General features: G+C 39.1%; 3 protein-coding genes across 8 annotated transcripts; 2 read left to right on the top strand and 1 right to left on the bottom strand.

The window, feature by feature from the left end:
• Positions 1 to 15,495: 15,495 nt before the first annotated feature.
• CPED1 (cadherin like and PC-esterase domain containing 1) lies at positions 15,496 to 162,464 on the top strand. Of its 6 annotated transcripts, XM_082760411.1 has the most exons (25): positions 15,508 to 15,617; positions 15,715 to 15,836; positions 16,098 to 16,584; positions 26,903 to 27,089; positions 50,317 to 50,423; positions 52,341 to 52,416; positions 64,728 to 64,884; positions 66,408 to 66,576; positions 78,856 to 78,998; positions 80,177 to 80,249; positions 82,628 to 82,795; positions 83,820 to 83,924; positions 85,240 to 85,409; positions 87,396 to 87,455; positions 89,786 to 89,853; positions 90,191 to 90,235; positions 92,105 to 92,291; positions 94,115 to 94,283; positions 138,253 to 138,370; positions 144,852 to 144,988; positions 152,580 to 152,800; positions 153,062 to 153,163; positions 153,373 to 153,460; positions 155,329 to 155,475; positions 159,378 to 162,464. In XM_082760411.1, the coding sequence occupies exons 3-25, from the start codon at positions 16,333 to 16,335 to the stop codon at positions 159,603 to 159,605; spliced, it is 3,177 nt and encodes a 1,058-aa protein (XP_082616537.1). In that variant the 5' UTR covers positions 15,508 to 15,617; positions 15,715 to 15,836; positions 16,098 to 16,332; the 3' UTR covers positions 159,606 to 162,464. The 6 variants fall into 6 exon arrangements, with proteins under 6 accessions (XP_082616536.1, XP_082616537.1, XP_082616535.1 ...); XM_082760410.1 differs by lacking the exon at positions 15,715 to 15,836 and having other exon boundaries at positions 15,496 to 15,617; XM_082760409.1 differs by having other exon boundaries at positions 15,524 to 15,836.
• Positions 162,465 to 180,119: 17,655 nt separating this feature from the next.
• WNT16 (Wnt family member 16) lies at positions 180,120 to 192,486 on the top strand. Its single transcript, XM_082751584.1, has 4 exons — positions 180,120 to 180,272; positions 180,366 to 180,586; positions 182,352 to 182,638; positions 190,978 to 192,486. Exons 1-4 carry the CDS (start codon positions 180,184 to 180,186, stop codon positions 191,440 to 191,442), a joined length of 1,062 nt encoding a protein of 353 aa, XP_082607710.1. The 5' UTR covers positions 180,120 to 180,183; the 3' UTR covers positions 191,443 to 192,486.
• A 5,736-nt stretch (positions 192,487 to 198,222) lies between these two features.
• On the bottom strand, positions 198,223 to 230,003 carry FAM3C (FAM3 metabolism regulating signaling molecule C). The gene is made up of 10 exons (XM_082755854.1): positions 229,883 to 230,003; positions 215,720 to 215,779; positions 213,058 to 213,162; positions 211,908 to 211,937; positions 211,598 to 211,721; positions 206,396 to 206,454; positions 204,999 to 205,049; positions 204,463 to 204,547; positions 202,274 to 202,400; positions 198,223 to 201,220 (listed from the first exon to the last, which is right to left on the bottom strand). The coding sequence occupies exons 2-10, from the start codon at positions 215,730 to 215,732 to the stop codon at positions 201,131 to 201,133; spliced, it is 684 nt and encodes a 227-aa protein (XP_082611980.1). The 5' UTR covers positions 215,733 to 215,779; positions 229,883 to 230,003; the 3' UTR covers positions 198,223 to 201,130.
• Between the last annotated feature and the right edge of the window lie 58,355 nt (positions 230,004 to 288,358).

Raw genomic sequence — 288,358 nt, forward strand, 5'->3', positions numbered from 1 at the left:
TTTGCAAAGTGTTGTTCAACTGCATACAGTGAAAATTAGAAATTCTGAGGATTTTTTTTTTTTTCTTTTTCTGTTCCTCCTCGCCATGGAAGTAATGTGAACTTGCTTTTCTTGGAGAGTTTTGTTTTGGTTGGTTGGTTGGTTGTGGTTTTTTTTCTTTCCTTTTTTTTTTTTTTTTTTCCCCTCCTCATTTCCCACCTCATCCTGCTAGAATGTCTGGTCCATGCACTTTTTTTGTTCAATAGATATGACAAGTGACAAAAGTGGGATCCAGGCGGTCTTAGCCTTGACAGCAGAGGGTTCAGTTTTGCAAGCACAGTAAAAATCTCTGAGAAGCAGAACTGCAAGAGGGATAAGAGAGTGACTTTTTATGCACTTTATGTTAATAATTGAATTTAGTCCACTGTGTATGAATACTGTCTCTGCAATTTTGTTGCTCTTTCTAGGATTGCTTAAAAGTTTTTAAGTGTAATGTAACTAAAGCAAGAAAAATGCCACCCTTCAATATATCTGTAATGAATTACAAGAACATTCCTTTAGCATTTCCAGATGCATATCTTGTTTTTACACACATATGATGTTCTGTAAAGACAAGCAGCTCTTTCCTCTAGATATATCTCATATTTAGGAGCAGTTTGAGTATGCTAAAATTGCCAAAAAGTTGCATGATTCGTTGTAGACTTGTGCTTGCATGCATCACAACTTACATTTTAGAATAACCAATAGTCTCCTATATTATTTCATATTAGATTTAAATTATTTTTAATAAACATGACATTATCCATTTGCTAACTTATTTCCTTTTTGCTATTTTCTTTTTCTACTAAAAAAAATCCCTAAAGTATTGAAAAAAAAAATAGCATATCACAACTCAATTAGAGAAACACTCGCCTCATGTCTGTACAAGAAATCTACCAAATTCAGTAGAAAATGAAGAATAATGTTAAGATCCACTGCCGGTTTTAATATTTTTAAAGCCCATACATATTTTTAATATGTACATTGTGTTGTGACTGCTCTGTGCCTTTTTAAAATAAAAGATAAAAAAATATCCAGCAACATCACATACATTAAATCAGATGCATATGTCTACTTTTATGAAACTGGTTACTTCCAATTAAGAAAAGTTTTACTGAAGTTTAAGAGTACAATGATAGGATTTCTTAAACTAAATAATGTAGATTCAATTGTTCCGCTACAATTTTGTGTATTTTTTCCTAAAAATAATAATAAAAAAGGAAGGAATCCTAAGTACATTTTGTTGTGGAATACAGATTTGTTTCTTAGGTGGACAGTTAATGTCATTTTCCTAATCAGGATAACACTTTTTTATGGAAAAATAAATAATAGTTATACTGTATTTTTACACATGAGAATGGGTAGAATAGAAATAGGCAGCAATATGAAGATAATTCTATAGTGTTTCCACTTGCAAAATTGTGGCCCTGTTTTCAAAGCAAGTTTTATTTTTTCTTCTCAGGAAAAGACATGTGGGATAGATATTTGGAAAAAGTTTGCAAGCCTGAGTATAGTTAAATGCTGGAAGTGGTCAGTCAGGGAGGTGCTATGGAATTAGGGAATCCTTTCTTTTCAGAAATACAGGAATATTTTTCCGTCTTGATTAATGAAATGTTTATACAGCTCATATTATTATTATTATTATTATTATTATTATTATTATTATTATTATTATTATTATTATTATTATATTCTGGTCGGTGTAAAATTACATTTTCATTTCAGGGGGGAGGTAAAAAGTGCTTGTCATATTTAAAAATTGTTTCTATAAATGTTCAGTGATGTGGTTTGCTTGAAAAGGTGACAAGTTGGAGTGTTTCTCTGCTCCAAATTCATTTGGGTATGGTATTCTTGATTTAAATATTTTTTAAGATGTGTTTAAGTTTTCTGTCCTGTTATCTGGGGCTTAACTGAATAAGTTTTTTAAAGAAAGCACATTCTATAGATGGATGTCTATATTCAATAGCTGAAGGAACTCACAATAAAAAGGCATGTGTTCCTTAGTTAGTCATGTATAGAAAAGAAAAATGGTTCTGCAGACAGCAACGTTGGCCAAGCACTTATTTTAATTTACAAAGGTCTACCATACATTTCCCATGAGTCTTCCTGATAGTCTAATACACTCAGAATGGCTAAGGAACTAGGAAACAAACAAAGTTAAATAGGAATCATTTTAAAATTACCTCCCCCCCCCCCCCCCCCCAATCGAATTTATATATTTATCATTTTAATCCAGAGTATAAATTTTCTTAGATGCTGACTTAAAGCATGTTTTTGCACATAGAGGAGCTGATTTCATAAGTACTGGTTACTCTCTCTAACACCGTTGGTTGTTCTTGTAAGACATAACTACAATGTAAATGTGCACTGGGAACACAACTCAGTGAAGAAGAAACCCCAGAACAGGCAAACAAAAGACGATTCTCAAAAGCAAAAGTGAGAAAAAAAATCCAACTTGAAGATGTTTTGGTTAGTATCTCAATTAATGCTCAAGATTTACCAACTCTCAAGTACTTTTCATCTGGAAAGTGCTTTCCAAACACTCACCTACTGCTATTTACTTAAAGACCTCTGTTAAGGGGTGAAAAGAATGCCTCTTGGGAATGCCTCTGGGAATGTCTCTTTATGGAGGCTGACAAGTATGTTGATAGCAAAGATTCTAAATTTTCCTTTCCCCTATTGTTTAAATCTTAATATCTACACTTATGAAGGAAGAAATAATCTAAATATATTGTTTATAATTGTATGAACACATTATAAAACTGTGACATGTTTTCATATGATGGTATGATTCTAAACTAACCCCAAATATTCTCTGTAAACATCTTTCTAAAGTCTGTTTAAAACAAGTATATTAGCTATCAGCCTTCTGTACATTTTATTACTTTTCTGTTTTTGCACTACCTGGTTTTACCTTATTTTCCAAAACAAAGTCTCTTCAATATACTTTAGTTTTAAAAGTGCATTGAAACATAGCAGTATAGTGATTGATTTAAACACAGAAATAAGAGCTTACTCAGCTACTTCATTCTGTATTTCACAGGGATTCCGAGCTGGTTATACTTTGGTTATATTGTAATTTTTGCAAAATTGAATCCTAAGAACAATGGCTTTAGCAGAATATGAATAATGTAGAATAATGTATTCATTGGAGCCATAACCTATTTATGACATTGGGGTACCTCTATAATTCAAACAAAACAGCCCACAAAAAAGACAACCCCCTAAAACCCAGTAATCAAACAATGAATAAAAATGCTTCTATTCGCTTTTCAGTCCCACTGGACTATGATGAATAGGTATAAAGTGTACATAACGGCAGCAAAACATTTAAAATCTATCAGACCTGAAAAACATCTTACTTTTTCAACAGGCCCTCACTTGGAATACTAGTTTGATCTCAATGGTTAGGATCACACACTGATAATATGATGCTCGGATGCTCGGCTTCCTCCCAGCCTTATCACAGCAGCTCAGCATGACGTCCCTCCCTCCCTCCCTCAGTTTCAGCTTTCAAGCCACTTCCTCTCAGCCTACTGAACATAGCCGTCAGGCACGTTTTGAGCAAGTTTTTCAGTTCAATAGATCAGAGTTGAGAGACAGTGTAGTGACTGTGTGGGGCAGGACACAAAGAGCTCATCAGTCCTCATGCCAGCTGCAATGGAGACTTTCTGTGTGGCCTTCTTCACTATTTATTTATGTGATTGCTTTCTCTAGCAATAAAACCAGTTAAACTTAATTTTTGACTTTAAAATTTTGTCTTTTTTTTTTTTTTTTTTTTTTTTTTTTAACTCTTTACTTTTAGAAATATCACCTAGATTAGTTTGTCAAGAGTCAGTGCATAAACGATGTAATGTACTCAAAGGTACTGGCTTTCTACAGTAACTTCTATGCCATAGTGGTTCCTATTATCTTGTCCTGCTATAATCATGCTACAGTAGTTACTGAATAGTTAGATCAATAATTTCAGAAGTATATCATTGTCTTTTTCTGCTTGTCCGTAAGAATGACAAAACACCATGTCCTGTATCTCCACATATTCTACTTTCTTGTATAATAATTTCTCACATACATGTGAAATATCTCAATGAGCACCCCAGCTGAAATATCTCAACATCCTTACTGGCCCATTTACTGACCCATTCTGATGGCACCACCATAATGCAACAAAATGGAATGAACTGCTATGTATTGTAGAGAAATAATGGCTACTCTTTATGGGGCTGGAAAGATGTATGGATGCCTTGGGAGGCACAGGTGAGCATGTAGTCATCACATATCTTCTGCATGATGTGGTTGTCTTAAAACTCTTCTTGCTAACAGAAGTGCTCTGTTAAACTAGTACCTATCAGTACAAAGTCTTTCAACAGAAATAAATGAATAAATAAATAAATAAATAAATAAATAAATAAATAAATAAGATGTTCTCTTGTGTCTGAAACACCCACACGTGTGAGCCCACCCACTGAAGTCAGTGGAGGCCATAATGTGGTTTAAGTTGTACATCTGTGTAGTCATTTACTGTACTGGGGCAAACCAAGATTTAGTGATCAAAATGTCTGAAATATTTGGCACCTTGAAAGTTGTAGGTATCTGAGTGTATTATTTTATATGCATACAGTAGAGGAGACACTACATATACATACATATTGTTTTGGCAAGAGACTTCCATTCATTTCCCTGCTGCCAAAAAATATCAGAGGACTGATCAACATTGAAGACACTGGGACAGCCATTCCAAAGGCTGTGTTTGGGACAGGCAGCACAGAAGGGGTGGTGGTGTGGCTCTCTATATTAAAGAATCTTTCGATGTTGTGGAACTCGAGGCTGGGAATTACAAGGTTGAGTCCCTATCGGTGGGAAGGCCAACAAGGTTAGCATCCTGGTCGGGGTCTGTTATAGACCGCTGAACCAGGATGAGGAGACGGTTGAGGAGTTCTACAGGCAGCTGACAGAAGTTGCGAAATCATCGGCGCTTGTTCTCATGGGGGACTTCAACTTTCCTGACATATCCTGGAAACACAACACAGCCCAGAGAAAGCAATCTAGGAGATTTCTGGAGAGCATGGAAGATAGTTTCCTGATGTAGCTGGTTAGTGAGCCTACCAGGGGTGGCGCCCCGCTAGACCTTCTCTTCACAAACAGAGAAGGACTGGTGGAGGATGTGATTGTCGGGAGCTGTCTTGGGCAGAGTGACCACAAAACGGTGGAGTTCACTATTCTTGGCGAGGCCAGGAAGGGGACCAGTAAAACCGCTGTATTGGACTTTCGGAGGGCTGACTTTGAGCTGCTCAGGACACTAGTTGGTGGAGTCCCTTGGGAGGCGGTTCTGAAGGGCAGAGGAGTCCAGGAAGGCTGGGCGCTCTTCAAGAGGGAAATCTTAATGGCGCAGGAGTGGTCTGTCCCCACATGCCCAAAGACAAGCTGGTGTGCAAGAAGACCAGCCTGGCTCAACAGAGAGTTGCAGCTTGAGCTTAGGAGAAAAAAGAGGGTTTATAATCTTTGGAGAAAAGGGTGGGCCACTGAGGAGGACTATAAGGATGTTGCGAGGCTGTGCAGGGTCAAAATTAGAAAGGCCAAAGCTCATCTGGAGCTCAATCTGGCTACTGCTGTCAAAGACAACAAAAAATCTTTTTACAAATACATCAACGCAAAACGGAGGACTAAGGAGAATCTCCATCCTTTACTGGATGCGGGGGGAAACCTAGTTACAAGAGTTGAGGAAAAGGCAGAGGTGCTTAATGCCTTCTTTGCCTCAGTCTTTAGCGGCAATACCGGTTGTTCTCTGGATACCCAGTACCCTGAGCTGGTGGAAGGGGATGGGGAGCAGAATGTGACCCTCACTATCCACGAGGAAATGGTTGGTGACCTGCTACGGCACTTGGATGTGTGCAAGTCGATGGGGCCAGATGGGATCCACCCAAGGGTACTGAGAGAACTGGTGGAGGAGCTGGCCAAGCTGCTTTCCATCATTTATCACCAGTCCTGGCGATCGGGGGAGGTCCCAGTTGACTGGTGGCTAGCAAACGTGACGCCCATCTACAAGAAGGGCCGGAGGGCAGACCCGGGGAACCATAGGCCTGTCAGTTTGACCTCAGTGCCAGGGAAGCTCATGGAGCAGATCCTCCTGAGAGTCATCATGCAGCACTTGCAGGGCAAGCAGGCGATCAGGCCCAGTCAGCATGGGTTTATGAAAGGGAGGTCCTGCTTGACAAACCTGATCTCATTCTATGACAAAGTGACGTGCTTGGTGGATGAGGGAAAGGCTGTGGATGTGGTCTACCTTGACTTCAGCAAGGCTTTTGACACTGTCTCCCACAGCATTCTCCTCAAGAAACTGGCTGCTCTTGGCTTGGACTGGCACACGCTTCGTTGGGTTAGAAACTGGCTGGATAGCCAGGCCCAAAGAGTCGTGGTGAGTGGAGTCAAATCCAGTTGGAGGCCGGTCACTAGTGGCGTTCCCCAGGGCTCAGTGCTGGGGCCGGTCCTCTTTAATATCTTCATCGATGATCTGGACGAGGGCATTGAGTGCACCCTCAGTAAGTTTGCAGATGACACCAAGTTAGGTGTGTGTGTCAATCTGCTTGAGGGTAGGAAGGCTCTGCAGGAGGATCTGGATAGGCTGGACCAATGGGCTGAGGTCAACTGCATGAAGTTTAACAAGGCCAAGTGCCGGGTTCTGCACCTGGGGCGCAATAACCCCAAGCAGAGCTACAGACTGAGAGAGGAATGGTTGGAAAGCTGTCTGGCAGAGAAGGACCTGGGAGTATTGGTTGATAGTCGGCTGAATATGAGCCAGCAGTGTGCTCAGGTGGCCAAGAAGGCCAACAGCATCCTGACTTGTATAAGAAGCAGTGTGACCAGCAGGGCTAGGGAAGTGATCGTCCCCCTGTACTCAGCTCTGGTGAGGCCACACTTCGAGTACTGTGTTCAGTTTTGGGCCCCTCGCTACAAGAAGGACATCGACGTGCTCAAGCGAGTCCAGAGAAGGGCGACGAAGCTGGTGAGGGACCTGGAGAACAAGTCCTACGAGGAGCGGCTGAGGGAGCTGGGCTTGTTCAGCCTGGAGAAGAGGAGGCTCAGGGGCAACCTTATCGCTCTCTATAGGTACCTCAAGGGAGGTTGTAGCGAGGTGGGGGTTGGTCTGTTCTCCCACGTGCCTGGTGACAGGATGAGGTGGAAAGGGCTAAAGTTGCACCAGGGGAGTTTTAGGTTGGATTTTAGGAAGAACTTCTTTACTGAAAGGGCTGTTAGGCACTGGAACGGGCTGCCCAGGGAAGTGGTGGAGTCACCATCTCTGGAGGTCTTTAAAAGACGTTTAGATGTAGAGCTTAGGGATATGGTTTAGTGGAGGACTTGTTAGTGTTAGGTCAGAGGTTGGACTCAATGATCTTGAGGTCTCTTCCAACCTAGAAATTCTGTGATTCTGTGATTCTGTGAGTGGTATCTGCAAAGCAATCATTCTGCTAAAGAAAGAATGTTCCTGATTATTGGAGCAATGAAAAGGAACAGAAGAAAATAAAGTTTAAGGAATTTAGGGAATTAATAGAAAAATGTGTTTATGGACCAAGGAGCATAATTGTATTTTTCTCTCTCATCATGTACAAGTTGGTTTATTCAAAACAGATCTTGCTCCTAAACTTGAGGGCACCTGTATAAAAAAAAAAAAAGCATGGTGCTTGGGGATGACTCATGAATTTTCCAGATACCTCAGCTTTTCTCATTTTCTGGACTGCTTTGAGTCCGCTCGTGCTGTAGAACAGAAGAAGAAAAGATTTTAAATACTCTACTGGTCTTGATACCCACTTGGTGAGGCCAAGCTAAAATGAAAAAGGAACATAGCAATGAAATAATGTATTTTACACAAAAATAGAGGAAAGACATTTTGATGGGATCTGGGGGTATAACATTTGAATTCTATATTGGAACAGAAACTAGAGCAATTCATTATTGAAAGAGAGAAAGAGAGAAAGAGAGAAAGAAAGAGAGAAAGAGAGAAAGAGAGAAAGAAAGAGAGAAAGAGAGAAAGAGAGAAAGAGAGAAAGAGAGAAAGAGAGAAAGAGAGAAAGAAAGAAAGAAAGAAAGAAAGAAAGAAAGAAAGAAAGAAAGAAAGAAAGAAAGAAAGAAAGAAAGAAAGAAAGAAAGAAAGAAAGAAAAAGGAAATAGAAAATGCAGAATGCTAAAGCTTAGAAATAAGTGTTTTCAATGCTTCTCTTCCCTCTGTTAAAATGCTCTTACAGACTGGTTCTGTCCTTCACATTCACTGTTTTCCTTCCACAGCTCAGAGACTGGTTTGCATGTTCCAGACATTTCCCCTGTTAGGCAGCTATTTAGGATTGTTCTGCTGTCCCCTTGGACGCCTGCCTGCATGATCACTCATTCCTCTTTGTAGTAGCCCTCTTTGTAGAGCAGGTAAGCTCACCACTTGCTGCCAGTCTCCACCCTGTCTCCTTCAGTGTTGTGGCTGCTTTTCTGAGCATGTGCTGGGTGTAGAGTAGGGTGTTCCAGTCTGTAGAGCAGTCGCTGACCAGTTCAGTCCATTGCAAACATCATTTGAGCAGGCAAGGAGAGGCTAGGATGGAGTCAATGACATCAGTATTCTCTACTTCTTTACACTGGTCATTTCATTACATTTTGCCTGAACATAAACAGCTAGGAAGAATGGAGATACTGCTCTGCAGCACACAAAGCCCATTCAGGGCTCTTCCACAAGTGAAAGATAGTGAGCAGCTCTGCTTGCAGCAAATGTAGTGACAAAGTAGAAAAGTATTTGTGTAAATACTTTTTCATATAACAAGACCAGAGAAAATAACTATGGGGAAAAAAAAAAAAAAAAAAAAAAAAAAAAAGTAAGAAGGATCTGGACCACCTGAAAAAAGAGATTATTCACCATGTTAGAAGAAGAGAATGATTTTGAGAGAAGACAGCTGTCATTAGAAAAAGTTTGTAGGAAGAAACAGGAGGACAGAAATTCAAATGTTCTCACCTCTACAGCTGAGAGGCAGGCCCAGAGGGAGGAAAAGACATTCTCTTTGAATTGCAGGAGTTGGCTGACTAATACATCCAATACTGTCTCCTCTGTGTCTTTCCAGCTCACTATTGCCAGGGTGCTGGCATACAGCTCTCTGTATAAACTTTGACCACACCACCTGCACTCTCTGGACTTCAGGTCTCTGGATGCCTGGTTGTTGTTCAGGTCGCTACAGATCAGCTCCAACAATGGCTAATTCCCTCAGGTACTGGTTACCTCCCTCCACGGTGGTCTACTTGTCTTGGTAATTTGCAAGACTTACCTTGGACGGGTACCCTTCTTTCACACTCAACAGGAGCTGAGGACTTTTGCCCCTTTTCCGATCCTTTGCCTGATGACTTTGTCCCTGGCAAGGGATTCCAGCTGCTGGGCATCCTTGCCCTCTAATTCCTATTAGCCCCTGTATCCCAGCACCAGAGCAAGCAGCTGATAACATGCTCCCCTTGATGACAGCTGAAATCTGTTCGCATATCATGCAGTTCATTCAGGGTCAGGGATCAGGTCTTCTCTTTCTCATTCATGATTTCTGTCTCTTTCTCCTCATCTTGTGACTGCTGTGCAGGTGGAGGAATGGGCTTCCTCCTCTGATTCTTCCTCCTGTTTCCCCTTAGGAGAAGCTTCTTCCTCCCTTGCTAAATAAATTCCCTTAAACTTCCAATGTTTCTTCTTGACTGTAATCGAGGGCTGGGTTTCTGGTTTAGCCACAGTGTCTGTTGGTTTGTCTTCAGATCCAGAAGGTGCTCTTCCCCTTGCATGTGCTGAATAGCATTGAATAGTGCTGCGAAGGTCCAGGCCAGGCCCCAGCACAGTGTGATGAACTGTGTTCCCTGCCAACTTCTTGTGCACCCCTGCCTACCTTCTGGGTAGGGAGGGAGAAGCAGAAAAGACCTTGACTCTGTGTAAGCACTACTCAGCCATAACTAAAACATTGATGTGTTACCAGCACTGTTTTCATTACAGACCTAAACCACAGCACCATACCAGCTACTAGGAAGAAAGTGAACTTCATCCCAGTCAAAACCAGCACAACTTGAAGTTTCAAAACAAGAGACATCCACAAGATGACAGAGAAGAGATGTCTACTGTCACAGAATCATGTGAACCGTGCATGTGAACAGAATCACAGAACCGTAATGACATGAAACATTTACTTAAATAAAATAAATAAATAAATAAATAAAAAACAAACACAAATGCCTTCAGAAGTCATAAATACTTCACTTTGTTCCTGTGAACACAATCACAGAACCGTGATGAAATAAAAACATTTACTTAGAGTAAAAAATAACAGAAATGCCTTCAGAAACCATAAATACGTCACTTTGGTCCTGTTCTTCATACCCAGAAATGAATGTCCATGTTCTTACAGCCTACCTGGGCATTTTTTGATTATCACTGATTATTATTCATCTCTCAGCAGTAGCCAATGAGTTTGAACAATCAAACTGGCTACAAAATCTGTAAATCTGTGTGTAACCTGAATAACTGCATCAAGGGGATTATGTAGACATAATTACGTAGTCAGTGAATAACTGTAGGAAGGAAGAAGCAAAGAATTAGCTGATACATTTCTTTCTCCTGACATGTAAATTTGCCTTTGAAGCAGAAATTGGTATCTTCATAAAACTTTGCTCTTCAACTGCTTTCCCTTACCTTCACATCAATCTACCTTCTATATTATTAAAATAAATAAATAGATAGATACATGTGTTTCAGTGTAAAGTGATGAAAAACGTGGCTGAGACACAAAGAGATATCTCTGGACAAATAACTCAGTAGACCCAGATCTTACCAAAATTGTGGAGAAACTGCTGTGGGTACAGTAGTCTGGTGAGCTGAGTATCGAGCCTCCCACTGCATATTTCCCTCAACTACTTACACCTTCTCTCTCTTGTACTCTCCTGCTTAGTTCATACCAGCACCAGGGCCCATTGGACCTCTCCAAGAGTTGATTCAACTCACTCACTGTTGGAAAACAAACCCAGCTGCACACTTTTTTCTCATGTAAAAATCTAAGGTTCCAATGATTACCACCATAAGGGAGAAAGAGCAGAAAGGAACAAGCAGAAGCAGAGACTAAAGGCAGGGGAAAGGGCAACAAGCAAGACCTTCACCTTTCCAGGTCAGGGAATTCCTAGACTGGCTGACCTGCCCATGGAACCACAGACAACAAGTAAGACAGCATCTTACTTGGGGCAAAACATCCAGCAATCGCAGCTCCTCACACAATAATAAAAAAATATAATTATAATAATAATTTGCAGACTAAAGACCTAAAATGGACTATATAGGATATACACATATACGAGCTGTAAATCCTATGATCAGAAAAGCAAAAACACTGCTTGTGTGGTCTAGGATGTTTACTTCCTCTTACATAAAGACAAAAGAAAAAATAAATTGAACAATAATGAAAAGCAAAACCAAAAGGGGAGTATCCCCTAAAACTCCTCTCTTGTTAACATCAACTTTTTTTGCCTCCCAAGGGTTTGCAGAAGCTTCTCTGCTAGCCTGCCTTCTCTGTGAGCTAAGATCAGAGAGCTGAGCCAAAGTGGGATGAAGACGTGAGTCCTTTTTCTCTGGAGTGTTTTGTGGAACAAAATTACAACATCATTAAGGCTTACAGTGTTCTATGAATGGGAAAAGGGGAACGAGTCTAGTTTTTTTTCCATGCTGAGATTAATTTAAACTACAGTTGTATCAAATCTTCCAACGCACAGAGCAGCAATGAAATGTATTTCTCCCATTTTTTTTTTCACTTTGCTACTCTGTGCCAGTCTTCCCCATTCACTACTCATAACGGGACCACACACAGGACTGATGACACATGCAGATCTAATTGCAATCTGGATTGAATTCAGGGTGAAGTCAAAAATCATGAAGGATGTGGCTTAGTGGGCTTTCTCCAATACAGTTTACTAGATTTATTTATTTTAATATCTAAAGTGCTATTAATGCCTATTGTTCATAGCAATTTTACCCAATATTTGAAGTTAGTCTGAATTTATGATCTTTGGCAGAGTTTTTAGTATGTTGGAAAACAAAAAGGAGATTAAAAAGTTAAGCATAAACACTGAAAATTACATCTAGGTCTGCATAGTGAAGATGACAGGTGTGATTGCAAGAAGTTGATGATGAGTTCACTCAGAAATTATCGGTTTGAGTTTATTTTTCCTGTGAGCTCATTTATCACCAAAATGGTTGCTAGGATGCTATACCTTGAAATTTGAATCTTGCTCTAGAAAACAGCAATTGTTAATGGGTTTTTAAACACATTTTCTCCTTGGCAGCCTCTATATAGTGAAATTATTGATGCAAAATAAATTTTATTATATCAAATCCTGATCTTACAAGCAGTTATATCTAGACTTAACTTTATTCAGAGCTGCAGAATGATTCATGTTAGATCTCTAAGTGAAGTTAAGCATGCATAAAAAGGATATAGTCAGTGGGCCTGTAATTCCTGCTAATTTTCTGTGCCTCATATTTTCTTCTTGGTTAGCTCCTGGCAGTTGTCTGTCCAGGTCACTACTTAGACCACTGAAATCATTCATCAATGGTCACGAGCTTTCACCACTGAACAAACAGATTTGTGTAAAATGGAAGCTGTGTGAATGTGAGCTGGATTGCTCAAAATGCCAGTGAAATGATGAATTGTGCACGTTATGTGCCTGCATGGCATATTGGTTAAGTTCTTTCAAATCCTAGTCTCTTGCAATTTTTATCAAGTCTTGTGATATTCCCCTTGCCTTTTCTGTGTCAGTGTATCCTTAAACACTCACAGTCTATTCCAGATGATGCAGGTGGAGCTGGGATTCTGGCTGAAAGCACTGGGGTCACTTTTGACAGTTATGCCCATTTGGTTTTAACAGAAGTGATTCCTGCAAGACCTTGCCTCACAGAGAGCTGGACTGCAGAAAAATTCTTAGGGAGCAGCCACACAAGCAGTCCTGAGTGAGTGGAAGGAGCAGGGAGAGGTAAGCAGGACAGAGAGTCCTTAATCCATGCAGTGGGACAAGCCACAGGAGGGAACAGGTCTGGAAATCCTAAGTCAAAAATGAATCCTTAATTTGTTTTGTATGTCAGAAGGAGGAGATTTGCAGCTTTCTGCTAAGAATTCTGAAAAAAATATGTATACCTGCAAGTATAAATAAATAATTAGCCAGATATTTCTGATCTTACAGACAATTGTGTTCTGCAGATGTTTTAACAGTATGCACTGAAGGCCCGACTCTATACATTTATATCCCTTTGCTGTGTGATTAGTTAATATCAGTCCCCATTCGCAACAGTCCTTGATTAATTCCTGAAGTGTCAGGATGTGATCAGATAAGTCAGTAGACATGCAGGCCGAGGGATGTGATGGAGTCCTGATTAGAAAGATGACAAATGATGTTCATTGCACTCTAGCTGTGATTGAGAGAAGTACTTACAGCTCAAGAAAATTGCATTACATGATATCGTCATGAAAAGAAACCACAAAACATAGGGGAAAAGCCAACTCAGTCCTTGGAACATCTGGGAAAAGCAGATGAACAGAAAGCAGATCCTCAGGAGTATACTGTAGGCACAGAGATCTGCTTGCCCTCTACTGATCTCCCTTCGTCTCTGAGTTTGCAGTGTCAGCCTTGGTGCAGTAAATGACTAAAAGCTGCTGGCCTGTCCTGAAAACTTGAAGCCCATGAATGGAATGATCCTGGGCTTGCAGGATGGATGATGTGCCTCTGAGATGGGGAAAATGTGAGTTTAAAGCCTCCACTTATGAAATGAATTGGGGAAAATGAGGTCAGGCTGCAGGGAGTAAGTGTTTACTTGCTGGGCTGAAGGTTACTGAGGGAGCAGGGGGGAGAGGAGAGAGAGGATTACTCTGTTCTAGTGTGGGACTCTTGGAAGGGGCTATGGTCTCCACATCAGTAAAACTACCTTTAATCCAAATCTTTATTAACCTCTCTTAGCAAAGTCTTCTAGCAATAGCATGGGAAGCTCTGACAAATTTCTTCACTAAGAATTTGCGAGAAGTTGACAACCATGCAAATGCCACCCACACAGCTGATGGTTGTGGTCCCAGAAATCAGGGCATGCCAAAAACCACAGGGCAATCTCTTCAAACAATAAGGCAACTCTTCTGTGCTTCCCCTCTGCTGCTGCTGGGGTTACCGTAGCTCCCAGGCTGGCTGTAGAGTCTCTGCAATGCTCCTTTGAAAGTACCAGCTCCCTGGGTACCCTCTCCATTATATGGCATTGACCTACCCTGAAATCAGCTGCAGGGAACACACCAGCCAGGTTTGTTGGCTTGTCAGAGGTTTTGCAACAAACACAGGCTGGAGGAGCAGGGACTGAGGATACGAGCTGGTGTGCAGGGAAGGAGGGAGCACAAGCAACATGTCTCTGCAGAGCAGAGATCTCAGCTTCTGCGTGGATGGGAAGCATCTATCACTGGAGGGCACCACAAGTTTTGTACTTCTTTTCTGCCCAGGATAACCTAGGGATCTAATTTAGACAACCAGCCCCAGACAATGCTAAAATGCAATGCCTCTGACAGCTGAGGTTCTGCATGAGGTGTTGAATCACTTGTATGGCATTCTTACATGTGCAAATCAATGGCTTTCGCTCGGGGGAAAAAAAAAAAAAAAAAAGGATACAAAAGCTGAATAAATACCAACATTTCTGGCTTGGTAATACTGCTGCTGCTGTTGCATTTTGTATATTGGCCCAGGGTTATCATAATTTAACGACACTCATTTCTTATATATGAGGCAGCGTAGGAAGAACTCTTTCTTTTCAAAAATAGCTAAGGATGAAGGGTAACATAGATGACTTGTACACAGATATTTTTAGCTAAAGAAACTGGATTATATGAGAAGTTTAGGTCTATAAAGACAACAGAGTCCCTCAACTGTTCCCATCTGTCTCGTCCCTGTCCTGTGTCAGCAGGGGGAAGTAGTAACTAAGACCTTCTGTGGCTTAGATGCTAAGTGCTTTCATCGGAGTATTTTTGTCTGCCCTCTTTTCTTTCCCTCTTTAACATTAGTAAGAACTTTTATTTATACACTGTGATGAGACATTATATCTATTATGGAAAAGTACTTACAACTGCTTTGTCAGTGACACGTCCGAGTAAATCTGCTTCATTTTACAACATTTTTGTTAATCTAGAGTAAAATATTGCAGGTGCTGCTCAGATTTCTACTTGCCTTCAAGATATTTTTATGGTTTCAATTAGCCCGATTGCTGTAACAGCAGTTTTCTAAAAATTGCAGTGATGGTGGCTTCGAGGCATGCAGCGTGAGCAAGGACACCTCCTGTTCCCCATCCGGATCTCAGGCTGCGTCTCCGAGCCCCGTGCCTGCCCGGAGCGCAGCTAGCTTAGCCCCACCCTCTGAGCAGTCCAGCCTTTATTTATATGAAATCTGTGGTCCAACTGGCTTCAGATGGCGTGTGTATGTGCGTGTGCCTGCCTTCTGAGTGTGTGAGACGAGCCGGGATCATGAGCCAGGGTTGTTCCAAGTGGTTTTAATCAGCAGCCCATTAGAGGGGAACGGGAAACTTCTAACAGGATAAGAGCTGAGTAAGTAAATGCAACTTTGAGCTTGCAGTCTGGACACAACAAATGCAAAGGAAAATTTTTGTAGTCTGTCAGTTTTCAGATAAATGATCACTTTTAGGCAGAGATTGGTGCATGCTGACAGGAAAGAGGCAATTTAAAAGGACTGGACTGAAGGAAACTAAAAACAAAGTAGGAACTGAGAATGCAAGAGAGAAAAAACAGCAAACGATTGTTCACGAGGTTGGTACACTCTCTTACTCTCTTCAGATGTGGACAGAATGCGTTCAGCTTTAACCTCTTGATTTCTTGGATGCTGCTGTCTGTCTGAATAGCTCCTTTTGCAGAGCTGGGGCTGAGGATTTCTGCTCCTCACCTGTCTGCTACCAGGTCTCTCCTCCTGGGAGCGCGGTGTGGAAGGGCTTGTTACAGCTCCCTGCAAAGGACCCCATGGCATGCTGCTGTTCTTTCCTCCTCACTTTTATTTTTTATTTTTTTCCACAGGTTATTCCCATAAACCCCATGGGAGGATACCTTACAAGCCCATGCTCCTCTGGATCCTGTGACTTCTTGCCAGGCACCAAGAAAGGACTCAGCAGCAGAAATGGAGAAAGTCCTCACTAGTTTTGGATAAAGACTGCCTTTCACTCTTTTTTTTTTTTTTTTTTTTTTTTTTTAACTTGTGAGAACGTGGCTACTTCAAATGCATCTGCAATGTGGCAAAGGGTGAAGTGAGGCCATGGTTTGTGGGCAAGTCCCCAGGTGCCGCAGGCTTTGTCGCCCTCGCCCCTTCCTCCTGGCCGTAGTGGTGGCTGTCTGTCTGTTCTGCCAGACCCTGACTCCTCTCATGACCAGCAGCTTCCTTTCGGCAGTTGTTAATGGGATTTCTCCACACAAACTGAGTAAAACACAGCCAGGAAGATACAAGGAGGTCTCAGCAAGCAGCACTCGCTGCTTCTTCCCTGTCAGTGACACACAGGCAGTGAGAAAGGTAAGTCAGCTGGAGCAGAGTGCTGAGCAATAATTAGCGTGGTGAGGGATGGTGAGTCTGGCAGGATCATCTGAGTCCAGCTAAAAATATACTAAGCTCGAAAGTCTGAGGTCTGTGTACAAACAAATGAGTGATCTAATGACAGTGGCATATGTGCAAGCACATCTCCATTACCAGCTCCTCAGTGTGGTGTTGCTAACAGAGGAATCCTAAAATCTTTGACTGAAACATGGCATTACTCTGTGACTCCAGAGAGATTTCAGTTTGCTGCACAGGCTGTATGTTATTTTGGCTTTAGGAATAGGGTCAGAGGCTTTCCAGCACAGACACGTAAATCAAGAGGCAGTTGGGGTTTCAAGAACAGTGACTGAGGCTGTTATTAGCAGCAAGACTGCAGTTGCCCTGTATTAAAGTTATCTGCTGGTCAGTTTTGAACTGTGCTGAAATTATGCTGAAAAGCTGAATTTAAGCGCATTAAAAAAATAAAATAAAATAGTGTTTCTCACATTTTCAAATCACAGTATTTACTTTGGAATCTCTATCCCACAAATTTTACTCTGTCCTTAGGTTACCTGACCTCGTGTTTATTTTGCACAGGGTTCCTAGGATGGGTGTTAAAACCTAACAAATGCAGACACTGTTATTTTACTTGGAAAACGTTCCAGACTGAGGTAGTTATTTTCACTCTGGAATCTGTGATCAGCATTAGCACAAATGCTTCAGGTTTCCTTCAGTCCTATAGAGTGCTGCTAATAGTTCAGCAGAGCCCTCACTGTGAAATTATCATTTCACTGGCATTTTATGTATTACTGTATCACAGCTGTAAACATAAATCTGTGACATCACAGACTATGGACAGCTTCCACATAAAGCAGTTCAAGTTTCTAAAAATAAACAGTGATTTAGAAGGCTTCTTCTTTGATTGGGTAGGGTTCAGAGTCTGAAAGGTCAGCAATATTGATTTTAGGAGAGCAGTTGTAAACTGCATCTTCTGCAATCAAAAACAGATATGTGAAATAACTGGCATGCAAGGTTTAACCTTAAGTCTTAAAAAAAAAATATATATATATATATATTTTATGAAGGTCAGAGAGATCTTTCTTGTGAGTTGCAGAAATCTATGTTATATTGCATTTGCCATGACTTTTTATTTTAATGACCCCTTAGTACACTAGGTACTCAGATTTGGGTTTGTTCAACAACGCGACATGAAGAATTACAATTTAAAGGGAAGTGAACACATCTGACAGTGTAGGTTGCACTGGCATACAACTTTTGACATAGTCCATTCCTTTTTACTTATTGTTATTGTCATGGCAATGAAAAATTAATATGTTAAATTCAGTTACCTAAATCTCAAAGAGTTGGTAGAACAATGACAAACCTTTGCTTGTATGTTATTTGGTTGAAAATATCTGTAATTTCTACTTCCCCAATTTGTCTGAAGAAGATGCAGATTGAACTTGGTGTGCTAGCTGTTTGAAATAAAAAGAAAGATTACGTTCACACAACATGCTGTACTTACTGCTCTCCAGCACGCATGGCTGAATGTGACTATCACACACATGCTGAACCTGTAGTACAGATTTAAATGCACGTTAACCTTCATAGCTATGTTTTCCAGGCCTGTGCTACTCTAACACATTCCTCTTCACATTCTGAAGACCACCCGTAGCTGGCTCCCTATTTGTCTTGAAAGTTTCCTCTAGAGCGTTATGAACAAAATGTCTTGCACATGTTGGGATGTTACTCTTAGCTGCTCACTGTTTCCAGAGAGTGCTCTGTTGGTTGTGTGGGCTGAATAACAATCTCAGGGAACAGAAAAGACAAACATCTCCAAAAATCTCTGTACTTTGTTTTGAGAGTGCGCTTTTGAACTGTGTGTTTTCGCCCACTGCTTTTGCAAATAGCTGAACTGTTATCTTGGTTGATTTTACTGGGTACCCAGTAACATTTAAGACAGATGTCATGGTTGAAACTTCTCACTGTTTTATTTTACAGTCATGTGGTCACCCACAGTAACTTGCCTGAAAACAAGTTTTCATTAAGGCCCTGGTTTAAATCTTCATCTATGAATCTAGAAAAATCCTTTAAAATATAGTCCAAAAATTATTCACACATGTTCTTATTCTATGAATACTCCAGAAAGTGAATTTATTTAAAAGAATATATTGTACAGGTAAACAGTGGCTTAAAGGAAGCACTGCAACATGTTTTACGAAGTGGAAGTTCACAGAAAAGTTTTAAGGAAAAGAAGACCCTGCTGTAGATACAATTCCTTAAATAATATCCAGTGTTTTAGGGTTTTGAGATGAAGCATCTCACGTCACACCACAGGACCTCTTCAGACTGTGTAGGGCAGGTTCAGTTCTTGTTTCCTTCAGAGAAACAATCAGTATTGTGTTGAGGCTGCTGTGAGAATTTGGTTATGATTATTATTGCACATGCAAAATCTCCTTCCAGAGTTTGATAATATCTTCATTCAGGGTATGCATAGCACAATTGCCTAGGAGAAAAAAAAAAAAAAAAAAAAAAAAAAAAAAAAAAAAAAAGCGCCTTTCATGAGCAGGGAGGAAGAAAAGGTGAAGATTTTAAGAAGGGAAAGTTCCATGCAAGTGTGGAAAAAGCATGGTGTTGGAAATTGCCAAGTTGGTCTGCAAATGTGTCTTTAACGACATCCAGGATACCCTGGGATGGAGTCATTACTCTCAGGAACATAGTGCAAGCTGCCTTTTATAAGTTGCAAAAATGCAGATTTCATTCCTAGCCTGTAAAGCCTGACAGAGCTCATGGTACTTCTCTCCCAGGTATCACACATTACAGGATTTTTAAAAGCTTCTTGAGAGCTGATCCTCTGGCCTTATTTTCTCATGAGCAGAGGTCAACATTTGCTAGTATAAAATTAAATTCTAATATCAGTAGCATGAAAAGTAGAATGTTTATTTCTGAATCTCTAGCAGTAAAGGTGTGAGAGAGAGCCATCACATGCAGCGCAGGCTGTCTTCAGGTTCTGCCAGCCACACTTACTTCTTGCACAAGGAAATATTTGCCAATGTATATAATAAGGAGGAGAGGTGGTGCTGGAGTATCTAAGCTGAAACTGGTATCAATATCATCAACAACAAAAGCCTAAACAAGCCCAGTGGGTAGGCTTGTATGGCACAGTACTGTGCCAGAAATACCTTTGGTACCAGACAGATGTAAAACCATTACACTCAAGTGATTTAGCTTTGCTTCATAGGCACTTCTGAGAAGAGCTAATTAGCTGGTCACAGCTGCATTTCCACTCTCTGAATTAATTCATCCGGAGCCAACTTAGGTGTCTCTGCACAGCAATGTGCTTTGCCTGGTTAGACATAGTACCTCCACTATTGCAAGGAGGCAGCGTGACAGTATTGCACATCCTAGGCACTGTTTTGGCATACTAGCTGTGGCCAATGTATAAGAAAGGAGATTTAAAATCTCAAATTTTAAGATGGGTCTCGAAGGAGATTATTTCATGGATATGCTTAAGAGCCTTTCCTCACGTCCCTTGGCTATTTAGGGCCACCTGAGAAAAAGTAAATAAACTAGACAAGCAGCTGGTCATATGAGAATTTAATGAGTGGGTAAGGCTGGCATCTTAGGAAATGAAAGATAAGAGGAACAGTGAAAAAAGGCTGTCTTCATTTTCAAGGCCCTCAACTTATCCCTTATATAATAAATACATCCCCAGGAGGAGCTATAATGAGGTGAACAAAGATCAAGAATAAGGAACTGATTTTACAGCTGAGCATTCTGAACTTATAGGGTAGGATATAATTTACTGGGAGTGGACAATATGAGGGATGCAGGGTAATAACAGCCTGGATGTGGCCGTATCTCCAAGTTATTATGTAGAAAGAAAAAAAAAAAAAAAGGAAAAAAGGAAAAGAGAAACATAATGGTTACCATAGTTTAGTAATAAACCCAAGATCTAGAGGAAGATCTTGTTGAATGTCTTGCACATGTTATAGGCCCAGGTATCTATGTGGTAGAGTCAAAGACTGAAGAACTGAGAAATTGTTACCAGAATTTGGACAGACAGAGTGGGATTATCCTCTTTTTCCTTGAGTGGTACTTTCTGTCTGGTCAGAGCCATTTAAACACAGAAATTTAAAAACAGATTTGATGAACTTCACCATCTAAAGACATACGTGTTTTTTTTTTTTTTTTTTTTTTTTTTTTTTCCTATTGATTTTTGATGCTATATGCTTCAGATAGAATGGGCAGGAAAGGAAGGAGGGGAACAGGGGAACATCATGGAACAAGGCATGGGGAAATGAGGCCCTGGCTGGGGCAGATGTAGGAGGCAGAATAGGGGCCTATGGCTGTGAAATACTAGATCACATGGGATTGTGCATGGAGGAGCTGGGTTTGTATTGGAGAAGAGAAAGGGAGATGAGTAGGGAAATGGAAATAAAGGAAGACAAGAAAAAGAATAAATGAAGCTGGGTGATAAAATGAGAAGGATGATTTCTGCTATTATGCAGAAATGGATCGGGTGAGAGCTCTGGATAGAAAAGACTGCATTATGCATAATGTTTGTTGATACATTTTAAATGTAAATTTAATCTTAAAAAAGATATTTATTTTCTTTTTCACAAGAGAAAAAAGGAAGTGGAAAACTTGGCTACTATGAAACCTCAGTTAATAGAAAGCAATTGACAGATGGTCTGGTCTCATCAACTACCTTCCTTGGAATTATACCACATTCACATTGCATCCTACGAAAGCAGAAGATTCCATCTTCCCCCCCCTCTCCCCCCCTTCAATGTAAAATGCAAGAGGCACTGAGGAAACAGCTATTTTTACTGCACAGATAGCTCAAGATATTTTGGTGATAAAGGGCTCAGCTATTGTGGTAGTAGTCAGGAAAGAGGGGCAGGGTGGAGACTCTTTACAGGAAGGGAGCTTTGAGAAGGATGCATTGGCAGCAAGTGGAGGGAGGGACATGGAGGACTTATGCTTCATTGGAATCCCTTCCTTAAAAAATCATCTATCTTGATAAGATGGTAGGATTTGGCTCATCATTTGTTCCCAATACAAGATAGTTGGGACCAGGAACTACATGCAATCATAAAGCAAAGGCATTTTTGAAAATTTAGTTCAGTACTTCTAGCCCAGAGTGCTGGCGATGGCTGTGCAAATAACTCCAGTTTTGCTCATGGATTTATGAAGTCATCAGAAAACAGCCATCAAAGTAGTGCTGATAATTTAGTCGCTTGTTCTGTATTTGCTCAGCAAACAATTGGAAGCAGAATTACATTCCAACTGTTTCATTCTACAACCCAGTCCTTTCTGATTAGGAAATCTAACAGAACTTAAAGCCAACACGTTTAAATGTCCTCCAGAAAGTGAAACAGGAAATTAACTTCTCTGTGACTTCTTGATAAAGGAGCTATGTGCACTTCAAATACAACAGTAATATGAACGACTTACTATTTCTGTGAACTTTTGGGCAAACATGGAAAAGAATTTAAAAGTCACATTTGGAATTAATAAAGGTCTGCACGGTCCTGTAAATGAACCACTTAGGGCATTAGAACCACATGCTAAGTTCTTATTATCATTAATGTTACATAATATTAGCATGGGAATGCCTAGGAGTCCCAGTCATAGATTTTTTTTTGTAATTTTGTTGTGCTAGACAGTATTTAGCAGTGAAGGTGCCATTGCTGGCTAAACAGGATTTCAGGCAGTTCTCTGCCTGTGAATATCACCAATAATGCTGGTGTTGTTTATGTAAGACTGCTTCTGTTTCCCAGTATTTCTTTTACACTCCCCTTTCATATGCCAAGGGCTTTCAGTTTTCATAGTGGTTTGTGTATCTATTTTGCAGAAGCCCAGTATCCTTAGAAAGCAGTGTGTAAAAGTTGCAGTCAAATTATTTGAAGCTGTTGGACAAACTTCTGACAGCCTTGGCAAGCTTGGTGTAAAAGAGAGGCTGCCTGTAATTGACACAGGGACTAACACCACCAGAACTGGGTAGCTGAGAAGATGATTCACAGTTTTTTTAGTTCTTTCCTGAAAAAAAAAGGTCAGGCAAACGAGAGTTGGGACATTATTTTAGGAAGAAAAATATTTTATTTTTTTTCTGCAGTTGAAGTGATGGTCAATGAAATTCTCTGGCAACTGTTCAAACTGTATATTTGCTTCCTTGCCAGGGAGAGACAATGCATCAATATTTATGGAATTATACAATCTTCTTGGAATCTGAAAAAATGCCAAGGAACTGTTTTTCTCCTCTTAGCTTGAAATATCTTTTCTACTTTCTAATTGGCCAAAACAACAACAGTAATTATATATTGTAGGATTTAATTACTGACCAAATTCTGGATTTTTGGAACAAACCAGAAATTCTGTAAAAAAGAGGACAGCTTCAGAGACTAATAAAATCTACTGTATCCTTATACATTCACAACCTAGAATTGGAAAAACTGGTTAAAGGAACTTGTCAAAACATTTTCTCTTTAACAAAGAACTTCACAGCCATGTGGAACTTGCAGGTAGACGACAGAATTAACAAGTACAACTCAGATAGTGGATGTCTATTTTCAGTCAGACAAAGACAGTTACGTAATTTTGAGCTTTCATGTTATGTAAACTGAGCTGTTGATCTACTTTTTTAAGGCCTCAGAGCCTCAGAGGAATATATACTTGATTAGATTTTAAAAAGTACACAATACACTTGATGGAGCTCAGTTTGCTTTCTTTCTTTTTTTTTTTTTTTTTTTTTTTTTGGGGGGGGGTGTCATGCTATAAACAGGAATCAAAAGTATGATTATTTTTTTTGGTGCATTTTTATTCACTTTTGAGTCCATCATGATTTTTTAGACCAGGTTGCTAAGTCTGTGGATCATCTGTGTAACAGCCAATCGCACTAAAATGGGATCAGTGACGCAGTTAATGGCAATGACTTGCAAGCTTTAAGAGCAGGTATATCATGTCAAAGCTGACAGAGACCTCATCCTATATGATATGGGAATTCTCAGCTTTGTTACAAAGCCTCATTAATTTCAGTGGAGACAGCCGCACTATTCCCTAGGTAAGACGTGGACCACAGATGTTCTTCAACAATCCTTTTCACATAGGTATATTGAATCTATAATAAACTGAGCTGCCACCAAATAGCCTGAAATTTGAAATTGAAGAAGAAGAAAAATGGTCTGGGTATGAAAACATTTGTCCATTTAACACTTAAATATTCAAAATGTTATTGATCCTTTTGATCTTGTGTGTGTGTGTGTGTGTAAGCCTGCTGTACATTAAAGTTATAGGAATGTCAAAAAAAATCAGGACCATAAAATGTCAAAATATGTGAACAGCTCATTTTCCTCTGTTGCACCCTACTTCTTTTATACCAGCTCTGCCCAGACTGCATTTTTATGATTGAGAAACATCTTATAAAAACCAGCAGACTCTTTAAGTGTAGAAACATGACTGTTATTGCTATAATATTGGAATTCTGAAATACATCTAGTAGTAACTAGATCAGCATGGCTAGTTGTGTAAGGCATTTTATGTAGAGCTTTGGAAGAAATTATGGAATCGCTTGCTATTGGCATCAAGTAGGCCAGAACGTTTTTAATTCTGTGTAGCTAACAGGGAACTGAAACACAGATAAAGAAAACCCAACCTACCCTGCAGTGGCTTGGCAAGAAAACAGAGAAGACACTGCACCTGAACTGTAACCTGAACTTCAAATAGCTCTGAAAGGAAAGGGAAATAAATTTGGCAACACTATATATATATGGATCTCAAGTATGGACCATAAATGGTGCTACTTCAAATTATTTAGTAGCACCAGATTAGACTTCAGGTCAAGCTGTTAAATTTAGGACCCCAAGTTGTCTCAGTGTCCCAAAGATTCCATTATCGTTTTTTGGAAAGTGAGCAGATAAAAGTGATTAATTGCTTGGTCAGTGCCTGGACAGCAGGAGCTGAGGTTCAGGAGAGCCTGTCCACAGCCAGGCCTACCCTTTCCTCCTAGATGGGCATTTCTCCTAGACCAGTGTGGTGGTTTTACTCAGGTGGGCAGCTGAGCTCCACCACAACCACCCTCTCACCCATCCTCAAAGGGAAACGGAGAGAAAATAGTATACAAAAGAGCTCAAGGGTTGAGATAAGGACAGGGAGATTTCTCAACAATTATTGTGATGGGCAAAACAGACTCAGTGTAGAAGATTAGTGAAATTAATTGCCTATTACTAAGAAGCAAAGAAGCGAGAAACAAAAGAAACTAAAACCACCTTTCCCTCATCCACCCTCTTCTACCTCTTCTCCCCAAGTGTTGCAGGGACACTTGGGGGGAAGAAAGATAAAGTATGTTTAGTTATTGGAGAGCAGAGGAACACTAAAGAAGGATGTGAAGCTGCTAATCACAAGAAAAAAACAACACAGGTTTCTGGGGAGAAGAGAAGCTTCTTGTGAGAGAGCATCAGGTCCTGCCAAGGCCTGGTCCAGGAGGCGTGTGCTGTGAGGAAGCAGCCATGCTGGGGCAGAGCTTGCGGGACCATCAGTTGCAGGTGAAAATAAAATGATTACGGGGCACTCAAGATAGAAGCTATTACCATTTGTTTTAAGCAGGATGCTTAAGGAGTGACATTGCAAAAGGCTTTGCTTTTGCAAAGACAGGTATATTTTGCCAGCAGCTTTTATCAGCTGCACACACATGCACATACACACACAAAGTGTTAAAACTGGATGTGAAAGAGGGGTGCACACACAGTGCAGCAAAGTCCAAGGTGGGACTCGTGCCAGAGAGCAAACACCCTCAGCTGCACAGGGAAGGATGTCAGCAGGACAAGCAGTGATTGCAAGCCAAAAGCCAGACACAAATGTGTCCTGGGCTGCAGTCCCTCAGTGCTTCTCACGTGTCCTTGGTTCACCCTGCAATACTGGCCATTGCTACACACGTGGGATGGAAAATTGGATTTGCTTGCAAAATAGAGCTGGAGGTGTCTCTTTTCACTGATTTTCTTCCATGATATGAGTGAAATGGAAAGTGGGAAACATCTGGCTGAACAGCCTGTAATGTTATGCAGCAGCATTGCTCTGGACAAGGCAGTGGCAGGGAGAGAGGCAGTGCTGGAGGGGGGGGCAGGGCAAGGGCTGGATTTAGGAACAGAGAGGGAGGGAGGAGAGCAGGGAAATGGAGAGGAACGGCTGCCAGCAGCTGCTGGAGTTACTCGAGGGGCAGGAAGGAGACAAGATAAGAGGAGAGGGGTGAAAGTGGGAGAGAAGTAAATGAAACAGGCTGAGGTGGGGAGAGGGCACTCAGAGCCTAGCACTAGCTTACTGCAGGACTGATGTGTTTTAAAAGTACTGCAAGGACAGGGAGGACATCTGACCAGGTTACATAATGTAATTCCTGTGACTTCACCATGTACTATTTGTGCTTCTTCCGACCAGCATGTGATCAGCATTTGTTTGAATATCCCAATGACTAAAGTAGTTTTGGATTGCACATTTAGCAACTGTATGTAGAAGACTCTGACAGTGTTGTATCTAGATAATTTTCAGGGTCCCCTCATCAATTACACAGATCCTTTCAACAAGGGATGTTTGTTCTGGAACACAAACAGAAATAGCATTAGGATTTCAGGAGTCTAAAATAGTTTGTACCCCTCACTGTCATGGAGAAGCTTTCACTTTAGCCAAGTGTAACTTAAAACTGCATCCTGTAGTTGGTGAACAGATGACTGAGACAGTGACTTTAACACTAGATCCCAGGCCTATAAAGAAAATGGACACACCTTGAAAGGCATTTGTTTATGTCAAAACATCTGTCTCTTTTTTTTTTTTTTCAGTCTGATCTTCTGTGCAAAAATTGTGGTGCCTTGTTTGTGTAACAATTCCTATGTCCAGTGACAAGCTTACTAAAATTAGAAGGCATGGAATGACTTTGTTTTTGAAGCAGACACTGCTGACTGCTGCTAGTTTGAAATTCTTGAACTTGCCAAGAACTAACTTATCATCCTGAATTAAATCCTTTAAATGCTGGCATGTTTCACTCCTAAAGGCAAATACTTTTCACCAAAAGAAAATCTTGTTTGTTAATGGTGGTTTTATCGCAAAAGAATAGCTATACAATTCCAGATATTAGTGACCCATTTTCCACATGGAGCATCCTGTTTTTATGCCTTATTTAAGGAAAAGATCCCTTATTGTACAAGAAATACTTTCCCAAATGTCACTGTAAGTTGATAATATCTTTCTGAGAAAAATAACGATTATGTATTATGCTCCTGAAAAGTGTCCTATCTTAAGACCACTCTCTTTGCATTGTTTGCTGTAGATCGAAGACTCCATTCTCCAGTACTTTGGAAGCCGTACGAGAAGAGCAATTCTGTATGCACCTCCTGCCCATAGTAAAACTGAGCGTCAGCTTTGTGAACACATCCTGAAAAAGCATGGATATGCAGTCACAGTCCTTGAGAACAGGAGACTGATGGAAGATCTGAGACATGAGGGCCCTTACCACAGTAAGAATAAGTTGACTTAATTAACGTGTTAATTACTAATTGTTAATCCAGTGTTCTTCCACAGAAATAAAGTTTACACATTCTCAATGTGAGGAAGGATACAAACCATGGTCAAACCCTGCCCAGTTATGCCACTAGTTTTTCACGATTAAATGATTCTTGCATTAGAAACTTCCTTCTATAAAGATTCATAAGTAATTGAACATAGCCTTGAGAACCAAGTCAGATCACTTCAGTTCATGATGAGTTCACACACTGACTTCATCAATATAATAGCCAAGTGATTTTTGGTAGAGCATTTCATGATATAACAAATATTTGCTTCTTTCTCATTTTCTCCCTTAAAGAAAAGCTGAATGCATGAAGGCACTCTTTTTCATTATGTAATAGCTTATTAAACAGCACAATACAAAAGTACCTTTTGCACTCGCAGTGGATTCTGACGGAAGTTACTGCTTGTTATTAGTTCCTGTTAAAATTTGATCTATAGTCAAAAGGCTTGAATTCAGGAAGCTTGATCTCTTGCACAAGGGACTGTAGCTTTGTGGTGTATACCTGTAGAGTGCCTAACAGAGGAGCTTTGGGCACCAGTTATATTTTTTGACCATGTTAAAGTGGTCTTGGACACCTTAGAGGTGTGAACTGAAACTGTGACCTCACTTTAATATTCTGTTGGAAGTCAATCTTGGAACTGGGAGGCTTTGAAAAATGTATGCTGGTCACCAGTCTGTCAGCAGAAGAGTGCGTTTGGTTATTTCTCATGCTAAAGGGAGTGTCGTTTGTATCATTCAGACTTGCAGTAACTTCCTGGGACTACCAGAGAGATCAGTTTTGCTTTGTGCTTTATCCAGTCCAAATAGTTTAATAGATGAAAAAAGTACTTATTCAGCATGTTTTAGGCTACTCAAAATTCCACCACAAATTTCAACTGTCTTCAAGAAACTTTCTTGAAAATGAGATACATGCAGTTTTCTTGGCAGGCTGTACCAAGTACTAATAAATTTTCTGCACCTTGCTGTCTTCTATTTTAATCTCTTTTCAAAGGCACCTTTTAGTTACTCCATGCCTTGTGTACTTTCCATCTCAGAGTGACAGGACACAGCAGGTCTGCAGGCTTCGCTAATGTCAAATGGGCCACAGAGACAAGGCAGCATCTCTGGGGACAATGTGTATTTCACCATCTGTGTGAAATACTTCTGTTTCAAATGGCCAAGGAAGTGGGTATGCCAGGCTCATCTGGGCCTCGGAAAAAAATCACTGTACTAAATTTTGCTACAGTGATCAACTCAGGTTCAAGTTCTGCAACGCAGTTTTTTACCCTGCAAACAGTGCCTCTGCAGAATTGAACTTAATTGTGGGTATTTATATTTTACAGTCTACCTAGTGTCAGTACTTCCTGTAGTATTTTTCCAGTAATTACAAAAAAAAAAAAAAAAAGATTTTTAGGTATTTTCCAGAACATCCTACAGCTTTCAGCAGAAGTTAGATGTATTGGAAAAAAGTCAGATGCTTTCCAGCTTAAGACAAAGAGTAATGGAATTTACTAATTCCATTTCATGGCAACATAGGTCTGCCTTTAATTTTTCCCTGTTATGTAAGTGCCTTGCTTTAAAGTTATGTTTGAAAAACACAAGTAAGTAAAAGAACATGTCTACATACTGAACCGATGATCTTTTCTCAGAATTAAACAAGTTATGCTTGAGTTATTTTTCTTTGCCAGTAAATGAAGGGTTTTACTGTTTTGGATGGGATAGTACTTGGTAAACCATGTTTTGGAGAAGGGTATTTTGAGCTATGCTTTATCATAACATTTTCCTAATAGGAGTGCTATAATTTATTTAAAACATGCTCCTTGGAACCTCTCTTAAAAAGATACAGATAATGGACTGAGAAACACAGATCACGAGCGTTATAAAAAATCTATAAAAGCTCATTCCTTCTTACTTGGTATTATTTTGCAGCTCTACCTGGTGCTTTTATTTCTGTGCAGTTTCAGTGCAGTCCATCTTACTCACGTATTTTGAAAGTTCAGTCTGATTTTGAAAGGGTTTTTTTGCTTAGAATGGCTGTGAGCCAAGAGTCTAGCTGAAGTCATATATGGAAAAAAAGTTCCCTGCAAAACATTCCTAACTTTTTTGTGCTGGCCTACTGTTCATTCTGGGACCAGTTCTGCTCCTGTTTGAAACCAAAGTGTGACAGCTCTGCACACTGATCTTCCAGAGAGAACCTCCACACTGTTTTGAGTTTATTACTGCTGGATGGAAACATCAGGGGAATAGTTTTCTTCAGTGGATTTTTGTTTGTTTGTTTGTTTCTTTCAGACCAACCAAAACATTTTGAGATTTGAGATTTGGTAATTTGGTAACTGGCGGGTTGTTGGCTAAAAAGTAAAAGCATACCTTTATTTTTTTTTTTTTTTTTCCAGGCAAAGAGACTGTGGTTTATGGGTTTCCTATGAAAAATCTGTATAGACATTTTCTGCAGTCAAGTACAACTTACTCAGACCCCTAATTTTCACTGAAAAATACTTTTGTCAGTAAATTCTTAAGCAGCTTTGCATGAGTAAAAAGTAGCTGTGCTTTCCCTGTTCCTTTCCAGTTAAACCCACACGGAGGGAAAAGCCCATGGACTGATGATATCTGTGCCTGCTCTGAGCTGCTTTCAGTCGTCCTTTTGTGGCAACCATAAATGAGCTGGTTTTGCTGTAAGGTTTAACACATCTCAGTCTGCTGCTGGGATGGAGATAGGAAGATGCTACTGTTTTGGTAGTAGATGATGGGACAGTCAAATTTTGGAGGAAGCGGGGACTGGTACCTTGGGCGTGCAACTGCTGCTGTGGTAGATCTGTTTAGGCATGGTGAGTATCCCCAGTATCTGCAATAACTTCATAGCAGAGCAGGCAATTCAAATGCTGTTGGATAATAGCTGATTATAAAGATACCAGGTTTTATAGGCAGATGTGTTTCATGTTGTGCTTCTTCCTTCCTCTTCCTTTCCTAAAATACGAGAATCTGCTCATACAGGCAAAGCCTCTGGAACAGGTTCTGCTTTTTCCACAGCCTCAGAGGGGGTTTGAAACTGGTGTCATGCAGCCTCACAGAAAAGGATAGTTCAGAATCAGAAGAAAGAGTGAGAAATCCCCACACCTCTGGGCTTTCTCCTTAGGAGGTTTGCCTGCCTTCCCTCAGCCCAGAACAGAATGGTTTTGTTCTATTAGAGGTGAGCGGGATGGGCTACCTGGGTTCAGAGCACAATTGGGTTCTCCCAGAGTACTTAATGCTAGAGAAGAACCTTCCAAATATTTTCTGGAGTCTTCTTTTCCGTCCTCCCATCCTAAGAAGGTCTCATCTCTGGGGCAACGGAAAAAAAAAAAAAAAGTCTGTGGGTCCCTCTGGCTCTGTGATGCTCTGCCAACATTTTCACAGTATTTTTCCCAAGGAAAAATTTATTTCAGAAATTTGTGGCACCAAAATGCCTTTCTGCCTTCCAAAAATAATGTTCCATAATTGCTGACTGCTATCTGAATCTTTCCTGAATGCCATACTTTCCTCACGTGACATCTAAGAAATAAAAGAAAGAAATGAACTACTTATATTTTTCTTTCTGGAGCTGTCAGAATTTCTGTCCTCTGCTCCATATGCCTGACTTTTTCATCAGTGGTGACCCTCCCTTGATAGGCATCTACTTCATTTCTCAATTCTTCACCTTTACTAATAGTTATGCAAAGCTTGGAAAACTTCAGGCTCTGAAAAAACATGTGCAGCTGTATGCTGCAAAGATGGCCAGCCAGTTTTAAATTCATTCGGCAATAACATACAATATTCTGTTGTTACAGCGAGCCTTTGGAACTGAAAAGATTCTGCACAGCTTTGATGATAGCTGGCCATGGGAAAAAACACACCTATTCAGGCTGCTGGAAAACTGAGTGCAGTGTAACACTATCTGCTCCCTGCTACAGTAGAGTTTTAACTTTAATAATTTGGTGAAAGTTTGTGCAATTGCAGTGGATAACTTAAAAATAAATAAATAAATAAAACAAAATATCATAAACCTTTTCCATAGTATTGATTTTACATTATTTCCTATTTTTAGAATACTACAGCAAACTCTTTGAGCTTTACTAAGGCTTCTATTTGCAAGTTGAGTGACATCCAGCAAAGATGAAATTTTAGCCAAACAGTTACAAAGATTGTTATAGTACACATATTGATTTGTTTTTGTTTTTGTTTTCTGATTTATTGTTCCGTAAGGTAACCCATCTTAGCTTTGGTCAATATTTGCCTCCTGGGTCAATAATTCTTGATATTTATTTCAGCTGAAATCAATACCAGCTTCATGTCACATTCATTCATACGAGATTGTTTGGTGTAGATCATATACTATCCATATCCTAAAACTTACATATATTGCAAAGTGTATTGGGTCTGAAGTTATTTCCTCTTTCCTGACTCTATCAGTATGATTGCATTGAACTCTGTTCTGTTTTTTGCCATTTTAAGAGCATGCTGTGTTTACTTGGCTGTGTAAATTAAGCCATGCTTCCAGCCACTGACTATGAGGATGATCTGTCTTTTTGCAGATGTTGTGGGAGCAGTGCTTGGGTGGAGCCGCTCAGGAAGGGATGAGTGAAGCAACAGACCAGTGTGTGCCAATGCAAGTGAATCTTGGCCCTTCCCTTTATGTCCTAGGGTCAAGAGATCTGTCTGGCATTTAAGGTGGCATCCCTTAGCATTACTTAGATATTACAGCAAGTAGAGCATAAAGCGTAATTGCTAAAACAGCCTCAGTATGTTCAGACATAACTCATTCTGCTATAAAATGCTGATTTGAGGATTGATGAATTGTTCCAGCGGGTATGGTTTCTTCTGCCTCCATCCCTGGCCCTCTGCAAAGCACCCTCATGCTTCCTTGCACCCACTGCTTGCTCCTTGTAAAAGCTGCTGTGGAAAAGCATCAGGAAGCATGAGCCTGCAGGAGCAGGCACTGATGTACAGGAGATGTGGAGTGCTGCTAGCTGTGGGTTTCTGACTCTCTCTGGATGGTGCATGGCTGGAGAAGCAGTTGGGGACAGATGAAAGAAAATTCTGCCTTGATTCTATGAAAAAGCCTTTTTCCAAATCTGTCATCATTTTTTTTTTCATTTTGTTTTGTTGAGTGCCCTTTGGAAAATTTGCTCTTTAAAGAAAATCTGCATTTTCCACAGGAATAAAATGTGTTTGTCCACTTCTATTCACACTAGGCCTAAGAGATAGAGAAACATTACCACACCAGAATTAGAGAAGCAGAAACAAGGTTAAAAGCCATATAAGTCAATGTCAGAACTAGGAAGAAAATATATGCTTCTTGATGTATATTTTTATGTTTTTGCTTTAGCATACATGTATTGTATCACCTCTAGTACTGCTCACTGCTCATACATTTGACCAGAGGCCAAATCATCAGAAGAAACAGCTGAATTGTTGACACCTGGCCAGCAGCAAGGTAGGAACCTGTAGAAGTGCTACTTCATAAGTGCACCCAGCAATACTTTCCTCAGGGCTGCTAATTAGTCTAGAGAATAAACTACAGCCATGGGCTTCAGAGGCCCTTAAGACCATGTCTGGTGACTGTCAGGCATTCACTTTTCATTTTCCAGGACTTACTATATTAGCAAATGTAGTGAGAATTAGAGGAGGGGTTAGAGATAGGAGGACACAGAAATGTTCTTTAAGTGAGTGTGAAGACTGAGACAACTGGTGGAACATATTTGTTAACAAAAAAGTTAAAAAGGCTGCTTCTAAGGAAAAAAAAAAAAAAAAAAAAAAAAAGAAGAATCTGTACTTTGTGTCCATAGTAAATAGGTCATAAAGTAATAAAACAACAAAAAAGTTTAGATACTAGGAAAGCTTTTTTTTGGGGGGGGTAAAGCTAGTGAAGTAATCACGTGCATTCCGTGGAGCTGTGGAGCATCAATTCTTAAAGGTCTTTAAAAAATAACTAAGGAGATTTTATTGGGTCAAGTGTGTTCCCTTGTGGGGTAACAAGATGGACACATAGACTTCTTGAAGTTTATTGACTAGCCATAATAAAATGGTAAACCAGGTGGAGAGATTCCAAGTACAAATCACCTGTGACTCAGGGCTTTAACTGAGGAACAAAAAACATGCAGTTTGCAGCATTTTCTTCTGCATCTTGTTAAAATTCAAAATTTCTTGAAAGAAAGAAAGAAGAAAAGGAAGGAAAAAGAGGAAGGAAGGAAGGAAGGAAGGAAGGAAGGAAGGAAGGAAGGAAGGAAGGAAGGAAGGAAGGAAGGAAGGAAGGAAGGAAGGAAGGAAGGAAGGAGGGAAGGAAGGAAGGAAGGAAGGAGGGAAGGAAGGGAGGACAAAAGGAAGGACAAAAGGAAGGAAGGAAAGAGGGAAGAAAAAAATGAAAGAAAGGAAGAAAGGGAAGTCTATGAGAAAATATTCCTGAAAGGAGTGGAGAAAAGGGAAGGGACCAAAATTAGTGGTGCATATAGTTAGGCCAGCTAAAGGTGGAGAACATAGAAAGCAAATGACATATTCTGAAATAGAAATCATTTTCATGGGTTGGTATGTAAAAAACAGTCCTTAGAGAACCAAATTTCCTCAAGTGAGTGGTTATCTGTGGAGTTTGAAATATATTAACAGGAATAGGTAACATTAGTTCTAACTTTGATTTCATTTTTAATTTTAATTGTTCAGAGTTAGTAACAAATAAGATTTGCTGTTTTCTACAGCCTCAGACAAGTTTCCATGAAATCCAACTAACTTTAGCAAACAATTATAAAGAGTAAAGGCCTCAAGGAAAATTGCTGGTGTATTCTGTAAACATCTGGTTGCCATTTTCAATTACAAGGACCAACCCACTGAAGGAAGCAGTTTAGTTTTTTTGGAACAGAAATGAGACACTGGGGTTTTTGTTCTTTTTCATAGTGGAGAGTAAAGGAAATGTCAGGAATAGAGAGGTCACTAGATGCTCAGCTTTATAAATACAAAAGTCTCTGAGAAAATTAAAGTAAATTGAAATCAGGTTCTGAAAGTGTAAACAATCCTGTGGAGGTAAGGTTAAATAAGCAGGACTCGAGATCCTAGCATGCCAGCAAAAGCACAAGATCATTCCATCATAAATAAGCCATTTAAAATATTGTGCAAAATAATAATGGTGAGGCTAGCCACAGAAGTATGTTGTGAGTTAGAATACAAATACATGCATATATACATATGCATATCTAGCAGATATAATTGCTTTTCCAAAAATCATTTTGGTTAACTCTCGGTACAAGTATACAGTATACAAATCAGTTGGGTTCTTAATGCAAAATATATGTCATGTGAGTCCTGCACAAGGTTTTGACAAGTAAAACATACATTTCAGAGGCATTCTTTCTGTATGTTGTTAGGCAAGGAATTCCTTAAACAAGCAAAATACTTAGAAATGCGGTGATCCTCAGAGCATACTGAATTACAAGCATACTTAACGTTTGTTAAATTTGTTCTGCTTCCTTAAAATGATACTTCATATAGTTTTAGGGGAAAAAAAATGTATACCAGAAACATGCACTGTCTTGATCACTTTTTAATTTTGCTTTTTGAAATTAAGCCTGGCTATTTGCTACGCAGTTGAAAGTGGCTGCCTAATCTCATGCCACAGGCATCACTGGTTGCAACACAAGACAGATTAGTTTCTGGCATACCCAGATAAATGCTGTTCTCTAGCTTGATGCTGTGGTTTCTTGTTAGACAATTTAAAGGCACTGTATATTTTTCAGAACAATATGTATTCTCCTTCCTAATTATTAGCAGAACGTACTCATGTTTTCTAGCAGAAAAGCATACAAGCTGTTTCTTTGTATCATTAAAATAAACCCTCTGTAGAATTGTACTAAAAACCCTGTTTCAAAAGCACTCTTTTCCTTGAGGAAGAAATTCTTTATTTGTTCATAAAAAAAATAATAATACATGGACATCGAACTTTCTAAAGTTAGAAACAGAAGATAGCATTTAGTCATAAAGTTACTGAACATATCTTTCTCTGAATGTTCTTTTTAGCCATGTAAACAGAACATACAGTCCAATGGAGAGTGGCATCTATTGAGCTGACATAGAATTTACAATAATTAAAATACTACACACCAATTACACAGTGAGCTAAAATTAAAACTTTGCTGGAATAAATTATGTCATGTTAATAGAATCTGAAAAACACCAGTGTCCAGGCAGATTAGCATGGCCAAGGGAAAGCAATGATGTGCAAGTCCACTGAAAATAAAGAAATGTGAGATTAAGAGTTAGGTATGCAAGCTTTTAAATGAACGTGTCTATTCTCAAATGTCATGTGATGGTCTCCTAATATAACTGCTGGGAGAAGCCTTGCCAGAAGCCTGCAGCAGTCCCGTCAGAGCAGTCTCTCCAAGGCACTGTTGCGTTAGTGCTGCCCAGTGTTTGGGCTGCTGCAAGCTGTGCACCCTTTTTGAGGCACTCCCTGGCTCTGAGCCTGGGTCAGCTGTGAGAAATGCGGTGCCTTTTATTATTGTGCTCCCATTTTAGGTAGAGGCATTCATATACCTCTGAAACCAAACCAACGTGTTTTGTGTTTGTTTGCTTGTTTGTTTTTTGCTGTAGCTGCCATGACTTTTGTTGGGTCAACAAAAAATATAAGCAAAAAGCTTATATGCTGTGTGTGCCTTCACTGTAATTTGCAACCAGCCCACTCCATTCCTAGGTTCAGATTCCAACTTTCTCCAGCTGCATCCACTTTCAGCTGACAGTTCTTTTGAATGCTGCATCCCCAAAATGTTCCAGACATCAGAAGTGCAGTAGCCACCCAAAGGTTAAAACATGTTTCTGAACATTTCATGCACCATAATATTGCTACAGTGGCTTATTTTTCATAAAATGGGAACCTTTCTTTCATGAGGGGAATGATAATTCTACCATTTTGATGGTCATTATACTCCCTCAAAGTTGCTTTTCAATAGAATATTGAATATTCTTTTACTCAGCCCCTGAGGTTGTCCATTTGGATGTAGTCCTAGTATGCACAGATGGTGAAGTGAAAGGAAGCTTTTCTGACCTACTCAGAAACCAGAATTAACTACCAACAGTTTGCAGTTGGTCATAAGAGCTTTCGTATTTCTGGAAAAAAAAGAAAAAAAAAAAAAGGAAAAAAAAAAGAAAGAAAAAAAAAAGAAAAAAAAAAAAGAGAAAAAAAAAAAGAATAAAAAACACCTCATACAGAAAACTGACACCTAATTGATTAGGAAGAAAAAAATATTGTGATTAATTTCTAGCATTTTTGCCTTAGAAAACAATGTCCATTTTTGACATTAAAGGGACAAAATATGGAAAGGACTGTGATTAAAAAGCAGCAAAGGAATAGGATTTGAAATGAAGATGAGCAACCTTAACTGGCAGCAAGATTAAAAAATAGGTGTTTTCTCAGTAGTGCCTCACTAAGTAAAATTTATTCAGATTATGACAGAGGGAAGAATATGGTTAGTGCTGAATGGTATGCATTTTGGAAAGTTTTAAACAAATGATTCAAGGCATAAAGTGTTTCTATAACAAGCTCATTGTTGTAATGACTTTGTTTCTGACATTTGCAGTAATGCTGTCCAAAATAAATATTTAGCTACAAAGAGGAGTTTCATTTTTAATTTGTAATGACTACTAAAAATGTACATAGAATATACCAGTCTTTCTTCTACATTGTGTAAAACAAGATAAATCTGGCATAACCACAGTTATTTTACATCTGACAATAGGACTACAGCTCTATTGATCAGGTTTTGGAACAAAGAAATCTTAGAGGAAAATGGTAAAAGAAGGCAAAGCAACTTTTTTCTTTATTTTGAAGAAAACCACTGTTTCTACTTTTTAATTTTAATTTTTTTGGTAACAAGAGAAATTAGAAAATCTATCAGCATATCAAAGTATTTTGTTAAACAGGTAGATAAACAAAATAAGAGCAAGACCCAGCTATTTTAGACTAGATCAAGAAGTAATTATCTGCCTAAACGGGACTTTAGCATTTAAATATATATATATTTTTTCCATCTGGCTTCTCTTATAAAAAGAAAACTCCGGTTTTTACAATGTCAGTAACACTAATTATCACTGGGAGCTTTCTAGAAGTCAGTCTTCAACAAAAAATAATTGAGGTAATTTTCTTTAAAGAGTGGACTGAAGACAAGGACTTTAAATACAGAGTCTGCCACATGTTAAGCCCATTTGCTCTTGGAATTAAGTGTTATGGCTTTAGGAAAAAAAAAAAATAGAAAGGAATAGAAAGAAGAAAGTACTTGTATAGAAAGTAATTGTAGACCAGTTAGGTTGCCCAGTTTGTGACAGGATGAGGTGTGAGGTAGGAGAAAGCAGATTTTTCGCTTCTCTGTCCAGCTCCATGGCACATCTCACTTACATGCTATATGTTATAGTACATGATTTCTGCTCATCTAACACTGTGGCATTTCCTGATGACCTTCAGAAGTAAGAGGTCTGACCCTACATTTCTTTAAAATGTTTGGAAAGAAAAATTTAACTCCCTTGTTAGAGTTTACGTTCCATGGATGCTCTGCAAGGTAGACATGATGATGTGCATATCACCTACTTTCACTATTGCATGGCATGCCAGGTGAGAAGAGCTGACAGGCAGCACAGGGTGCTGTAGAGAAATCAGTATCGATGTTGGAAAGTGCCCTCACATTAGCTGTAACTTAATTATTGCATCGCTGTGTCTTCTCTGGCTTTGGCTAGCTCATAAATAAAATGAGTCAAACCCCTAGTTCTGAGGACAAGTGATGCCATGTGGCTCACATCCATGTATCTAAACTCTTTTTTCTCTGACTGAGGGTGGCCTGCTTTCTGCTGGGTTTCAGGAACTGTCACAGGCTTGAGCTTTTCTCCTAAACTATGCCTGGGGCATTGCACGGCCACCCAGGGAGAGGAAAACAAACACCGCAGATGACTGCAGGCCACTAGTTGAGCCTGTGTCCTCTCACTGCTTACTTTAGCCATTCTCTGCTCCCTAGTTCCTCTTTTGCAATATTTTGGTTGTTTCCTGCCTCTTGGGTATTAAGGAATCCGACACATTAATGAGTATTGTCTGTCGTAGGATGCCCAAATGATGTAAATGCAGTGATCAAGGGCAGACACTCAAACTTTAAAGTGTGTCTTGGTTTCTTGCAGAGGTGATCAAACACCATCCTTTTAACATTGCAATTGTAATCTTAACTTGTTTTAATTAGAACAAGATAGGGCATTAAAACAAACAAACCCATCTACTCCTTAGCTGCTTGCCCTGAGGCACCTCTATGTCCATGGAAGGGAAGAGGCAATTTTTTCAGCTCTAGCGCTTTTTTTTCCCATTAAAGTCAATGACGAATTCTCATTACTGTGATCATTCAGAGAACTACTCAGTTCAGGTTCCTCAGGTATTCAGTCCTGTGGCAAAGATTGGTAGAAAAGTGAAAGTGAAGGGATAGATGGAAGGTATACTCAGACTGGCGGTTTTCTTTCCTTGGGCAGAACTCCTTCACCCCAGGCACAACTTGCCCACTGAATTGTTTTTTTCCCACCGCTGGCTCTTTCCATTTGTTGCCTGCACCTCTCTACACACCCAGACTCTTTCTTGAGTAGCCGAATCAGCAGCTTTGGTCATATTCTGGTGTGTAAGATATCTCAATACCTGTCAGTTTTGTTGTAGCTCCTACTCACACACTCATCCAAGTTAGAGATTCCAAGTCTGGCAACAAACAGAGGTGAGGCTGCTACTGCTCCATAGCCCAGCTCCATCCAGCAGTGGTGCTGCACACACGTTCCCATGGGGCACATGCACACGGACATGCCTACACACCCTAGCCATGCACACACACGTGGCTGGCTGCAGAGGGCAGCACACAGGGACATGCTCAGCACTCATGCAGACACAAGCAGTGCCTGCAGCCTCACCTACCCACTAGTGCTCACTTCCCACCCACTCTCACTCAGCTGCTGCCACCCTGGACACACGGGGTTCTGAGCCCTGGTCCCTTCCAGCTGCAGCACCCAGACCTCAGGCACACACTTGCACACCAGATCCCTGCAGCCAGGAAGAGATGGAAATGCAGTTTTCTGAGAAGACAGAGCAGGCTGTTGATAGGTACTCAAAAGCCATGACAAGCACTCTTTTCAGCTTTCATTTGACTCACTTGCTCATGATGCATCCTTCCACTTGATAACTGTATGCTGCTTTTTCACATGACTTTGCCTTAGGGTGTGCAGAACAGTGATACTAAATTCTTTCCTGGACTCAGTCCCAAGAATTATTTGTCAGAGTAACTTGGATCAAGCAGCAGTGAGGGTTATCCAAAGGGAATTGTGTCAGGCAGAGGATTTTTCCCTGGCACAGATCAGAATGTAGCTCTTCCTTCTTCTCCTTTGAGGCTTGGAGAGCAGAGTGCCCACATCCTCACTGCATGGAGCTGTGTGGTTCTCTGCCCTTCCCTGCACAGGGCAGAGTTCCTCTCTTCCTCAAGGACCAAATCTTTTCCTTCTCTGTTAGAATCATAGAATATCCAAGTTGGACCCCAAAGGACTGCCCAAATAATAATAATAATAATAAAAATATGTCAGATTGTGTATCTAAAAGTGTTGCTTCTAGAGTGTTGTTGCTGAGAGTGTTTGCTTCTTGAACTCCAGCAGCTCAGTGCTGTGACCACTGCCCTGGGGAGCCTGTCTCTGTGCTCAACCACCTCTGGGTGCAGAACCTTTTCTTTGTACCTCCATGAAGCATGGGGCCGAGGCCTTCCTCCCAGTGTGGGATGGGTCCTCCTTCTTCCCCACCAGCACAGAGCAGAGCAGCACTCCTCTCATGCCATTTATTCAAGGATACAAGTTATCTGCATGCTTATTTTCAAAGAATTGCACTTTAAAAGAGAGGTGGGTTATCCCAGAAGTGGGATGCACAGACTCTTCCTTTCACATTCTTGATGTGAAAATCTGGTGATGCTTTGATTTCTTGTCCTTGGGTAGAGTGTGTCCCACTGCCACCTCTTGTGCTCAGCCCCAAGCCCTGCTACCAGAACAGGGACATCATGGCAATTTTGCTATTGCCTGTAACAGATGCAGCATATGGACAATGACTTCTTAACTACAGAGCTGCCCTCCCCATGAGTTTCTTCATCCCAATCCAATCCCTACATATCTCAACTGCATGACCTCCACCCTCCCCACATCACATCCTCTCCTTCCAGTTTTTTCCTGGCTCTTCATCCCAGTCCATCTTCAGTGGACTGGTTAATATCCATCTGGCCTTCCTGTCAGAGAGTTTCCTTCTACATTTTCACAGCAGGTAAGGAAGCACCTACATCGGTGGATTAGCTGAGCTGTGGCAGATCTATCATAGCTATGTGCTTTAGCTACATACAGAGCACTTCTGACCCAGAGAAGGTTAGGTTCACAGCTTTGGCTGTGGTGACACACCTGATATGTAAAAATACAAATATAGAGTAAGAATTGCAGCATTTGGAGACAGCTAGGAATGTAAACCTTTATAGCCTGCATACAAATAGAGCATATTGTACTGGATAACTAGATGCTTTTGGTTTCACTGAGGCTTGCTGTGCAGAAAGTATCCATATGTGGATACCATTCCAGAGTCCTCTGAATATTCATCCAAAGCACTGTGTGTAAGCACAGAAGTGGAATAACAGGCTTGAGTGTTTGAAATGCCCTGATGTGTTTGCCATTAGGTCAGGACTACATATTTTCCTTCTGTTTGCTATTGAACTCTACTGTAGCTCACAAAGAATTCTCATAGCATATTTTCATAGCTTGAGTCCACAGATTATTCCATGATAAAAAATACAGGTTGTAAGAGTTACAATCTGAAATAAAACTCAGCAGAGAATTATTCTTAGCCTGACACCACTCTTCCTGACAAACAATGAAACTTCTAATGGACCTGTTTTACATAGTGTAATACTCCTTACCCCAAAACTGACTAAATTAACTATTGAATGTACATTACTTACTTTTATTTCCAGTAATCTGTTCACTCTTTGGTTACACAGGGAAAAAAAAATAAAAATAAAAATGGATATAGTTTAATAATGTTGTAATTTTTTTTTTTTTTTTTTTTTTTTTTTTTTTTTTTTGTGCACTGCCTTCTGATGTCCTACAAACGAGAACTTACCTGAAAATTGAAAAACACTACTTCAAATCATTTTACTGCAGGTCTGCATGTGCCTTCATGGTCATCACTTATAGTAGGGTTAATTTGTTGATTGAAGAAAGGATTGTAAATATATTACATGAAGGAAGGTGATATAAATGGAGAAAAGATTGTCCTGTGTCTACTTCATTCTTGTTCTTATGCCTGCGATAGATTTCTTTTGCTTCTTTTAGAATCATCTGCCTTGTACTAACATTTCCTCCAGTGAGGTCACTGGTTACCTCCTAACTCCAGATGATAACTGGTTGACTTTGTGGGTAGCTGCAAGCCAGTTTTAGTGTCTCATACTAGACAGAAAAAAAGAAAATGTCTTCCCCAAATCTGAGAAGAGTTCTTTGGGAAGAAACTGGTAACTCTTGGATTGTTATGCTCATTTAATTTTTGTACTTCTAAAATTTCTGCTTCGAATTGACAAGAAAAGCAGATCTTCTGCTTGGACCTTACTGATATACAGAAGGAAAGGAAAGGAAAGGAAAGGAAAGGAAAGGAAAGGAAAGGAAAGGAAAGGAAAGGAAAGGAAAGGAAAGGAAAGGAAAGGAAAGGAAAGGAAAGGAAAGGAAAGGAAAGGAAAGGAAAGGAAAGGAAAGGAAAGGAAAGGAAAGGAAAGGAAAGGAAAGGACTTACTTTTTACTTTTTATTATTTATTTATTTATTTTTAGGTGAGAGTAGAAGCACTATGCCTCCCCATTTGAATTAGTTCTAACATCTGTCTTCAATAATTGCAAAAGAGATATAGAATAGTCAAGCATCACCATGTCTTTATGGATGAGGCCCTTTGTTAGGACTTCAAATGGCTATTTAATACCCTAAACCCTGAACTCAGTTGTGACTTGGTATTAATGCTTGAGCATGGGGCATGTGTTCAACAATCTCAGCCTCATGCATAGAGTGTGTTTTGTTGTTGTTGTTTGTTTATTTTTTTACACTTCTAATATTTCACTGTAACTAATACATAAAAAGATTTCAGCCTAATTTGACTAGTTGAACAGGTGGTTTCTGGGCTGGTCTGTGCACTATGGAAGAGTACAGTCAGTTTCAACAAGTAGCATGGAACATGCTGTGTGAAACAGTGAGAGCTTTACACATGGAAAGATGAACAGTTGCCTTGCAAACCAGTTCAGAAAATACCAGAAACATGACCATCTTTTCCTATGCTATCTTCATTTATCAGATGATCATTTCTTCATTGTGGTGGTTGTGAGTTCAAACTGGTGATAGCTCATGACTATCAAGAGCCACATTAAAACAAAAATTTAAATACCTCAGATAACTCATTCTTTAATTCCTGCAAACCTAGAGATGAGACATTCCTTTAGGAAAAGCCCAACACACAAAACAGGGATACTAAAATCTTTTTAAATACCAGATTATTAACAAAGAGAAAACATACAGTTCAACAAGCAGCATTCTGATCTCTACACAAGTGAGATGGCCGAGCTGCCATACCCAGAAATAGGCTTCAAAGGATATTTTCCCCTGGAGCGCTTTCAGTTAAGCTCAGATCTTCAGAGGTGTGGAATTCCCACATCCCAAAAACCCATCACACAGCCTGCCTAATGCTGCTGCCCTGTGAGATGCTGGGGGACATAAAATCCAGCCTAGTATAGAGAGCCAGACAACAAGGCTTTAATTTTGTCTTTTAGACATCTGGTAGATCTTCTACTCTATACTCTTTACTACCAAACTGTTGGCTCCCTATAAACTGATTATATTGCAGGGCTGCAGCTTGCTTTGTAAGATGTTTCAACCTGTCATTGCAAATCTGGATTTGTGCACAAACAGCTACTTCCATAAGAAAGTGCTTCCTCACCAAACTCAGTTCACTCTGTGCTCCCTGACCGTGCAGGAGCAGAGTTTTTTTTTTTTTTTTTTTTATTTGTTTGTTTGTTTGTTTTCCCTCTACAGACTATGAAGAGCCATGATACTTGACACTAAAACTTGCATTCCTTGTATTTTTTTTCTCAAAGATCAGGATTTCAACATGCCAAAAATATATTTGAATTGTTTAATATTTTATAACCTGAAAGAATACCTCTTTCTGAAAAACTTCTCTTCATGTCCATACAGCATAGAGTTGCCTGAAAATATGTTTCAAATAGAGCAGAAGGGAAGTTCTTTTAAAAATATGTCATGTATAAACCCCAGGATTTCCCTTGGCAGAAGTTCTATAGCTGGAATAAGTAACTTATTCCAGTACTTCATTCTTGCAGTTAAAAACTTTTCTTTATATAATCTTTACTGTGAATTAGAGAGGACAATTGATTTCAGGTAAGTAAACATTCATTCTATGGGAAAGGCATCTCCTATCTCCACCTTGTTTTAGAGAAAACGTTAAAAAAATATATCAAAATTCTTTTGATCTTCATCATGGTTCAAGCGTGTGATGGATTGACCCCAGACAGCAACTGAGCACCCAACAGCCACTCCTTCCCTCCCACTGCAGCAGAATGGGGGAGTCAATCAGAAGAGCGAAAGCAAGATAAAAGACAGTTTAGTAAGTGAAGGGGGGGAAAAGGTGGTGTGGGAGGAATAAAAGTTATGCAAAAGGCAATCACTCATCGCTTCCCACTAGGAGAACGAGGCCCAGCCATTTCTCAGAGACTGGAGGTTATGTGCTATGGGGCATCCCTTTGGTCAGCTGGGGTCAGCTGTCCCAGCTGTGTCCCCTCCCAGCCTCCTGCCCACTCCCAGCCTACTCACTGAGGGTCAAGGCGAGAAACAGAGTGGGCACTGGCACTGTGCCAGCTCTGCTCAGAAGTAGATAAAACATTGGCATATTTTCACGGTGTTTAAGGCACAAATCTAAAACACTGCACCATATTGGCTGCTAGGAAGGTAAACTCCATCCCATCCAGACCCAGTACAAGGTTTTCCAAAACATATGTAGTTCTTGTAACCCTTCACCAAAACCATGCTTTCCAAAACTGGGGAACAGTGTTACTGTTCCCACATCCCAGTGGTGGGATGTGACCAATGCTGACTGGAGCAGAATGGTCACCTCCCATTTCCTGTCACCTCCTGTTTCTTGTATGTAGCATTCATAACCAGGTTTGGTTGCAGCTCATGATGTCTGCAAGGTTACGATTGTAATGAAAAGGTCTCTGTTATTTAGAATTCTGTGTGGCATGGAATAAATTCAAACTACAATTCTTAGGGGGGAAGTTCAGCTCTTTCAGTGTCCATAAATCTTTACCAATGACTCAAAGGTTATTTGTCTTTTTTACAACGGTATTATATTGTTGATACATATGCAGTTTATGAATCTGGCCCTTTTCTGCAGTAGTGCTCTCTGGCCATTTGTATCTGTCCATCTGATTTCTCCATCTGAATTATGTCAGTTTGAACTTGTTTTGAATTTCCTCAGGTTGAATTCAGCTAATTTATCAAAATCATTTTGAATTCTGATCATGCCTTCCAAAGTGCTTATTCTTCCTCTAAACCTGGTGTCACTTGCTGTTTATAAATACACTTGCTATTCCATCATTCAATTTGTTAATGAAAAACTTGAACACAACTAAGTGTACAGTGGGAACTTCTGAAGTTCTTCTGCAAAAATACCCACTGTGACACTGTAGATTTTTTTTTCTTTTTTTTCTTTTTTTCTTTTTTTCTTTTCCAAATAACTATGCACTCACCTTATGTTATGTGGAAATGTTGTCAAAAGACTTACTGAAATCAAATTGTTTCATTGCTACTATTTCCTCTTTATTCACTAAATCAGTTACTCCATCAGAAGAAATTAAACTGGTTTTATGTGATGTGTTCTTGGCGAACTAATGTTTCTTGGCTGTTTTTTATCTTATTATCCTGTAGTGCTTATAAATTGGTTATTTTTAATAGTGATGGTAGCAAGAGAGAGCAAAATTGCAAATTGACTAGAAACTAAAATAAAAATAAAGCAGACTGGCCTTTTCATTTCCCAGCTTAAATGAAGTACAGAAAGACAAGCATAAGTGATGAAAAATGTATTTGATTTTCAAAGTTCATTCACTTCAAAATTCAGGATGGGGACCTTAACACTAAAAAATGAAATTTCAATCTATGGTATTGAGATGAAACTTATTCAGTTGATTAAATCAAAGAATATTTTTCTGTGCATGCACACGGAAGATTAAAACTCCGTGGAATTTTAAGCATGCATTTGCCAGGTTTCCTGCAAAATTATTATTCCAATGCCATAGCCTGTGGGGATAATGTTTTAATTTCAAAGTTAGGAAAAAGATTACTTAATTTTAGAAATCTGCATTCACCTCCAGAAATTCTTGAAGCTGATCTGTAAAATGTGTATGCTTTAAGTTTAAAACCCCACTAAATCCTCATTTTATTTCTGTTCACTGTGATTTATGACATCAGAAGACAAAAACCCTCTGCAGAATATATATTTTTTTTTTTAGAAAAGCTAACTGTTTTTATTGGTCTCTGCATTCCCACTGCTGGTAAAAAACGTTTGTTTTTCTCCTTAGATTGCTATCTTTTAAGTTATTTTTCTGAATTAACCATTTTAATTATTCCAAATAATATGTCAGAGTAAAAGCCAATTTAAACAACGGTATCTTGATTAAAAATTTAATTTATACATTGTGTTGATTTTCAATTCAAACTTACTGCTCTTTGAATTGTACAGCATGTACTTTGTCTAATTAAGATGGGTAAGTAACTAAAGGTGGTCACAGTGGACTGGTGTCTTACAGACTGCTGTACTATTTGTTCTTGGATTAGCAACTCAGGTATATGGTTCTCAGGTATACATGAGATGTGCATCTCAGGTACACAAACACTTTTTAAGCTGGAACCGCAAGACAGAGCTACAAAGACTGCTACATTTGCCTACTCATTCTTTTAAGTTTCCATTTTAGCCAGTAAGTTGCTCTAAGAGTGCTGTCACTTCTACTGAAAATTCAGGATGTTATGGTCTTGCTGGGTTTGTTGATGAGTTTAGTTGGACAATTTCTAGGCACAGCCTCCACCTAAAGTTACACAAATGTAAATATGTAAACAGATGCTGCAGCTTTTACATCAGTTCTGTGCAGGTGTTTAGATCTGGCTTTGTAGGAGAGCCAGATCTTTTTGTGTGTCAGTTGAATTCCTCAGAGGATGTGATTTCTTTGTGATATTAACCCTGCTTGGGAGAGGATTCTCATTTAGAGAGGTATATTGGCAAGATTAAATTCTTTTTAGAGAATTTTATTTAATCTTTTTATTTGTATAATTTAGAGGACAGGAGGGGGAAAGAGCTGGAAAAAGATGGATGAATAGAATCACAGAATCATAGAATATCCTGAGCTGGAAGGAATCCCCAAGGATCACAGAGTTCAACTCCTGGCTCCACACAGGAACACCCAAAAATCAGACCATCTGTCTGAGAGCATTGTCCAAGTGATTCTTGAGCTCTGGTGCTGTGACCACTGTCCTGGGGAGCGTGTCCCAGTGCCCGACCACCCTCTGGGTGCAGAACCTTTCCCTAACCCCCAGCCTGACCCTCCCCTGTCCCAGCTCCATGCCGTTCCTTCGGGTCCTGTCGCTGTCCCCAGAGAGCAGAGCTCAGCGCCTGCCCCTCCGCTCCCCTCGTGAGGGAGCTGCAGGCCGCCACGAGGCCTCCCCTCAGCCTGCTCTGCTCTGGGCTGAATAATCCAAGGGACCTCAGCCACTCCTCATATGTCTTCCCCTCTAGGCCCTTCACCATCTTTGTAGTCCTCCTTTGGATGATCTCTAATAGCTTTATGTCCTTCTTATATTGTGGTGCCCAATCATCACATCATGCTGCCAGCAAAAGTCAAATCCACATTAGGATCATTTTACCTTTATAGTAAGATGTAATTCTGTGAATGAACACTCCTTTTGTAGGCAAGGCCTTTGTTAAGAGGCTGAACACAAAAATTTTGGTTCAAAAAGATGCTCAGAGAAAGGATGAACAGACTATTTTAACTTCTTGTCTTAAGAATTTACCATCCTTCTGCTTGTCCACTGCAAATGCAAAGTAATACAAGGCAGTAAAGATCATCACCATGAGGTGGGACATCATCTTCCTTAACAGATCTACTGCTACTGCATGCTGAGCTCCACTGGCTTACTGAATAAGGCAAAAGAGATTTCAGTAACTGTAGACAAAACCTCTTATGTGGAAAAATCTTCATGCAAATTGTTAGCAGTTAAACTGTTCAGAAATGAAGCAGCCATTTTAATGCTCTACTTCAAATGTCCTTTCAAAGCCCACTTGTGATATGAAGTCTGTTGAAAATTATCAAAACACTGTGTACATTGAAGATGGAATAATTTAAAATGAATTAATGTTTCTTCTTCTCTAAAACATATTGAAACATGAGGTTTTCCATGTAGATGTCTTGCATTATTACTGTCACTTCTGCACTTTCTTTCTCTTTTATTGTAGACTGTTCTAGCTCACACAATGTATCTTGCTTGCATTTAGCTGCAATTTCTATGAAAAGGATCTTCTGTGATAAATTACAGTACATGACACATTGGGATCCTTTGCCTGGCCCATTTGGTGTTACTGAAATATTAAGAATGGTAGCAATTATTTGCTTAGATATAGGGTTGTAACTGTCAAATTTATAGAAGGAAGACAGTCATTGTATCCTGATCACAGGTGTTCATTTTCTAATAAAAGTTAAGTTGTGTGAGGAATGACACAGGCAAAGTCTGAGCTCCTTTCATGGAAGGGTCAGTTCTAGAACTAAATCAGGCTAATAACACATGCTTTTTATTTTTGTTTTCCAATAACTTTTTTTTTTTTTCCTTTCCCCAGGTGCAATTCATTAGGAATGTATTGATACAATTAAATAGAAGTCTGAGTATTCTTTCAGCCTGAATCTGGGCGACAGCACTAGGTGCACACTGTTTTTCTAATAGGAAGTCTCTTGCTTTCTAAAAATAGAAATGTTTCAGTTCTGATTGTTCTGTACTGAAGTAACTGGCTAGATGTCTAATTGCTTTAAATAGAAAACACAAATAGTGGCAGGCATTCAACCCATCCTGAAAAATTCTTCCTAGCAGCTATCTGCTCTATGTCCCGGGCACTGATTCAGAAATGAGCTAGGTCAGAGGGCCCTTTTTCCTTTTGTTTTCTTTGGTGCATTCATATCGATCATTCTGCTCTGTCCTAAGGGCAAATGATACACAGTGCAGCGAATCCTTTGGAGTCAGAGATCAAATTCATTCCTGGCCAGGATGCATAGCAATAAACACAGGAAGGAAGTGAACTATTTCTGAGAAATAGAGTTCCCTCCAGCACCCTTTCAATTTGCACACTGCTAGACATTGTGCTTTGTATGTAATTATAATGATTTATTCAAAGGTGTTTACTAGTCAAAGGCATAATGTCTTGCTTATCTGGTAATTACATACCTTGTTAAGACCATCGAGTAGGTTGTTTACACTGTCAGTCTTTTGCACTGAATGAAGTATTAGCTTGTATGTTTTTTCAATGCTTTATTTGCCATCTAGGCCGTTTTTATCAACCTGCAGTTTTTTGAATGTTTCTTTCACAAAGGATTATGTAGTGAATCTGCCGTGCGTAAATTTCACATACCTTAATTATTTTTGTACCATAATACTAGTTCTTGTAATGTGAAATTGAAGATTTCTTTACGGCAATGGATGCAATGTACCTAAAATTCATCTCTTCAGTGTTGTAGCATGGCCTATAAACATTAAAATGTGATGGCTAATTCCATAAACCTAGGCCCATTCTACGCCACCAGTTCATTACTGTACTTAATGCAAATTGAGTGTTAACTCTCCTTAAGTAAAATCTTCATCCAGTTTTGTGCTTGTCACTGTGACTAGGATAGGAAAAAAACACATTTTAGAGAGGGAAATCAGCCAAAATAAATATATCTGTGAGCTGTTAGTGGGACCAAATTAAGAGGTAATCTTATACAATTAGGAAGGTATCACAGATGGATATCTTAGAAATTAAATAAAATGCATGTAATCTTCCCAGCCTTAGGAAAAAGAACCAATTTACTAATTACTGAAATAGCTGCCCTGTAGAGATCTTTGACCAAATGTTGTACCCTGCCGTAGACGCTTTACAGGATGTTTTGGTCATCCTGTCACTGAAGTGGTTTACAATTTACTTAATGTATTTCTGGTGTCAAGAGATTTGGTGATTCTGTTAATATTTTCAGAAATGCCACCATCTCTAACTAGTTCAGATTATGAAGGCTATATACAAAACAAACAAACAAACAAACAAAAACATTTCAGCTGACCAAGCTTGTTTCAAGCTACATTGGCTTTTCTACACCACATCACACACTGCAGTACGGCCAGACTCCAAGACCTGTTTGTATCTAGCCTATAACGGTGTTTCAACTGGTAAAATTGATGAGTTTTGCCTTTCCTTCGGGCAGTTGTCTCTGATTCCAGTGTTGCTTGTTTCCTGAAAATAGAACCCTGTGGTCTCACAGGTCAGCTTCATAGCAAAAAAAGAAGAATCTAACTATTTGCTCAGTGCAACTTGATTTCCCCATGTGCACCAGTTCTACATGTTGGTAATCTATTATCTAATATTTAGGAAGCTTTTACACCAGAATTCAGACTAGGAATTCCAGCAGTTTGCAATAGCACGACCAGTATTAATTCCTGTAAAATTTGCTTCCCAATAGTGAAAGAACACAGAAGATCATATTGCATATTTTGCAGTACTGAGGAGTTCAGAAAAAAAAAAAAAATTAAAGCACATGTTATTCAACTTTTTAATTTCTGAAGTTAAACAGGTGATTTCTATCATCTTAGATCAGACACCAGGGGACTGGACATTGGTAACCATCAGTAATTGTCTCAGATATAACAGGAGGTGCCAACTGTGAAATCCCTAAATATATATCCAAAGCCTGGTAGTGAAAATGTCATTTTTCCCTCTGCCACCTGTAACTGTTTGTGTACTCAGCACTCCAACAATTTGCTGTTCCTCAGGATTCTGCTCAGAGTATCTTTTGTTCAAATTGCATGATATTTTCTTTCTCAGTATACTTCTTTTCATTCCTGATAGGTGGCATAAGCCCTTGGGATCTTCTGATCTGCTTATCTTCCAGAAAAAATGATGGTACTAGCTGCATTCAAAGAGATGACTTGCATCATCTAGAGTTATTCCAAAAGGTATGAAATTACTGTGTTATCCTTTGTGGGAATGAGGGTACAGGGCTAGCCCAAATTTTCAGCACACACTGACAAAAAGATATGTAACTGATACTCATTTTACACTGCATGAGCTTGGTTGAACAGCTATAAAACATTTTCTTCAAGTTCTTACCTGCTAAAAAATGCTTGTCACATACCAACAATACATTCTTTATATATCATCCAGAGATCAAAAGAAGTTTCTCATTTGGACATAGTATATCATTTTGGATGTCAGCATTTCAATGTAAATTGAATCAAAATTATTACAGCTGTTTGTTAAGTTTTGCTTTTCTCTCCTTTAGCTTGAACTTCATTCTTGACCACCCTAAACACAATGTAAGGTGTCAAAAGTATCTGCAGAAGTTAAAGGAAATTTGACTAAGTACTCTATTTGAAAAAGAAAATTTAGAAATGAGGAGAAACAATTAGCAAATGCATACAATATTTTAGAATAATAACATGGGCAGAAGGTGGACAAATTTAGGCTTCACAGTTGGTATCACTCTTGAGTTTTATCTAACATAATTGCTACTTGTAAACATAATTCAGACACCTCTTAAAACAGTGACAGTACACCTACAATTGATAATGTTTAAGCTGGACTGGTGTCACCCTCCAAAGCCTTCACAAGAGTTCTTTGCTCTGGCACAGCAATCAGTTTACTCACAGTTGAAAGGATCAATGGTGCCAATAATTCTATGTATTTTCAGGATTGTTTTTTTTTTTTTTTTTCACTTGACCATATTGTGGGTCTGATTTAGGTTACTCAGATATGCAACTATCTAAACAAATACCTGATCTGTTAGTGAAAATATATAAGTGTTTTAAACTGAGATCTTTGAAAAAAAAAAAGGTGAAACTAAACTATAGACACTTTTTGTCTTAGGATTCAAGTAAAATGGCATAGATAATAACAGCAAGACTCTGACCTGAGAGACTGGGAGAAATGGAGCTAGTTTAAAAATGCATTTAGTTCAGGTATTGAGTTCATAAGTATCCAAAAAGCCACTGTCATGTCCACTGAAGTCCAAGCTAGGAGGATGTACATTGGGGTTCCCTGGGACAGCGTGTGCTATCTTGATATATCCAAATGAAAATATTATAACAACTCCAGTTTGCTAGAAACACAGATGCTTTGATTTCAGGTCTCAGATCATAAAAACTCTCAGGCTTCTGCAAACTGCATTTTGCTCATTCTATGCACACTGCTGTATCTGAGCCTCATATAATAATCCTTACAGCACTCTGCGATGTCCAGAACTTTCACACATGGATAACTGAGACATGAGGTGATCAAAGGAATTGTCCAGGTTCCATCAGGAAATCTGCAGCACAGCAGGGACCTAAACCAGATGGCCCATATCTCTGGATAACTTTAAATATTGGCCTAACATTTTTTGCAGCCAGCATGTCCATACCACAGTGCAACACAGTTCTTTGTTGTAGAGCCTGGATATGGCTTAGTTATGTTAGCTTACCACTGTTCTCAAGCACAGAAATTCAAGAGTCTATTTCCGTGCAGTGAGAGGCAGAGATTGATAACCAGCAGAGGACAGAGAAGTCACAGAAACTAAAAAGGAGGGCAGAGAAGGGATAAAAACTCAGCAGCCAGGAGGAGAAACATAAATTTGAACTTTAGTTGTGTGATGGCCATTGAGGAATAGTCCATACCTTACATTTATTATTCCATGTTGCAGGATGGCAAAGTTGTAAAATTGCCAGAATTTCAGGATTTTTGTGCCTGAAGAGTCCCTGATAAATTAAACATGAAACCATTGAAGAAACCAGGAAGAAAAAAAAAAAAAAAAAAAAAAAAAAAAAAAAAAAAAAAAGAGTAGCTATTGTCTGAATGAAAAAAGCTTTTAAGTTTTTTTTTTTTTTTTTTATGTACAGGTAAACCTACTTCCAGAAATTCAGCGTTTCCTTTGCAGAAAAGAAGGATTGTGCCAGATAACAAAAGTCTTTTCAGGTAACTTAATTTCCTCATATATATATAAGGGGTGAAGGTCTTTTAGTACTCATAACAGTAAGTCTCTGAAATACGACTGTCGGGCTTACAATTCCTTTGTGGTTTTAGTCATAAATGCATAGAAAAAAAAAAAAAAAGTAAAAAAGTAAGAAGAAAAAAAAGTAAAAATGAGACAGGAATGATAATCCATTTCAGACACCACTTAAATACAAATTACAGTTTTGCGGTATCTTTTCAGTTAAAAACATTGCATTGTTTAGCCACTGCATACTGCAGAATATAATTTGGCTATAAGTGTCTTATTTTTGGACTATTTTGTGTTAACATAGTGTATTAGTGTTTACACTTCAAAGCCCTGGGTTCAATGTAATATGTTTGTTCAGCTTTATAAAAATGCTGTGGTACAGAGAAGGAGTCGTTGTTAGAGTTTGGTTCCAATCCAGATACAGTTTACTGATAAAAACCCTTTGTGTATTAAGATCATAGTATCATAGAATGGTTTGGGTTGGAAGGGACCATAAAGATCATCTAATTCCACCCCCCCTGCCATGGGCAGAGGCACTATCAAACAGAATCATCAGCCAGAGAAGTTTAAAGGTTATGGGCAAGTTGCCAGAGAATTCTAATTTACTATGGGTGAAATTCAGCTTCAAATAGGAACTGGACAAAACTACAGAGGGACACATTCTGGTCTCAGTTGCATCACTAAACATCCAGCATTGATGTTATTTTGGATTTATGATCTATCTTTAGTATACAAACTTTTTTTTTTTTTTTTTTTTTTTTTGTAATCCAGCAACAACCTACCCCACATTTATTCCATGAGTATTTAGCTTTGTTTGGCAGATGCATATATATATATAAGATTGCTCAGTTTGATTGCCTTGCCTTGCCGCCTTCTCCTTTTGTAAATATATATGTTGGATTTACGACATAAAGGAAGGATTCATCATATCTCACTTAACCATTTAGAAGTTAGGGATCTTCCGCACCAGTATTCTACTCTTCCTCTAAAGTCAATGGAGAGAGAGGGGCACCTTCAAAGACTTTCATTTTGTCCTAAACTATATATTTGAAGTAGGTTGGTTGAATTACACCCCGGAGGTATGTATCACCAATTACCTCTAACCACTAATGGTAAATGGAGCCTAGACAAATAGCCTAGATTAAATGTCTGACTTCTGGATGCTCAGCTAAAGTTAAGGTAGCTGGTTCCTAATCTGTACCATATTTGTTCCTTTTTTTTTTTTTTTTTTTTTTTTTTTTTTTACTGTTTCATTTAAAGATTGATAAATATTTAAAACTTACATGAAGAGTTCTCCTTAAAGAACTGTATGTTGAGTGTCACTTGGACATTTCCTAATTTCCTGGTGCAGTCAATTGTCAAAACCAATCATAAGGAACATGCAGTATAATGAACATCTAGCCAGGTCCTATGAGAGTTCTTTATAGTGAGGTCATATTATACCAGGTTAGTGATACCTTTGGTTTTGGCTGAATTTTAAGTGTCTTCAGTGATGCCTACTGCCTTGGGTCCCTTGCACTGGAATGTGAAGGAGAATTATATATGTGAATGAGAATTATTACAAGACGTATTATGATATAGTACCATTTCTGGACAAACTTGAGCAGATTTCTAAAAATTTCAAAGGACTTAAGGAATCGGTAGTTCCTACTCAAGCTGTATCAGACTTCCTTTAAAAAAAGCAATGGTTACTACTCGGAGGAAGGCAATTGCAGTAGTTTTATTATTTTTGCTACCACAAAACCACAAACAGAAGAAGCAGTCACCGCACACTGAGCTTTCCCCTTAAAATATGCACATTTTCACACAAAATATGCTGTCCATAGACTGTGGTACAAGCCACTATGTGTATGTGGTGTGTTAAACCATTTGGTGTTCTCTCCCCTCTAGGGAAGGGCAATTTGTAAGCATCTTATGCCATATTTATATTATTAGTGATTTCCTGGCAAAGAGAAACCTAACTGACTCTGAAGTCTTATTGAAATTAAAGAATTAAAGTAGTTTTGTGAGCTCAGTGGCAGGGGTCTGACTGTCTTTCCCACCTAGTAACAGCGGGTTATTCTAGCCATCTGCTGAACTCCTGTCAGACAGAAAAAGGCTTACTTCTCACCTCTCAGTCATCAGTAAAAATGATTTTGAATCAAAATCAGCTGAAGTGTTTTAAAGTAGAAAGAAATCAATGTCTTAAATCTAGGTGTCTCCACATCAGCATGTGCTCCAGTGGCTAGGGCAACTGTTTCACTGCAGGAGTCTCATGCCACTTGAGACACCATGGGGAATCCAGGCCACCCAGTAGGATGGGCAGGTTTGGCGAAGAACCCTTCTGAACTCTTTCTGGACCAGCAGCTGGAGGCTCAGGCAGATATCAATAGATGTCAATGGATGTCTATGTGTTGGCAACTGAATCCAACACTTGGTATCTAAACTCCCCAAATTAACAGAAGTACAGTTTAAAGTCAGCACTGTCCGAGAGAGTATTTAGTTACAGCATTAATTTAGGTTAGTTGAATAGCTCTGTGCTGACTGGATAAATCTACACTGACATCCACGGACAGGAATGGGAACAGACTGGCACAGAGGGAGTCATCTTTGTATAGACCAGACCTCAAAGTGCAAGTGTCTGAATTCAGAGATGAATCCTCTTCAGTGTTACTGTATGTGTGATGTCTATTTTACCATGAGTGAAATTCACCTACAGAAGCTGAAATTAGAATCAGAAAGCTAAATTATTTGATTTCAGTGTAATGGTTAAGGGGACAAAAGGCATAATTAAAGCAAGTCTGTGTAGAGCCAGACACTATCCTTTCCCTTCCATTCACGTGATATAGTCAGCTCTTTCCACTTCTTTCATTTGATTGCATTCTCTGAAAGACTTTTCTTCCCAACAACAGCAAAGTCGCCAAATAGGATTTGTTTCATCCTCAATTTTGAAATGACTTGAGGAAAGAACAGCTTTCATCAGTATTTCCTCCCCATGAGAGTTTGTTTCCTTTTAAATCAGTGACTAATTTTCACTCTTGTGTGTTTGAGTCAACAAGGCTTCTCTGCAATTCCCGTTGAAGAGGATCAGTTAGTTTGTTATTACTGTGTTTGTCATTTAGTCAGCCCCCCAAGGAGCTGAACAATTTCCTGTAAAAGTGAAAACGCAAAGTTGCTGCTCTAAGAATTATGTGATCTAATTAAAGACACACTAAGTCATAGAAAAGAATATCAGGCACAAGGCTGAGACTAAGGGATTACTGGATTTACTGTGGGTATGACTGTTGATATTGATAAGCAGTGGGTACTAGGGTAAAGGTTATTTTTTTTAAAGATGTTATTCTATCTGTTGATATTCCTAGACCATTGTGTTGTTTTGCTGTACAACTATTAAACTGCTAGGTTTTATATTTAAGAGAATGCGACCCTTCACATATCTCTTACATCAACTTAGCTGCTGTAAAGAAAATGAATTGTAGAAAATAATCAGGTCAGTGCTTGTTTCCTTTATCTCTTTAATGGAAAATTTTTTCATCAGTCTGAAAATTCAGATTGGTTCTAAGAATATGTGAAGACAGTACTATGGACACAGGGAAGTCAAACTGGAATAAGATTAGTTTAGAAGAGAAAAAAAAAAAGACAAATAATTATGTGATGTGTATGAATAAATAGGATTGAGTAAGAGAAGGAAAAAGGTGAAAGAGGTTGCTGGAAGATGGACACATGGCAGTGATTTTTTTTGATAAGGCATAAGAACGGTAAAGAATCCTAAAATTCAGCATGAGAGCAACTGAAGAATTGCATGAATTGTATGAATTGCAGGACTGCGTGACTAAAATCTTCCCGTGAACAGCCCAAACCTTGAAGCTCTCTGAGGCTGGAGAATGACTGGCAAAGGGATTTCAGGTGATCCAGCTCAACAGCACGTGGGGTCAGGATGGGGCTTGGCTGACTCCTGGCACTGCTCTGACCTGATAGATGGGAAGGACTGAGGTCCATAATGTGAACAGAAACCCAATGGCCCAACCTCAGCTTAGGGCACAGAAAAAACATCCTGATGTATGCACAACAAATTCTGTTTTTGATAGTTTTTTCCTAGGAAAGCAGTGTCAACACATAGAGTATTGAAATGGTCTCCATGGTTTTCTCATTCCCTAAGTGATCCAGACTAGACTGTCTTTCCACATAAGCATTGTCTTGCTTCACCTCTTCCAAGGCCCAGCCCGTGTCACGTACAGCTGTTTTCTCTACCCATCCAGATCACTGATTCTTTTTAAAGTAATACTTTTGGCGTATGCCTCCCTTCTGGGTTTCTTTTTATTAGTGTCACCAGTGCAGAGATTTTATGAGTGTCCAAGAGCCTTGCATCCTCCCTTGATCACCTGCAGGGCTAGCCAGCAGTGTTAATCACACAGGAGGTTTTGGGATAGACATGACCCTAATAAAATTGTGTGGGAGGGAAAACCAAGATAGTCCAGCTGTGTGACTGGGCTCTCACTACGTGATATTTTTACTTTCTGTTGTTCACTACGTGATATTTTTACTTTCTGCTGTTCACTGAGGAGCTAATTTCCTTCAGCTTTCCTCCCCTCTTGCATGGTCAATCTGCCCTGCCTACCCCCACTGTCCCTGGCTTACTCTGGGTCAGCAGGTAAGGTGATGAGGTGAGGGGAGGGGAGGGAGCAAGGGGCAGTACAGCCACAGAGCCCATCATGCCTTTAATGCTGGCATCCTCATTAGCCAACAGTCAACACAGAGTGGCAGGGTTGTTACTTGCTTTTATTTTCCACTCTCTTTGACCTGGATGGTGTTGCTGTTTGACATAAGTAACTGAGTCCGAGGGCGAGAGCAGCATTCCTTCTCCTCTGCCACTGTCCCAGGGCTCTCATCGGTAGCTGGCAGCGAGTGCTGGCCAGCTGCAGCGAGCCTTCAGAGCTCTGCTTAGAGCCACTGCAGCCGACTGTCACCCCTTTGGATGTTTGTCTTTGGATCCAGGAAACCCTGTGGGGTGACAATGTAAGAGCGAAATTATAGATTAAAGTTATTTTATGTGTTAATAATTCAGCACCTCTGTGACAGGAACGTGCTTCTTTATAGGGGGGATCTATTTCTTCTGCCATCTGGCCCCTAAAAATGCCTACACTTAAGTTGTGAACAGTTTTGTGCCTACTACCATTTTGCTACTGAAGTTGCTTAAAGCCTCATTGATGGCTTACAAAATCAGCATCTGTCTCTTATGGGTTAGTTTGATTATAAATTACTTGCAGCAGGATTTCTGTGTTTTACTACAAGGTCAGATCTCAGCTAGGACTTCAGTAATAACAGCAGATGTGAAGAGACTGAAAAGAACTGCAGCTAAATGAATGTAATTACTTAGCTTTCACTCATATACCATTCTATCTTCTACTGTATTGCTATCACAGAATCATAACTGTGGCTCTAATCACACAACAGGCAAGCAACATTTTTGCTGAGATACTTTTCCAGAGTTTTTATAGCTTATCTGTAAACTTAAGTTCTGGTATGAAGGGTGCACAGAGAAGAAGCCCCTTTGGAAGATACTGTAAAATCCTTATCTTTTAACTGAGTGGATACTTTAGGAATGAAGAAGCAAACATTGTATTTAATACTCTTGTCAATGCATTTGCCAAAACAGAGAAGTGACAAACATGGTAAATGATTAATCTAAACTGAAGCTGTGTTTGCTGATGCTTTTATTGGGGAAAAATAAACAACACAGACATTTAAAAATGATGTGCTATCATTTGGTTGTCTTTATAACTCTGAAACTTCACAGTTGTTTTTTATCATGGATTTCGGTGCATTCCAACCCACAGTTTAAATTCCTTTCCATCTAGATCTGGTTTCCTAAAAATTTTTTTTTTTTTTTTTTTTTCCCCTATACTAAACATATTTAGATAGCCATTGTTTAAATTTCCAGAAGTTACTAATAATTTGAAGTTTCTTCATTCTAAATATTTGCTGTGGGTTACTTTGAAATTAGCTGTGCTACAGGGGGAGGGATGTCTGCATCTTCTAATACGAAAACATTATAAGGACAGGATCAATAGTTCTGATCAACAGATCAATAGTCAGTGAGTGGGATATCAAACCTGCAGAAATATGCACATCACAAATGAAGCTTATAACACATGTTAAATTCATCGAAAGAGTGTTTAAGCAAGAAATCATCTTCCCATGAAAACAAAATAAATTTTTGCCAGGACTTCAGTGGGTTCAGCCTCCTTCAAATACTCAGCACCAGCTTTGAGTTTCGGAGGCACTTTGTTCTAAGTGCACAGCTTATAAAACTCTGAGCATTAAAGGTTCTCTTTCTTTAGCAACCTCAAGGAACAATGTGTAAGCCATAGGAAAGTATTAATCTTTGTTTCAGAGTCTTTTCATCAGATAGGTCAAATGGATAACAGAAGGCAATTAAATGGAATAGATCTGCTTTCTGTGACAAGCCTGCAATGACCTCAAGTCATGTAAGGACAGTAGTTCAGCTAAAATCATCCATTTTCTGAAATCAGTACTGAAAAATGAAGAAATGCCCTTTTAATGGTCGCCACTTTCATGGTTATATAGATTAGGGCAGGTTGCTATACATGACTGAGCAAAAGGAACTGGATAATAGGCTTTGATCAAAATTCACTGATCTTGGATGTGCTCAGGAGTCTGCCTAAGACTCTATGAAAGCTGTTTAAGCATCTCCTGATGTGAAGCAATCTTTGCAGCTGTTTAACACACCTTTCAAACCTACGAAGCCTGGAAAGTTGCCCAGCCGTAAATATCAGAGGAGGACCAGTTTGAAGCAGTGCAATTTGTGCAGTCTGTATCAGAAATGAGCTCTTTGTTCTCCAGAAGCCCACACCAGTCAGACAGATGGATGATCCCAGCACAGGAAGCAATACACAGTTCTTCTAACTCACTGAGAAGCCAGGTCAGAGAGCAAGCTTGAAACGCAGGCAGAAATGACCTGTTATCAGTCCTTTCTGAATATTGTGTTCCATTAGAAACTGCTGAGAAGTGATATGAGATGACTATCATTTTCTCCTTTTTTTTTTTTTTTTTTTTTTTCCTGTGTGAGAGAATTTGAGATCCTGCTAGAGACAATCTGCCACTATGAAAATCTAGGAAGATGTTCAGAAGTTTTTAGATGAAAAGTCTGCCATATACCTCCATTAGTAATGCCCTGTCACGTTCTGAAGTGATGTTTGTCCTGCTTAAAAGAAAGCAACTGGATGAAGACTGCGAGTATAAATGTGCTGAGCCTACAATGTCCTATATGAAAGGAATGAACAATATGATGGACTCAGAACAAAGCACAGCATCTTAGTTGTGTTTCATTCAATCTATAGCCTTGTCCTTCCTTACTCAACAAGGAGCTTTCAAGGTCACTCAATCGTATTGAAATTTTATTTTATTTTATTTTATTTTATTTTATTTTATTTTATTTTATTTTATTTTATTTTATTTTATTTTATTTTATTCTAATAAAACTGGCTGTTGATAGGCATTTTAGAAACAAAATGACCTTTTCCTCACAGAGAAAATGGTCATAGCTGCTTTTTGCTCCTTGTTTTAAGAGTGTACAATATAGCCTCTTTGATCTCAAGCAAAGTTAAAAAAAAATAAAAAATATCATAACTCCCCTTACAACATCAAAGGATAATAAAAAGGAGAGCATAAAGAAGAGGGCACGTTTGTATTTGTCCTCTGTTTCCTTTTGTTTCAATTAAGTGTTACTCATTTAAAGCAGTGGGTACTCACTTAGTTCAGCCTGTGGGATCTTCTCCTGTTGATTTCCTTATGCCTGCAGACCACCACATGTTTAAGCTGACCTAAACCCTCCATTTACTGTCACTCCACGTGGCTGCAGCCATGTAAACAATGACCTGGCTACATGCCAGGAAGTCTCACTTAGCCCAAAAGTACCTCTAGCAGTTGGTAAACGTTTTGCTCAGCCCCATGTTGTAACTCATTCAGCCATTCTTTATTGCATGTGGGCTGAATCTCATGTTACACTTCAGAAATCTGAGCCAAAGACAAGAAAATAACTTGGGAGCCGGAGTTAGGGGGAGAGGGAGCAAGAAATCATAGCTGTGTAAAACATCTGAAAGGCCTCATTAGATACCAGTGGAGCTGCTGCTGCTGTCATCTGATCTGCTTGACACTGGTACTTCGAGAGATCGCAGCTGACAGAACGAAATCTGCCGCCAGTTCATGTGACAAAAGGGCACTTAATTTTTTTTGATCTAGAGGTGTTGACTTGCTTTGGTGGATCTTATACCTCTCGTTCCCATATGCTGCCCAGCTGTTCCTGCGACGCAGATCTGTGTTTTACCCACTGCTGTAGTTAGAGGGCTAATGCGTGAATTCAGCTGAGAATGTGCAGTGGCTGCCTTACCCATCCAAATGGCACTGCAGAGACCACCACAGGCAGACGGAGAAGGGATTTCTAAGGTCGAGACTTGGAAATCAGTGCTGTTTGTTGGTGTTTTCAATAGAACCACTCCAGAGACATCAGCATAAGAAGACTTCTTCAAACCAGAATTTCAATGAGGATTTAAAAAAAAAAAAAAAAGTAGGTGTTAGGCCTTAGGTCCTTTGCTTTATGCTGGATCAATGGATTGCACAGCCTTTTAAATACTGCATAGCCACTTTAAAAGGAAAAAAGGAAAAATGTTCTTTTCTAGAATACATTTTTCCTCCTTTTGATTTTAAAGGTCTGTGCTACAAAAATTATGCATACTAAGATTAGGAGTTTTGAAAAAGGGAATGTAGTCTGTACAGGAGAACTACAGTATTGGGACTCATTTTATTGCTAACTTGGTTTCTCAAGCTGACTGATACATCAACTGCTGAGCCTCTCTCACTTCTACTATCAAATGTGATTGTTATTTAAAATGTAGCTGTTATTTACATACTTTGAAGGGACTGGTTAATTAACAACAGCTTGCAGAGTGATTTCAAGATGGAAAAACATGTCAATTACAACAAACAGTAAAGACACTGTGAGCTAATTTTCATTGATGATGATGTTGATTAACAAATTTACAGCTCTGACACACACCGTTACTGCTATTGAGTGCAACAGTAGGTGAAGAGTTGCCATGAGAACTGATGCAGCTGAGTGTTCAATGCTACTGATGTCTCTTTATTATTATGATAATTGTATTCATTGATTACGAGGAGTAGATTTACTGAAGTAAGGGACTGTCACTCTCTCATTAGCTCTGCCTGGTGGTGTGCAAACTGTGTGTCACCTCAAAGGAGCAAGTGCCTTGTGACAGTCTCATTTCCCTTTCTCCTTCTTCCAGCCACTTTGTAATGAGCTCCCTCCCATGTGTGTGCTAACAGAAACTAAACAGGGGTGTGTAAGGCACCATACAAGCAGGATGGTCTATATGGGGAATAATTTAAGAACATTGTCCCTTTTTTAGGTCTCAAATCTAATAACCAGTGACCTGAATTTGTTTAACCTTCTCTTTTATTTGAGAGAAAGATGGTAGGTTTTTTTGTTTGTTTGTTTGTTTATTTATTTATTTATTTATTATGTCAGGGCATTTTACAATGACTTATGGCATCACTAAGGAGCTTCTCTCCAGTGGTTTGAGAATTTTAGGACACTTCTCTTTTTCAATCTGTCTCTACCAATTTTTGCTATATCCTGCTACAGTAAATGGTTCACTGGTTAGTGAAGAATGTCAAAGTATTCTTTTGTATTTCCCCTAAACAGCTAAATTTCTGGTTTATAAGGGGTATATTTAAAAGGGGTAAAGTACAAATGTCATCTCATTATTTTCAAACTCAGCTTTGTGAGTTAATACCATATCGGTTACTTGTTGCCCTAGCAACACAATTAAAACCATATTTTAAAAAGGAAAAGATGCTCTCTACTTTCTGTTAAACAACCCTTTTCTGCTGCCTTCTTCTCATTTTCAGTGAAATATTGGCTTTCTTTTAAATAAGAAAATTGCACTTCAAAAATTGTGCTTTCTCAACACCATGGTCATTTCAACTAAAGCAATTACTGAAAAATGTGCATCTTTGACAAAATTTGGTTTTCAGATGATTTAAGAGCTGTTGTTGTCCTTTCCACAGTTGTGTTAATTGTTTTACATACCTATGGCTTAACGTGTTTATGTTATATACAAGCTTGGTCTGGAACCACAGTTCTGCCTCCTTTCAGCTGCACGCTGTAGCTGTCACGGTAGGACAATCTGCCTCTTTTTCCTCCCAAGGCAGCATTGACCAGGGGGTAGCTTGGATTGCTGTACACTTCACTGGGTTTTGTATAAGCTTGATACTGTTTTTGGTCGACAAAAGCAGTTTTGTTCTTGCTGATTGAAGACTTAGGCCATGAGGCTTCAGCTCCAGAGTCTGACTGTGCTGGGCTGTTCTTGATGGATGTGCTTTGGTATCATGGATAGAGGGGAGCAGGGCTTGGCTCCTGGAGGAGCTGTGTCTTTCCCTTTTACCAGTGTAAGGATACATCAGAAAAAGATCTGTGAAGTCAGCCATGTGTTGTGGAGGGCCTGTATGAGTTTTTGTAATTTTGGTTTTGGCTGAACACCAAAACTGTATGATCAAACTTTATACTCTGAGAAGTATACTTTGTTGTACTTAGTTTAGTTAGTTTAGTTTTCTTGCATAGTCAATAAAAAAGCAGATCCTATCAGAGACTGAGGACTGGTCTCTTTCCCTCTCTCCATTGCTTAAGGACAAAGCCCAAGAATAGTGCTTTGCTAGTATAGACACTTCAGTAAGGTAACTAAAATGATGGATAGGAGTAGGTTCAGTGAGACCATTGAAAATTGCCATGGTGGAATGCCATTTTCTCTGTATGTTACCCATAGGTGGAAATTGCCATAGTGAAATGCCAGTGGTTATTACAAAGTGGATATGGAAAAAATACCACTTGATCTAGCAGGTCTGCTCCCTGTGCATATACAGAAGCAAGTCTGCTAAATAAATGAGAGTTTACTGGCTTATTCCTGTTATCACTGCACAGGCAAGTAGACAGACAGTAGTCTGTCTTGTCTCTGTACTATCAGCAAACAGGTAGGCGCTTACAAAGTCCAAATCAGTTATAATGCATAATACAACACAAAGATACCAGTGAGAGTATAATCTGAACATGCGGTGCTGTATTAATAACTGCCTGGTTTTGATTAGTAAAGCCTTTGCTCCTGCTAAATGGTGCGTGTAAGGCAAAGGACAAGATTAATTTTAGATCCCAGTTGAGCTTGAAAGGCTGAACTGAGTTGATCTGATGAACAGCTGATAAACATAGACAATCACAATGTCGTTTTAACAGGAACAGTATGAAAAAGAATAGTTCTTTTCCTTGAATGGCTGCTCACAGCTCATCGCCAGAAATACAGCTTCAATTTTGTTTTTCATTTTGTGTACTGAAGTGGAGAGCACATGCATTAAAAGAAAAGCTATACAAATCACTTCATAACATTAGCACAATGCAGTATGTCATTAAAAAATATAAGTGATGAGGTTTGGGAATAATGTGAACAGCTTGACTTTTCCTTGACTATTACTTAAGAATTTGAAATGTCTAAAAGTGAGGTGTGTTAGTGTTAATGAAAACCACTCTGCATGAAATAATGACATAAGAGCTCTATGCCTTTTTATAAGCACAGGAGGAACAGTAAATACATACCACCCATTGATTGCTATCACATCACAATATTTTGATTACTATTAATATTCACATGCCTCAGCAATCTTGAGGGCTCTGCTGCATCAGTCCTGCTCCCACTGCATTCAGTTACAGAGCTAAACCTCACATATATTTCAGTAACTACAAAACATAGCCTTAAACTGTCAATCTAGACACAGGGATATGTTGTTATTTACTGAACTGTGTGATTACAGTGGCAAAGTCCCTTGGTCCTTTGTCAAACACATTTCTTACCCACATTAATTTTAATTAGGGCTGTCTGAGAAACACAAGTTTTGGTATTCTATATTTAGAAATAAAGGATTTCTATTTAGAGGAAGGAGGAATTTTTTTTTTTTTTTTTTTTTTTTTTTTTTTTTTTAATGCAGCACTCGTACTCACATATAAAGTGGGCCAGAGCTTGCAGCTGGAAGGGGGTGCTCAGTGGGTATAAATCTCTCTGCTAGCAGTTCTGAATAGGATGTAGTCTAAGCATTTTCTATTTTATATTTTTGCAGCTCCTCTCTACCTCTTGTGTTTTACACATTTTTTCTTTAACATCAGGAGATAAGTGCTGTTTTCACTGATCTGCTGACTCTCTTTCTCCTTTCCTTGGTACTTTTTCAGACCTGAAGCTCCCAGTTGCCACCCCAGAGTGCTCCAGTCGGCGTGGGCTGTCAAGGGCCAGCATTACAAGCAACATCACCCATGGCAGCAAAACCAATGTCAGGACACACACTGCCCATCTACAGCACTTGTGGAGCCAGGCTAATAGTGCACAGCTGTAAGCTAATCACACCTTACTGAAGAAACTGTGTGTTTCATAATGCATTTAGTTGGGCGTCGGGGATACAGAATGTAGTGAGAATGGAAACCACAGCAGATGAAGCACTTAGATGTATTGTATCTTTTTCTATATACTTGCATGATGTTTTTTGTTTGTTTGTTTGTTTTTGTTTTTTAATCTGTAATAGCAAAGCTTGTCCATGCTTTGTGTGTGAACAACTAAGCCCTTATGTTGAGGGCATTTAGACTCCTAGACAGATAAATACAGATCCAGAGACACCCTTGAATGTTTAGGTCTCACAGTGTCTGAGATGTTTCCTGTCCTCATTCCTGCCTTTACCCCTACCAGAGACACACATATATAGTCCTTTGCAAAGAGACTTCCATTAAGAAAAGAACTAAGAAATACTTGAGAACTAGCTGCCCAAATGCTGTTTCCTATATTTCAGTATCACACAGATTATGTGGTCAGGGGCCCTACCATTCTGCAAGGGGAAGAAAAAAGTCTATTTAGCACAGATACTGTTAGATTCTCTTTAAGAAGGCAAAACTGAGGCCTGGTGAGGCCATGTCTTGCCAAAGATTACACAGAAATGGGAGAAAAGTGTGAGGTCCCTCTTTTACCACTAATCACAGTCTTAGATGCATATAATTTGTATACTCTTCCTCTCATTGCATTTGTTGTGAAGTAGAGTGATATTCAGAGATTTTAACAGACAGATTAATAACCACTTTTGTGAATATTCCCAAGTGTCGTTCAAGTTTCTCCATGTAATGAGCTTTTAGAGAACTGATTTTTGCCCAGTTTTGTTTGTTTCTTCCCAGTTTCTATGCTGATTCTTTTTGTGCAGACTATGGGAGTTGTGGCCCACTATCTAGAGAGCCACGTCACTTCCTGAACTAAATTAACTTGCACTTTTATGATTAGCTGATTTATTATGGGCTATTCCTAGGTGTTACAGTTGCTTATAACATTTGGAATCATAGTTCATGTCTTTCCTTAGTACAAGCATGCATCACCACATGTTTGTAGTCTTGTATTACACAGAAGAAAGTACTTATGACAGTGTAGTCTTTCCATATTTTTTTCTGACTTCACTAGAAATCAGTGTTAGATTTGGGTAGTTTTACTATGCACTTCTGTTATTTAAGCTGCTTGGATTTCTTTAATGTTTTTACCTTCACTCTGAATGTCCTGGGTTAGTACTGATGGCTTTTGCAACAAACAATTACAACATGTCCACAATGCCCATATGTACACTCAACCATAACTCCCTCCTAACACAGTTAATTAGTATGTATGGAAATTAAGATTAAAAACTGTGAAAGAAAAAAAAAAAAAAAAAAGGACTTGATAAAAATCTTGACTCCATCCTGCTTGGTTTCATCTACTATGTTACCTAACTTTAGGTTAAAAGGAAATTATTTTCTCCCCTACTTTTTTTATTCTATAGTTCATTTTACTTCTAAAAGAGATGCAGAAGCTCTTCATTAATTCTCCGTGTTGTTATTACTTCCCAGGAATCAGGTCTCAGCCTCACCAGACCACAAGGACATCTTTAAAGCTCAAGACATTTCTGTCATCATAAAAGCATATGTACTAGTCACATCCTTAACACCTTTGCGGGCATTCATTCATTCAGCTGCCACAGTCTGGCATCCACCCAAGAAGAAGCACTTTTCTGTAAAGGTAAAATGTTTTATTTCTGAGTTTTTGCACACTTTTAGTAAAAGTAGAGACAGAAAAACAGGTAATATGCATATTCTCTTTCACCCTTTCTTTATTTGCAGTCCTGAGCTGATGGTGAATGTTCTCCTCAGGTACAGCTTTCATTTCTCAGAAAAAGTGGGGTTTGGTTCATGACAAAGGGGAGAGCTGGCCTGTGCAGTGGGAATTCTGAAGGCACCTGGGGTTTGCTTGCTTCAAAGCCGATTTTTATTGGTGGCATTGGACAGCAGTTGCAAGCTTGGAATTTTCTCTAAAGCACAGCTGCAGGGGTGCTCTGATTCAGTAACATCTTATGCCTGTATATTGATAGTGCTGTAAAAATAGGAAAGTAAATATTTAAAATGGTTTGTTTAGATTTCTTTTTTTAGGTGCAGTAAAACAGAATGGATGAGGGGCAGGGCACTTCCAAATAAGGGGAAGGAAGAATAGTGTGCAGAGGGTATCTCCCCATGGTCTCTAGGTTTTATGAAGAAGGATGCTTCACACATGCCTTGCTTTGATTAACTCTGGAAATGTCCAAGTGCCTGGAGACTCCAGGTCTCCAGGTCTAGTTTGCTTAGCAGTCCTATGGATTTCCAAAGGTATCTTTCCATTCCTTTGTTCTTTCAGCAAAGAGCTGTCCTTGCAACATGGCAGCACTTTGTGAAGGAGCTGCAGTTCTATGGCTGCTCTTTTCTTTTTCAAGGATCAAGTTCTCAAAGTAGCAGTGATTTTGTGAAGTGACATAGCTCAACTCCTGCAGCAGCCATCAGAGGATGGGTGCACTTTGCCCATGTAACTCTCTTGGGGTAGGAGCAAGTCTCATATTTGAATCAGCGTGAATGTTGTGGTATCACTGCCAGGACTCTTGATGATGCTTACCATTTGGTTTGTTTTACAGTTTTAGTTCTCTGAAAGTTAAATGCCTAGTTTAAGCTCGTTATCTAATTCTAGCTATTGGAGAAACAGTATCTTTAAAGTATAAAACATCCCACTCAATGTAGACACTATTTTTGGATTTATTTTATTTTATTATTATTATTTTTTTTTTCCTGCTAGAACTATCTGCTTCCTTCCTGTTCTGCTGTGACTGCCTTAAGGAACGTGCCAAATTCTAGATGGCCAAAATGAGGTGAAATAAACCTACTTACCTTAATTTCACTCTTCAGAAGCTGTGGAAGCACATGGAGATAAATTATTTTGCAATTTGTCTGTGTGGGTTTAGGAAGACTACCAAAGGTCACCCACTTTCAAACCCTGGAATTCAGTATAATTTTCTGTATAAAATGCATCATCACTATCATATCTGAAGTAGGCAGTACTTTAAAGGCTAATACTCATTAGTGATTGTGATAGGGCTCTGTAAAATGGCTCCAGCTGAGGGAAGTCTGCTGAAAGGGGTGCTAGCCATCATTTACAGAGCACTTTGGCAGCTGAAGAAACAATAAAAATGATAGATAGAAGCAACAGCATGTTAGCAGTAGTTCCAATCTGGTTACTGCTGCTGTGGTGTTACATCTTCCACAGCTTTAGGCAGACTTGTCAAAATGGCAAGAAATACACAAAAAGTAGGCATCACACAAAGCACATTTGTAATGATGAAGAAATTTAAATGTAAATCAACAGAATGATGGAAAACAGGGTGTATAAGACTGTCTCTCAGCTTAAGCAGTGTGCCCTATAACGAACCTGGAAGGAGTCAGGAAGTCTCCAGGACAAGTGAAACACTGAGAATTTACTTAATGGTCAGATAACACTACTGGGAAAATCATAAAAAATCTTCTGTGCTTGGTGCAGAGGCGTCAGACAGTAGTCATCAGAAAAGACAACAGTGGTCAGGAAAGAATATCTGGGAGAAGGTTTGAATTCAGTTATGGATATCCTGTGAGATGAGGTTGTATCAAGTTTCTAGTAAACTTTATGGAGCCATCACTTGATGCCAGTGCGATGGACAATGCTAGCACAGTGATCTCCTCTCCAAACTATCCAGTGGAGCTATGCATATTCGTTCCAGCTGGGGAATGTGGTCCTGAATGCATATGAATGACTATTCGTTTTCTGCCAGCTCTAGTGTGTAGGAAGGGAAATTGTTACACTGTGAAGCTCCAGCCTGTCAATACTTAGTAAAGACAGAAAGGGTGTCTAAGATGTGTTCTTCTAGTGATTGACAGAATACCCACTTGTGTCACTGGGACCTGATCACGCCTATGGAAGAGACTATTGTCTAGAAAAATTTCCTAGTGTATAATTTTTTATTTTTTATATTTTTCCCCAAGAATGGCGGACTAAATTAATTTTTTAATTTTAAAAGAGTTTTAATTTTCTGTATTGCCATCGTAGATGTGCTGCCTTTAGTAATGTTGTACAATAATTTGGAGATCTGATCTGGATATCTGTCAGCAAATATTCTTTTACCAGTGTAATTAAACCATTATGAGTAAGAAATAGATCCACAACTGTGGTTGACTTAGTTACAACTTTATTAATGCAAATTCAGGATATTTGATCTTCTATGCAAAATAACCCTTTACCTTTGCTGGAAGTAACCAGAATGTGGTACGTTAATGTGAAGAAGGCATTTTTCAAGACTGGATACCAAATGATACCAAATGATTTAGAGAAACTGTGTAAAGAAAATAATAAATTTAATGAGTTAAATAATACATTCTCCACTGCTTCTTTGTTAGAAAACTATTGTAAGTGACTCTTACTGTTCAAATTTACTTATCCCAATTGGAGTGACAAGACTTAACAATGAATTCTTGAATAAGCATTAGCCAAATGACAGTTCAGGAGAAGCTTAAGTGCATTGTACACACCAGCTGCCTTTTTTTTTTTTTTTTTTTTTTTTTTTTTTTTTTTTGGGGGAAGGGGGAGGAAAGAGATTAGGAAGATTTTAGTAACTTGGTTCAGAAAGCAAAAGAAGCTAAATATTTAATTGGCGTTAGGATTTTGTGTGTCATTAAGGAGTGACAAAAGTGCAACTCTAGATTTGGGCCCTGGTTGGAAAGACACAGGGAATGGCTTTCTGCCACGTTAATGTTTTGCTATGAGGCTTGCATAATAGCTTTATTTCCTTGAGGAAAATTGGAAACCCTTTATTTAGACCATCTGTGCTTTGAAAAATTATTAATAAAATAGAAGATTTTAATTTTGCATATGGTACCAATTAAAGGAGGGGTCATTGTCAACGTGTACAATAATCGCCTTCATAGTATTGGCCTATGCTTGTGTATTGTGCAAAAAGGTGACCTATGAATAAACTTTGGTTTTATAGAAGCTGGTGTGTAAGACACTCTTATATGATTACTTATCTCCAGGTTTAACACTCTATAAATTATCTCCTTTGCTCAGCCACTAGCCTTTCCCAACCCAGTCCCAGTTCATAACTACGGATACATTTTTGTAGGCTCTAGAGGTGCCCCATACTGTGTCACCTGTAAAGGTGTTGCGGGCTGCTTTGAACTGCCCCCTCTCTGGCTCACTGTCCATTTGCTCAACTAAAATATAAGTCAGGTGCCTTCTGGATTTGAATTCATTGACTGGTGTATGTGCATAGACCTAGATACCCTTAGTTGAAACTGTGATTTTAAGTGATTTTCAAGTTTTGCAGTGAAGAAAATGTAATACATTAAAGCTGTTTGCTGTTGCTTAAGCTTTCTGTGGTATAAGTCACTATAACTTTCACTGAAATTCTCTTTCTAATGTATTAGCATTTGAAAAATTGAGTAAAGAAAAATATTTTTCATACTTAATATATATGCAAATAAAACTGGACCCTCAACTATCCAGGAAATATGTCTTTTAATATGACATGGAGGTCTGGTTTAGAGCAGAATGTTGAAAATTAGATTGCAGTATTGCCCTCAAGTGGCCAATTTTAATACTACTTCAAGTAAAATTCAAAGATGAATATGAAACAGAATGCAAACGTTCATGCAGATAAAGAGCAAAGCACTTAAAAACCGTAGAAAGACTCAGGATTTTTTTGCTTTGTTTTCTTTTTGGGTTACCAGTTGCTGCCCTGACACCTAGCAAGAGCAAATGCAAAAGCAAATTACCATCAACTCTTAAAAAGATTGCAAGGTTATTTGGGAAGAAAAATTAAATGTGTGCATTAGGTGCTGTAAGAACTTAGCATGTGCATTTCACTATTCTTACAAATAGCCTGCACAGAGAATCAAATTCGCTAATGATCCTGCTCCTGGGAGATTGAGCATAACATAAATGCTGTCTCTGCTGTCTCTCATAACATCTAGAACCCTATAATTTCTCTTTTCACTAATATAACAAAAAAGTCTGTTTGGACTGAGGAATATCAAAGATATGCTTATCTGACATACTGTATCTGTTATAGAAAGGTACTCATTAATACATAGGCAGACTGTACCTGCTTCTGGTAACCTGCAAGGTAAGACACACTGAAGTGGAGTATACATGTATATCTTTATATAATAAACTCCAGTGGACTTCAATGCTACGGAGCTCTCTAATGGATTTTTGAATCCGTTTGTGCTTTTGGTCTTCCCAATAACCTGCAGCAATGAGTCTCTAGAGATTAATTATGTAGATTTTTTTTTCCTTTGAAACTTTAACCTGATTATTAATTTCATGTCCCTGATTCTTGTCTTTAGAGAAAGAATGAGTAATCCTTCCTTCTTTACCCTCTCCACGTCTGTGCCAATTTGTCAGGTAGTGTACAAATAGAGTTAAAATTCTACCTGGAGCTCTTTTCTGCTCTTCTCAACAAGAACATCCGAGTTTCTTCGGTAACAGCTCTAGACTGATTATTCTTTATAACAAGTAGGTATGTCATAAATAAATCTTAACACACTATTCTAGGCCCTTAGCTCTCTGTTTTTCTTCTGGTTCATAGATCTTGCACTGGCTCTTCAATCCAAGCAGCTTTGTAAACATGTCTCCACGTGGTTCCCAACTTTCCCTGCCCTATCTCCTGTTACCCTGATTCCCTTTCTGCCTTCCAGCTTCCCTTAATCAAGCTGATTCACATTTGTTTCTCACAGCAAGCTGGAAAATGTTGTTAGTAAATCACCTTTACTTTTCTACTAAGAAGTTGATGTTGCATTGGGAATCAATCATTAGTTCGGACCCATTCAAAGGACCCAATTTAGTGGTTGCTGAAGCTAGTGAACATCAATAATCAGTGACATCAATAAGCCTTGGACTTAGTGTTAACAGCAAGGATCTTTAGAGAAAAGTTTTCTCAGAGGGTCTTTTCTCTATTCACCAGCAAAGATTTAAAATAAGACATCCAGGAGCAAACACTGAAATAGGTGGACAGTGTCCACTGAACTTGATAAAGAAAGAATATCTTCTGAGTAAGTATGCTTAAACAGTGCTGAGGGACAAGAGGATTTATTGTTGTTGTTTTCCACACCTTTTAGATACTATTTCTTTATTATATCTTATGCAAAGAAAAAAAAAAAAAAATATATATATACATTAATTTGAAATTTACTGTATAAAACAGCTGAATAACATCTTGGCTTCCCCCTTCATAATGATAAGATACGTAAGAATAAACCACAGGTGGACTAAACAGACCTACCTAAAGCTAACACTATCAGCTTATGATAAATTACTGCACCATTGAGATGTATTCTAGAGCCACTGTTTTTGATTAGGAGAAGTTTTTCTCCTATTATATATATATATATATATTTTTTTTTTTCTATATACTGTGATCTGTGAAGAGGTTTGTCTGTGCTAGCAGACAATACAGGAAATAGTTTCATTTCAAAATCTATTTTTTTTTCAGGCCTTGTATGTGGAATCAGTCTACATTTTTGTAGACACTTTAGATATCTAGATACATCCATTGATATAGTCAAAGAGATTCTTGTTTGTGTGTAAGAGTATTACTGTATCTATGAATGACTATTTACATGCAAAAGTATTTGGACTTGGTGAAGAAATATCACCAAATATAGATTCAGTAAGAAGAATGAATGTACAAAAGTGTACTGAAAGTACACAGCTTACACTGAAAAAGTTAGAAGAGTGATTGAGTTTATTCAAGTGAATACATTCTTGGCTATTTTCAAAGAGAGGTGATTACATTCTTTTGAGACCCTGCAGATCCAATTGATCAGAAAGACTGCAAAAGCTCTGATGCATAGCAAAACAGTCTGGAGAGGATAAGCTTCGTTATTTTAAAAAGTGTCTTTTATTTGTTTTTATTTTATTTTATTTTGTTTTGTTTTTAAACCAAAGGTCACATTTTATATCAGCAGCAGTAAATATTGCTCTCAAATATTATACTGACAGCTTTATCTGTGCTCTAGTTTTTAAGGCTACAACTAGGGGCCAATATGATTGTTTCAAAATGTATTCATACAAATTCTGTAGAGGATGATACATCAAATCCCAAAGTATAAACCTCAAAATTGCACTGATTTACTCAGTAGCTTCAATGGCCTCTTCTAGCTCCTCACCTCTTGTGTAGGTTCAAAGATAAGCTACAGCTCCCCAAATGTAATGCTGTTGCGGGAAAAAGCTGACTAGTTCACATTGTTTTAACAAAATCAGGATAGAAGTGGTTAACTGGTGATATGTAGTTAAATTGCAGCCACTATTAGTAACACGCAAAATCATTATGAATACCAGAACAGAGAAACCATGACACCAGATACTTCAATAATGTTAATAAATACTGCATATCTCTAAACATCCTCCTACCCACCCCCTACCCCAAAGTTCTAATCACACCCACCCATTCACCCTCTCTTATGCTCTCCCCGTCTCGCAAGCAGCATGGATTACAAAGACGGCCCCATTCTCCTGGGATGTGGGTTCTCTACTTTTATGCACCTTTGATTGGACAAGTGGGAGCTCCAGCTCTGCATGTACCCCCTTCCTGTGTGCCCTTGCAGGAGCCATGCCAATGCTGACAACCCAGTAAATTCCTACAGCCCAGGCAGAAGCTGTGGTGCTGGTGGGCTGACCTCTGGTAGTGCCTGACCAGGTTTTGCCTGCTGCCGTCTTTGCTCTAAAGCTTCTTCCAGCCCCCGCTGCAAATTTTCATGCTTCTTTAATATTATTTTTCAAGCTGACTCCTTCCTTCTATCAAAAGTCACTTTGTAATTTCCTGGTTGCTGTTTAATCTTGCTGATGGTTGCCTTTAACATCATCAATTTAGGGCAAACACCCTCCCAGACAGCTTTGTATATTCAAGTCACACAGATATTTTTATCCAGAAGATTTTGTCAAGGGTGGGCTGTGTGAGCTCTCCCGGGTTATATCTCCTACCCATCTTCAGTGTCTCATTTAGATTCCCTGTACACTCACTAGAGGAACAGAGCAGTTTCAGATTGTAATTAATGTCACCATTTCGAGATGTCTACCTTAGGATGGCATAAATCACACTTTTGAAGTGTCTGTCTTGTGCAATGAAGTGTGAAAGGAACCGAGACATTTACCTTGTACGTAGACACAAGCCACATAATTTTGTAGGGTGGCATTCCTCAATAGATTTTGATACCTAAGTGAATTGTCTGCATGTGAGTTGTGCCTCTGAATTCCTATTGCAATTAACAGAAAGCTAATCAATGCAGTCAGCGAAGGTAGGTGTTTTAAGTTAGGTAAGGAAAATCTTTCTTGTTTATCTTGTCATGTGGCAAGACTGCGTTAGGACTGAGCTGGAAGGCAATCCCAGAAGGATCACCACAGTTTGTTTTCACTACAGTAAAATTCATTTATGGCTTCTGTGGAGTGTTGGAGTCTGACACCCAGTGCACGCAGTGAGTGTGCTGTGTCTGCTCCTCAGCATACTTTGAACAGGCCTTCTAAAAACAAGGGATGGAGGTAGAAGACACGGCTGTCTGAATCAATTTCTACCCTTTCTCAAGCAAATCCTCAGCTAACCATCCATCTAGCTGCCCCAGGCTGCCCCAGAACCTCTCCTAAGAAATTAATTTGTGGAAAAGATGCCAGATGAAAATCCTCTCAAAGGAATTACTACAGTCACCATACCATGCAGGTCTACGAATGGCACGTTCTTCCACTCTCCTTTAGTGTCCATGAAGCTTGTTAATTAAATTGTATTTTTTTTTCAGTTTGTCAGGCCTTTTACTGACGGTACAGCGTATTTCTGAGGATTCAAAAGAGCCCATGTCACTGAGATCATAAGGCTTATTTTAATGACTGCAGATTTAGGAAAAAAAAAAAAAAAAGGGAATTCAAAGTGGGTAGAGAAAAAGTATTTTAAAATCAATATTCTAGGTATTTTTTTTATTTATTTATTTTTCCCCCAGTGGCTTATCCTAAAGGAAGAGTGGTTATCACTGAGCTAAAGGTCCATGAGTTAAAGTCAATCTTAAGAATATTTATGTTTCTAGATCATTCTACCTTTAAAGAAAATGTGCAGTTGATTTATGTAATCTGACTGCATTTACACATTTTCTGAAAGGCATTACATAAATGTGTGGAACACATCCCTGACTGTGTGCATCCAGCGTGTGGATGAACATTTTCAAGCTCCTGGGAAGTCTTGCAATTCTGTATACAATGGTGTCATTGTACAATATATATGTCCATGTATGCATTAAGTTTTACAGCCTACTAAAATTTAATCCCTATACCTCTGCTCAGAAATTTGCCAGCCAGAGGTCGGTTTTCTCCCAGACTAAATTCCTGTGATTGCCACCAGATTTTTCCATTCTGTCCTCTTTTTGCTATTCAGTGCTGCTTTTAATCAGCCTCAGTTAATAACGAGATTGAACCTTGCTGGGCAGGAAGTGTTTGCTCTGAAGGTGGGAGAACATGTATCATCTGTAGTGATCTTCTGAAGTAACCTTCATCTCAGTGGCTTTAACACGTTGCAGCTGAACATGGATATTTATAGATTTTGTTTGGCACACTTAGAAGAACGTGAGGTTGCTGCAGGTATTCCTACTTTATCATCCCTATCATCCCCAGTCCACATGCTCTGCATTTTCCCTGTTGGGTGCTGAGAATCCTGTGGAATCTGACAGAGTCAAACCTAACCTGAACTGGTTTGAATAGGATTTTTTAATGAATTGGAATAGAATCAGGAGTATTTTTCTGTTGTCCTTGTTGGTCCTGAACCAAGCTGACTAAACATTTATTTTTAGTCATTGCTTTAGAATAAACATTGTCCTAAAACCTGATATCCCCCATCAAGGACCTGTAGAGCACTCTTATTTTTTTTCTAATCTGCCTAAGGAGGGCTGTAACTAAAATGCAGTTCCTTGGAGAAGTCAGTTTTATTTCAATGCCTGTTGTGTTGGAATTGGTTTGCTATTTTAGCCAACAGCATGCTGTGAGTGCAAACAGGGCAAATCAGTCTGTCTTTCAGCAATTCTGACTAGAAATACATGCATTGTGTATCCCTGGTGTTGAGGTACTTAGGAACTGATTTATGGAGAGGAGGAAATGAGCTAATGGGGCTTCTTCTGTCCCTTTTGCCCTTCCTTCCAATAAACTCCATCTCTCCCTGTAAAGTTCTTCAACTCCTTATGTGCAGCAAAGCAACACAGCTTCTCACTTAGCTCCTCAACACCCACTGCAGATATAGGAAGTTAGAGAAAAGGTGAAAACTGTTGTAGCAGGAATGTGAATTATGTACAGGATCTGTCAGAGATGATGGAGGTAGTTGTCTAAGTCAGCTGAAGAACCACCTTGTAGTCTCATTCTGGGCAGATTAGCCTTCTTTTTTATTTTTATTTTTTATTTCACATGAACTGATTAATAAACTGCTGTTGGCTTGAACTAGAGCTGAGACAAAACAATTTATTTCAGAGATGATTCTAAATCTGAACTGATATGAAAAATGTGCATTCTTAATCTTTGTACCATTCTGTGGGAGAAACAAAGCTTGGGTGATCTTAGACTTTGGGAAGCTAGCAATGAAGTGTAGTGTGGTCTGAAGATTTTTTTCCATAATCTCTTTCTACATTGCAGTTCCAGGCTCTTTTGCCCTAAGGGTTTATCGAATTGCAATACACATGGATAACTTTCTACAGTATAAAAATACAGTGTGATGTTATTCAAGATTGCAGCATGATGCAAATATCCAAATGGCAGAGCTGATGTTATATGTGCAACCTTTACTTTGTAATTTCCTGGCAGTCAGGAGTTTAATTTTGTAATATAAGTCATTCTGTTTGTTTGTTTGTTTGTTTGTTTATTTATTTATTTATTTCCTACTGGCATTTCACTCAGCTTTATCAGAAACAGAATAGAGTCCCAGGCATTGCAGACCTTCCACCCAGATTTGTGCATAGGACAAATTTGTTTTAGTCAGTAAAGCTTGGGAAGGGCACTACTTGTTAGGATCAAGTTAATGGCACTGAAGACAGCAAAGCAAAGGAGGATCAGAGTAAGCTGCCTACTTATTTGCCATGGCTGGCTGTAGGCAATGATACAGTGTTTTTTTTTTTTGTTTTGTTTTGTTTTGTTTTGTTTTTGTATTTGTTTTTGAAAAGGAAAGTGGGAAGCACTTTTTACATTTAACTGTGCTATGCTGCCTGAAAAAAAATGAAAAGGCAATCATTCATGCCAACACAGACCAATGTGCTTGACAGTATTCATGCTCACAAGGCAGACTACAATGCTGTCTAGAAAATTCCATTGACTAAAGTGCATAGAAGTCTGTTGAATGGAGATGTGGTGTCGGCACAGTGAATTCATCATAATGCATCACCAATAACTAGTGGTGTACAACAGGGGACCTTGCTAGGTCCAGTCTGTTCAACATCTTTGTTAATGGGGCAGAGTGCATCCTCAACGTGTTTGCAGGTGACAGAAAAGTGAGAAGAGTGGCTGATCCACCAGGGGGTCAAGCTGCCTTCCAGAGGGTTCTCCACTTGCTGGGGAAATGGGCTAGCAGTAATCTCATGCAGTTCAACAAGGAGAAGTGCAAAGTCCTGCACCTGGGGACAAACAACCCCCAGCACCAGTACATGCTGGGGACCACCCAGCTGGAAATTAGGTTGGTAGAAAAGGACCTGGCGGTACTGGTGCACACCAAGGTGATCATGAACCAGCATGTACACTTGCCATAAAAAGGCTGGTGCTATCCTGGGCTATATTAGTAGGAATGTTGCCAGCAAGTTGAGGGAGGTGATCCTTCCCCTCTACCCAGCACTTGTGAGGCCACATCTGAAGCACTGTGTCCAGTTCAGGGCTCCCCAGTACAAGAGAGACATGAACTTACTGGGAAGAGTGGGATCAGGGCCATGAATGAAGGGCCACAAATTTAATGAAGGGGCTGGAGCATCTCTCATATGAGGATAGGCTGAGAGAGCTGGGACTGTTCAGCCTGAAGAACAGGAGGCTTGGGGGGATCTCATCAATGTGTGAAGGGATACCTTCACACATCAATACCTGAAGGGAAGGTACAAAGAAGACAGAGCCAGGCTTTTCTCAGTGGTGCCCAGTGCCAGGACAAGAGGCTATGGGCACAAACAAACACTAGAGGTTCTGTCTTCTGAACATCAGGAAGCACTGCAGGTGACTGAGCACTGGCACAGTTTGATGCAACAAAACCTGCCTGGTGCTCTATGTTGCTCCAGTTCTCTTTCCCTAAATCTCTGCTTGCAATATTGAGGAGGGTGAATTTGCTTGAGTGATGAAAGCAGCTGAGAGCACATTGTTGTGCAGGCTCACATTGTTGTGTTGTTTATGTCTCTAGGAGGATTCATGGCAAAAACCATCTGCGTATCTGCATATGTAAAAGTTCAGTCAAAACATAGGCTGTGGTGACTGATTTGTTTGTTTGTTTGTTTGTTTCCCAATATCTTTATTCTTTATTGTGTTTAGAACTTGTTAACCTGGGGTAAGGGTTCAAAGTGAAAGTCAGGTGGGGTAGCCCTTGGTACAGTACATTAACAAGATAAAAGGTTTTTACTATGACCTACTGCTGAAGCAGTGTTATGATTTCTGTTGCCCCAAACCAGTTGATGGTAAAAGGTTTTATCAAAGAAAGCTTAGACTGTGAGCAATATTTTTTTAAACCATAGCTACAGAGTCTGTTTCTGATATACTTACTTGTAAACAAAAACACATTCTCTGCCAGTGTGCTTTCTGGTGCTTCTCATGCCCCCCCCCTCCTCCCCCCCTTATTTTTTTTTTTTTTACTGTGCTAATTAATAACAACTGAAATTGACATTCTAAAGCAATTTTGATTTCTACCAGCCTTTTAATTTATGATCTTAAGCTCTGGTTTAGTTAATGTTCATTAGGTAAATGTTCACAAAATATATGTAATGTTTTTCACAGCTGCAAAAGTTTTTTGAGATGTTCTTCAAAAGCAGTTCTCCCCAGCAAGCCTTTAACAACATGAAGGAAGCTATAAGCAAACTTCTACTTGTAACTGAGGTCTTCAGTGAATTATCTGCCTCAGGACCAAGTTCTTTCAATCAGTAAGTAACTTGCAGAATTCATTGCTATTCTATTATTAAGATAACTCCTTAGATAGTAAAAACTGTAGAAGATGCATGACTCCTAAAATAACAAAATCCCCTCTATTTCATTAATCCTAATAGAATGAAGTATGGACATACTGTATCTAGGGAGTAAAACTCTTCAATATCTATAGGGTTTCTAGTTTGTGAAGAGGTTGTGATAAATACCGAGGACCTGATACTGTGTCCTCATGAAGTGTTTCAGGCAGCACAAATGAACAGAAATCACTCAAAATTGGGCCAGTTATCATAAAGCTGTATTTCCCATTAGTGAGCACTCTGTCTTGTGTCAAATATTTAAAGTTAGAGTAACCCAGACTGTTCTGAACTGGCTGGGGCAGGGAATACAAACAACACTGCAAATACTTTATGAAATGTACATTATGAAGTGTACTCAGGCAGCAACATTCATTTTTATGTGAATATTGCATCACTGTAATCACTTCTATTAGAGTCTTACAGTTCTTACACATAAATCAACATTATTTAATGATAAATACTAAGTAAGTTACTATTTATAATGCTTGTATGTTTTATAAATATATTTGAGAACATGGGTGTTTTAGTAGTAAAAATATAAATCTCATTATTTGTCAGGAATAAAGTTTACATTCTGAGTGAAGACAGTTGAAAGGAGGTGAGGAATATAACAGGGATAGGACTATTTGTGAAGTGGTCCAAACTCTTAAAATTTGTTTACCAACAGAATAGGTATACCTTATGTATATAGCACAAGATTTGCTTAGAGTTCCTCGTCCATCTCTTCAAACATCCCCCCAGGTGCATCCGGGTTTAGTAAGCCCAGTAAGTCTCACCTGATGGACATCTATTGCCCTCAGAATGTCTCCAAAGCTTTTGTGGGACTTCATTCTCATCAAAAAGCATTTCCTCCTCTGGTCCAGTTCACTTCCCTCACTGATTTAAAAGTGAGCTGTACAGGTACTCTTGAATATATCACTGCTTTCATCAGCTCAAAATGTGACTCATCAATGGCTAAGGCTGCTGACTCTTAGAAATGTTTAGTCTATATTGTGTGCTTTCTCTGGACAAAGGTGTGTGCATTCTGTCATTGTAGCATATATTTCACAACAGTATCTAACTTTGTTGAATCTGATCCCTGTTATATTGTATTTCAGATGCAGCCAGTGTTTTCAAATGCTAACCTTTGACATTGGGTTCAGCACCTCCTTACACCCAGTAGTTCTTGAGGTGAGTAAATGACACTGAAATGTTTCTTTTTGAGTGTTTTTGTCTCCAAGAATGCCCAGAAGGTTGCAAGCTTACTGAACACAAGAAGAAGGGTATTGCTTCACCCCCCCAAAATTACACCAAACAGAACAAAACAAGGAAATCTCTATGATAGTTGCCCTCAAACCTCTGAGAAATGGACAAATACATTAATATTGATTTTGCCTAGAAGTGGCAAGTAGCTGTGGGAGAAACCAGTTGGGAAGGGACAGAGTTCCTGTGCTGAAGTTCACCACATCATATAAGCACGCAAACCTTTCAGTTTTAACTTTACTCCACTATTACCCAAGTGAATATCAGCTAAATAGAATATATAGGAAGCGTTGCATGCAATTAGAGTTAGGTATTAAATGTGCTAGAAAAAAGCATGAAGAGAGGAAGTTAAAAGCCACAAATGGCTTTTAATACAAATTAAAATTCTGTGGGGAGCTGGGAGTCAGACTCAGTGACCCTCGTGGGTCCCTTTCAACCTGGAATATTCAATGATTCTATAAACTGCAGTGTATTTCTTCAGTTCATGTCCTGCATGTCCTTGACTTGCACTATGCTGCCTTCTCCTCCTGTGTTGACTTCTTCCGAGACAGTCCTCAAAGCCCTCAAAACCTGAGAAAGGTGACCATTAGCATAAACTCACCATGCCAGTTTTGTACCATTCCTGTCTCAGAACAGCCCAGACAGAAACGAAAACTATATTTATTTCCAGCAGCTTTTCATTACTCTTGTACATACATGCATATATCTGGGCATGTAAAATCTGTCTCTACACACAATGTACAAAAGGGAAAAAAGATAGTAGTAAATATATCCTGGGAAATTACAGGAGACATTTTTTTCATCCTCAGTTACGATGTGTTCAAGTTTCTAGTAACAGCAATGCAGTTAATGTCTCCATCCTTCACAAAGCCAAGACCTTTTAAACACAAAGGAAAAATGGACATATGAAACAAAGCATCCTGGCTTGTATCAGAAATAGCATGGCCAGCAGGACTAGGACAGTGGTCATCCCCCTGTACTCAGATCTGGTGATGCTGCACCTCGAGTACTGTGTTAAGTGTTGGGCCCCTCACTACAATAAGGACATCAAGGTGCTGGAGCATGTCCAAAAAGAAGTGCAACGAAGCTGGTGTAGGGTCTAGAGAACAAGTCTTACAAGGAACAGCTGAGGAAGCTGGGGTTGTTTAGCCAGGAGAAAAAGAAGCTCAGGGAAAACCTTATCATGCTCTACATTTACCTTAAAGGAGGCTACAGCAAGGTGGGCTTTTGTTTTCCTTCCCAAGCACCACATGATAAGGCAAGAGGAAATAAATGGCCCCAAGTTGCACCAGGAGAGGTTTAGGTTGGATATTAGGAAAAATTTCTCCACTGAAAGGGTTATGAAGTATTGGAACAGGCTGCCCAGGGAAGTAGCTGAGTCCCTGTCCATGGAGGTATTTGAAAAACATGTAGATATAGAGCTTAATGACATGGTTTAATGGTGGACTTGTCAGTGTTTGGTTGGACCAGATGATCTGATGATCTTGGAGGTCTTTTCCAACCTAAATGATTATGTGATTCTATGACAGTTGGCACAATTAAAAACAACAAAAACTTGAAGACAAAATCTTTAATTAGTCTAACAAGACATCTTTAACTAGTAGAGGAAATGTGACATGTCATAACAATTTTAAGACTGGACAACAGGCTGCATATAAATTCTACCAAGAGTTGCTAAAAATTATAAACATAAAATATAATGATTTCCTGCTTGTATAGCAGTCTCAACCATCAGTCATAATCTATGCGTGTACAGTAAGCCTGTACTGTTTACTAGTTTCCTATGAAAAAATTACTTTTAAAAAATGATAAATTTTTAGTATCAATTAAGATTTTATTTTAGATTATATCTGCTAGAAATGAAGGTATGAAGTATGCATAAGACTCATGCAATTAGGTTATATTTGTGTTTAGAATAAAATAATAATTTATTTGTATATTTTATGAGCTTATTCATTGCGTTTATGTAGAGTAAAAATATATCTTTATCAGTAGCATCTCTTAAGTACCAGAGTTTTGCAAGAATCGTGCTAATTTATAAGCTGACATTTTAAAAAATCAAATTTCAAAATGGAAAAAAGGCTCACATGAGGATGCAATGTTGTACTCTATCCGCTAGAGGTCAGCAAATATCGTGGCGTGTAGTTCTCACAGAAAATGTGGTACTGCATTTTCTATATTAAAATCCTGTTTTACTAGAGTTATCACGACTTTATTGTATAAACAGTTCCAGTTTGACAGTATATGGTTTTGAGAAGACAGGACTTGATTTACGAAATGTAAATTCTTACATTGTTCTCTAACAGGTGCATGAGAACTTTGACTTTCAAGATGACGAGGAATCAAATATTCAGGACCAAACCTTCAAAGAAGTTATTTTTGAAGATACCTTTAAATTTCTCTTATCTAATAAATCGCCAACTTCCAGTTTCAAAGAAACTTTAGAAAATGTGTATGGATTAACTGTGAGCAAGGTAGTTCATTTCACCTTTTTCTTAATAATAGTTATTTGAAAATAATTCATTCTAAATTGTATGCCTTTATGAAATTGTTGGTGCCAACATTTTGCAAGAAGGATTTATTCAATCAAAACTGTCTGTCTGTTGCTGAATTTCAGGAGAGTCATGAGAAAAACTGCATTTATATTGAAAAGGGAATGTAGTACAAATTTCCACTCTCAAATTATTTAATTTCCAAAAGTACAGGTCTTTAAAATATATTTAAAACTTTAACAAAATAATTCCCCCTATTACAATTTTTAAAATGGTCTTTTAATATACAGTTTTGTGAGTTTACATAAACCTACAGTTGATTAATTCAGACAAGTAGATTAATGAGCATTGGAATTAAATTTGGTTTCCTACTACCTTGTGCCTCATTTTGAATGCAAGATCCAACTGTAATTTTTTGCATTTTTAGGGTCTGTGTAAAGTCTGCATCACTTCTGAAAGCTGTTTATGACAAGCTGGGAACATCTTTAGCAGTATTTCTCTCGATTTTTGCACTTGTAAGGGGGCATTCTGAAGAGCCTCTTGCTTTCAAAATTTACAGAGATTAAGTCATCCATGAGACTTCTACCTCTCAGTCAGATATGATTAAAACAGGGTCATCTGTTCTAAATTTATGTTAGGATAAATTAGGTAGTCACAAACATAAGTGATGACATATGATATGATCAGCTAACTCTGTTTTCTATAGGAGACCAAACCACATTTCAGTCTACTTTGTTGTCTGTAGTTCACTGTCTACACATTTTTTTCCCATGGCAATTTATATGAGTTCTTTTCTATAAAATAAATGATGCACAGTTGACTTTATCATAGACTGATAAATGGGAAGAGTTATAAAGGAGCTGTTTTTAAGTGACTTCAGATGAGGTTTGGGTAAATCGAGAGCTGTTGTAACTTGTCCTTTTGATCACCAAAGGGACCGGGGTCTGATGAAAACGTATTGCTTTCCATATGATTTCAACAGTGTATGCTGTCCTTTCCTCTGCAGGATGGAATCTACCACAAAGAAGATGAGCAATGTTTGTCTTTAGAAGAGATAAATTCCATAATTACTTTCATAAAAGAGCTGAAGAATATTGGACAATTTGAGCTGGTAAAATCAGTTTTGTTATACTGGATTCATATTTTATGTAAATCTGCTAACATTTCTCCGTGATTACCATTCTCTGTTGTCTCAGGAGCATGCATCAGACTGTATGGAAAGGGAAGCTGGGGGATGGAGGTATACTTATTTTATTTGGGATTTTTGGATTTTAAAATAAAAGAGATAAAGAAATAAATCAGAATTTGAGTTAAAGATTAATTGAAAAGGACAGCTAAATCAGAAAAATAAAACTGAAAATAGAAGAAAGGAAAAGGAGAAAAAATATGTAAATTGCTTATGAGCTGTTAAAAAAACAGAATGACAGTAAAGCAAAGCACTTGCCAATGGAAGAACTGGAGACTGCTCAACATTAAGATCATGACCAAAGAAAAGATAGAGATGAAAAAGTGTTAAAAAAGCAGACAGAATATGTTATATGCCTTCTTCATATGTCATCGAGTCAATCATGGAATCATAGAATCATAGAACAGTTAGGGTTGGGAGAGACCTTAAAGATCATCTAGTTCCAACCCCCCTGCCATGGGCATTGACACTTCCCACTAGATCAGGTTGCTCAAAGCCCTATCTAACCTGGTCTTGAACACTTCCAGAGAAGGGACATCCACAACTTCTCTGGGCAACTTCTGCCAGTGCTTCAGAGAAAAGAATTTATTCCTGAAGTCTTTTTTTTCCTAAATTTTTAATTTATTCCTAAATGTTTTTAAGTTTAAAACCATTTCCTCTTGTCCTACCACTACACTCGCTGACAGAGTCCCTCCCCAGCTTTCCTGTAGGTCCCCTCTTGGGGAGTACTTGAAGTAGTGAATTCATTTTTTGGAGAAGAATAGAGATGGAGGAACAACAGTGTCCATGAATAGGCATGACAATTAAGGAGTCTTGAATTGAGGAGGAAGACTGGGGAAGTGGAAGATCAGCAACTAGATCCATTGTTCAGAAAGTCTTCTGAAAGACTTCAGATTTTTTTTTTCCAGACCTCTGAATGGGTTTCAAGGCTAAAAATTGATGGGGTTTTTTGAAAAGGGAATTAGTTGTATAGATCTGGAAGTCAGATCTGTTGACTTCCAGATTAACTCTGTAAGTCAAACCAGAGACCTTGAGAGGCTAGGGAGGTAGACTTCCATGTCAGTACTAGCAAGCCTGATTTGCAGGGATGGGCAAGACTGTAATTTTTTACATTTGCGTGAAAGAGCATTTATATTAATATATCTGTATGTTATAATATACACTGTCTTCTAATCTTTTCTCACTTCTATGCAATTTAAAAATGTAACATGTAGTCCCTAATCAATATCTCTCTTCTCAGCTTTTCCCTTCTGCTGCACCCAAGATTCAAACTTTACTGCGTGACCTGTATCACATGGTAGACCCAATGAGACGGCTTGGTTCAGTCCTGACTGTACATTGGTTGCTTTCCAGTTTACTTGAAAAATTCAAGTTCATGACTAAAGAGGCACATACAAATCTTTCAGAATGGTAAGATAGCTATTATACAATACGTTGAAGGTAGTTTCTCAACTGATATAAACTGGAGTAGCTCCAGTGAGTACCATGAAACATAATCCTTCAGCAGCTGTAGGTGGATTTACAGCATTAGAGAGGAAGATCTATCATTCCACCATAGAGCACTGTCAGCCATTCTGCCATTAGTGTTGCAGCTAGGTGTCGACATAGAACATATTTTTTTCCCTTTTGCTTCTCTTTCTAATACAGAGGTCCCTGTGTTAAAAAAGTAATTGGAGCTACAGTAATTTTTATTTTATTTTATTTTATTTTATTTTATTTTAGAAATGTGAGGTGAATTAGGTAGGCTGTTCCTGAAAATAATCAGAGTCAAAATTAATAGAGTTTACTACTCTCATTTAATTTATTCACCAATTAGAAACAAAACTGTAAAGAAAAGACAGAACTTCAGGTGGATTTTCCAGAAGGGTTCAATGATTTTCAGTGGCTCTAAATTTTCCATGTCCAACAAGATGACAGGTCAAGAGTTGTATACTCTGAGAACCTCATTTTAACTCTATTTGAAAAGCTTGAAAAATACTGTATTGACAAGACCAGATCTATTGAGCTTCTGGCAAGAGATTGTAACTTTAAGAAGGATGAAAGGAAGGAAAAGTAAAAAGTTGTGGTATACAATGTATTTAATATAAAATATGGGGGGAAAAAAGTGTTCTCTGTGCTTATTATTTCCTGACTAATTACATTTCACATTTCATAGATGAGTATGCCATAGTTCTTTACTGAATAGAGGCATATATTATATTGTTTATGCAAACAGATATATTAAAAAATGTCTGTGCTCCATTCCACTGCTTTCCAAGTTAAATGGGCAACTGACATTACTGTGTGCATTTTGCTTGGAGAATGCTGTAGTCGCTATATAAGGCATCTGTAAGACTTTTTAAATTTTAATTTTGTTTCTCAATGAAATGAGTATGGCTTTCAGCATGCCAATAGTCATCTGTATCCTTGCTTAGATGTAAAGTGAAGATTACACTTTACCACTGTGCTAGTTAACTGTTTATTAGTGTTTTGAAAATACACAGTTCCATGAATGTACTAAACATTATTATTGTTACTGCTGGCCACTCCATGAAAAGTAACTCAAAGATGCAGCTGCTTGCATTCATGTATAAGCCTTTGCCCTTTTGCCAAAATATTTAGGTTTGCATATCAAAGCATACCAACCTTTAGCAGCTTTCTGTTCTAATCTAAGCTGTGCCACTCATTCACTTTGAGCAAGCCCTTTGGCCTCTTTTTCCTTGAAGCTAAACCTTACTGTATGTATATAAATATATAGAAGTAGCATGACCTTTCTCCAGGGCATAGGCCAATCTGCTTCTTTGCACTGTTCTGCAATGGCTAAGCTAATAATACTGTTCTGCTAATTCACTGTATAAAAAATACGTGAATGCTAATCATAATCTCCCACTCCTATAGCTACACACATGTGATGGTGATGCATGTGTCAGATATGCATGTAATTATACATAATTGCAAGGAAGAAAGATGTGAGTAAAGCTTACTCCCCAAATTACTCAGGTATGCATTCTTTTTGAGTTTTGATTAATCCTTGAGATTCCCATCTTCGATGAGTTTGTATATCAGAACAATTTTTTGATTTTCTTCACTTAAAGGCAGTTTGTTTGATTGGTGTATTTAACTGTTCTTTTTTCTCTGACTATGCAAAATTAGTACTTCCATTTACAAAAGCCAATGATTAGCATAGCTGACTGTCCAAACAGACAGCATGGACAATTATGGGAAAAATAATGGCTTTTGACTTAGATCTTGTACAGTTAAGCAATTCACTGATCATGAATCTGTAGAATGGAGACAGGATTTAAACAGATTTCTTTCTTCCTTTCTTTCTTTCTGCCTTTCTTAACCCATTTCATCTATGCTGATAGTATTGAAACCTTCAGTGACATTAGTGAACTCTCTGAATTCCTCCCACAGGAGAAGCAAGAAGAGTTCTAGAAACTCATCTATAACTATTATGAACTGGTTACAGCTTAGGTGAGAATTACAGTCACATATGTATTGTTATAATATATGACAAAGTTTCTTGAAAGTGATGAAGGGGTACCACCTAATATGTTATGTACATTGAAACCAATTTCCTACTATGTTCAGAATACTGATTTTGTGATCCATTAAAAATTGTACCACCCACAATTAATGCATCTATTAGAGGCCCCCAAAGTGTCCAGTTCTATGTTTGTTTGTTTGTTTCACCTTTTCAGTTTTAATCATATGGAAGATATTATCTCTACACATCCTTTATGGCTTATGTCTGATTGATCAGACCATCCTAGCTCCATTACTGTTATTGCTGTCTGTCCTTTAGCTATCTCATTTGTTGAACCAGAGAGTCCTAAAGGACTCTCAGATTTACTGTTAGTAGTTTGTGAGGTACACAAGCATATTTCTCCCCCCCACCCTGGTTACCTAATGTACAGTCATTAGTTTCATTAGATCTAATTGCAAAGTGCAGAGACAATGCACTCATCTGTGCTTGATACAAGATAATAGGTCATACAAGAGAGTGAGAAAAAAATAAAAAGGGGCAGTTTATGCAGATGAAGGTCCTTTCTTGGGTAACAGCTTGTGGAGGAAAGGATTCTGCAGAGTGCAGGACTTTCTGTCTGAGGAAGATCTTCATAACTGCACTGTTCCTCAGTCCTGCTGACTGGGAGAAGCTTGGAGAATGGAAAACAATTAAAAAGCTAAGTCTTCAGCAGAAAATACAGTAATCTGAGTATCTTTCTGTAATACTGTTTCTAAATATTACATTTTGATATCTTGTTGTAATAGAATTATTATATGAATATAGAATATATTATTATATTATTATATAATATTATTATTACTATAGAATTATTATATGTCTCTTAGTATTGCCTGATGATAATCACAATCTTTTTACAGAATTGACACATAGAGGTCACACAGTTCCTTTAGGAGCTGGGGCCTTGCAGCAGTGATGGTTGTCATGCTCCTTTGGTGTGCTCTGGCTAAACCAAAGCCTAGCGTTTTCCTAGAGTTAAGACATCTTGTTTTCACTTTACAACAAGATTTGGAAAAAAATATAATACACTAAGTAGCAGTGGAAAGGAAAAAAAATCTTATTTGAGAGGTGTTAGCCATTAACTCCTTGGCAAACAAAAAGAGGTATATAAATGACTTATAACTCAGAAAACAAACTCTCTAATAGTTTGTTAAGTGCTTCCTTTGAAGAAGGTCATGAATGCGCATGAAAAAGGGTGGTGTCTAGACAGTGCAAGATGTCAAAACTACGTGTTCATGCACATACAGACACAAACATCTGCCAGGAGACTTTTTTTTTTTTTTCCCTTATCTCAGTGTGGTAATGCAGAAACCTCTGTTTTAGCATTTGACATTTTACCTTTTACCATGATGGATTTTACTATTGCTTTCAACAGCTCTTACTGAAACATCAGTATCTGCTTGCATAGAACCTCACCACCTCCCTTGCCTGTCACAGACAGTGACCTCACGTCTTTCAAAATTAAAACTGAATGGACAGTATCTGGGAAGAAACTGCTTTACGAGTACTTTTACAGGAAACACTGGAAGAAAAGCATCTGAAACCTTTAAGAAATGATACTGGATCTCTGTAAAGACCTTATCAGCCAGGGTCCAGTATATGGATTGGAAAGGCCTGCTGCCTTTCTTGTTCTATGCTCCCAAAATTTTATATGAAAGGGAAAATAAATGCAGAGTTAGCAAACTAGGAGCCACTAACATGCTAATGAATAGTTGCAAATGGCTTGTGTTTGTTTGCTTTTTTTGCAGTACGAATTATATATATAATCTGGATGTTGGTCATGTGTTTGGCTGAATAAGCAAACAAAGCAAAACACATAGATATTCTTTTATATAAAGTCATGCTAACCTCAATACAGATATTCACCACGGCACAAGCCTTCATTCTTATTTAATTATTTTTGAACAAAGTCTAACTTTAACCTCAAGAATATACAAGAAGCTGCATAAAACAGTTAAGAAAGATGGCACAGGTTATTTTATTCTTGGCGATATTCACTTTTCCCAGCAATTCAACTTTTTTTTTTTTTTTAATTTATTTCTGTTTTTATTTTTTTTCATGTTATTTACTATAATTTATTGTAGAATGTATGTTTTCTATCACATTCATTCAGGTAATATTGCTAATGCTGGGAACAGGAATCCAGACAATAAATCTTTCCATGGAGAATATTAACATACCATGTGCCATGGGTTGCCATATAGAAATTTCTGAAAAATTTTCCATGGATTTTCTTCCTTCCATTCATGTAGAAATATGTCTGCTATTGAATTGACAGGAATTCTTCTCAAGAAAATGCAAGACCTAAGCAAAACGTTCCTTTTAACCTGAGGAAGAATCATGAAGGTAAGGAATCAGAGTAAGATCTTTTATATACTGCATGTCTTTCCTATTTGTGCCACTTCTGACAATATATATAATTTAGATTACATTAGTTTGCATTCAAGCTGGGAGATCTTGGCTTACTACACACAAAAGAGCAATTTCTTCCTTATGTTCTTAAGTGTTCGGCTGAGATGATAAACAATGTTCATGAGCCTAAAGCAAAATCTGACACTGAAATGAATAAAAGTATACTGTATTTTCTATAATTAACAAAATAAGAGCTCTTTTTCCTATAGAATTGTGATCCAGGCATAAATTTAGAGGATAAAATTGTTAATTGTTTCTGTTTATCTTTCAGCATTGTTTTATTCCAGTAAGAATAAAGAAAGACAATGCAGTTATGGTAAGTCAAGGGCTTTCTAGACCACTAGGAAGGAAAAAGAGAGATTACTTGAATACATTTATTGCTTTTTTTTTTGCTTTTTTTTTTTTTCTGTATAACCTTTCAGTGAATGGAGTATAATGGAGTATCTGTGGGCTGTTACATAATAAAGGAACATTTTAAAATAGTGTTTATAATCACTCAATGATTAGGCTGTAATGTTAAATAAGCCTCAAGCACAAAGTTAACATTTCTGTGCATGCTTATTAATGTGCATATTCCAGCACTCATTGATTCTTTGATGTGCTTCAGTAAGCTTTTGCCCCTTATTTCCAAGAACTTTAGCATACATCTGTTTTTGTGAAATAGCCTTTAAACTTGCATGAAATTGAATCAACCTTATATCAGGCCACTCTTCAGTCCAGAGATTTTAAAGACCTGCTTAAGAGAAGAAGAATTTTCCTAGGTACATGTTTGTAGTGCTGCTGTCTTTAGTGGGAGCAGTGCTTTCTGCTGCCTTCCTCATTGACATGTTGTCTCAGCAGTCATTTTATAAATATGAAATTGCTCTGCAGAGGAAAGGCTTTTCTACCCAATCAGCCTCATTTCCTCTCCATTATTGATTTTACCATGCTTCCAGGAACTCCTGTATCAGTCAGAGGCCAGAAATGTTGTTGGGCTGGCTGAGTCACATCACCATTCTGATTGCTTGCCATTTTATTTTGAAGATATCTCATCTAATTTTATTTTGAAAATTCCTCCTCAGTTCTAAGCTATTAGTGAGACAATCCTCTAGGTAATGCATACAGTATCTGGGGAGCTGTTTATGCTGACATATATTCAGTACTTATTTAATAATTTACATCAACTTGTGAACCTCTATTCCCCTGCAAATCTATTCCAAATGCTGTTCTTTCACTGAAATAACTGATTCTACATTTTAATCTACACAAGACAGAACAGAACTTGCCCTGTTTAGTTTCCCAAGACTGATACTAAGGTAGAAAAGGCTCATGCAGAAATGCATCCTTTATGTTATGGCATTTTAAAAAATGTTTTAAGCCACCAGATTTGTTCAGATATTATAGAGAGAGTCTCCTGGCTGGAGTAGTTTCTGAAATACTCAGTTTTAAACACATGCTAGAGAATATATGTGGAAAAAAATTTTGAATGTGTAATTGTTCTGTAAATCTTATTTCAATAGGTTGGATTAAAATATTTGTCATAAGTGAGTTGCCAGCAAATAATTATTCTCAGAAGTCATTTGGCAGACACTACAAAATAAAGGATACGTTTGAGCAAATAGGATCTGATTGTGGAGATTTCATACACAAGGAAGTAGTCGGAATTTTTTGATTTAGGAATTTTAATAAATCATGCTTCTAGCTGTACTATAAATGACCCCATGGGTCTAGATATCTCCATGTGACTTTTCTTATGAACAGTAATAATACATCTATCATGTTTTGATTTTTATTGGCAATTACACATGTACATAAACCCTGTATACGGGCTGGTACTTAAGTAGGTTATGAATTTTGGCCTAACTTTCTTTGAGTTCCAGTTAACCAACTGGAGACGGGATCTCCCAGAACTAATCCTTGCATTCTAAAAGGCTTACTCAGACTTCAATTTTCTGGCTTTAACTAGTCATTGGGCATTGAATGATTGAAAGCCCTTCAGGGTCAGAAAATTTCTCTCAAGTGCCAATACAACATCCATTAAGACCTTGTAGCAGAATTATCAATCTCAGAGTGATCAGGTAGTAAAAATCTTATCACTGTGAATTTTATTAATCTGCCAGAAGTTGCATGTTACTTATAAATGTTCATACATTTCACAGGTTGTTTTTGTTTGTTTGTCTGTTTGTTTGATGCCTTCTTGGAACAGATAAAGATACCCTATCTCATATCAGGCAGATCTTCACCAGTCCACAGCTGGATTTGAACCCTCAGTTTAACCCAAAGATCAAGGAATACTACGCAGAAGTCCCATTTGACATGGTAACAGTGAAAATTGGAGCAGAACCTTCTAACTGTCAATGCCAAGTACACCTCGATGAGAAGAAAGGACCAAGGTATGCACAACAAAATATGCACATGAAAGGTAAAAGTGTTGTGAACATTGGAAATATATCAGAATATTACAGAATTGTTTTGTGCTTCCAAAAGCACTGATTACTTTGATGTTAGTCACAGGAAAGTCAAAGGGATTTCAACACTCTGATGTTTTTATCTATTTGTCAATGTCTTGAAGGCAATGCCAATATGTTGTCAAACCATAATTAGCCCTAGCTTTATGCAGTTCACAGTTACAAATGTCTCCCCAGCTTCTCTAGTCACAGTCCAGCTGTGGTGGGAACACAACATCCTTACACTGCACACAGTAGAACAGCAATGAATATGAGTTTTCATATTGAAGTCTCGATTTTGCACTGTGGTCTACACTACTGCTCTGCTGGGCTTGCTCATTCTGCCAGCAGTCTGCTTACATGGATCTACAGTCTGCTTAGGTGAGGTGGGACCAGAAGAGAAAATAAGTGTATTCATTCAACTTGATCCATGTTCAGCAGAATCACTTAGTAAGGTGTCATCATCAGGATGAGTCTCAGCTTATCCAGCCTTTTAGAGCAGTATAAAGCTGCAGGATAGGGCTGAGAGCAGTCATCAGTAAACATCTGGTTTGAGCAACGACCCATGATCAGCCATGGTCTTTAATTGCTACTGTGGTCCTTGGCACAGTTTTGGCTTTCCCAGCCATCCATCTCAAAAACAGCAGCGTGTGCTGGAGACTGTTCCCAGTAGGCATTTTGGGCCAAACCACCCTGCTTTTGGATGTTGGGAAGGCAAGAAGTGTTTTTTTATCTGGGCCAGATAGCTTAGAACTAAAGGACTCGCCTATGTACTTAGCCATTAGTAAAAGATTTCCATGTTGATCAGGGGACATTTAAAAGAGAGAGCAGGGACAGGGATTCACTTGAGAGAAAACACCCAAGCAATTACTAAGCTAGTTTTGCTTCATGGCATAAAGTGCCTGTGCAATTTTGACTGACTGTGAAGCAGACACTTTAACTTAGAATGTCTGCTAATAATCAGTCAACCAGTGCTGGTCTGTACAATTGATGATGACCTTATACCTAATATGCTTCCCGTATTTTCAATAAAAAATCAGTCCTTATTTATGATTGAAAAAGAAGCTCCCATAAAGTTCTGCTATGCAATTTTTAGCATTTTAATGTTAATACCTGTTACAGCTGTATAAGCAATATAATAAAAATCTGAAAGAAAGAAAAAAAAAAAGAAAAAAAAAGAAAAAAAAAGAGAGTTCTTCCTTGTAAAAGGAAAACAGAATAACTTTATGTCCTTTCCACTGATCATTAAAAGCTCTGCATGTGCAGGTTCTGTGTCTTTCAGCATTTCTCGTTTCACTGCAAAGGGAAGAAGAGCACAGTCAAGCTTTGTTCTTTTATGTCACACTGAGCAGCTTGTCTGGGACTCCATCATGCTTGGCTAGTGAACAATTTCTATGTCTAGCTGACACTTCTAGTCTTGCTTGTCTCCCTGCTGACTTTACCACTGACTTGAACCTGCCAGGAATTATTGTCCTTAGTGCCTTCATTCACAGATTTCATGTCAAAATTGTTGCCACAGCTACTGCAGCTGTTTTCACTAAGTGTCACTGTCAGTATTTTATCTTGAAGAATTTAAAATTCTTTTTGCAAAACTTAATTTACACTTTTTTATTTTTATTTTTAGTGTAAAACCATATGTATTTTGTCAGAGAAAGAAACTTTTAGAAATAGAAGCCTCAAGGAACAAGTAAAGTTTAGCTGCCATATGCAACACAGTGTAAATCTTTGTTTCTTTAGTGTTAATTCCACTTCCCTGTTTTGCCTTGCAGTGTTGCTAACTACCCACTTGGCCTTGGATTGAACAAAGTCACAGTTCTTGTAACAGATGATTCGCAACCCAACCCTCAGGTTGTGAACAGCTATAAAATCACAATTTATCGGGAGGACCGCCCTAGTCTGCCTTTGTTTGATGACTACATGATATGTGGTTTTGTGCAGGTATTGTCTCTCTTTTCTTTTACTACACAAATTAATATTGAGTTTATCTGCTTTCTGTGTAAACTAGGGTACATGGGCCTAAGCTAGTGTAGTGTCAGTTCTGGTGAGATTAGAATCTGAGTTCTAAATGCTATAATTGTATGAAACACAATTTTTTACACAAATATTTACACAACTTTTGGGTTATAAAAAGTAATTCCAGCTTAACTACTTGTTACAGTTAGCCTGCATTTGAGAGCTCCAGGTTAATTAATCCTTACTTTGGTCAGCCAAAATCTTACCCATCTGAGAGCTCTTGTTAGCTTGTAGGAGAACAGTCTGTCAGTACCACACAGTGGGCAGACTGCTGTTTCTATAACTATCTGTGACACTGGAGCCATGGAAATTCTTTTACCAACAAAGATATCTATGATGTTGGCACATTTGTGTCACTGTTCAGGACAAATACTGCTATAAGATCTATGAATGAAAAGTTTTTATTCTAGAAGACTGATAGACACAATGGAAAAAAGAGAAACAAACAAACAAACAAAAAAACGCTGATTATTCAAAAGGAAGGGATGATTGCTGCTTAGATCCCATTTATGCAAATACAAATTTGAGTATACAAATAAATTACTTCTAACAAATAACAACACTTAGAAAGCAATGGGTCTCTTGAAGGGAAAAAATGGTGAGAGTCTATCCCATAGGGCTTAGGAGGGGATTTTGGATGTGGTCTACCTTGACTTCAGCAAGGCTTTTGACACCGTCTCCCACAGCATTCTCCTCAAGAAACTGGCTGCTCTTGGCTTGGACTGGCGCACGCTTCGTTGGGTTAGAAACTGGCTGGATAGCCGGGCCCAAAGAGTCGTCGTGAATGGAGCCAAGTCCAGTTGGAGGCCAGTCACTAGTGGCGTCCCCCAGGGCTCGGTGCTGGGGCCGGTCCTCTTTAATATCTTCATCGATGATCTGGACGAGGGCATCGAGTGCACCCTCAGTAAGTTTGCAGATGACACCAAGCTATGCGCGTGTGTCGATCTGCTTGAGGGTAGGAAAGCTCTGCAGGAGGATCTGGATAGGCTGCACCGATGGGCTGAGGTCAACTGCATGAAGTTCAACAAGGCCAAGTGCCGGGTCCTGCACCTGGGGCGCAATAACCCCAAGCAGAGCTACAGGCTGGGAGAGGAATGGTTGGAGAGCTGCCAGGCAGAGAAGGACCTGGGAGTGATGGTGGATAGTCGGCTGAATATGAGCCAGCAGTGTGCTCAGGCGGCCAAGAAGGCCAACGGCATCCTGGCTTGTATCAGGAACAGTGTGACCAGCAGGGCTAGGGAGGTGATTGTCCCCCTGTACTCAGCTCTGGTGAGGCCGCACCTCGAGTACTGTGTTCAGTTTTGGGCCCCTCGCTACAAGAAGGACATGGAGGTGCTTGAGCGGGTCCAGAGAAGGGCAACGAAGCTGGTGAGGGGCCTGGAGAACAAGTCCTACGAGGAGCGGCTGAGGGAGCTGGGCTTGTTCAGCTTGGATAAGAGGAGGCTCAGGGGCGACCTTATCGCTCTCTATGGGTACCTCAAGGGAGGCTGTAGCGAGGTGGGGGTTGGCCTGTTCTCCCACGTGCCTGGTGACAGGACGAGGGGGAATGGGCTTAAGTTGAGCCAGGGGAGTTTTAGGTTAGATGTTAGGAAGAACTTCTTTACCGAAAGGGTTGTGAGGCACTGGAACAGGCTGCCCAGGGAAGTGGTGGAGTCACCATCCCTGGAAGTCTTCAAAAGACGTTTAGATGTAGAGCTTAGGGAAATGGTTTAGTGGGGACTGTTAGCGTTAGGTCAGAGGTTGGACTCGATGATCTTGAGGTCTCTTTCAACCTAGAAAATTCTGTGATTCTGTGATTCTGTGATTTGGGGGACCTTGGGGAGCTTAAACTGAATTAGACACAAAACTGGAAGTAAGAAAATGAAAGGAAGTGAAGTTTTCAGTTACTGAAACTATGGTAAAAAAATGAATTTTCATAAAATGGAAAACCCTGGGCATAGGCTGGAGCAAAGCTGTTTGGATTCCAAAACTTGAGGACTAAAAGTTCATACTTGACACAGCGGATAAAGACAAGCCATTTAGTTCAAAGGAAGTAATATGATGAAATAATAAGCAAGGGCAGTGTTTTTAGCTGTGGGATTTTAGACTGAATAAAAGATTTTTTGGCTTAATTCTAAATATTAGAAGATCCAGGAAAACTATGTTTCATCACAGTTAATTCAGCAACAAGGAAGCAGGATTTTCAAAACTGCAGAGTTGAAGCTGTCATCCATTTTCATATCAGGTGTATAATCCGGTCTTTATTTATCTTTATTTATTTTATGTATCAATATATCCCTTTTGTAAAATCTATTCCCCTTCTCCAGTTCCTTTCTATTACTATTATTACTTACTTGGTCTATTACTGTAACCAGTAACCATTATTTTTTTTAAACTTTATTTTTATTGTGAAGCACTGGAGCTTACAATATGAGCCAAAGAGATTATAAAAGTTGATAGCAAATTGTGTGTTAACAATAATTTTCTCAATCTGCAAATCAGAACTGTCAGGTAGAATATACACAGCAATCACAGCCTACTGACTACTGATCTGAATACCTGATTATGGTGAGTCTAGCACTCTACCCATTTGTAGACTCTTATTTTACACTCAGTTTACTAGCTCAAAAGGTCAAGGACCATTTTCTTCACACAGCACTAGATCTAGTAATCTAGTTGCTACAGTATTAAAACAATAATCAAAACATATAATATCTAAGATTTCTGTTAACATGCACACAATTAGCCTTACACCTTGGGTGTGAATTAGAATGAAAAAAAAAAAAAAAAAGAATTTGAGTTATAATTATAATAGTTCCATTGGAAGGGACCTACAAAGATCATCAAGTCCAACTGCATGACCACTTCAGGGCTAACCAAAAATTAAACCATTTAATAAGGGCACTATCCAAATGGATCTTGAACAGTCACTAGGAAGCCTGTTCCTAGTGGAAGAGCTGTGTTTGACAACCCTCGCAGTAAAGAATTTATTCTTACTATCCAGTCTGAACATTCCCTGGCTCATTTCTGTACCATTCCCATGTATCCTGTCATTGGTTATAAGGGAGAAGAGGTCAGCACCTCCCTCTCGAATTCCCCTCCTGAAGAAGTTACAGAATTATCATACAGAATGTATGTATATTATACAGAAGTTACAGAAGTTATCCCTCAGCCTCTTTTTCTTCAGACTAGACAACCCGAGCATCCTCAGCCTCCCCTCATAGGACATGCCTTCCTGCTCTTTTACCAGATTTGTTACCCTCCTCTAGATACATTCAAGTATCTTATTATCCTTTTTATATTGTGAAGTCCAGAACTGCACGCAATATTCATGGTGAGGCTGCACCAACGCTGAACATAGAGGGAGAATCACCTGATTTGACTGGCTGGCTATGCTGTGTTTAATGCATCTGAAGATGTGTTTTGCCCCCTTTGCTGTTAGGGCACACTGCTGGCTCGTGTTGAGCCCGCTGTCAACCAGCACCCCCAGATCCCTTTCTGAGGACTGCTGTCCATACACTTGTCTCCCAGTCTGTATCTGTGTACAGCATTGCTTTATCCCAGGTGCAGAACCCAGCATTCACCCTTGTTGAATTTCATGCCATTGCTGATTGTCCAATGCTCCAATGTCTCCAATGTCCAAATGCTCCAATGGTCCCTCTGCAAGGCCTCTAGTCCCTTGACAGAGTTTACAGCAGCTCCCAGTTTAGGATCATCAGTGAACTTGCTGAGGACGCATTCATCTCCTGCAACCAGATCATTGATCAAAATGTTGAACAGGACTGGCCCTTGAACGGGGTCCTGGGGAATGCCACTAATGGCTGGCTACCAGCTAGATGCAGCCCCATCCCCTTTAAGTTCTGCCATTCAGCCAGTTCAACATCTATTGTAACATGTACTCGTTCATCTCACAGTTGGACAATTTGTCCAGAAGGATACTGTGAGAGATGGTATCAAAGTCTTCTCTAAAATCCAGAAAGATTACATCCACTGCCTTCCCTTCATCCACCCAAGCTGGAGATCTTATCGTAGAAGATCAAATTACTAAGACAGGACTTTCCCTTTGTGAACCTAGGTTGACTATGCCTGATAACAGCTTTGTTCTTTAAATGCCTTTCAACAGCACCTAGAATATATTCTCTATAACTTTTCTAGGTACTGAGACTAACAGATCCATAGTTTCCTAGTTCTCTTGTGTCTTCCTTGCAAATTGGTGTAACATTGGCTAGCTTCCAGGAGAGTAGCAGTAAATTGAGCTGGTGTTACATTAGTAGGAAAACACAGTACCTGGGTAGATGTGAGGAAAGCCCCTCTTGTCACCCAGTTTGGAGCACGTATCTGGATGGAGAAATAGGAATTCAAGCTCTTACACATCCTCCCACACTGGAGTTTACACTGTTGTTAAAGTTTTATGATAGTATTTATGAGACTGAGTATGAATCTTTGAAGTACTGTCAAGGTAAAGAGATCTAGAATGATAAAAATGAAAAGTGTTTTAGAAGTTTCTTCTGATTGAGGTTGGTTTTCTGCTTATCTATGAGTAACTGCTCTCTAATTAAATATAATTGTTCAGAACTAGGGAGGACTTCAGGAGTTTAGAGTAAAAATGAGATGAAAAGCATTCTTGTGGTATCTAATGAGGTCTCTGAAGATACAGTGTAAGATTCTAAAAAAAAAAAAATAAATAAATAAAAACTTTTTTTTTTCAGATATGTTAAAGGCAAACTTATCGGAGAATGCATTTCAAAAACAAATGAAGGCTAGAGCTGTAGATAGAAATGACATTCTAAAAAATTCAAAAGCCTACTTTTTTCCTTTTTCCTATTTGCTAGGACAGAATTTACTGGCTTTTACTTGAAGTGATTGTTTTTATCAATAGAAAGCTCATGTCTTAAATAGCATCGTTACATTCTGCTTTTCATACCAGAGAACATTATGTGCTCTTGCAGGGTGGGTTAATACACCCTTATCAGTGGCATGAGTGCTTGTTCTCTTAGTAACAAGACACCTGTTTTAGGAGCAAAAGGATAAATACAGCGTGAACTGATGGAGTCTCCTTTGGACACTTGACTAGGCACAACTGGGATCGCACATCGGGAGAGAAAGGTCACTGATAGTGATGTGGTCTTTCTCACAGAAGGCTTCAGTTAAAATTCTAATCCAGAGACTCTTTTTCCTGACTTTCTTTTTATGTTTAATCCCATTAGGATATTCAGGTTTCACTGCAAGCTGATACTATAAGGAAGGCTACAATAAAAAGACAGAGCGCGGGATGTTTCCAGTCTTCTAACGATTCTCATGCAGTTGAATAATCCTGGATTAATTTCAAAGCTATTGAGTTAAGAAGTGTGCTGTTCGAAGCCTTGCAGCCTCTAAAAGGACAAAAATACTGTCCTTTCTCCTTTTTGATAGTAGCTATAATATCCTCATTAAAACCAAATTAGTGGGGGATAAACTGTGGCATCACCATAGCACCTTTGGTGGTTTTGGTTCCCTTTCGTTTTGTGTTCTGTATTCTGACAGTATTGCTTGGGCTGCAGCTAGAAAGGTTATTGGTTGGTGCTTTACCTTAATTTTGTGGAATTGTTGATAGTATTCAACGTAAGTGTCCATTTCATTATGTCCTGTGAAGCTGTGACACCAAGATAGGCAGAATACAAAGTGAGCAGGAAAAGCAGGGAGCTCTTAAGGCAGGGTTTTCAATATTACCCTAAAGTGAAAGATCCCAGAGCTACTGACACGCTGTCATAAAGGACAGACAATTTTTTTTCTTTCTTGCAGTGCCTCTTTAAAATTAAAATGGATTCAACTATGCCTCACTTGAAATGTGTGAATGCTACCTCTTTCATTGTTACTCTTTGCATAGCTGGAGTTATGGATAATAACATATAATATGCTTGGGGAACCTTGTTTGACACTGTAACCCCTTGTACTTGCAGTGTCTTGCTGCCACTTGTTATTTGTGTGTCTGTGTGTGTTTCAGTAATACAGTCTCTAATTTGGTTTTGCATTTCCATTATGAGCAATGGATAGTTAACATTATATTTTCTAGCCATAGTGTGTATCATCCCCTTTGTCTGTGCATTTGCATAAAACTTGAAAAAGTACCTTCCAGAGTCAGTCCAGTAGAGTGTGTTTTACAGATGCTCAGCCTCTTCTACACCTTTCTCAGGTCTGAGAGAAAGAAGATACAGGAGAACAGCCTTAAAATCTTTCCTGATTTTTTATAGGAAAACACCTTATTCTGAAGTACTATTAACTTTTATATGCTCATAGAAGCTTTCATTATATTCCCTTCCTAGAGTACAGAGAGCGTAAGAAGTCCAACAGAGCTGATACAAGATGCGTACATAGGATTGTTGACTGTGTACCAAATTGCTGTAATAGAGGTGGCAACAAGATGCCAGCAACAAGATAATGATTTCTTTTATGTAAGGTGTGGGAATGTTTTCAGATTGAGCTACAAGTTTTTTTAGCTCAAGTTAGAGATCTCCTGAGAGAAAAAAAAAAAAAAAAAAAAAAAAAAAAAAGTTTTTACTTAATTTTTGACTGCCCTATTACAGTTAAAATGCTTTTCATACCAGATAGTATATGTAAAAATTGTGTCAACTATTGTGTCAACATGAACTCTTTTCTTAGTGCTTTTATACAAAGATTTCAAAGAACCAAAGAACCTTGTAGTTATTAAATAATGTCCATAAAAGAAAAAAGAAAAAAAGAAAAAAAAAAAGCTTGGGAGAGAAACAAAGAACTTTGTTTAGGACAGGCTTGAAACACATTAGTCTCTTATTTATTTCCTCTTGGCTGCATTACATTCAGTGTGACCATCATTACAAACCACACGTATCTTCTGTCCTTAGTTCATGCCATATGCAGACTTTTAGGTTTTGCAGCAGCCAACCTTCTTGAAGTTCTGGGTTCATCTTGCTTGAAGACACACAGAAAGTGCATCTCTGGAACTGAGAATACAACATATCATATCAACAGATTGTATCTTATTTGCAAAAGTAGTTTACTTCCCCTTCAAAGAATAAAACAATGTCCATTATATGTGCTGTCATGCCTTTCATTCTTTAGTTTTCTCAGATCTAGAAGCTAGTGAGGATTTTTTTTCTGATATTCTTAATTTATTTTTCTCAACAGAAATACCCCAAACTTAAAAAAAATAAAAATAGAGTCCACAGTTTTACTTTTGCTTATTTTTCTAAAGCTTCCTAATTGTGTTAGAAAATATAAAGAAAATCATATGCTTTCTTCAAAAGAATACCTTCTGATTAAATAGTAACATCCTATTAAAAGAAAATTATTAGCATAACTGTTAATCTAGAGATTTTAGCTGTCATGGAGTCTAGAATGGTAACTGTGATTTCATGGAGGGATTGGCTGGGACAAGCAAAAATCCCACGCATTCTTAGAACTGAAATACTCAAGTCTCTACTTTAAATTTTCATCATAAATACTGGTGAGAGCACGGTATGACAGTCATCTTTTCCAGGAGCAATGCCAACTTAAGCATCTCTCTCCTTGCCTGCAGCTATGCATGAACCAGATGGGAGACCTTCTTTTTTTCTTTTCATTTTTTAATGGGCTATTTTCTAGGATAAGGTTCCCAGTCTTTCTGTACTAGCATAATGGAAGAGATAGGTGAAGGAATGAGCAATTGGGTTGAGAAGAGTGGCAGTGAGTGCTGCTAAAGTCAGCTTTTGCTTTATTTGTGTGATGTGAAAGAAATTCACACCGACATTGGGTTGAAAGCTCCTGTGAGTGAGAAGTTATAGCTGTACAGAGAAAACCAGAGAGATGACTTTAAATAAACAAGAGTTTCATGTCCAGACATTGCAGATGTGATTTGCTGGTAAAAACACACTATACACTAGAAGTACATTTGCATTGCTATTAATCTATTAAATAAAGCATAAATACTTCGTGTGTGTATACCTGAAGCCATTCACTAGGAAACATAAAGCAGTGCTCCTATAACCCAGAGGAGCAAATATGTAGCAAACAATGCATTGTTAAACCGGAGTCAAAAGCCACAAAATTATTAAAGAACTAATACAAAGAGAATGGCATAAAAGGAAAGGTTATATCTTCAGCTGCTGTATAACAGTTTGGTTCAATTAACTTCAGGGGAGCGATTTCAAGTTATTTTGATGGCGTATCTGTCCTGACAGAAACATATAGCTAAATTTTGTTCCATTAGGTATTCTGGGCAATATTAGTGAGTGAATTCACTTGCATAACAGCTGCTGAAATAGTAAGTTATTTTCCTAAATATTCATAGTTAGACAACAGCTCACCAAAGCTTAATAACTATTTGAAGCATTTTAAAGTATGTAAAGATAAAGGATGTATAATCTCCCCTTGCTATAAGCAGAAGGTGAAGCCTTAGAAGCATCTAAATCTAACACAACTTGTAGTTCCTAAAATTGTTTTTATGAGCATATGAAGGGTGGTGGTGTAAATAATAAATACAATGAGCTTATTTTCAAGTTGAGAGTTAATTTCTGTGTGTACCAGAACAAAATAGTTTTTTTAATCAGCATATTCTGGCTCTGTCAACATCTATACCATTAGAAAGAGAAAGCTTGCCACATTTTCTTAATTATGAAAAAGACTTTTGTGATGATTTAAAACATTGCTTTGTAGATGAGTCAGAGGAACAGCTAACCATTATGATGGATCTCCTCTACATTTATGCTGTTCTGTGCTGAACTTGTTTTGGATCTCAGGATCAGGCGTGTTGGTGTCAGGCTGGTATCTTGGTCAGTGGGCAATATCTACTGCTTTAAAGGAAGGTCTGGAAAGCTCAACAGAGCATAGATCTGTCTCTTTGGGGAAATTAATGTAATACTGTTGGTTTGTTTTCTGGAAATCAAATGCTCACTTCCTTCACCTACATAGTTACTTCATACATAGTCTGCACCACTATCTACTAGTCATGGGTTCTTGCAATCACTTTTCACTGTCAGATGTTTGCTGGGCTCTGAACAAATGTGAGAAGAACCAGCAAAAGAATTGGTAGCTGTCTATTTAGGTGTCTTTTTCTCTAAAGATGGAATGAAAATTTACTTTACAGCTTTGTCCTGTCTGTGCCTGACTAGGACCATCATCATAGTCTCCAGCATTTTGGGGATGCCACATTACAGAGACCTTACTTGGAGACTAAGTAGAGTTTGGGCCCAGTTGCCCAGAGAAAAGCATATAATCTTCCAGTTTAACGCATTTTGCTTACATTCCTATTTCTATATTAGTTGCCCTTATTCTTCTCTATGTAGCTAAGTTTCCTGTTTAACATGTGACAAAAGATTAATACCAGATACCCTCCAGGAAACTTGTCCAGCAGTATCAGTCAGAGAATGGAGAGAGCGGATGTTTCCATGCAGCAGCTACATTTGTCATGATCACGATGGATTGAACACAGGAAATGATGTGTTACACAGATCACTGAGGGACAACTTGCCAGCAGTGCTTTCAGACAAGCCACATGAATGTTGATTCAGTGATTCAACAATTTGGAGCCAGTAATGACCAAGATGACACCATTAATCTTATTTCATTTATGATCATTAACTAGAAATATTAAGTTGCTACAGTAATTAGCTCCTTAAGAGATACTATTGTTTGGGCGGCTTTCAGCCTTCATTTTTCCTATGTTCCCTTTTGTTGTGCAGCAGTCTGGTAGTTAAGAGCTTCTTAAATCAGCAGTGATCTCACTCCCCATCAATATTGATTTTAACGACGCCAGCCAGTGTTGTTTGCAGCACCTTCTACCTCAGAAACAGAAGATTTAACATCTTCTCACCTTCTTTTCCGTCTTCTGCATGTTTGCAGTTTAACACAATACTGTGTTAAGAACATCCCGCCATTGTAGGCACTAATTTAGGTGAATGCTGACTTGAGGGCTATTTTGCTATTATGCTGCCATAGAGGAATGTCACTAATATATTATTATGGGAGAAACAAAACTGTCACCTGACAGAGCAATTCCATTCTCTTGTGCGTTCAGGCTGTTCTCCCCCTTCATACAATTATCTATGTCATCCAGCGGGCATGCATGATACATTAAAGATACAGAAGATTAAAATCTTCCCAGGAACCGTCTGAATAGACACTCATAACTGCATGAGTAAAATTTTAGGGAGTTGAATTATGACCAGTATGATTGCAACTGGTGAGCAAGATCCCACCGGTGCTGGTGGGGTGTGTGATTGGATGTTGCAGCCAGAGGGATGCCTTGCAATATCTGCTCCCTAGGGTGTTGCAGAATGGGGGGATGCCAAGGCAGGCACAGTGTTATAGAAACAGATACTGTAGATACAGAAATATATGAGCCCATAAAGGAATGCTAGTGCAGACTGGAGTAGACCCAGGGTTTTTTGATTCCCTGCCTTTAACCACAGGATTTAAATTTCTTTTTAAATAATAGCAATGAACCGTTGTGGGTGAATGTGAAAGGAGACAGGCAACAGTAAATGCTGGGTAGGGAATTCAGCTCCTGGGAGAGTACTGTTTCTGGAAATGCTGATCAGAAAAGCTGTTTTTATATAATTCTTGTTAGCTATAGCATTTTTGTTTGTTTTAAGTTATCAGGCAAGCATCCCACATATTTGGAATTGGTTTTATTTTATAATCCTGTTTTGCTCTTAATTTGGATGATTTTGGTATAACATGGGCCCAGTAACACCATTGGAATCAATTACGTTTTTCTAGAGAACTGGTAGCAGTAATTTTTTCACAATGCTCCATGTAATACAGACTTCTCTGTGTTTATTTCTCTTTCCTGTCCCGCCCCTCAATGGTGATTACTCCATGCATTTCAGCATTGTGGCCCAGCTAGGGCAGGAGATGTGGTGGCCTGATAGCCAGAGCCCTGGTGGATGGAAAAGAAGGAGCCGCATGTTTGAATTGCCCCAGCTTAAGGCATCCTAAAGTCTGAGTGCTTAGGGGGAATCCTAACCCAGCCTGACTAACAACAGAAAGGTCTTTTCCTTCTGCCCCAGGCCTACAGTAGAGCACTGCTGAAGTTAGACCCTGAGCAGACAGAGGAAGCTCCAAGCATGCAGGCCTGAGCCTTGAGACGCACCCTGTGTAATGTGCTGATTATTGGCTGGCTCTGAGCGCCTTCCTCCTCAGTGTCTGGGAGCACTGAGTCACATTTTGTGAAGGCACCTCAGATCTCTGGAGAGAAGCAGAGGATTCACCTGGAGACTCTCAGGGACACTTCACTAGCTGTTGTTTTCCCTTGATTACAGGGTACCTTTCTGAGGCCATCTCAATCACCCTGGTAGGCCAGGCTCTTATTTTTCAGGCTTTGCATTGCCTACATTAACCATGTTAAATTAGAGAGTCAGAATCTAGGCTGTAATTTTTCCATTTCTAACTATGCAATATTAGGATATAAGAAATTACTCCCTGGTAAAGTGTGAAGTCTTTGTATGAGCTGCATACATAGGAGAACCACAAAGTACAAGATAAGTAGTTCTCTTTTCCTAGCTCTAGAAAGCACAATGCCAGGTTTGAAAGTACAGTAATAGAAGTAAGGTGGGGAGGAAGAAAAGGTTATCCAAAGTTTCTGAAACTTTGCTGAAGTATTTACCTTATATTTTGGTTAAATGGCTGTGTCAGTGTTTGTATTCTGTCAGGGTACTTGATTCATGGAGAGAAAGTTCATTAATTAGAGATAACTAACGCTGTACAAGAGCGCACAGTGTTTTACAAGCATGATCAGAATGCCAGTTCATAAGTCACAGACAAATCAGTACAGGAATATGGGAAAGGTATTTACAAAATATCCACAATAACATTACTATATGCTGCACACACATCCATTTTTAAAAAAAAATATATATATATATATCAGTGGTCATTGCAGTTTGTACAGGAACAAAAGCTATTGTTATCAGGTTGAACTTCAGTAGTTTTGTGTGACACACAAAGGCTCTGAGGTGCTTCAGCTACATTTTTGTTTGTTAATGGTGGCATTCTTGAAATTGCTGGTGTGGCAGCACAGTGCTGTGGAGTTACTTGAGCTGGCTGTGAGCAAGGTGGGGCAGGAACAGGGAACAGAGTGGTGGTGCTGCTCAGTACCCAGGCCAGGCTGGCTCCATGCTAATTTGGTGTCATGGCTTCTGCTACCAGAGCTTATTCTATCTGCAAGACTCTCTCTCATGCCATGTAGGCATATTTTGAGGGGTGCATGGTAACACTGATTAGGACCAGGTTTAGGGCACATAGAAGTTGCATGTTTCTTAGTCACAGTCGTGCAAATACATCTCTGCTGTTCTAGTCCCGAGATGTTCCTGACACTGTCATTTGTATTTAGTAACAGCTTCTGTAGCCATTTTGTGATATGCATAATAGTAAAGGAAAAGAAAAAATATCCTTAATTCAAGCCATTTGAACTTAGAAGAGACTGCTCTTTACTTCAATGTACTTTGGATCTGACATGACTAAATGTCTTTCATTGGAGTCTATTTGGATCTAGAGTCAAAAAAAAAACAGTCTGCAGAGAAGACAGTATGCCTGCCATTACATCTCCAAAAATAATAGTTGTGCTTTGATCATCTGTTTCTGATCCTAGTTGAAATTATCTGTGACATTGTGCCATTAGAAAGCTGTAATGTGTACTGTCAGGTATAGGTTATTACAAAGATGATATGAGGAAAAGTATGACTAATGAGTCATAGCAATGACTCTGTGAGTCTTCCTAATAATTCATATGGTCTTTTAATAATAATCTTAAGAGTTCTGATTTGGTAAAAGAAAAGAAAGGAGGGTAGTTGGGCAAGTCAGCCATACAGTACAATGGAACAATGGAGACGGAAGTGATTTATTGCTGGGCTGTGTAAAGGCTATCGGCTCTTCAGGCTGTATGCTCACAATGCATATTTGAAATTCAGATCTTATTTCCGTGTATTATGTTGGTAAAGAGGATGTGACATGACTGAAATCCTGTCATAGGTTTCAAGATCTGGCATAAAGATTTGACCAGTTCTGTTTTCACAGAAAGAGTCAAAGATGCTGTGGCACCAAGTGTAGGTAACTTCCTCAGGTTGCCACACAAATGTAGGGAAATGGGATAATCCCTTGCTTCAGTGAGCACTTGAAACAAAATTGAGACCTGAAGATTTTTTCAAAATACAGAGCGGACTTTTTGTTCTGGGACTGTCCCAGACAAAGTGGGAAATTCAGTCACCCTTGTTTAGAGGCATGAGAAATGGTGCTTCACAGACAGTAAAATCATAGAAATATTTAGTCTAATTCATGTGTCTGTCTAACACCAGTCTGAAGCAGTTGTACCTAGGTCACAGGGGCCATAGATCGATCGATTGATCGATCAATCTATCTATCTATGGAAAACTTGCAGAAAGTCAGAATCCAGCTTCCTTTCTAAAAGTTAAAGAGATAAATAAAAAAATTTCTTGATTATTTTGCTGTGTTCCTCAGTAGTTTCTTGTTGTAGAATGCTCTCAGCTGAGATCCAAAATATATAGTTGTGCAGCTTCTTAGCTGGTTGATCAGATTCTTCTCTGTATAGAATTATAAAAATATAAAACAGTTTTTACTGTTTGAACGGGTTGCTGGTATTGGCCTATGTTGCACATACAGAACACAGTAAAAGCTTATGGTGTGGCTAATCATAGTTTAATTGGTCTGGCTTTGCATTTATTTAACATCTTGTTAAAAAGCAGAAAAATGAATCACTGAGAAGTATTTACTATGACAGACCAGCCTAACAGCAGGACAAGCTTCTGCCAGTCAGGAAGCCAATCCTCGACTGTTCTTGTTCCTTTTAGAATCAAGGTAGGTATAAAACACAACCACAAATATAAGACAAACAAGGGACTCAGTTCTGATATATTAATTTTGCTTTGTGAGTATCTTCACTGAAAAAATCAGCTTTACAGCATATATCCATTGTTATTTCTGTAGCTGTAATGCTGTCTATATCCTACAGAGAACAGTTCTCCTCTTTACCCATCCCTCTACAGTTTGCGTTTCAAAGCTGAAATCCAGTGCATTCACTATTGACAGTTCAATTACTGTATTCTTTTCAGTTCACCTCATACACTGCTCTCAAATTCATCAGAAAATGTAAAATAGCCTGTTGAATTTTCCCCTTGGTGATACTACAATAGATGTGAAAGAAAAGCCTCCAGCATGAGCCTTCCTAAGTGTTAACAGATCATGAAAATTGCCAACAACTGTTGTGCTGAGTATCATAATCTGCAAAAGGAGGGCCAGCAATTCCACAGTGGTGAGAAGAGAGCACTTGGTGTTTGAGCTGTGGTCACATTTGCCTTTCAAGTCATTTCAGCCTCCATAACACACTTTGTGGGAGAAGAAAGCCAATGCAGCTGCCTTTGCTAATCAGTCAGTATGTCCCAGCCCCTCAGGGAGGCAGGCAAAGGCAGATACGTACTGAGACACACAATCCTTGCTGATTAACAGTGAAAGCTGGTAAAGTTACTCTCTAAGCCTGTCTGGCCCATCAGTTCCAGAAATGTAATTTAGATGATTATCTACATGCCCATTAAACCTTGTGACCCATTGCTAGTCTGTTTGAAGTTTGCCTGCTTAAACTTGCTAATAGGAAGAATAGAAGGATTAACTCAGAGGTCATGAAATAAGAGAGCAGTAAAGATGACAAAAAAGCAGAGGAAAACTTCCTTCTGTGTATATTTGGTAAGGAAAAAGAACTACACCACCACAGTCATCTCAGCAGATACTGTTACTTTATGGAGCAAGCAAGCCATCTGGAATTCAGGCCATTTAATACTTTTTTATACTTTCAAGCTATTTTGGTCAGACGTACAAATAAAACGTGCTACCTGTATGAGAAATGTTTTTGAGTTCGGTGTTTCCAGAACATAATGCCACATGTTGTAAAAAAAACATGGAACAACTGATGTGTGATACATGTTACTGATTTTGCTGAGGGTTATAGTGCGTAGATATAAATCAAGAAGCACATAACTTAAATCAATAACATTAGAGTAGTCACAGTCTTCAGAATCAAAGCCACCCTTGTTCTCTTCAGGTAGGGACTCCAACTATGACAGTTGCTTATGAATTTAAAGGTAGTCTTTTTGTTTGTTTGTTTGTTTTTAAACTATATGTATCCAGCCTTAGTGTCAACCACAATTGGAATCTTCCATCTGGAACTGTTAACCTTCTTGTGTTGATTACACCAGCAGTTGTTCTCACCTTGAAAAATATATTTTCCCCAAAGTTTTAGGAAAGTCACAAACTTCTATTGCTGATCCTTATTCTTCCATTGAATGGCATGTGCTCAGCTGCTAACAACCAGATTGCACTGGAGGACAGAAGTTATTCATAAATCTCATTCCATCAGTGTTGTCTGAAAAATAAAGTAGATGCCAATATCTTCTGGGAAGCCTTGTAGAAAAAAGATCAAAGGCTTCTGTAGTTTATTTAAGAAAGACCAGTTGTGAGTGGCTTAGTGTCTGAGCATGGCATGAAAAGTGAAACAGCCATGACAGTGAGCCACCATACACAGAAGTCCTCTGAGCTTCAGTAAAGAATTTGAGTAGTATGTAGTGCAGGTGGGCCAATGTCTCACCCTGTCATTCTGTAAGTCCTTTACTTGTAAATGAATGTTGTGCCCTATGTCTAACACTCTGAAGGAAAAGATTTCTTCTCAATCCAGTGATAGAATGGAGACTTCTTCATTCACATAGTGAAATTCCTAGTGAAGTTTGTCTTTTATAAGTCATTTTATTTAAAGGATCTGTGAATCTGTGTAATTCACTAACCTGTTGTCAGTGTTCTGGCTAGCATTTTTACTTTATAACTATCTCAAGTCATACACCCTTTAGTTGTATTTAGCATTCCTGTTCCATGTGTAAGAAACAGGTTTATTTGTGATTAGAAATATCTGTTTTGGTTATGCCTGTAACTCCTATGTCCTTCAGTACGCCTTGATTTATAATATGTGTGTAGACACCTGCAACATCTCTTACCTCTAATAGGCTGGATTACAAATAGGGTTTGGGTCACTCAGACCTCTTAGTGTGAGTTCCTCAAAAGAAATTAAGTGCTTCAGCAGGGAAGTTCAGACTTTGTCAAACTAAAAACATCCCATCCCTTAAGAAATGGACACCTTTAAACTCCTGACAAAACAACTAATAACATTCCTTTTGTGTTTTAAGATAAGATTAAGATCTCACAAGAGACTTGGAGATATTTGGTGTCCACTGATTACATTTTGTAAGAAGCAAAATACTTTTCATAATGTTTCACTGGAGAAACTACAGTAATTACTAATGCAAATTAGCAGAAAATTATCTGGTGATCTTACTACCCACTTTACCCCTCCCTTTTTTCAGAAAAAGGGTGAATAGAAAATAATAAGTATCAGGAATGTATACAGCTAAAGATTTAACTGTTGCTTCTTTAACAATGAAAGCAAGTTAGAAAAAGCTAAGAGAACTTTGTAGGAAGTGTCATGTGAAAAGGGTCCAGAGAGAAAAGGAGTGGAAATCAGTTGCCTAGATATGCACATCTTGTTACATCAGAAATTCAGTATCACATCTCAACTCAAGCTGCAATCCCAAAGAGAATGAGACTGTGCTTACTTGCCAGTTGCGTGTAAGTGCTTAGTATTCTGAAGATACTTTTTACACCTTAATGAACCCAAATGGCCATAAATACCTGTGTTTCAGTATCTGTACCAAACCCTGAGTGTTTTTGACATGTCACCTGATATGTTAAAGAAATTCCCATGACATGTTGCTGCTACATGAATTCCTTCCATTAAATATGTTGTCAGAACTCAAGAACCTTACTGACAACTACAGTTCATATCTGTCTCCCTTGTGCTATTCATTTCCTGGCCCAAAAGCTCAGTGTTGTTCATAGGTATGGAGTTCTAGATGAAGATATATATAAGAAAAAAAAAAAAAGGAAAAGAAAGAAAATGAGACTGAAGAAAAAAAATGTTCAAGGTATAATTTTATAATTTGTTTTAATTAAAATAAAAGCATCCTTAAATATCATTATTTACTTTGCTGTAACAGCATTATCAAAAGATGAAATGCTTGACAGAAAAGTTGCAAGGTATTCATTTAGTGGTTACTGCTGCTTTATTTTTGAGACAGACATTTGACACTTTGGAATTTTATTGTGAGAGAGGGTGGATGTGATGGAAATTAGTTCTGATGTTACCAAAAATCTCTGGGAGATGCCAAGTAAATTCTAGACAAAAGGGAATGCTAATAGAATGCAGGAACTGAGTAACAATATGATGACAACAAAAAGACCCAGAAAATATTTGGGGAGAGCTCTAATCCCCATGGCTTCATGAGGTTTCAGATGGAAAACATGAAGATTGAGTGTGTTTTTCTGCAAGGAAGTATGCACGCTTAACTTCACATTCTGTGGACATTTCCAGCAAAGTCAGTGGGATAACTTATTCTGAATAATACCATATGTCTCCATCTTTGCAGGCCCAAAGTCTTAAGTAGAATTTATTAAGTCTGGGATGTGTATAATTGCATCCATGTTCACAATTGTCCAGTGCTAAAACAGGACAATCACTACTTGTTTAGTCCTAAAACAGAAACATATTCATAGTGCCTATCAATGGCACTGGCTTTTCTCTTCTAATTTTTTATTCTTTTTCATGATGACAAGCTTTGATATTTATGAAAAATGAACTTGTTCTTTAGACAGGAATAAACAAATGTTCATTTCAATTTTATGTGAATTATTACATTAGTATTTCAGCAAGGCGTATTGATTGATGACACTGAGCCATTGATAAATATCAAGGAGTTACTTAAACATTTACGGGGCCTTAATCCTCTCTTTTGAACTAGTTTTACACTGGTATTTTCTGATGTCTTTACAAGTTGCTGGGACACAATAATCTGCTAAAATAATCAAAACTAACAGAAGATATTCTCCATGTCTTCCTTCCTTCCTTCCTTCCTTCCTTCCTTCCTTCCTTCCTTCCTTCCTTCCTTCCTTCCTTCCTTCCTTCCTTCCCTCTTTCCCTCCTTCCCTCCTTCCCTCCTTCTTTCTCTCTCTCCCTCTTTCTCTCTTTGTCTGTCTTTCTGCCTTTCTGTCATTCTGTCTTTCTGTCTTTCTTTCTGTCATTCTGTCTTTGTTTTGCTGTCTGTCTTTCTGTCTTTGTTTTGCTGTCTGTCTTTCTGTCTTTGTCTGTCTGTTTTTCTGTCTGTCCATAGAGAACATCAAAACAAACATCAAAAGTAACAAGATACTTGACCTAACTATACTTATCTTGCATATACCTTTAACATTTCTCCCTGAAAACATTTTACCAGCAGTATTAAATCAAATGCTTTCAAGTATTCTGTATCTGTTTTACTCAAGACAAAAAAGCATGTTCAATTAAAGCTTTACCTGATTATTTGAAAATTGAATCCTTTTTTACTTTTAATAGTAAAATACCTTAAAGTACAGTACAAAGCACAATGCACCTTATGTATTTTGGCAAATATGATTTCTTGTTCTTCCTTTCCTAAGTTCAGTGGTCAGCAGACAGCTTCCAGTTGTCAGCACAAATCTGCAAGCTACTCAAGTTCATTAAGTCAAACACTCCTGTTACTGTTCTTTTTTGTTTGCAGTTAAAGACTTCAGGTTTTACTCTATCAAACCTTTGTATTCTTTGCACTGCGTGAGTTAACAACCCTAACCTAGGAGTCAACAGAGAACATGAAATCCTCTGGCTGATGGTTCATTGAGAACCAGGGTAAACTGAGGTCTTTATGAGGATCTGGAAATACCACAATAGAGTTAGAAAAAACAAACAAACAAACACAACAAACAAAAAAACTATGCAGCAAGGTTTATATATTTGTGGCTATATATTGGATCCTAGGAATCCATAAAAAAAAATAAAAAAAATAAGTGCAGATGCATGATGGAAGACCTGCCTTTTAATCTTCTTATTGAAATCTCAGAAGATGGCTTTTGAAATCTCTGGAGGGCGTGGAAGGATTTGGAGGTTGATTTTTTGTTTGTTTGTTTTGTTTTCTTTTGTTTTAAGTCAAAACTCAGATTCTGTGGCTGGAGCTCTAAATGAACACTATAGAAAGAGCCACTTATGAGTTCTGGATCCAGATTCTGATTTAAAACCTGAATTCCCATGCTCCAAAGTTTGCAAGGTGTCTTTGATAGGGACACTATTGGCTTGGTACTTCCCTGCTCTAAGAACAAATTTCATTACAATCCAGCTGTTAAGTAAGAACTTGTAAATAACCTTTTTTTTTTTTTTTTGACATCCATCCTCAGCAAAAATCTACTAAATAGTCTCCATATGATAGAATGGATACATCTAATGAATGCCAAGGTACAGATAGAGATACTGGGTTTTATGGTAATCTGTGAGTTTCCTTGTTTTCCACTCTTAGCTAATTTCATAGTATTCCATAACCAAAAATTACTCGTATCTTGCTCTGGCTTGTGGCACTAGTGACATTATCTCCTCTCCCCTTGCAATCCATCTGTACTGTAGAAATACAGCTTTCTGTCTTCTCAAATTGTGCTATTTTGGTAAACAGTTAAATTAAACTTAGAGCAGCTCTTGGACTGTGTTAATATATGTAAGTGTGTATGTGTGGTCCTTGCCTATGCATGTACAAGTAGGTCTCTGCAGTATGGATACAAAACAAATGGCAGGAACATATGACTGAAGAATTTATTCATTTCAATAACCTTAAGATCAAAATACTTTACAAGGGTTATGATGACCGAAGGAAAGCACTACAGTTGTCTCTACAAACAGCAAATTCACTGAACAGAACAGCCATGTGAGAAAAACATCTACAGCAGTAGATCTCAGCCCCTGGCAGGTGCACTTGCAGTGGTATTTCAGTATTTTGTTTCTGGTATTCAAAGCTTCTTGTCTGTACAACAATGATAACCTCTGCCACTGCTGCTCCCTATTGATTTGTGCATTCCTTGTTCCACTGTAACATTTTGATTGTTACAGAGGGTTGAAGAAACTAAAGCTCATGTTTAGAGCAAAACCAACAAGATAAAATTAACAACAGTACAAGATTAGAGTACTTTGCTTCTCTTGACTCAAATTGTTTGGGACTTAAATTTTCTTATCTTTCTACCTCCCTCTTCCCTTTGTCTTTCTCACTTTTCTCATTTCCTTTAAGAATTCTTCTGTATGTTGTTATGAGGATGTAGACTGGTTGGGGGAATGTGATTGCAATTAATATTAAGAGATTTCACTCTCATGAGCCTTCCATTTCTCCATCTGTAAGAGGAAAGTGGGTGTCTGGAAAACTTCCAACCTTGCAAATAAACTGCTATGTCCCAAGCAGAACTGGAAAAAAAATGTACGAAGGATTGTAAGGTCATCTAGGTCAGGTAGTAAAACACAAAACAAAGTGAACATTTCTGCTGATGCCCTTTTTCCCCGTTTGCAAGCAAGGGTAGTGAACTCTTAACAATTGCATCAAACCACTGAGCACTTTAGGGGCTGTTGGTGAACCGCATAGCAAGGTCTTGGAGAACTGCGATACCAGGACATGGACTGTGAATCTTTGACTGGACAGATACATTAGTTGTCCAGTTCATTGGACAGTGCAGAACGTATTTGGATGTAGGGAGCAGTTCTGCTTCTTTACACCTGAGCCTTCAGAGATCTCCAGTTTGTTTGGCAGGTTGCTAGCACTAGGCATTCAGTCCCAGGCCTGCTCTCTCCTGATGAAGGTAGAAAAAATGCACTGTAAGCTTTTAGAAACAGACGAGTCCCAGTATTGCCCACTCTCACAATACACAGACTGATCCCAGTAGTGTTATAAGGCAGTGCTACCCTCCAAAAAACCTTAAGAGCAAAATGTACAGGACATCCATAGTGAAGACAGCAGCTAAAAAGCAAACAAAGCATTGTAGACCATAGTGGGAGAAATTTGCATTATATGTCACTCTTAGCAATTCTTAACTTTCAGTAGGCAAGATATAATGCCCTGCATGTTTGGTATTTTATTTTATTTATTTTATTTTATTTTATTTTATTTTATTTTATTTTATTTTATTTTATTTTATTTTATTTTATTTTATTTTATTTTATTTTATTTTATTTGAGTTGGGAAAGCATTTGTGCTGAGGGATGGAAGGGTATTTGACTCACAGAACCCTAACTCACTTCAGTCCACTTGAAAAATATACTTATGTATGGACTGACTTCAATTTGGCACTTGGTTTTGGCCACATATTTCAAGGAAAAATTGTGCACGTGCCTGGGATGCATTTTCAAAACCAATAATAAACATCCATAAGTCTTTTGGAAATATGTGTGATGACCAGCATGTATTCCATAGGACACAAAGGCAAATTCAAACTGTAAGAGAAGAGGCCTTGAAATTTCCAGCAGAGACACTGAGGCTAAACTGCATGAAATATTTGCATGTCAAAGAAGGGAAAGCGATAGGAAAATGGCGACATGGGAGGGGAATGACACGGTTTGTTGTCTTCATGTGTTTCTTTTCAAATAGATGCATGTTTTATGTTGACATTATGAAACAGTTTATTTAGTAATAAAATTACTATTTTTTTCTTAGGTTGTTTAATATTATTTTTTATATTTTATTGTTGCAAGTGAGGGCTAAAGTTACATTCAGCTGTTGCTATGCCAGTCTGCAGTAACCCCACTGAAGTAACTGAAGCTATTGTAACCGAGTACAGACTGTAGACTTGTGCATTTTGCAAAGCATCTGGAAACTCTGGTGGATTGGAGCCAAAACCATAACTCACTGTTATTGCTGTGATTATGTGATGATTTTACAACATATAATATCCCATTTTCTTAACAGCAGTCTTTTAGATGCAAACCTCTGGGAACTGATATAGTTTTGTCCCTAACTTTTGTTTCTTGCTAGCTTGGGTAAAGGTGATATATTTAAGACCAGGTAAAATGTATGTGTTAGAATTGAGTATGACAAACTTTTTACACATTACATAAGCAGTTCAGTCATTCAAGCCAGATTCCAAAACAGAATCAAGGGCATCATAACACACCTGAGCTTAAATAATAAAAAATCATGAAGGACAGAATCATTCATTCGATGTTTGAAAGACTGAGGTACTCTCCTTACCAGTGTAGTTTGCCTGGGAACTTCAGGGTCACTACTTGAAAATAACACACCAGTAAAATAGAACAAAGCAAGTTTTATAATCTTTTTATTTTATTTATATATATATATATTTATTTATTTATTTTTATACACCTCTGTCTATCTCTAGAAGTATAAATTAACTTAACTGGTATTTCCTGTTTTGAATATCGATCCTGAGACAGGATCATTTATTTTTATCTCATAGGTATCTTTGGTCCTTGGATTTTCAGAAATTGTCCACCAAATTTCATATTTGAATCATTGTATATAAATAAATAATCTATTAAAACAAACATGGGCTAAATCAAAACAGGAGTTTGATGGGATGTAAATTAATTGATGAATGTGATAGTTAAGTTCAGAAATACTGATCATTGTTTACTCATGCTTTCAGTTGCTCTATAGCTACCTTGGCTATCAGATGTCTAAAGAGATTTTTTGTAAAGCTGATGCGGCAGATTTGAAGTTGATCACTGTTGTGTGGTTGCTGTTTTTTTGTTGTTGTTGTTTTTTCATAAAAAGAATCTTCAGCACCAAACTTTCTTTTGCTTTCTCTAGTCTTACTGGAAACTAAGAATAACACATCCCAGCTTCTTTGTCTTTTGTATGACCCTGTGGTTTCCCATTCCTTATTCTAAATTACCTTCTCTGGTTGTTTTCTAATCTCTCTTGCAGATTCTTTCTCTCTGTGTCAAAATACAATTTTCCTGATGAAGCTGTTTTATCTGATAAGAGAGAATTATACTCTTCTTGTGCTGTAGATTGACTAATGCTTCACTAGGGGGCTGAAGTTTAGGTGGCCTTAGTGCATGATGAATACTGGAGGTTCAGTTGTGTTCTTCTCATAAATGGTTGCTGCCCTTCATTAGTAGCATGATACAACCTTAAATCATTCTTGTAACGTTTAGTGACGTCCTTAGTGGTTCCTTCTGAATCACATTCTGGTCATCATCCTGGATCAAAATATTTAAGTGTATAGTAAGTTATCAGAGAACCTTTTTGATTTACTTATGGAATTAAGTCCTCCACTGTTCCAAATTAGTATAGATGTCCTAAAGCACCAACATCTGTAATGATCTCTTATATAGCTGGATGATAGCTTGTATAGCTGGATGATATGTTGATATACAAAAAGATGGTTCCCTGTTACTTTAAATATGAGAATCTAGCTTCCATATCAAGAAAAAATCTGTTCATTTAGGCTTCATTTAAGACAGAATATGTGCAGTATCAAGTAGATGCTAGAATTTGTAATTATCTTTTCGACAGTCAGTCCAAGCTATCAGTGAAGGACATCGATTGCAGATGGAGGTTCCAAGGAGGAACTTCAGACAAAACTGGATTACTGAGAAGGTCTTCTAGGGTGCTCATTCCCTCCACAGGGACACCTTTGATTAGTAGTAAGTTAGCCAAATGATGGGATGCACCAGCTCTTTGCTATATCACTTTGTTGATATCTGTTGCTGCCAGTGAGCTGTTTGGCACTGTCTTCTCAGGAGGGGTACAGTCACTGCTTGTATAAAGCCTCCTAGACTATTTCAAAATATTTAACCAAGTTTGCTGGACTGCAGTATCTGGCATTTGAATTACCTATGACAGTGTATCTCTACCAGCTTTGAGACTGTATCTCTATCAGCTTTGAGACTGTTCCAATCCAGATTGTTCTATGAATCTATGGGTCTAAAGCCCATGAAACTTGGTGGAGTGCAAAAGCTGTTGATAATATCTCAGATACATGGATACATGGTTTTATAAGCTGCCATTTATTTTCTGAGTATTTCCATCATAATTAGATTAAAGAACTCATCATGCTTCTCTACCATTACTCTGACATTTTGAAGTAGAGAGTTCATTGAGGTCAAACAGAATACCATACACTCCTTCATTTCACATCTAATCAAAACTCCATTCAGAGAAATTTGAGTCATACATGTGAAAGTAAATGGGATTAATAATTAGTAATTCATTTGGTTATTTAAAATATATATTTAATTGAAATTGATTTTCCTGTTATGAGATATTCTAGATAAATATTCTTTCTGATTGAAAATTCTGGATTCATTTTTAGAAACCTTTCTTTTCCTTGAAGGAAAACTCACTCCTGCTAGCATTTCTTCCTTGTTGCACTACTTATAATTAACTTTATAGTTGCATATCTGTAGAGAATTGCTTTTGCCCTGTGAATTATTTCTTTTATAGTAACAGTTAGTTAGATGTCCATCTATAAAACAAAGGAATGTCCTATCAAGCAGAAATAATAAATGAAAAACAGATATTTGGCAAAGGACGTTATTGCTCTTTCCTTTTGCCCATCACTATTTCTTAACTTTTGTGAGTAATAGATTATGTAGCTTCTCCCAGACTTTTTAGATATGTTGTGGATGCCCTTCATTGGAAGACTTTAAGCATGATTAGTGAAACTGCTGGTAAACTTGATCTTGTCTCAGCATAGGAGGTGAACTGGATGACCTCATGGATTTCTTTGCTTGTGGGTTCTTTCCTACTTTGCATGTTTGTGGTTCTCACAGTTCCCACTCATTTTGTAAAAAGCTGTACCATGATGCATTTAGTTTGGTCTAAACTGGAAATTGAACTGTTTTCAGCTGCTAATGATTTGCTATATCTAAGTTTCCTAAGTCTTGATAACTTCTCTTTCCATTCAGTTCTAAAGCAGTGAAACAAGGGAGGTATAATTTTGAAACATCTTATTGCTAGACATCTTGCTCACAAATGCTTTGCTTTGTAAAGATAAATGTCAAGAAGGTTTTAAACCAGGATGATCTTTGCTCAATTTAGGAAGCAATTATTTGTAGCTAATATAGTTTGGGATATATGCCATCATTAGAGCAATGAGGTTTTCACCTTTTTTAATCCAGTAAACATTCTATTATAGAGGTGGGTAACCATAGACATTAGGGAAATGAAGGGAGAATCTGGAAAGGGGTATCAGTGAACTGAAGAGAAATTCATGATATACATGTAGATATTAAGGCAGAGTGAAACTGTGCTCAAGCATAAAGGCTTAATTTATAATTGCAGAAGAATAAGGGGTTGTTGGAAGTGAACAGAACTGTGCTGATATGGTTTACTTAAAAGTATAAAAATAAAGAAAGCAATTACTTCAGTCCGTTCCACCAGGAAAGCAATTATGTCTATCTAGTTTAATTTAATGAATTCTGATGTAATAGAAAACAAATTTTCAGGCAGCATATTGTATGTGCTAGCAAAGGGGTCTCAAAATACGCACTGCTGCCCTAATTCATCTCCAGAAATTTAGTTTAATCAATAAGCAGTAATTACCTAGAAATCCTTTTCTATATCAGGTTCATAACATCATTTTGTTTGAAATGGCCTTTTCTACCTTAAGATGCTTAGATACTTGCTGCTTATGTGTATACATGTGTGAGAAGCTATATACTGTCCCAAGTGGTTAAATTGTAGTATAAGTTCTTTTTTACAGAATAGGAAGTATTTAACACTTTTTTGTTGTTGTTGTTGTTTTGTTTTGTTTTGCATTTATGATCAGCTGTGCACAATAAAAGAAAAATATTTACCTTTTTCCCGTTCATATATTTGCTCTGAGTTATATTGATGGTAATTCCACCTGAAAGGAAGATACATTTGTTGAACTGCTTTAGCCAGACAGCTGCTATTATATCTCAGAGACCTATAAAATGGCTAGTATCCAAGGACAAAAAATGAGGTAAAACATCTGTTCTAAAACAAATATGGAAATCTACTTTAGGGGACATTTATGTCTATTAACATCAGCTGTGTCACATATGTTTACCTTATATTAAGTTCTAGTGTACTGAACAAAGCCAGAATATGTAAAACTTCTGTTCTTCTGAAACAACAGAACAGAAGTAGGACAAGAATGAAACAGTAAAAAAAGCAGCTGCAAAAAGAGGGCTTGTGACCACATGCAAATACTGAAATAATGAGTTTTTCCAGCTTTACTAGTGCTACATTCCTGATCTAGGAAACATGTAGTCACACATAAGTACCAGAAGAGATGAACGTATCTTGTCAAGGTGTTTGTTAATTTATTAGAAGAAGAATCTATCTGTTTATGCTTGAAATAAAAATAGGACTATGATTGCATACATACTTGTGCATCATTAAGTAATAATAGTAAGTTGGGCTGCTTTTTTTTCTTCTTATAATACTGTTTGTATTAGACTTCATGTGCACAAATTCTGCTATGCCTTACTGATGATTTAATCCAATGAAGGACAGAAAGCCTCCTTATTTTTAATAAGTAAAGAAAAAAATCTTCTCAATAATTTAGGTTATGTTTCGCCAGGCCAGAAAAAAAAAAAAAAAAAAAAAAAGTTTATTTTAATAATTAAAAATATAGAAATGACTGCATTTCATATTTCTAGCTTCTTAACAAATTGAAATATCAATTCTTTAAATAGGATTACTTAAATTATTTAGATTTCCATAGGTGTTTTCCTTGGGTTTCACAGAATCTCAGAATTGTTGAGGTTGGAAGGGACCTCTGGAGGCCATCTCACCCAGCTCCCCTGCTCAACCACAAATACCTAGAGCAGGTTGCCCAGGGCTATGTCCAGATGGCTTTCGAAGATCTCCAAAGAAGAAGACTCCATGACCTCTCTGGGCAATACAGATAATACAGCTAAGAATGCCATTAACCCTCTAAGTAGCAAGGACACATTGCTAATTCATGTTCAACTTGGTGTCTAACTGAACTCCTGGTAGGTCTTGTTCAGCCACCATGTTAATATTTACATGGCAGGCTCAGAAGCATTGGCATTTCAGACTGGATAAGTCTTCAGAAATAGATATAGAAATGTAAAAATGTAAATTCTGACTTTCTGTGCAGGAAAATCCTGCTGGAGAAAGCAATGGAAAGCCAAAATAGCAGTAGGTTTTATTATGCAAATCTGGTGTTTGGTACTGATAGGCAAAATTGTGATGTCCTTAGCCAGAAGACATGTTCAGAGACCTCTTCAAAGGCACAAACCTAGAGAAACAGAGCCTATACAGCACCCACCCCTTCTTTAATAACTCTTACATCAGGAAAAAATTATTTACTCACCATTCTATAGGTTTGACAGACTTTGAATACCTGACAAGCCAACTTAATATGAGGCATTATAGACCAGGCTCTGTGTGAAAGGTTCATTAATAAAGACAGAAGCCTCTCCTAGGAAGAGCCCCATTTCAGAAAAAGAAAATAGAGCATGGAAATTGTTCTGTTTTAGTCTGATAATTCTTTTTTGTGGCTGCTTTCCACAAAAAGCGATTTTGAAAAGTAAATCATGGACAAAAGATATACCGCACTCAATAGGAATTTGATTATTTCTTTACTGTCTTACAATAAATTGAATGAATAATCATCATATTTAGATGGGAGCCCAGAAAAATATATAAAGCCACCAGAAAAGAAATCAGAAAGAGTATCATCTCTTAAGAATGCACTTTGTTGTTCCATATGAAAGAAAAATATAGAAAATGGTATAATTTCCAGTTTAGTCTTAAAGCTCTGTTTTTCATCATTGTGACTTACTGCCTACCATTAACTGTTTCCAAAGCCCATTTGAAGTTCATATGTTCTTTGACTGCTTCTGCTATATGCTTTGAAAGAAATTGCTGTATGTTGTTCCTCATTAAGTTTTGTATTCTGTAGTTTGCTGTAGAAAAAAACAACCAACTGTATCTTCTGCTGCCTACCATTTTGACAGTAGAAAAAAAATAGGGGGACAGTAGTATCGATTCCCTCTATGCTTCATAGAAAGCTTTAAAGAAATTTGTTTGATGATGAACAGACACGGTACCTGAAGAGCTACATGGTGCATTTCTAATGGGTGCTCTGGTAATCACTGGCTTATATCAATCCTCTGTATCAAATATTTTGCACAGTTCCCATTCTCTGCAAAATGAAAATATGGCAATGGGATGGAAGGGAAGGTCTTCTGTGGCCCAAATAGTTTTCTTAGTTTGGACACTGTGGGTAGGATCTATTTTACCTGTCTCTCTTTTCAGCAACGTAGAGTTCTATAGCTGAGCTTGTCCTCTTCGATGTCTTTATAATTAATTGGGAAGAATCAGCAGTTTTCAGGCACAGTTCAACTGATCTGTTTTGAATATCTATTTTAGATGTCTGAAAGGCTTGGTTATAATGATGTACTGCCTGTGATTCAGCTGTTAATATTTAATCAGATGAATCCTATCCTCTGTAACTTTCGACCTGAGCAATCCTGATAAAATCTGTGAGACAACTCATGCATGCAAAGTTACACAAGTCACATGTTGACAGGTGGTAGAGAATGTGTTGCAAACTCTGTCAGCAGGACGTTGGTTGCATTCAGTAGAGTATGTGTGCTGGAAGATACTTGTAGTTCATAGCTACTCTCAGAACTGTAGTGCCACTTTTTGATCACTGGGCTTCTGAAGATGGATATGTTATTGAGAAGTTAAAGATTTATAAGATGCTGAATGTTCTGTATACATATATTTTAGCAAAATGAAAGCATATGTTCTTAAATGATTCAATCTATGTTGGATCTGATTCTTTACAATCTGAAAATTCCTAAAACTCATACCAATACAGGGTCAAGTCATTATGGAGGTAATGTGATTTTTGTGTAGAGGTTTGTTTTGGAAAGGGAAGTGAAAGAAGAGAAAGAAAAGAGGGCTGGTGATGAAGAAAATTAAACACTGAAACCACTTTTCCCATAATTGTTTTATCATAAATCTTTTTTTTTTTTCTTTTTTTCTTTTTTATATATATATATATGTATGCCTTGAGGCTTTGTCATTCATCCAGGGTTTTATCATCTGCTAGGAATGCAAATTGTAATTTAAATAAACAATAGAGAAATAAACCCACTAGTGATACAACTGAAGGTTCTATATTTAGTGCCCATGAAAAAAAATAATGTAGTGTTCACCCCTCACCTTATGAAGTCTTGAAGCTTCACTCCAGTCACATTCTTTTGTCAATTTCCTGTTTTTAGATGTGAAACACATTAGAACTTGCTTGAAAACAGTTGAAATATAAGAACTGATCTGTAAATAATATGATTTACTTTTATTATTTTGTAATAGAATTATAAAAACAGCACATCAAATTAACTTACAACATAGAGGTTCAAAAATACACTTCTTTTACCTTTAGAGCTCTCAGGTTTCAGCTTGCTAGTCTGAGCTCTTACAAAAGTGTTTCTTAACCTATAAATACCAAACCAGACTGGAAGTAAAGGCCATCTGGAAAAGTCTTCTTCTTGGAAAGAAGAATGAGATGGATGGTGTCTTTGTATATAAATCTTAAGCGTAGGTGTCTTTCAAGACTGGAAAGAGCACATCATACTTTTTTTTTTGGATGTGGTTTTAACCCTCTCACTTGCTAAGTACTGGATTTTAAGTAGTTTGGAAACAATTTGAAGTGGAAAGGACCTGGATTATTTCCATTCTTCTTAATAGGAGCATTGAATTTTCATGTTTAAAGATTCCCTGAACAAAATGGAGAGCTGTGCTCATCCCTGGCCAAAGCTGACCATGTTTCTCAGATGCCTAAACTAGAACAGTAGTCCCCCGAAGTCTCCCATGAAGTGACTGGAGAAAGGCAGTCCTCCAGGAAGCAAGCTGGAGAGCCTAATCCATGCCTTCCATACACTACAGAAAAAAGCTCTCTTAAAAGTGGATAACAACACATTTCTTTCACTTTTCTAGTATCAGGGATAAAGCTCACTTTTAAAAACAGAGGTATACTTTAAGTGATGATGAGAAAAAAGACATTAACTTAGCTTATACAATACCTTTCCATATTTTTTCAAACTATCTTGTGGCTTCATAAAAGACTGGTGTTTTTCCTGGCTATGTTCTGTGAAAGGGGACTCTTACAAGGAAGATACTACAGACAGAAGTGTCTCTCATACCAGCAAGTGCAGCAATGGAAGTAGTTGTTCCTATGAATCTGTTCTTGACTCAGCAAAGTTCCAGTATGGGTATTCAGACTCTAACCTGTGAACCTAAAACGGGAAGATGTGAATAGGAATATTTAAATCCCTTCTTAACAGCATGTATATGCTTAGTGAGAATAAGATGTTACCCTATCCACTTTCTCCATCTACTGCTGCAGAACTGGGAATTTTTGTCATATCTCAGCCCTCTGCCCTGCTAAGGGCATCAGATGTATTGAACCATAACAACGTTATTATTTAGTTACTCCTTATAAGAAAGAAATGACTGGAGCAAGCCCTTTGTGGAGTAAAAAGTCAGGCAAGGGGCTTACCCCTCTGTTACCTGCATAGATGTCACAGGTAACTCTCCTTGCTTAGGCTGTTGATTAACACTCTGGGTCATGTTTTAAGATGGAGAGAGAGTCTGGAGAAGAGTCTCAGGGGAGACCTTATTGCTCTCTACAACTACCTGAAAGGAAGGTGTGGGGAGCTGGGGGTCAGCTTCTATTTGCACGTAACTAGTGATAAGACTAGAGAGAATGGCCTCAAGTTGCACCAGGGTGGTTCAGGTTGGAAATGAGGAGACATTTCTTCTTAGAAAGAGCAGTCAGGCATTGGGATGGGTTGCCAAGGAAGGTGGTGATGTCACTGTTCCTGGGGGAGTTCAAGGAAAGGTTGGACATGGCGCTTAGGGACATGGTTTAGTGGGTGATATTGGTGGTAGGGGGATGGTTGGACCAGATGATCTTGGAGGTCTCTTCCAACCTTTATGCTTCCATGATTCTATGATTTTAGTTTGATACTCATTGTTTATGGTTCTTTTGTGGTAGTGACTGATTGCTAAGCCCCTTACTGTAACTGCAGATGTTTGCAATAGATATTTCTTGATTTGTGTTTCTGTATTGGTTCTTGCTTTTGACGGTCTTTGCTAAAGCAAATTTGGTGTCACACTATACAACTCAGAAAATTGCTATGAAGTATTTGTAAAGTCTGTTCTGCAAATGGAGTTGCTGTGTACATTCCCCAAATGAAGAAGACAGAAGCTGATATAAATGAATACCTATTCTGAGTCTTGTCTTTATATACCAGAACTGTGACTAACAACCAGAATTAACTATAAACAAAGTGCTGAATTACAGCTCCTCGTTTAACTGAAGCTGCAGTTTATCCAAATAGGAGTTAAAATGCAAGCAGCATCAAGCAGAGGAATTATCAAACTTGCGGTCTTTCAAATAAAACTTCACTACAACAAGTGTAGTGCAGTTGGTTAAATTAGGAATTCTGTTTACATCTCAAAGTAAAAAGTTTTCTTTTTATTTGTTTGTTTTTAAATCTATGAAACACTTGCCTGAAGTGGAACAGAATCTACATGCCAGATGAACTCCTATTTTAGAGTTAGTGTCTATTTATCTCACTGGAGATTTTTACTGAAGCCACTAACTGCACTCTCACAAAGCAATATATAAAAGATTTGAACTTGCATCTGTGGTGGTTTTACCGTGCTGGGCAACTAAACCCCACAACCGCTCTCTCACTCCCCCTCCTTTAGATAAGGAGGGGGAGAAGTAAAGCAAAGAACAACTCACGGGTTGAGATAAGGATAATTTAATTAAAGGGAAATAATTATAATAATTAAATAAAGACTACCATGAACTAAACAACTTAACTAAGGGGAAAATAAAAGGGAAAGGGGAAAAAGGGAGGAAAACAAACAAACAAAATAAATGAAAGCTATATGGAAGTGCAGAGGAAAGAAATTACTCTCTACTTCCCACAAATGAGCGATGATTGACCACGTCCTTGAAGCAAGGCCTCAACGCACGCAGCCGGTGTTCGAGAGGAGGACCGACGTCTTCTCAACGAGAGCCCACCCCTCCCCTCTTCTTCCTGTTTCCACCTTTTATTGCTGAGTGTGACACCACATGGTATGGAATATCCCTTTGATTGGTTTAGGTCAGCTGCCCTAGTGATGTTTCTCTCCTCACTTTTTGCCCACCCCCTAGGAGGGTTAGAGAAAGGCCCAATGCTGTGCCACTGCTGCTCAGCAGTAGACACAACACTGGTGTGATAACACTGCTGTTCCAGCTACAAGTACAGAGTATGGCACTGAATGGGCTGCTGCCGGGAAAGTTAACATTCCAGCCAGACCCAGTACAGCATCTCCTACATCTCAGTGCCACTCATTAGGCTCTTGGAAATGACAGTGATCTCCTCGTGTTTTCCACTGGGCTCAGACTTACATATAAACTCCAGGTTATTTGCTAACCTAGATTTGCTAAACTAGATTTTATCTGCTACAAGTTTTTGTTTGTTTGTTTGTTTGTTTGTTTGTTTTTAGTTCACTCGATATGAAGATAGTAATGCAGTACTTCAGAGAAGCAGCCAGTATTGAGTTGCTTCCTCCCGTTTAATGTTTTCAACTCAATAGAAGACAGGTTTAATATTCCAAAATAAAGGCATTTCAAAGTATTTCCAAATATTTTTTAGCAATTGCAAGCAATTATTTAAGCAAATTTTATTCAGCTGTTATAACATTATGGAACATCTAGACAGCCACGTAACCTAAGAAAATCATTTACTGTTCTTTTAACACATATCCTTCTCTATTCCTTTCCCCCTTCTGACCTTCCCTTGAACTTTCTCACTCTTCCTCATGTTGGTAATATGAAAAGAAAATAACTGAAAAGCAATCAGAAATTATAAAATATAAATTATTTTCTAGAAGTATCCTCCCATGATTTAGCTATACAGACCTGCTATTTTTATTAGAGAAAGGGTATTAGCAGCTGAAAAGTAAAGATTAGTATTGTAGAACTGGTACATCAAGACTACTCCATGTCTGTGTATTTCTATTAAAAGAAAAAGACTTTAAAGTTTATACAATCCCTACTATAGCTGTTGTCAAATGTTAAAAAGACTGTAAAAAGGATGTGGAAGGAAGGAATTAAGAAAAGTAAAGGCATCATGACAACATCCTTGCATTAACAGTTAATTTAACTTTTGTTAAATCATTATCATTTATAGAATATAGATTATAGTATACTGTATATTATGGTATCTAACGTATTATATATCATTTTGTCTGTAGTGCCTCCTCTTAAGTCCAATTTGAACTGCAAATATTTTAGTTTTCTGCTACAGCCATGTCCGCAGAAGGCCATGGTCTCCGTATGCCAGTAATATCTGGCAATTGTTTGCCGCATGGAAAAGAACTCATGCTGGAGGAAATCTATGCTGCACATTTGGTTCTTTTTTTTTTTTTTTTTTTTTTTTTTTTCTGAGTTACTACTGGGCAAGCACTCTGAGCTAAATTGCCATTGCAATATGTCCAGTATCTTAGTGAGGAGGAGTAGGAACATAAAAAATAACTGCTTAACAACTTGCAGTGTGGGCAGGCCAATACCTACCTGGCTATGAACAGCAAGATTGTTCACCTGTCTAGGCAAAAAAAATTTCAACAATAAGATAATATTCAACTCATGGTTCCTGGCTGCTCAGAGGAGATTGCATGTAATCTAATAATTCTATCAGTCAGAAAAACAACCTAAGCTACAGTGTGGGAGGATTTACTATGCCTACATTGCTGAAGAAAAACTTGTCCTACATATTGAGAAACCTGAATGTAAGGAAATTCATTTTATTAGTGGACACAAGAAAGTTAAACACAAAACTTCTCATAGCTGACTCAAAATACATATGAAAGGTGGAGGAGTCCTTAGCTCTATACAGAGCTATTTCTTTGAAGTGCCGAATCTTGGCTTAGACTGGGTCATGGCATGGCCCTGGAACATTGCCTGAATGCAAATGTAGCCTCTGTCTTTGCAAGAAGAACAGTAATTAACATGTTTACGATATTTTGGGCAGTAGCAAATTGAGTCACTTTGATTCAGTTACATTTACAGTGCTGCACTGGCTTCATTATCTGCCGCCTCATTGTTCCCCAGGCCTAAAGTGAATCACTGTAATCTCCCAGACGTCTGTCTATTAAGGAGGGTGAACTGCTGCATGAGACTATTTGTGTACATCAGGGGAACTTAGGTAATTAATAAACTGGAATTAACTGCCTTAGTATTACAGTTAAGGGAGCCTTAAATTTTAACTGTTAAGTTGTTGTGCTTTTTATTATTTTTATTTTTGTTGTTGTTTTATATACTTCCACCACCGTCTCTGTGGTGATGTAATCTCAGTACTGACCAAAACATCACTTATCATGCTTTGTGCAGTAGAATAAACGTTGTCGCTAAACACATTGTTCAGTTTTCAGAAGTAATTAGTTGTTTTTTGTGAGGGTGTCCTTGTTCAACTAGTGGCTGCTTGATTACTTTGGCTGAATTAAAAGGACATGCAGAAGTAAATTACTGTGAGCAGGCTGTTGCAGGGAGCAGGGCAAAATCTAACTTCAATCTGCTCATTTGGCACTAACTGCATGCAATCTGTTTCTGTCCATGTGTGAAAGCTACCTGCATGCAGTCTGCTGTTCAGTAAGCCATCAAGCTGTAAGGAGACTGCATTTTCAGTCTGCCGTGCACCAGAAGGCAAACCTCTAAGCAGAACCTTTTGAAAAAGATCATGATTAATAAAAATCCATGAAATTCACTTCTGTGATTATAGCAGCAAGTGTATTGCAAATTCATTAGGATCAGTTTTGACCCCATTATAGTTTAGAAAATAAATTACTACTTGTCCAGATTTGTAGGTGTTCTAGGAAAACAGACTTGCCTGTCTTACTCCTGTCTCCCAGCTGTGTATGTTAAATGAGTATCTGGGGATATGTAAAATTTAGTGTGGGACATAGCTATTAGACAGCATGGAAAATATTGTAACTCAAAGGTTCTTTTCAATGCAATATGGATGGATTTTCAAAGGCAAATCAGCCCTTCATTACTTCATTCTTTCCATGGTAAGACACAGTGTGGTAAAACGGAAATATAAATGATAACCAGATACTGTCTGTAAATATAATTTAGGTTTTGATAAACACTTTATTATGTGTATCGTCCAAGAAATTTTAATCTTGAATGATGTTGACTGTCAGATTTCCTTTTAAGTACTGTATTTTTACTGATGTTTTTAACTCACAGGGAAGAAAAGAAAAAAGAAAAAGCTTCTTAAATCTTCACATTCTCTCACTGTCTTTTATACATTCAGAGTAAAAGTCACAGACTTCCTTTCGATGCTACAGTAGGCTTATACAACACCTTCTGAAAATAAATAGCTTGAATTTGAGTTATGGATAGTGTGGAATGGAGACCTGTCCATGCATTGCTCATGTATTGTACACATCTGCACAGCTTTCCTCTACTGTCATTTACACTATATTCTTAGTTTTAGCCTTCGTGTTTCTTTCTTTATGCAATAGGGCTCTAAACTATGCATCAGTAATAGATTTTTCAATAAAATATTTACTTGTCACAGTTAGAACAATTCATGCAAATGCTCTTACTGAAAATATATCCTGTAATGATCTTTGATCCTGTCTCCAGACTCACTTAAGCAAACTGTCTAATCTGTTAGTAAGAGAAGGGTCTGATATTTTGCCAGAAAAGGTTCAGAGATGAACTCTTTGTTAGAGGTAGGACCTCTGTCAAAGGTCACTTTAAAAATGGATGCAAATACAGAATGGTCATGCTGCTGCTTGCAGACCTGCCAACTGCTGTGACCTTTCACCTAATACCTTTGACCTTTGACCTAATACCTTCATAAGGTATTAGGGATTGCCCTGCCCAGGACAGGAGTATTGCAGACAGTGCAAAAATCTACTTCATGTGTTCCTTTTCTCCTTGGCACCTTTCAGGTGAGGAGCAGTAGCCACTGCAATGGGCTTCCATCAGGTGGACATCCCCAGGCACTCCCAGGTGTCCCTCTGCCGATCTATACTTAGGTGATATTTTTCACCACTGAGTGGGTGTTAAGCAGGAAAACCAACCCCACACAAATTTGTTCCACTTGCTGCTCATAGATCCTTTTACAAGGGGGATTGCTTTTTGAAGAGGAGGGTGTTCTGCTCTTGGGACTTGAATGACTGGGGTGTTCAACATAGCTGCTGTCAGGAGTTGGCCCTGTGTGTTCCCTGTGATAACAGAAAAGACAGTCAACATCAAAGCACATGCCTGCGCAAAGTTGGCTGTGTGCTTGGTCTGTTCAAACGTGTGCGTCAGTGCCGGCTGTAAATACGCGAAGGGAAATACCTCCTGTTGTCTACCAGATAGAAGCATGCTTTCCATTAGAGTGAAGCCTCCACACATATGTGGACTCTGTCTTTACATGAAAGGCAGGAACTCACTTGGGTTTTGGCACTGTCTGGGAAAGAAGTTTCAAAAGTCTTCCACTTGGTGTTTCTGAGCCTGTATTAGTGGCTTCCTCAATGTTCCCCAGCAGGCATGGCTCTGATGTTTATTTCAAAACCCAGTATGCCATGAAGAACGATTTCTGTACAACATGTGCACTAATTTCTTAAGCACTAACCTTTTAAATTCTTCCTGCAACAAAACTCCTAATAAAAATAATGTAAGTAACTTATTTGGCTTTTATATATATATTTATTTATTTATTTATTTATTTATTTATTCTGTTTATTTACTGTTTTCATTCCTTTGTTTTTGTCTGCTTTCCAAAGGTGAAATCATGCTGTAAGACAAAGGACATCCATCCCTCGCTAGTCTTTTTTTTTTTTTTTTTTTTTTTTTAATGAGAGGGAAAAAAAAGCTAACTCAGTGCTCCTGTTGGACCTGCAGAACTTTTTCATCTTGTTTGACAGTCACCAGGATGCTATTTGTCATGGCTACTTTGCTGAAAAAAGGGGCACTGTACACCTTCTTTCATGTCCAGGGGGTGTTTTAGGAACAAGGGAATTGGTTGTAAGGGAATTGGTTGGGGTGAGAAAGACATTTACGCATCCTGGGATCTAGTGAAATACACAACATCCAAGCAATGTAACTAGGTTCCTTATGCATTTTATAGAGAATACTAGTGAGGTAAAATTTGTAGAGAAAGGCTTAATATTTTTTAGCAGAACATCTAGTACAACTGGGGGAGAAAAACACCACCAACAAAAATTATGTCTGGGTAAAACCCTTTCTTAAATTTGAGACAGAAGCTTGTAAAATAAAATCTACAAGAGCAAGTACAGTAGGTAGAGAGTCAGATGTATTGCCCAGCAGAAAATAATACAGAAAGGAATGTATCTTAAGTGTACCATTCTCTGGGAGTTACACATCCAGTTTTGGTCACAGGAGAGTCTTTCCTCCACTTTGAATTGCAACCTGCTCTCTCAGGGAGTTAAGTACCCACTTCATTTGGTCCTTTTGCAGCTAGAGTTAACACAGAGCCGGGTGGTATTCCCGCCATTCAGTTTCACTCTGCATTCTTTACACACAACTAGTCTGTGGGTGAAGTAGTATGAGTCAGTATTTAATTATATGTACAAAGCAAATGCAAACAACTTCCTCACAAGTGACAGAACACTTCGTAGGACCCTTTAGCCCACTGACTGGAAGAAGGCACTGGGAGCTTGAATTGAAGTCGCTGCTGCAAATCAGTTAAAAGACGGACTCTAAACTGTGTTTCTTGTGTCAGGGGACTGTTATACCTGTTATACGGAAGAGGAAATACCAGTTAATACTTAGTGGCAAGTCCTGAGAATACCTATCAGATCAAGCACCTTTGGCAAGGGAAATTTTGAACCCTGTTAGGGCTAAAGAGGTTAAGTATCATGGTGCTGCTGAACTATGGCTGGTTTTGCCTATGCCCGGTTAAGAAACTTAGGCAGTTAGGAGACTGATGGCAACTGAGTGCCAGTTTTGAAAAGATACTTTCCAGATGTGGTACTGTTGGATGGAGATTTGAGTCATCCGCCCAAGCTGATAACTAACACTTTTTTTTCACTGTATTGCAGTTGGTGTCAGAGTATTTCAATTTCAGAATTCAGCAATGAACATTGTTTTTTAACTCAGTCTTTCTCTTAGTTCTCTTCATACATCCTGAAAGGAGTGATAACTGTTCAATATGAGTTCTTGTGTTGTATTTATCATGGCTGTGGAACAAAGGTCCCCGTCTAATATCAAGTGAATGGAGCTAGAGCTCAACAGATTCTTGTACATAGGAAAATATATAGATTTATTTGCTGTGTGAATAGTGAATGCCATATACCCTGAGCATGAAGGATATAGCAGAATGCTCCTTAAAAATATCCACAAGACTGTGTGATGTTCCAGCTAATAATATAGCACATTTTTTAAACTTAATTATCATAGAAAACAGTCAGGAGCACATTGGCACTGCATAGTGAGAGAATAATAAATACCTAATAATTCCCTTGGTTATACATACAACATACACTTCTTGAAGTGTCATGGTTTTCTCAAATTATCCACAATTTTCTGATACGGGTTTTTGCAAAAATCAAGTCAGTTCACATTCAGAGTTTACACTAGGAAAAGAGATGGGAAAGAGGAGGATTTGGGAATCCAAAACTTACACAGCTCCTAAAGTCTCTAGGTCAATATTACTGTCTCACATTTTAGACTAAAAGTTCCACAAAAAAAAAAAAAATAAAAAAATAGCAAAATACCTTGCTTTATCTGCTGCTTCTGTTTTATCTTCACTTTGAGGGAGGAAAGAATACTAAATTCTTTTCATTCCTTTTTTCTTGTTTTGTGTTTTCAGTTTATAAAGCATACAAGCTGGTAATCAGGACTGTTTTTATTTAAGAAAAACATCTTTAGTTGCATTAGAGAAACACACTTGGTAAGAAAATGTAGCTGAAAAAAACATACAGATATTAGCTTTAAATACTGTGAAAAAAGTAATTAGGTGTAGTACAAAATATTTCCCAAAACTTATTTACAATATTTTATTCTTAAGAAAGTTGAATTTCACATTCACACATTCTATTTCATCAAATTCTGCTGCGTCTCTGAACTGTTTAGAATCACAATTCACAAGTCCCTATGAGATTAAGAGTCATACTTTTTAGCCCTCATGTGAATATTTTTGTTCTAAGGTTCACAAATGTAGAGCTTTGAACTATTGACTCTTTGAGAGTAGGAAGGCAGAGCCTAACTGACATCAAATGTAGAGTATTAAAAATTATGTAAAATGGAATTCAATCAAAATTCTTCACAGATTGAAATGATTTATTTATTTACTTATTTTATATTCTGCACACACATGGAGAGATATTAAAAACTGGTATGAAGCTTACAATATTTTCTCTTGATTAGTAGTGCTCAGTTCTCAAAAGAGTTAGCTTTCTCTGAGGTTAGCCTTCCGAGTGCAGAGGAAGCCACATTGCATCTGCTGTAGTGTCAAGATTACTTGTATTTGTCCATATAATCTGTGTGTGCTTTGAGGCAGTTGTCTTTGTAGATAGGGACCTACTGGGATTTTCAGAAGCTTTTTAGCAGATACTAAAGATATTCTTCCATCAATGATTAAAGCATATGATATTATTCCCCCCAAAAAAAAATCCTCAGCAAAAATTTGTGACTGAGAGAAAAATCCTGTAATGCATGGTATGCTTGTATTCTTAAGACAAAATAATAATAGCAGCACTGTAAGTAAGAACTTGAAAGTGATTTGGGCTGATGGCTGTACTTTGTCCACATTTCAAACTGTTCTCTAATGTCTCCTCCATGCCTTGACAATATGTCCAGTATCTCAGCTTTTATATCGTTCCCAGTCTCCTACTGATGTCTGTGCACTGCATGTTCCAACCCTGTGAGTGCCCAAACTATTTTTCTCAAATGTTTTTATGACCTCTTCCAGATCCCTTTTGAATTGAGCATCTCATAGGCTTTGAATGTGTTTTTCATGACAGTGCCTTTGGTGTCTCTGGGGAAATATTCCATTTCGAAGATGAAGCACATTAGATTCCTTACAAAACAGTGGCAGCAATTCCTTTCAAAATATAGCTGCAATACATGGACATGCTAGTCCATCAGTTCACCCCATTAATCCTCATCTGTCTGTTTAATGTATTGGTGTGTCTTATGATGTAGGCGATATCTTCATATATGCCTTAGTGCTTGATGAAAAACAATAATATTTTTTTCCCAGACAAAAGTAGTAGTGTACTGAAATTTGTTAGGAGACTACCTTATATAAGAGCTTTCTAGACCTGTTTTGTGCACCCAGGAGCTTCAGTTTAATGAAGTTAATATCGAATGTTGATCTGAACCAGCCTGAACCTCTGATTCTTTGGGGGTTCATCTATCACTGAATAATACAGCCAGACAGAGGGAGGCCATTGAATAGAAGTCAATATGCCAACTGTTCCTTCATTTGTTACTGCCATATTAATAAAGTTGATAGAGTGGAACTAATCCATCTGCTCACAATTTATTCCCTAGCAATAAGATACAATTTCACTGCTTCATGAGCTCACTCTTTGACTAATTTCATTAGAATTCCTTTCATAGCATCATTTTTAATCACTTTTCATCCAGTTTTAGTTACGTGTAAAGTCGTAGAAAAAGATGGACCAAGAAGAGGGTTGAAAGGGTTTCATGAGAAAACCCTGGGTCAATTTAAATAGAACCAGATCAAGTAAATTGAAGTCAGCAAGCCTACAAAGAACAACAGGAAAGCTTTCAGAATTACCTCTTTCACAGTAAGCTTTGTTCTGTCATGTCTCAAATGTAAACAGAATCCAAGGAAACAGGGCAGCCCTGACAGCATCTATACGGTGAGGCAGGGCTGTGGTGCCTCAGGAGACATGGGCTGGCTCTCATGCTGGACAACAGCTGGGTGACTGCCAGGGTCAGTGATGGGCAGTGCTGGCCAAAGGCTGCAGGGTCAGAGCACAAAGGATGGGAAGGTCTCCTCCCTTCTTTGCCAAAACTAGTACCCAGACATGTGTGGGCTTAGGGTGTTAAAGGGATGTGGGATTTTCGATATGTGTTGGTTGTATGCAATGCTAAAAGGAATTCCTGCAAGCTCAGTTATATTTTTCTTATTGTTTAGTTTAAAACATTCTGATAGATATACTGATTCTTTATTAATAGATTTGGTGTTCAGTGCTTTGGGTGGGTGCAGGCTCAGACATGATTAGAGCAGAACAGATACGTTTTTCAAAGTGCTGAGCCCACCATTCCCATTGATCAGAGCGTACTCTGAAGAGAAGCAATTCTCTCTTCATACAGCAGATGGACTTCAGAAATGTTCCCTCTCAATTGACATTGACTGAAAGGTCTCTAGTTGTACATAGGAAAGCTTTATTCCTATTTTATTTGTTAGTTTCCAGCAAATCTTCTGAAAAGATAAAAGAAACTCTACTAATAAAATACTAAACCAGTCTCATTAAGAGTCAGATTTAGCTGTGCACTGAAGTACTTAGTACAGGGGAACTTTTCTGTTGATTTTAGTCCAGACATTTCAGGGGGTCTTTTACGTCTGCTTTTCAAAAATGAAGGTTTGTAGGGAGAACAGGCACAGAGCAAGAGCTGTTATTTAAGCTTACATGTCTGGCTCTCATCTTTGCCATGAGTGACTGATTGTAAAAATACGTAAGATCACAAGATGCTTCATCTTTTGGAAAGGCAAGAAGCATGTCACATCACTGCAGCACCTGAAGAAAACAAACAAACAAACAAACAAAAAATCTCCAAGCTGTTAATAAAGCTCTTAATGCACTGTATAGTGGTGGATCTGTGGCAGCCACAGATTAATTTTGCACATTATATTAAGCATGTTGATGAGAAGAGATTGGTATCCTAGAAAAAGAAAGACGAAACAAATAAGGCTTGTTCAGGGATTCACAATCTCTCCCTGATCTTGTTGTTTTAGATGGAAATTACATATTAAGCACAACTCAATTAGAATCAGTTTTTTTTTGTTTAAACACATACCCTGTGCAGACGTATGAACAAGAAAATCCCTGTTAAGTTATTTTATTGCACTATGTTGAGAGCAATAGCAGCTCATTCAGGAATTTCAGGCTTTCTTGTGAAGTCCTGTGCAAATTGTTTTACTGCAAGGTAGGAGCTTTCTGGTGTTAATGTTATTTGAAGTAATACTGTCAAATAGCTGCACCGTGTGTCCAGACCTAGAGGCTCCAAGACAACATCACAGTTTGATGCTAGAAGATACAGTGCCATTCATTTTGTCATAACAGCTTTCCTTAGTAATAGAGCATTATTATAGAGCAGAGAACAGGACAACTGTGCAAAAGAGCCCACAGATATCTGCTGTTTCTCTGACCTTTTATGCAAAGATGACCTGAGACCTTCGAAGTCAACAGGAAGATTTTTTAACTTTTTTTTTTTTTTTTTTTTTAACCATGTAATGAATTGAAATCAGGTTAAGTATGAGATAATTATTTCACTTTATTTTTCAATAAGATAATCAAGACAGCCCCATATTTATTAAATTCCAGGACAGATTCATATCTCCACCGATATCAGTGCCACAAATCCTACTGTCAAATTTCACCTTGACAATATGAGGACATAATTGTTATTTGCTCATTGGTTCAATTTAGATGTAACATCATAGATGTAGCATTTAATGGAAACAGTGAAAGATAGTTCATGACAGTTTCCTAATTAATTTTACTATTGTTGTCAAAAATAAATATAGAACTCATCATTCTTCTATAAAGAAAAGACTGATGAAATCCTTTTTTTATTTTTGGAGAAATTGCATTTTATTCTTTGTTTCAGTTTCAAGAATACTCTTTCTTGAAATTAACACAGTACAGTAAAAGTGTATTTCCATCTGTGTAGTTTGTAACTAATTAAATGTTACTATTACTAACATTCAGTTTATCCAAAAAGGGTACCATCTGTATTTTTCATAGAGTATTTAGAAACAAAAACACATTAAGTAATATTTCCATGGTTAATTTTTCATAATATTTTCTCTTTTGTCATAAAATGATCTTTTCGATCTTTTCCACTATTTTAAGTCTCTCTCTTTTTTTTTTTTTTTTTTGTTAGCTTTTCAGTTTTGATGAAAATAAAAATAGAAAACATTCATTGTCTTCTGCTGAGTTTGTAACAATACAGAAGTGAAGGTGAAACAATGAAATAGAAGATAGTTAACATTCTTCCTGAATCTAATACTGACCCCAGAAAGCTCCCATCTTCTGATGAAACAACTGGAAACTGTCAATGCAGTATGATTTACTTTTTACAAAGTAATTTGAAGTGAAATTCAACTGAACTAAGGTGGACGTGCTTCTGAATCATTCTAAAACTCATTTTACAGGCGAGGGAGAAAAGCACTTTAAAGATGTGATCCATTTTGTCCTAAAGTAGATATTGAAAATAGCTATGCTATTTCTCTTCAGAAACAATAAAGCAAAGTTATAACAAGCAATTTGTACAGCCACACATACTGTACCTGTTTAGAGTTACCAAAAAAAAAAAAAGTCTCATATCACCTTGAACATATTTTTTCTCTCTTTTTCTAAAATTTTCTTTCTTTATGCACCTGTATGTTCTCAAGCTAATTTGAGGCATTTCATGATAGAACTACATTCCCTAGAATGGCAGATATGCATACAAAATTGCTATGAGCAAATAAGTAGAGATTTCATGATAAGTAGTGACAAAATATCATTACTTGAATGTTGTAAGTGTTTGCCTTAACAAATTTTCTTTTTATCTTTAGCAAATGATGTAGTGTCATGTACATTGACTGTAGATTGGGATAATTTATTACAAAACCATTGTTTTAACAGAAAAAAAAAAAAAGGATTTTAAATTTCATATTAAGAAAATATCAAAGAGCTAAGTAAGAATGAATTGTAGAACCAACTGCAAATATTTTTCCTTATGTATCATTGAAGAGGATTTCAAAGTCATGTATCCACATATATCCAGGTGCAGTGCTGTAATTTGCACTCCTTTCATTTTAATTCAGGACTGTGGTTCTCAAATCCATCCAGAGGAGTCCTGTGGCTTGCAGCCTCTGTCTCATGAATACCTCTTCAGAATTTCACAGACAGTGCTTAAGACCTGCGAAGCTGGAGACACAAAAGGTTTGTACTTAATGTCTTCTGAGAACTAGCTCACACGCTTCACCAAAGCAAAACTAGAAAAAAATATTTCCTCTTCTCTATGCGCATGTACTAACCTAACAATAGATATAACTAATTCCTTGTAAGAGTTACAGATTTTTCAAATCAGATTAGTTTGTGACAATTTTTAGTTCGACAAGTTCATTACCAGTGATGCAACACTTCATGTGTTATTGTCAGTTAGCCTGTGAAGTTCATTGAAATATTTCCATCAAAACACCAAAAATATTAAAATAAATGATGATTTATTCTAACTGAAAGGGATTGTCTAAACTTAAAAAAAAAAAAAAACACTTTTGAAAAAGAATATGATTTGACTCATTCCAATTTTATATTTCTACTTCTCTATTGGTAACAAAAAAATTACAATTTCAAATTAAGCAAACAATAAAGTGTTTGTTTTTACATGTCACTGTCTGAAATAACAAGATGGACAAAATAGTGTGGTTGAAATGTCTTTTTTTAAAGTAATGGTTATATATCAACAAGTATGATCAAGAAAGATAGGTAGAATGGCAGGTATTCTTCTTTAGGTTACAGCTGCATGAATATTTATTTACCTTAACAAATATGAGTAATCCATAGGACTACTTGTGTTTGTAGTCCTATACATGGCTTAAGTTGCTTCTGCATTAGACAATAAGTAATTTTCTTTAATTCTTTATTAGATGGATGAAAAATAAAACCAAACTCCTGTATGATCTACTACCACAAATGTGGTTTTTGTTTTTTTTTAATCTTCCTGTAGATAGGAGCAGCTACTCACAGCAATGAACTTGCACAAACTCGAGAAATAATCAATACAAAGTAACAGAAATGCTTGAGCTGCCTGAATGTTTTCACTTGGTATGAAACATAGAGACCTATATTTGTTTTTCAGTGTTAAATGAAGGAAACACACAAAGGAGACACTGCTGTACCTGACAGCACGTTTTAGTCACACAAGTTATGAATCATGAAGAAGCACAAAATAGCCTATGTTAATACATGAGGATGTAAACCTCCTGACTAGAAAGCCCAAACCAAATTGACAGAAGAGTCCTTCTGGGGCAGACAGTCTCCTTCTCTTTAAATATAATGTGCTTCTTGTGAATACCATATCTAGCTAAGGAGAGCTGAATATAAAATCTATTTACAAGCTTATTGCTAAAAACATATAGATTTAAAATGGAAACTACTTCAGGAAATGTAGTCTCAAAGGACAAGTCTATAAAAAAGGGAAGAATAATTTTGGCTTATGAAGTGAAAGGTTGCCAAAAGATGTCTAATGAGCCTAGAACTGACATGTGCAGTATCCAGCAAGAAGTGGCTGTATAGTTTCATGTGTGTCACAGCCTCAAACTGGAACTGGAGTTTTGGAACTGGAGCCAAACAAATCGCTTTTTGTGCAACATCGTTCAAAATTTGTAACAATAAAACAAAATCGTAGTCCTGACAGTGGACATTTTCCTAACACGTATGGGAGTAATTGCAAATTCCCAGCTAAAGCTGCAACGTCTCTTTTATTTAAATAACTTAAATTTTCAGAGAAGCCAACCCATGACCTGTTTCCTTTAAGAAGAAGTAAGGCAGCATCATAGGTTCTTCTTATGCTAGTTAACGGCTTAGTTGTACAGGAATACTTGATTTTCTATTGCAGCAAAATGTATCTGTGCTGGCCAAAGCTTGTCGTGTTGATGCAGACATGGGCAGAGGCTGAAGCAAGGAAGCAGAGGTAAAGATGAAACCTTAATTTCTCTGAAGTTGATGGTAAAGCTGAGAAGTGTCACTAGGATTTCATGCCTCATTTCTACTCCTGTGATATGGCATAGAGGCAGTAGTAGAGGGTCTAACCAAAGGTGGAACTGACTACTCCCATCCTACTACACTCCGTGGCACAGTTCTCTAGAGGAGGCTCAGCATCTTACCAAATATGTACTTGATTTACACATTTCTTTCTCTTTTACTGATATATGCAAAGGTGAATATTAAACAGGGGAAGTTTCAGTCTTTACATCTTGTTGGGATCACAGAAAGAAATTATGATTTTTATAGCAAAAAAAAAAATAAAATCCTTTTGCCTTTAGAAAATCCCCTTTGATTTCAGTTTTTAACCCATTGTCATAGAAAAAACAGCTCTCTGTTCAGTATTGCTACGGTATTATTAATGACAAAGCAGTCAGTAAGCAGCAACCATGTGTTTGGCTCCTCAGAGAGAGAGACGATTGTGTAAGGACCATGAGGACCCCAAGCTGTTCTGAAGTCCTGCAGGTGAATTAGACTATTGCAGTCTGTGGAGATTTGGTGGAAATTTTTGTGGAAATTTGCAGACACTCACAAAATCTTATGCATTAAGAGATCACAGCTTCACTTCTAAGTTGTGCCTCTCTGCTATGACATACATGCTTTAGTAGTATTCAGTTTTCCCCACTTTCCAGAACTGTAGCCAGTTCAACATAATTCTGCACAAACTCTCTTTTTGCCTTTCAGAGGCTGTCTGAATTTAGGTTCAACACAGACACAAGCTGATGCAGAACCAAATGAGTGTCTCCCTTAATTACAAGGAGTAAATGTCAGTTTGAACATAAGTCTGCAGGTCTAAGATCATTTTATTCTGTAGCATGAAAATCATATCCTTTTAAAAATAATGTTATGTGTGTTTTCCATTAATGTAGTTAAAAGCAAAAGAAAAAATAAATATTTCTATAACCTATTCCTGGAGAAAACATCTTTTAAAAGTGTTAGGATCCCAAACAGACACCAAATGTAAAAGTAAACTAGACACAAATCAACAAACTACTTTTAGCTTCAGCTTAGTTAAATATTTAAATTCAGATATGAGTTTTCAGTTTAGACTTTTTTTTCCTTTTCTGTGGATAATTGTTTGCACTATATAAAATCTTTGCTTTTGATCTTGAACATAAAATCTATGTATTTGTGGCTATGCCAATGGGAAATGTTGAATAAAAATAAGAGGCTGAAAGCCCTGTCCAGAAGAAAAAATAAATAAATAAATTCAATTTAAGTGTACATCCTTAATTGGTTAAAACTTTGTGACTTTAGGCTAACATTTGTGTGCTTTTTAAATACAGGTAAATAGTCCTGATTATTTTTTCAAAGGGTATTTGTTTTCATACCAGTTAAAGAGAGCTATTTACAGGAGTACAGGCAATGTTTTATCTCCTATCCTAAGCAGAAGATTTATGTATGCAACTGATAAGCCTCTTTAATGAGCCCAAAATCCAGTTTACCTTCACTATTTCTGTGGCAACCTGTTATTTACAGGCTTTCATAAAACTTTGTATTTAGCAGCTTCAGTTTGGGAATAAACTTAAACTCACAGCAGCTAACGCTTGCTCTCTCCTTCAGTGAATGCTACGTAAACTTGCCTTAGCCTGATAAAATCAGTGCTCTCAGCTGAAGCAGCACAAAACACAGATTCACTGAAATTATGCTGAAAGCTACATTGTGTGCTGCTACCCTACATAAGTGGAAAAAAATAAACAAACAAACAAAAATATAAAAAAAGAAAACAGCCTCCACAACCTTACAATTGGAATAGAAATGTGTTTAATTTCCAACCCAATATTGTTTGTGATTTTTACTGTTACATTTTCATATTAAAGATTCATTTTATCTTTTAGTGAAATTTTATTTGTGAAGGTTAGGAATGCAGTGACTAAGTGCTGTGAAGTTATAGGAGGAAAAAATCATAATGACTAGATTTAAAATGCATATATTTGCATAATTTTAAAAGTCTATGTAAATATAGCAACTGCATCCACTCTGTGAACATTAAATGTCAGTGCTTCCTATAAACATGGGTTTTCCATGATATGTCATTGTTCTCTATTTTTTTGCCACTCATCTTTAGCATATACCCCCCCAAAAAAGAGATTTTTTTTTCTCAGTGATTGAATATAAATCAAACAATTTTAAAGATTTTCAAAAGGTGCTTATCACTTTCAGTTGCCAAAGTTTAAACTTTTAGTGTTCAGACATTTCAGATCCTTAATATTCATTTTATGTAGTTATCCTTTTCTAGTTTATTACCTAAACCAAATCAGCTCATAAATATATATGAAGTAAAGCAGAATGTTCCATAAAATGAGGGATCTCAGATGTTGTAGCCATTGCCAGAACTTTTATGTATTTGATTTGAAAGAAAAATTGCAATGTCAGGCAAAAACTGCCCAGTTTTCATTTATTTTTTAGATATAAATCACTGCCCCAAACAACTATCAGATTGTTTTTGAAAAACTGTACAGCATTGGTAGTCTCTGAGTCCAAACCTCAAACCAACTATCCATTATATCCATACTCAGAAAGCTGAAAGCAATTTAAGGTATTTTTATGGCACCTACTATTGTGTTATATGAGTCCTGGCACTTTTCAGTCTATCTTCTTGAGTGCAGTGAAGCTGGGAATGACCACTTAGCCACAGATTGCAGATGGGGCACAGAGGGAGTACTGAGGGAACATGATCTACCACTGGCCACAGAAATCTTGGAGTGCCAAAGCATGCCTGGCCTCAGTGGTGGAAGAGCATGCCCAGCTCCAAAACTTGGGTAGTCACTGTGTAGCTTTAGGTAAAAATTCACTTTACTCCCTGGATAAAAACTCTATGTAAGGTCTCACCCAAGAACCAAAGGTCAGGCCTCTCTTCTCCCAAATAAATTACAAAGTTGCAACTATACTACTGTTCTGTCCTAAAGGATTTTTAACTTTAAGCGGTACTCAATTGGCAAGAAGGACACACAGCTTGGTGGTTAGGACACAAAGAAAGTGATTTTTGAAGCTACTATGTGCGAGGAGCACTCAGCAGCTCCACCTCCCTGCTCATGGCCTGGCACCATGGCCCGGGGCGCTCCCTTCTGCCTTTCTCTGCTTTCTCTGCCGAAACAGGCCGCTTGCCCAATGGTCGCCTTTAGGAGCTAGGTTCTAAAGTGTGATAACATCATTGTCTTGACTTTCATTTATTTGCAGCCTGCCATCATTTTCTTCACATCACCTGCAAGTGTAGCTGACATGGGGTGCTTCTGGCACGGAGCAGAAGCAGCTGCAGCAGGGCAGGCTGCACAGCAGACAGAGCTGCACAGTTGCAGCACCATGGGAGGCATTCTGCCCTCAGAGGTGCCAGTTCGTATTCCTGTACAAACAATTCTTGGCAGTTTTATTTGGGAGGACTTTCATCTGCCACTGACCAAAGCATTTGCTTAGGACTTCCCTCCAGTTCAAGCACAGGCTGCCTCCCCGGAAACCTCCTCTCTCCTGAGGTAGCAGCCAGCTCCTCCAAGGCCTCTGGGGCTTGGCAGAGTTGCTTCGCTCAGCCTCCCACTCTGCCCCTGGCCTCATAAACATTGATAAATAGCAGCCTTGTTTTGTGCTATGGCTTCTGGTGTCATAACAATATATCAAACGCTGAGAAGCGCACCAGGCTGGCTGCTGCACTGCTGTCTGGTAGGAGAGGCTGCAGGTCTGCTCTGCAGACATTTATCTGCTGGTGGAACCATTTGCTGGTCTGCAAGTAGAAAGCAAAGCGTGCTAACAAGGCTTGATAGCACTGACACAAGACACAAGAATCTGGGGGCATTTTTTTTTTTTTTTTTGTGTAACTCCTTTAATCTGAGGAAAAAGCAGATTTTGCTGGCATAACTACATAGTAACACACAGTCATAGACACATAGAATCCCTCTGATTTCCAGTAGGATTTTGGAATTAAACAGCTTTACAGAACCAAAATAACTAAAGCATTCATTTTTACCTAACAGATGCCTCAAACCCACTGACTTTGGATAATCCCATTTTACAATCGAAAACTGCAAAATCTTTTTTTTTTTTTTTTTTTTTAATAGGGATCAGGCACATATATTGTTCATCTTACTAACTTCAACCACCTGAAATGCATATATGTATTGTTCAGTGTGGTTGTCTGAATTCTCCCAAATTGAAATGGGCACTGCTGAGGGAAAGCCATCCTCTCTCTTGCTTCATTTTTCAATCCAGTGGCTTTCAAAGTCTTGCTTTGATCAACCAGCCAATTTTTAGATCAGAATAAGAATGAATCTTGATAGATGAGAATGAATCTTGTCTTTGGACGCTTCTGAACCATGGATACATCCTATCCCCATTCTGCCTCCTCACCTCTTTGCCTTTATTTTATCCCCTCAGTTGGGAAAGGACAAGCTGAGGTGAGAAAGGCAAAGTGAACTGAGAAATAAACTCACACGCTACTGTCAAATTTGAGCATTCACAACTCTTTCAGAAAAAGCAAAACCTCCCATGCTTGCTAAATGCAAAGGAATGCAGAAAAAGGAAATAGTCTCTTCAAAGGGTAGAGACAGATTTAATTTAAGGAAAACTCACATGATAAAAGGCTTGAGAACATGTCACTCATTTCGTAATAGTAAGGTTACTCACAAAAATACAGATGAGATGCTGATACCCTGTTGCTGTTTTCCAGGGCAGTGGATTGTCCCTTGCCTCAGCTGCTCTGACAACAGAACCTGCGACTGGAGAGCAATAACATGGCAGCCCCACAACTGCCAACACTCTGTGCTGGCTAAGCCTGAACTCCAGCGCTGTGTGGAGGGCAGAAGGGTAAGTAACAGATTTTGCACTTTAATTTGTTATTATTTACTTAGATATTTAGTGTTCTGGGGTCTTAAAAGCAATTTTATAGTGTAAGAAAAATCCCTTTTTATTATAATGGGAAAAAAACAGAAGGAAACAAAAACTGCTATCAATAATTTAGTCTCTATGCAGTCACAGTTGTATGCTGCCATTTCACACAAACCTTAGGTCACATCAGTGGAGTGTCAGGACCTATGGGGAACACGGTTATCAACGAGACCTGCAGTGAGTATGTAAGCACTGTCAGTGGAGAAGGGATTTGCATTGTTACAGTTTGTCTCGCACTTTATGTGTAATTTCGGTTTCTTCTGCTGCATACCTAATGCATGGCATTGCTTGTGCACACTAATCTTACCAAGTCTTCTTGCACATTCTTTTCTTATAGTGAAGCTTCTAAGGTGATTGCTTGGAAATACAAGGGTGCCTTAATAGGCATGCTATGACTGTAAAACTGTTGAAAGAGAGCTCTGATCTGAGGCTCAGGTACATTACTGAGGATACAAGTATCCAGAAAGTAAGTAATTAATTGTTATAAAGATTTTTATAGTTTATTGTTTAGGTAACAAAATAGTAACTAACAATGACATTTTGATGGAATCCAAGACCATTTCTATATGGAAAAAATACAAAAATTATAGTCTTCTGATTAACATTGTCTCCTTCTTTTCTGGTCATTCCTTGTTTTGCACAGCATTCTTCATTGCCATTTGGCTTTATTTCTGCCTGTAGTTCTCTCCATTACTATAGTGCTTTGGGTCTCTCCTACCATACTTTTCTCAAAAACAAGAAAACAAAACCATAGGTTTATATGACAGAGAAGAAGCTTGATTTGCTCCTTATTAACAAAACAAGCACTTCTGCATTGACCACAGGAAAAATAAATATATTGCTAGCTTTGGTCTTTAATTTCCATTTACTGGAAAATTTTTTCCATTTACTGGAAAATTTTAAGGCTGCTTCAATAAGTAAACACCTTTTGGTCAGGATAGCAGAACAACATACCAATATGGACGTGTTTTGCCAGCATAGTGTGAGAGGGTTATGTTAACATTCCCATCTCCTCAGTCCAACTACTCATATTCACCAGGACAACATTTGTTAAAGGTCTATTAAAACCAATTTTAATTCAAAATCCACTATGTTATGACTTTCATCTACTCCAGTGTCAGACAAGAACCCTATCCCATGTGAAGCACATTAACACAGCATGAGAAAAATCTCTGTAAAACTAATTGCACTTGCTTCCCATTCTGCATCTTTTGCAAAAAATCTTCCACCATTGTCTGATAACTTTTACTGGTCTGTAGAAAGCTGCTGAATCACTCCTGTTACCTTTGCACAGATGTCCATTTAACTGGTTTATTCATTTAAAGTCATCATTCTAACGCATTTTCCCCTTTTGCTATATTTCTCCTATGTTTTCCCTCTAACGTGATTTTTGTTGTCACATTGCAGTAGTATTCACTTTGTATAGCATTTCCAAATAACATTTGTGCTTCTTTCACCAAATAAATAAATGTAGAGTCTGGATCAACTCCCTCACTTCAGTAGAACTCAAGTCAGAGAAACAAAATCACCAACCTAGGTGAAGATACTGAGATGATTTAGAGTGTTTGTTTGATTTATACTTCTTCTTTGATGAAGCTAGGTGAGAATAACAGAATTAATTCATGTGTCCACTTCTCAGAATGTGCTCAGCTTACTTTTGTAACCCTGTATTCTAAGGTTTTGTAGTATGCCTTCGTACTTCAAGTATTCAGCTTGTGTAACATTGATCTCTTCAAAATCTACATTTTGCTATATCAGAGGCAAAATTGCTCCATCAGAACTGGAAGTAACTGTGAGTTCTCCCAACCCAGCCCTATTTTCTTAAGTTCAAACGACACAATATCTCAGTTCTTGCTCAAAGTTTATTCCAAATTAAGGCAATAAAGTTTCCATTCAACCCACATAATTACCAAATCTTCATTTGTAAAGCAGAGAGACATATGTGAGTAACATCAATGGGTTAAATGACATCACGACTTCTATAAAAAATACTAACATGCCTCTGTGACTGACTTTGTTTCTTGAATACCCTTCATACACAGTTCAGACTCATGCAAGCTTTGATCAGGAATTTAACGTAAAGCAATTACTAAAGTTTGTGGTTCAGTAAGCTGAAGTCTCTGACTTTTGTCCTGAAAAAAATACATGCATTAGTTTCAAGATTCTGACCTGCTAGGCTTTGCTTCTTATTGCAAATAATAAGGCATGATAAGATAGCAGAAGTGTCTGTGACTATGTCTTTTCTTTAAAAAGGAGGTGTTAATCTCTATGCTGCTGTCAAATTCCAACTATGACAACTGCAGGTTGTTTTCTCATGCTCCACTTGTAGTTGAAAAAAAAAAAAAAAACATGCAAAAAGAAAAAAAAATGTGTATGTTGCTCTTCAGCTCCAATGCATGGGAAAAGAAGAATACAATATATTTACCACTACTGTGATTGTCTCTGGTCTGGATGTGCATCAACTGATAAAATAATAAGGAGAGTGAATGCTAATGGTCTCTTTGTGGATGCAGCATGTGTGAGATCAACTGTATATACAATTATTCTTTTCTTCCCATGTTTCATAGAACAACAGTAGAATGCAGTGATGATATGTCTCTTACTCTTTAATTTATTTATGCATTTATTAATGTTTCCTAAAGATATTTATGATGTACAAACAGCACTTCTTTCCTATATTTCTTCATACAAAAACCTACCAAATCATGTTTCATAATTTTGTTTTCTAACTTCAAGCTACTTTCACGTCTTATATTAAAATTGATTTGTACTTTAGAGCTTATCTCTAAAATTATTATCTCCTTTCTCTGTAACAGAAATTCATTTTCCCTGGCTATGACTTCAGATTGGTTTCACATCATTGCTTATTACTATTTTAATCTGTGTGCATATAAAACTATGCTTGAGCTAAGTTGTTTCTGTTTCGTAAAACCTAAGACCACCCGTAGTGAAACAATAACACTCAGTGGAGACATGAGAAAGGATACACATTCACAAAAACAGTTTGTAAGAAGCCTTATTTTTCTTTATGATGTGTTAGCAAGACTAGTCAGTCATATGTTTACATTTCAGACACAGTAAACAGGAAAATTCTGAAGTGTTGAGTCTAAAGTGGTTCTGGCCAAGTAGATTTTCATTCAGTCCACTCTTGGTATCTGTAGCCCTTGTTCACTGTTTTAAACTCTTAGTAAGTAGTGAGATACAGGTTATGTTGTTCATAGGGAACTCCACATATATGCTCTAATTGAATGAAAGAAATAGGCAGGCATAATAAAAATATCTGTATTATATTGGCTCAACAAAATCCTCTGTAAGTGTGGTTAACAAGCTTTTGCTGTAAGATTTATGCAATTCTGTGAAAACATTAAGCTTTGATTTCTGTACAAGATCTTTATAAATAGGTAAAAGGAAAAGGGGTTCTAACAGGTAATTATTTATCCAATTAGCAACACATAGAAAGCTGCCCTCAGTAACAGGGAGGGATATGTATTTTGTTTATCATTGAGAAATATTGTTCAGTTTAGTCTTATAACAAAGTACCATTGAATCATGTGTAATTAAGAACAGGAAATATGAAAAGGTAATATTTGTTGAAGTACTTAAAATTCAGCTGTTAAAGCAAGAAGTTTAGCTTATTATTTCTTAATAATATTTTGGAGTTAAGTACTGTTTTGGACTTACAGATGTTTGAATTTCCTAAGCATGGTTAATTTATAATGATAGGTCTGGTTAAGAAGTGGATTCCACTATGCTTACACAATCTCTTAAGGCCTGTAAGCTATAAGGGATTTATTTATTTATTTATTTTCACAAAAAAAACATTTGCAACAGAAGACACTGAAAACATCTGTCTGTGTGAAAGTATTGTTCTCTGTCTGGTAAAATTATAGCCTTATGTATGCCTGATCCTTTAGTCATCCTGCAGACAAATCCCCCATTGACCTGAACAGTGCATGGCTGAGCCTTGTGCCAGACTGTTATGTAAATGAGTTACAGAACATTCTTCACACCTGAACCATTCTTTGGCTTATTATTGTCATGGAGCTAAATATCCACAGAGCCCTGATTCAAATAGTACATGGCATGCACAGTTACAGTAAGCTCATGCAACTGTAAAGAATCAACTGTTGCCATAACTACCACGCATTCAATTACATTTAATGATTATTCTAATTCATCAAAGCTCTTGGGTTATTTGAAAGACATAAGTTTTATTCCAGGGGCTATACACCACTGACTTTAGCCTCTGAGTTGTCCAAGCATTTACTAATAATGAAGCGGATCTGCAAAGGGTGGATGCTTTGGAAGATGCTTTCTGATGGTCTGCATACCATGACAAAATATGCTCTGTCAGTTCTGCACAAAGGCAGTTTGAAAAGTGGTTTTGCAGGTAGGATAACCTACGAATGTCACGTTCTTCCCCATGAGTTTTGTTTTAGGCAGAAGAAAAGGAGTATTTTTTTCCAGGATTTCCAGATGGTTGGAACAACTGTTAGAACCAGATTGTTGGATACAGAGAAGGTCTTAATGAATGGATGCTCAGTGTGCACAGATTTGCTGATGATATGCTATGCATCCAGCAGCCTGGGATGCATTGGATTACAAGGACTGCACACCTATCTTTCCATATGAGATCTTTGCTGCATTTATTGGAGAGCATTCCCTTCAAAATCCCAGTACACACAGTCTCCAGGATGTGACTGCTGATATGTCCAGTGAAGATTACAGAGAGACTTCAGAGCTCTCTGTTAGGGCTAGAGGACAGGGACCATAGGTTTCACATACTGCAGTGATGGATTTAATTATATGTTTTTCAGCAAAACCATGATTTCACTTTGCAAGAAATGAAAGAGTAAATGAAGAGTGTGTGAGGGCAAGTGTTTTGCTCTGTTTTTGACATCAGAAAAAAAAAAAAAGAAAGAGTCTGATGAGTCATGATGAGTCATTCTCTGTCATTGATGGTCTGCAATGTTTGAGACTTTGAAAATATTTAGAATGACACTTGACACTATAAGAGATTATGGAGTGTAGAGTGTTGGCCTTGGCTGTATTTCTTCACTTTTTTTTTTTTTTTTTTTTTTTTTTTTGAGGGGGTGGAGTGGGGCAGGGAGGGGAGGAATTGTCTTGTTCTGCTATTTGAATTCAGGGGTAGATGAGATTAGATCAAATACAGCTAGAAGGAAAAATATCTATCAGCATCTTAGTCAGAGTACAATGAAGAGTAAGCAAAAAGATGCATTTATCAAATCAGTGTAATTTATAACTGAATGTGCTCCTTTGCAATTAGTGATTCCAAAATGGCATCATGGTAGATAGAATAGCAGAAGAGAAACAATCTAACATGTTCTACCAACTACAGTGTGTAGCCTGGTAGAGTTTGTTTGTTATTCTGCTAATGGTGTTCTATGTCTTTATAGAAATGTTCTCACCCACACGGCAAGTTAATGATAACCTTCTCTACTAATATCTGAGAACTACTCTTTAAGTAGATATACATCTATATACTACAGTGATGGACTCATAAAATGGAGATTAAAGAGACGTGGATATAGACAGATTGAAGATATTAAGATGTTTTGCAAGTTAAAAGAATTCTTGTTTAAAACCTCAAGTTAGCCTACTTTAGAATTAGGTCATATCATAAGTGCAGACTGTCTTCCAAATTGTAAATAATGGTGTGCATGTTTGTGTTTGTCAGAGAGAGAAAGAGAGAGAGCATCTAACAGATCCTTACATTACCAAGGATCCTTGACTTCTGAGTCATGTTATGCTTGGTTTAAGGATGCTTCTTGTGGCACAATATGAAAAGAGTCGGAAATCCCCTTGCATGTGAGAGAAGTGCTTGTGCTGTCCAAGCACGAACAGCAGCTGTTTAAAAATGTGTGCTGTGAAGCAGCTTTGAGAGGTCTAGAACAGGAGGTTAAAGAGCCCCTGTGTGTTCAGTGCTTGTTTCAATGTATTTGCTACCACACATAATGGTTCTCTGCTACCCACAATGGTCATGTCATTGCCATGTGCATTGTTGGCCTTGCCACCAGATCAGGATTCATCTGAAATGGCTTCTATACTATGGGAACTTTCTTTGTTACACTGCTGTAGCTCATTTTTACTCACAATAGGCTCATAGTGGAAACTGGAGCCAGTCACTAAAACTGTGACATTCCTGAAGAGGCTAGATAGATAGAGATGTATTAGATGATGTATTAGATGAGAGAAGTCCATGATGCTTTCACCACATAAATTCTCCAAGACAAGCTTTGCAAATATGTTCTTAAATATGTAATATTGTGTAGTCTAAATTTTATTTGCATAACCAAATAGTCAAGGTGGAAGTTGTAAAACATCAAAAAACAAATCAAGTTTAAAAAACAAATAAAAAAAAAAACAACGTACAGGATGATAACTAGTGCCCGAGGAGGTAGGATAAGAGGCATCCTGCTGCACAGAAAGCAGGGTTGTTACTGTGTCATGACTCTGTAGGGTTTCTGACTCCCCATTTTACATTTATGCTTCTCTGTGTGTACTTATGGCTGATGTGACTGTGGTATCAGGAGATTACACATACAGTTTCATCAAAGAACCGCAATGAACCTGGGTTCTTTTTGCCTTTAGACATTTGTCTTTGCTTACACGTTCCTTTTCACCTTTGAACATTTGCCTTTGCTTACACATTCTTTTCAGCAGGAGGAAATGTTAGTCCTATCCACTAAAAATGGGGCAATTACATTAAAAAAAAAAAAAAAAAAAAAAAAAAAGCCTTACATTCTGTGGTCTCCACATACAGAGATGCTTGATTTGGCAGGGGATTCAACAGAACTTGTAGAAGCAACCCTAAATAAATCTGACTATTCAGTTGCAGACTGCTGACACATTGCTCAACCTGAAGTGTCTTCCAACTCTCTTCAGGACACAATGCTTCCTAATGGTCATGTCACACACACCCCAGGACTGTATTGAGATTCTTTGTCACCAGAGTAACTCCCTTTTTTATTCTCTCTGAAATGACAGAAAAAAACATCTCTTTACAAATAAGGCAGCAGCTGCATTCATTGATGTGTGTTACTTTGGTGTAAATTTAAATGAATCACATTTATGGAAGACAGAAGTTTAGCAAGACATGCTGTGTAGGAGCAAACCACATGAAAAACTGGAGGAACTAGAGCAGGAAACTGCAAGCAGTCAAGAGAGGCACTATACTAGCAACTGGAAGCAAATATAACCTTAAGCTAAAGAAAATAGCAGTAACTCCGTAATTATAGCCATCTATAACTTACACTTTTTAAGACTGATTTTGTCTTTGAAAATCTTTTTGTTAATCAGATCACAAATATTTTGCTAAAGGAGAATTTTAGTACTGAGCTGTCATGCCTTTGGAACTGGCAGCTCACAGAGAGATATCTTGACTGCTGTGAAAAGGTTTTAAAACCTCCAGCCTAGCTGAATTCTTTTCTTTCCTTTTGTTTTTTGGAGTGTACAACTTCTAAGTCATATATCTTTTTTCCATTTGAAGATTCTTTTTATAGGCGACTCAACTAACAGAGGGATGATGTACTATCTAATAGAAAGAGTGAATGAGACTCTTCAAGAATGGCAAAAGACTCATGATGTTAAATGTTATCATAATATCAATGAGGGGAAAACATTTATCAGTTACTCCTATTATCCCCAGTTTTGGATGACTGCAAAACAGAGACCAACATTTGAAAAAGCGCTAGAACAACTGCTACAGAGGTACTGTATGAACTCCATTGCTGGCTTGCTTGTGTTTTATTCTATTCACAAATGTGTTTAACAGATCTTGCAATTAAAGTAACCAAACAATTAAACACAACGTGTGCAGACCGTATTGTGTGGTTGAAAAATAGTAGAATATGACATCAGGCCTCTGATCAGCGTGCCAGATACAGTTCACTGAAATGCAATGCAATGCAGTTAAAATGTTTGCCATCTGTTTTAAGACAACATGTGTTGTTTTTTCTTTCTGGGTTTCAGATCACGTCCCCTAGAGAACACAGACCAGACGGTATTAATTGTAGGTGGCGTTCAGTGGCTTAATTCCAATCACCTGCAAATTATCCAAAAGGTGTTGAACAGGTAATGTTATGCGCTTAATGGTATTCCAAGTCAATTCTTGATAAGACAAATTATGGGAAATGACCAGAAATTTTAAATGCAAACATTTCATTTGTTTTCTCAGGGGTGTGCACTTAAATGACTTTGAAAGAAAAAAAAAGTCTTTTGATGTGTGTCTGTTAAGTAAAATGTGTGTCCTGATTTTTTTATTCATTTAATTTGCCAAACAGGGAAAATCTATCAAATATCCTGGTAATTATCAAATCTATAGGGATGGGATTTCACCTCCCAGTGGATGGAATACATTCTTTATCACAGGTAAGCTATATTTAGAGTGCATTTTCACAGAAGACTTGTCATTTCAGCAAACATTTTTTTCAGTATGGTCAAAAATGTTACCTCCTCTGCTGAGCAAGCTTTAAGTGAATCAAAGAAAGAATGTTTGCATTTGCTAGTATGGCTTGCTGGTGTGTATTCAAACCAATTAACCTCATTTCATGGATTCCACTGCAATCTGAGTCATTTGAGACACTGTGCTCAGTCAGCTGTCCCAGGAACTAGAACAACCTCCATTATGTCTGCTGCCAAATTTGAGAAGTTGAGTTAGGGCTAGGCAGATAGCTCTTTCTACCACGTCTAGCACAGACACTCCCCAGGCTTCTTCTATGATCATTGCCGGATCAGACTCAGTGTTCTAGCTCTCCATAAATGTCTTAACCAACTTACAAAGCAGCTGGAACACACCAGTGAATTTAGCCTGTTACTTGTATGTTAACTGGATGATATAGTGAATTCAAATCATGTCCAAGAACTCTCAGATTAGCAGATGGGCTCATTTCAATATCCTGTGTAACTCATTCAATTCAGCATTTTTATTTACAATTTGGTTGATAGGATAGAGAACTCATATAAAATGTGTAGAACAGACAAGTCTGGGAAGCATTGAAGGGTAGAAAGGAGTAATAGTGCCTACCAGCATTGCACAGTACTCTTTCTAAGCTTTCATAGTTTATGTCCAGCAGTCCTATCACACTGAGGACTGGCATTCACCTCTTCTTACAGCAGTAACAGATTGCTTTATTCACTGTGTGATTTTTGCTATAGAAACTGCCTTGCCAGATTTTGCCCATTCCCTCTTTCTAGCTTAGTACTATTTTCCAATAGTGTTTACACAAATTCCTCCTATTGATTTCAACCATTTTCTTAGTTTATACACATGACCAAGTTAGGGTACATTGGGGAAGTGGTTGGAATCAATAGGAGGAAAAACAGTCCTCCTATTATCCAGAAAATAAGCTCCTCCCATAGATTTCAGAGGAGTTCAGTCCTAGGAGGAAGTAGAACTTTGATCTCAGGTAGGTGAAGCAAGGATAGAAGAATATGAAAGGCATCTCTGGATTAGTTTTATCTGTTTCTCGTCCAGCAAATTCCATAAAACTCCAGAAATCAACTACAATATGCAACTCTCATTCTTTTCCTTTTCATATCTGCTGCCTTGACAAATTTATGGCTAACTTTTTTTTCCTATTTTTGGCCTTCCTGCAGTATCTTGAGAAATAATCTCTTTTTCACTATGACTGTGTCTAAGACACCCATGGTCTTATATTCCTTTTTAAGGAATAGTCTTAGTGGCTTTGAAGCTGAAGTTGTCCCTTATAGGAACAATTTAGCCATTTGTTACACAGACATCTTTATCATAGGACTTTTTTTCTTTTTTTTCTTCTTTCTTTTTTTTTTTCTTGAATTATATTACTTATATTAGCTTATATTAGCTAAGTGTGTATTAGAAAGTTTTCAAGTAAGTACATTTTAAACAGCATTGAAATACTCCCATTGAGGAAGCTGTGCAACTACTGAAAAATAATTACAATTACTGCTAATATGATTTTTAGTTTAGATCAGCTTGAAACCAACCTGATTTTTTGTGTAATTAGGGAAAAAATTGTGGATTTTCTTATGACATTTTCTTTTCTGCAAAACGTATTCTAAACAATTTCTGCAAAAATGTACAAAAGTCTTGGAGTAGTAGGTGTTTTTCAAGAGTGTGTTTGTAGTAATTCACATCTGGAATATAAAATGATTATCCTATTTAAAATTAAGTTTTGCTATTTATTTCAATGGGAGTATAAAATAACCTTTAAACAGTACTTTTGACAAAACATTGCAATATTTTATCTGGAACACAGGCAGAAGTGCAAAATTTGTGGAATGAAAACTTGGTTATCCTGGATACAGCAAAAAATTATGGCTATGAAGTTGTTGACACCTTTGTCATCACAATGGGACGCTACAAAGAATTTCTGCGGGGGAAGTGTGGCTGCCATTTCCATGAGGTAAGTTTTTGTATCTTTTTCAGGTATTTAAAAGAGATTTTAACTGCCAGGTGCTTAGAAGCAAAAAGGTATGCAGGTAGGTTCACAATCGTGACTCAGATAATCCTGAACAAAAGCTGTGGAGGCAGCTATATGCATATGGTGGCATTTGTCCCTCACTGCCCAAGGACAGGCTAAGCTGGTGTAATGGCATCTCCTTGAAATAAAAACAATTTTTCCAAGACTTGGTTTTCCAAGACTTACTCTTGGCCAAACCTCTTCCTGGGACCTGGATGTGCACAGGGTTAGCACAGAATCTCTGCAGACCTTTATGGCTACAAACTTGGGCCATGACACCTGGAAAAAGGTAGAAGTACTAATTTTTGCCATGAAGAAATGTCAGTACAGCTATCATATATTTTCCTTAAAGTTCCACAAGATGCAAAGTTCTGATAATAAGGTTTCCTTCATCAGACAACCACAGTATATACTGAAAAACAAAATACACTGTGGCCAATTAAACCTAGTAGTTTAAACCAAACAAAACAAAATTCAGTGGAGATGAAACTAAATTCAAGCATATATTCCAGAGTGTCCTTGTGATTTCTGCCAGCCAAGCCCTAACACAACAAGCCTGACCATTTTCTTATAGCCTATGGATTAAATGTAATTATCTCAGCTGCAGCACACTTAAAACATAATAAAAACGTAATAAATGTATGGCTTTGATTTTTCTGGTTAAACATCCCAGACTGAGACAACAATGTCAGGGACAGAACAGTCCATGAGACAATAAATGCGTTCCCAAAAGAGAGAAACAGTCAGCTGCAACTGGCCATGATTAGGATCCAGTATGAGGCTGACTGGGGCAGAGCACAGGTCTTGGAGCATTTTCAGACCTGTTGGAGCTCATGTGCTGAATGTGAACCTCACAGCTGGTTTCTACCTCAGAATCCTCAGAAGCTCATATGTTTTTAGCCCACTGCTGGGGCCTCTGTCCTGCTCTGGGACCAAACATAATGGATGTGGTTAGTTAACTGATCCTTTAATCTTCTCTGAGCAATGCATTAAAAGGGTGAACATAGCTCAGTCCAAATGGAGCTGGGAAGTAGGGAAGCCACAGAGCAGATACCTCTGCAATGGATAAATAGTTTTGTGGCGTACATGGCTCCTTCCTTTTTGCCCAGACAGATTCCTTGACCCCCTTTGTGTCTAAGACCAAGATGTAGGTATACTTCGTGGGTCATTGCTGATGCTTGCCATTTCCACAGAGCTTTTGAATAAAATGGAGAACTTCAAAGGAAAATATTTCAGATGCTTTGTAGGTGGAAAACAGCCTGGCATGATCAGTCATCAGCATTTTTCATGCATTCTTCCTTCATTTTTCATGAGCTCGTGCAGATTTGGCCTTGCTTTTCTGTCTGAGGATCTCAGCAGAGGGTATGTGTTTCTGGGGAAGATCAGGGAAGAATTTGGATCATGGCACTGTTGTTAATGAGGCTTGAGAGGCCAATGTGCTGAAAGAGGCATGGATGTGCCCAAGAGAACCCATCAGACACCAAAAAACAGACTTGATCCTTGACAAAAGCAAAAATAAAGTCCTTGAATGCTTTTGATACTTCATTAGTTTTAATAGTTTTGTCATCAGTTTATTTCTGAATCCTGGCAAATGGAGTTTCATCAGGTGCTGAAGCAGTTTCTGCTTGGAAAATGGCATTTTGCCTCGAGGATGGAGCCAAGAATGCTATGTAAAAGTCCAAAACTTTTCATGTTTTATGAAACCAGATGAGGTGGATTAAATATATTGCTTTGTACTTTCACTTTCTCTCTCTTTAAAAATAACTTCCTAAACTCCCAGAAGAGAGCACCCCTCTGTAAATGCCTTCTGAAGTAAAGCACAGCCATAAGGCAATGGAAGGCCACCCGTTCTGTGCAGATAATAAAACCTGAAATATATTTGTCAGATCTCATTTAGTTCTCACTAGGTGGTCAAATATTTCCTCTGTTTGCCCTGATAAATTATTTGGGTTCACACTGACACACTTCAGAGGGCCTTGAGTCACCCTGACAGCACAGAAATCTGCAGCTCTGTAGACCCTACAGTCTTTGCTCTGATTGCCAAAGGGTCTAGTCTAATGGGTGAGTTATACTGATCTGGGACAAAAAATCTTGCATAACTCTGGCACTTTCTGCCCAAACATAGTTCTGTGCGCACATGAAAACATGATTTCTTAATTACCTCATTCATCACAAATGCTTATGGAGAAGTAGGTTGGCCAGCAGTTATAAAGGTCTATTTTTTATTCAGATTTATTCCCTAATTTAACAGCAATGAAATCATGGGCACAACACAGAAACTAGCAACCTTGGTATTTCAGTATCTTAATCAGTGCCTGGCTGCTGGGTGAACATTAGATTGCATTCCTTGGAGATCATGCCTAACAGGAATGCAGTTTGGATGATTGGTTCAAGGTGGCATCACTTTGGAATAGCTGTAAGATCTAAGGCATTAATTTAGAAAAATGAACCTGCAGTAATTGCCTGAAAACAAATAACAGCTTAACGGTATCAAATTGATCAGAGGACATATTAATTTTCTACATGGATAATTCTTGGTCTTTTTTTAGTCCAGCCAGCTCTGTCATGACCTTTCTGCCCAGTCTTTCAAGCCTTTGGACATGTTTTTCCTTCATTCACATTTAATTTTGTGTCGGTTGTTTCAATACATTTACTATGAACTTCACTACATATGAACATTGTTTCTCATTGTTCAATGACAGTAAAAAGACATCATCTTTTTACAAGTTAACATGCTCCTGCATAAATGTACACATTAATAAATAAACTTTATTTTATTTTATTTTATTTTATTTTATTTTATTTTATTTTATTTTATTTTATTTTATTTTATTTTATTTTATTTTATTTTATTTTATTTTATTTTATTTTATTTTATTTATATTTGTGCCAAGAAAGTTTAGTGCCTGGCTCTTCTTTTGCTGTCTCTGTATTTCCCACTGACTTGGTCAGGGTGTTCTGCCCTGTGTCTGTGCAAGGTTCTGAGCTCTCCGTCTCATGAAGTTGCTTCATTATTCATCAGTAAGAGCATATTCACTGAGACCAGGCCTTCAGCATCTCACAGGAGACCCTTTTAGCCACCAAGCTTCTGAGGACGCTACCTTTCACTTTCTCACTAGTCCCATAGACATTAAATTATTCCACATGTATTGAACATGATAATCCCAGAGATTTATACATACTGGGGGTCCAAGAAGAAGTTACTGAACCACACTGTGGTTTTGTCAGTATGCTGCCCCAAAACATCGAAGCTGATATAGGGCTGTTGAAATGCACTGGAATTCCCTTCTTGGAGAAATGAGTCATGGTCCACTTCTCAGCCCACCATGGAGCTACGCTGCTCTTGCATCAAAACCTGAGAGCAAGAACATACTAGAAGGGATTGCAGATGAGAAATAGCATAGGTTCCTCAATTTCTTGGGATCAGAGTATGTCTACATTTATACCTTTCTGTAAGTCAGGGCTATCCCGAGTTTTTTTTTCCATGGTAGATGTACAGGCAAGCTGTGAAGTATGAATTTGGTAGTTAAGATCAAATTGTCCCTAATGAAGAGAACACAGAGCCTAATAACACTGGAGACATTACAGAATCAGCCAAGTGAGTGTACTGGGGCTATACATTTAGATTTCAAGGCTTAACTGAGTAGGATCTTGCACAGTAAACAGCATGTAATCTAACAATTTGGCTCACTAAAACAGTGTTTGTAAGCAACTTGCAGCTCAAGGTAGGAGTATCAGGACCTGCTTTGTGGAGAGCTGTCTCAACATTTGTGTCGACACAGCTGTGTACATGTATTCTGCTAGGTGCATGCAGAAAGCATTCACATATGTCACTTCTTTTGCAGGTGGTGAAATCCAATCCCTCTGAAGAAAGTCCACACATAACAATGACGTTATCAAGGCACTATACGCTGGGGAAATATTTCAGCAGTCAAAGCAAGCTATCACAACTGCAGGACTATTCAACAAATTCTCAGTCCCCATATCACGTCCGAGGTCCAATAAACCAAGTTTATTCTGAAATCCTTCTGAGCAGGCTCTGTGCAAGTAAGAGGGAGCTTGTCAGTACATAGCCTCTCCTGGATGTCACACTGGGACTAGAGATGTGCCGCCACCTGAGCGACAATCGAAAGACCATAGTGAATTTATGACGTGCTTCCTCTGTTGACTGCACATGTACCAACAGAGTTGGAGAAGTGATATTTTTCCTAAATCTTTATGAAATGGAGATATGCCCTGGCAGTTTTATGGTTTCAGAATAGAAGATGAAAAGATGCAAAGAGAGAGAAGAGGGGCAGTTACTTGAACTGTTGCCAAAAGCTAGAACAGCTGTAGCTCAAGCAACTGTTTATTAATGATAGTAAAGAGAGAGAAATGTATACACTTGAATGATTTGGAAAGGACTGCTTTAGCTCTTCAACACTATCTATTTTTCTATTTATAGAGACACTGTAATATTTGAATGTATTTAGAAACTGGTTACATTCCATTTTAAAGATTTTTATTGTACATGGATTGGTTCCCCTTCAATATCAAATCTTTTCTATTTAGGCACTTGGTTTTTAGATTTGAAAATGTCTATTGATGTTTTACATTGGAACTCTAGTGTTTTTCCTGAAAACACACCCCTTCTTTGTATCATAGATGGAACAGATGTCTACTCTATTTTCTGCATGTTCTAAAGCTAATACAGAAATAGATTACTTAGACTTGAGACTGGTTGTAACTGTCTCAATGTAGCATGTAAATATAGTGAATATGATGACATAAACTTATTTAAAGTCCCAGTTTAGGAGAGTGGCCATGTGAAGGAAGACTGCTTAGATATGTGCTTCAGTAACTGCCCTGGTCCTTAAGCCAAGGAAGTGTGGTCCTTGCGTGGAAGTGCCCTTTCTTTTATGATTTTTTTAAGAATTGCTGATGTGTGAAGCCAGTACCACAAACAGGAGAAAAGTACTGTTTGCAAGCACACATAAGAACTTCAAGATCTCTTTTATTGCTTGTTTGTTTGTTTGTCTGTTTTTAATCTATCACAAGCAGTATGTGATGTCCTGAGGGCAGAATATACTGCCTGCAACTCTTGCTTGGTGGGGGCTAAACCTTCTCTGGACTCCAGTTTCATGCTGTAGACCATCTACATCACCCATTTTTGCAGACCTGCTCTGAATGAAAGCCAAGGGAGAGAGTTTATCATCATAGGAAGAATCTGTCTGCAACATTGGCAGCAAATTCACAGATGTGGTACCCTGATGGGAAACCAAATGTGGTCCAATCTTAGCAGCTAGGTGATGTGTTAATGGGGACAGAGAACAAAGCCCCTTGAAGCTATTCACTCTATAAATGGCCTAAGACAACACAGTATTATTTTTGTATGATTAAAATGCACCAAGAACACTTGAAATCTAAATAATACTAATACTAATACTACTATTAATAATAAAAGAGCATTTCAAAAGTATAAATCCAGTTATGGAGTCATGGAGCTGGCAATCAAGGCACTACTCACACCATGCACTAGAGAGGGGACTCAGAACCAGGTAAGTATGAGTCTAATGAAGGGTCCACTGAGCTCTGTGACTTTCTTCCCCCTCAAAATTTTATATATAAACCTTCACTTGCTTCCACTGTCTTTGGGAAAGGAAGCCACAAGCAATGTCAGTGAAGATAAATTATAGCGCAGAACTAACCACCATCCTATTGGCCTTGGTAGTACACAGAAAGGCTGCCCTATATAGAAGTAGGACTAGAAATTCATGACACCACATTTAAGATATACCAAAGATCCATAAAATCAACACAGTCCGTATCTCCAGGTAATAATGCAGTATTGTGAATTCTTGCTACTTTAGATAAGGTAGCTGAAGACAGCAGTTTGGAGCCCAACTTCCCTAAATGGTCAGAGGATCCTCAGAAAGAGGATCTGGCCTACCTAATTTAGGAGACTTCCCACTATATTAACAAAGCTCCTAATTTAGGCAATAACCTTACATTTGGTGTGACAATGTGAGTATGTATGTGTTTCTCTATAATATGCTGCTGCTGTGCTTACAGTAAATGTCCCTGAATTTCTACATAAATTTTCCCTGACATGGAGCTTTACATGAAAAGAAGGGTCAGGAACTGTGCATAAATACTGAAAATGTCAGCATTTGGTTTTGAGCAATGTGATAATCTAAGGAATATAATTGTATGAAAATTAAATAATATATAAACTTGGGTCTGGAACTCCAAGTCATCACAACCTTAAATTTGATTTCATATCATGCCATTAATATCACTAGATGCAAAACACAGCCAGAAGTCATTGGCACTGAGATGATCAACGATAGGAGTATTACACTTCTACTTCTGTTAAGATTTCCTTTGCTCATTTAAATCCACATGCTGTTGCTGTTATTTTTATGTACACAAATGTTTTTAAGGCATGAACTGAGTTTGTATGTTTTGTTACTTGTTTGTTAATCAAAGCCAATTGCTGAAGCATCAGCTATAATGATGAATAGAGCTGACTTTGTTATACTGTAGCTGATACTGGTGAATGTACAATTCATCACTTCCAGTTTCACCACAAAATGGTTTACATGTGCTGTACACCCAGATGTCTTAATGTTTTCCAAATCTTAATATTTTTTCAAATGTAGCAAGTTGAAATTTTTCTGTATGTTTGCTTTTTTTACCTATCTGTGTATGTATCTACATGTGTACAAAGGTATTGATACAATTTGTAAACAGATCCTTATTTAAATGAGTTCTTTGAATTATTTTTTTCCATCACTATATATGATCCATATAATCTTATGAATAAATGAAAAGAATGGAGACTAAAACAGGTGAAAACACACATTTTTCACTATTTCACTATAAAATACGTCTGTCATCTATAGGTACATAAAAGAAGAAAATTGAGATTGATATGGAAGTACTGCTTGCTTATACGCATCAACATTTACAGATTAAGACAATAAAATAATTACTATGTCTGAATTCCAGTGAGAGTACCTTTTACTGCAGAATTATCATGTCTGCTATGACATTTTGTCTGAATAAGCATCAGAGTGCTCCTACTATATAAGACTGACTCATAATATAGTTGATTTTTTTTTTCTCCCATATATTTACCTTAGTCACATTATGCACCATTAAAGTAGCAAAGGACTTGATTGTTAAGGTGAGTTTTCCTCCTCCTGGTACAGACATGAATGGCCCTATAATTGGTGAAAGGATTGACATAATCGGGCTGGGGAACAAGTACACTGAGAAGTGGTGTTTCCTGCTCAATTTCTGCCCAGCAGCATGTGGAATTTAGAGTGGAACCAATGTATACTTTAAACTACAGGTAGGGTGACTGAAACTGTGCTGTGAAAAATAAATACCCTGAAATACAGAGCTGTAATCCCAGCTATTACTTCATCCCTTTAACTTTAGCTGAATCTGCAGAATGATGTATCACTGTCCAATGAGTTACTCACTGTCTTTCATATAACTCCAAAAACTTTGCACAATTATCTGGGTTTTAGCCTTGTAGTGTAGACAGCCACCATGATCAAGTCCATCCCAACGAATATCTTTGGAATTATTGTCTGTAATTAAAAAAGATTTTCCTATTTTTAGGGAAATACCCTGGCAAGTCAGCTCTGTCATTGGAGATGCTGTATTTCAACTAGCTTTATTTGACAAGGAGCTGAAAGAATGATCTACAAATACTATTTTTACACTTAGTATTCATTTGAAAATGTTATTCTTTAGAATAATATTTTTTTCACAACACTAAATATAGGCTTTCTACCTTATTTTTCTCTTCTGTGATATATTAAAAGGACATCAAAGTCAATTTATTTACTTAGTGGGTGGGATAGCAGGGCATCCGATTACCTCGAGGTTGAAATAACCACTAATAGTTATGCTTCTGTTGCTATGCTGAGCCAAAGAGAATGCTTTGAAGAAGCAGATATGTGTGATATTAAGTTGACTGCAGTCCAGGGATCTTTCAGATTACTTTTTTAGAGTAAAGCAATTTTTTTAGAGGTGCAGTGAGCTATTTGGCATAGAGTCAAGCTTCTAAACAAGCCCCTGTAGTCTCAGACAAAAAATATAGGTTGCCTGCTAGCTTTGCATCTGGCTTGTTTTACCTCACTAGTATGACTGCAAGTACCTGCTCTACTTCACACTGAACTTTCTTTCAGATGACCAGAGAAGTTTCTCTTTCACCTTAGGAATCTCAGATTTGGGAAATTTGAGAAATGATTATTGCATATACAGGGTGAATCTTCAATATATCAATGTTATTACCTTAATCTTTTTGTCAATTCCAACAGCAAAAGATCACAGAATCACAGAATCACAGAATTTCTAGGTTGGAAGAGACCTCAAGATCATCGAGTCCAACCTCTGACCTAACGCTAACAGTCCCCACTAAACCATATCCCTAAGCTCTACATCTAAACGTCTTTTAAAGACTTCCAGGGATGGTGACTCCACCACTTCCCTGGGCAGCCTGTTCCTGAGTGCAGCTGGCTGAAGCACGCCTGTCCTCTAGGACAGTGATTTTCCCTGTTGAAAAAACAGTTGTGTTATGGTAAGTACTTAGTTAGGGTGCACTAGCACTTAGCTCTTTACAGAGCTTGCCTTTATCAAGTCATATTCCACTGCCATCTTAACCTGTGGAAGGACAGGTCTTCAAGACACCAGAACAGATGATTTATGATGCAGGCACACCTATGTATTGGTGCTGATAGTAATCCTGTAGTATTTACAGGTACCTTCACACCACCCACTGAGCATAAAAGCCCTGACTACACAGTGCAATGAGACTCTACATTTTAACCTTACTTGTATGTGGTTCAGTGGTAGTAAAGGTGATGTTACATGTGTCAGTCTGGGTCAGTACCTAGAGCAAAGTGTCCTAGAAAAGTGCTCAAATCATTAACTTGGATGGTCAGGATGACCCCACAGGGTCACAAAAGGGCCTCCTGAAGCATCAGTTGCTATTGCAAAGGACTTGTCCCTTTTCTAGGTTCATCCATCTGGCTGCTTGGCTGGTTCCCAGCCAGCTGTGGGCAGCCTTTCCTGCAATTCCTCAACTATGTTCAACAGCCTTGGCAAGGTACACCATGTTAAATAGCCCTGGACTGAAGATAAAGTGTATGTTTAAATGAAATTTGACCTGAGGTCTTTGTGAAATGCAGCACCTGTGCAGCTTCTCCTTGATTTCCTCTGGAGGTGAGCTGCTCTAAAAAGCAACCGAATTCCATCCCCTTCATCTCAATCTCAGACAACAGTGTCTTTTCTCAGCTTTTGGCAACAATTTTTCCTGTTGCTTTTCTGCATGAAGAATGGGAAGAATCTTCTCTGCGCACTCCTGCCTAACAGCATGAGATGAGCTACATTTGCACACAGTCACTGTGGTAGGCATTTCCCTCGTGCTTCATTATGGGGACAAAACACCCATGGCAGATGGTGTTTTCAACATTGTGGTTTTCCACTCTGTTTTGAGCAGTGATGGGCAATGCAGTTAAAGCAGCCAGTGCCTCAGTGCTTCTCTCAGGATATTAAGGAGACACGAGGTGAGGACGAGACTGGAGAACTAAAAACTTTGAGTGAGGAGCCCAAATACCTCAGATGCCCTCTGGCAAAGCCAGGGCAGTTAGGAAGTGCACACTACAGGTCAACTGGATGAAATTAAAGTCTTCAGGAGCCCCTTAAAGTCACTAACTTCTGTGGGATATTGCCTGAATTTGAAGACCAGATCTGTGTTTGGCAGTTTCTCACTTGACATATTCTGAAAATGTCTTTTATCTTTTCTTTTGTACTTACCATTATCAACTTCCATATTTCCTTTATGATTCACTGGGATTAAGAAGCTTAGAGTAATATTTCTTCTCTGCCTGATAATGACTGTACAACCTCCCCAGATAACAGCCACACTGTTTTATAGTCACTAGATCAGTTTTATTATTTCTGCCAGGCTTCTTTCCTTTACTTCCATATGCCAGCTCCAAAGACTCTATATACTTACAGATAATCATCTATGGCTTTATTTATAAGGTTTTTAGTGCCTCAAATATATTTGAAGAAACCTGCTGATCCTTATTTATCCTAATAGGATGGAAAACGCTTTAAAGCCTGAAAACCTGACCTTGCAAGTCATTAGGCAATGCACCACCCAGCATGATCTAGCCCCAAACTGACTTCCTTTAAAAATAAAGAATCAGAGTCACATCGTCATATATAACATGATGTTGTCTCCTTCTGAAGTTTTTAGTGGAGTGATTACAATTTGAACGTAATTTGTATGGTCTGATATGCTTTTATATATATATATAAAACAGGGCCTTTGATGATCTCTCTTTACAGCAAATGGTATCTATTAGCTACTGTAAAATTCTATTTCAACATCCTTTGTGCACTGTGCCTTTCCTAGCTATTATAAAATATGTACATACAAGGGGATTTACTGCTGATATTAAAAGGTTAAATCATAACAGGTCTTACTGCTCCACCCAATATTGGCTCCAGAATTCTGTATTGCATCATGTCTCTGTAGTAACAAGGAGATAGGGCTGAGTGATCCCATGCTGCTGCCTGTCTGTGTGGTTCTTCAGTCTACAGAACAGCTCAGGACTGAAGCCCTGGAGGAGCTTTAAAAATAGCACACCTGCAGGTATAAGAGCAAAGCCTGAATATGTACTCAAAACATGTTGACCCTCGAAACAGGTTCAGCTTGGAAGTCGAGGATAACAACTTGAACAAATTATCCATCTATTTTCAGGCACCAGAACCCAGATTCCTCCCACTTGACTACAGATATTTAACTGAAGCATTTTAATTATGAATGTGCTCATACTTTGTACTCATCACAGAAAGACCAAGACTTGAGTTATTCTCTAGCAGTATCTATTACTTCTACAGTATTGTTTATTGTACAGAGAGCCAAAAGCAACACTTAGAAACCTGTGATGGAGACCTAAAGTTCTGAGAAATAAATGTAAGCTCAGCAGAGGAGTGGGCATGGGATTCGTTGAGCAGGTAGATGAAGTTTTCACATTCCCACTCAGCTCGTTCAGATCCAGAACTTGGTCACAAGCCCACCACAACCACCAGCAGGACATGCTGATACATTTTCAACATCTGCTCCTGCAGCTGGTCGATCATTTAACTGTGCACTGTATCAGGAGGAAACCAGCCCTGCAGGTAACCCAGAACATTCAATGGTAATATGGGATATGCAAGGTCAAGACTTTTCATTTTCAAAAATGAAGAACAAATCTCTGTCTATGGCTATATAGGAGTACGTGATGGATGTCTTTCTTTCTGTGAGACAAGCCAAGCTGGCAGGTGCTTAACTCAAAAAAAAACAAAAACACACAAAAAGTATTTTTCAGTTTTAGACACCAGATCAGAGATAAGTACCTGGCTTGTATCTGAGAGCCCCATCTTCCAACATTTATTCCTGTCCTGGAAGTCTATGGAGAGCCTAAATAATTTAGGGGCTGCTGACTTTACTGTGCCATAAAAACATCTATCAGGTGTTAGAAGCTTGAACCAAACAACTTGGTCATGTATCCTATTTGATTCCATGAAAAGTTCACTGCTCTGTGCATTTCTTCCATGTCTTACACACAGCATTACACCCCAGACATCACTGGCTGTTACTCTGTGGATATAGCTGTTCATGTAAGTGCTCTCTAACCAGGCTCACTCAGAACAATGTAAGCTAGAATTGAGCTCTACAAATTAAAGTGTGTAAACTAACCTGAGTAATTTCAGATGATTTGGGCTGAGAAACTATTAGATAGCAGCTATGCCAGTAGGTGAATAGAAGTGTCCCTAAGAGCACAAAGGGGAAAGGTATGGGATGAGCTGGAGGCACAATGGAGCTGTCAATCTCTCAGGTTAGCTGCAGACAGAAACAGCATCTTGTCCCAATAAAGTCCTGTTCATGATCTTGTCCTGCAGCTCCTGGGATTAGAATGTCTGGCTTCAAAGCAATATCCTTAAATTAATATGAATAAATACCTGCTACAAATACAAGACCATAAATGAGACAAAAAGGGTCAAAATCAGGAACTTCTGAATGTTCTGTAACTATATCTAGCTGTGCCTAGGGAGTCCCTAGGGACTATAATTAGCCTATAAAACAAGTTAACACCTGCTTCACTTTTCTTAATTAAGATTCAGCAGAGATGCAAGTCATTTTAATGAGTGATCTGTGGCTCCGCAGGAGCCAGTCTGGAGCAGAGGCTGTCTCAACAAGGCAGCACAGCTTGTGCAAGGCAGTCACCACGACGCCAATAGGGTACACTGTCCTTGGTTCCGCTCCTCCCTGGGCATCCAGGTTTCCTGAGGGGCAGAATATCAAGCATTTAGTCACTATTTGTCCCCCAGGTTCACAGTTGTTTTTAGTTTGGGCTGATATCCTCTAGAAAAAGTTGTATTTTGGCTGTAGAACAGTGAATTCAACAATAATAGTGCTTGCCTAGGCCTCGCTCACAGGCACAGCCTGGGCAGGTACATTGACAGGGACATGTAAAACTTGATCTGCAAGGGACGAATAGCTCCTGTTCCTCTGAGCACACACTGATTCCATTGCCTTCTGGTTCTGTTCAGGTGCGCTGACCTGTTTATAAGGTACCAGCACCTAAATAACAGAACCACCATCGTAACACTGAAGAGTATGGTCCTATACCTGATGGGAGATAGTAAGACAGCACATTCTGGTGTTGCAGAAGGACAGTGACTGAGACTGTATGCCAAACAAGGATGGCACTTACGTATGCAGAAAGACCATTTTTATTTTATTTTTTTTTTTTTTTTGAGGAGGTGCTCCCCACTGCAGTTTTGCTTCGATTCCTTCCATTTTGGGACAGAAGACTTGCTCTTCCCACCATAACCAGGTCTCTGCCACCTTCTGGAACTTGGGGAAGCTGGGATGGTCCTGCCCCTTTCCTCCATCCTTGCCACACATTTTCTGGGATGTGTAAGTGAAAAAGCTTGCTGGCTATTTGTTGCTTGATTCTAGGAAACCAAAATGATGTTGTTGCCTCAACTGGGCAAAGGCTTTCTATGCAGAGCATAGAAGATCTGGGTAAGGAGAACTGAAGGAGAGAAAAATCCTGCGGCACATTTAAGGTTAACAGTAATTCAGCCACAGACAAGTCACTGGCTATTGTCCAAGTGACATGTCACTTGAATACAAGCTGAAAGAAAAGCCAAGGCTTGATTTACAAGGGCTCTTGTAAAAATGTTATGACAAAACATGGGTACAATTTTGCCTGTTTATGCTTCAGAACCTTTCACCAAACAGTATAGGTGGACCTAGCCTTATTTTTTCCACTTTCACACCATGGCGTATTTGTAGGCCTTTGCTCACTGCACAACAATATTAATGACAGTGCAAGCTGTGCTGATTAGACAGAAATCTAAGCTCCCCCCTTGCTCATGCATGATGTCTTATTACTTTTGAAAGACACAAAGACACTCAGTGGAAGTGCTGAGTACCCTTCCAGATTATTTTTGACGTCTTAGATTTAGAGACCACAATTATGGAAGCATCTAAGCAAGTTCCCCATCATGGCCACACATTCAACTATTAATGGACCTGTTTCCTGGATCCATAAGCATTTTATGGCCATCTAGTCCAGAATGCAGATAATGTTGTTTGGTATCAATGACTTACACATGAATCCAATATGTGGACCTGATACCTGGGTCTTTTTCCTCATGTTTAGACTCCTTTCTTCAACAGCTCATATTTTTATTTGACAAAGATCCTCCCCAGAAGGGCTTCCAGATGGCCAGAAAATGACAAAACTCTGAAGCACAAAGTTCTTCAGATTTGCTCATGCTTTACTTAGATGCTCACATTACTCTTCATGAAGATGAATGCATGCAAGCAATTCATGGGCTTTCCTGGCTCATCCTGACCATTCCTGCAAACAAACAATTCTGTTTCTATTACAAAAACATTCAAAGTCTTTTATTTTTTCTTCTCAAATCTCCTTCTGCCTTTCATTTAATAACTGTTTTTAAGATCTTTCAGACTTTATTTTCCATTTCCATCTTCTCTTGGTCCTATGCTTTCCATTTACCCCTCACTCCTGTTGGTGCACAGTAGAACAAAATAATTTTTCCAGCCTCCACACACCACCTTCACAGGCCAACTGATGTTCAGATCTCAGCTGGTGACGTTGTGATCTCCATCAGTTTTATTTTGGTGGACAAGCAGTCAAGACTTTATGAGACAGCCGAGGTACCTCTGAACCTCAGCTACATGCATAGAGATCACAGACTCTTGCCTGTGAAGTGGGTGCGTAAATTGCATGGTCTGTGTCTGCAGAAAGCCAGAGGGAGCTGTGCAGGCTACTTAGAGCAATAGGGTCCTCCACATCTCAGCATGCCCCTCCTGAACTAAGACAAGAGGATGTTTACAGCTGGGATCCACCATATAACCAAAATCTGTTAGCAGGAAAAGTTGTGAGAAGATGAGCACTAAAGTGATGCAGGCGTGCATTTCAGTTTTCCATGCTCTGTTAAGAGCCATTTCATCCTTTACTCACCCATGCATGAATTTCATCAAATCTCTGTTGTGCATATGTTTTTAAAAGCAGAATGGGGCTTGCTGGTGTCAAAAAAAAAAAAAAAAAAAAAAAAAGAGGAAATTAAAAAGGCTAAAATGTGTCCCACCTACCTTTTTAACATTCCTTGTGCCTGTATAGGTGGAATTACATGGTGCATTTAGAGTCAAGTCCTCCTTTTTAGCTGGTCATAATATGGTGACTGTGTATTAAGGGGGTGTGGGGAGGGTGTTGGTGAGGTGGAGACCCCTGATTTAAATAGGCAGAGTTGTATGCATGTAATGGAGCAGATTCTGGATTTTGGTGCATAAATTGCACCAACTCTCACACTCACACATGCGTAAGTGGTCTCAGGAGCCTTACTGTAAAGCAGTCTCCCTTGTAACACATCACCTCGGCATACAGCTTTACGTGTCTTAAAGCTTACTTCTATAAAAAAAAAAAAAAGTTATTTCCATAGCTCCTGGCCACTTTCTGAAACTCACAAATTCTGCAGCTAGGGAGTAGTTTTACATCTGATTTTTTTATTTTATTTTATTTTTTTAAACCGTTTGCTTATTTTTGTAAGGCAGGTAAATTTAAAGTTAATATACAGCACCTCTAAAGCCAGAAATAACACAATGAAACTTTGTCCTTCAAAACTGCTCCAGGGGTCTGATCTAATAGACACCTTTCTGTTAACTTTATATGATGCAAATATAATCTGATATAGTTTTATTCAGCAAACACTTATATTTCTGCTTTATTTGTACTGTACAGATAGTGTTGTCATTTATTTCCTTGAAAGTAGTCACAGATATCAAATAGAGACCATTAGAAAATTTTGCAAGCTCTGGGCTTTTTATAACCAGACCTGAGAATATGTTCCTCTCCATTTTGAACACATGTGATTCACTTAACTCTGTGTATTTAGATATCCCATCTAAAGACTCAAATATAAAAATAAAAATAATGCTTCAGTACTCCAAAACCATGATAATGACATAAAATTAGTGACAGCTATAAGAAAAAATACATTAATATATATATAATAATATATGTATATAATAAAATATATATATAAAAGTATACTGAGTTCTCTTTCATATATTTTCGCATCTGAATCACATTTTCAATCTTCCTATATGTACATGAAAGCTTTCAATTACATATCCATTAAATTGTACTTCAAAACATATACTGAATCGCTCTGCAAATTTTTCCAATTGAATCAGCTATATTATTGGCTGGCATACTGTGATATCCTGGACAGCCTGATGGTTAGATAGAGAAATGCATATTTCCTTCCTCTTCTTTACACGAACATATGTAAAAGAAGTTCAGAAAGCATTAGAAAACACAAGATGAGGTGAAGACAGTGATTTCAAGGTCATTTTCAGAAAACAGTCTTATTTTCCCTTCTTTTATTTTTCTTATTTGGTGGGCCAGGCCTGTTGCATCTCATCGTGATGTTTGTACATGAATGAACAGAGCCTTTTGCTGCCCTTGCAGATGACACCATGCAGGCTGCAGCAGGTTTTGTGGTTCAGCTGAAGAAAGTTTATGCTCCATTAAACCACAGATAATGGGAAGTCTGACATTGGGAAGCAATTCTGAGTAATTATACACAGTTTACTTTCAAATTTCATTATCCAAAAGCAGTTCCTAATCACTTCTGTAGATACAGCTGCAGATACAAAAAAATCAGGAACTATAATGAAGCACCTGTTAGACTATCACACGCAAAAGTACCAAGCACAGCTGGGGCAGATTGATGAGAAACAGTAAATTCTAACGCAACTGGTAAGGATACTTAGGAAATAAAGTAGATTAATATTTACACAAAGTAGTAATTAAAGGACTTGATGGTCATGCCTGTTGTCCTTTACTAGCTAAAGGGCAGGAAAGTTCTGAATTACAAGATAATTGAATTTTTTGAGCAGTAATGAGGGTTGAAAGCACTTGCCTTGAGCATATTGGAACTATAAAAATATGCCTAATTTCTAGGCAGAAGTCATTAACTTGGTGTCAAGGTTGTAAATAAATCGTTCATTCAAGAGGGAAACTCAATACTGTGTGCATGATTATAAACAGATATTTATGACGCTGCAGCACTTAGTTTTACAGCTGTGTTTGCGAGTTCCTTTACGCTTCATCTGGGGAATCCTTCGCATACCACAGCCACAGCAGCCAGAAGCAGTTCCCAGCCCTCCAGGCCACAACTCAGCCTGCAGGACAGGGAAGGAAAGACAGCTGGGCAAAATGCCCAGCTCCCCTGCCAGGGGTCAGGACCTGCCACTTCACATTGCAGGGGCTGAGGTTCTCTATTCAGAGCTCCTGGTGTTTGTGGAGGCCTGGGGGCACCTGGGCCCACAGGACAACATGAGGTCACACCTCGCAGTGTCCCAGTAAGGAGAATCACTCCTGTTCCCACTCCTGAATGGGGCTGGAAAGAGGGTGCCTTGCCCTACACTCCTGGATGAATCCCCAGGGATGTCTACCACTGCCTGTGCTATGCTTAGGGATTGTCCCCTCCGCTTGCATGACTAGGGCAAAGCATGTGTTCTCAGACACTGCACTGACCCCATTGTCACTGGTGGTTACTAAAGATTTTTGTAGCTGTTGAATCTCAAAAGATGAGATTCAAAGTAAATTTTCAAATAAATAATTATTAACACGTATAAACTTTTTATTATTAATTATTATATATTATTATATTATATATTTATTATATATGTATATTATTATTATATTATAAATTATTAACAATTATAAACTACCTGTGTGAAGACCATGAAAAACACACAGACACAAAAACAATCCCTAAACAACCTAAGCTATTCCCTTTTTTTCCAACAGCCCTTTTACACGGTTTAGGCCTGTGCTATTACAAGGTTGCTGAGATGTCAAACCTCAGCTACTTGATAACTCGCCAGTTTAGCAGAGTTCAATAAGTTGGGGACAGCCTAAACCCTGTAGACTTTGGCATTTTGCCTGTGGCTACACATACTTCAAACCGCAGCCACCATGCCTTATGCAAGTGTATAAACGCCACAGCTGTAGTGATATAGCAAGAGTAGGGTTTCCAAAGCTGAAAGACCCTATGTAACAATGCTGCTGAAAGGTTTAAGGGGGTTCAAATACTCCAGTGCCCAGTCCAGCCAAAAAAAAATCATGTTAGAAAGAGAGGTGGAGTGGATCACTGATGAGATGAAATAAGAAGGCAGTTCAGGAAACAGGTAACATGTTAGCAGATTAAATTTGGTATCAGTGATGTGTCTTAGAGATTGAGACTTGGAATGCACAAGGACTTTATATTATTCTGAGATGCAAATCCAGTGCCTTAGTGTGCTGTTGTGATGTTTTATAAAATAGCTGTATGTCTGAAGAGAGTGTGCTATGTGATGGCCAGAAGACGACGTGACAAATGGACAAAAGAAAGGCTTGCAGCGTCACAAGGGTTCCCAGACACGTCCACAAAGAAGAGAAAATGTAACAAGGAGATGACACAGAAGAGATACCCAAGATCCTGAACCTCATGGGTGTTCACATATTTCTCAAGATGCAAATGATAAAATAGGAATTTCAAAACCTTGGAAAAATAAGTTTGTTTCTCTCTCACACACACACACAAATGCTCTTTTTTTTCACAAATTAGATTTTCCAAGACATAACTAACACTGAATATTTAATACAATTCAAGGAAAGAAATGATGTTTATACAGATAACAAGATCATTCAGACTTTCTACAGCTAACCCAAATAAAAATTTTGGAAGTGACATAAAACCTGCTACTTTGAAATGACCTGTAACCATTTGACATTAAAATGAACTTTTATTAAAGTACATATCATCTTCTCACTAGGGAGCTTCTAGCACTTTCATTTTTAACACTTGGTATGCTCACCATCAGTGGAGAGGCACAACTTTATGTGAGCCTTGGGTTACTCAGACCATAGACATATGATTTTTTATAATTGTATTTTTGCTGATCAAAAGGTGGAAAGCAGGAACAGGCCAAGGATTACTGATGAACAAAAGGAGAAATGCTGAGACAGAAGAGATGAAGTTAATACACTGAAACAGGTAAGATCACTGAAAATGGGAGAAAGAGTGAGTAAGGAATGATCTGAATCCCATGCTTTGGATGTGTTAACTGTTATCATTAACTTGAAAGACTGTGAACTTGAAAAATTAGGGTATTCATTCTTTCCTTCCTATCACCACCATGTTACAGGTAGCAAGTGATCACAACCATTCCTGTAGTTGTCAGCACATCATTCTCTCCTGCTGCTTCCTACGTTTCCTCCTTTAGAAATTGAGCTCATTGTTAAATTCACACCTAAGGCTCAAGGAGGCTGATGACTGGACCAAACACTTCACAGATCAGGTGCATATCACTACCTAGGTGAATGAAAGTATAATTAATTGAGTGTCTGGTTTGTACCATAAGGGATGCAGAGTAGATTCTTCTGATTCAATCATTATCCTTATTCAAAAGGTAAGTAACTCAACAGACATGGAATTAGCAAAGAAAAATAGAGGTCCTAATTGTGTTTTTGATGATGGTGTACCATCTGACACCTGCAAGTTAAATCTCTCTCTGAATATCAGTTCTCTCATCACAGGATGGCAATAGTTCTGTGCATGCCACTCCTGTCACTGTTATGAAACACAACAAAGTTATTGTTATAAAATTAGTGTTGTGTAGAAAATGTTAACACAAATTAGCAATTGGAACAGGAATATGGACTGGGTTCTGGACAGCATTGCTCCAGCATTGCTCCATGGGGAGCAGCTCCTTTATCCACTCTGTACCTAAAATACAGCATCACACATACACACGAGCACACATACATGTACATGGTATATTAACCTGCTTATCTCAGCAACCTACATGTATGTATAAAGCACACTTTCACAGACAGCAACAAAACAGTTGTATTACACCCTCAGGGGAGGCTGACGCTGATTTAGAAACTACATACAGAGGACTTCTTTTCCCCACTGATGTCACTCAGGTCCTTGAGATACTTCTTCACTTGCATTCTTTTTCACTTGGGGTAATTTTTTCACCAAAATACATCGTTGCCTCCTAGAAGATCTGCAACACTACCAAAAGCACCCCCTTCCTCTGATCTCACAAACATTGTGTAAAATACATAAATAAATAATGAAAAATTTTAAATATCACTGTTCTAAGTACGATGAAAGCATTAAGCAAAGTTTCTAGCAGCAGTTTCGTTTTTCTTAATACTCACACCTTCTAGGACACGTCTCATCCTCCTTGAAACAGCCAGATAAACTTATGGAGGGCATAAAGGTGCGCTGTTACCAACTGCAATTTTATGACTAATTTTAATTTTCAGTAGTAAGTGGGATGTGTGTGAAGTCTTTATTAAAACCTGTATTTCTTTTCCACATCCTTCACACCCCTCTTAGTTATGCTTTGAAGCCTTATCAGCATTCTTGTGGCACATTTTAATTGATATTTTTATGCCAAAAAAAATTCTCTCTGGAGTAACTCTAGATAATACCAACATTTACACTGTCCATGTCGGAGAACAGAATTTGTCAGCAGCACTGCAGAAGAAACCTGGATCTGCTTCCAGGATCCCCCAACATGTGAGCAGATCTGAAGAGCTGGTGTGGGTATTGGTAAGTGCAGTCTGCAGACTTTAACCACGGGGAGCAGCAGACGTCAAAGCCAGACTGAGCCTCCTCTTCCCCAACCCCTGCTCTCTGGCAGCACATCACTGGTAGAAGCAGATTGCCAGGAGATCTGCTCTGCAACTGCTGTAGCAACTGTCATCCAAGTTACTGGCTCCAGGAAACTTTATCGGAGGCTTTAACTTTTTTCTGGATCTCTAATAGGGAATGGAAAGGACTGTGAGAGGTCTGCACTTTCCTGGCCTTCCCAGCCCTGCTTCTCGTGTCTTTTTGTTTGTTTGTTTTGTTTTGTTTTTGTTTGTTTGTTTTGTTTTGTTTTGTTTTTGTTTGTTTGTTTTTTCCTGTCCAATCAAATAGAAAACATGGTTTTGCACACTGTGTTGTGCAGCTATTACAGAGGTGATATTAAGGGGTGGCTTTGAAATCATTACATGTATTTATGAGGTCTCTATCTGGCACCACGCAGTGGATGCATTTTAATTGTTGTCCCAGTCATTTATGAGCTCTGCACACCAGGTCTGCATTAGCCATGGACTTGAACACTTTCAGGCTACACATACTAATAAATAAATGAATAAATAAATAAATAAAACAGTGAGAACAGCATTAATATCAACCCTCTGGGCAAGAAGCAGGTGGGATCTGGGGGGGTTGTATGGGAGAAGGGACACCCCTTTTCCTCTTTAACTTGCCCTTCTACTGCCAGCTGGGCCTTATGGAAGGCCTAAGACTTGTCTGCTGAGACATCACCTCACAGAGAGATGCTATGGTGTAAGGGCACACTGCACCAGGAGCGCAAGAACCCTGACATCTTGTGTCTTCCTGCATATTTCTGCTTTCTCCTGCCACCCGAGGAGGAAGGGCTGGAGGCAGAGCAGAAGTCACAGGCAGGCTGGGGTGGGCCTGGTCTCCAGGTTCTGTAAATGCTGTTATATCAACGTCCCTGATCCTGGCAGTGTGCAGAGCTGGGAGATGGGACCTGAGGCACCATTGGGGTATTGCCCGCACTGGTAAGCAAATGCATGGCAGGTCACAACTAGTAACTCAGTGGTCCCTGTGGGTCCCTTCCAACCTTCAGTTGTCTAGCACCCATGACCTTTACACCAGCTTCAATGCTCTGCTGGTACAAGATACCTGGAAGCAGCCTGGGAGCTTCTCTCAGAGGAGCTTGCTGCAGCCAACATACACACACCATGATGACAGCACCCCATGCTGAAATGGTGCCAGCTTCTTCTGTGCACAGGCTCAGCACCTTCCTGGCTCCCAGCGCTGATGGATGTCATTGTGCAGCCAAGTACTGAGATGGACTGAAAGCATGCTTGATGAATTAGAGGCGTAATTTGTACCACCAGACACAATAAATTTTACTGCTGAAGGAATGATCTGATTTAGTGGTTATGGGAGATTTTTCTGTTTGGAAGATGGGCTTCTTTGTTCTCATTTCATTAAGATAAGAGGATAAGACCCCCACTGGTCGATAGGATCCGTACGTATAGGTGGGATAATGCTGTATGCTATATTGCACTCAAATTTTGAAGCCTGTGCTGGGTGTCAGTATTTCCAGGAGAAGGAAAATAATTTGAACCAAAAATGTTTACCTTTGGAGGTATTTGTGTCCAGTAAACAGGCCAGCAGGCCTTGATTATGATGACAACACTGGCCACTAGCCTTTAAAGAGATATTTGGTCCATCTTCCAAGCACATTGCCTTAGAGTGATCTGCTTATTCACACAAAGTCTGCACAACAGACTATTCTTCTTTATCTAGCAATGAATCAAGAAAAAAAAAAAAAAAAAAAAAAAAAAGCTTATCTGTAATTGACTCTGTCAAGAACACATTCATCATAATTAAGAAGTAGATTAGTAAATGTCCAGTCATATGAGACATATTTCCTTCTATCTCTCTCTTTTTTTTTTTTTTTCCTTTTAACAGTAGTTTATTGTCTTCTCTTTAAAATGGGAAAATATAGGTGTTTTTTTATGAATAGGCAAAGAGTCCCACCTTGGACAATAAATACAAGATAAGCAGCAAATCAAATTTATCTTCCCTGATTTGTAGCAAATTTTGATCACCCAGGCTTGGCAATTGACCTTGTGTTGGACTCTGGCTCGTTGTGTCTGTACCAAACACATTGCTGCCTGTGACGGAAGGAATGGTCTTCCAGAACAGAGGGCTCTGAAGCACCAGCACTGCCATGTGTGCTGCTCCTGGCCAGAGAAGAGGGTTTTGTTGGAGGGAACAAAGGAGAGACGTGATGCAAATGGCAGAGAGGGAGATGGGGGCAGTAGGAGGGAAGAGGCTGGGGGCCCTGCTGGGAGGCCAGGCTGCAACAGCCAGAGAGGAGATGCAGGGGCTGTGTGCAATGGTGGATTGCTTGAAAGGGAATCATGGCAAGAGAGGCAGGTGGGGGATTAGGGCAAACACACAGAGTAATCCAAACTTCTTTAAATCAGATGTTTGTGGAAAAACGTGGTTTGCTGCCAGCATCCAAGAGAGAGGTTGAACTGGATGATGTCAAGAGGTGACTCACAATTTGTATTCTTTAGCATACAGTTTGCAACTGTGTCGCTTTACACCAGTGTATGATCAAAAGGTTTTCTTAACTACTTCTGGGTATTGCGGCAAGAAATATAGACAAAACCAGATACCAGCATATGGGATCCCAACAGAGAATTTATTTATGATATCATATATAAAATATGACCCAAATAGGATTGGAATTTTTGAAATCAATATTTTTCTAATTTAAATCTTATTTAAATTGTTATTAGAATATAAGATTCTGCAGCTTCTAGACAAAAACTCACATATAGGAATTTAGGATCAAAGGCTTTAGACTAATTAAAAAAAGAGAAATACAGAAGAGAGCCCAGTTAAAAGAACTGGCAAGAAAAAAAAATCAGAATCGATGATAAATGCACAAAGTAGATCAAGAAGGCAATAAGAAATACACTGCTGTTAGATCAGGGCTTTGAATTAACTTGAGTAGGTGGAGCCAGGAAGCAGCAAGGATAAAATGAACCATGTGTCCTGGAATAATTAGATAATTCTCTGACACAACCCACACAATTTTGGCTGGTTCGGGCCTGTTTCATAGCTGGTCCCTGTGTTGCAGCATGGTCCTCCATCCCTCTCCCTCACTCTGGGATGAGTTTCTGTGCAACCACAAGCAGATGTTCTCCAGACTGAAACTCAGAACAGAGAAACAAGCTGCATCGGAAGGTTTAAATAGCTCATGGGGTCATATGGAACATGCCCGGAGCTGGCGATGCTTTGGAGACTCTTTAAGAGCAGGCAATTGAACCCAAAGTAGGACGGAGATGAGGTTTTATAGATCTGAATGTACCTCAGCCAACACTCTTAAAATATGTCAGCACATCCATGGGGAAAAAGACAGGGGGAACACATTTGTGTGATTATTTCTCTACGTGTTGTACTCCTAAAATCATACACATCTGCCAGTCGAGATGATTGATTCTGCTTTTCACTTAGAGCTCTTGTCAGTCAACAAGAGCTATTCTACTAATTTACAACTTGTGTCAAATCCAAGCCTGTATAGAGCTGCCAATTTCACTCGGTTTGTTTGCAGTGCAGGTGTTTCACTCAGAGGGAAGCAGCAATACACCGTGATCAAAGAGGGCTTGAAAGGCCAGAATGCCAGCGAGCCTCAGTGGCTTTTAACGTGACAGTCTACGCCAGCAAGTAGCAATTATTGAATTAGGAGTTGATAGGACTCGCACTGAAGCTAAGAGGAGTGGACTCATACTGCTCTAATGAATAGCGATGCTGGATCTAGGTCTAGCTAGCTAATGCTGCTGAAGCATCAGGCAACATAAATAAAACTTGTGGGAAAAGTTACGGTCTATGAGCATCAGGAATCTGTGCCCCCTCTGCTTTCTGGGGGTGACATCCATGCAGATACCAAGCTTCCTCTGCCGCGCCTGGACCCCCGCCGGCAGCCCTGGCAGAAGCTTCGGACCCCGGAGTAAGAAGCATCGCCGTCGGGGGGCTCCGGGCAGCCTCCGAGGGGCTCCGGGCAGCACCCCACGGCCTGACCCCAGTGCGGAGCACTTGCGGGGCGTTTGCGGAGCGCAGCGCAGCCCCAGCTCTCCCGGCCCGCCCCGACCCGCCCCGGCCCCCCCAGGCGGCCAATGCGCGGCCGGGGGAGGCCGAGCCGGGGCCGGGCGGGGGGAAAGAAGCCACCAAAGGCAACTTTCTCACCTTGCCGGGAATAAAGCTCTGCCCATGCTTCCCCAGCCCACCGCCCGTCCATCGCGGGAGCGCCCTCCGACGGCCGGGGCTCCCCCCGCGGGGGGCAGAGCCGAGTAGGGGGCTGCCACTCGCCGCCGTCCCCTCGGTCCCTGCAGCCCGGAGCGGAGAGGAGAGGGGCGGAGAGGGGCGGAGAAGGGCTGGCTCGATGCTCCGGCCATGGGGCGCGTTGCCCCCCTCGGACGGTGCCTGCTCCGGGCGGCGCTGCTGCTCACCCTCTGCTCCGGCGCCGCCGGCGGCACCTGGACGTGAGTAGCGGGGCTCGAGAGGGGGCCCCGCGGCCACGCGTGTCCGCGGGGCCCTCGTGGCTAACCGGGGTGTTTGTGGGGTTGATCCCGCAGGTGGCTGGGCATCGCCGCCTCCGGCGGTCCGGAGAAAATGGGGTGCCCCAGCCCGCCGCTGAGCCCTCGGCAGCAGGAGCTGTGCAGGGAGAAGCCGGAGCTGGTGCCAGCCATCCGGGAGGGAGCGAGCCTCGGCCTCCGCGAGTGCCGCAGCCAGTTCCGACACGAGCGCTGGGACTGCCGCCCCCCGCCCGCAGCCTTCGGGCAGCAGCTCAGCAGCGGTGAGTGGCCCCCGTCTCCCCCCCATGTGTCCCCCTTGCATCCCGCAAGGCGACCCCGACCCATCCCGGAGACACCCACGCGGGACTCTATCTGCTGTTGTCCATCCCAAGGTGTCGCGACCTGTCGCGATGGGTTTTTGCCCATGGCTCCCCGGGGTTGACGGTGCCTTTGGGTAAATCTACCTAGCTGTGTTGAAACGCCGTTCTTCTTGGACTGGCGGCTGGGGTTGTGCCCTTGTGTGTGTCACGGTTGCTAAATGGCAGTGACACACACACGCACGGCATTTTGAAAAGGTCCCTCGGTTGCAGGTAAAAATCTGCTGGTGGCACCAGACGTACCAGGAGTTACCTTAAATCCCACCATGTACACTCTGCTAGACGGCACTGCTCGACACCACGAGCCTGAAGCTGCTTTCATTGCATGAGCTGATAAGGAAAATACTGAAATTCATGCAGAAACGGGGATGTTCTGTTCATATCGAGTGGTAGGATCAGAGGCTGTGGACTTCAAGTTACTTTTGAGCGCTCTGCTCGCTGATTTCAGCATAGCTTCATCAAATATTGCAGTGCCCCTTTATTTATTTATTTATTTATTTTTGCCATCTCCACTTTATATTACAGCAGTGGGGAAAAAAAATCATATAAACATAAAATAAGCTATAAAAAGTGATGCATGTTCCAAAAAAGGGAAAAAAAAAAAAAATTCAAAGATTTTTACTCTCCTATATGTAGCCGTACACACTGCGTTAATCCCAGCCATTGGGAAGAATTGTTCCTGAAGACCCACAGCTAAGTGACACTGCTATGCCACAAAGCCTCACTGGAGTATCCTGGGAAGATTTTATGATGGTACCAGTAGCACAGACTGACACGAACAGGAGAAAAGAACAAGAACTTTCTTGTCAGTGAGCAGGAGCTTTGGAGACTGGAAATACCAGGTTGTTTTTACAATGGTGAAATTTTAGCTGCAGTTAATGCAGAGGCATTGATTTTAGGTTTGCTTAGAAAGTGAGTTGTGCTCTTTGCCACACTATGCCAGAAGTTGCAGAGAGGCTTGAGGCCCAGATAGGTACACCCATGATTCTTTGGGATTTAACAGGAACAGATGAAGGTTTTTATACTGTAAACTTTGTCATGTCCAGATTATCGTAGGCAAAGCACATGGCCAAAATATTCTTGTGCCATCCTGATTTCTGCCTGGTTTAAGAATCTGGGGGCTGTTTGCAACATTGTGAATTACTACAACCTCAACATTTACTAAATTTAACATGAAATACATTTTGGCCCTGTACCAAAGTACCCCAGGATCATGGTGGCTTCAAGATCCTCCTTCAAGATCTGAACTAATTTCTTCATCAAATTAATATGAGCAGTCAAAAGCAGAGTGGGAGTGAAGGTTTGGGTGGGTTTTTGTTTGTTTTGTTTTGATTTGATTTGATTAAAATTTAATTGGCTCAAAAGTTTCTGTGTCAAATAAAGTTCCCAACCAGATTTAGAAAGCAGTTACCAGAAATTGCATAGTACTGGCAGCCAGAAACAGCAAAATTAATAGCATGGTCACATGAATAGTCCCTGAAGTCTTTTTTCAGATGTGAATATCTACAGCTTTAAACAAGTTAACAATGCAGACCAAGCCGTGACGACTTTAAACTCATAACCTTTCCCTTTTAATAATACTCTGGCTAGTAAAATCCATTTCTCCAACTTGGCCAGGAAGGTGATCTGAGGCGGCTGTGAGGCAACATGTCCCTGTGTTGCTTTGCAGGCACGAAGGAGACGGCGTTCATACATGCGGTGACGGCGGCGGGCCTGGTGCACGCCGTGACACGGTCCTGCAGCGCGGGCAACGTGACCGAGTGCTCCTGCGACACCAGCCTGCAGAGCGGCGGCTCAGCCAGCGAGGGCTGGCATTGGGGCGGCTGCTCAGATGACATCCACTACGGGATGTCATTCAGCAGGAGGTTCCTGGATGTGCCCATGAGGAACATAACGGGCAAGAGTGGGAGCGGGCTGGCGGCAATGAACCGGCACAACAACGAGGCTGGGAGGCAGGTACGTGTCGCCACGCGGGCATGGGAGCCATCACTTGCTTGGTATTGGTCATAAAATAGCATTGGCCGAACACGGCCAGTCGTTGACCACAGGCACAAGTGGCAAGAACCACATTGACACCTCCAAAGCAGACACATAAGAACCCAGAATCAAAGGTGGTTTTGACTGAGTAACTAAACTCCACAGGCTAAAATAAAATCCACAAAGTCTGAGTTAGATCCAGTGTGCTGATCAGGGTAATTGCAAATAGGTGGTTGATATTCCATAGCAAACTTTAGTGAGTCTTCTTCTCATAATAATAATTGAATATTTTTTCTCCTTATTCTCTATAATATCCTGTCATAATCACAACCTGCATTTTTAATTCTCCCTAATGGTGAATGAGCAGACACATTGGACACCAGGCATCAGCACCCAGTTGGGATCCACAGTTTGGGTCCTCATCTGAGAATAGAAGTCTAGAATCATTCAAAGAGGAAATCAAGATTTAACCTTTTCTTTTAAAAGATGGGATGGAAATGACACTCCCAGGTTAAAGTAGCCCACTGGTTAGGGCACTCGTCATAGAAGTGAGAGGAGGCAGGCTTCAGACAGCTTTTCTTCTGCCCAAGAGACTTCAAAGCCTCAGCTACAGAGGGAACACTCCTGCCATCAAACATTGGGCATGTGTGTGTGATGCTGGGTCCTTCTGTGCTGGTCTGCAGAGGAATAAATGGGGCAGAGAGAGAAAACATAGGGGATGTGAGTCCATAATCTGGTGGCTGAGGCTTACATCTGCAATGGCAGAGACTGGGGTTCTGGTTCTTCCTCTAAAATTAGTTTCTCTGCTTTACCTTGGAGTTTTTAACATTGTACTTGTTTCATGGTTCTCTCTGGCCCTGCAGTTCTTTAAAAGTGTTCAGCTTGGTGACAGAGATATAACTAAAAGCAAGAAATGGTGACTGTCTGTTTTTGGGCACACATCTTGATCATACTTGCTGGACTCCTATGTAAATGTCATTTAAGAAAAAAAAGCATGGGTGGTTTTTACTGAAAACATCTATCAACCATAATCTGGGAATAGCCACAGTAAGCCACCATATCCAAGGGAGAGCCTTAGATACCATTGCAACCTGTTTTAAAGTAAATCTGCTTTTACATTTTATGAGGTAATATATATTATTTAATTTATTTATATTAATGGGAAAACAAGATCATTAAGAGACCAGCCCTTCTCAGACCTGAAGGCCTTCTATGAAGACAGGCTGATGGAGCTGGGGTTGTTCAGCCTGGAGAAGAGAAGGCTTCAGGGAGATCTTACAGCGGCCTTCCAGTGCCTAAAGGGGTCCTGCAGGAAAGCTGGGGAGGGACTCTTTGTCAGGGGGTGTAGTGATAGGGCAAGGGGGAATGGCCTTAAACTAAAAGAGGGTAGGTTTGGATTAGATTTTAGGAAGAAATTATTTACTCAGAGGGTGGTGAGGCATTGGCACTGGCTGCCCAGAGAAGCTGTGGATGCCCCATCCCTGGAGGTGCTCAAGGCCAGGCTGGATGGGGCTTTGAGCAACCTGGTCTGGTGGGATGTGTCCCTGCCCATGGCAGGGGGATTGGAACTGGGTGATCTTTAAGGTCCCTTCCAACCCAAGCCATTCTGTGACTCTATGAAATAAACTTTAAAACTGAGTATATGCTGAGAACAGTTACTTTGGGTTTAATTAGATGCCTGTCAGCTAAATCGTCTCTAAGGAACAGTGGTTGGTATTGTGTAGTAGGGGACGTTAATAATAGGAACAAGAGATTATGTGGTTATTTCCTTATGGAAAGAGCAGAGTTTTTAATCACATTTGTAGAGAAGAGGTAGCTAAGAGAGGAGAGAATAATGTCCATAAAATAATCTCTCTTCAAGTTCATGTTTTTTTTTAATATACGATGCATTTTTATTTTAATAGTCATTTTTATCATTAGGAAGTGGATGACAAGTCACAATGACATTTCAGCCCAGTCCTGCCAATCTGCATTTCATATGCACTGAGACTTCATTCGTATCACTCAATCCAGAGACTGATGAAAAACACTGAATTCCTGGAAATAAGTCAAACTAAACTATGAGACTGTGCCATTTTCTTAGATCAGTGTGACAGTGGAGATGTGGGGAAGCAGTGTGAAGCATCTTCAGAGAAAAAGAGATGTTTTTTCTGAGTTTAGGTGGCAGTGACACAGGTCTTTTTGAACCCTGTTGTCTCTTCTGCCTCTAGTTTTAGGTTAGCAGCAGCAATTTGCTGTCATCTTGCCTTCAGTGACAACATTTGCTTCTGTTCTCCTGCACCATCTTGTGCTCAGGACTCATTCCTGCACGGGCTGGGCTACAGCTGACTCCCGCAGGTGTGCCCGCCCCACTGCCCGAGATCATGCTCTGTGGACCCTACCAAGGAACTGTTCGTCTTTAATAAACAGGACACTTCCATCCCCCTAGCCTAAGAGAAACTTCTCTTTTGGGATTGATAACTTTAAAGTTGGATCAGCTCCCTGGTTTCATCCACTGTAGCCTGACAGTGTCCTTCAGGCCCAGAGGACCCTGTAGGATTTCAGGCTTTTCACAATACTGAGCTCTGCAACAAAGCTCTCAGAGTACACTGTTTTGGGCTCAGTTGGTGCATACGATGCATATTCTCATTCCTTTTCCATTACACTTTCCTTATTATTTTTTTTTTTTATTTTTTATTTTTAAAAACACCCACTGCAAGTCTGAAGGATCTTAGCTCCAGTCATTTTCTAGCAATGGTGTATTTACTGTTCATTATCTTGGATGAAAATATGCAGAGTATTTAGTCAGCTTCTGTGCATGAGTATTTTGTAACTTAATAGCAAACTGTAGGATAACGCAAATATTTTGACCATCTTACAGAGTGAAAGAGAATGTTTATTGCTGGTGCTTGGGATTTCCGACAGCGATATCACAGAAGTAAAGTTTAGCAGAACTCTTGATTTTTGTAGTTTCAAAATCCTTGACTATGTGATGTTGGAAAATGTTGACCTTCATGTTTTGGGGCTTACAGGAAGGATGTTTTGCAATATATTTTGGTACTTTATGACCTTCTGTAATAAATACTATCATGTTCCTGGTTCTGTGTCTTGCAAGAGCAGTCTTCCAGGGACGATACTTCCGTATTTGTTTGGAGTAACTCATGGAACTGGTATGAAGAGAATTCTCTTGTTCTTTCCCTATTTTCATACTAAATGCTATTTTATACTTCTACATCTCACAGTTAACTCTAAGGTAAACCAATTCTAAATGAGTACCGATGCTTTGACTGAGTTGTGCACTGCTTCTGGTACTAACCTGAAGCTCAGAAGATCCAGATTGCATTCCTTATTCTGCCAGGAGATGAATGGTCATCATCTTTTGGCATCGTAATACTCAGGGTACTTAGATGTGGATATGTGAGCCATCTTATATAAAAGGACAGGTGAGTCAGGCACTAGGGGTTGAGTATTATTCTAGTAGTATCCTTCCACTCACGGAAGAGTTTCTGTTCAGCTACACACCAGTGGAAATGTATTTGATCTTCAGCACTTGTATTCCCACATGCAAAAGATTGGCTCACCAGAAGGTTTAGTTTTATAGGTACTTGTGGGTTGGCACCAGACCCACTAACAGCCTGCAACTGTTCTTAAGTGTTGTACCTCCATTAGGACATGTGCTCATCTTCATGAAGTTCCTGCTCTCTTCTACCAGTGGCTTCAATTAGTCTATGTGATGGCAAGTGTAGGCTTTAACTGCAAAACAAGTAGTGGCAGCTCCTGTCTCACAGCTGAGAACAGTGCCTGCAAACAGAGAGCTTCATTTGGAGTTATTCAGTGGGGATTGGCATTAAGGGGTATACAGACTACTATTCCACTAACACGGTCCCGAGCTGAAGACAAATCTGTGTTTTCTTCCCATACGCCTGTTGTAGCCGCACCTTCCCACCCCACGCTGCTCCCCCTGTTAATTATATCAGAACAGTGAAAGGAAGTCTGTTAAAAATGATCTTTCTTTCAGATTAATTTTTAACACAGGTCAATGCTGACCACTGTGTCCAGTTCATCACTTAACCATACACTCTTGTGCCAGCATCATCACAGCCAGGGACAGTGAGCGGCAACCAAGGCAAGAGGAACCACTGCTGGTGGGCTCATGGCTGAACCTGATACTTGTAGACCTGTCTCAGTTCAACACTGACCATTATCACAACCAAAAGTCATTTTATTTTCATGACCATCCTAAGAAAACTGGAAAACTGTCCCAGCCCGCACTGACAGACACATCTATCCACTGTGTGTGATTAGCAATGTTCCTCCTAACTTCTCTATGAAGTTTTGCTGTTTAGGGAAACTCCTGTCACAGTATCTCATGAATAACTGAAAAGATTCACCATGTGAATCTAAAGGTGTGGAACCAAGCACTTATTGGGGAGCCAGTTTAGAAGTCATGCTCCCAGTGTCTCTGTGCACCACTGAGGCACCAGTGTGTGTTGCAACCACTTCCTAGCAGAAGGCTGCACTGGCTCTGTAGGCACTGTCCTAGGTTTGTTTCCAAGAACACAGCAAGAGAAGATTGCTGGTCCCTAAATTTTGCCAGATGTTCAACTTGGGAGTTTGTTTATTACAGTTCATGGGACAGACTGAGATCCAGGGCTCTCTTCTGTGATCAGCCAAAGCAAGATGTCAGCTCCCAGTGCTGTCAGCGGAGATGACCCACATATGTCCAACTAGAAAATTTGCTTATCCTTGCAGCTGGGAAGCAATAGCCTGGGGTCATGCACATCTGTGATGACACCATCAATTGTTTTAAAGTGGATTGCATCAAAACTTGCAAGGAGCCAGAGACACACAAAACAGGAATGCAGATGTTTCCAACTACTGTGGATGCTCCCAGTGACTCTACAATGCAACCACATTTGTAGTACTTGCACTGGTCCAATCTTCCATACACTGCTACTATATGCTGTATTTTTATATTTTGACATTAACCTGACATTCCAACATCATTTTCCACTCCTGTTTAGAAACTACTTCCTTTTAGCTTTCATTATTTTATCCTCAGAAAAAGACTTCTGAGTGTCACCTGCTGGGCTACTTGCCCACATGGAAGTAACTCACTCATAGTACCTAGCAGACATGTCCAGTGCTTCCCCAGACAATTTCTGGATCATTCTGCCTCATCCAGGTTTTACTGTGCCTTATTCTATGAGACCTGAAAGTACTATTTTTTTTCTTTTTCTTTTTTTTTTTTTTTGCCACAAACCAAACTGTGTGTTTTTCCCCTGTTGTTTCTTCCCTATTTAACACCTTGTCATACCACAGAGAAGGCAAGGGTTGTATCTGAATCTCTGTAAGACTCATAGCACAACATGGTTTCAAGTTACTTTGAGTCTTTAATAACTTGCCATGATAGAAATAAATAATCATTATAAAATTGAAAATACTATTAAATCCCTTCTGTTTGTAAATTATATGTAATATTTGTGTTTCAATATTGTGTTTCTCTTTTCCTTGATACTTTTTAGGTTATATGTATTCTAACAAAGGTTTTCTGTCTTTGGATGTCAAATTCCCATCTGCCTCAGTCACTGTTATGCCTTAATGATGCATATTCTGACTACCCAGTGATTTCCTTATTGATAGATTCTGAAGATATGAGCACAAAGTCAGGTCTGTCTCTTAAACAGAAACTAGCCTGTGAAGGAGAGGAGATAAGTATCTGCAAAAATTGCTGCTAGTTGATTTGCCACTGAAAGAGTATGTGTGTGCTTTGGGGTGAGGATCTGCTTGTTGCACTGGTCTTCCTTTTCACAGGATAGGGAAAAGTCTCCAGTCTCAAAAACAGTCCACAGCACCTGGAAATATCTCCTGCATCGGTGCATTACTTCACCAGATTTCTTTGCAAGAGCTCATGGCTGTTTTAGGTCAGGGTATACACCTGCTGTTTCTTACTAATGGTTCTTTGAATGCCTCACTTGTTTAGCTTTCATAGTAACCTCTACCAATAAGTAAGTCCTATTCATTCACCAAAGATGTGACTCCAAGCAAACACTTTGGTCATGTGTATTTTTAATAATGTTTGTAGAGTTACATGCAAATACCTACATGGGGTTGTGTCAATATCTCTTGGGCAGAACGCTCTGGGAGGCCTCAATTCCCACTGAAATCCATGGACTTAACCATGTTGGACTCGTCCCAAACTTCAGTGACCACATTTACCTTGATAAAAAAATAAAAAATAAATAATCTTGGCTTAACATGTGGAGCAGAAATAGCTTCTTTGATCTGTTCCATGTCTTGACTTGCTCCAAAACTTGGATGTGCTGCCTGAGCTACAAATAAGCCAGCAGAGCCTTGAGTTTATTTCTGGTCATGGGTAACAGCAGAGGGTCAGGAGGCCTCTGTAGACTTGCATGGCTCTGTTCTTACTGCAGGATTGGGACTCAGGAACAGGCACTAATTAAACTTATTTTTCTAGGAAAACTAGAGGAGGGTTTTAGATTTCTTTTTTTCCTCTTTCCTAAAACAGTTTGAGGAAGGCAGATTGATGATGGTTAAAATCCGTGGAGGCTGTGGAGGAAGTAAATGCTTAGGATGAATTTTAATAAATAGCATCAAAAGTTTTTTTATTTTCTCCCCTCTGTGGGAAATACCAGTTCTTTCACAGAGGAATAATTTGAATATGCATTGGCTTTGCTGCATGAAAAGTTTGAAGAAAAACTAAAATTCACTCCTTCTGCTAAATTTCCCAATGGCCTTTATTCTGTAAATGAAATGTGGGGTAGAAAGTTAATAAAACAGCATACAGTAACATGGACTCTGCACACCACTAACCAACAGCCCTTATGAGTCTGTGGATGGCCACAAAGGCTACAGTTAATGGAAAGGTAAAACAAAACAAAACAAAATTACGATACCTTCTCCTTTGCTATATCTTGCTTGTGATTTTTTTTTTTTTTTTTTTTCCTAACTGGAATGTGGAATGTGTTACAAATCTAATTGTATAATTTTATATTATGACTATTAGCTATTCCGGAAGGGAGTATTATATTGATTGTCTGCTGACTGACTGAACCATTATGTTATATAGTCTGATTTTTGGGTGGTCCTTTGTGGAGCCAGAATCTGGACCCAATGACCTTTGTGGGTCCCTTCCAACTCAGGATATTCTTATTCTATGATTATAGTGCCAGATAAAGGAAACTACTGGTTGTTTACAGATTCCAGTTCTTTGAGATTTGCTTTCATATAAACTGTGCCAAAATTCTTGTGTGTTGCAAAAGCTGAATGCAGGCTGCAGATTCCCACTGTCAGCTGGACATTCATTGTACAGTCCAGTGCTTGCATCCATCAGGGCATAGTCGTGTAGCCTAAGGGCATTTAAACACTGGAAACCCATGACAGTACCAGTGTACCTAAATTAAAGGAACAGGGATGGAGACTGTAAGAAGCATGGAGGTGATTCAGCTGCAGACGTGATCTGAATCTACCACTGCAGAGCTATAAGGACACCTTACATGGCCTTTCCCTGCAGCTCAGAGACGTGGGCATCTGCCTGCTCTCCCAGCATGAGTCTATTCTTGGGCACCTCAGTGGCTTTGACTGCTGATCCATGCTGGTCACACAGGCACTCCTGAGCAACCTCAAGCCATTCCTGTCACCTCAGCTACAGACTGTGTTGGGACTGTTTAGAGGTCTTGGTGGTAGCCCAAAGGCACCCTTAGAAGATGTCATGGATAAGCACAGTACATTATTTCCATCTTAGGAACAGCGCTGTTACCTGTCTTTTCCCTGCTTCCACTCCCATTATTCAGTGAACAGAGTGAAAAAAGAACACATTGTTTTGGGTATTTAGGATACTTCAGAAAGAAAATATGGCCAGAAATAAAAGCTTTAATTATTCTGATTACCTATTGCTCAGTTATGACAAGCAGCATAGTGCACATGCAGAGCACTTCTGGAGATCGATCTTTTGAGCACTGACACAGGTTGCTCAGAGAGGCTGTGGAGTCTCCCTCCTTGAAGATCCTCAGAAGCCACATAGACACAATCAAGCAAGCTGCTTCCAGTGTCCCTGGTTGAACAGGGGTTTGGACCAGATGGCCTCCAGAGGTCCCTGCTGGCCTCAGACACCTGTGATCAGGCTTCTCATACTGGAGGTTCAGAGGTGGAAACCTAATTCATAAAACGTATCTTTCCATGGCCTGTCTTCCCAATCAGTGCAATTGCAATGGCAGCAGTAGTATTAAATACTTAGAGATATCTGGATTACTGATATTAACCCATGTTCCTAATGAGAGAAAGACCACATCCAAATGTTGTTCTCCATTTGCTTTCAGGCTGTAGCAAAGCTGATGTCAGTGGACTGCCGCTGTCATGGTGTTTCTGGGTCTTGCGCTGTGAAGACGTGCTGGAAAACCATGTCCTCCTTTGAGAAGATTGGCCGTTTTTTAAAGGATAAGTATGAAAACAGCATACAGATATCAGACAGACTAAAAAAAAAGTTACGCCGGAAAGAGAAAAGCCAGCGAAAAATACCGATCCAGAAGGAAGACCTGCTGTATGTGAACAAATCGCCCAATTACTGTGTAGAAGATCAAAAGCTGGGAATCCCTGGGACTCAGGGGAGGGAATGCAACCGCACATCGGAGGGGCCTGATGGCTGCAACCTGCTGTGCTGTGGGCGTGGGTACAACACCCACGTGGTCAGGCACGTGGAAAGGTGTGACTGCAAGTTCATCTGGTGCTGCTACGTGCGCTGCCGGCGGTGTGAGACCATGACTGACGTACATACCTGCAAATAAGGTTAAGCATGGAAAACAGAGCCAGATCACCCTGCACTGTGTTGTACACAGAACTGCCGCTCAAGCAGCAATTGCTGTTACCATGTGGGATTACAGGGGATCAGCCTCAGGGGGAATGGGCGCTGCCAAACCAGGGGCAGTCCAAATGTTTGGTGTACTCAGCAACTGAGTGAAGAGCAGCCTGCACACAGGGACAGCAAAAACATCAAGGAAGGACTCCTGATGGCACATCTGAACTTCACATTAGAGTTAAAATCTTTCTAAGTTTTGAATAGCTACAACATGAAGCTCAATGTGGTCGGTAGGTACATGGAGAAAACTCAAGGTTGTTAGCTGGAGAATGCAGGGCTAAGAGGCTTGTAAGACACATCAGATAGATCCACTGGACAATTCATTTCTGCAGGCCTTACAAAAAAAGAGCCAAAACCACAGCTACAGGTTACAGAAAATGTTCAGCTGATCACCATGAAGCATTTCTTTTGTGACTGTTCAAAAAGCTGTTTGCATCATATACAGCAAAGCATCTGGTACCCAGGAATGTGTGCCTGCAGAGGTGGGCACTGGTGGGATGGGAGAGGATGGTCCCTTGGCCTGAAATGATCTTAGAGGTCTTTTCCAACCTGAATGATTCTGTGAAATGGGCTGTGTCCGGAGCAGAGGGGCTAGAGCACAGGTTGGTGAACATGAATGGTGTGCCAAATAGCAACCTCAGGTTTTTGTGTAAGCTGTCTTTCAAATGCAAAAAGGACAGGTCTGAGGAGGGACTGAAACAGCTTGGTATCTGAAGGAAATATAGCCTCTCACGGGTATTTCCTCAGCACCTGAATGCACAGTTTGTGAGTCAAACCAGTCATCACCCCACTGCTGGACTGACTGCATGTATTAACCTGCCACGTTCAACCATCTTGCTGGTGGTTCACCACCATTTTCAGTTAACCATACAAGATTCAGCCCAAATAAATCTGTCAGAAAATGAAAGATTTTAAGAACATTGATTGCTTTCTCTTATAAGAGCTAGAACTTTTCATTAATGTCCTAGGTAAGTTCAATGCACAATGTAATTTAAGGATTGGCTCACACCACTAAAATATTTACTGTTATTGATAACATCTTCCATATGTTGGCTTAATTTTATTTTACATCTGTGAAAGGTTGTTTATTTTTATGCAATGATATACTTTCTGGTTTAAGAAAAAAAAAAAAAAAAACATTGTGTGAAAGGATTTCTGTTGTTTAAATGTGCAAAGACCTATTTTTGATAAGACAAGAAAGTTTATATTTTGTAAATATTTAAATTATGCAAGTTATGTAAAAGGTTTCCAAAACAAATGTGATAAGATTACAGCATTTGACATTTGCTGATTAGATATTTCTTACTATTGTAATAGTTTTTAATTGATTTTTATTTGCATGTGCAGGGGGAACTTAGAGGATTACAGAAATGTTCTTTTTCTTACCATCAGGATGGTTATAATTATTGCGGTTAATACTGAAGAGAAGTGACTCACTGAAGAGAAGCACTTATTTGGCGTTTTAAATGATCCTTTAATTATTATTCTGTATAGTTTTTTCTGTTCTTTTAAATCCATTTTGCATACAGTGAAATTCTAACCCTAGTGGTAAGTGGCAGTACTCCCACTGACATCAAGGGAACTGGCTGGGGGTCACAGTTCCACACTAGCAGGCAGTTTTCATAAATAAATCAGCTTAGAGGTTTTGGTTGGGGCTTTAAAAGTGACTTTTTTGCAAAAGATTCCCTGTCACTCTTACTTGGGTGTGTAGGTCAGGAGCAAGCAAATAAAATCTTCTGTTCCGTGGCTCTTTGCTACCTTGTGTGGAGAATCAGGAATAGAAGCCCTTTATCTGCTGGGGACCATCCCTCCACTTCTGGCCCAATTTCTCTTCATTGACCCAGCCAGATAGGTTAGCTATCTGGCCTAAAGCCTAAAAGCCCCCTGCTATTTATGAGAAGGGTGCTAAGCATGCCTGTCGCTGTCACAGGAGGATTTGACAATCTCCCTGTGAAAGCTTGGATGGGGAGGACACATTCTGGCGGAAGAACCTGAGGAGTCATGAGCCCTTGGTTATGGCTATCTTCCAGAAAATAACCGCACAGTTACTACAGGCAATTCCGCAATGGGCCTGTGAGCCACATGGATGTACTACTGCTCAATGTAGATATGAAGGTGTCCTCTCAGTCTGTCCTGCATTGAGCTGCTGGCAGACACAAGTGCCTCAGTGTCCTACGTGAGACCGCTCATAACTGTGCCTTAACAGAGATCAGTACAGAGCTCAACACCGCCTTGTTGTACAGGCCTCCAGGAGGAACCAGCTGCTGGGACTTCAGCATGGACATTGAGATTGTCTCTTGAAGCAGCTCTGATCTGTGCCTCAAAATTACCTTAGTTTTTAAAATCTGACCTAAAGTTTCTTCCATGCCTGATCTCTGAAGAAGGGAAAATCACCTATGTACTTCTTAGTAGGCCTTAACTTCTGGCAGGGGTAGAAAATGGCTATGGACTCCTGGGCATGAGGTCAGCTTCAGGGATTTGCCCAGGAGAACAAATCTCAAGAGGCTGTTTTTATGGGTCAGAACGGGAAAGGCTCTCACCTCGGCATTACACTGAGGAGTCGGGCAGTCACAACAGGGTCAGCGCATTCAGGGTGTCACTCGCCTGCTTGGATAGCTCCTATTTGAGGCTGCAGAGCAGTCATCTGGATTAATAATAATAATAATAATAAATGTAATTAATAAAAGTTTTTTTTTTTTTTTTCTGGTTTGAGGGGAGGAAGTTTATTTCTTTTTTCTAAGTGTGATAAAAAACAACAAAGAGAAGTGGCAACGTGGTTTATAAAACTATACATAGTTTATGAGGGCTACTGTGTCTGGACAAATATGTGTGAGGGATTTGAAGCTTCAGGGGCAGCAGAAGGACCCAGCTTGCCCCTGGGGAAGTCAAAGGGAGCTGTTTTGTTGGGGACAGTGTTACCGTTTCTGCATGGACAGCAGCATGGTGGTGAAAGCAAGTGGGTGCAGTCAGAGGGGCCCTGCTTAGCCCTCAGCTGCACCCACATTGTGTGTCTGAAGGCAGGGGGGAGGACCAGAAGCAGGGCTGAGTGCATGAGGAGCAGGAGCCCCTCTCTGCCTATAGCAGTTTAAACTGGTGTTTAGGTTAAGCTCCATTGTAACTAACCTAAGTTACATCCATAAAACCAGTTCTGTGTGGGCTGGGCCTGTAGAAGTAGTTCTGGGCAGGACCAGGATATGTTGCTCTGTAGTAATGCGTTGCTCTGTAGTAGCACCAGGGCCAAATAAATTATCTGATATCCACTGCAGTATTTATTCAACAAAACTGCCTTCACTCCTTCCACACTCTGGAAAGAGTCTCCCCTGGGTGAGAGCAAGTGGAAGAACTACATATAAGCCAGCAAGGCTCCCGAGCTTTCGAACGGGGGCCTACACAGGACATATGTGGTTCAGCTACTTTTGTGGGCATATGCCACTGAGATGGACTTCACTCAGTTTGATAGTGTGTTTTGTTGTTGTTGTTGTTGTTTTTTTGTTTTGTTTTGTTTTGTTTTTTTTTGTTTTTTTTTTTTTTTCCCAGTGCTAGGAAATGATAGATATATTAAACATAAGTGCAAGGTAAACAGCAACAATTCACCTTGGTCATTCAGAGGATATGATGCTAATAGGGACATGCCCCTTGGCTGGGATTTCTGAGGAAGCTGATATGTTTGATTTCATGGGAGGTAGCAAACAATTTTAGGGCAGTTTCTCATAGAGCAAAACTGTCATGGTTACATTGTGTAAAGTGCTGAAGCATACCAGCTCACTCTCCTGGCTAAAGTTTATTAAACAAACACGTAAAAGGCTCATATCTCTGTGGCAGACTTCATGCCAAATGAGGCAGTCCTTGTCTGACCCTGTAACATATTGTAGATATCACTTGTTCTCCCACTTCTAAAGTCAAAGATTTTAAACTAGCAGGGTGGAATAAATGTTATTATTTTTTTCTAGATAACCTGCCAAAGATGCTAACTGTGATTCCTTTCCTGACTGGATGACCCGGAGTTCCCCAGTCCACTAACACTAGCAACAGTGCATGTAGTATCATGACTGCTTCTCATTTCACACACAGATTTGCAATAATGATGTTTAGGATTTTAAATAACCTCACATTTTTTTCACTTTTGGTGAACTAGCACAGTGTAGTTCATGGTCAGGTGATAGCTAACACCTAGCTGAGAAGCAGGGCTTTGCACCTCTGCCTCCAATGAGCATACCTAAGGAGGGGAAGTAGTAGCAGTTTTTTGACTCTAAATGGGAATTTGTGGGCAAAGGACTTGTTCACAGTCACTTAAAAAATCAGATATTTTTTAAATATCACATTATGTGTGCACCAGGATGTCCCAATTTAAATGCTGAAACTTCTGACTGGGTAAGACTTCTATTATCATTTTCTCCAAAGTCCTGAAAAAAATACATTAAAGATGTATATGTATTTGGTTGTGGAGCAGAATGACTTTTCATAAGCACTTTTCTAGACCAAAAGCTTGATACCACACAAGGGGTTAAAAAAAAAAAAAAAAAATCTAAGTATTATTTATGTGTCTGATCATTTACTGTCTGTGATGAAAGGTCCATTGTGCCTTGTGCTAGTAGCACAAAACCAGCTTATGGCTAAAACATCTTTTGCACAGACCAATCGGCCCCGTAATCTAAGAAATTAACTTGACACTATGGTATCTGTGTGTACTAAAAAATATTTTGACATTAGCACACTGAGTTTTTAGAGAATCTATAAATCATTAAGAGAACCAACATGCAGAGGAACAGGACATCAAAGTACAAATCAATGTTAGTTTAAAATGTGCTAATGGGATTTAAAACAAAATAAAAAACAATTTTGGCTAGTCATTGCTGATTATGCCAACGGGAGCAAATACAAAAATTGCCTGAAGCTTAGAGAATGAAGTTGTTAACTTTTATACTTGCTGATTTTGGAAAATTGACTGTGGTTTCACAGCTGGTTTGCCTGCTGGGTTGGCTGAGCATGTTCTCACCCTCCCTAACCCCATGCTGCCCCCAGCCCGTGGATCAGTTTAGCAATATGTTTCATGGAAACACACCACAAACAAGAACTTTGGCTGAGCCTGGAGCAGCAAACTCAGCTACAACACACCGATAAGGACTTGGGGAGATGACCAGGAGCAGTAACTCCTTGAGCTGACTGTGCTAACAAAGTCCCACAGTTGCAATGCTAAGAAACCAATCTAAGCATCTTGCATTGTAATGCAAGAGGAATGGTTAATTATCTGTTTTGGGCTGTCTCTTGGGATCAGAAAGTTAATGGAGAGGACGAAGTGATTTATGTACATATTACGTAGTACACAATGTGCCTGGACTATTACAGTGCTCTATGCTGATCCCCACCCCTCTCCATATATATGTAATAAAGCCTTGAAACAAAGTTTTATATTCTACACGCCCCAAAGGATAATAAACGTTATCTGTGTTGTGCCACATGCGTGTCAGGCGCTTTAGAGAAAATATGAGAGTGCAGATATAAAAGCCAGAAATCAAGACATTACCCACTGATTTTTCCACTTGGAAAGGATGATTCAGCTGCCAAGATCTGGAACCTTGAAGGTGTACTGATAAAGAAAATGTTGAAATATAATTAGAAGATAATTAGCCAGAAGGGATTGCTGTATCACAGGGAAAAAAAATGCAGGCTATGCCCCACAGAAGACAGCACTCCCTTCCACCACCATCCATCAAGCTCACTGAGGAGACGTGATCCCGTCCTAAGCTGGGAGTGCCTTTTTCATGTCAACAATGAAAAAGCTAAATGAAAAAGCTAAATGAGTGCCTTTTTCATGTCAACAATGAAAAAGCAGGACACATAGCTGTGTCCTGCTATGAGCAACACCCTAAGAAATGAACAGACATTTATTTCTGTGAGAACAAAATATTACAAGAATGAGATCTTAAAAGATAAATGCAAGATTAAAGGGACTGGGTTGTATGTCCTAGTATGGAAATGGTAGGGCCTGGAAGAAAGTAAAAAAGACAATTTCCTACCTAGGAGGACAATGATCAATTTTTAATTTGCTAAGAATTAACATTAATTTTCAGCAAAGAAGGTTTTATAATGATCCAAATCTACCTACATGGATGCATAAGCAAAGGAAGAATACCTGAGGAACCTGATTTAGCCTGGGTCTATGAAGGATGCATTAGATCTTGGTTGTAAGGATGAAAGGGACTACTACAAGAAAAGAGAGGTGAAACTACAAGTGGTTTTAAGCTAGCCTGGTTCTGAGGCCAAAGTTAAGGTCATGAGAAATTTAATGAAACATCTCAAGTAAAGCATGTTCTCTCTCACCATTCTTCATTTTTTTGTCCATGCTGACATGCAGTTCTTCCTCCACAGAAGGAAGAGGCAGCAGCAGGAGGTGCTTGAGCCCCAGTGTTTGCTCCTTTTTGGTACACTGGTCAGAGGGCAATGAGCAGGGTCCCTCATACCTTCAGTACAGCATTGGAAGCAACTGCCATCTCATGGTATCACATCTGAGACTGAACTAGCTGGGACACTTCCATCTGCAATGGGCTGATAGCCAGGAAAGCTTCCCAGCAGCTTCCAGCCTGGGCTCCACCCCAGAGAGTTTCTGGAGGGGCTACAGAGTCCTTCCCATCTGCACACAGGAAAGTCAGTCAACACACGCTGGTAGCATTACTTTATTTCCCCTCCCAATTTATCCACCTGGCTTCTGAACTGCAGCTAATCCAAACAGTATAGGAGCCATTATGTACACATTAAGTGTTTACAAGTCTTGTCAGCATCTGAGGGATCCAAGTGCCACATTAAGACATCTGGAAAGCACAACATGCCAAGCAAAGAGAAGCCTTTTCTGAACCAGCACTTAGGAAACTAAGGTTGTTAATCCCTCTGCTCTTTCAAGAAAACAATGATCATGAAAGACGCTAGGGAAGATGCAGAGGGTATGTAAAGGCAGAGATCTTCAGCTTCTTAAGCCTCATCTGTTTCACGTAAAGCACTGATAGTAGAGCAGTTGAGAGCTGTAGCATGCAATGAAGTCTTCAGGAGGCTTGGATCCCAGCTGTGCTCCTTGGGCAAAATGAAGTCACAGTCTTGTGTCCTCACCCTTTTCTCACAGGTTCATTTTTTGAGGCAGACATGCTCCACATCTTTCTTTCCTTCCTTCACTGCTGTCTTCAACATGCTGCAGATGTTCCCATCAACTTGTGTAGGAAAATACAGATCCGGGAGCTTTGTCACGCAGATACCTTTGCATGAAGCTATTTGTACAAAATGCCTTCATCCTCACACCTCACAACATCCTCCCACAAACTGTAGAGGACACTAGGGAGGCCATAGAAGTAAGCTTCTTGCTTGGTCAGTTAAAGTAAATTTAATTGCAAGGTGCATCCATCAAAATCACAAAAATCAACCGATTTAAGGGAAAATTACAAAAAATAACATTACCAGTTTATTGTTTTAAAAACTGTTTTTAAATGTTTTGTGGCAGGTCCACCTTTAGCAGGTTAAACAATCAGAATATATTTACTTCCTTCAGATTGCTGGGGGGTAAAAAAAAGGCACAAACTTAAAGATGAGGGCTAAAAGAGGTCTGATTTCAGTTCTGTTTCTTCCCCATTTCATTTTGCAGAGGAAATCTGAACTTTTTAATTTGATGGATGAAATATGCACTGACATTCAAAATCAAGAATAAAGACAACAGTGCAAAGAAACTATTAATACTTTTTTTTGTTTGTTTTTCTCTTTCCTTAAGCCCCTGCCAACTACCTTCAAATTTTTTTCTATTATTATTTTGTACAGCAGCCCAACCAATGTATTTATGTGAAAATCCCAGGACTTAGGAAACCAGTTTTTCACAATACCCTATTGTTATGAAATAAAATTTATTTTCTGATTGATAGAAATGAGGGTTTTACTTTATTTGATGACAAAGATATACACGATTTTGACACATCCTCCTAAACAAGAAAATCTGAAAGATTTAACAAAAACAATTTCACCATAAGGTGCTTTTATTGCTGTTCTACATTAAACTTGAGGGAAAACCACATTATTTAACAAGCTAGTTAAACATACAGAACAACTCGGAGTCCAGACTTGCTCTGATATCACAGGTTATTTGACTTGAAAAGCAATTCCCAATATTGCTTGAAGTTTTTAGTGCACACATCCATCTCAGAAGACATCAATGGTAACAGTATTCGATCGCCACTGTTTTCAGCTTAAGCTGTGGGTACCTGAAAAATCCTTTGTGGTTTTTGTGCCACGGTACTAGCTAGAAGTTGTTGAAGATTGTACCAGAACTCATGGCATGAAGCTTCAAGAGATTATAATCTATTCTGTGATAGCCCCTATTTATTGAATACCAACACTTTCAGTTACACCATGCTAACTTGGTTTCAGTGAAAGCTCGAGCGGGCCATGCTTAAAAGAAACTGAAGTTTCCAACAAAAGCTGCTTTCTGACAGCTCTGATATGAGCTAAAGAATAAGGCCACTTCAACTTGGTCCATTTTTTTACTTTGGAAAAAAAAAAAAAAAGAAAGAAAATTGTCAGTTAAGTTTGAATGTTACACATTACATAACCTTAGATACAAAGCTTTTGCTAATACCTCACTGTAAGCACAAATTACCTCAGTTTATATTAGATGTAACATAGGCAATAAAGGTTCATAATGTTGTACCCTGAAAACTGCTGCTAGAAGGCAGACTGCTTTCTAATAGGTTCTTTGCAATGGGAAATTTATTCCTGGTGTTAGAACTCAAGCAGGAAGGAATTCCACTTTGCATTTAACAAATGACTAACCAGTATGGCTGAACAGCCATAGGTAGACTAAATGGTTAAGCAACAGTACAAAAATTGTAATAAAAACTGCACAAGTTGCCATAAGTACTGTTGCTTAACATGCCAAGTCTCTTCTACATAGTAAACACTATTTTCAAGTTGAGTACAAATCCTTTCAGCTGCTTTTAAGTAGCACGTACACTATGGATACATTTACTTTTGTTTTCCTCCTAGTAAAAATAATTCATATTGTGCTTTTTGTGGCATATCTGTATTTAAGTATCATGTTTTCTTCCTTTGTTAATTATTTGGTTTTGGTGGGGAACTACAAAATAAATTTCCGGAGCACTTGTTATTAGAATAACCATTAAGCTTCAATAAAAAGTGATGCTGCCACTAAAAAGGCAGAGGATAAAAAAAATTAAAGCTTTTTATTAACTTATGACTAAAATCTACATATTCCACAAAGGTTATATACTCACAGCAATATTAGAAGACAGTACATTTGTCAGGATCTATTTATTATTGGCATATGCAATTTATTAGCCAGTTGACCTACGAGATATTTACCATAGGCAAACTAAATACTGTGCTTTTAAGAAACCTGTTTAGAAATGATTTGATGTTTATTTTGAACATATTTACAAAAAGGATTTTTATGTGTTAGCAATAAATAATCCCGATATTCAAAATGTCAGTGCTCATGCACACACCGACAAGATGGTTGCATGCTTAAAAATATTATTTACAGTACAGTCTCCTTCATAGCCCTCTCTCTAATAACAGCAGAAAGTGCATTTTCTTCCATTTTCATTCTTCTTTCCTTTTGTTTTGATTTAGTCTTGCTTCTGAGGGATACAGCCTTCCATCTCAACAACTTCTGGCCAGCCTTCATATTTGTTTGTATCCTTGTTGTTCTTTATATGCTGTAAATAGATAATATCATCCTACTGTTAATGTGAAGTCACTTACCCTGTTGCTTTACGCATGGCTTTAAAAGACACTCCTTTGTAATTATTTTCAGGAAACAGACAAAGAGATGATGTTAGTATTAACCTCTTGCGCTTTTTAAGTATCATCAAATACAACAGCCTCTCAGTACTCTCCACTGAAAGTTGAAAGTTGCTTGTTCAGACAAGTATATGCTAAAAACAGGTGAATCTGACTAGTGAAAACATTTTTAAAATTTATCATGGATGTTTATTCAGCAAGAGAAACAAGCAAGGAAAAGATCAACGCCAAGAAAACATAAACCACTAGGTTTAAGTTAAATAAGGACACTAAACTTACAGGGCAGATTTTATGAAAACTACATAAGGCTGAATTTTATTTATTTATTTATTTATTTTTAAATTAAGGCTTTTCCAAGAAGCAACCACCTGCTGCCAGGTAAGATATTACTGCCTCCAAGAGTTTGCCATTGCTCCTACACTAGTTCCCACTCCCTTGAAAGTTGGCAAAAAAGAAAACAGGCTTGCTCTCCAAGTACAAAGCTACCGTTACTGGTAATTAAAGGCAGCAATGATATATGTTGAATTGCAGCTATTAAAGTATGTGGATATGTTTAATTTCACAAGTTTTCCTAGGCAGCAGTAATTTCTGACAGAAGAGCAAAGTGAACAGCTGGGAACACGAACACCTTAACTACAACTAATCTGTCAGAGGTTAGCAGGTCTAAAAATGAGTGTTATGCAGTAAATTTTGAATTATCAGTTTAATTGAATCCATCAAAATGAATTAATCTAGTTATTGGGTTACTAAAACCCACCCACAGAGGATTTTTTTTTCTTATTTGTGAATCATGATGGAATTATTCTGCACATTTAAAAGGGGGAGACTAATCAAGGAACAAATTTGAAAATAACACCGTGTGCCACTACTGCAATATCTAATTTGAACAAACTCAAGGCATTTATAAAACATTCTAAGCCTTTATTAATGTAAGCTGTTGAATTCTACTAAGTTATAGAATAACAGACCTGTTCAAATGGACTTTTAGTTTTAATTCCTTTTCCACCACAGAAGACCCAGTTGTCTCTAAAGCCAAGGTTAGTGATGGACGTGCTTCCCAATTCAGCAATCAGTTTCCGTGCTTCCTCATTAAGCCTTGAGCAAAACAGAGAAATTCGATATGCAAATAAAAATACACATTCTCAGAGCTTTCATTGTTCAATGCACCATTTAGCGTCAATCTGGTTAAATATAGTTTAAGTAAGCCAACACTGGGAAAGATCTATCTTTCAAAATCAGATAACGATAGTTTTGAAATAAGCTGATCTTACGAGCTCTGCTCTTTGATATTATTATCTCAAGCAACCAGCACACAAACCTATCAGTACACCAACAAAAGCCAAGAACCCTATATTTTCAAAATTTATACATACAACTCAAGGAATTTTAGCAATTCTCTCGGCAGCTAAAAAAAGTCAACCTTTAAAGTAAACACTGTTTTGCAGGCTCAAGTTGAAGCCTAGATAAAACACGAGCTCTCTTAGGTTAAAAGAATGGCCTAAATACACAAAAGAAGTTCTTGTTTGCTCAAGTCAATTAATTTAAAATTCAGAATGCTACCCCACAGCATGGTTCAGTGCCTGTAAGTCTGTGTAGGATAATACAGAAGATAAAATTATTCTGTAGGAGACAAAACCTCCAAACAGCAGCTCTTTATTTCTTCCTACCAGTTACTATATTTGCCCGATTACCAAACATCACACACAACTTCTGATTATTACTACTTACTGAGATATAGTTACGTGACTCACCTTAACAAAAGTGATAAAAAAAATGATTACTTAATTTACTTTGGAGGTTATTTGTACCACCCACGCTTCATGTTTCCACAGCATTGGTGCAGCTTATACTTAAATAAAACCCACAACCTCACAATACAATTGTTTTTTTTTTTTTAATCTTTTAAACGGGATTGTTCTTCATATTTTTAGTTGCTTCCAAGCACTGGCATTTATGATTAATATCAAGTTTCAATGGCATGGTTTGGGCTATTTTTGCAATATTACTAACGAGTACTTCCTGGCTATCAGAAAGAATGGGTCTTCCTTTTTAGCTTTGAAAAAACACCAGCTGAGACACGATTATTGAAACAAACTTACTGTACTTTCTAAATATTAAAGTACAACAACAGTTGGAGATCCAGCCTTGTGATAAAGAAACATTAAATAGCTTTCTTCTTCCCAAAGTAGTGAATCTACAGACCCTCTCCACCATTTACTGCAAATACCGCTCATTTCAAAGTCAGGATTTTGTCATCAGAAAGCTACTCCTACATCAGAAATAAGTTGTGGATAACAAATTGCATCAAAAGAGGAAAAAGAAAGAACATACAGAACCCATTAAAAAGTTAAATAAGTCTAAAACAGGAGGAAAAGAAAAAAAAATCATTATTTTTCACTACAAAAAGTAATCCTTTTGACAGTATGACTTAAATATGGAATAATTCTTTAGATCTGTATTGAAACCCCAATACAAATTTCTACAGTAATTTTACTACCTATTCCAGATGATCAAAGTTGAGAAGGTTGGAAGATACTGCTGAAAGAGTACTAAAACCTCTTATGATATGTCTATTGTCTAAATTGAACAGCTTGATAGTTGAACAGTTCCAAACTTTGAGGCCAACAAGCATGAGGCTCACACAGTAAAATCTCGGACCTCAAAACAGGAAGGGTACATGTAGACTTAGTAGCAATGGTCTGTGAACATTTTTAACTACCACACTCTGTCTTGGAGTTGTTCTGATAAAAGTGCTGGATGAAACAGACCAATTTCCATCAGAGGGTGTGTTCTCATAGCCATGTCCCATTTGCCCTACACTGTCTTCTTATTGCATCAACACCTTTTCTCTGAGGGGTTAAAAAAAATCAGCATTTATGATTTGCAGAAAACACTTGGGATATTTCTGCTCATATGCCTAATTTTATATTTTATTGTTTCTCTGTTGTTAGGAATCATGAAAGTATAGAAATAAATCTATGTAAATATCACATCGGGATCATTAAATGAATCAGCTGAAAACATAGTTTACAATCCCTTATCTTGCAAGAACAAAGCTTTATCAGAAGTGGTTGTGTGATAAAGAATTTTTTTTTCCCAGGTATAAAACAGCATTTAAAATGTTAAGCAATATTAACTGCATAAATCTATGACATACTTGGTTGCACCATCATCATATGTTCCCATTAACACTATGGTTCCATCCTGGATGGACTTAAGAAATTCAATAAGTGGTGCCACATCTGGAAAGAGAACACAAAAAAACTCACATAAGCACCAATCATTAGATATATTATAATAACCTGCATTATCTATTTAATTTAGACATTGCTAAATTAATAATTATTATTATTTATAATTGTACATTTATAACAAGATCGTAAGTGTGAGGAAGATAAAATGCACAAGGAAGAACTCTCATTTTATATAAAGGGTTTCATCTATACTGTGTAAAGACATACCTGCTAGTGGGAACTACTCAGGAGAATGAGCAGGTGTGATTAAATGCACCATTCTCCTCTTCTCTCTCCCCATCCCCCTTTGTGTTTCTCTAAAGTGGCATTCTCCTCACAATTATAAAGGTTGAGGTCAAGCTTAAACCACCACAGCAAACGGAGCCTAGAGGGGTCACACACAAGCACATGCACACAGTCAGGTTGCTTCTCTCTAACCAGCTAGGATAACTGCACTTACCTCCTCCCCACATATCAAAGAATTTAGTGTCTAATGGTTCTCCTGTTTTACCTGAAGAAAAAGAAATACGTGGTTTAATGAAATAGCCAAAGGTACTTCACAGACAACATGCCCAATTCCTCTTAATGACTGTCAGAAAAAGTGCTGAAGACACTCTATAAATCAAGTACTTCTATCTTTCATGAAGATTTCTCCTTAAACACTACAGCCATTTGTGAAAAGCTAAGAGGGGGAAAAAAAGATAGAAGATGCAAACTGATTTTACTTCAAGTGAAACATAAAAAAACAACACAGAACACCCTCAAAAAAGAGCAATAAAGAAAATGCACTTAGCTTTTTTTTTTAAAAAAAAAAAAAAAAAAAAAAAAGGTTCTTTTTGCCAAAAAAGAGTACAGTTATAGTTTGCTTTTAGTACCACATAGGAAGCAAGAAAGATCAAAATTACACTGCATGTTCTGCTACAAACTGGAATTTCTTAGCCCATGTAAACTTTTAGAATAAACAGAGAAGAAAGTGGGTATTGCATGTTCATCACCATTTTTACTGCGCTGTCTACAATGTCAGTATTTGATGGAATGTAGAGTTTTGTTTTTACTAGATACATCACATAAAATCTGTAAGAGAAGAAGAAAGACTGGCAGCTATATAATATGGAACTGGGAGGTTTGTTTTTGAACAGACTGAGACAATTTAGGAGGGCAAAATAGGATTAAGTTAGTATTGTTCAAATCATGCATTAGGTGATATAAACCTGAGTACAATCCAAAAATAACATGAATTTATATTGCTGTGAAATGACAAAGTACTATCTCGCTGCTACAAGAAATTGCTTCCTACATATAAAGGACAAAATTGTCAGTACTGACGTTCAGTTTAGCTTTCAAGCTGACACACAGGTAAATTTGTTAATGGAAGTTAAGAATCCTGAATATATAACATGGATGTATTTGGGAACAAGATCTCTATAAATGGAGTAATAGAATATACTGATTTCAAACTAGGAAATAATGAACTGTCTTTTTCATGTAGTAACACTGTTAAATAGGTTTCACTGAAAACAGTATGAGAAGAATTTGGTGTACAGAATTTTATTAGTGGTGGCAATATACAAATTCAAGAGACACACCATTAGAAAGTTATCTGATGTATCGCTAAAATAACGACAATGGAACTCCGCATTATTACACATTTTCAGAAACAAAAACGCTCTAAGTTTTTGTACTTTCAAACTGTATACTAACAAAAACATGTAAGTACCAAAATTTGGCATTATCTCAGTGTACATATGCTGAATACTGCCTCTTATCCTCCTCTTTGTATTTCATCATCCCTTAACAGGCCTTAAATTTCAGGAAGAATTTTAAAATGAAGACACTGCTCACTTAAACATCACTTACCATTGACCAAGGCCACATTTATTCCTCTGCCAACATTATTTTTAACTCCACTCATTAAACTGAAACAAAATAAACAATTTAATTTGTAATAGGACAATCTTTTGATATGTAGTATTTCAATTTTAAATAGGAACGATTAAATCATAAGGATGTGTATCTTAAAGACCATGTGCCCATGAGTACTTAAATGAAGCAAAGTCTCATACGTGCCTTTATGGAACCACTGAACTGAGAATGATAGATCTAATGTCCCTAATTGTACCCACTTAGCTTGAAAAAAAAGATGATTAAATGCTCAAAGTATGTGTGTATTAAAAATGCCAACAAAAGTAAAGTGCTATCAGTGCAGTTAAGGAAATTCCTTGAAGTTAAGGAGCCTGAAACATGAAGAACAATTTGAGGGGCTTAGCACAGTCACGTAACCAACATTTTATGCTTTTTTTTAAACATAAGATGAACAAAATCGTTAATGAGTTTAAAAGTTACCTGAACCAAAGTATTTAAAATGAATACTGCAGCATCACAATACTAAACAAGAAAGTCAGTGTAGACAGGTTTCCAATGACAGATAAAAGTAAGTAAGTCCAAGGGAAATAGTCAATATATTGATGGGACTTTAAACAAAAAGTGACTATAATCTTGGAGTACCATTAGACATCCCAACAAAACCACCACAGTCTACGACAACAATTACTTGGCCAAACTCAGAGCAGAAAAGGAGCTCAGAAAGTACAGAGACACTGTGAAATGGCAGCTGTTCAGAGCTGTAAAGAAGAGCTAATGGGAATGTTAAGACTGTTAGCTACAGTGCCTTGGACCATGGTGAGGGTACCACTCCAGTGAGAGGAAGCTCACAGATGATCTCATTATTTTTCACTGGCACTGTATGAAGATCTCTGTTCTACCTACAGGCCCTAAATATTCCAGCAGTTCCACTTTGAAGCTAGGACTAAAAACATTAACATAAGCAAGGAGAAACAGGAATAAGGATTAAAACCCTATGAGGACAGTTAAGAAATCTTCAGCTCAGATTTAAGAAAGCATTTCAGCATAAGCATACTGGAGCATATCTCATCAATTCCAAACACACTCTAACAAATGTGTTAATTCCTTCCTGACCAGGGCTGCTTTGACTTCCCTAGCTCACTCTAAGAAGGGGCTGGCAAGCTTGTACAACCCTTCTATCTTCAAAACTTTTTTCAGGTAACTTCTTTTGTGGCCACATGATTTTCAGGTCATGTCTGAGCAACGATTCAATGTTTCACAAGGACTGCATGCTTGCACACACCACTGCAACATCCCATACTAATTCATTACTCATCCCATACTAATTTGTTACTCACCCCATACTAATTTGTTACTCATGAGCTAGCAACAAGAAATGCTCTGTTACAAAGATGATGATAGAACCTTCCTCTCTGATGGTGTCCGTTGCACTTAGGATGAAGATACAAGCCAAAATTTAGATCAAATTCATACAGACAACACCGTATCTGGGACAGACTCAGTATCAGCGATTTCAGAGAGGCAGTGAATGCCCACTAGTTAATGGCAACTCTTTGTATGGTGACTTCAGTTTTATAGTAGTAGTAATCGGAGATGTGTGATTAGAAGAGGACTTGTAATTTTCTTCTAAAATATGGAATTCAGTTTTGGTCAGTAGGGAGTTACGGAAGCGTTTTAGCCACTGGAAGTCCATTACTTCTGTGATCACGTCATTTTCACATCATGTCTAGGCATCAATTCTAAGCAACAGAAACATATGGCAAATAGACTGAAAAGAAATAACAAAACAAAACCAGTGAAGTTCTGAACGCATTCCTTTGGTCATAGAAGATGGACTTTAATTTACCAAAAAGACTAAGAACTTCATTTAGTTTTTAACTACAATTCTCAGTAAATAAACACAAGTCAAAAAACTTCCAATACTGGGTTAATTAGGCACTGAAAAACCACACACACCTAACAGCTATGATGGACTTCAGATACCAAAAAAATCCTGCAAATATGAATACCAGAAGTAAAATAATTATTAATGGTGGATGCTGTAAGATCCTGCTATATGGCTACTGCAGCACAAACATGGAACTGGCTTCTTTACAGAAGAAAAACTGCATGGAGAAGTTGCTAGTAAAGCAACTCTATAACTCTTTAACTCTATTGCTCCTTTTAAACCCATCACATAGCAACCACAATATTTTACAATACTTTGACAATGACTGCAGGATATATTTTTTTAGTTTGTATTATGTCCTTCCAATACAGAAAAACAAGACCACAACTGAACATCTACAGCGCAGAGCTCCCACCACAGTCCAAAATATCTATACAATACAAAGGAAACACTGAGCACTTAAACGCACTCCCAATTACACTAGCTTGTGTAATGACACCCTTGTTTAATACAGAGCAAAAACCCATGCTGTAAACATTACAAACAATTTATGAAACCTTGTTCCTGCTTCTGTGTCTTGGAAGCACAAGGAAGAATATCAAGAAAAATTCAGCAATCCCGACTTAACCAGAAAAAGGCGTTTTGCAGGATTGTCAAAAACATCACTACAAAAAGAGCTACTAAAAATAAAGTAAGTCCCTTCACAGTTCTGAGACACTGCTTTACACACCTGAGATAGCTTGTGTGCTGTCACAAATACTAGTGGGTGTAATGTGAATGCTTTCTCACAGGAGGGCAGTAGTTTACCAGTTTTAGAATTCTTCCGAAAACTCACAATCAAGAAATGATGTCAGCTTTTGAACGAGAAGTCAAATGTATTATGAACAAAGGAGAAGATAATATAAAATTAATCAATCCTGCTGACGGACACTTCAATAGACTTCAAAAATCCTCCTCAGAAGGAATTAGCAAAGCTTTTTGCCAATTGAAACAGAACTTAAGACCCCAATAGTAATGCAGTAAGTTGTGCACTAATATTAAAAGAATAGAGGATTTCTTGACAGTCGCTATTTTTCATCACTTGCTTCAACGAAATATTCATATTGTTGTTCATGTCCCCCCCAAAAAATCTCTCCTTAGTTAACCAGTAAGCAAGACACTTAAAAAGCCTACAGTCCTGATGTTAAAATACTACTTGCAGTCTCATAACTTTTCATCAGTGAATCACCCTAAATCTTTGCAGATATTAAGCTTCCTAGCAACCAGGCTGAGATGCTGGCAAATTTTGGAACATGAACAAAAAAAATCTCTCTGCAGGGAGACTGGATAAGATTTTCCAAGGCTGTAAAAGGAATGAATGCTACGAATGAAGAGAACCAAGCAGCTAGAAATAGTTTTTTAGATCACATAAAAATATTTCTTTAATTTTATTTTAATTAGAGAATAAAGTGATGGAAAATATAATCCAATACTTACAGATTTTACAGACCTAAACACTAACTGATCGCTTATCCTATTTATGAGTTTTGCTGTTCACAGAAATGTTGCCATTTGCTCTAGAATTAGTGCTGACTGCTGTATGTGCTATCTGTACCACCCTGTACTTACATAGCATGGGCTGAGAAACAGCTAAACTGGGGTAGTTTAAATGTAGATGGAAGGCAAAGGCTGATTATTAAAAAAAAAAAATGTATTTATTACTTCTGACAATGCTAACAGCATGTCTTTTCTGCCACATGACATTCAAAATTGAGTGGATAGATTATATCATACAAAATGGCATGCTGTGGGTGACAATGAGCAGTAGCAATCTAAGAGCAAAGAAACAGAGTCTAAAAATAAACATTAATATTCTAGTTATAAGGATTACCCAAAGTTATTCAGTTGAATACTCTAGACATAATATTGTTAACAATACTGTGTTGAAAATACTGTTATTAGAAATACGGGGCTTGAATAATTTTTCAAACAGTTCCTTTCTTCAACGAGGCTAAGTGCCAGGTCCTGCACCTGGGGCACAACAACCCCATGCAGTGGAACAGGCCTGGGGAAGAGTGACTGGAAAGTTGCCTGGCAGAGTAGGACCTGGGGGTGCTGCTCGACAGCCAGCTGAACATGGGCCAGCAGCATGCCCAGGTGGTCAACCAAGGCCAACAGCATGCTGGCCTGCATCAGAAATGCCAGCAGGACCAGGGAAGTGACTTAGCTCTGGTGAGATCATATCTTGAGTACTGTGTTCTGCGTTGGGCCACTCACTACAAGAAGGATATTGAGTTGTTTAAGTGTGTGCACAGAAGAACAACGAAGCTGGTGAAGGAAGTAGAAAGCAAAGACTTATGAGGAGTGGGCTGAGGGAACTGTGGTTCTTTAGTCTGGAGAAGAGGAGGCCGGGGGAGACCTCATCACTCCCTGCAACTACTTGAAAAGAGGCTGTAGTGAGGAGGATGTCGGTCTTTTTTTCAGCTGACAAACAATACAACACAAGGAAACAGTCACAAGTTCCACCAGAGGAGGTTTGGATTAGACATTAGAAAGAATTTCTTCAGGGAAAGGGTTGTCAAGCATTAGAATAAGATGTCCAGGGAAGTGGCAGATTTCCCATCCCTGGAGGTACTTAAGAGAAACGTGAACATGGCACTACAGTACATGGTTTAGTGATGGGCTTGGTTGTTCAGGTTGATGGTTGGATTAGAGGTTGAAAAAGACCTTCAACATCGTAAATGATTCCAATTCATTTCACAGTTCAATTTTTCAGTTTAATTAATCATGCTGATGGTAACTAACTACAAATCTTTAAAACATTTTTTCCTTTTGAAGAAATGTGGTAAAGAAAAGTTGAAAATATGTTCTGTCTCCAGTACAACATAACCAGATAATTTAAAAGATGACTTGCAAAAGACAATCCACAGCAGTTTTAGCTGATTACATTCAATTAGAAGTACAAAGAGTAATTACTTAAAAAGACAGTTGTGTACTGAATTACAATTACAGACACAAGAACAAGTTACTTGGAGGCAACACTATATCTGACTGCATGAAGTCTCACTACTCCAACAGTCTCTAAACCTAAAATAAACGGTTAGCTATCTTGCATGTATTAAAATTGCATATATTTCAGCATTTACTGCAGAGTATTAAATGTGTTTCATCAGAGATTATACTTCGTTATAACTTAATTTTTTCATGTGGTCATACTGTAGGCAAAACAAGATCTGCAAAGAATCACTTAAATCAACGATTTTGTGCACAGAACAATCCAAGGCAAAGGTTGAAAGAGGTATTTTAAGACAACAGGTAAAAGTACTTACACATTATCTTCTACACAAATTTTAGGTCCAACTACATTTGCTGCTCCACTTGCCATTTTGAACGCAAAATGCTTTTCAGGACAAGCTTTAGAGATCCCACATTTGTATCTTGGAGGTTTTGTGGCTTTCAAAAGAAAATAAAACAGGATTTTAGAGAAAATCAGGAATTTAGGAAAATCAGGGAAAGAGGAAAATTACTTTCTGATTGCATTTGAAGTGTAATTAAGACTTTCCAAACTGAAAATTCAACATTCTTTCTACTATTAGTGAAAGCAAGTCACAGCAGTAACACATGCACATGAATACTCACAGCGTGCAGCTGCATCCAATGCTGATCTAGCTGAAATGCAAAAGAAAGTTTTACAAGATGTTACTATTAAAATGTCATCTGCTATAAAATATCCTATAAATTTAAAACCTTTCAATGCTTCTATAAAAATAGATTGGTTGAAATGAAGTATCAAATACATATGAAAACTATGTTACAATATAAAAAACATTAATCTTTACATGGTAGAAAAATGAAAATAGTCAGGGAACACATTTAGAAGATCTATCTTAATTTATGGATTGCTGATTAAAATAAAAAAAAAAAAACAGAGATAAAAACTCAGAACAACCAGGAATCTGTGGAGGGTGGGTGCTGAAGTGAAAATAATTCCTGTCTTACAACAGTATTTGAGCCTTTCAAAATAAGTGCTACAAATCAGAACCTTCACAAGGATGTGATTCCTTTCATTCAACCCTGTAATTCTGCAGTTTAGGTGTATTTGAACCCTATTTTTCATGACTCCCTTTCTCAGGATGGGAAAGGACAGCACACATATCTACAGTTCATCTGTAATACGTAATGACACCTCTCTTCAGTAATTATTAATGATGCCACTGGTGACCGGTTCAGATGTATGACCACACTGCAGTAAGCTGAGTTATACAGCATGAACCCTATCCATGTGCCCAAACTGAAAAGTCCCTTTCAAGATAAAGTTGGTTCAAAACAAATACCCTTAATTTTACATCATCTAAGCTGGTAATTATTTTCTGCACAGAACTCAGCACATCTGAAATGTTTTGATTATTGCACATGGCAGTGTAACTACACAAACAAAAAAATCCCACCCAAAGCACGGAATTTTAAAGTGCATAAGCAACAGAAAGGCAGAGTGCAGAATTCCCGAGACATCATTCAAGTCACAGAGTTTACAAACCCAGACTGTGACTGTAATTACCAGCACGAAAAAAAAAAAAAAAAAGCGGTAAAAATGTGTGCATACTTGGAAGGTGAGAGAATCAAACTGATTAATGAAGTAGGTTAAATATTTCATATGGACAATAGTATTAAAATACTCAAAATTCGTAAGAGCTTAATTCAAGCCTACAGTAAAAGAATATGCTATTCTTGATTACGGCTCAAATAACTATTAACAGATGGTTGCAGAAAACAGGGACTTATCACTTACCAAATATGTGTCCTAAGTTTGCTTCCATTTTTATTTCCAACACTTGAGATATGACATAAAATGTCAATAAAAATATTGCTACAACTACCACCAACTTCGCAGCACCTATTCAGAAGTGGAGAAAAAAACAGTTTTTAAAAGAATTATCTGTAAATGACAATAATAAGTTTATCAAAATCAACTACATGTGAAATTTGTATAGTGTGACATCAAGACGAATTCAGAAACACAATGAGGAATTGTGGACTCACCAAACAGTAATCTGCACAAAAAACAACATTGTGATGTAAAATGCAACTGAGCCACTTCACCAGGTTGCTACACCAGACGTACCCTGCTCTCAGCCATGAAAACTCACCTTGTTCTTTCTCCAATCTTCACGCCTCTCTGACATCACGGTTTACCAACACACCTCAGCAGCCAGGAGAAACCACATACTTTTCTGTGGAAACCCAGCTTAACAAGATGAACTTAGCTGATTTTAGTGGCTGCTGTCCAAGTGGGAAGTCCTGCCCTCTCCATCGCACTTCCCTGTTCTTAGCCCTGTGTTTGCTTCTCACTGTTCACGAATACTCCCTTTCTTTTTTCCCCCCTCAGATTGAGATACCTCAGTTTTAACAAATAAACCAGAGTGAGGGATTAGGAATCTGCTGATATAACATAGCTTGTCTCCCTTGGTCAGTCAGGCCTGAGCATTACGTAAAAATAACAATAAAAAAAAAAATTACAGGCCTTCGACAAGAGTTAGAAAACTTTAATGATCTTAAAAAGTAATAAAAAGCAGTTCCTCACCCCTGCCCCTTTTAATATGTTATGGTCTCAGATGGCTTGAAATTTTAACAAGCTTAACTTACTCCAGTGCTGAGCAGTCAAGCCACCTCCAAGAAAAAGAGCTGGAAGAACACAACCACAGCGATTTAAATCTGAAATGGAACCCTGCCATTTTCTAACATCATTTTCAATATATTTTAAAAAAATCTGTTCTTAGATTCTTGTAAATTAATGACTGTCAGACATGTTAGGTGAGGAAGTGTCTGCTTTATCTCACCTTCCTGTCTCACCTCAGTATGTCAAACTGTTTGAAAGAAGCAATACTACGGCACACTTTTTTCTCAGATGGCCATCCAAATAAACTGTTCAGAAAAAAAAAATGCACTCCTGCAATCTTAGATGAGTCTGTTCAGAAAAATTTAAAATAGACAGATTACTCAGCCTTCAGAAGGATGAAAGTTGTTAATCAATCCTTCCAAAGGCTAAAAAAGACAGAAGAAGAAAAAGACTTTGCTTGCAGTTTGGACTTCCTCTCCCATTTCACATGTGTGAATTTATACATACTACTATGTTGGAAAACACAGATAGAAACTTAATTTAAAAACATTACACTGAAGCTCCAAAGATAAATGCATTTGAAGGGAAACAGATGATTGGAACATAAATTAAGAAGTGGAAAAGAAAGGGCTTCAAAGCAACATTTGCTCAAAAAGACAAGATGGTACCAGATTTTGGAATGAGTCACATAGCAAGTGGTAATTGAAAAGCCTGAGGTTTCAGTACATGGTAGGCGAGATGAACAAGTACTCGGTATGAGTATTAACCTTCCTCTCCATCTATAGTCTGACCCTTCCAACTGAATTTTAAGTGCTCCCTTTAAGTGGGAGGTAAGAAATCTCCTTGAATATTCGTGTAGTATTTGAACCAAAACAAACCTGTTTGCTACAGGTTACACATTCTATATGAACCATCAAAACTTTGTCTGTAGGTTTTAGTGACAAAAGTAGTTAGCTGGAAGACAAGAAGAGGTTGGGGAAAGTCAACCATCTTCCAGGTGATTTGGCAGTCTTCTAAAAATCACAGCATTCTCCCAGTTCTTTATCAGCTTTGCTTTAACGGGTTGCTCACAGTTATACTTACTGATATTCTGTAAGTACACTGAGTAACAACAACCTTAAAAATCAGGACTAGTTTAATTCATCAATAACATTAACATGCAACCCTCTTGGAAAAGAGGATGTCACTGTTTCCTAGGAAAGCCAAAAGGTGATCCTTCTGCAACACAACCACCACTACCACTTTTGATTAAAGTGCAGTGCATCAGAATGCAAATCCTGCTCAACTGCCACACAGATGTAGCAGGCTATTCTACTGCAAGAAAGTGTCTAAAATAATATTTTCTTATAATATTATTTTTTAATAACAGCTGTACCTTCTGTCAAGTCAAATCAGCTTCTCAAACACTGTACTGAAGTAACACCTCTACTAAAGGCTTTTTATAGCTTTCAACCTCCTCATCGCCATTCAGGAAGCCACTACGTTGTAGAGGTGCATGGAACTTTTTGTTGCAGCGTGGGACAGAGAAGAAATTGCATAAGCCATCAACTGACCATTTCCTTGCTCCTTCATCATCTTACAGTTAGCAGCCAAGTTAGATCACATCACGATATCTTAAACTGTCACTGCGGATCAGCTGAAGGAAGTGTTGTAACCAGCTGTTTGCTTTTAAACTATCACAAATTCCAAAACAGGTTCCGGTTAAATAGAATAGCAATGCTTGTTCTGCCAATTATGCTTATTTTAAAACCTTATATTATCATCACAACTTGTTACTGCTGTCTACAGCTTGTTTCACAACTGACAGAAGTCCGATTTCAGCACGCATGCTTACCTGCTATTCTCATTTTTAATCTTCAGCCAGGAAATGATACTAATGCATTCAAAAAGCCACCTATGGGGGGAAAAAAAAAGCACACCATTGCAATTACAGCCAAATTAGCACTTTTATGATGAGTTAACTATAAAAACAGCGTGGATTTTCTAACCAGTAGTGATGATTGCACAATATAGTTACATCTTCACACTAACAGTAAAGAAGATTCATGATGGATCTCTGATGTATCACTTTCATTTGTTACTCCATGAAACAAGCCATCTTAAAACCATTACTTTCATTTCATCAAATCAAAAAGCCAGCAATTGATCTGCATTGCTCCAAAATCCTATTGACTTTTTGATGTTAAGTTGCTATTTGGTAACCTAACATAACAAACCATATTAGAGAAAAGATATAAGCACTTGGTTCTTTGGCATAAGGCATTCAATGGAACTGCAAGACCCACGTATTACAGAAATGCAGTAACACATCTGTCATTCACAGCAGCATCCAGGAGATTCACGTTATGGCTAACGGTGGCAGAAGCAACAATGCTAGAATTGACTATTTCAGGGTAAGCTAAAAATCATTGCCTAGAAGCAAAAGCCACGTAAGTACTCAAAAGTTTCTTGTTAGAAGAGCTTGCCACCGCATGAAGTCAAAGATGCCACAGCCTACATGGGCTCTCCTCAAAGACTACCACCACCCCCTCTACCTTCTCAGCATCCCTTGGGCTCTGCCTACAATAGTGCTGCTGCTCTCTGGGTGATAACACTGTCCTCAGCCACACTAGGCCCAAACCTCACTGAGCTGGGGCATCTTCTGTGCCAAGCCTCCCCTTACTCCTGATTTGAGAAGCACAAAGCAAAGCAGCTGACCGCTGGGCACCCACGGTGCTGACGTGGTATCTGAGCAAAGCACGTATGGCGAACACCGTATGGTCTTGTGGTCTGTCACGGTAGCCTACCACAGGGCCATTAGAGACACTGCAATTCCTTTTACAATATTTAGATAGTTTAAGCATGTAAACATTTATTTTTTAATGAACCAAAGTGAGATTTTGGTTGGAAGCAGAACAGATCAGGTAGCATACACCATCTCCTCTGTTATTATGATCATAAGCAAGGAGAGCTCTCGGTTACTTTCAGAAATCCATGAGGCATTCAGAAACGGAACACTCTGTAATAGTAATCTGTTTCTGAATTTGCATTTTCACAGAATCACAGAATTTCTAGGTTGGAAGAGACCTCAAGATCATCGAGTCCAACCTCTGACCTAACGCTAGCAGTCCCCACTAAACCATATCCCTAAGCTCTACATCTAAACGTCTTTTAAAGACCTCCAGGGATGGTGACTCCACCACTTCCCTGGGCAGCCTGTTCCAGTGCCTCACAACCCTTTCAGTAAAGAAGTTCTTCCTAACATCCAACCTAAAACTTCCCTGGCGCAACTTAAGCCCATTCCCCCTCGTCCTGTCACCAGGCATGTGGGAGAACAGGCCAACCCCCACCTCACTACAGCCTCCCTTGAGGTACCTATAGAGAGCGATAAGGTCGCCCCTGAGCCTCCTCTTATCCAGGCTGAACAAGCCCAGCTCCCTCAGCCACTCCTCGTAGGACTTATTCTCCAGGCCCCTCACCAGCTTCGTCGCCCTTCTCTGGACTTGTTCGTGCACCTCGATGTCCTTCTTGTAGCGAGGGGCCCAAAACTGAACACAGTACTCGAGGTGCGGCCTCACCAGAGCCGAGTACAGGGGGACGATCACCTCCCTAGCCCTGCTGGTCACACTGTTCCTGATACAAGCCAGGATGCCGTTGGCCTTCTTGGCCACCAGAGCACACTGCTGGCTCATATTCAGCCGACTATCAACCAATACTTCCAGGTCCTTCTCTGCCAGGCAGCTTTCCAACCACTCCTCTCCCAGCCTGTTGATCTGCTTGGAGTTATTGCACCCCAGGTGCAGGACCCAGCACCTGGCCTTGTTGAACTTCAGACAGTCAACCTCAGCCCATGGGTCCAGCCTATCCAGATCAGTCCAGATCATTTTACTGCATAAGTGATTGCACTTACTGCAGTAAAAAACTATTGGCATTCACTGATGACGCTGCATCACCTACACTAAGGCTGAACTTGAAAACATGTAAGAAATCATCACTTTCATTGCAGTAGCTGTCCCACACCCACCTATCACAAAACCTGCAGCATCCCTAATGCTCTGTGCTCCTATATCGTGATTCTGAATACCATCAAAAATACTATCTTTAGAAATTATTTGAAACATGAACAAAAAGTCAGAAAACACAAATCATTTGAGAAGATCATCAAAACCAAATGCAGTAGTTCTCAGAGTCTATGCCAGGGAGGAAAACCTGATATTATACAAACACAGGAGGGAAAAAGCAAACAAACAAACAAACAAGAGATCAAGTATAGAAATATTTATATTCCATGAGAATTTGAAAAATAAGTATCAATGTAAAAACTGAAGAGCAGACAAGCGTCTTTGAATACTAAGGTTATACAAGGGAAATTTCATAGCATACTATGGACGCAGTATATCCATTTTATTTATGCCCACATATATTCTATATTCTACAACCACTGAATCTTCTTCCAGTGGAAGACTTATTGTATGAAAAGGTATTAAAGGACCATGACTGGGCATTTTACATATGATATACAATGCCTTACTTCTATAGGCCTGCACAAGCAGAACCCACAACATTCATCTTGCTTCCATTTCTGCAGTGATGTTACACTGTTAGGGAAACGCCTTCAAGCAACAAGACAAATGATTAAAATCAGGGCCCAACTGATATTAGAAACTCATTTAAAAGTTCACATACAGAACTCTTCTAAGTTCTCTTCTCTTCTCCCCACCCCCCCCAAAAAAAAAAAAAAAAAAAAAAAAAGAACTAGACTCAGATGCACAGAACCAGCAGCAACAACATTCTTTCAAATGCTTTAGAAATTAGCTTAAAATCCCACCACCACCAAAACAGACTAAAATAAACTAAAAAGCATCACCACTGTTTTTGTCCTCTTTGACAAAACATCCCAATCAAGCAAGGACAGTAGAATTACAACCAAAATATCTTGCGGCCTTACAAACATCTGATAATGTAAGTAACCACTTCATTACTATGTTAACAGGATTTATTTCTGCTGGGCAGCCAACAGGGCCCTTATTTACCATGTTTAGCACCCAGGAGGTGCAGCCTACACGAGGATGCACAGGCGGGTGAGTAAAGCAGACCCCTTTACAGAAGAGAGAGACAGGGGAGCACCATGAAACAGGCAACAGAAGGGATCAACAGCTCTATAAATGGGGGTTTGGGGATGCACTGTAGTGCACGACTGTGAAACGTGGAATTTGTTTTTCTTCAGATTTTCCTCAGTGCAGAACTCATCAGTCCATCAGGCAAGGTACAAAACTGGGATGGTGGAAAGATACCAATAAATCCCTCACATGCGGTACCGAGTTTCCTGAAATAAAAAGGTATCTGCAGAAGAACGTAAAACCAGTGCTTTCAGATGCTGGTTTTTCTCTGCTTCATGAGAAAGGAAGTTATTATTTCCCAGGGTGGTGTATTGGAGTAAGGGGTAAAAACTACAAGTTTACATCTACCATCCAGGTGTCCCAACAGAATAAACTCTAGTTATAAATGGCACAGTCACATCTCTGTACTTGGCACTCACCCACAAGATGGGCACCACTGTGATTTTCCTATATTCCACTAAATTTCTAATATTCGTACTTTATCAAAAGGAATCCCGTGCAACTTGTAATGGTGCCAGACGAATACGCTGTCCTCTTCCTATGATCCCACTCAGCACTAACGGTGCAGATGTGTCTTCTCTTCACAACAAACACATCTGTTGAAGACTTTTTCCTCCTGTAAGGTCTAGATGACATTACACTTCAGCCAAAACCAGGCAGTCAGCACAGCTATGAGGATAAAAATCCAGCATGTAAAGGTGAAATATTGAACGGTACAAAACATGAGGGGTATGCTTTGTTACTTAAAGTGATGCAAAATTTCTCTCTGAACTGACAGAGTATGATGTGCTCACTGAAAAAAAGTAGCAGAGAAACAGCAACTGGGCAGGAAGTTGGTTCTGCCGTATCTGCGAGTTTAGAAACCTCTTCCTTCAGCACAGAGCAGCACATGGCTAACTCAACCCCTCTAGAGTAGGAACAAGAAGATAGCTCACTGAACTGGAGAAGCCAAGAACTTACAGGTTATAAACATTTTCTGAATGCCGGCATTTCGTTGACCAGCTCGCTGCATGGAGCTGCGCGTCCATCCATGCAGAAGAGAGCTATTTATTCTGGCTGCAAAGTACTAGGGAGTGGGTTTGTGGAAAGACAGTTGGGAGCTGAGGTTACTGGTTGCTTTTTTCTCCTCCACACCCATCCTTGTGGATTGCACTTTGACCCACGGCAGGGGCAGTTTCCAGATGTTGTGATTTCCAGTGCCAAAGCCTTCCCAAGCAGCAAACTCTACGGCAGCAAAAAAAAGCCAGACAAAGCTTGACATAACGGAAGAAACAAACATGAAACAGCAGCTTACAGAAAAAAGGAAGAGAGAAAAGCGCCTTCTCCAACTTCATTTTATTTTACCACTCACTCGGTTTCAGCCTTCAGTGGATTTCTGGTTTGCTGCTCCACTGCTTGATTAACTTGGGTGGGGATGACAGACACAACGCAAATCCGATGAGCTCAGAATATGTATCAACTTAGCTACTGCATACGTGCTTTTATATAAGAATGCTAGCTTCGGTCAGTGGAGCAGCAGATAGCTGTTTTCAGAAGTAACACACCACTCTTGAGGAAAGTCTGCCAGATACTCCACACGTGGAAGTTACAATATAACTTCATTTAGGAAAACGATCAGCTTACATTCCTGCCAAACAAATTGTCATTGTGCTTTATTAGCTGATATACAGTTTCCAACATGCAAATTGGATTCTTTCTGTGTTCATGTATTAGATATGGTAATCATATCAAGCAAGCTGTTTGCTTCCAAGAATCAGGGTGTAAGAGGAAACAGTGTCAAGTACAGCAGTCGTTAAAATACGAACAAACACATAGAGGCACGCTGACAACACTGAATGAAGTCCAGGTTTCTGTACTGAGATGAATTCAGTTCAGTCTGGTCAATTCTTTATCAGCCCTGCTCAATGCTCTTGCCCAGAGACAAGTGCTGTGGAGCGCATGATGCAGGGTACATTTGTGCACAGCCTCTGCCCTACTTACTGTGTTTTAAAGCTTTGGCCACTTGCAGTCTACTGCTGTTTTTAAGTCTTTGTTGTTGTTGTTTTTTTGCTTTGTTTGTTTTTTAAACAGGATTGCAATAAATGTTCTTTATGAATAATACGAAACAAATCAGTCTACTTCATTCCCATTTCTATTAGCAATTTGATAACGGGTGTAGATAATATTTATGAAAGACACAAGAAAACAGAGATGAGAAGCAAGAATTTAGAAGGTCATGATAATTTTGAATTCTGAGCATAGTTGATTAGAAGAAGGTCCAAATAAATCAGCAGTGGTATTTAACAAACCAGAAAGCACAATTCAAAAAGGACATCAAGTGCAACTAAAGAGGCAGCAGTAAAGAAAAGGATCTGAGGGAATATAGCAGCTAATATTAGGGTCGATGATGTGGGACTGCTGCAAAAACGGAACTGCTCGTTGCGAACCGCACCAGTAGGACTGCTGTGTGCTAAACAAAAAGCAATTATTGTGCTGTGCCTACGTGCCATCTAGACTTTTCGTTGAGACCCCGTATGTATTTTTGTCTAAATTTATCTTAAAGCATAATCCCCAAATGGCAGAGTCTAGATAACCATTACGTGGCCTAAATAAAACAACTAAAGGGCTAAAAGAATTGGGTTTGCTTTGCAAGGAAGCATGACAGCGAAGAGAGGAACACTGAACAGGCACCCTTGTCTCTTACCACCAAGGTAGAATTTAAAAACTGTTTTAAAAGATGCTGAGATGGACTGTATTCTTAATATCCACCCACTGCTGTCTGCCTAATTGTAGACAAAATGATTAAAAAAAAGTCCTAACTACAAGGAAGAACAAGGAAAAGAAGATTGTGAATCATCAGAGAACTCCAGAGAACTGAGAGAAAGGCTTCCATAACCGAGGTAGTCCACGAGGCGCGAGTTAATGTCCCATTCACTATCACCCCCATATTTCTATCCGCTTATATGCAAATCTGCACACAGATTTAAGTAATACTAAATGTGTATCAGCTTGAGATGCTTTGAATTAAATTCAGATGGATTTTTTCTCTCCCCTAAGCAGTACTTAGAAGATTGTAAATTTTTGAAAATGGTCAAATAACATTATCCCTCTTTTTATCTACTACATCTGTCAATACGCAGAGCATTACCAAGCATATCTCAATGCTATCTATAGTGTTACCAAGTACACTGAATGACAATTCGATAAGCTTTCAAAATTGATTAGTACTACAGAAAAAAAAAAAAAAAAAAAAAAAAAACACGCTTGAGTAGTTTTTGTTTCTGAGCCACAACTAGATTAGGGTAGTGTTTGCTTTCTGCAGCACACACCGCCTTCCTCAGCACTCAGCAGAGGCACGTCTTTTCTGCCAGAAAAAATAGAAGAAAGCCATTTTACTTTTTCATACCTGGCAAAATTCAACCAGTGAAACAATGCTTTGTTTAATCCAGCCTCTGTTAATAGGTATTTCAGTCTGCTGTCTTCAAGCAGTTCTGAACGGTGGTGGTTTTCTACCCAAAATTACACAGTGATTTACACAGTGAATCTGATATTTCAGGGATAGCGTTAGCTATTCTTATCTGAGCCCTGGTTTTAAACCAGTGGTTGAGCCAACCTGAATTATACGCCGTGAACCAAACAGCTGAGACTGTAGAAATCATTCCAAGTCTAAATTGGAGAAGGAATCCAAGCTTCTAGTATAAGTTGTATTTAAGTACAAGATGCATTTCCTTACCAAGATGATTGCTTATCCTTCTGCTAGAATAAGGACAGCTTTTCTGCCACCTTTACAAAATTAAATGAATTTGAAACTGAACTTAGAGCACTGAGTGGCAGACATTGAAAAGCATTATATCTTCAATAAGTAACTACTGAGTTTCAATTTTACTGTATAATCATGCACCATTTGTGTCTTCTGATAACACAATCTCTGTTCTGAGGTGTTTTTTTTTTTTTTTTTTTTTTTTTTCCCCCCTCCAGTCACTCCTACATTCATAGGAGTGCTTCATGATTATGGCAGAACTCCACACTGGCAAAAGGTTTGTCTACACAGAACACCTTCTGGACTTTTGGATTAATATATTTTTTCTCCTTAGAGACAAAAATTATCACAAAGTGCAGTTACGTACAAAAATATTAACTTCTCCTACAAAAAAAAAAAAAAAAAAAAAGACACCATCTTAATTGTATTCTTCCATGTACGCGTAAGATTCAATTTGGTATTCAGAAAACACTGAATTAGACCCAAAATGTTTGGTTGTTAAAACAAGATTTTACTTTACTTCTGCCAACAGCAAATGAAACCCAGACAAGTTTAGCACATGAAGCCAGAACTTACTCCAAAATTAAAAACAGGACATGCAGAAGTAGCAGACTTACCTATGTTGCGAATACTGGTGTGTGGTTTCACTTCTAAGAATGGAAATACACATGAGAAGAAACGTGACTCTGCGGGAGTGTTTTGATACCTGATGTGCAAAACAAACACTTCCTAAAGGAGGTGCCAAATTACTGACCATGCACGCTTCTTCTGCTAGTGGCATCAATGCAGTACTTCCATCTTAGGCAATGCACAAACCTAAAATCTCAAACAGAAAAATCTCCTGAACCCTGGGAAGCCTAAGATAAAAGTACTAAGGCACTCTTCGCACTAAGTATTAAACTCAACCCATGTTCCTCTTGAAATTAAAAGAACCTCATAAAACAATCTGTTTCCAGAGCACTAAGAACTGACTATTCTCAAACTGTACTTTGAAGTCTCTTCTCAAATATTACACAAAATTTACTGGGCCATATATATATTTGGTTTTAGTTATGGCCCCTAAAAGCCATACTGTTTAAACACAAGAAAGTCAACTGTCCCTGAGCTGCTTCTCTTCATTAAAGAGAATATTAGCTCTTGTATTTCAAAGGGTTAGATAAAATTACATAGAGAAATTCAGATAAAGTTGTCATGGACAAACTGCTGAGCCTCACTCACTTCCTTTCAAACTTCACCCCAGAGAACTGCGTAAATCTCAGGAGTTAAAAGAGAGAAGGTGAATTTTAACATTTTCTTCTCTCAAATGAGAAACACACTATTTTGTAACTGAAAAACTGCTGCAATTGCCATTTCAAAAGTCCCAAACTACTGATTTATTGCTTTTGTTAGCTTTGTTTGTTGTTGTTGTTGTTGCTGTTTTTATATATAAAAAAAAATCACTACCTTGACTTCATAAGACAACAACATTGGTACAATCTTTCCACAACTGCGATGAGGAAATAAAACTTAGCAATGCTTCTGTCAGATCACCAGGTCTCACTGGAGACAACATGTTGCCATAACACAGTAGATATTTCAAATGTATGGCTTTCACATCTTCCTTTCAATTAAAAAAAAATAAATGTATATGTACATATCTCAAGCCTTTTGTCAGAATTCTGCCATGTAGGGGGACTCTCAACAGAACTTCCATACAGAAAGGTTATGGGTCTGAAAAAAAATTCTCATACAAATGAATACTATGAGTTGATTTAACCACACAAGACTGCCACAGAAATGCATCTGAGGCTATGGTTACAGCACAACACTTCATGCTGGGGCCTGTTTTGAACAGAGCTACCAAGAAAGCAGAACAGAAAAGGAACATTATAAATACTTCCTCTATAGGTCCAAATTTACTGCAGAATGACTGTCTGCTCCTCCACGTTAGTATTCTCCCAAGCACACCCAATTCTAGACAGTAACTTCAAGATGCCAGAATGATATCATCATCTTATGGGCGAGATTCATATACTGCACAGAATACCACAACGACCTCACCATGGAGCTGCACATCGACGCTGCAGACAGAGCCCTACAGGGAGCTCCTAAATACTTCACGAGGCAGTCAGCACCAAGGGTAATGACAGCAGCAAGGGACACTACCACAATGCTGCTGACACAAGAAAAGAAAAAAAAAAAAAAAAAAAAAAAAAAAGATACTACTAATCATTTCAGCTCCTTTAACAAAAGGTCAGCATGATCTGAGGAGGCTGGATGTTGGGGAAGAGTTTTAACCTTTGCTCAGTAGAAAACTGGGATGTGTCTGAGGAAAGCACCCCAAGGTGACTGCCACGGCCCTGAGTGCTGACGGTATCTCTCCCTACTCTTCCTCAACGGGATAAATAAACCCCTGCTCCACCATGGAGCCCCTTCTCATCCTCTCACCTGCCAGGTAAGGCTGCACTAGCTTTGGCCCGTTGCCACTGGTTGAGGGGAGCACCCTGCAGAGAAAGCGTCAGGTGTGGGCTCTGGGGAGAAGGTGCAGCACAGTAGGGCTAACATGCAGAGGGGTTACAGCAGACCTACAGGCCCCACATGGTGGTATCTCGTATGGGAGATGCCTGACTGCTGCCAGTGACACAGCCTCCAACCTGCCCCTGCACGGCATGCTTAGAGCCACAGTACTCCTGTAGTACAGGTGAGCCCTTGCTGCTGGTCCATATTAGCACTGAACAGACCACCACTTGTGAAAGATGAGGTGGAACACGCTTAAAAAAAGAGGAAGTCAGTTGTGTGGTCCCTTATAGCTCCATACTGGCTCACTTCTTCCTGTTCAAGATACAAAGAGACAGCAAGAAATACTACAGACTAAGGGACTAGAACAAGGGTCCATGACCTAGATCCTGACTGGGTGAAAGCTTCCACCTACCAGTACCAAGCACACAAGCCATAGGTGAAATGAATTAATTTCACATAAAAATAAATCTAAGGGAACTGTACTCTTTTTACATGATATATACACTGTGTATTTTAATACTTAGTCATCAACAGGTGCACACCACACAATCAGATTCAACAAGGTCATCATCTACACTTTGAGATTTTAAAATCTAAGGATCATCATCGTAGCTTTGAGCAATATGGGAAAAGGCGAAGTTATGTTGGATAGGAATTACTGCATGCTGTCAATTTCTCCAAAGGTGATAACATGAAATAAACATTAGCTCCTTTGAGGAAGACTATGCCTAGAGGACAGAAAGGCGCTTACCACTCACTGTGAGCTTACTCACTGTGAGACCCTATACACAGCTTACACAGAGATGTTGATATGAAGTCCCTGTATGCTGTAATAACCCTCTGGAATGCAGTGTTGTAAAAGAAATTCTCTAAACACCTCTCTGGAACATACTATTATAAAAGAAGTTCTCCAATTATTACAAAAACTCCTGTAATAAACTTCTGCTTGAAATGACTCAAAAGCAGTTTCAAAAGCATTCAGGTTTCACTGATGTTCAGCTGAGCAACAAACAAACTAAAAGCCACAGCAGCTTCCTGAACTACCTCACCTGGTACTTGCAAAAATATTGAACTGATCTGAAAGCAGAAATAAATGTCTGGGAGCAGGTCAGAAGCTTTCTAATGGCAGTAGTACTGGCTTACACCAGCTTAAATGTTTGTGAAATGATGACAGGTATCTGATGATATCAAACAGATTAAGAAAAAAGCCTTTGCTGCTAGCAGATCATTTCTCTCTCATTGAATATAAAAAAAAAAAAAACAAAACAACAACTGTTGAGAGGGTGGGAGAAGGTACGGAAGTTAACCAGCCACAACAAGAGGGTGTCTTACAAATAGAAAGGAAAACTGTAAATGTCACCTATGCTAATTAAGACTTTAACTGGACTCTCATGACATTCTCATGAGAACTACTGTGCTTTTGTACATATAAACACACTCTGCAACTTTCTCTCATTAAAACTGACTCAGCAGCTCTGTGGACTAAATGCAAGAGAGTTTGCTCCAGTGACTCCCTCTGTCCTGGTAGTCCTTCAAAGCTGCTTCACTCTTCCATACCCTCTTGGCACTGAACTCCAACAAGAGTTGGATAAAACTAAGTTGCAGTTCTGTCTGCAAATGAAGATACCAATTAGTTTTGTATGACAGAAATATGGTGCTAGATATTAGGAGTAAAATTCCCCAAATTGTACTTATTGATAGCTCATTGTGAGAACTTAAGTGTGACTGAATTTCAATAAACCTGGGTAAATCAGTATTCAACATCGGCATTAATAACCTGGACTACTGAATAGCGTTATGCTTTTTAAATTTGTAGATAACATTAAGTCACAGGGAGATGCAAAAAAAAAAAAAAAAAATAAAAATAAATAAATGAATAAAGGGCAGGATTAAAGACACAAGTTATGCAAAACAAGACTTACTTACTTCAAGAAAAAATAAATCTAAGTACTCCCAGTATCCATATACCATTAAGAAAACCATGATGAGGCTCTGCTTGGATTCATGGTTAGACACAACTTTTTAGAAGATGAAGCTGGAAGCCAGGAGCACCAAAACATTGATTGTAAATGTCTGAACATCCATCCAAGTTGAAAGTTCTGTTACTGAAGAAACAAGGTTTCAAGCACCACTAGCAGTTTAAAGTTACTTCCTCCTCTCCACTACCACGTCACTAGGCCTCAGGTCTGAATAGTACTACAAAGCACAAAAATATAAGAAATAAATTGGGTTCAGCTGTCAAGATGCTACAGACCCACTCATCATTTCTCCAGCCCCAGTCATGTCATTTCGCTCACTAAGGAGGAAGAAAGCTAACCTAGTAAAAAGAGAATTAATGTATTTCAACCAGTTTAGCAGACAACTTTTTGGAGTGGTAGGGAGCAGAATACAGCAGCAACAGGTTGTTAGATTTACCTAGCCATCTCACAAAGTAAGACAGCAAGATTCTTGACATTATCGCTGATTACATTTTTCCTAAAGTAAACCTGAGAATTTATGAAGTCTTGGATTCAGATAAATATGATACTTCCCTGCAAGATCCTTCAAAACGACAAAACAACCAAAATAATTCCGGTGCTGCTGACAGCAAAATGATTGTCACAGGGTCATACAGCAGGCCACTGGCAGAGAAAACATGCAGCTTTACAATAATTATACCTTAAATCCTAAACTTCCTTAACAGATTTTTGTGGAAAAAAATGAACAGACATATCACTTCTATTAGAGCTTACAGAAATACTGATCACTGATGTAAGCAGTAAGACTTGCAGTCCTTACACTCATGCATCAGCTGAATTCACTGGGGCTGCAGATTTAAAAAGCAGAATTTACACAGAATATGAATAGCAACTTCTGCTTCAATAACTTGAATTTTAAGGAGAAAATTATCCATTATCCACTAGGATATCCATTTAAAGAGAAAATTATCTCCTTATCCACTAGGGATTCATCTTACAGACACCTAATTTTAGGCTACAAGAAAACCTGTAAGCAAACTGGTATTTTTGCAACTTACACAGTACCAATCTGTTTTGTGCTTTTACAAAAAAAAAAAAATCCATCTTCCATATATTATGCTAATGTTCTGAATAAAACCACAAACAAATTATCCAGTAGTAACCGCTCACTTTTTAAGCATTAGCTTGCCAGAGTTCCATTAAATTTAAACTTTCTATATTGTCACTCTTTTCTTAAAGCACTGAGAAAATTATCTTTAAATGTAGAGCTTCTATGCCCTAAATCACTCAGGCCGCACCTAGAGAGGCAAGACAGTAATTTGTGGGCACTGTGAGTCCACTTCATTATTTCACTCTATATTCTGCACTCTTCCTGGGTGACAGGCTCAGGGCTGTTGGAAACAGAATGGCCTGCAACAAACCAGGCTTCTCCTCCATCCTTAAGTGATTAGATGTTATTACACAACAATACTAAGCTATTAACTTGTTCAGAGTCTGTATCAGGCTTAAAGCAAGTTACAAAACTTGTTTCGCACACAGACAACCATGCAAGCCAAGAGATCAAGAAGATCTCTTCCTACTGGACAGAACTGCTCTCTGGCTGGCACGGGAGGGGGTGTGTGCTAGTGAGGTTAACTTGTACTTTGAGCACCTTCAAAGGCTTTAAGAAAAGGAAACTGTGCACAGGCGTTAACCAGATGTTTCTGTAGTGTTCCTTCTTCCTAAATGATTCTATTATTAGGATTTAAAAAAAAAAAAAAAGCATTAGAAGGATCTGTCAGCTATGTTCACCCACAAAGAACCACTGTGGGTTCTAAGCCTGCGTGGAGTTACGGGGCACACAAAATGCTACAAAGAATGACTTAATGTATATATTTATTAATATATGTATAAACAGTACATTATATAAATATATGTAATATTAAAATACGGGTATTTCACATAAGTCAGGAGTTATTACACTATCACTTAGCCCCTTTTAAATGTGAGAAAATAGAAAAAGAAGGGAGGGGAGTTACTCAGCCTGTCAGCCGCTCAGCAAAAACATGACCAAAGGTACGACAGCATTTACCTACCGAATATGTGTAAGACAACTGTGTTCTTTGCCTACTTTAAAACCTCAGAAGCCAGAAACGAAAGGAATACAGTCTTCCCTCTGCCAACCTGGTCAGTCTGTGCCTGATTCCTGTAATGCTGCACGTTAACCGAGAGCTGAGCCTTGCAGCTCATCTGCCAACAAAGTCCACGGCCCGATACTCGAAGGGAGAAAAGAAAAAAGAGAAAAGCGACACCTTCACACGGCGTTATTTCCACGGGAGGCTGCCCCGCCGAGACACAGCAGCGCCGAGCCCAGGCACCGCGGCTCGGTGCCGGCTCCGAGCCCCCAGTACGGGGCTGAGGGCGGCCGCCAGCGCTGTCACCGTGTCCCGCAGCGACACACACGGCGCTGCCACAGCGGCGACAAGCCCCGAGTCCGGCGGTCCCGCGAGGGGAGGCAGGGAAGGAGGAGAGCGGGGAGCGAAGCAGCCCGGAGCCACGGAGCCGGCAGGGGACGCAGCGCGGAGAGGACGGGGGAAGGGGGCAGGGAGGCTCCGCCAAAGTTGCACTAACGGGGGAAGCGGGCGAGCTACCGGGACCACCACCACCGCCGCGCCGCGCCGCGCCGCGCCTCGCACAGCCCCGCGGAGGACGCGGGCCCCTACCTGGGCTGGGCGGCCACGGCCACGTCGCGCAGCCTCTCCCCGGTCCCGCTCAGCGGCCGCGCCGCGCAGGCTGCCCCGGCCCGCCCGCCGGCGACGGAGCAGGAAGCCGAGCGCCGCCGCCGCTGCACAGGCTGAGGCTGAGGAAGGCGCCGAGGCGTCGCGCCCGCCCCCTGCCGGTGGCGGACTGGGGCCGCATGGCACCGCCCCACTGCCGCGCCCCAGGACCGAGAGGGGCAGGTGGTTTGGGAAGCGAGGTGCTGCCCGTCAGGGGGCGAGGCTGACCGTCCCCACAAGCCCTGCAGACTGTCCCTACAAGCACTGCTGCCCGTCCCCACAGGGCAGGCTCCTGCGGCAGCCCAGAAAGGTCTCCTCAGGGGGCCAGCGTGGTGAGGCCGAGGCTGCTAGGAGCCAAACCTAGGGCGTGCTTTGGAGTCACATGTCCCATGAGGAGATTTGGAACAGAGAAACCCTAGCTGGTGTGTTGTGGACCATTTTGCATATGCTCAACTCTTCTTGACTACAACGTTTTGGATAATTCAGTGAAATTCTGTATTCAAAAAAAAAAAAAAAAAATCCCTTACATCTGTACACCCACAGACATGAATTTACAAGACCAAGTGAAGAAAATGTGTTAGGCACATCTGAAATATCAGCCCAGTGACACAGTCTAGGAGAGAACAGGGAACAGTCTGGATGGCTGTTTTCCTCTCTGTCCCAAAGCAAACACAGTAATCAGATCTTCTGAGATGGAGTCATGGAATCACAGAATCACAGAACAGCTTAGGTTGGAAAGGATCTTAAAGATCATCTACTTCCACCCCCCTGCCATGGGCAAGGATGCCACCCACTATATCAAGTTGCCCAGGGACTCATCCAAACTTGTCTTGAACACTTCCAGGGATGACAACTTCTCCTGTCAACCTGTTCCAGTGCCTCACCACCCTCTGAGATAAGACATTCCTTCTAACATCTAACCTAAATCTTTAGTTTAAACCACTTTTTTAGTTTAAAACCACCCCCCCCCCCCCTTGTCCTGTCATTATCTGCCCAAGCAAAATGTTGCTCTCCGTCTTTTCATAAGACCCCTTTAAGTACTGAAAAGCTGCAATGAGGTCTTCCTGTATTGGAAAGATGTTATAAGGTCACCCTAAAACCTTCTTTCCTCTAGACTGAACAGTCCCAGCTTTCTCAGCCTTCCTTCATAGGAGAGCTGCTCCAGCCCTCTGATCATCTTCATGGCCCTCCTCTGGACCCACTCTAACAGCTCCACATCCTTCTTGTGCTGGTGACCCCAGACCTAGATGCAGCACTCCAAACAGGGCCTCACAGTGGCAGAGCAGAGGGTGACAATCCCCTCCCTCTACCTGCTGGCTCCACTCCTCTGTTGATGCAGCCCAGTTGGCCTTCTGGGCCGCAAGCATGCACTGCTGGCTCATGCTGAGCTTTTTGTCCACCACAACCCCCAAGTCCTTCTCTGTGGGGCTGCTCTCAATGAGTTCTTCCCCCAGTCCGTGCTCATGTCTGGGATTGCCCCGACCCAGGTGCATCATCTTGCAAGACTTGATGAATCTCTTTAGGTTCGCGTGGGCCCACTTCTCAAGCCTGTCCAGGTCCCTTTGGATGGCATCCCTTCCTTCTGTTGTATTGACTGCACCACTCAGCTTGGTGTCATCTGCAAACTTACTGAGGGTGCACTCAATCCCACTGTCTCTGTCGTTGATAAAGATACTTAACAGTGTTCATCTCAAGACAGACCACTGTGGGACACCACTCCTCACCAGCCTCCACTTGGATATAGAGACATTGACCACCACTCTCTGGGCGTGGCCTTCAAGTCAACTCTTTATCCACTGAATGGTCCACCCATCAAATCCATGTCTCTCCAATTTGGAGGTCAGGATGTCAAGTGGGACCAAAGTGGGACCATGTCAAAGGACTTACAGAAGTCCAGGTAGATGACATCAGTCAGTCTTCCCTTATCAACTGATGCAGTCACTCCATCATAGAAGGCCACTAGACTGGTCAGGCACAATTTGCCCTTGGTGAAGCTGCTGCTGGCTGTTTCAGATCACCTCCTTGTCTTGCATGTGCCTTGACATTGCTTCCAGGAGGATCTGTTCCATGATCTTGCCAGGCACAGAGGTGAGGCTCACCAGTTTGTACTTCCCTGGGTCCTCCTTTCTACCCTTTTAAAAATGGGAGTCATGTTTCCCTTTTGTTCAGTCACTGTGGACTTCACTTTACTGCCAGGAATTCTCATATATGGTGGAGAGTGGCCTAGCAACTACATCAGCCAGTTCCCTCAGTACCCTGGGATGCATGTCATCAGGCCCCATAGACTTGTACTTGTTCAATTTCATCAGGTGGTCTCGAAACTGTTCTTCACTTAGAGTGGGAGGGACTTTGCTCCCCCAGCCCTCATGTACAGGCTCAGGGAAATGAGAGACATGAGAAGCCTGACTGGCAGCACAGACTGAAGCAAAGAAGTTGTTGAGTATCTCAGCCTTCTCCATATCTGTCATTACCAGTTCTCCTTTCCCATATATCAGAAGGAGAGACACCTTCCACCAGACCAGGTTGCTTAAAGCTCCATCCAGCCTGGCCTTGAACAGCTCCATGGGCAGGGCATCCACAGGTTCTCTGGACAACCTGTTCCACTACCTCACCACCCTTATCCATCATGTAAAAATTCTTCCTTATATCCAATACAAATCTACCCCATTTTGGTTTAAAATCATTGTTCCTTGTCCTATCACTACAGGGCTTGGTAAAAAGTCTATCTTTCTTATAAGCCCCCTTAATATATTGAAAGGCTGCAGTAAGGTCTCCCTGGAAAATTATGATAAATCCAAATTTAATGTTATAGAACAGAAAATGTATTTTCTGCTTTAAAAAACAAAACAAACAAACAAAAAAAAAAACTGTTAAAATCCTCTGATCAGTAGGACAGACAGAGCTGATCTAACTGAGTTATTTCAAAAGAAGAAAAGGTAAATTCCTTTATCTGTCCTTAGCTATGCTCTTTGGCTGCTGTTTCTTTTTCATTTTCTGTTTCTCTTTCTTTTTCTTTTGGTGCTGGTCTTCAGGCCCCATCACGAGCTGTTAGAGGCAAGGAGATAACGCTGGCAGGACACTAACTGCTTTATTTTCTGGAATAAGATTTCTGTTGATGTAACTCCCTCAGCTGGACTGTTGCTGCGGTGTGTATAGAAAGTGCTCAGGCAGCAGATAGGCAGACTCAATTACATTATTGTCAAACCACAAGGAGAGCACTTTTACAAAATCAGTGTGGTACTTCTCTTCTTTGTAGAGAACAGAGCCTCAGCTAAAATATAAGGCATATCACACATCATCAAAGTTAGGTAGACAAAAGGACATTTCTGTGTCTTATTTTAACCACCTCTGGTCAATATATCTTTCTTTTAACAGGTTTCAAATAACATACTTTGATACCAACTGCTCCTTGGTACAGGATGGTTGTTTGAACATCAGCCAAGTAATTTCTTCAGTAAATTCTCATAATCCATTGAAGTTTCAGTCATGCAGTAATCTCAAAATGAGCAAAGAAATACCCAGTGGGTGGAACAGTGCTCAAGAAAATGAGGACTTTATAGGTTTTATTTCTAAATGTTTTAAATAGATATATCTTAATTTGCCTGTTCTTTCAGTGTTTGATATATGAAATCCCACCATGTTCCCCTGACTAAATATTAGGTGGCACTGTCTGCATAGCAGACTCCTGAAGTCACCATGTTAAAGGAGATTGGATCCTCTGATAAGTTAATGTTTGCAGTAGGAAGAATCATGCTAAAAAGATAACGTAAATAGCAGTATGAACTTATCAAAAGAATTTTATAAGCACAATAATCAACACCTCTAACTACATCTTTATCATGGTCAAATAAATAGGACTTGAGAATGGTCGTGATTAAAGAACAGTAATTATCTACCTGACTGGAAAGATGTCACAACTCACAGAAGGTGGAGAGTCACAGTCTTGTCGTTCAGCAGAAATATGTCAGCTGGCAGGAGCCCAAAGAGGAGAGATTATTCCAGACCCCACAGTGTCTCAGGGAGGCTCTGAGTACAAGTGTCTGTGGATGTGGTTACATGAAACTTAGGTTGCTTCATGCACAGCGTTGTGATGAACTGAAGGTAGGCTGCTGTTAATGACTCATTACTGAAGAATCACAATCCCTCACTGGTAAATCAAACCAGCAGCTGAACGTACTGATCTTACAAATGCAGCCTGTGCATGAATGCTTTATATGATTTGGTGTAGAAAAAAAGTGCCTCTACATTCAGCTTGTTACCACAACTACTGGCATTAGGGGGTGATTTTTAAGTAGCACATGACCATGATTTGATTCCAGTGAGATGTTCTGGGCATGTACAAGCATCACTGTGCCAGAGATACCATTCCTACTTATCAACAAAGCTTCTGCATGAATATTAGAGGAACTTGTGCCAGGATTAAGCAACAGTAACTCTCATTTATGAATTAGGCTGAAAGAAATTTGCTTTCATGGTTTATACTGCTAATCTAATCAAGCCTCTGTTGTATATTGGTTCTGATACAATTTTGCTGGTGTTTATGATTTATATATATATATATATGATTTATTACATTTTCATTTTTTTTTCTTTTTTCCTAATTTGCCTGATAATAAAATAGCTGTGGCCATTAAGTACAAATAAGGTCTATACCTACAAGGGTTTATTTTGTTTTTTATTATTGTCTGTGGTAAATTAACCATTTTTTGCTCCTGTAGATTGAGAAATTCATTTATAGCAGGGTTACAAAAGCAAACACATTTCATAGCCACATAGGAGGTTCTAAATGCTACAATTTTTAAGATCCACAATGCTTATATATATTAAAAACTATAAAACAACAAAATATCTTCTTTTTATAATTTAAATGTTAAAGGGGAAAACAACAACAACAAAAAACAACCAACCAAACAGCAACAAAACAAAACAAAAAACCCCAACAGCTATACTCTAAATATTTATTTTGCAAATGTCAGAAAGTAAGATGTCTTAAGAATTTGGGTACATTGGGGCTGAACAAAGATGAATTTGGTGGCCTGAACTGAAACTCATATCTCTGATGAATTTCTTTGCTAACATATCTGGTCTTGCATTTACTTTCTTGCATCTCTGTTAGCTGCTAATTTTTACTAAAAGAAATTATACCATTGCACTGTGTTTTGTTTTGTTTTAGGAAAATGAAGATGTTGCCTTCATGTAATTACAGAAAGGTTAAGCAACACGTCTTATTTAGCACCTTAAGGCTAATGGGGATAAATGGAAACAAGGTAAAATACAAAAGCAAACCATTTGAGATTCTTTGTCTTCAGGCTGTTGCTTGTTGCCTCTGGCAGTAGATGTTCTACTAATCCATCATCAGTCTTGATTCTCTGTTCTGGTATGAAGGCAGTTCCTGGTGGCTTCTTAAATGTACATTTTACTGTAAGCTTAAACTTTACATTTATGTGCTATAAAACTGATACTTCTGCCTTAGCTGATCTTTCCAAGCAGTTCTGAATGAGCCAACCTTGGACTGCTCTCTGGAGCTTGGAATATCTGTGGCAAAATGTTACTTTTCTTAACACAGGAGCATGATCATAGGAAACACTTATTTTCACATCTGATAAAATCAGAATAACGGCGCAGTCTTAAATAAATAAGATGGACACCCTAGACAATCTTTTAAATGTTGGGGGTGGGTGAGGGGGGTGGAAGGGGAGTGGAAGAAGAACAAGAAAGCTATGCAGAGAATGCTCCAGGCAGTTTGTCTTGAAGCAACTGGAAAATGTGATTTTCACTAACTTGTGAGTCACTTAACTATAAACAGAAATTAAAAAGCACAACATGAAGCCCTCTCCTCTCCTCTCCTCTCCTCTCCTCTCCTCTCCTCTCCTCTCCTCTCCTCTCCTCTCCTCTCCTCTCCTCTCCTCTCCTCTCCTCTCCTCTCCTCTCCTCTCCTCTCCTCTCCTCTCCTCTCCTCTCCTCTCCTCTCCTCTCCTCTCCTCTCCTCTCCTCTCCTCTCCTCTCCTCTCCTCTCCTCTCCTCTCCTCTCCTCTTTCCTGCCTCTTACAAACAGACATGAACAAATATGGAAAAATCTTCCTTAAAACAATGTTTTCTTAGCTTTCTAGCTGCCATTGAGTTTCCTGTAAAAATCTGAGTCTAGAGGATGGATTTGAACATCTCCAAAATTGCTCTTGCCACTGATGCATTAATTGTGATCAATATATCACATCCCCATTTTTTCTGTAATAAGTCAAAATAACTCCATGTCCAAGCATTCCCAAAGTTTCAGAGGAAATGTGGATGTAATTGAGCAAAATTCCACTGGAGTCAATATCATTGCAACTGTTTAAATAATGTCACATTTAGACCACAGGGTTTCTTATTTCATTTTCTTCCCTGTGAGTGCATCTAGTGTTATTTAACTATTCTACATAGACAACAGTAGAGACCAAAGTCTTCTGTAAATTATATCTATAGGATAAGGTAAGGGAAACTTCCTGTGCTGTTTGTTAAAGTACCTCAAACATTACAAGAGCTACTCCTTGTATGTGATGACTTATTAACTTATGAAATACAATGTTGTGAAATCAGCCAGTTTGGTGTCAGCAAAAAAAGGATATCCTGTCATTTAGACAGACGATGTGGAAGGTGGTCATTTTTGTGGTCATATGAGACTCATAAATGTTTGTCTTGACGTCTGGTACATAGGTTATTAGTGCAGTTGCAGTGAAATACTGCTGACTTGAGGTCTTAGAATCAGTGTATAATGAGCTGCAGAAGCATGTGAAATGTTCGTGTGGTGTTAAAGAGAAAAATTGAAAACTTTTGTAACACCTCCAATGTGCGGATGTGGAGATCTTGTGGTTCCTGCCTACAACATTATCAAATCTTATCAGTCTCCTGAAGAGCTTTAGAAGTCCTAAAAAAGCACTACCCCCATTTTAGATGAGTAGCATCTGAGGAACACTGCAGACTGAGATTGTACCCATTCAGATCAAGAACAAGCATCACCAGTTGGAAATTGTAGATGTCTTGAGAGACACATTACAGATGGTATTCACGAGTTGCACCATGAAAGGTCATGACCTGCACTGAACTTCTTGCATTAGTATCATTTTCCACACAATGAAACTCCTCCATCTACAACTCTTCCTCAGAGCAAGAATATAAAGTTTGCCTCTAAGTTTATAATGATTTATTTCAGCAAGCTACTGTTTCTGTGTGTTTGTTTTTGTTTTGTTTTATGTGTTTTTTTTGTTGTTGTTGTTTGTTTTGTTTTGTTTTGTTTTTTTTAATACTGTTCTGTATTTTCCTTTTTTTTTTTTTTTTTCCCTACGGTCACCTTATTTAAGTATTTGATGCTCACTCCTTTATTCAAATTTGATATTTGTACAGTAAGAGGTTTTTAGTTCATATGAATCATTAATAATAAAATGCTGAGAAAGGTGCCATAGTCAGAAAATGAATGAGAAGCTAATAGCATGCTTTACCAATGCAGTAGAATTGCATTCTAAGAGCAGGTGAATGACACATGCCTTTATACTGGTTTAATGTAAAAGATTTTTAAACCCACATTTGAAGATCATAACAGCCACTGCTCTTCCATCACCCACCAACCTAGTCATCTCTTTGTAGAAGGCAATCAGATTTGTCAGACATGATTTTCCCCTTCCTAAATCCAGGCTGGCTGCTTTCAGTTATCTGTTGCCCTTCTTATGTGACATTTGCTTTCTACCAGTTCTCAGAAACCTCCCCTGATGACCATGACATTTCAAAGATTATCAAAAGTGGCCTCACACTGACATTTGCCAGCTACCTTGGCAATTGTGGATGCTTCCTATCAGGTCCCATTGACTTGTTCAATTTGTTTATATATTCCCTACCTGGATCTTTCTCTAATGAGGATAAGCCTTCCTTGCTTAAGACATTTTCACTTGCCGCAGGGGCCTGGCCTTTTCTGCCCAGGTCCTCTGTGTTGTTCAGCAGTGGAGCCACATTTTCCCTAACCTCCCTTTTGCTGCCACTGTACCTGCAGAACCCTTTCTTGTTTCCTTTCATATCTCTCATGACATTCAGCTCCAGATGGGCTTTGACTTTCCTGACCCCATCCCTGCACATTAGTGTAGTGTCTCTGTATTGCTGTCAGGTCACCTGTCTGATTTCTTTTTACATTTGAGTTTTATCAGGTGTTCCTTACTCATTCATGTTGCCTCCTTCTGCTGCCTTTACTTGATTTCCTGCTCATTGAAGTGTGCCATTCTTCAGTTTGGAGAAGGTGATCCTTGGAAATGAATCGGTTTTCCATGTCCCCTCTTCTCTCTAGGGCTGTCTGCTACTGGAGTCTTCCAAACAGATCCCTGTACAAGCAGACGTCTCTTCTCACAGAGTACATTGCAATCATGCCTTTTTCTGTTTCCTACCTCTCACGTTCCTGAACTCCACCATATCATGGTCATTGCAGACGGCTACCCATGACCTTTAATCCTTGACCAGTTCTTCGTTATTTGTGAGTATTAAGGCCAGTGAAGTACCTCCTCTTGTTGGCTCCTCGATTACCTCTGTCAGGACATTATGATCATTGCATTCCAGAAACTTCCTGGGGTTGCTTATGCCCTGCAGTTTTGGCCTTCCAGCAGATACCAGGGTGGTTGAAGTCCCCCATGAGTACCCAGGCCTGCTAACATGATACTTTTCCCAGATTTTTGAAGAAGGCCCCACCTAATGCTTGTTTAGGGGGTCTGTAGTAGACACCCACCACAACATCACACATTTCTCTTCCTATTAGTCCTCACCCATAACTTCTCAATCAGCTCCTGCCTGTCCCGAGGCAGAGCTCCACACATTCACATTGCTCTCTCACACAAAAGGCATTTCCTCTTCTCCTTCTCAGATTGTTCTTGCTAAATTTCCTATGTCCATCTCTAGCAGCCTCTTTGGTGTGTGAGCTATCCCACCACATCACTGAGATCCCAGTGAGATATTGTAGCCCTGCAACTGTGTTCAGTTCTCTGATTCCTCCTGCTGGTTCTCCATTCTGTATGCATAGATGTACAGATCCTTCAGATGTGCACCTCGTCATGGTGATATTCCAGAAAATTTATGTGAGCTTTCCCCACAATATCATGCTGTTGGTACTTCCTTATTTATGGGCATTTGCTTAAGTGGGCCCTATCAGCTTGTTCTGTTGATTACAGGGTTTCTTGTCCACATCATCCTGCACCATTTGTTTGCCAGGTTGGTCCACCACTTCCTTATTTGATTGTGGGTCATCATCTCCCTCCTTTGTCATTTCTAGTTTAAAGCTCTCCTCACCAGGTTGGCCAACCAGTTGGCACGGTGACTTTTGCCCCACTTTGTCTGGTGGATCCTGTCTCTCCCTAGCAGTAATTGACCCTCAGAGAGGGTCCCATAGTCATAAAAAAACAAATCCCTGTTCTTGATGCCAGCTGCTCAGGCAGCTGGTGATCTGCAGTATCTTTCAGCCCCTCCTCAAACCTTTCCTTTCTCTTTCTCCTTGACATGATCAAGGAGAAAACCACATCACCCTCCTTGACCTTCACAACCAGTGCCATGTAGTTATGCTTGATATGCTCAGTGCTTTTACCTGGCAAAATCATTGCTGTTCATATGGATGAGCAGCAGAGTATAAAAGTCTAAGGGACCCAAAAGTCTCAATAGCACTTCTTCAGAATCTCAGATTCAAGCCCTGTTAAGCAACTCCCCTTAGCCAGCAGGTGAAGTCATCCATGAGGACCCACAGCAGGGAGTCTCCCTGTACTATGGCTTCCCACTTCCCCCACGTGTTGCTGTGGGGTCATGCTCTGCTGGCGCCAGCACTTTGCTGGACAGAGCTCACAGGAAGAATTTTCCTCCTGTTGCCAGAAGTCACAAGCCCCCAGCCTTCATCATCATTTTTTTCCTCCCACCTGTGTAACTGCATGAGAAATGCGCTCTGTTTTTCATGACATAACTTAAATAATGAGAGTGTAATTGATGGACAGTCTCTCCATGTCCTCCCACACCTTAGTGCTTAATCAAGATACTGCCTGTCTTCCCAATGTATGAACAATCATCAGTAATTGATATGTCTATGCTTTTCTGGTGGAAAGGAAAGAATCCCATCTGGTGAACAAACCTTCAGAGTGATAGGCAAAATGACAGGGCAGGTCAGCCTAGAGGATAGAGCCTGTACTAGGTTAGGCCCTTAGGTTCTACTATAATAAAAAACATTAGATCTTATGTATCCAGAAGTAGAAAGCAGCCTCTGTAATTATGGATTCTCTGAGCTCACATAGACATGTAATCAGCATGGAATGACCTGACCCCATCCTTCTGAGCCTCTAATGATGAGTAAGTTAAAAAATGCAGCAACATTGTTGATCACTCTATCCCTGCTGCTGTGCTTGGCTAGACCACAGAAAAGAAATGGCATCCTTCACTGTATATTAACAGACATATCCCCAAAGAAGGGATTGACAGCCTAGCTCCAACCACAAAGTATGGCCGAACTGGTAATAGGCATCTGACTGGCTTTGAAAGTGAAAAAGAGAAGTTGGACGGCAAACACGCCTTGTTTCTGTTGAAAGCATATCCAGATGCAACTGGTTTCAGGCCAAACGCATTTATCCAGAGACCAGACTAAGCTGCAGCATTGCCCAGCCTAGAAACAGAATGAATCAGAACTGTGAGAACTTCTGGAATGACTTGGAAGGTGTCAGCTCCTCTGTTAATCCCTGTGCCCTTTGATACTGTTCTCTTGCAACCTTCCTGCTGTTATTGTGCCTATACCAATCTCACTGCTACTGCGGAGAGTCTCAAAGTAGCACAGCAACTTTAGCAGTGAAATGCAATCAGGCTCTGGCTCTGCCTACAGCTAACGAACTCCTGTCTCAAAAGTTCTTCACAGTCCAGCTGGGGCAAAGGTTCAGCCTTGCTCAACAATGAATCAAATGTAGCAGGGAGTTTCTGTTCATCTGGTGATAAGCATAGAGGTTTTCTGAGCTCTGGAGTTTAGGAGGGAAAAAAAAATCTCATTGATTACTTCCTCCTAACTGTAGAGTTGACACAACCACTGAAAGTCAGATGTTTTTGAAGGAAGCTTACCTCAGTAGTCAAAGTAATATCGTATGAGAAGCAGCTCATTTTAACAACCATCTAATTAAAGCAAGATACACTGTCAGAACTGACATCTCTCTTTTTGCAGCTGAGCACTCACTCTTTATACATCAGCACTTTTAACTGTCTCTCATGCTGCTGAATTCAATACTTTAAGAACCCAATACCACAGATTTTCTGACAAAAGAACAATATACCTTTCAGTAATTTTTAAAAATACATATTCCCACAGTGTGATAACTATGGATATCTTAAATTTTAGTTCAAATAATGGCATTGGGAGAATACTTACTCTGTTTCAAAGTTGTGTTCAAAGTGTTTATAGGAAAGAAAGAACTCATGATGCACAGGAAGATGCAGTTTCTAAGTAATTCATGGAAGGCACCCACTGATGCCAGGGGTTTTCCTAGTCTCCTTTTTCTGCATCTGTGAACACAGTTTGTTAGGCTTGTATTCATGTCTCAACCTAATGCTGGTCTGTGGTTGTCCAGACAGCTAAATCTCCTCCCCTTGAAAAGCAGTGTCCCACCTTCCCAAGGGAAGCCAGCAAACAGGCACGAACCTCTTTCTCCGTTAGGCCTCTGTGGAGGCTGCACCCTGTGTGGCCTATAGACCTTTAGTCTGTATCTCTGCAGGGAATTTCGCTAGTTATAAAGACGTGTCTGTACTTGTGCTTGCCTATAGAAATGCACAAAATGGCTCATGCTTCTTAAATAAAGTATTAACAGCTGCTTCTAGCAACACTCCCAGAACACAAGACAGCAATTTCATTATTTGTATTTACCTGAATGTGTTTTTTGTTTTCTTTTCTTTTTACAATACAGCTTGTCAAAAGGAAAGTCTGTTCAGTGCTTTTTAAAAAAATAATCTAGCCAAGATTTGAATCCTAAATTGTTATTACTTGGAATCAGTATGTTATCCTGCAAATGGAAACAGAATGAAATGAAAGGAAGGGAAAATACTGGAGGAGTGAGAGGCTGTTACGCTGTTGCACAGTTAGTTTCTAGACAGGACATATTGAGGCTAAAATCACTTGATTTACATTAGATAGAAGTGTTACTGTAACAGATTTGTGTTATAAAGCATCTTTTTTGATGTACTTTCGTTAAAGTACTACATTTCTCTTAATGCATTGAAGATATTTCCCCTTTATGCTATTTTAAATTATCCCCGAATAATTTCCTTTTAGAACACTCTAAAACTGTTACTGGTAGATCAGATGAAGTCACACATAGTTTTTCATAGAATATTAAGAAAAAGGTGGGAGGGATGTTTAGTGGCCACCTAACCTATCTTTCTACTTTCCAGCAGAATCTGGACAGAACCTTTCTGTCACTTCGTATTTGTATTCTCATCATCCAGTGATGGAGATTCTACAGTTTCTTGAAGTGATCTATACCATTACTTGCCAATGCTTATGTGAATGCCTAACCTAAACCTTCCTTGCTGTAGTACAATTTCTTCCTCTCATCCACAGTCACAACAAAGAACTATGTACATCCTTTACCTTTGCTATTAGGCTTTTTTTTTTTTTTTTTTTTTTCTCTCAGTCTCCCCTAAACTAAATAATTCCACTTCCTCTAATCCTTGTTCACAACTCATGTCTCCTCATGGAGGAGACTTTCAGTCTCCTGCAGTTTACAGTTTCTTTGAAACATTGTGCCCAAACCTGGCCACAACACTTCTATTTAGGCATTACCAACACATGATTATTTATGGCACACAGTATTCTTACATGATGCTTTTTTCCATCTTTGCCACAGAAGTCTTGTTGACTGACACTAGGCTGTAGCTGTGTACAATCCCTACATCCTAAGGTCTTTGCAGGCTTTTGCATATTGGTTTTATCTGTTTATTTAATAATGAGATATCCCACTATCAGAGAAGCCTTAGTTAAAGTAGTGAGCTGTACCAGAACCAGGACAAACCACTGGGGATAGCCCATCACTAAGGGATTTTGGTGTTATACAATCGACTGCAGCTTTTTCTGTCAGTGTCACACTCATGTCATGTCAGTTTAATCTTGTACAAGATTGCTCATGAAAATTCCATGAAAGACAGAGAACAAAATGCCACAAACATCAAGGTATATGACTTCTATTGCCTTTCTCCTATCCACATGACCAGTACTGAATTTATGTGTCACGGGCCTGGTAGCAGGGGGGCTGCAGGGGTGGCCTCTGTGAGCGGAGCCCAGCAGCTGTCCCACGTCAGATCAGAGCCATCTCCAGATGGCTCCAAAAGGGACCTGCTGCTGGCCAGAGCCGAGCCAGGGAGTGATGCTGGGTGGGCCTCTGTGAGAGCAGATTTAAGAAAGGGGAAAGAAACTGCTGCACAACAGCAGCTGGGGGAGTGAGGAGTGAGAACCAGCTCTGCAGACCCCCAGGTCAATGTAGAAGGGAGGGCAGGAGGTTCTCCAGGCACGCAGCAGCAGTTCCCCTGCAGCCTGTGGAGAGGCCCCTGGTGGAGCAGGCTGTCCCCCTGCAGCCCATGGGTCCCACATGGAGCAGATCTCCACGCTGCAGCCTCCCATGGGTGGAGGAGCCCCCGGTGGAGCAGGTGGCTGTGGCCTGGAGGAGGCTGCGGCCCATGGAGAGCCCCCGCAGGAGCTAGGCCCCGGGCCAGAGCTGCAGCCCGTGGAGAGGAGCCCATGCAGGAGCAGGGGGTCTGGGGGGAGCTGCTGCCTGTGGGGTACCCGTGCTGGAGTAGTTTGCTCCTGGGGGATGGACCCTGTGGTACCAAGCCATGTGGGAGCAGTGCTTGAAATGCTGCTGCCTATGGGAAGCCCCTGCAGATCAGTTCAGGAAGGACAGCATCCCGAGAGACCCCACAGGGAGCAGGACAGAGAGTGACCATGAAGGAGCAGCAGAGATGAAGCATCAGGGACTGACCGCAACCCACATTCCCCGTTCCCCTGCACCACCTGAGTGGAGAAGGCGGAAGAGGGTGGATGGGGGGAAGTCCACTAGTGATAGGCAATAAATTATATTAATGTCCCTTACTCTGTTTTGCCTATGACAGCAATTGGTGAGTGATCTCCCTGCCATTACCTCAGCCCGTGAGCTTTTTTTTCCACCATATTTTCTCCCCCTGTTCTTTTGAGGAGGGGAAGTGAGAACGTGGTGTGGTGGAGCTCAGCTGCCCATCAGTGTTAAACCACAACACCTGTTACTTTAGTTAGGTTATTCATATGAACAATTTTATTCTCCCTTAGTATGATAGGGCCTCTGATGATTATATGGAGATGTTTGGTCTCCATGGCATTTGAAGTAATATTGCTCCTGCATTAATAGAACCTTCATTGACTTCACAGCAGCTAGGAGATCTCTGTCCACCTAACCTCAATACAGATTTTGGATTACAAAATGATTTTTATTTGCATGTTATTATTTTTTATTTTAAATAACCAAAAAGTCTTGCACTTTCTGAAGCTGCTTATTGAGGACTAGATTTTATTTCTTGTAGCACCATTATAATTTCTGTGCATGTGAACACAAACTGCTTACAGAAATATATACTGGGCTTTCCACAGGAAATCTTCTCTTCCTGTGCTTAAGATTAATCCGGTATTAATGTGCATCTTTAAGCAGAAACAAGCCTCTAGTACAATTAATTGTGCATGGGCTCTTCTGAAGTTAAGGGCAATTACAGAAGTAAACAAAATGTAGCAATAGAGAGCAATTATCTTTTAGTAGCATTGTGCTTCACTTGACACAATTTCTCTACAACAGAGGCTTGAATGATTAAAATGGAACTTAAATTTCAGCCAAAGAGAGAGGTTCCTGGAGTAAAACCTCAGAACTAAATGTCAGAGTGTTTAGAGTGCTTTGCTTATTAATCTGATTCTACCAAACCATGTGGGAGTAAAGTAAATAAATAAACAAAATCCATGAAATAGCTTTATCTACTTCCATCAGCAAACAATCTGGCTAGAAAATTTCTGATGAAACATTTTCTCATCAGGATATGCCATTCATTGAAATCAAAATGTTCCACAGGAGAATTTCCATTTTTGACCAATTTCCAATGGAATCCAGGCAGGTTTCCAAGACAACAGAGCCTGCCAGTTTGTGTGTCTGTCTTCTCAACAGCCCTTCTGGCTGGTGCCAGGGGATCTTGGGCTTACAGATTCCTTGGCTTTGGGGCTGATGGAGTGCTGAGAGCTGGGAAGGAAGGATCCTCCGGTTTCTGGCATCTTGGCAATCCCAGTTCCCCAGACGTGCAGGGTGCAAAGCTGACAGTCTGCCCCAGAGCTGAGGCACCATGCCATGAAAAGTCTCAACACTCCTTGGTTTCATTCCAAATTTTGAAATATTAAAGTCTTCCACTGGGGAAAAAAAATAAAAATATATTTATTCGTGTTGCTCTTAATTCCTGAACACAGACTAATTCTGCAAGAGAGTGCTCATTCTACACATGGATGTATAAATGATAAAGGTTATGCTTGAACATAAGACAAGACAGTAATGCCCATGGTGATGTATTGACATACCCTTGCTACTATTAATATTTTCTTAATAGTTCTTAACAAACAACTGATTAGTTCTTCTAATATATCCTTTAGGTAATAATAACTAATACTCCATTTTAACAGGTAGAAAGCTGACGTCATTGGTTTTCTCCAAACCACAAAACATAATCAGTGTCATCAGGCTCAGTAGACCATAATATTCTTAAAATTCTTAAATTCTAAGTTAACATAAAGTATTAAAGTATCTATTTTTCTTTTTTCTTTGATTTTTTTTTTTTTTTCTTTTTCCTGCCTTGGACAAATAATCTAGTTTTGTCTTCAGGCAAGGAAAACAATACCTTTCTTGCCCTTTCTTTTTACTTCTCACATCACAGTCTTACAACTAAGGGACTTACTGCTCTTACAGCTCAGCTCACAGAGGGGTGTGTGTGCGTGTTTCTTCTCCATTTCTGTGTAACAGCACTGACTTTGTATCCAACTTAGCATATCATGGTAACGTGACCCTATGCAGTGATTCTGATGTTGGCTTGGGGATGTGTGGAAAAAGGATGGTAGGAAAATGTTACGGAGGCAGTACTGACTTTAGAACCACATCATATTTTTCCAAAAAGGGTACTTGCTATTCATGTTGTTCGTGGTTATTTGGCATTCCCACTCAAAAACATTCTGGGAAAAGTTCCAATATCCCTTTCATGATGTGTAATGCCAAATACAGAAAAATATACAAATACTATATGTATATATCATACTACATACTATGTATATACTAAATGTAATGAAAGCTACTAACAACCTGCTAAACTGTGGTAGTGCATGGCACACCAAATAGCAGAATTTCAGTCCAGAAAGACTTGAAAACTTGAGGATCAGGCCAACAGAAACCTCATAAAGTTGTAAGAGGAGAGGTGCAAAGCTCTGCACCTGGAGCAGGGTGAGCTCTGGGGCTCATCCATAACTGGCTGAGCAGCTCCACTGATGAACAGGGCTCATGGTGGGGATCACAGCAGATGCCAAGTTGAATATGATGAGAGGGTTTGAGCACATGATGTATAACTAGCCTAAGGGAGTTTGTTCAGCCTGAAGAGAAAGCCAAGAGGGTAATCTAATTGCTTTTTTAACCTGTCTAATGGAGGGTGGCAGGATGAAGGTTAAAGGATAAGACAATCTCCTGAGAAGTGCAGAGCAAATGGAAGGGAGCCCACATTCAAAACTAGCAGCAAGGATGCTTTCAACCAGGTAGACAGACAAGAAGCCCACGGTGAGAGAGGTTAAGCACTGGAGTTCTTATCCTACTAACCCAGCACTGGTGAGCCTGCACCTGAGATGCCATATCCAGGTTAAGTTTCATCAACTCAAAAAGGATGTCAAGAACTAGATAGGATCTATTGCACAGCCAAGGGACAGGGACACTTCAATAATATGTCTTGTAAGAATTCATTGGATTTAAGCTTGTTTACTCTAGAGAAGAGCGTGATCTCGGAGCAGTCAACAACTGCTCAGAGGAGCTGCTAAGACAGCAGATCTGAACTCTTCTCAGTAGTGGCACACAGTTTAAGAAGGGGTGACAGACACAAGATGCCAATTGGGAAGTTCAGACTGGATGCGTTTCTCCAGGAGAATGCCTCATCACAGAAACTGGTCAAACAGAAACACTGTGGAATCTAGACACAGTTATGGCTTAGCAAAAAATGAGGTGACCTGATTTAATGTTGGCTATAATCATGCTTTAAGTGGGAGGATGGACCACCCAACCTCTGTAAGTCCTTTCTAGCCAAAATTTCTGTGATACTGTTTGAATTCTATTTTCTGAAATTCTAACTTAATTAAAATTAAGCACAAATGTCCAGCTGAAACTAAGATGTCTGGAAATTCCTTTACTGCAAAGGAACAAGATATCAAGGCAGGGCAGAACATGAAAACTCTGTTATATTGTACTCATGATTTTTCTTATCTCTTTTTCCTCAAGTGTATAGTACCAATAGTACCAACCACTGTCAAATACCATTATACTAAAGGGACCATTAGACTGACCTATCCATCAAGGAGAGCATCAGTTCTGGATTCCTAAACAAACATATTTGTTTTTTACATTTCTTTTGCCTTCCTATTTAATTCGTTCTTTTGCATTAAAAAAAAAAAAAAAAAAAAAAAAAAAGTCAAGAGTATGGAGTTACTTTCACCACTAAAATAACTTGTCCTTATAAAACACTAAACCACTAGCACATTTTGTCAAAATGTAAGAAAATGCCATATATTTAAATTCTGTGAGTCATCACTCCAGTTCAGCATTATTTTCCACTGTATAGATGCAAATCTGACACACACACATGTGCATGTGTGCTCAGAAGCCATGTTGCTTTGTCTCTGGTCTTCACTAGTGGTATTTTGAAAATGGTCTAGAGGATTGAAATTTTAGCTTGTTGTAAATATGAAAGTATGTTTTAGGATAATTCTTAGTATAGTTAAACATTATTTTATTTTATTTTTCCTGGGCTTGTCAATAAGATTATGTCTCACAGGTTCCCTTCCTGAAACATAGCTTCTAACTTACTGGCTATGCAAAAAGTTCCATTCCCCTTGCATCCTGTAAAGAAAACATGACTCTTGAATTTGATTAATATGTAAGTTGTACTTACATAAGATTGAAATACTGATTCTGAGCTGAGAACTCTGTTCTTGTTACAGAAATAGCATAAACAAAAATCAACCATTTTTGTATCAGAGTTGGAGATAATAAAAAGCCCAAATCCCTTCCAATCAACTGTCACAGCCAGTAGACACAGTATGGTCAGATACTGCCTCTGAGGGAGCATGAAATCCTGGTGCTTTGCAACATCCGTGAAAGTTGTGCTATGGTTGGTTGCAGTGGAGCAGCATTTCAAGAAGACAGTATTAAATCTCTCCCTTTTAAGACTGTGGGATAGACAAGCCAATTTACCACTCACTTGACTAAAATTGAGAAGTATGTGTATTTCAGAAAGTAAATTAAGCAAAGGGTATGCCTTGTGTAAGGGTAAGTATACATTGGCAAAGATGAGGCATTGGATGGATTCACCTTCAGCTACTTACCTAATACTCTTTGCACTTAATGAATGAGTTTAAATATATCCTTAATTATTTTGCTATAATGCCAAATATACAGCCATATGAAGAACATGGAGGAAATCCCAACTCCTTTGAAGTCATGGCAAATCTCCCATTGCCTTATATTGGCCAGCACCTTGTATGGACATGACTGTGTGAGGCACATGAAATGAAATTTTAACAAATGTGAGCAAGAGTTGCTGGCAGGGTTGGATCTGAGACCAAATTATCTGTTATATAGCAATTAAATTTTATTTCATGCTCAATCAAACATCCAGTCATGTTACGGTATAACAATTACAATGCCATAGATGGGAAAAACAACAAATGGGCAGCAGATGAAAGGGCTGTGTCTGAGCCTATCTCAAAGCTCAGGCTCCTCTTTCTGTCTGTTACAAGCATTCTTAGGCTAACCCACACTCAAGTTTGTTGCCTTAAGGTTGATCCTATTTCCTTCCAAAATAGTGGGGTCTGAATTTTACTCTCACTGACATCAAAGCGAGCAGGTTCACTCCTTCTGTGGATACACTTTCATCTACTGCATTGGAATACTTTGTATTTAATAGGCTATTTTTAAATGAAATTCCAAATGATTAGTTACACAAAACTTCTGGGTGGTTTTCACTCAGTCTGAAATTTATGTGTCATTGGGCTCCTGCTAGTATTTGGTTTGGCTTGCTTTGACAGTTATTTCTCTGTGTGTTGCAGTGCTTTAGAACTCAATTAGTAACTACTCTGGCTCTTGGATAAGATATTCAGTCTTATAATTAGAATCATAAAATCATAAAATGGTTTGGGTTGGAAGGGACCTTAAAGATCACCCAGTTTCAAACCCCCTGCCATGGGCAGGGACACCTCCCACTAGCCAAGTTGCTCAAAGCTCCATGCAGCCTGGCCTTGAACACTTCCAGGGATGGGGCATCTACAGCTTCTCTGGGCAACATGTTCCAGTGCTTCTGAGCACTGGAACTCATCCTCTGAGTAAAGAATTTCTTCCTAATATCCAGTCTAAATCTACCCTCTTTTAGTTTAAAGCCATTTTCCCCTGTCCCATCACTACATTCCCTGACAAAGAGTCCCTCCCCAGCTTTCCTGTAGGCCCCCTTTAGGTACTGGAAGGCGGCTGTAAGGTCTCCCTGGAGCCTTCTTTTCTCCAGGCTGACCAACTCCAACTCTCTCAGCCTGTTTCCATAGGAGTGGTGCTCCAGGCCCTTGATCATCTTTGTGGCCCTCCTCTGCACTTGACTAATGAACTAATGTCATTCTTGTGCTGGGGGCCTCAGAGCTGCACACAATGCTCCACGTGCGGTCTCATGAGAGCAGAGTAGAGAGGGAGAATCACCTCCCTCACCCTGATGGTTACACTTCTTTTGATGCAGCCCAGGATATAGTTGACTTTCTGGGCTGCAAGTGGACAATGCCAGCATATATCACTTCTACAGGAGACAAAAAAGAAATGTTGGATACAAGACCAAGAGGAGGATTTAATTTTCTAAAGTCTTCTGCTTCACTCCATTGAGTACCCAACCAGTCAGAAAAACAGAGCTGAAAAGACATTTCAAACAAATTAAATAAGATAATGGTAGATTTGAGCACTGCCCAGAGAAGTCTGAAATACCAATGCAAGATTAGTTATAAACCATGTTCATCATTTCTTGCATGGGTTTCCAGTTCAGTATGTTCCCTCAGACTTTCTATTCACAGTTTAGTTTATACACTAAATATTTTCCTAGCTATTTGAAATACTCTAAGAATCTAAATCAGATTATTTGTGTTGCAAATGTACATCATTTCTCAATTACATTGAGGTCTGGCATTAAGACTGAACTGGAATAATAGCCACATTGGAAAATTAGTCTGTTCTGCCAGGCGTACACATGCTTCCTTTGCCGGTTTTAGCATTAGGCTACTACTTTTATAAACAATCTTCTGAACTACTGCTTTTCTGCCCCTTGTCAAGGATTTTTAAATGTCTGAGAGTCTGCATGTTCACAAATCCAGGACAAGTAGGCACTTTCCACACATTTCTGTGTTCTACACACAGAAGGATATAGGCATATAAGCCTACAGGAACGGAATTAGACATTTATAGCATACAGAGTCCACTATGCAACTGCACGTGCACAGAAAGTATAACACTGGGCTTGGACACTGATTTTTCAGCACTTGCTCTGAAAAATAAGGTGCATGGAAAGAAGATGAGGGTCTCTCTCTGACTTCATTGGCTTCCCTGGGAAACTGTTAATACATGCCTGTAGCATCGCTGGGTTCAGACAACACATGTCCTTTTCCCAAGGCTTCCAGATAGCTTGAAATCAGAGGGTCATAGGACTCACAGATAGAGAAAAAAAGTTGGGTGCATTCTGATCTCAGCCTCATATCGGGTAAAGCCTAAATAAAAACTTCACAATTACAGATTCAGAATTTGTGGCTACGTGTGAAGTTCATTCATCACAACCTACGGCATGACCTCCTCTCAACCTGTCTGGCTGAGATGGACATCTGCTGTCTGATCATCATCTGAATGAATACAGTATGGTGTATGAAGAGACACAGTTGAGGCTACCTGCCTTGCAGACTTAATGGAAAACATGTAGGAAACTTTCTCTGAAGTAGAACGCTGCTTTTAATAAGGACATGGCTTTTTTTATCCCAGAGCTTTGGGAGCTCTCTCATGTAGCACAAAGTAGGGAACAAAATGTAAACTTGCAAATCATGTTCCAGTCCAATAAACCCCAACAAAAAAAAAGCTATACTTCATTGCTGAATGAAGAAAGAAAGACAGCTAGTACAGCAGTAGCTGCTAAAAAAAAAAAAAAAAAAGTAATTTTGCTTTCTTCATATACAAGGAAACCACCAAACTTACCCACTGAGTAGCTGTACCACATTTGCCACACCTGTACACAGAGATAACACACTGTGCTGTAAGACATAACAATTGCAACATCAGTAGATATTATATTTATTTAATGATTATCTCTTAAAGCAAACTATGAAGCAATATCAAATCTACTCTGACTATAGTGGTTTGAGGTGTACAAATCTGTACAGGTACAGGTTTTTCTGCATTGTTTCTCAAAAGTAGTTAAGCCATGGTATAGAGGATGTAAGCTATTCTGATCCCAAGTCTGGGCTGAACTGCCACTGTCAGTTGTGATGGTATTTGTGATGTAAATGCAGTCCCTCACTGACATAACTGGCTTAATTTTCACTTTAAACTGCAGATTAAAAAATGTGTTCAAATGCTATTGTAGCTTTAAGATCTTCAGACTAAGGTCTTGAGAAAAGAAAGATATCTAATTAATGTGTTGAAATTGATTCTTGAAGAAAGGACCATTAATACAATGGTAACAGGTAACAGCATTTAATGCCTTGACATTTCTTATTAAATGTTCAACTGCTGGCAACTGTGTACTTTGCAAACACCTGTGAAAATAAAACCTCCATTTTCAAGAGCACAAGGTTGATACTCATAAAATGAAGAGAAACATTATAAAGTTGTCACGTGACTTGTTTGCTCTAAGAGGAGATTCAAGATTTTTTTTTTTTTTTCATATTTATTTGAATGCATATTTTCTTTGGAAGACAAAAGCTTACAGATTCACGGGAATAAGTACATTTAATTCACAATCTGGTACTTTCATGATTGCATAGAAAATGCTCCTTTCCTATTTTTAAAGGAGACTATTTTTGAAATGGTGATTAAAATAAAGAAAACAGGTGAAAAGATGGAGAACTTCAAATAAATAACAACACTGTTCCCCTTTGTACCCAGCCGCAATATAATTTATTTTGCAATAGGAAACATCTGAGTTATTTTGCTCTTGAGAGCTAAAAGTTGGTGTTGATCTAAGTCTCCATAGGAATTTTACCCTGACAAGTAGATGCAGCTAGATGCAAATTAATAATTATTTCTGTAGTTCTTGCATTAAAGTGATGTTTTTACAAGTATAATAAGAAATGTGGTATATCTAGCAAATTGTCTAAGCATCTACACAACAGATTATTATTTTTTTATTATTTATTATTCATACTGCATTTCTTTATCTATATTTTGCAATATCACATGGGAGCATTTAAATTTAGTTTGTCAGTAGGGCCTAGTAAGGTCTAGTTAAAACAAGGAATACCCTAAGCTTCTAAGGAATAATGTTGGCAAAGGTTGATTCTCACAGATACCCTATACAAGTCCATCTCTATTTATTTCTGAGGGTAGTAATTTAATCTTTTCTCTTTGGTCACTCTCTATTTGGTCACTTGAATTTCTGAGCACTTGAATGTTCTTGATAAGGGCAGAAATACCAGCTGATGAAACTGATTGTAGTCATCTTCAATGAAATCTTAAAATAATAAACCGAAAAAAGCACTGATCACATGTAATGCCAATGTAATGTATTTGATATTGTCACATTTAAGCAACAGGATGGGTTTCCTGCCTACATACCTACGATATACTAAGCAATTTATATTCTATCTTATTCTTTCTTAAAAAATAATATCCTGTTAAGTATATCACATCAACAGGCCTGGAAGTTGAAGACCTTTGCTAACTCAAGGTAAAAGGCAACCATTCCTGTAACAATCCTCAGGAAACCAACTTTGTGTCCAGGGACTTCCATGGGAATGAGATAAACATTTTGCATTTGCTGATAAGTCATTTAGTATTCTCAACTCTGTTCTTCATCCTTCTAAAAAATATTAAAAAAATATAATTAAAAAAAAAAAAAAAAAAAAAGAGGAAGAAACATTTCAGTGTTTCAAAAGAGTTATTGGGTGTGTGGTGTGGTGTTACTGCCCAAGTAATTGAGGGATGAAAGCTGTATAAGGGCTATAAGTGCTGTAAGTGACCAAAAGTGGTAGGTGAAGGAGGATGAGTGTCCCTTGCAGAACAGGGGGAGCTGCAGACCCCCAGGCAGTACATTGAGAAGCTCTCTGCTCTCTGCTCCAGTGAGTGTGTCTCAAGCCTGACCTGAGTGACAATCCCCAACAAGCGAAGCAGATTTTGTTTTCTATCCTCTGGCAGTTCTTTCAGCTCTTCTGTTGAGATTGCCAGTGCAGATGCCAATTAGTAGCAAGAGCAGTGATGGTTTTGTGACAAAGATGTGTCTCTCTTGGGAGCTGGATGAAATCCACCTAACTTATTTTGCAGGACTTATTTCAGTCTCCAACTCTATTACAACCTCTTTCAGTCACCACAAGCCTCACTGGATTCAGATCAGCGACAGATTCAGAAACTGAAGAGGAGTTTAACTGCACCTTTGAAATGACATTACCATATCTTTTCCTGTTCCTATATGTAGTCATATTTTCTTAGCACTGTTTTTGAGCCATAGTGATTTTTGACAGCTTGTTGCCTAATTTGATTCCCCAAGAAGAGATACAAAACTGGATGACAGCTGAGATGCTTTTATTAGACACACTCATGTCCATCAGCATGCTGTGAATGACACAGCAATCAAACTGCTTCACCCTTGCTCTTCTAGTGTCTATTGATCATGGCTACAGTCACAGAGCACCCCAGTGTAAGTCACTGGTTATTTTGTCCATCTCCCCATTGCTATTTGGATGAGCCTGTGTGTTCTCCTTATGTTCCTTCACATGCAAGCATCACAGAAATCTTTAGTTTGTGGTCAGCACTTTTGTTTCACATCAAGGTTGATGTGAGGTTCTGTGTAAATGCATTCATTTATTGTAGTACTGTTGCCTACTATTACTTCCTAATAGCTTCATTACTAAAATGATTTAGGCTTTAGGCTTCCCAAGAAATCCACAGTAGACAAGGAAATCTACAAGTTGGCTAAAGGTTTCTCTGTCACCCAGTTCACAAGTGGAAAACAATATGAAGTTCAGAATAAAGAAGACCTGATTTGCACATTAGGTATCACAGCACTTTCATTAATTGCTTGAAATACAGGGAGTAGTTGTGTTACCCAAGGTGATATTGAACAGAAACTATGGGCCAAAATAACTTGCTAGTGACAACTATTTTTTTTATCTAAAATAAACTGTGAACATATAAAGGAATGTCATAACTGTGTTACTGAAATATTCACACTGTCATAGATGATAAGGGTAGAAGATAGCATGTGTTCATGCTTTGCTGTGCTGGTGCTCTCTTAAACTTTTGAAATTCCTTGGCTATATTTACTATTTTGCAGGAAAATGGGGTTGATGCCTTTGAAACAAATGGAACTGGACATTCTTGTACCAGTGATGTATTTGGCCTTGTACAGATGGTCAGAAAGTATCAAGACACTTTCTAAAGGTTCAAAACAGCGCATGATGCTAGAGTGTAATTGAGATAATTAATTTAACACAGGAGTTTCTGTATTTAGTTTAAAATTTCTGTGTATGTGACTTGCAATGTAGAAGTACCATAACACATAGAATGTTGTGTCATCTAGAAGAATAACGATAACACTATGAGATTGGCTGAAATAGCATAGAATAGCATAGTTATATTCAATCTGTTTTTAAGAGAATAACATATGCTTGTAAAATTGCTTCAAAAGCAAGAAAAGTCATTTGTAGTTGTTTTGGCTGAGGAGCTCTCTAAAGGTATCTCTGTTTCCACCCGCTGTAAAGGAATATCTCAAGCAACAAATTAGGGACTTAATTTAAGAGCCTTAAATAACTTAACGGATATGGGCAAATGGCTGTCCAAATTTTGCAACATCCAAAAAAACCCACTGGCACTGTTATACTAGGAAAGGGTAATTTTTTCTTTCTATTCTGTGTCCTTCTCTTGTTGCAGAGATGTCATTAGCCAGTCTTTCCTGTACTGCTAGAATAGAGTTGACTGTTCTCTTAGGGAATAATGAATACTAGAACTGTAACAACTTCCCATGTCAGTGTACAAGGGGATGTTGTCCAACACCATTTCACCATCTTGGAAATCTACAGAAAAAAAGAAAAAAATAAACGAAAAATAAAAAAAAAGCAATAATAATCTGATCTTGCTCTTTATTATTGCTCCTTAATTGATTTCAACAACAAAAAGTACTCCAGGCAAAGCATTTCTAAAGGCTAATTCCATGTCTCTAGCAGTCAATCTTAGCATCACAGCTTGCAAAATTCACTACCTGAAGTGTGATAATAATTACTCAGAAATAGATTTGTTTATTTGCCTTAGAGGAAGCTTTTACTCTTCAAGTTGTCTTGATAGGTATGTCAACAAAAGCCACAGGCTTCCAAGGATAGACTGAATTTATTTATTTATTTATTTATTTATTTTCATATCAGCATGAAGAAGCTCTGCATAATTCAAATTCTAATTGAATCATTCATCTCAGTCATAGATGGTTGGCTAATTACTCTGGAAAATTGATTTTAGTTATTTGACTGGCTTTTAAAAATGATTACTTCTGTGATACTGCAACGTAAGGGTAATTAGTTATCTGGGAGTTATTAGCTAAGGTGTCTTTGTGATCTAATCCCTATAAGAAAGGTGAAATATCCATGCTAGCAGAGTTTATTTTTAGTATTGTGATTTCTACTTTTGTCATAAGATAAATGCAAGCTTGGCACATCAGATTTTGAAACTTTTTAGATAGCTTATGCTAATTTATGTGATGTGCCAGATTCATCTCTGTCAACCAGTCAAAACCAGTGTGTCTGTCATCAGTTTTAGTTATTGGAATGGAAAAATCTGACTGCATCAAGCAGAAAGAGCTTTATCTGGGTGCTATCTGTAGAAGACAGATTGGTGGAGTTGAAAACATTCAAGAGGAAGACTATGGTGGAATAATGAAGTTGACAGAGGCCAAAGGCTGACCCCACAACTGGGGCATGCCCTTAGCTAAAGATGGATGAATGGTTTTTTAAAGGTTAGTATAGACTAAAGAAAAAATCAAACTGAATGACTAATCTATATTTATTTCTTTCCTCTTCCTGAGTGCAAAGATACGGAGCTTGGTACATGTTTGAAAATAAAGAGAACTTTATCAACACTGTCAACCACTTTTGCTTCTATATGGTGTAGCCAACAATGTCAACATTTTTTTTGGTTAGCTGCTTAGGATGAAGAGAAGAGAAGTAATATATAAAAATGTTGTCTTCTCTAGAATACCTTGAGTCTTATTATGTTAGAACAACATTATGGTTTCACAAATTACCACTCCCAAAGGAAGTCCAAAGCAAAGGTTGCTTGTGTCAAACTTCCCTAACTGTATTCTACAGAGTAAACTCTTTCAGATGCTTTTAGTGCAACATGACAAATGGGAAGATAGGCATAAACATATCAGTAGATCAGTAAATATACAAGTGCAGATTTCTGGTAGGGATTCTCCCCTGAAACATGTGGGGACAGAAGCATAACAGGACCCTGCATCCTCTACCCCTATAGATCCTGATGGGAAGATCTCCTCCAGGCACTCATGAAGTCCTTTGTGACTTCATGCATGGCTGTGGTACTAGCCATTAAGATAACACAACATTTTTTAAGGTCTCACTTTTTTTTAATATCTTTTTTTTTTTTTTTTTCTCTCTAAACTTTAGATGCTCAGACCTCATTATGGTTGAATTTGTGGTGAAACACAGCTAAATGAGTGAAGAATCTAATAAGTTATTTAGAGTTGGGAAAGCCCCATTTGCTATGCTTCCAAAGCTTGACTCCATTTTAATTATAGAAATGTTCTCAGCTCTGGAGGTGAAGAATGACTTCTGTCATGCAGCAGAATGGAATACTGCTGTCTGTGTTTAAGTTCACTGAGGGCCTATGGAAAATAGGAAAGAATTACAGAGGTAAAAGACTTATAACCTGAACAGTAGAAGAGCAACAGACAAAGGAAAATGGAAGAAAGGAGGTTATAATTAGCATACATATCTTGGTATAGGAAAACAACTTCCAAATTTATTGTAAGGTTTGTGACCCTTCTCTTACTAGCGTAGCATCTTATTATTACTATCTGCTATTCCATAAGTTCGAGTGATTAAGTGGGCACTGGGAATTAAAGTTAAATGTTAAAAACTGCATACAAAATTGACATACTAAAATAGAGAGATTTTAAATTCATGTTTACAACCTAGAAGATGACGGAATTTGGTATTTCTTTGGAATTTTAATTTGCTCCTTTGATTCACAGATATTGTGATTGTCTTTAATAATATGAAACTGCAATGCCATTTTCAGTAGTTTCCTACATCATCCAGTCATTTGAGTTAAAAAGAAATCACTTTTTTTTTTTTTTTTTTTTTTTTTTTTTTTTTTTTTTTACTGAGGTTTCAGAGGTGCTGTTAACAGAATAAGCTAAGCAATTCAAAGCTATTATAGTTATCTACACAATGCAGCTGTTACATTATGTGGTGTCATTACACTTATTCTACAGGTAGAGGCAGAGAAACGAAAGCCAAAATTATCAACACAAAGTATATGCCAATTTCTAATGCTCAAAAAGAAATTTCAGGACCCTGAGTTTTCAAAGTCCAAGGCTTTTATTGGTGAAGGCAGCAGGATAAATGTAAAAAATGGGCCTAGAATCACAGAAGCAATCCATAGCTGAGGGAAGGTTAGAATTTAGTCCCACAGGAAAGCACTCAACTATCTAGTCTTAAGGTCAAAACTTGCTATCCTGTTTTTCCCCGGCTTACCCACTGCATGCCTATTTATGTCTTTAAAGGAACCAACCTACAGTCACTACCCTTATAGGTTCCAGATTTGTTCCAGAGTGACACCCATTCCTTTTGTAAAGTAGGAATATATTGTAATTAACTTAGAATTAAATATGATATCATAAAACTTGCACAGGGAGAACAAATTTAGAGGTTGGGCTCAGTGATCTTGGAGGTCTCTTGCAACCTAGATGATTCTGTGAAATTAACTGTGCATGAATGGGCATTTACTGGAACATTTTACAGGCTTGTGAATTCTTGGCTTTTCTATCCTATTTTTTCAAGGTTTGTATTATGAGGGAGGAAGCTAATTTCAAACATGGTTTCCAGTGAGGGCATAATTATCAGAATGCTAGAGTAGTTGTACTGGTCTTCAGTATTAGTAATGAAGCAGCTGTGCAAATAATCTACAATAACTATTGTGTACTAAACTGTTCATTTCAACTCAACTGCAAATTCATTTTTTTTTTTTTCCAGAATGGTCCAGGACAATTTACTGCAGATTCACTCTTTTACAGTGTATCTGTGTATCTTATGTATCTGACTCCTTTGAAATGGCAGAGTCTGATTCAACTCATACTGAATATGTGTGAGAATCTCTCCACTGAGTTCAGTGAGCACGCAAATGGCTCTGGATGGTTGTAAGATTTGTGAGAATAAGACCTGAACTAGACAGTTTTAGCACCTCCAATTTTTATTACTTTTTTTAGTTCTTTTCTCCAAAACACTGTGATTTTACAGAACTTAATCATTCACTCATCTGTCTGTTCGGAGTGATGTTTTCTGATAGTTGTATTGCCATGTATTTTTAAACATATGCCCTATAGTGGTTGAAACTTGTAACAAACTCCGCAGAATCATAATGAGAATGTGAGTACCTAAACACAGTTTTTAAGGAGCTCATTAATGTTCTGATTACAGCTGTACAAAAAGAAAGCTAGTAACAGAGGGAAATAGTAAAGGTTTACAATCGGCCCTATCATACCCATGAGTATAATGAAAGTAAAATTGCCACAACCCCTCCCGCTGGAATAATGCCACGTATGACTTGGACCAAATCCAGGATTTCTTCCAGCTATAGGCAAATAAAGTTATCGCATGAATAAACAACTCAGTAAGGTCCAAAACCACCTTTTAGGCAAACACTTCTACTCTGTGCTATCAGGGGCGCACGGACTGCTGCTGGTATGCTCTTCCCTGAACGCACTCACAGAGGGACTGCATTAACACACAGTGACGTGGCAGTATGGCATCCTGGGGCTCCTGTCAGTAACCAGGCCACCTGGGCACCTGTGAACCTGCCAGCCCGTCCTTGTCTCTCCCTGGGATCCCAGGGGCAAGTGCTGCAGCAGGTGAGGCTGACCACAGCTGTGAACATAAGGAGGGATAAGAGGGATAACACCTGCACACAGGGTAGGTGTTTCCCGTGGCCATGGCTGGGGAAGACACCTCACACCACCTTCTGTAGATCAACTCTTTTACCTTTTCTTGTTTGTTATTTGGTACAGGCTGGCCAACGCTATCATTTCTTGTAATCATTTGCTGTTTTTTTCCTATGCTTTTCACACCACCACCACATTTTTTCCTGGATTTCGAGGTGTCTAACAACACAATTGTACTGCTCTGATGAGGTTCTCGGGTGCTGCATGGCCTTGAGGAATGAGCACTTCCACTTCGTGTGTGCAATGAGTCAGCTGTACTTTGGATACTCCAAATGTTACAAATTATGGTGGGTTGACCTTGGCTGGCTGCACATCACCCACGCAGCTGCTCCCTTGCTCCCATCCTCATCACGACCGGGGAAGCAGATGAAACTGAGATGCTTGTGGACAGAGATAAGGACAGCCACAAGTTTCTTCTTACAGAGGCCACCCCTGCAGCCCCCCCAGTGCCAACACTTTGCCATGTAATCCCACTACACAGAACTGCTGTTGCCATGTGCAGTAACCAACCTGCCCTGAATGTGTTGGGTTGCAGCACACATCCAGCTCGGCTCTGCACCAACCTACAGCTGCATCCAGCCCACCCTGGGGAGTCAGCAAGTAGCTACGGTGCAAATGGCCACCCACATGGCTCATTGCTGCCTGGAAGACTGATCCCGCCCTTTCTTCCCATGCTCTCGGCCACATAACTCCTTCTCTAGCACTCCTCACACCACATTATTTGCTAATTCAATATGTTAATCCAATGAAAAATGACTCCCTCTTAATTCGCAGTTACTTTTCTGACAAATTTTATTTCCTGACAGATGGTGAACGTCTACCTAACTAAGCTCAGCTGTAAGGTTTAACCATGTGCAAACAGCGTGACGACCACTCTCCTTGGTGTGTGTGCACATTTTTATTCACAGAAATCCCAGCTGAATATATGGGAGGCATTGCTTTTAGATTGTGGATTGTGGACAGGTATATATGATTAAAAAGATTTGTGAATCCCTATGGCAGGGTTTGTTACCCATTTGGTGCTGTGGGGAAGGGAATGAACAAGCTTGCGGGATAACTTACTTTGGTCATTTTCCTCCAGACAAAAAAAAAAATCCAAATTGCAAAAAATGAAATAAAATAAACCAGACAAAAGACTGGTAGAAGTTAATGAAAGCAAAAATCTTTCACTGAAGGTCAAGAGAAGGACAAAGATGATCAAAGTATGGAAGAGAAAGGAAAGGATTTGTTTAATAGACATGGCTATTCAGCCAGGACTGTTCCCCTAAGAGACAATATGACAGATGAGTATAAAATCACGAGTGTCATAAAGAAAATGAATAATGAACAATTGTTCACCATTTCTCTGAACCACAACTTGTTAGCAACTGGGGAAGTACTCTGTTGCTGTGCTAGTCTGTCAGCATCAGACTGCTAGGCTGGATGGATATTTAATCTGATGTACAAATATGCATTTTTACTATCGACTACAGTTTAAGTCAAGAGATACCAAAAAATGACATTTTTTATTAACCATTTGAAAATAATCTTTAATTTATATGCTATGATCTTTCATGTCATGCATCTTCTCATCAAACACGGCAGGTAAGCATGCATGTTAACTGTGACCCTGGTCAAGGTGACAAAACCTATGCTTTCCACACCTCATACATTTACAGGTGAGAGCACTCCAGAAGGAGCCACATACTTCTTATTGCCGGAGGTCAAGCAGCCCTATCCAGGCAGGCAGAAAGCCTGGGTGAGAAATGGTGGGAATGCCTGAGGACAGGAAATAAGGGGCATTTGTGGACAAAAGCAAGATAGCTGAGAAATTCGGTTGATCCTTTGCTTCAGTCTTTCCTGCTGAAGGTGTTGGGAAGGCTCATGTAACCCATATATACTTTACAGCACAGAGGTCAGATGAGGTAGGTCAGTTTGGAGCAAACATACTGAAAGTATTTAGACTAACCAGATGTTTTAAATGTTAATAAGTCACCAGGATGAGATGGCATTCACCTAAGAATTGAGAAAGAAATCAGACATAAAATTGAAGAACTGCTGGCCGTCAACAAGTGCTCAAGGGGTGAACCTGGAAGCTACTGAGCCGTGAGTCTGACTCATGGGAAAATGGTAGATAATGCCTACAATAAAGAAAGATATTGCCAAATACATGAATAAACAGACTATTGAGAAAGAGCCAGCATGGCTCAGGTGAAGGGTTATCCTGTCTTGCTGAACTCTTGCTGGAGTTCAATAGCACTGTTAATCAGAGCATGGACAAAGCTGGAAATACATTTGACTTTAAAAAAAATCTTTGACCAGATTACATGAAAAGGTGACGAAAAAAAAAACCAAGAAGCAAACAAACAAAACACGTAAACTGCCACAGTACTGCAGGAAATGACCTCTTATTCTGGAAGGTAGATAAAGGGTAGGTAAAAGAGTAGTGTTTTTTAAGATGGTCCAACATAAGCAGTGAGGTTCTATAGGGACTTGTGTTGGGACCAGGTTTATTCAACATCTTCACCAGTGGTCAGGAAATGAAAACACAGCGAAATCCTCAAATCTGAAGATGATAACAAGCTCTTCTGGTAGACAGTGAGGAACTCCATAAGTTTACAAAACTGACTGAATAAAAATGCAGCAAATTAGCTTTGCTGTATCTAAATTAAAAGTAATGCATCTAGAGAAAAATAACATGAAGTGCACCTACATGCAGAATTCAGTATTGGCCATTTCGCCTCAAGAAAATGATCTTGAAACATTACTGTTTACTGAAATCTTTCACCTAGTGTCTGGTGGGAGACAAAAAAGGAGTCAACAAAACATAAAGCATAATCAGAAAAGGTATTGACAATAAGACAAGTACCATTTTACCACCAGGTAAACCCACATCTTGAGAACTTCAGATTTCTGGGTCCTCAAGAAGAGAACAGTGGAGTTAGACATGTCACAAAAGAAGGCAGCTGAAATGACTGAGGTGATGTCACGACAGTCTTATTAGAAAGATTAAAAAGGCTGAAGCTGTTCAATATAGAAATAAGAAGGCTGAAAGGAAAAAGAAGTTAAGATTAACAAAAAAAAATGTAGAAAATGTCAACACAAAAGTGAAATTCATTAAAACTTTCAGTTCTAGAACCAGAAAGCACTTGACTGGTGAAATTAGTTTAAAATAGACAAAAATTCAATACTTTCACAGGCTTGAAATGTATTAGGCAAATTAATTAAAAGGACCAGCAGTGATGTGTGTTGCCTTCTACTATCTTTCCACCAAGACTTGTGGATGCTGGAGAAAGATAAGTGGAAATGGGCACTAGACAGTGATCTTGTCCAAATAGCTCTCTCCAAATAGCTCTTTGGATTGCCACAGTAAGAGACAGTATTGGGACTGGTGTTCTGACTGATAGGGTGTTTCATGTATTCTTATCCACAGACTAAATGTAAATAAGTTTTGAGGACACACTTTTTTTTCTCATAGTGAACACATACAAAAGATACTGCTTTAAAAAAAAAAAAAAAAAAAAAAAAAAAAAAAAAAGAGTACTTTTCTTTCTCTAATTTCTTCCTCTCCCTTAAATAAGTATTCCGTTTCTGTTCCTTTCTCTAGAATCAGCTAATTAAACATGAACCACAATACAAATCTTGCAATATGCTATAATTCAATTTTATTAGTATATAAATAAACAAATTACAATAAATGCAAATACATGATATTAGTAAATGCCACACTTCTTTCCAAAAACTTTTCAGACAATGGAAGATCAAATGGAAGATTTTCATTTTTATGCCTGATAATGACCAAAAGAAGTGAGACTGGATTTCAAGTTTTCACAGCTCACTTCATATCAAAATCCTACCAAAAGTTTTACTGTCCTCCCACTCTACTCACCCCTCCTCCAACTGACATGAAAATAAAACCTGCTTTCCTCCCTTGCCAGATGCCTTCCTCCCACCAGAACCAATGGAGAACAAAACAAGAGTTGCTTTCCTGACTCAGTCTATAGATGGGCATGCTTGAAACTTATCTTCTCACTTCTCTCTCCCATTCACAACCAACAAGAAAAGAAAATAATACTATATTATTTCCTTATGATACCTATTAAACAAGTCAAAGCTTTTCTTTCTTCCCACGCTCTTGCTTATCCTGCTTTACTTGCTGTTCTCCTATTAACCCCCCAAAAGATGGCACATTTTATGTTCAGATGTTTCATCTGAAACAGGGAGACCTTATAGCAGCCTTCCAGTACCTAAAGTAGGCCTGAAGCAGGTTGCCCAGAGAATCTGTGGATGCCCCATCCCTGAAGGTGTTCAAGGCCAGGCTGGATGGGGCTTTGGGCAACCTGGTCTGGTGGGAGGCGTCCCTGCCCATGGCAGGGTGTTGGAACTAGATGATCTTTAAGATCCCTTCCATCCCAAACCATTCCCTGATCCTCTGACCTGTAGATGTCTTTGCAGTTTCTTATTCTCCTGTTATTCTTGTCTATTTAGCGCATTCTGATCATTATACTCACACTTAGTTGCCCTTGAATCTGTGATGCATGCCTCACAAGCATCTTACCAACATCGCTACCCTGAGCAATATACTGTATACTAATAATATAAATACTATAAGGTACTATATATGAATATACTATATTATATATATTAATATATATATGAAGATACTATATTATATACTATATACTAAAAATACTGTGAAATACTATATACTAATATATACTGTATGCTAAAAATAATATACTATATACTAATAACTATATAGCAAAATACTCCACAAGCATGGCCCCTAGTATCACTCCCCCGCTGCTGGTCTCAGACATGTATGGTGCAAGTGAGATGGTAAGATCCTTCATCCACAATGAGTATTTGATGCTAATTTATCTTAATTTAAACTGAATAAAGGTAAGTAACTAAAAATCATAATCCTACAACCCCACAATCCTACAACCTACAAACCCCAATAGCATTGAAAGATTTCACTTCTGCCACAGAATCAGTCACAGAACTTCCATCTAGTATATCCCTTAAACAACTAAGGCAGCCATGGTAATAAATGTCTCATCTGGAGGGACGCTGTTCTAGAAACAAAGCAAAACTATTTTATATTTTTAAAAAATGAATGTTAAAATCATTTTTGTATGCAAATTTGAGATTTTTGTTCATATTCCTTATTTTAATAATATTTTTATACTATTTGTTTATTGAAAAATTAATAGACTGAGTGATAACTGAACAGGTGTTATCTTTTGTTATTAAGACTACATACATTCTAAGCAGTAAGATAAAATACTAGGGCAGCTTGGAAGGGGGAGATGTTATCCAAAAAATATCTATATTTTAAGGAGAACTACTATAGCGTTTCTCATTCTCTCTCTCTCTCATAAAATTCAGACTAGATATAGGTCTGAAAGTGACATAAATAACAAATGTTTCCAGGATCAAGAATTTCACTGTGAAGTTTCAATGCCTCAGTGCAGGCACCTTCAGACATTCCTGTGTTCTGTGTTTCACATTCAGTTCTGTATCTCCAGTTTGTGCTCTGTGGATTTGCATCCATTTATGACAGGTACCAATTATCATAACAGAGCAACTAAACAGAATCCGTCTTGATAGCAGTCCCAGCATGTCAAAAGTGTGGGAAATGTCTTTTTCATGTATTGCTCCTGGTGAGCAAACTAACCCTCCTTTTTTTAATGAGCATTGAACTGCGTATTTCAAAAAGAGAATGCTCAGTAAGTATGGTCACACTCTTTAAACAAATAATCTCTGTGCAGATGAGGAAAATACCTGAGCAACTTGTAACAAACTAGTGTTAAAGCTGCTAAATCTGGAATTGTTCTCTAACTCTCAAGTCAGTATGGTACCACACACTGTTGAAACAGCCTACAGATCTTGTCCAACAGATTCCAGAAAAGTAATTTCCTTTGTATCTACAAACAAAATACTTGTGGCAAATGAAATATCTACTGAAATTTTCAACTATTTTCTCATAATACATTCTGATGCACAGCACTGACATAAGCACAAAATTGCAATAGAATTAAATAACAGATTGTAGATTGTAGCTACTGTTCTTTTATTATTATTATTATTATTATTATTATTATTATTATTATTATTATTATTATTATAATTTCTTCTTCCCCCCAGAGGAGGCTTCTAAACTTGTTAATTTCTCCTTTTTTTTTTTGAAGAAAATCCATAACTTCTGTTTTCTTCCAGTTCAAATACCATACAATGTTAAGAATAAGCAGAATGCAACCTCAAAATTCTGCATGGCTAAAATAGCTGTGAAACTTAGGTCTTCTCTTGTAGTAATTCAGGGCTTAGTCTATGTGTCTTAGATCCTATCTTGCGAACTTTGGTCATGAGCAGTGTACCTAAAGAACATTAATAATTATGCAATTAAGAAATTTAATTCCTGTGGGAGCAGAAAACCAAATGATACGTAGTGGCACCCCTAAGAAACAGAAAGAATATGTCAGAATTCTCTTGGTTAGAGGGACTGTATAATGGACTGAATTTGTGGCATTTTGGAGACAAGAGGCTTAGAAAATCACTACCAGAGTCAGAAATGTAGCTGAAGTTTTGATTGTCTGGGCAAAAAAGCCTTTGACAAGTATTTGGCATGTATGTTAGACACAAAATACCTTCTGTGCACTTGTCAGAAATGCATGAAGGGACAAGAGAGATGGAAATAGCAACAAAAATGCATATGACTAAGGGTGGAGGACAGTAACCGGGGGAAAAACAAACAAACAAACAAACAACAACAAAAAAAACAACCACCTGTGAGTAAGTCCTGCCTGCAATCATTGCAATCATAAAACTGCATATCAGATAATTCTTGCCTGTTCTTGGTTCTTCAATATGTTAAGGTCTGGAATAGCAACTGCAAATACAGGAGTCCAGGGAACTACTGTTCAAAAGACGAATAAACCCTACTTCCAGGTTTAGCCAATTCATAAAATTCATAAAAGAGTTGAAATAGGTAAAGTATTTAGTGTGTGAGATTTTGATCTAATTCTTTGTAATACGGCGTGCAGTTACTTATACATACATATTATTACATTTCTATATACCAGTTTTTAACTAAGGTGTAAGAAGATCGTTATAATCTCAGCTGGCACCCCTAGGAGTCTGACAACATTCACAGTTCTCTGATAAATCCAGATAGCCAAGTGAAGCACAAAGATTAAACAGCTAAGTACAAAGGGATTTCTCATTCTGAAACAGAATTTACAACTGATGCATCAAGCCCACAACTGTTATAGGAGGTTGGCAGCTTGGAGAGGTGCTTACCACCTCCAGGTGTTAGGCAAGCTGTTCAGCACCTTGAAGAATGAGGCTTTATTCTGAGTTGCATGTAAAGCTCCAATTAATGTGCATTAGAGTTACAGGCATGACAAAGAAACAGTAATTATCTGCCTGCTTAGATATTGCTGACTTCTTATGGTGCTAAAGAGCTCCTAGCTTATGGAAAAGAAAACTTGTTAGTTTAAGTAAAAGGGATTTAATGTCGTTTATAATTCATAAAATCTAGAGGGAATACAGAACTTGTCTGTGAATTATGTTTTAAATAAAAACTGAAGCAACAGTACAAAGCAATGATTCATTTAATATGAACGATCTCCATAAAGAAAAACATTTCTCAAAGAGTGCAAGTAATTAAAAAGATTAAGGAAAGACACTGCTTAACCTAAGGACAACATATAATCAGTTTACAAAATCCATGCTATTTTCTTTATCAATTCCCCAAACCCATGGTATTAAGATCAATTTTCATTCTAATTTGTCCCAGGCCTATTTTTTCAGACTACTCATTGCATCAGTTTGTAAAATCTAGGAGATCCCGACACACTGAAAAATGGAAGGATGTATTGTCCATGTCCCTGACAGTCCATTCCTGGGAACCATCTGCAGTTCTTTTTAATGTAAAAAAAATGTCATATTCAGTACTGTTGGCAACTGATGCAAGACGTATGAGAATGTCAAGAATAAAACCTGCTGAATCTACTCATTTTAAGAGAAATTAAGTCTTTCCTCAGAAGCACATAGAGGACCTGTGACTCCTCAAATATGGCCCACATTCACTAAGGTTCTGGTAAACTTTAAATTGGCAGTTTGTGGCTAAATTAAAAGCCAAGTTCTTACCTCTTCTTCCTAAGATACAATCTGTGATGTGCACGTCTACCTGAGAGGAAGTGAGGTTTCAGTAGAGTCTAATTAATTTAACCTGTTAAAGAGAAGTTTCAGTCACATCTCAGATTTTCTCTTTTGTGTTGGATTCACTGCTTCTGTTCGCTTTGCTCTAGTTATTTTTCTTGTGTGTGAAATGAATGTGAATTGATTTGCTAGCAGTCAACTGCATTAGTATAAATGATGGTCTAAGATGCAAAAGAAGGGTGATTCAAATATGCTGCATGGGTCTAGGGTAGACAGGACAGAGCTGCCTTCCATCTCGTTAGAGTGATGGCTTTAGCAGTCCATTATACTACACTGCACCAAGCTGGTTCATTTGTTCCAGCTATAGTGAGCAATGTAGGTTCAGTGTCCTCAGCAAAGCAGGGAAATGTGTTTTTCTGCCCCACTGATGAAGATTAAATTGTTTTGTCCTCATCCTGGGTCATAAAAATCAATTTCATGGCATCAGCAAAGCTGTCATTGTGGCAGCAGCAAAGTGTCATCTTCCATGAACAGCCTGGAGCCCTGAGGCTGAACAAATCCCATTTTCAGGAGGAGCTGTCATTGATCTGCTACCTCCACGTCCAGATCCAGCAAGTGTCCACCTCTCTTTTCCCTCCAATCTCCTGTGCCCAGATGTATTTGGGTGATACCATGCTGATGACCAGGGAAAAGGTGAGGCAAGGCCGGGCTGCCCACCACTGAGTTTTTTTGCTCTTACCCCAGCACTTTATGAAGCCTGCTGCTAGCATGGCTGCTCACCCCAACCTACAAAGGCAGACACTGAACAAGGCTGGGAGAGCAAACAGCAGCAGAGGCACTTAGAAAATTTCTGAGGCTCTGTATTTCCTTTTTTCCCTTCTTGTATTTTTTTGTCATGAAATATGCTGTGTAAAAAATAAATATTTACTAGACCATCTTTACCCCAGTGACTGCTAGAACAAGAACTGACAGTGGACAGAAGACTTGATGTCAGAAGTAAAAATACCTTGCTGACTACTGTAAATGTTGCTAGAGTATACTTACATTTCATGGTTTCTTTTCATAATTGTCTAGAAATCTGATCTAACATTCAATGGAGAGATGTAATGATCAGCAATGGACATCCCATTTCAGGTCAGCACTAACTCCATGGTGAGATGTTGATACCTGCAAGGCTAAGTGGCAGACAGGTTACAGTTTCTTCTATATCAGTGGTGTCAAGCTAACCCTTGGGAATTTAGCTCTAGTGCATTAATAAAAACAGAGGGCGCTTCTGCGTAGTAACTGATTTTCCTATGTCTAAAGTGCTCCATAAGTCAATTCTGTAAGCTAATGGGATGGTAACAGATCAATAGCAATAGTGTGAGAAAATGTCCCTCTAGCACAAAGGCCATCAGATAAGCTGATTAATGCTCCATTGGTCATCTGGTACAATAGAAACTGCCATTATGAAAGAACACCAGTACTCTATGGAAAATAAACACCATGAACTCTATGGAAAATAAACACTTCAACCTGACATTTTTTCCGCAAATGCAGTAATGTTCCCTAAAAGCATTAAGGAAGGTGGCCAAAAGTGTGGACCTTACGTAGTGCTAGAAAAATAGTTCTCCAGCCATAATTGTTTTTAAGCCATAAAAAAATAAAAATAATAATAATAAAAAAAAAAGCTCTTCAGCTCCTGAAAAACACAAAAAGTGATCCTTGCATGCTTCCCATATCCCTTTGGTGTCAATAAGTCAACTGAAACACACTTACACCAATTTACAAGTAAGAAATAGGTTTGCTTGTTGCTTGGGAATGTACGAACAAGCCTATTATATACCTTACTTTATGACCCACTGACTAATCTGCTACACTGAAACTGGGAACGTGAAGAACACAAGGCATATAAGGATATGAGTATTTTTTTCATAGAAATGCTGTTATCTCATGTTGTTCTGAAATAACCTTAGACTTTGAACACCACAAATGACGGCAGGATTCAAAGCCTCAGTGAAACTATAATCTGAGACCAGCTTCACCCTGAAACTTGAGAAAGGCAAATGGCTCTCTAACCAGGTTTAATGGAAAGCACATTATCACTGACAAGTGCTGAATACTTTGCCAAGGAGGCAGGTAAACCTTCTTTACTGGAGGAGAGTTTAGAAAGAATTTAAACAATTAGTATATGTGAATAGTAAATTTCACATTCCTACCAACAAGGATCCTTTTGACCCTTAAACTTTTCTTCCCTTTGCCCTCAGATGGCTGACAGTGGTTAGTAAAGTCCTAGGCCTAGGGTTATTTTCAGGCAGATGCATTTTCAGCAGAACACCTTTTGTAATGGAGCCTTAGAGATGCTCCTGGCATGGTGCCATCCCCAGGTGCTACAGTATTGCCTGCAGCAGTGATGGTGCTTCTGCCTTGTCATTTACCTGTTGGTGTCATGCTTCTTCTGTGGTCACTCAGCTCAGTACAAAGACTCTTATATTCACTCCAGTAATTTCAGTTTAGTGGATGGTGTTCTCTCTGCTTCTTGCCGCAGATTGTGAGGAGGCCTTGCTGTTTCCCAAGGCAATGTCTGGCTTAGGCAGGTTGGTGCTGCCAGTCAGGCTGGTTTCTTTTTGGCAGTCTGGACCAAGGGGAGAGTGGAGAACAAGTCCTCGGCCCAAAGCCTGAGTTTCAGATCAGTGAGGACACGAGAAATGTCTGAACACCCTGGGTACTCTTCCCCTTGAGAAGAAATCTTAAACTTTGCCCTAGCCTGAGTCCTGAACTGAGACAGTGTTCCCTCAGGGCATGTTCACTCAGGCAAGGGAATGACTCACCAGATTTTGGCATCCTTCTCTTCTTCCACCAGTCACTCTCACCTCCTGTCAAAATAGGTGTCAGATGCAGCCCATCTCTGGCTCAGGGAGCTCTGCTGCTGCTGTAGTCAGTGAGGAGGAGGAAAGGAGTGAAGGCAGCTATGGCTGGAAAGCTGTGCTGTGGCAGCTCATTCACAGCCTCCAGAAGAGGCATTTGTCTGTTGAAGTATCATTCATACTTGACTGGCTATACCATTTCTTCCAGGGAAGACGCCAGATGGAAGTGTCCAATATGCCATATTTGACTACACATTGCCAGTTAGACCACACTGGGTCAGACAAAACGGCTTACTAGCTTTATACAGAAATTCAGGGGATTTTTGGCCAAACCCCATGATGCTTGCCCTGGAGCCTGAAGTCATGCAGCAGTCATACAGAAGCATTTTGTTCCTTCCTGTTTGTCCTCTGCAGGTGGAATCAGAAAGCTCACTATCTGTGATCTTTAGCCTCTAGGGCTAATGATGTTTTCGTCTTTTTCTGTCTTGAATAATTCTCATTTGTGGCATTTTCTTTTTGTGATTATCACAGACCTGTTCACCTCTCTCTCTTTCTCTCTTTTTTTTTTCTCTCTTTTTTTTTTTTTTTTTTTTTTTTTCAGTCAAACTGGTTGGTTCACGCAGCAAAAAACAGAGGCAGAGGACGTCACTGGTGTGAAATGCTAGTTGTCAGGATACTCCTACAGAGTCTAGATGCTGCAAGGGTGACCGATGGCAGGAGGCACATTACCTCCTGTGCAACACAAAAGTTAATCACACAGTTAATGACTCCAAAATAAGAACCGTAAAAAGATGCTGTGAACTTAGACTTAAGCATGAGGAAAAATTCTGCTCACAGAATGAAAAAATATTAACTGATATCACTGTGCCATTTGGTGTTCTCACTGCAGAAGAGGGTGAGGAATTAGTATTTTATTAACTCATTCCTGGTTTTATGAAAGTTATCTCCCATTAAAAAAAATCTTTCAAGGGCATGACCTAGTAAACCACTTTCTCTAATTCAGCCTGAAGTATTATCTGTACAATAACAATCCTGCCATTTGAATGCCCAACACCACATTATTTTTAGCAGATTAGTTTCCAAAATTATTCAACCACAAGCCAAAGGATCCCTTCTGAGAAAAATCATGAACTTGATCATCCATTTATTGCCAACTAAAACATTCACATTTACATTCCCTTTGCAAAATTTGACCCTCTGTACCCAAAGGGATTCAACTTCAGAAAATAATACTCCTCTAGACTGTGTGAGTTGGAAGGCAATAAGCCTCCAGGACAGATTTGCTCAATTATCTATTTAATTATGGTAGAGCTGTAGCAGAAGTTAGAACAAAATAAACCCACTGTTGCTGTGTGTTGCAAACCCATTTAATCAGAAAATACAGACCTTCCTGGGCAGGGAGCAAAGGCAGCTCTATGGAGTGCCCAGCTGAAAATACTTTCTGCAGGTGTGAGCAATTGACGTATCAGTGCATTTATATAAGTGGGTGAATGAGGGCAAGGAGACACCTTTCTAACTACATACTTTTAAAGTGGTAATAAATAATAATCCCTGCCAGCTGTCATGGGACTAGTGGTGGCAAAACTGTGAGCTAATGTATTTGCTTACTTAGGGTGGCACATCCCAGTCAAAGCATCTCTGTGTCTTGTAGGCATACAGCAACCTGGGAACATGACTGCCCTGCAGGGGAGAAGAGCTGAGCATGGCATCACCTTCGGTGCCTCTTCCCAGAGAAGTACTCTAGCTCATGCATTTTCCAGAAGGAACAGATTGGCTGCTCCAAACATGGCTTAGGGCAAAGCCATGTCCTAATGCTGCAAATCAGGCCAGATTTGTTTTGGAAACCTGCTTTTCCAGAGTGGTCTGGCTTACATACTAATTATTCCCTTTTTTGGCAATTGCTTGCTCTGACTGAATGTCCTTTTGAAAACTGTTGACAAGATCTACGTACCACCCAGAAGAGCCTGCTCTACACGCAGCCTTATCCACACACACAAAGTATTCTTTGCTGAAGTTCACAGTTAGCAAGGGGGTGATAGACAAAAACTAGCTGCAAATATGGATAAAAAATAACTGTGGTAAACACTGCTGCAGATACCAGGATGAAAATCATATTGCAGACCATCCACAAAGAGATGAAGCCAGAACATACCTGAGAATTTTTATTTGCAAATAATACCCTGTCTTCTCATCATTTCAGGCAGTGTGACCTTATTGAAAACTCTTGATTCTCATCAAAAGAGGTTACTCTCTGGATTTGTCAAATGCTGTTGTACTTGATACCTGGCCTTCACTTTTCATTAAGACACATTCCTCAGCAACCAATGTTATTGCTGCCCGTAGTCTGAATTAAAAGTAAAATAACTCCTTATGCAGGGAAAGGCAGGCACTGTTGTGATGATGTCATATTCAGTGGCAATGCAAGAACTCCTGAGAGAAGCAGCGATTTTGAAATGGAAGGCAGTTGCCTTCACAGGACGGCTCTTTTCTTGTTTCTGTGCCTTTATTTCTCTTTCTTTCCACATATGAAAAATTTATTTGATCTAATTTCTGTTTTAGTGATTTGTTCACATAAAATGAATGTGTGATGATCTGAGATGAAGAGTATTCCTTTAAATTCAGAGTGTATTTCAGTATCTCATTTGCTTCTTCTTGCTTCTAGTTCAAGGATGCTTCTGAAATCCATTAAAATATGTTCACCTTTTTGCTGTTCCCTGTGAGTCCTAATGATATACCTTCTGAGTATTATAACAGTCAATAGAGAAGGGGAAATAGATGAATGAAGCAAGGTAGTGACTTACTATGCTGATTTTGCCTCAAGAGAAAGGAGTTCCAGCAACTGCTGGTTTTAGTCTGTTGCTGGGTTCTTAGATTACTTTGTTTATCAGTTGGAAACCAAACACTAAATGAAGCAGATTTCTGTCAGAAACTCCTGAATGAATGATTATTGACCCCTGAAGTAACACTTTATTAAAAAAAAAATAAATAATAAAAATGCCACTACAGAGCAAAACACCATGTCCAGCTGTAGAAAATCCCCCCAAAGAAGAAAATATATAGGCTGAAGAAGGTGGTTTTACAAAGTGTGGTGGATTTTTTGGGCTCCTGTCTACTTCTGGTTGTACAATTCCCTGAGAAACAGTCTAGGATGAAGCCTGCCCTCTCTAGTACCTGTCCTGTTAGCACAGGGACCAAAAGGCTGGTGCTTGTGCAGCACAAGACTACTTTGAGATTGGTTTTCATTTGTGAGGCTACAATTCCTCAAGATGTTCTGCTTCTGCCTGGCTATAAATACAGACTGGGGGATGAGAGGCTGGAGAGTAACCCTGCAGAAAGGAATCTGGGGGTTTTGATCGACTGCAGGTTGAGTGTGACTCAGCAGTGCGCCCTGGCAGCCAGGAGAGCCAAGTGTACCCTTGGGTGCATCAGGCCCAGCACTGCCAGCCGAGCGAGGGAAGGGATTGTCCTGCTCTGCTCTGTGCTGGTGTGGGCTCACCTCTGTCGTGGTTCCGCTTGAGTGGGCAGTCGAGATCCACCACAACTGCTCTCTCACTCCCCCTCCTCAAAGAGGAACGGAGAGAAAATACGATGAAAAGGGCTCAAAGGTTGAGATAAGGACAAGAAGATCACGTAGTAATTATTGTAACGGGCAAAACAGACTCGGCATAAGGAGATAGTAAGATTTATTGCTTATTACTAACAAGCTAGAGAAGTGAGAAACAAAGGAAGGAAACCAAAAACACCTTCTACCCCCCTCCTTTCACCTCCTCCCCCCCGAGCGGTGCAGGGGAACAGGGGAATGGGGGTTATGGTCAGTCTATAGTGCTTCTTCTCTGCCGCTCCTTCTCGGTCACTCTTCTCGGACCCTGTGCTGTGGGGTCCCTCCCACGGGATGCAGTCCTTGATGAACTGATCCGCCATGGGCTTCCCACAGGCAGCAGCTCTTCCAGAACTGCTCCAGATCTGGGTCCGTACCACGGGGTACATCCCTCAGGAGAAAACTGCTCCAACCTGGCTCCCCTACGGGCAGCAGCTCCTGCCAGGTCACCTGCTCCTGCGTGGGCTCCTCCATGTGGAACCCTGCGTGGAACCTCCATGTGGAACCTCCAGCGTGGAACCCTGCTCCACCGTGGTACTCCATGGGCTGCAGGGGGACATCCTGCTTCACCATGGTCCTCACCACAGGCCGCAGGGGACTTCTGCTCCGGCGCCTGGAGCACCTCTCCCCCTCCATCTTCACTGACCTTGGCGCCTGCAAGGCCGTTCCTCACTCCTCTCACTCTCCCAGCTGCTGTGTGGCACAGCATTTTTTTTTCCCCTGTCTTAAATATGCTCTCACAGAGGCGCAAAACAACATCGCTTATTGGCTCGGCTCTGGTCAGCAGTGGGGCCCTTCCCAAACATGGGGCAGCTTCTAGATCCTTCTCACAGAAACCATGCCTATGGCCCCCTGCTACCAAAACCTTGCCACGTAAACCCACTACAACCTCCAGCACTGTGTGCAGTTCTGGGCACCTCAATATAAGAAGAACATAAAACTATCAGAGTGCCCAAAGTAGGGCTACAAAGATGGTGAAGGGTCGGGAGGGGAAGATGTATGAGGAGCGGCTGAGGTCCCTGGGTTTGTTCAGCCCAGAGCAGAGCAGGCTGAGGGGAGGCCTCATGGCGGCCTGCAGCTCCCTCACGAGGGGAGCGGAGGGGCAGGCGCTGAGCTCTGCTCTCTGGGAACAGCGACAGGACCAAAGAGAACGGCATGGAGCTGGGACAGGGGAGGGTCAGGCTGGGGGTTAGGGAAAGGTTCTGCACCCAGAGGGTGGTCGGGCACTGGGACAGGCTGCCCAGGGCAGTGGACATGGCACTGAGCCTGCCAGAGTTCAAGAAGCGTTTGGTCAACGTTCTCAGACACAGTGTCTGATTTTTTTGGATGTTCCTGTGTAGAGACAAGAATTGAACTCAATGATTCTTGTGGGTCCCTTCCAACTAGGGATATTCAGATTCTCAGAAGTTGCCTGATCCCCTCATGCCTCCTTAGGACAATTTCTGTACATCTATGCATGAGAAAGAACTTGAAAAGGAGCTGTTATTTCTTCTTCACTGTAGTGTTTTTCTTTGCACTCTAGTTTATTATGCACATATTCATAGCACGTTCCAAAATAAAGTTTCTTTCACTTTTCACTTTCTAGAAATCAAAGCAAAATGGAGGGGAGACTGAAGTCCTCTTTCATCCTGATGACCAGTTCAATGTGGAAATGTTTGCAAACCAGGATAACAGGTCACAGCAGCTAAGAAGAAAGCACAGTGCATGGAGGGTTGTGCAGATTCAACTCAGGTTCCTCAGCCGTGTGAGAAAAACTGAATTTTTCTACCCCAGAACGAGACAGCAGACCTTGGCTGTTTCTTCCATAAAGAAGGTGAAGAAGGTCATTGTATAGGATGGATAGCTGAGGGAAGAGCTCAGTGAAGCTGGGCTTGCAGTCCCTGTGCATCTGGGCTGATGGAGGGACAGAGGGGTGATTACAGCATGTACTGTGGCCATGCGTCCTACAGCAGGTATTACTTCACAACCTCCTGCCCTCCTGCCTTACCCAGCTGCCCATTCATCTGTGCCTCAAAGCAGTCCCAAAACGAGGTCGCACCCAGGGGATATACCCACTACCAACCAAATGCCAGGGCTTATTTTCTGAAAAAAAGGACAATTACAAAATAAATGTGATATAGCTTCTTGTAATGCATTGTAGTAGGTACAGCTTAATGCAGAAAGACATAAAAAATACCTACTAAAAACAAACCCTTTTAGTACATAACAAGCTTTTACTCAGCACTGACAATGTAATCTCCTATCCTACAAGGAAAGGTTTGCACATGCTTCTCTGTTTCCAAGAGCCCCTTCATTAATATTACTTCTTCGTCTGCAAAGTGAACTCATGACTCCGCATAATCACTCTCCTTTCTGCAGGAAACAGAACGGAGCCAACACTGCACATGCCATTACTCCTGAAGGGCAGCCTCCAGAGCTGCATTTTAATGAGAGTGAGATGCTGTTTTGTCTCTAATGGCTCTGGCACTCTAGTGGGTTTCTGAACATTAATAAGTAAACGTTCTGAACATTAATAAGCATGTCAGAGGAGGCAGGTGACTGCCTAGGTGCTTGCACCTTTCCTGGCAAATGCCAGAGAAAACATTTTTTTTTTTCTTTTATTAACCTAGACTGAAGTCTGAGCTGACACATTTTACATCACATTTGCAGTGAGAGTCTCCAATCAGTTACCAACAACTTGTTAAAGTGCAAGTGAAATAATCTTGTATCTTAGTGAGGAGTGCTTAGGCACAGCTGCGACAGCATCCTTTGTATCTTCCCTAGGACAGCTTGGTTAATGTGAAAGAGGAAAGCTCATCTTCTCTGCCTTCTGTTTCTTAAAAATGTATGATAAATAAACTCCAGGTTAATTATACAGGTGCGCTGTCTATAGGAGGGAAGATGGCTCTCTATGTTAATGATGAAACCACAGACAGGTCCGTTCATATGTTTTGACTTTAAAGCATTGGGATTTTCTGACGTGAGCCCTTTCTTCCAGTGGTGCAGCTACTGCAGTAATTTAGAGCTGAAGCTTTCCCATGTTACTGGGTGTCATTTAACCTTGCTTGAGCTTGTTTATTTATACAGAAAGTGGGGAAATTAGTGCTTGTTTCTCTCACAAGGCTGTGAGAAAGCTTATCAATAATATCTGCAAAGAGCACTGAGAATCTTGGCTAGAAGAAATAATATAATCTGTTACTGTGCTCACATTAGTGCAAGATTTTTTTTAGTGTCAATCTGTTGGAGTAGAATTTCTGGGATCATTTAGTCTTTCCAAAAAGACACCAAGATATTTTTCTTTTGGTGACAGAAATACTGATTTGCTATCCAAAATAAAGCCTTTTTTTTATTAATATATTTTTTATATGCTCCGTTATAACCACACAGCCAAATAATTCCACATCTGTAAAGTAAACAAGTAAGAAAAGACTACTTTACTTATACATACATACATATATATACATATATACGTGTATTGTTTTTTCCCTAAGGAATAAATATTATTTAGAAAGGGCCATTGGGTCGGATTGCAGAGCTTGAGAAGAAAAGGTGGGAGTGTTTTAGTTGGAAGTGTTGCATATATTTTTCTTGTAGTAAAGTAAAACAAAAATATTTTACATTTCTTATGGTGAAGTTCTAGAAACAGAGGTGATAGCCCCAGGTGATGATTCAGTGTGTGACTCACCGTCTGAAGCTGTGTTTGTCTCATGGAAAGGATGCCAGATGCATGTGCTGTTATCTGCTCTCTTTGGAGATGTGTCTGCACATGTGCTGGACGGGGGTGTGAAAGCTCACAGCTCTGATGAGAGCATTTCTGCATCTGCTTGGGAGCCTATATTTAGTCTGCCAGGATAAGGTTCGGAGAACCATCAGGATTACAAGGTAGACACTCAATAAATGTAAATGCCACATAGGCTTTACAGATACAGAAGGCTTAGTCACTTCGTTCCAAATCACCTTCATAGTTAGACATCCAAAAGCCAGCTCTTAAAAAATTTGCCATCTAATCTTCAAGACAGTTTAAGTCCACACATATTCATGTTTCCAATGAAAAAAAAAAAAAAAAAAAAAAAAAAAAGCTTGAAGTTTTTCCCCTCTATGTTTTGACACTTACAAAACCTCATAAACTATTGAATTTTAAACCAGATAATGATTTGTAAAGTGGTGTTTCTCAGCCTGGGACTCAAACCAGTAAGTACTTATATTATAACGACGAGATAGATTTCTCCCAAATGCATGACGAGATAGTGTGCTGGCAAGTACTACTTTTCTTCCTTTTGTGTAGCTGTTCAAGGGTTAGCCTTCAAGATGAAAGAATTTAAGTTTCACCTCTTCTTCTGCTGAAGGGGGTTGGAAGCTGCAAGACTAAACTCTCAGAAGAGCATCCAGACTTGCAGTGAGTACAGCTGTGCGTGTTGTGCTGGAGAATGTGGGCTTATCAAAGCAGCAGCACGATAGATACAGGTTACAGACTTGGGAATGACTTAGTGATCTTATGATTTGTGCACCTGGAAGGAGACCTGGCTTCTGATTAGGGCTCAAAGTATTGATGAGATCCAGGACTGTCCTGCTTGTCTGTAAAGGTCTGATGGCACCAGGTGTTAAATCCAGCATAGCCATGGTGCCAAGACACACAGGTTTCCCCTGCATGACAGTAAGACCATTGACTGATACTCACCTCAGACAAGTGCACAAGTGATTTCTGTGCAAAGCGGGAATTTTAGGTTATGTGATTTGAGGATTACCTCCATAAATGTGATGGAGCAGTCCAGAGAAGGGCGACGAAGCTGGTGAGGGGTCTGGAGAACAAGTCCTATGAGGAGCGGCTGAGGGAGCTGGGCTTGGTCAGCCTGGAGAAGAGGAGGCTCAGGGGCGACCTTATTGCTCTCTACAGGTACCTTAAAGGAGGCTGTAGCGAGGTGGGGGTTGGTCTGTTCTCCCACATGCCTGGTGACAGGACGAGGGGGAATGGGCTAAAGTTGCGCCAGGGAAGTTTTAGGTTGGATGTTAGGAAAAACTTCTTTACCGAAAGGGTTGTTAGACATTGGAACAGGCTGCCCAGGGAAGTGGTGGAGTCACCATCCCTGGAGGTCTTTAAAAGACGTTTAGATGTAGAGCTTAGGGATATGGTTTAGTGGAGGACTGTTAGTGTTAGGTCAGAGGTTGGACTTGATGATCTTGAGGTCTCTTCCAACCTAGAAATCCTGTGATTCTGTGATTCCGTAATACAGCAACCTAATCAGTGCCAGCTGAGGACCCCAACTCCCTGGCCTACCACAGGAAGGCCATCAGCCCCACTGCCCAGGCTCCAGGAAAGACAGGATCACTTTAAGACTGGGCAGAGGGATTCCTGCCAACAAGGATACGGGAACTATTACAGTAGGTTGGAAAGAGTATTTGGGGTATGTGAAAGAGTTATGGGATATTTAGAGGAGGACCTGAAGGTGGGCAAAGGAAGAGATCGAGGTTGTTTGAGAAGGAGCAAGAGTGGAAAAAAAGAAAAAAAAAAAAAGGGGGGGGAGGGGAAAGGGGATAAAAAGGGTCTATTCATATGCAAACATGTTGCTGGTTTGTACACTTGTCTGGTCGTGCCCTTCATCTGATCCGCACAGTCTATCCTATCTTCTTGATGAGCCCAAACTCTTTTCCTGGGTGCTGAGATCTCTACCATGTGTGTGTCTGGGGCCTGAGTGCAGCTGCTGGAGGGGGACCAGCAGTCTCAGGAGCCAGTGTGTCTGTCTGGGCCAGACCCTGAAGAAACCAGGGGCTCTGAGAGTTGGTTACTGCAGGGACTACAGGGTCTTGTATTGGCTACTCAAGAGATTGTGGGGTCTGTGAGTTGCTACTGGAGGGGCCATAGGTATGAACCAGCTACTGGACAAACCCATTTGCATGTGTGTGTCTGTGCATGAGGCCAGGGGGTCCAAGGCCAGCTACTGAAAAGACCAAATGTGCACGGATGGCTGCTGGGGTGTGTGTGTGTGTGTGTGTGTGCAGGTCAGAGCAACTGCAGTGGGGCTGTGGCTTCAGGGGCTCCATGTCTGGGCACCACCAACTGAGAGGACTGGGGTCCAAGGGAAGCTACTGGGAGTATTCATGTACAGATTTTCTACTAACAGTCTTTCAATGCAATCGGCCCCAGAGGGGAGCAGGATCAGTCCGTTTGTGCTGTATTAGCTTACTGTTGCATTTTCTGTCTGTGTTAATCTGTGTGGCCAGCTATGCATGTATGTAGATAAATCTATGTCTATACACATCCGTGTATACATGCATTGAAAGTGTGTGTGTCTGTGCCTACTGGGGGTACACACTCAGGCTCACTACTGGCTGGATGTGAGGAGATGAAGTTGTGGCGGCCTTGCCTCTATTGGTGTACTAGATTTGGTAACTTCTAGCAGGTACAGTACAAAGTTATGAATTTCAGCACCCTTGAGGCAGAACTAATCCCTTAAGAGAGAAGGAAAATTAAGATATCTCATTTACAGTCAAGGCTGCCTCCTAAAGAAGGCTATGAAGCAAGGGCAGGTTGAGGGACATTATTGATACCCTGAACAAGGCATCTGCATTTGAGAAGGGAGGTCTCTTAAGAACTAGCCTAGGTGGCTACCTGATCATTGAGCCCGTTTCTCCAGATCATAGACTGCTCCCTTACATTGAGGCAATGGATTCAGTCCGCAGAAAGCTTTTACTGTTTGGCTGACATAATAATACATGGTGTTACGGTAGTTTTTCTAAACACTTTTCTTGATTATGAAAAGTTCAGACTTGTTTAGTCATGTGAAAACGGGAAAGAAAAGGAGTGACACATATGCTGCTCATTTTTTGAGTGGGAGAACTGGATGGCACAGAAGTAGAAATTACTGTTTCTCAGGACTGTAAATAGCATTCTAGCTCATACAAATGTCCAAATACAAATATATGAGCAGATAAAAAGATAAAAGAAAGCTCAGCATTAACAATGAAAAGAAACAGATTCTTGTGTTTATTGGCTGCTGTCATCTTTGCAAGTCTGGTCCTGGGAAAAAGCCTACTATACAAAAAATAAACACATCTGCTAATGTCCTGTCCCCACAGAAATTATGTGGAATTTTGCAACTTACTTCAGTGAAACAATTAATTCATCAAAACTTTTTTAAAAGCATGCAAGAATGCAAAACATACTGCATAGTATCTTAGTCTGGCCAAAGGTACTGGGAAAAGTTCCACCAAACTCTACTGGAGAAGAATTTCTTAGTGAACAGAATGAACCTTTGACATAGAAAAGGACAAAAAACAAACAACAAACAACAAAATCAAACAAAAACTCTTGGGAGCAGCTGTTAGTCCTTAATATTGCATCAATGGTATTGTACATGTATTTTGTTCATAATGAAGTATAATTAGAAATAGCATGCGGTTTCTAGGGATTAGCTGAATCATAAATGGGCACTGGGAATAGCTGTGAGGGGATCCATAGAGAAGAAAAAAAAATCCTAAATTTTCACAAGCTGACTTCTTATTGTACTATTACAGTTCTCCAAAATACACTGGTCAGACTTTGTCCATGTGTGCAACATTTGCAACTTATAATAAAAATGATAAGACTCAAATAAGCATTTATTATTTATTTATTTATTTATTTTTGACAAAAGCAGGAACCTCCATCTTGGGCAATGAGTGGAATCTCAAGTTTCCAGCAAAAACCTATTAGCAGGATTTAATAATTATTAAAGAAGAAGAGAGACAATAACCAATAACTCCTAGCATCTGTGAAAACCTTTATGTTTTATTGCTGGTTTACGTCTGTGGTGATTTGTGGTTCTTAATATAAACTCTTTAACAGAAGTCACTTGAATATTTCCACAAAAGTTTAATTATGGAAGAGAAAGGCTGATGGGGAAAAAATTTCCCAAAGGAAGGCTTAAGATTTAAGATTTCCATATGATTGTGTATATCATTTCCTTTTAATTCAGACAATTGTTATGACTTCAGTAATGTAATTTAACTAAAGGTTAGTGCCGCAAGTCTGGCTCAAGAATTGCACAATGCACATTCCAGTCTGATTACATCCACTTGCATCTTTTCAAATTACACACACTTTAGGTGATAAGATCTAGATACAATGGAAAACAGTATTTCTCTTCAGAGATTACAATCACTGGTGATTTTGTCTATTCACATGGAGTATCAGGCTCAGCAAGGTGCTACCCTGAAACATGCTGAGTACTTCAAAATGCCAAATTCATTCAGCTCCTGCAGGAGTCAGCACTGTGCAGCTGACAGGTGTTTGGCATGCTATAGGACAAGTAATTAAATTACTTTTTAGGACTTTTCCTTATAATTACTTTGCTTCATGGGAACTTGAAATTCTTTTTTCTTTTTCCTCTTGAAGATGTTACAGACATGTGAGAGTTACATGTAAATGGGCTATTCTCATTTTATGAATGTTTCATTTGTAACTCATAATGTGATACCTGTGGTTACATACGTGGCTGTATATCTAGTACATATTGCAACTCTTCTAATTGTGAACTGAATTTAAACTTAAAAGAAAGCTCTACAATTCCTTCTGCAAGGAATGTACAACAGGGAGAGTTAATTAATTCATCCTCTAAAGCTAGAGGGAAGTAAGCACTGTCTATTCAAAGTGCTGAGAATTACCTCCATTCCACTCTACACTTCAAATCATACCCTTTATGATTTAAAGACCGAAAGCTTATTAGACACTGTCATATTCAAAACATAGAGGGAGATTTCCTGTTGCAGGTCTATACAGTGTCTTCCAGTGCAAAGTCACTTTCCTGTCTCAGTAGTGCTAATTATTTTAGTAAAATAAACGTAAATAATTTCATATAGTTTTCCCTAGATGCCTGTTAGGAGCTTTGAATTAATTTAACTTTTCCACCAAACTGATTTTGTAATCAGTTTTTATTTTATTTTTCTTTTTTCCATAGATAGTTGTTTGTTTTTTTGCTGGTATGTACTGAAATCCTTATTAGCATAATAATGACATCTCATCCTGTCCGTTCTGCTCACAACCCCTTCTCTCCCCACAGGAGCCTGTGACAGAGGTTTCTCAGCTTGCCTAGCGCCTGTGACCTGATGGGTCTGACTCTGCCCATGGGGAAAGGAACCCTGAATTCAGTTACACCACTTGAAGCACCGATGCTATGTGCTCATTTGCGTTTACACACGCTGGAAATAAAGCCAAGTTTTATAAAATAACAATAAAGATGCTACATTTTAAGTAAAACTACTTCTGTTTAAAGTAAGATAACCTACATTGTGAATTTTATCTCTCTCCCCTCATCCCAGTCAAGATGTTGTGGTGATCTTTGAGTCATAGTTTAGCCATCCCTGTTTAGGGGATGTGGGGATTGTGAGTTTTTAGCAACAAGGAGTAGTGTGTCATTTCTGAGGGAGAAATTATTATTATTTTTTATTAACAACAGCTCCTAGTGTTGCAGTATAATAATTTCATATTATTATCTGTAGTAAGTGAAAGTAGGAGCAGAGATTTAAAAGTAATCTTCAGAAGATTGTGCCTTGCAATTGCAGGTTATCATTCAGTGACAACATTCAGAAGTTCCCAGGCAATCACCACAGGTTCGCAACTGGTCAGGAACAACCCCCCACACACACCTAGGTGTATCAGAAACAACACAGGACTTCTTGCAACAATCAGATTTTAAATATTTAATGCAATAAGACAGAAGCGTAAGAAATACACAGGAAAGACCGAGGCCATGAGAACATCAGGGAGGTTGTTAGGATTTCAGGAAATGCTCCCAGTTTCCATCACGTAGAGGAAGAAACATTCCTCGTGACCTTGTTTAAGGGAAATCTTTTCCTATTTTGAAGTCTCATGATTGTTTAAACTGTGAGAATGCTCCTCGGACATACTTATTTGTTACCTATTCAAAAAATAATTAAAAACTAAGTATTGAAAAATGTCTGCTCTCACCATTCTATTTATACTAGCCCCTAGATCTTTCTTCAAAGAGTGTTTCTTGCTATATAATGCACAAAAAAATCATCCTGAATTTCTTATATCAAGTCAACAAAATTCTGGGGAATAATTTGATAGAGATGAGCAAAAAAATAAGTGAACTTGTGGCCTAGGAAAATCAAAAGAATAAAAAGCAGAGAGTACCTTAGTTTCAGTTTATCTGAACACTGCAACCACAAAGAGATTTAGATAAAAGACTCCAAGGTCACATCATCATCTTATGTGGTGACTGCATGTGGATCAGAGATAAAAAAAAGCCTGGATCTGTTTTCTGATCAGAGTACACTATCTGAGTCCTTGGCAGTGAGCACACAAAGTGCAGGAAAAGATTTGAAAGATACCATTTAGGTCTGTGCTCAGCCTTTTATTTGCTTCTGTTTAATCCCATCTCTGTTAAACTTTTATATGAATCCATCTACCACACTACCACATATCAGAACTTATATTGGGACAAAACCAACTTATAATCAGAGATACCAGGGGATGCACTTGAAAACTATAGCCACTTCAATAAGTGCAAGGATGATATGTATCCTTTCAATGTATAAATTATTTATTTACTGTATAAATTATTTATTTACTGTATTGATGTTTGAGAAAATCACATATTGGTATCCATCAGAGGTGCATATGTGGCATGGTATGATAAACGAGTGCTCAAAAGCACTTTGCTTTCGTAAAGAATTCTTATAAATCTTAAGGAAACATAAACACGATATAGCCTAAAGCATTGGGTTTAGTGTCCCGTGACCAAGAATTGCTGAGGCTCTTATTGCCATCTAGCGATGTTTTTTTGGAATAGCAATGGTAGCTCTTTTTTGGGTATTACAGACCGATTATGAATACATACAATAAAAACTCTTCTAGATTAGAAGTACTATCATTTTATTTTTCATATAGGTAACTCTCACTCTTTCTCTCTCTATATACATATATTTATCACCGACAGTATCAGAAACTACATGTATATCGATCAGATTTGCTTCTAAAATGCAGTATATAGAACTTCAAAATGTAGGCACTTCTGGTGGGAAAACAAGTTTATAATTACAACAGGTTGAAAAAAATAGTGACTCCAATTTAAAGTAAATGCAAAAATCAAAGTTACTGATCCTGCTAGATTTGAACTAACTAAAATGCAAGCTAGTTATATATATAATTGATGGCCTGATAAAGCAGGAGGCAACAGCTTCCTGATGACCTCATGTCCTGCAGTTCTGGCCCTGCATCTTTTCTACAATGAAGCATATATGTATTTCTTTGTTATTGCAGACAAAGGATCAGTTTATTTAGCTGAAGAAAAAGTCCTCAGATAAATTTTTAATGCTTGAAATACAGCTAGAGAATTTCTATCTACATGCAGTCCCAGAATTAGCTTGAGGTCACAGCCTTTTTCTGCAGCATTCATGTGTATTGTTCAAGGCCTGTCTTTAAAGCATATAATGGATGGTTTTGCTGTATATTCCTCTCTGTGCCTCTCCATGGATTTTTATCTGAATTGCTGAAAACCCTTAATTTTAGAATGGAAAAAAATATTTCAAAATGTTCTGCAGAATATGAAAGTACTTCAGATCAACAGTTCTAACTACACCGTTCCAGTGTCTGAATGTAAACCAGACCTTTTCTGAAATACTAATAGTTTCGTGGTCTTGTCTTCAGATCTTGATTTGATATAAATAATCCTTCACTATCTGATAATGAAACACATATGAGGAAGGAATTCCTCCCTCAGCAGTGCACACAATCCAAATCCAGAGTGCAACTGCACTCAGGCGTCTGTCCTAAGCACAAAGAAAAAAAATGGTGTTTGGAAGAATGATAAATGTGGATAGTGGGTACTGGTTTGTTCTGACCCTATTTGGAATTAATGGAGCTCTTGCTCAGAAAGCCTGGGAACTTAGCCATGCTGACCTGCCTTATCACCACCTTATGACTGCTTGAGTACCTGACTTCTGCAGAGTAGGTAGACATTTGAGGATGTCTGAATGCTTTTGTGTAGACACACCTTCCATAAAATCTGTGCAACCTACAAAGTTTGGCGTTGTGGGCAAAAAGGAAAAAAATATATAGAAGGAAGAACGTACTTACATTTCTGCTGCATTTTAGCCCAATCGGCTTAAATGTGGTCATGCAGATGAATTCATTTCATAAATACTGCATAGGAAAGGGTCAGCTTAACATAGAAAAAATACTGGAAATGTGAATATCACCAATCCCCCTAGGTCACTGAACCCTCATTGGTGGGCAAAGGTCACAGTACTGAAGAGGGCAAACTCGGAGCAGGACGAATTTACCTGATGTTTATGCATCATTCCTCTACCACATGAAATCATGAGAAAAGCAGAGCCACAGCCTAAGTTGATGCTCAGCATTAACTCAAGGCAAGTTTGTACTAGTATTTTTGTAAAAAATTGTACTAAGTGATGAACACTGCAACATCATCATTCATATTCTGCCTTTGGAGAGACTGCCTTTGACAGGCATGTGCATTGTGATTTAGAAGAATTATTCATGTTGTAGTTCTATATTTCATCTACATCATCACATGCTAAGGCTAGCTGAATATTAGATAAATTGGAGCTCAGAGTCCCAAAGCACATAGGAGAAGCATTTCAGATCATTCAGCAAATCTCCCCTATGACAACAGAACAACAACCAAAAAAAAAACAACCTGATGACTTTCTATTTCTAGCTCCAAGACAATCGTGACTCAGAAGAGCCTCTTTTATCCCTGATTTGACTGCATTCCTCCCTCTCAGATGTGGTCTTTCTCATTCCAATATAAGTTAAATTACTGAAATTCCCAGCTGATAATAAAGACCAAGTGGAAATTGAAACACAATTTATTGCTTGAATTGCACAGCCTTGAGGCCTTGCAGCCTGGCAGCGGTATGGACATGAGATGGCTCCAGTCCTGTATCAGTGTCGAAGTGTCTGTCTTGGCCTTTAAAGCTAGTAAAAATCTAGGTCAAGCTTTCAGAAGGACTGACTCATCTCTCATGACCTTTGAAGCAAGTGCAATGTCTAGGATTGAAGAAGACAGAAAAGGGAAGGGGAGGAGGGGAAGGAGGGGAATTTCAGACTCCTTCCTAAAATGTGATCAGCAACAAACTGTACCTGCAGGTGTGACAGGTGGTGTCATCAGGATCTGTGACACCAAATGACACTGAAGTGGATCATGCTCACTGCTAGGTACAACAGAACTGTTAGCACTTTTGTAGAAAGAGCCTGAGGGATTTCTTGGGGCTGTGGATAGGGAGCGAGCGCGTCTCCTGCCCTGCTAATCTCCCTGCTGTCACCAGGTCCCCCTGGGTGGTTGGGGTGTTGGGAGGGTGTGGGGACTGCTTCCTTCCCCAGCCCTCTGGGGCAAGGGAGGCTGTCCTCTCTCCTTACCCCTCCAGGGCCCAAAGTGCTCTGTTCACAGCTTACTCATGGGAACTCTGTGCTACCCTTGTGGGTGGAGGAAGCTGCTGAGAAGATTGTGAAAACCATGGCATGAGTCTGGTTATGGGGGCCATGATACCACGACAGCACTAGTGCCCAGTTCCTCTGGTGTTGTTCAATGGTGGTTTAGCATTGTGACAGTATGGTAACATTTCTTTTTTGCCTTTCTGTACTTCAGGGTGTGTCCTGTGTAGTGTAACACTGATATGAGCTTTATACAAATATGCCACAATAGCAGGGACTGCAAACGTGGCTTTCTCTTGTCACAGCTGATGATCTCCAAGGAGGATAAGTATGAGCACTGAGGGCTCATTTAATCTCTGGAGCATCCACAGACACCTGAGACATGTTCCTGAAACGAGATTGTTAAATAGAGGTTATTTCTGAGAACATGTGTGCAGGTGAGGGGTGTTACTGTCCTTTCATCTGCATGAGTAGGTACTAGACTCGGTCTGGGTGTCAGTATTTCACCCGGATTAACATTTGGTGAAGCTCAGGAATTTATCGAATGCAGTTAAGCTTTCTAATTAACTTTCAACCTGTCACAGGCAATCACAGCAGCCAAGATAAGCCCTGTATCACTCACATTAGGTAGATTTTTTTTTTTTTTTCCAGTGGTTCAAGAAGAAGTCGGCATTTCAGAAGTGATTTTGGAGGGAAACTCATTAAACTCAACCACATTGAATCTGGTTGCTTTCTGAAGTGACTGGCACGTC

The sequence above is a fragment of the Aythya marila genome, assembly GCF_965140915.1.
Source record: "Aythya marila genome assembly, chromosome: 1".
Taxonomy (NCBI): Eukaryota; Metazoa; Chordata; class Aves; order Anseriformes; family Anatidae; genus Aythya; species Aythya marila.

Coding starts and splice junctions, on each gene's coding strand:
- FAM3C (XM_082755854.1), bottom strand. Junction 211,938..213,057: donor AAACTTAGGACACATATTTG/GTAAGTGATAAG, acceptor TTTGCATTTCAG/CTAGATCAGCATTGGATGCA. Junction 205,050..206,395: donor AAATGTGGCCTTGGTCAATG/GTAAGTGATGTT, acceptor CTTTTTCTTCAG/GTAAAACAGGAGAACCATTA.
- CPED1 (XM_082760410.1), top strand. CDS start 16,333: ATGGTTTGTGGGCAAGTCCCCAGGTGCCGCAGGCTTTGTCGCCCTCGC. Junction 66,577..78,855: donor AGAAGCACTTTTCTGTAAAG/GTAAAATGTTTT, acceptor TGTTTTTCACAG/CTGCAAAAGTTTTTTGAGAT. Junction 82,796..83,819: donor ATGGATTAACTGTGAGCAAG/GTAGTTCATTTC, acceptor TTTCCTCTGCAG/GATGGAATCTACCACAAAGA.
- WNT16 (XM_082751584.1), top strand. CDS start 180,184: ATGGGGCGCGTTGCCCCCCTCGGACGGTGCCTGCTCCGGGCGGCGCTG. Junction 180,587..182,351: donor CGGGCAGCAGCTCAGCAGCG/GTGAGTGGCCCC, acceptor GTTGCTTTGCAG/GCACGAAGGAGACGGCGTTC. Junction 182,639..190,977: donor ACAACGAGGCTGGGAGGCAG/GTACGTGTCGCC, acceptor ATTTGCTTTCAG/GCTGTAGCAAAGCTGATGTC.